Source organism: Cetorhinus maximus, chromosome 3, assembly GCF_964194155.1.
Source record: "Cetorhinus maximus chromosome 3, sCetMax3.hap1.1, whole genome shotgun sequence".
Lineage (NCBI taxonomy): Eukaryota > Metazoa > Chordata > Chondrichthyes > Lamniformes > Cetorhinidae > Cetorhinus > Cetorhinus maximus.
The window spans coordinates 204238472-204483413 of record NC_135881.1 but is presented as its reverse complement, the minus strand read 5'-3'; the positions used below and the strand labels follow the sequence as shown (position 1 = coordinate 204483413).

General features: G+C 44.0%; 1 protein-coding gene across 1 annotated transcript; it reads left to right on the top strand.

Annotated features, from left to right (window-relative positions):
* Window positions 1–78798: 78798 nt before the first annotated feature.
* Window positions 78799–242247, top strand: LOC144679215 (cadherin-6-like). The gene is made up of 12 exons (XM_078539653.1): window positions 78799–78898; window positions 91101–91499; window positions 124726–125020; window positions 143820–143939; window positions 153764–153931; window positions 158697–158884; window positions 158978–159231; window positions 206751–206887; window positions 211174–211301; window positions 221290–221407; window positions 224680–224931; window positions 236268–242247. Exons 2-12 carry the CDS (start codon window positions 91269–91271, stop codon window positions 236756–236758), a joined length of 2382 nt encoding a protein of 793 aa, XP_078395779.1. The 5' UTR covers window positions 78799–78898; window positions 91101–91268; the 3' UTR covers window positions 236759–242247.
* Window positions 242248–244942: the final 2695 nt, after the last annotated feature.

Genomic DNA, 244942 nt, shown 5'->3' with positions numbered 1-244942 from the left:
TCTGTCCTCTGTCCTAAAAGGAAGGGACAAGACAGAGAAAGGAGCAAAGAAATGAATTAGGGAAAGAGAAACTGAAAAGGACAGAGAAATGAAGCTGTAAGCTGAAGAAATGAAGAGAGAGAGAGAGAAATGGCATCATGAAGACTGCGCAGGTAATAGAGAGACCGTACTCTTTTCACTGACCATGTGCAATGCTCCAAGAGGCTGAATAGTGATTTGGAAATATTAATATTGTTCATATTCTTTTACCCTGAAGGTGATGCCAGTTTTATAATTTTAAAATAACCCAGAAGGATTGATGTGAGGGAAGAAAATTTCTTCTTCCACATCATAAACATTCCACTGATAGTGATATTCTGTTCACTAAGAGAGTGTTACTTCTGAACCGTCATTGTGTCTGTCTCAAAGCTTGAGTAAATATTAATAAGAACTGACTGATTGGAAATGTTTGTGTCTCCGTTCTATTTTATCATTTGACCTACGACTCAATCTAGAATGCTGCAAATACTTGGTCATTATGAAAGTATTAACAAGGTACAGAACATCTAGTTTGTAATGAATGGCTTCGATCTAATCTTTTAATTTGGTCTTGAAATTGATTCTCAACAACAACTACTTTCATTTATATAGTGCCTTTAATGTAGTCAAACATCCTAAGCTTTGCAAGATCATTATATTAAAAAAAAGAGACTCCTGAGCCACATGAGGAGATTTTTGGGGAGATGACCAAATGTTTGGTCAAGAAGTTAGATTTTTAGGAGTGCCTTAAAGGAGGAAAGGGAAGTAGAGAGGCAAAGAGGTTTAGGGAGGGAATTCCAGAGCTTAGAGCCTTGGTAGCTGAAGGCTCAGATGCCAATGGTGGAGTGATTCAGCTGAATGTGAAGCCGAGAGAGGCAGCAGTGGACTTCCTGAATGCATTGCAGTCACAAAGACCATTGCTATGTCTCGCTCGGCCTTCTTTCAATAGACCCTCCCTCCCAATCATCTGCCCCCAATATCTTCCTTCCCTCCCAATCAGCTTCTTCAAACTTCTGACATCCCATCCCTCTTAATCGCTGTCCTCCTTCTGCTGATCTCCCCCTTTCTCCCAATCATCTCACCCCAACTCCTAATTTCTCCAGTTTACCCAATTGTTTTTGTCCTTCTCCTGATTTCTCCTCCCAGCTGATTATCGTCCTCCATTACTCATCTTCCCACTATTTCCCAAATTCTAGCCCCCTTCCAGAATCTACCTGATCGTCATTACTGGAAATGCAGTGTTCTGATATTAATATCCCCTTCATCAGTGAACTCCCTGAGACATGCAAATAAGGCCCACTATCTTGTGTCCTCAATTTGGACCCAAATGATGCAGGGATTAGTCCTATTTAACCCCAATGTCTAGGCCATTCTCTCTTTACTTAACCTAATATTCCAACACATGCTAAGCAGTTGTAATGTCCAAATTATATATATTGTAATAAGCAAGCCAGTACATGACAAGGAAAGGTTATTTGATCCATTGAATGGATTTGTTCTAACAGGCAACATGAAATTCAGACCATCCTAAATTCTTGTCAATATATTTAATCTGCAGTGGGAGAATGAACTATGGAAGAACTCCAAAAATGATAAGATTATGTGGATACACCAAATGCGCCCCCCCCCACCCAGCCTCTCCCCCATGATAATATGAAAACGTGAAGGATATCTATTCAACACATCTGACAAAATGGGAGAGGTGAGGAGAATTTATTTTGCACAGCGTGTTATTATGATGTTGCATTACCATCGCTGAATCCCCCATTATCAATTTCCTGGGGTTACCATTGACCAGGAACTAAACTGGACCAGCCATATAAATACTGTGGCTACAAGAGCAGGTCAGAGGCTGGGAATTCTGCAGCGAATCACTCACCTCTTGACTCCCCAGAGCCTGTCCGCATCTACAAGGCACAAGTCAGCAGTGTGATGGAATACTCTCCACTCGCCTGGATGAGTGTATTGCCATTAACACTCAAGAAGCTCAATCCCATCCAGGACAAAGCAACCCGCTTAATTGGCACCCCATCCACAAACATTTACTCCCTCCACCACCAATGCACAGTGGCAGCAGTGGGTACCATCTACAAGATGCACTGCAGGAATCACCAAGCCCCCATCGACAGCACCTTCCAATCCCACAACCACTACCAGCTAGAAGGAAAAGGGCAGCAGATACATGGGAACTCCACCACCTGCAAGCTCCCCTCCAAGCCACTCATCATCCTGACTTGGAAATATATCGCCGTTCCTTCACTGTCACTGAGTCAAAATCCTGGAACTCCCTTCCTAACAGCACTGTAGGTGTGCCCACAGCATATGGACCTGCAGCAGTTCAAGAAGGCAGCTCACCACCACCTTCTCATGGGAAATTAGGGATGGGTAATAAATATTGGCCAAGCCAGCGATGCCCACATCCCATGAACGAATAAAAAAAATCTGGAACGTGCTGTCTGAAAGACCGGTGGAAGCAGATTCAGTGATAACTTGCAAAAGGGAATTGGATAAATAATTGATACGAAAAAACGTGCAGGGACATGGGGCAAGAGCAAAGGAGTGAGGCTGATTGGATAACTCCTTCAAAGAGCAGCCACAGTTATGATGGACCGAATGACATTTTGTTATTCTGCACGTGTCTGTGATTCTAAGATTATAATCTATGCTCGTTAACCCTGAACAGTTGCAGTCCAAAGAGGATATTGTTAAATTCTCTGCAGCACAGGGCCATTATGTTCCATAATGCATTTGATTGTCTGTGTATTCCTACTCTGATAACCTTCAATTATTTTTAACCAGATATTCATCCAGAGTTTTTTCTTAAAGGATTTAATCAACATTGAATTAATTGCTTTTCCTGGGAGCCTGTTTCACAAAGCCATTACTCTACGGAGGGGAAGAAATCTTCTAATCAACAGTCTCATTTGAGGCTCGTTCATTTTGTATTCATGTCCTCCAGTTATGTGGTCACAGTTTAAATTAGCTAAACCACTTAAATCAGCATTGCACCCACCCTCTGAATTTAAAAATCTATAATATGTCAACTCTCATCTTTCCCTTTTACATTGAAGGCAAGTTCAGCCCTGTGAAGTCCCATGTGCTGGGATTCACCTCTGTCAGTCATCTCTGAAACACCTCAAATAGATCAAGCTGGCACTGAAGGTAAAGAGCACAAAACTGTATCATAATATTCTAAATGTGACCCATTGATTAGAACAATTTGTTCAGGCTTAACCTGCGAGGCACATCCCAACAGTTACTTAGCCTTGCTTTGATGGAATGCTTGAAGTGAAATGGGATAATAATTTTCATTGTCCATCAATATTGATATACTTACATATCCTTCATGTTCCTTGAATTGGGCTACTAGCAGGTGAGCTAAGACAACACAACCTCATTTTAAATCAGACTCTTACAGCTCAGGGAAGGCACACAGAAAAATATGAACATTGCAGCCCTTCATTCTAGGTTGGATGTGAAGCCATAACAAAAGGATATTGGAGAGGGAGGGGGAGGATCCAGTTGTTGTGGTCCACGTCGGGACAAATAACATAGGTAAGGCTAGGAAAAAGGATCTGTTTGGGGATTATCAGGAACTAGGAACTAAATTAAAGAACAGGTCCTCAAGGGTTATAATCTCCGGATTACTACCCGAGCCACGTGCAAATTGGCATAGGGACGCGAGAATAAGGGAAGTAAACACATGGCTAAAGGAGAGGTGTGGGAAAGAGGGGTTCCATTTCGTGGGGCACTGGTATCAGTATTGGAACAGGAGGGATCTGTACCGTTAGGATGGTCTCCACCTGAACCGATCTGGGACCAATGTTCTAGCAAAAAGGGTAAATAGGGTGGTCAACAGGACTTTAAACTAGAAAGTGGGGGGGGGAGGGAAGGGTAAAACTCCAAGAAGTATGACTAATGGGAAACAAAGCAGCAGGTTAGCATGTAGGGAGGTGGATTCAACTTCATGGAAAATTATGAAAAAACTGAAAAGAAAGGAGAGCCCAGGAGAGGCTATTAAATTCTCCAGAACACAAAATAGGACAGTGTTTGGAAAGGACTAGGAATCTAACTTCAAGTAAATCAGATAAAGGGACAACAATGAGAAAGGAGACGGGAAATACAGGACTGAAGGTGTTGTATCTGAATGCTCGCAGTATATGAAATAAGGTAAATGAGCTTGTGGCACAGATTTAAATTGGCAGGTATGATGTGGTGGGCATCATGGAGACATGGCTGCAAGGGGATCAGGACTGGGAGCTAAATATCCAAGGATTTACATCCTATCGAAAAGATAGGCAGGTTGGCAGAGGGGGCGGGGTTGCTTTGTTAGTAAGAAATGAAATTAAATCGATAGCAAGAAACAAAGTAGGGTCAGATGATGTAGAATCTGTGTGGGTAGAGTTGAGGAACCGCAAAGGTAAAAAAACCATAATGGGAGTTATGTACAGGCCTCCGAACAGTAGTCATGGTGTAGGGCACAAGATACACCAGGAGATAGAAAAGGCGTGTAAGAAAGGCAAGGTTACAATGATCATGGGGGATTTCAATATGCAGGTAGACTGGGAAAATCAGGTTGGTAGTGGATCCCAAGAAAAGGAATTTGTGGAATGTCTACGAGATGGCTTTTTGGAGCAGGTTGTGGTGGAGCCCACTAGGGAACAGGCAATTCTAGATTTAGTGATGTGTAATGAGGCAGATTTGATAAGGGAGTTTAAGGTGAAGGAACCCTTAGGAGGAAGTGACCATAATATGATAGAATTTATCCTGCAATTTGAGAGGAAAAAGCTGGAATCAGATGTAATGGTATTACAGTTGAATAAAGGCAACTACAGAGGCATGAGGGAGGAGCTGGCCAGAATTGACTGGGAGATGAGCCTAGCAGGAAAGACAGTGGAACAGCAATGGCAGGAGTTTCTGGAAGTAATTTGGGAGACTCAGCAAAAATTCATCCCTAGGAAGAAGAAGCATACTAAAGGGAGGACGAGGCAACCATGGCTGACAAGGGAAGTCAGGGACAGCATAAAAGCTAATGAGAAAGCATACAATGTGGCGAAGAGCAGTGGGAAACCAGGGGATTGGGAAGCCTACAAAGACCAACAGAGGACAACTAAAAAAGAAATAAGGAGGGAGAAGGTTAAATATGAGGGTAAACTAGCTAGTAATATAAAAGAAGATTGCAAGAGGTTTTTTTAGATATATAAAAGGTAAGAGAGAGGCAAAAGTGGACATTGGGCCGCTGGAAAATGACGCTGAAGAAGTAGTAGTGGGGAACAAAGAAATGGCGGAGGAACTGAATAGGTACTTTGCGTCAGTCTTCACGGTGGAAGACACGAGTAACATCCCCAAAGACCAAGATAGATAGGTTCTTGATTGGTAAGGGGATCAAAGGTTACAGGGAGAAGGCAGGAGAATGGGGTTGAGAAACTTATCGGCCATGATTGAATGGCGGAGCAGATTCGATGGGCCGAATGGCCTAATTTCTGCTCCTATGTCTTATGGTCTTATTGTCTGACAACAATTCAGGTTCCCAAATCCAAGTAAATTACATCATGAAGAGTGGTTGTCCACTATGCTGCCTTATCTTCTTACACACACATGCATGTGCTCACTACACATTACTCCAGAATCATTACGGACTCATAGGCACCTCCGCCTTCTCAGCATGTTTCCCGAATCAATAATACAAATCACATCTGCGCATTTTATGGGAAACAATTAGCAATTAGAGGCTTAGCTAATTCTTCTCTGAAAATGTCTTCAGCTCAAACAACAACATGAAACAATCCTTCAAATTATATTTTTATTGTCTCTTTTTTTTTGAAGAAAATTCCTTACCCTCCACTACTAAAGCTGTTGACTAAGACTACAAAGCTGAAACAAAAACAAAAATACCTTGGAAAAACTCAGCAGGTCTGACAGCATCTACGGAGAGGAGCACAGTTAACGTTTCGAGTCCGAATGACCCTTCAACAGAACAAAGCTGATCCCAGAACGCAAATTACCTTCAGCTACCTCACATGGAAAGGAAATATTCAAGCATGAGATCAGACAGTGAACATTAGTGTGCTATTCATTAATGAAAATCATTACAGCTAACCTTGACCGTCCACTCAACCCGATGTCCACACATGTGTGGACTGTATAATACAATTGGGAATGGGAACACTGGCTAATTTCTGTTTCCTGCCCCTCCCCTGCATTATGACAGCTAATGATCGTAACATGTCTGGATGAAGAATTCTGTATAACAGAAAGAAGTGAGTAATAGTTTGGTATCTTTGGAATTCTCTGACTGGTCCGGAGGTGACTGGGAGCTAAATGATTAGCTTGATTTTTACTCAAATCTTTACTATATGGCACCAGTTTCAATAAGTCAAAGTTTCAGACTGAACCCTGAATATCAAGGCAACTCTGTAAATTGAATTGCTGGAAACAATTTCTTTTCTGTGCAATATACGTTCCATATTTTTACAGGTTATTTTCTGTTTGCTCACCATTTGATTTTGGACACCTTGATCTGGGACGACACAATGTAAGTAGAAGGTCATTGAAGGTGATTGTGACTGCCTAATGCTGTACACTGACTAGCCGAAGCATACGGGGTACATGTTGTACATTACGCTGCCTTTTTCAGTGCCTTATCTTAAAACACGAAACCCCCACAAAGACATCAAATGTTCATCATGATGTATTTCCTCTTGATTTTTGTTGCGACATGAGAAAATATGATCTAGAAAATAATTCGGAAATATAGTCCAGAGCATATTTCACATGGCTGGATTTTACCCCCACTGCACCTCCATCACCCCACCATCGCCGCCGGGTGTGTTTTTGGAAGGGACGTGAGGGGCATGTAAAATAGGATGCCGTCAAACGCCTTACCACCCACCCCTGACCTGGTCCCCAGGAAGTGGTAGACGGACAGGCCCGAAGGTAAATCAACTGAAATCAACTGCCAGCCTGCCATTTTGTTCTAAAGTCAATTGGGAGTTTGTTAACAAGCCAATTGACCCGAGTAGTATTCTGCCTATGCCATAACGCCATTGGCATCGACAGGCGGCTGGAAGTGAGAAGGCTGTTTTCCAAGCAACTTTGTGAAAAAGTCAAGAAGGAAGGAGGCACCGCCCCCTTTCCCAAAAGATGTTATTCCCTTTGTTCCTCCCCACCTGGCCTCCAAAATTGACACAATCCCCTTGCCCCCGCTCCGCTCCCTTGACCCTCGCTGGGTCAAAATCCTGGAATTCCCTTCCTAACAGCACTGTGGGTGTACCTACACCACATGGACTGCAGCGGCTTAAGAAGGCAGCTCACCACCACCTTCTCAAGGGCAGTTAGGGATGGGTAATAAATGCTTGTCTAGCCACCGATGCCCACATCTCATGAATGAATAAAAAAAATTCACAAGGCCCATCATACAGTCACTGGCATCTCACTCACTGCCAACTCAAGGCACCTCAACGCTCACTCCCTCGCACATGCCCTCACATCTCCATCTGGCCTCATCTCCTCTGGAGACTGCTTCCTCAGCCCTCACCATCTTGAAGCCTCTTGCACAGGTCAACTTATGCTCCCCCTCCACACACAACCTGGGATACCCCCCTTCCCCAGTACAGCCCTCACCCTGCAGCCTCTTTCATTGCCTGAGGCCACTTCTATCCCTTCCCCAAGCAAACCCTAGCCCTGCAGCCATTGAAAACCACCCCTGCTGGCCTAGTAGGTCGAGGCCTGCGTGAGCACCCCCTAAAAGTGATGTGGTACTGCTTGCAAAGCCTGGTGCTGATGACCACAAATGCTGCCCAAAGCAAGGTAGACAATCAAACTTCGAAGTCCCGAGCAGAGTGCTGCTCGCCAGGTGCACGTCACTTATGTACGTGAAACATGTCAGCGTGCAATCACGCCAACGTGAGCTCATGATCGAGTATATAGGAGAATGCTTCTAGCGAGCAGGGCTTATGCTAAAGCATTGAAATTAGGTACCTGACCTGTGGGGACAAAAAACACGGCCTTCCATTGGCAGCTGGAGCGGACAATCTCAAACTGGTTTTATGATGATGTGAAACCGATTTTTGCGATCTCCCGGTATTTTCCGCTCCCGCTTGCTAGGACGCCCGCTGCTAACAGGAACGGAAGATCTGGCCCGAGTGAACCCAGAATCAAGGATGAAAAGAAGAGCGTGAGTGAAAGCAGAGTCAACAGGACCTAGCCAAATCACATGAAGGGTGTGCAAAATAAAAATAGTAAAAGAAAGCTGAACTTACTTTTTAAAATAGTCGGCCATCAGGATCAGCACATCCAGAGCACACTAGAAGAAAGCTGCAGTAATGGGTCCATAGCCAACATGAGGGGGGCCAAACTGAATTGAAATAAAAAGATTTTTAAAATTGCAGCCAAAGTTTAAAGATTACGCTCCAGGTGATTCCCAGGCTCAAAGTTCCAGTAACTGGCCCCAACATTTGAAGGTTCCCTGCGGAGAGGGTAGTTTAACAAAAAAAGGCCCATGATCAAAGTGGGAGCCTGCCAAACAAAACCAGCAGCTGCAGAGCCATTCTGAAGAGGAAGAAAAATGGTTCCTGCACAGACACTCTTAAAAGGGCAACGGCAATTAAAGCAGTAACTACAAAAAAAAATATTAAAAATGGCCATGGTTAGAAAATTAAAACTTTCAGACCAGTTCAGGCTAAGGCAAAGGCCAAATCAGACCCAAGATTGGAAGTCTTGGAGAAGAACATTTTTAGATCACAGGAGTACATCAGGATTTAGTAAGCAATCAGAAGTATAAGTTAATACATTTTCATACCTGTTTGGTGTATTTACTGATGAAGTAATCCTAACCCAAGGTATAGATGAATCCTCAACTACATTTGGCTGAAGAATTAAAAGCATTTGACAAAAATTTTAATCTCCAAGTTGCGGAAAGCACAGACTTAAAAGAAAACACACAGTTAAAAGAACAGCTGATCCTCGTTCAAGTTCGAATGCAAAAAGGAGTATGTAACCCTTCAGCAGCACAAAGAAATGAAAACAGCAGAAGAAACTCGAGGAGATTCTGCTGAATTACAAGAAAACTCAAGGTGAAGCAATTGAGCTTTGCAAAGAAAAGGAAAATCGAGTGAAGGACTTCCACACGCTACAAGGATCCCTCAGGTCAAAGTTTGTTCCTCCAGAAAATTATGAGGAGAAGCAAAATGAATTTATTGTCACTCTGAATGAACTGAAGAATCAGTTGGCAGAGAAGACTCAGCAATGTTCAATATTCCAGAAGGAAGACAAGAGGTACAAGAAAGAGACTGAAGAGCGGAAGGACCAGCAGAATGGAAAAGAGGAGGCGGTGAAATGAAAAGCCGTAGCCCTTTCCAAGTTACGAGCGAATAATGGAGCCATGAGTAGCGCAATTACAGAACGGAAGCAAATTAAGACTTTGCCAGAGACAGACCCGGGCAACAGCAAAACCAAAACGAAGGACAAGGACAAAGCTCTGCTGCAGACAGAGAAAGAAAGGACAGCAATAAGATCAGAAAATGTAAATCCGAAGCTGAAACTCAAGGAACGAAGAGAAAAAGCACTGGATGCCTCGAGCATATTAAGAATCATTGAGTTGTTGAGGAATAAAATGGCTGAAATTGTGAGACAAGTGGAAATGAAGGTTCCATTTTTGAAACATCAACGTCCAGCGGACCCCACGGCAAAAGAAAACCCAAGTCCACTTGAGGAATGAACGGAGTGAATATTCCCTTTGGAAGGATCGGGACAAATCCACAGTGTCCAAACAAAGCAGAGGGGTCGTCGATAAAGAGAAATGCATTTCTAACGAGCAGAAAAAGTGAATCAAATGGAGACAACCAAGCACAGGAAACACAGAGTGCTATCAATGCCAAACCGACAAAGTCAACCCAAAGCAACAGAGACTACCATTCCTCCAAACACGACAGAAGGAGATCAGGAAGTATTGTCAAGCCTCCAGACCATCTGCATATATGAAGTCAGAGACTTGACGGGGGTAGAAGGGGTCGCAAGTAAAGTACAAATTGTATTGTAAATGTATTTGGGTAAGGTCCCAAATTGGTTCAGTCCTCCTTACTAACATCTGGGGGCTTGTGCCAAAATTGGGAGATCTGCCCCACAGACTAGTCAAGCAACAGCCTGACATAGTCATACTCACAGAATCATATCTTACAGATAATGTCCGAGACTCCACCATCACCATCCCTGGGTATGTCCTGTCCTACCGGCAGGACAGACCCAGCAGAGGTGGCGGCACAATGGTATACAGATGGGAGGGAGTTGCCATGGGAGTCCTCAGCATCGTCTCCAGAGCCCATGAAGTCTCATGGCATCAGGCCAAACATGCACAAGGAAACCCCCTGCTGATTACCACATACTCCCCACCTCAGCTGATGAATCAGTTCTCTACCATGTTGAACACCACTTGGAGGAAGCACTGAAGGTTGCAAGGGTGCAGATGTACCCTGGGTGTGGGACTTCAATGTCCATCACCAAGAGTGGCTCGGTAACACCACTACTGACTGAGCTGCCCGAGTCCTGAAGGACATAGCTGCTAGAGTAGATCTGCGGGAGGTCATGAGGGAACTAACAAGCGAAGAAAAGGTACTTGACCTCATCCTCACCAACCTGCCTGCCGCAGATGCATCTGTACATGACACATCAGTAGGAGTGTTCACTTCACAGTCCTTGTGGAGACGAAGTCCCGTGTTCACATTAAGGATACCCTCCATCGTGTTGTGTGGCACGACCACCATGCTAAATGGAATAGATTTTGAACAGACCTAACAACTCAAGAACTGGGCATCCATGAGGCGCTGTGGGACATTAGCAGCAGCAGAGTTCTACTCAACCACAATCTGTCACCTCATGGCCTTGCATGCAACCACTCTACCATTACCACCAAGCCAGGGGGATCAACCCTGGTTCAATGAAGAGGTCAGGAGGGCATGCCAGGAGCCGCACCAGGCATACCTAAAAATGAGGTGTCAACCTGGTGAAGTTACAACACAGGACTACTTGCATACCAACAGCAGAAGCAGCAAGTGATAGACTGAGCTAAGTGATCTCACAACCAACAGAGCAGATCTGAGCTCTGCAGCCCTACCACATCCAGCCATGAATAGTGGTGGATAATTAAACAACTCACTGAAGGAGGAGGCTCCACAAATATCCCATCCTCAATGAGAGAGCAGCCCAGCACATCTGTGCAAAGGACAAGGCTGAAGCAACAATCTTCAGCCAGAAGTGCCAAGTGGATGATCCATCTCAGCCTCTTCCAGCAGTCCCCAGCCTCACACATGCCAGTCTTCAGCCAATTCAATCCACTCCATGTGATATCAAGAAACAGCTGGACGCACTGGATACTACAATGGCACTGGGCCCTGACAACATTCCGGCAATAGTGCAGAAGACTTTTACTCCAGAACTTGCCGCGCCCCTAGCCAAGCTGTTCTGATACAGCTACAACACTGGCATCTACCCAGCAATGTGGAAAATTGCCCAGGTGTGCCCTGTACCCAAAAAGCAGGACAAATCCAACCTAGCCAATTAGCGCCCAATCATCCCACTCTCAATCATCAGTAAAGTGATGGAAATGGTCATCAACAGTGCTATCAAGAGGCATTTGCTCAGCAATAACCTGCTCACTGACACCCAGTTCGGGTTCCACCAGGGCCACTCAGCTCCTGACCTCATTACAGCCTTGGTCCAAACATGGACAAAAGAGCTGAACTCCCAAGGTGAGGTGAGAGTGACTGCCCTTGACATCAAGGCAGCATTTGACCGAGTGCGGCATCAAAGGGCCCTAGCAAAACTGGAGCCAATGGGAATTAGGGGGAAAATTCTTCACTGGTTGGAGTCATATCTAACACAAAGGAAGATGGTTGTGGTTGTTGGAGGGCAGTCATCTCTGCTCCAGGATATAACTTCAGGAGTTCCTCAGGGTACAGTCCTAGGCCCAACCATCTTTAGTTGCTTCATCAATGGCCTTCCTTCCATCATATGGTTAGGAGTGGGGATGTTCGCTGATGATCGCACAATGTTCAGCACCATTCACAACTCAGATACTGAGACAGTCCATGTCCAAATGCAGCAAGACCTGGACAATAGCTAGGCTTGGGCTGACAAGTGGTAAGTAATATTTGTGCCACACAAGTGCCAAGCAATGACCATCTCCAACAAGAGCAAATCTAACCATCACTCCTTGACATTTTATGGCATTACCATCACTTAATCCCCCACTATCAACACCCAGGGCATTACCATTGACCAGAAACTAAACAGTACTTGCCATATTAATACTGTGGCTACAAGAGAAAGTCAGAGGCTAGGAATTCTGTGGCGGGTAACTCACCAAAGTCTATCCACCATCTACAAGTCACAAGTCCCGAGTGTGATAAAAGCGCAAGAGGGAGAGAGCAGCGAGAGTTCATAAAGAGTGCGAGAGGGACAGAGCAGTGAGAATTCATAAATAGCGCTAAAGGGAGAGGAGGAGACAATTGGTGAGTGACAGGTGAGTCCACACTTTATATAAAGTTTAAAGTATGTCAGTTCAGCTTGGCCATGTGGAATGCACATCTTGTGGAATGTGGGAAGTCACGCAGGCACAAAATTCCCTCAATGGCTACATCTGCAGGAAGTGGCACCAGCTACAGAAACTTGAGATCCATGTTGTGGAACTTGAGCAGCGGCTGTAGTCACTGGGGTGCATCCACAACGCTGACGGTTATGTGGATAGCATGTTTAGAGAGGTGGTCACACCGCAGCTAAGTACACAGGTAGAGAGGGAATGGGTGACCAGCAGAGTATCTAAGAGAAACAGGCAGGTAGTGCAGGAATCCCCCGAGGCTACTTCTATCTCTAACTGCTTTTCCCTTTTGGATCCTGGTGAGTGAGATGGTTCCTCAGAGGACTGTAACAAGAGCCAAGCTCATGGCACCACCAGTGGCTCAGCTGCACAGGAGGGGAGGAGGAAGAGTGGGAGTGTGATAGCGGTAGGGGATTCCATAGTTAGGGGAGCAGTCAGGGGTTTCTGCGCCTGTAGACGTGACTCCAGGATGGTATGTTGCCCCCCGAGTGCCAGGGTCAAGGATGTCACAGGGCAGCTGCAGGACATTTTTTTGGGGGAGGGCAAGCAGCCAGAGGTCGTGGTCCACATTAGGACCAATGACATAGGCAGGAAAAGGGACGAGGTCCTGAAAGCAAATTTTAGGAAGTTAGGGAGGAAATTGAAAAGCAGGAGCTCAAGAGCAGTAATCTCAGGATTACTCCCAGTGCCATGTGCAAGTGAGCATAAGAATAGGAAGATTGAGCAGTTCAACACGTAGCTGGAGAAATGGAGTAAGAGGGAGGGCTTTAGGTTTCTGAGGCATGTGGGACCTGTACAAGAAGGACAGTGTGCACCTTGACAGGATTTGGACTGATGTCCTCACAGGGACATTTGCTAGTGTTGCTGGGGGGAGTGGGGCGGGGGGGGGGGGGGGGGGGGGTGGGGAGGGGTGGGGGGGTGGGGGGGGTGGAGGTTTAAACTGGATTGGCGAGGGAATGGGAACCTGGGGGGCAAATTCAGAGAGGAGAAGAGAAAAAATGGCAGTGGGAAGTAGAGAAGTGTTAACTGATAAGGAGGATACGTCATAGAGTAATATCAGGGTGAATAGAATACCTGGTGAGTTTGGTAGAATTAGAGTCAGCTGTAGTAAGTCTGTAGATGGGATCAGAGCAAGAGGGAAAGTTAAAAAGCCTAAATCAGGATTAATGTGCATGTATGTGAACGCACGGAGTGTGGTTAATAAGATTGGTGAACTACAGACAGGGGTTGACAAATGGAACTATGATATTATTGCTATAACAGAGACCTGGCTCAAAGAAGGGTAGGACTGGGCATTAAATATTACTGGGTACAAGGCATTTAGGAGAGACGGGAAAGGAAGGGAAGTGGGGTTGGTGGGGTTGGGGTGTTGAATGGAGGGGAAGCAATATTGATTGAAGATGGTACTACAGTACTGGAGAGAGAGAGAGGATCTTCCAGGGAGTTCAAGGACAGAATCTCTCTGGCTAGAGGTAAGGAATGAAAAAGGTGCAATAACATTGATCGGTGTATTACACAGACCACCAACAAGCAGAAGGTATGTAGAGAAACAAATTTGAAAAGAAATTACAGAGGTGCAAGAATTATAGAGTAATTATAATGGGGGACTTCAATTATCCAAATATAGCTGGGATAGGAATAATGTAAAGGGACAAGAGGGAGCAAGAGTTCCTGGAGTGTGTTCAAGGTAACTTTCTGCAGCAGTAGGTTTCCGGTCCAACGAGCAGGCAGGCACTGTTGGGCCTGATTCTGGGGAATGAGTTGGCCGAAGTGGATCAATATCAGTGGGAGAACACTTAGGGGACAGTGACCATTGTATCATAAGGTTTAGGCTGACCATGGAGAAGGACAAGGAGCAATCCAGAGCAGGGATAATTAATTGGGGGAAAGCCAAGTTTGATGGGATGAGAATGCACCTGAGTCAAGTAAGTTGGGATCAAAACAAAAAGCTAAAAGCTACTGCGGATGCTGGAAATCCAAAACAAAAACAGAATTACCTGGAAAAACTCAGCAGGTCTGGCAGCATCGGCAGAGAAGAAATCAGTTAACGTTTCGAGCCTTCATGGCCCTTCGGCAGAACTGAAGCATAGTTAGGAGAAGGGAGAAATATAAACTGGTTTAAGGTGGGGTGGGACGGGGGGGGAAGAGAGACGTTGAGGGTATGGTGATTGTGGAGATAAGCAGTGATAGGAGCAGATAATCAAAAGATGTCACAGACAAAAGGGTCAAAGAGGTGTTGAAGGTGGTGATATTTGTCTAAGAAAAGTGCTAATTAAGAATGGAAGACAGGATATTCAAAGTACAGCTCTAGTGGGGGTGGGGTGGACAGACTAACAAGGTTTTAGTTTTAGATTTAAAAATAATGGAAATAGGTGGGGAAAGAAGAATCTATATAAATTATTGAAAAAAAAAAGATGGGGGGGTGGAGAAACGGGGTGGGGATGGGGGGAGGGGGAGTTTAAGATCTAAAGTTGTTGAATTCAATATTCAGCCCGGAAGGCTGTAAAGTGCCTAGTCGGAAGATGAGGTGCTGTTCCTCCAGTTTGCGTTGGGCTTCACTGGAACAATGCAGCAAGCCAAGGACAGACATGTGGGCAAGAGAACAGGGTGGAGTGTTAAAATGGCAAGCGACAGGGAGGTTTGGGTCTTTCTTGCGGACAGACCGCAGGTGTTCCGCAAAACGGTCGCCCAGTTTGCGTTTGGTCTCTCCAATGTAGAGGAGACCGCATTGGGAGCAACGAATGCAGTAGACTAAGTTAGGGGAAATGCAAGTGAAATGCTGCTTCACTTGAAAGGAGTGTTTGGGCCCTTGGACGGTGAGGAGAGAGGAAGTGAAGGGGCAGGTGTTGCATCTTCTGCGTGGGCATGGGGAGGTGCCATAAGTGGGGATTGAGGAGTAGGGGGTGATGGAGGAGTGGACCAGGGTGTCCCGGAGGGAACGATCCCTACGGAATGCCGTCAGGGGGGGTGAAGGGAAGATGTGTTTGGTGGTGGCATCATGCTGGAGTTGGCGGAAATGGCAGAGGATGATCCTTTGAATGCGGAGGCTGGTGGGGTGATAAGTGAGGACAAGGGGGACCCTATCATGTTTCTGGGAAGGAGGAGAAGGCGTGAGGGAGGATGCGCGGGATATGGGCCAGACACGGTTGAGGGCCCTGTCAACGACCGTGGATGGAAAACCTCGGTTAAGGAAGAAGGAGGACATGTCAGAGGAGCTGTTTTTGAAGGTAGCGTCATCAGAACAGATGCGACGGAGGCGAAGGAACTGAGAGAATGGGATGGAGTCTTTACAAGAAGCGGGGTGTGAGGAGCTGTAGTCGAGGTAGCTGTGGGAGTCGGTAGGCTTGTAATGGATATTGGTGGACAGTCTATCATCAGAAATTGAGACAGAGAGGTCAAGGAAGGGAAGAGAAGTGTCAGAGATGGACCATGTGAAAATGATGGAGGGGTGGAGATTGGAAGCAAAATTAATTAATAAATCCCCATCCACCACTACTCTCCTCCGTCTGGCTGAACTTGTTCTCACACTGAACAATTTCTCCTTTAACTCCTCTCACTTCCTCCAAATAAAAGGTGTGGCTATGGGTACCCGCATGGGCCCCAGCTATGCCTGTCTCTTTATGGGGTATGTGGAACATTCCTTGTTCCAGTCCTACTCCGGCCCCCTCCCACAACTCTTTCTCCGGTACATCGATGATTACTTCGGTGCTGCTTCATGCTCTTGTCGGGACCTGGAAAGATTTATTAATTTTGCTTCCAATCTCCACCCCTCCATCATTTTCACATGGTCTTTTGTCTGTGACAACTTTTGATTATCTGCTCCTATCACTGCTTATCTCCACAATCACCACACCCTCAACTTTTCTCTTCCCCCCCCAACACCCCACCACCCCGCCTCCCCCACCCCTCCCCCCCCCACCCCCCACCCCCACACCCACACCACCTTGAACCAGTTTATATTTCTCCCTTCTCCTAACTATGCTTCAGTTCTGCCGAAGGGCCATGAAGGCTCGAAACGTTAACTGATTTCTTCTCCGCCGATGCTGCCAGACCTGCTGAGTTTTTCCAGGTAATTCTGTTTAAGTTGGGATCAAACGTTGGCGGAAAAGACAGTGGCTGAACAATGGGCCACCTTGAAAGTGATGGTATTGCAAACAATGTCAAGGTATATTCCCTTGAAAAGGAAAGGTAGGACAAATAAATCTAGAACACCCTGGATGACGAGAGGGACAGAGGTGAAGATGAAAAGGGAGAAGTACGCATATGACAGACTTCATGTAGAAAGTACAATGGAAAATCAGGCTGAATATAGAAGGACCAGAGGAGAAATGAAAAAACTAATCAGAAAAGCAAGGAGGGAACATGAAAAGAGACTAGCAGCTAACATAAAAGGGAATCTCTGGTGTTCTATAAGCATGTAAATAATAAAAGGAGGATAAAAGAAAGGGTAGGGCCAATTAGAGATAAAAAAGGAGACTTGCATGTGGAGATATGTGGTAATCTGAGGTGCAATACACCTTTAAGAGAATGTGAGCAGATTGACCACATGACTGTATTACTCAATTGCTGTGTAGCGCGGGCTACAATGTTAATGGGTAGTTTAGAGTAGGGTCATAAGAAGATAAGAAATAGGAGCAGGAGTAGGCCATTCAGCCCCTCAAGATTGACTTGCCATTCAATAAGACCATGGCTGATCTGCCTCAGGCCTCAACTCCTCTTTGGTGCCAGCTCCTCATAACCCTCAACTCCCTGATATTTCAAAAATCTATCTAGCTCCTCTTTAAATACTTTGAGTGATCTAGCCTCCACAACTCTCTGGGGTGGAGAGTTCCAGACATTCACTACCCTCTGAGGTAAGAAATTCCTTCACATCTCAGTTTTAAATGAGTGCCCCCTTATTCTGTAACTATGTCCCCTAGTTCAAGAATCGCCCACGAGTGGAAACATCTTCTCAACATCTACCCTGTCAAGCTCCCTCAGATCTTGTACATTTCAGTAACGTGTTGGGACCCTTGCTCTTCTTGACATATGTTGATGACCTAGACTGTGGTGTGCAGGGCAAGATTTCAAAATGTGTGGATAATATGAAGATTGGAAGCATTGTCACCTGTGATGAGGATAGTCTTGAACTTCAAAAAGACATAGACATATTGATGGATTGGGTAGACAAATGGCAGATGAAGTTCAGTGCAAAGAAGTGTGAGGTTATTCATTTTGGCAAGAAGAATGTGGAGAGACAGCATAAAATAAAGGGGGAAACTCTAAAGGAGGTGCAGAAACAAAGGGACCTCGGTGTATATGTACATAATCATTGAAGGTGGCAGGGCATGTTGAGAGAGCAGTTAATAAAGCATATGGTATCCTAGGTTTTATTAATAGGAGCACTGAGTGCAAGAGTAAAGAAGTCATGTTAAACTTGTATAAGACACTAGTTAGGCCTCATCTGGAGTACTGCGTCCAATACTGGGCACCATACTTGAGGAAGGGTGTGAAGGCATTGGCCAGAGCACAGAGGAAATTGATAAGAATGATTCCCAGGATGAACAACAGTAGCTATGAGGATGGATTGCAGAGGTTGGGACTGTTTTCCTTGGTGAAAAGAAGGCTGAGAGGAGACTTGGTAGAGGTATTCAAAATCCTGAGGGTTATGGACATCATAAATAGTGAGAAAGTCCTTCCTTGCAAGACATCAAGAACTAGAGAACACAGATTCAGAATAATTGGCAAAAGGAGTAAAATGTGATGTGAGGAAAAAATTTTCACCCAGAGGCTAGTCGGAGCCTGGGACAAACTTCCTGAAAGGGTGGTAGAGGCAGGTTTGATCGAGGTATTCAAAAGGGAATTGGATTGCTACCTGAAAAGAGAGAATGTGCAAGGTTATGGGGATAAGACAGGGGAGTGGGGTTAGATAGATTGCTCTTTCAGTGAGTCAGTACAGACTCCATTCACTGAATGGCCTCCTTCTGCACTCTAAATATTCTGTCATTCTGGGATGGAATACTCTCCACTTGCCTGGATGAGCACAGCTCTAACAACACTCAAGAAGCTTGACACTATCCAGGACAAAGCAGCCCGCTTGATTGGCAACCCATCCACAAACATTCACTCCTCCATCACCGACACACAGTAGCAGCAGTGTGTGTACCACCTGCAAAACGCACTGCAGGAACTCACCAAGGTTCCTTAGACAGCACCTTCCAAACCCACAACCGCTACCATCTAGAAGAACAAGGGCAGCAGACAAATGGGAACACCACCACCTGGAAGTTCCCCTCCAAGCCACTCGCCATCCTGACTTGGAAATATATCGCTGTTCCTTCACTGTCGCTGGGTCAAAATCTTGGAACTCCCTCCCTAACAGCACTGTGGGTATGCCTACACCACATGGACTGCAGTGGCTCAAGAAGGCAGCTCACCACCACCTTCTCAAGAGAAATTAGGGATGGGCAATAAATGCTGGCCCACATCCCGTGAATGAATAAAAAAACGTTTGGGGGAGGTGTAACATAAGGGTGTTCGGCAAAGTGAGGGTTAATGTGGGACTGGAGAACAGTACCACCCCTATAGTAATGTAGTAAGCCACATGTTAGTAGACTGTGGAGAAGAGTCTGGAAGGAGCTGGCTTGGAGACAGCACCCATGTATGGCAATACTTTGTATATGTGAATAGGTTTAGGTTACCAATAAATGGTTTATGTTCAACTGTACAAGCCTCTATGTGAAACACCAAACAACCTTTACAACAAATTAAATTAAACACTCAATTAATATACAATCTATATTACATATAGTGGGCAGAATTTCCTTCACTTGCCACTTAGCAATCTTGCAAAATATATTTACAATTTCACAATAGCAAAGGAAGATTTTATCTCTGTGTTTACAGTATTGCTGACACCTATTAACCAGTTTAATCCAAGAGAGATGATTATCTGTAAATCACAAGTGTCATTTAGTCTTTTTTTAAGAGGCACCTTTTAGTTCATTTCATTCAATTGCCATAAAGCTCAAATTTTAAATATTGAAATAAAACTGAACTCTCTAAACCTGACAGTGCATTGCTCATTCGTAGGTCTCTGGTGGCTGATGGTGGAGCCATTTATTAATCTGCTGAGTTAGCACATTCTAGATCCAGGCAGAATTTAACGCATTTAGATGTCAGTAAAGCATGTTAGAAAGAACTTCAGGTCTGGACTAGATAAGATGTGATCCAGAAACCTCAAAGGAATGAGAGGAAAAAATATACTGGGGTGCACTTAATATTATTTAAGAGTTGAATGGATGCACATGTTATACGTGGGGACTAAAAGAGAATGGACATTATTCCAAAATTCAGAAGTAGAGTAAAGCACAAAGCACTGAATTATAAATCATTTAAGTCCAACATAGCGACAGTAAAAAAAATGTTCCTGAGCATTTTACAGGATGCTTTCAACGTCCACCTATAGAAGGGTTACCAGCATCATTATGGAAGCAATAGCTTATGGTTCACTAATACATTTAGCCCAAATAATTTGCTGTCAAAATAACAGTGAGGGAAATGGTGCTGCATTATTTATGTGTAAAGTTAAACAACTTGAGGGGAGGATCAGCTGCGCAGTTATAAGAGGAAATCCTAAAGCTGACTGTGCAGGTTGCTCTGTTCCGCCATTAGCTTCACAAAAACCATATTTTGCTGGCTGCCTCACCATTGAAACGCATTGAGCAGCGTGAAACTGCTATTTTTGTGTATCAGTACAATCTAAACTCACCACAGAAAGCAAATTCAGGTATAAACACCCTTTTGTGACCAGGGGCCGAGATGCAACACCTTGTCGCGTGACCACAGTTTTCTTGACGCTGATAGTCATGGGAGAACAAGTTATAGGCATCGAAGAGACAGTCCACGAGTCTTTGTAGCTGAGTTTCCATGTGGGCAACTGGCATAGCATCATCAGTGTACATGAGTTCCCCGATCACAGTGCGATGGCCCAGAACTTCTGGCCTCTAGATCATCCAAAACTGGATGTACAAGCCAGGATGGATGTCAGGACCTCGTTGTAGCCCTGACACACTGACCTCCATGGGAGTTGCCCTTGAAATTTGTACTTTGGATGGGTAATTCCCCTGTTCCCGGGGACTCTCCACAAAAGTATCCGACTCAGAGTTAAGGTCGGAGACTTCAGACTGTTCAGTAGGACTTTCCTGAATAGTTACCCAGGAAATATTAGAATGATTAAAACATGGGCGGAATCATCCCAGATTTGCACTAAGTGCGGTAGTGGGCAGGGAATACAACACTTTACCCGTCGGCCGCAATGGCAGCTTCTCATACCGTATCGTCCCAAACCCACTGCACTAATTATGCATTCCCTGGGAACGCGTCGTTTCGATGGTGGGCGCGCTCTCATTCGCCCACCACGCCATCACCTCGCCGCTTCCTCATGCCGGGCGCCATATTTAAAATGCAGCTGCGCGCACACCGCTCAGTGCTCCCAGCCCAGGACTGCTGCACAGAAGAGGATGGCCCCAAAAGGCAAAAACATTGAAGCCTCCTCAGTTTAGTGACACATCCCTCGAGTGCCTTTTGGATGCCGTGCAGTCTCGCCGTGATATCTTTTACCCCCTCTCTGGCCGCAGGAGCGGCAGTGGCATCACCAATCCAGCATGGGAGGTGGTGGCAGCGGTGGTCAACGCCAATGTCCTGCAAGATAGGACAGCAGCCCAGTGCTGCAACAGCATGAATGGTCTCATCCGTTCCGCCAGGGTAAGTCAATCACCTCATCACTCTCAACTCTCACACTCACAAACCCATCGCACATCCACAGTGATCACACATCTCAAGGGACAACACCGCTAACTCTCACACACACCCTCACATCTCCATCAGGCTCATACCCTCTGGAACTCGCATCCTCATCCCGTCCATGGCTCCGCTCACCACACAAACATTCTACGCAGTGCCATGTGTCCTGCTCACACTCTCTCCATCTGTTTTCATGCAGGAGAAGCCTGCTTACATCAGCAGGGAGAGGTCCCAGACTGGAGGTGGAGTGGCCCACATTAGACCCCTCACTCACTTTGAGGAGTGTGCTATCGCGCTGACTGGTGAGGACGTGGACTGTGCCTGTGGCGATGGTGAGGTCAGTGACGAACACCCTCATGAGAATCCTGCACCGCATCATCCCTCTCTCAATGCAAATGTGAGTACTTTGTCTCCTGCTTTTGACTCTGCTGCCTTGCACTAATTGTGTCTGCTTTGGTTCTCAGGGAGCTCTGACACTCTCAGGCAGCCAGTCCCTCAGCTCCATCCAGGTACTCACTCCAGCCAGGGGACACCTCCTCCAGTGAAGAGGTGGAAATAAGCAACCTGGAAGACCCATCACAGCGCTTACCCACACCCACCGGCAGTGCGGAGATACACACCTCGGTGGGACCTAGATCTCGAGCAGGCTCGGGTTCACAGCCTGGTGGTCACCACACGGACACTGCAGCAGGAGCAGGCAAGTTCGGCTGAGCTCCTCGGAACTCGGAGTACTGCTAGGGATCAGGCATCCATCAGGTCCAAGTCAGATGATAAACGTCTGGATTTGACCTTCCAACTCATCCTGGAGAATCAGCATAAGACGTGGGAATGTCACGCAGAGCTGTTGGAAGCCCTCAACAGAGTGGCATGTGAGTCGGGGGAGTGCGTCCGCCTGCTCTCTGATGAAATGGCGCCCACATGTGTGCGTATGGAGGTCTCCATGGGAAAGATGGCAGATGCCATGGAGACCCTGGTTCAGCAGAACGGAGAGATGTGCACAGACCTGCACTCCATCGCGGGAACCATGGGTGAGTTCCTGCAGTAACAACACGAGAGGGAAACATGACACCTGGACGCCCCTCCAGGTGCTCCTTCCCCTCAAGGAGTCAGGCTGGGACCCTCGGGCACCCGAAGGGAGGAGGAGCGGCAGCTGGACACCCCTGAGTCATCCACTCAGTAATCTCAGAGGCTGTCCTCTCCCTCCGAGTCCCCTTCGCCTGTGAGCCCCTCAACCTCATCCTCTGTCACCGTAAGGGGAGAAGCTGGCCAGTGAGTGAAAAGTATGTGTGTGTCAGGGTCTTTCAGAGCCTTGAGTAAGTACTCTCCCACACAAGCGGATCCTTCCTGCATCACCCTCAGCTCAATGTCCTGAGCATTTTCAATGCTGCCTGTTGGGGTTCACTTTCAGGTGTCTATCTGAGCTGACGTACATCTCCACCCACCCACTGATCTCACTCCCACGCAGCACCTGACCTCGCCCACCACAGCTCTCGTTTCACTTTCAATTTAGACAGCATGGTCATGATTCATTTTTTCATGTGCCCAGTCACCCATTTTCTTTCCTCCATCACTATTGACCCCCCCTGGCGTCACCTTCCACCTCCCCTCTGTGACCCACCAGCCACAACCCTTTTCCTTCGGGGATGTCCAGGTGAATATGCACGCCCCCTTCCTTCCCTAAAATCCCACCCCCTATCCACATTGACCTCCCCGACCTCCGACCTCCCAACCCCAGAATCCATGCCTGCCTCTGAGTCCTCACCAACCACACTCGCCATCCCTTCTACCACGACCGGCGAACCCTCACCCTCCCAGCCTACCGCCTCACTCTGCCCTCAGTCATTCTCACCATTCCCTTGTACCATGCCCACCCTCAGTTCGCCCCTCAGGAGGCAGTCATGGACACAACAGAGCTCTCCCTTGCACATTCACCTGGACATCACCCCCTTCAGACCCCTTCCCCACTCCAGACCCCTTCCTCCGTGGAACCCCTTCCACTCCCGACTATCCACCTGCTTAGTCCTTCCCCCTGACTCCTTCAAACACCCTTACTTCTTCCGCCACCCTTAGCCCTTCCCCATCTCGACTCTCCTCCAGCCTTACTTCTTCCTCCACCCTTACTCCCTCCCCTCTCCACACTCCTTTCCCCCTAGACTCCCTCCGCTCTCCAAACTCCTTCATCCCCACAGACTCCCACCCCTCTCCACAGTCCTCCCCCCTCCAAACTCCATCCCTTACACGTTCCTCCGCCCTCACACCTACCTCCCCAGTTGCCTTCTTCTCCCCCATTACCCCTTCCTCCCCCGTACTCCTTCCCCTTCCTCCCAACCTCACCGCCCCCCCCCATACCTTCATTTCCCCCATCCCAACCTCACCCCCCCACCGACACCTCTTCCTCTCGCAGTCGATCCTAGACCTTCCTCTCTCCCATCCACCCCGGTACATCTTCCTCTTCCAATCACAGCTGGACCTTCCTCTCCCACCCCCTCGACCATTATCCATTGTGAGCAGACCCTCAACGGTGACTTTCCAACTGCTGTGAACTGCTTCTCAGCAGAGCCATGTCCATGAGAATCCACCCAGCAGCCGTGGGTGTTCCTCCAGAGTGTCGTTGCTGTCGGGCTCCAGCATCTTCTGCTCCTCGGGTGTCCGCGATATGAACAAGGCCCTGGTGGTAAGTCCGACTTCTGCACGTCACACGTGTCAAGACGTGTTATTCACCAGTGTGTAATCACACGGACGTGGGCGGACAATCCAGCGGAGGTGGGTGGGGGGGTGGTGATTCTGGCAGGTGGACCTTATAATGGCAGATGTTTTACAATGAGGTTCCCAACGTCCAATGGGGGAAACACGGCCTGCCATCAAAGGGGTGAGTGGATGGTAGCAAACTGATTTCACGATGTTGTGAAACCGATTTCTGGCCATATTGTCCGCTCACACCACCTGGGATGCCCAGCGCCAGTGGGCATGGAAAATTCCGCTCCTAGTCTAACTCCTGGTTAATTACAGAACTGTACCCCGCCCCCCCCGCCCCAATCACTCACACCGACACCCCCCAACTAACCCTCAACCCTCAATTGCCTCCTCAATCCAAGCTGACTACCCCTCCCGACCACGCCAACCCCCAACCACCTAACTCCCCCCATTCGACCAGAACTGATTATCCCCACCACCTGACTACTCCCACCGACCCAACCTGATTAAACCCTGACCTGACCACGCCTTACGACCTGACCTGACAACCCTTCAACTCACCTACCCATTCACCCACTTACGCACTCACCTGCCAGCCAACCTACTCACCTATGATGCTGCCAACCTGCCACCCTACCCATCAGGCACTCTACCCACCTGCCACCTCACCCACCTGCAAACTTACCTCACCCATCCTACCCATTTACTAACGTTCATCCATTCGCCTGTTCACTAATGTTCACACTGGACCTTTAAACTTACCGCGCAGCAGCTAGTGCTGTAAAAAGTGGGTGTGTCCTGTATTCCTCCGATGCTACAGCTCCGTGATGAGCTTCTCCAAGGGACCTCATTTCTGGAGAAGCCGGGCTCAGAAGACCCAGCAAGAAATGCGGAGCAGCATCGGGCCTAGAAAAGTTTGAGCCAGGCGCTAATCCGGTGATGATTGCAGCTCCACGGAAAGCCCAGGCCACTGGGCAGAACTTTGCACCCCACTGGCCCACGCCCAACCCGAAAGGGAGCGGAATAGTGCGCGATGGGATTGGGCACACACCCAACCCGAAAGGGAGTGGAATAGTGCGCGATGGGATTGGGCACACACCCAACCCAAAAGGGAGCGGAATAATGTGCGATGGGATTGGGCACACACTCAACCCAAAAGGGAGTGGAATAGTGCGCGATGGGATTGGGCGCACACCCAACCCGAAAGGGAGTGGAATAGTGCGCGATGGGATTGGGCACACACCCAACCCAAAAGGGAGCGGAATAGTGCGCGATGGGATTGGGCACACACTCAACCCAAAAGGGAGCGGAATAATGTGCGATGGGATCGGGCGAGCGTCCTGATGTCATCACACACCCTCACAATCTTTCGGTTGTCGGGCACACATGCAAGAGGCGGCAGCATGCCCGCCAACAATTAAGAGGCCCATTAAGGCCTTTAAGTAATTAATAAGGTTGGATTTTTCGCTGCCCGCTCGATCGGTCGGTGGGCGGGCGGGCGAATAGGCCAGGCGGCCTTTGCATTTTTAATGAAACCTCATCCATGGGTGGGATGAGGATTCCAACTAAAAAAAAAAATTAAAATGTTTCAACATTCTTTTTTATACGTCCCTCTTCATGTGACTGAGTCACACGTGGAGGCGTGTTTATCTCACTTGTAAAATCTTTACTTTTCAGGTTAAAAATCTTCAGCTCCCTGAGGCAGCTCTGTGCCTTCAGGGAGCTTTCACCGAGCGCTCCCCTGCGCAAGCACACACTTCAGCGCTGGTGCTCCTCCCGGCCCCACCCCGGCAGCGCTGATGTTGTCAGCGTGTGTTTCACACTGGCTAGCGGTTAATCGGCCAGCCAGCGTGAAATCGCAGTCACCACCTGATCGCAGCCTCTCCCGGGCTCGCCCGCTGTGCCCACCCGACGAGGGGAAAATCCTCCCCAATGTGTTTATGTCTTTGCTTTCTTTCTTAATAGATTGTAGAGCTTGCCACCTGACCCAGTGTACCAATCGGCTCCTTCCATATCTGCAGCCAAGGCAAAGGTCAGGAGCATGCAGAAGGAGTTGCCAAACAGAATGAAGGCTAAGACTTTGAAATTACCATAAGTGGAGCCATCAAACTGCACAGTGCAGTATATGTTGTGTCATAGAAGGAACAGATGAGAATGGGGTGATTTGATGGGCAGATATGTTCCCTAAAATTTTTTAAAACTTCTGCTCTGCAGATGATGTCTAAAACTTTAGTGAGCTATACAAAAGTAAAGAGGTCACTTTAATGAAGTGATAAATATTAATTATTGCCACCAATCTCCCTGAAAATTAATTATTATAAATGTTTAGACTCATTCCTTCAGATTTTAATTGTTATTGGAGATATTAAAATGTCAGACTTAAAGCTTTTAAATATTTTTAATGTTCCTCCATACCTTTATTCTCTCTGTCTTAATTCAATCCTTCTTTCCCTCTCTTTATTTCTCTATCTTTACCTGATTTGACATTGAATTCGCTCACTCTAGTTCCTTCTCAGCCCATGTGATGTCAATTTCACAATCTTCCAATGTAATTGGTTAAAGGGATCTGTAATAGTGTGCCCTGTTCATTCCAATCCCAGGTGCCCGATTTCCTTTGTTCCAACACTACCAGCTCACTCTTCCAGTAACTTACCACTCGAAAAGTTTAAAATCTAAATGTGCAAGGGAAACTCTAACTAAAGATAAAGCAAACACAGAAACACATAGGCATGGATCTTCCCTGGAGTGGGAGTTATCGGATTAGCGCCAGGCTCAAATTTTTCCATGCCCCCGATGCCGCTCTTCATTTCTTGCTGGGTCTTCTGAGCCCGGCTTCTCCAGGAATGAGGAACGCAGCATCCCTTGGAGAACCTCATCACAGAGCTGGAATACAGGGCACACCCACGTTTTACAGCACTAGCTGCTGTGTGGTAAGTTTAAAAGTCCAGTGTGAAGGTTAGTGAATGGGTGAATGTTAGATGCCCTGCCATGGCAACTCACGGACCAATTATGCATCTTACAGAGACAACTAAATCCAGTGGTTGTAAATTACAACAGAAGATGGAATTTACTTGAACGTAATAAAGTTAGTGTAGTCTGCAGTGGACTGGGAAAGATTAATGGGATGTTTTCACAGCACATGGGTACCCATTAGTAACGGTGGAAAGCTAATGCATTGGGTGTGATTATTGACTATCTAAACATTGATTGGAGCTAGTCATGGACCAAAATATATCATGAGACCATATGATTAGAATGAGGAGCAAGTTATTTTAATCTAGTATAAATCACCAGCGAGGCCGCATTTGTGCAAATTTGAATATTTTATATTCTAGGTGTCTGCTAGAGTATTGGTTATATTAACTAGATCAATAATCCAGAGAACACAAATTTAACTTAAAGCTTTTAAATATTTTTAATGTTCCTCCATCCCTTTATTCTCTCTGTCTTAATCCAATCTTTCTTTCCCTCTCTTTATTTCTCTATGTTTATCTGATTTGACATTGAATTCGCTCACTCTAATTCCTTCTCAGCCCATGTGATGTCAATTGATTTCAGTTGGAAATAAAAAAGATTTGCATTAGTAAAAGCGACATTGAAGTCCTTGGATTGTCATAATAGCCCAACTGGTTCAATCATATTCTCTGGGTAAGGAAACTTGTTGCCTTTATTGTTCCCTGGAGAGTCTTTGATTCCAGCCCCCACCTTCGCGTTTGACTCTTAACTGCCCTTCCAAGTGACCTAGAAAGTCACTCAGTTGAATCAAACAGAAATGGGGCCAGGGATCCCCACGTCCTGGGAATGAATTAAAAGAAAATCAATCCAGGGCTGTACATTAAAGAAGGTTCAGAGAAGAGTGACAAGCATAATTATATGACTTGTGGCCCCAAGTTGAGAAAAAGTATTTCAGAAAGAACATGTTTTCATCGGAGGAAGGAAGATTGACATGAAAAGCTGAAAGGCATCAATAAACTAGATGTAAAGAGGCCATTTCGCTTCAATTGTGACTGCAGAACCAACGCAGTAATATAAAATTAACAGGCCTCAAGCAAAACTAGAAATTTGAAAACTTTTCTTCAATACAACACAGTATGTATACATATATTAAAAAGCTTGACCTCGATTCTCTATTGAATTGCCATCTGTTTTTGAGGCAGATTTGCAATATCTGATCATTTCCAATATTTTGCAAAGGTCCTTCATAAAACCGAAGTTCATGTTTCCAACTCCCAAAAGCTGAAAGCAGATGCAGGGATGAACTCACATCTCCATGAGACCTCTGATTCCCACTGCCATCACCTTGTACTTTATATTTTACTGACAGAAAATAACACAGCAATTTGGTCAAACACAAACCAAAAATCATTTAATTAACTGAATTTAAATTTCCCAGTAACTATGGTGGGCTTTGATCACAGGTCTCCAGCCAAGTACTATTTATAAATAAAAACAGAAAAAGTTGGAAGAACTCAGCAGGTCCAGGACATCTGTGGAGAGAGTTTTGAGTCCAATATGCTTTTATCCTCACGATTACTAGTCCAATAACAAAAATGCTATGCTATTCTCCCCAGTATGAGAATGAATCTGTCCATTTTAGTGCACTCATACATTAACCCATGAAGGTGGTGGCTGGATGAGAAGGGGGTTGTGTTCATTTTCACTTTTCAGCACTGGTGTAAAACAGATGGGATTGAAGTAAGTGTCCATTACTTGTCCCTCTTCCACAATCCAATTTTTCTTACAATTGACTTTAATGAAAACTAATATCAGCAGAGAAGTGGGGTGGATGTTATATAATGGCAGCTCCTCCAATATCACTTAATTTGCACCACCTCCCAAAGTTAAAATGACCACCTCAACAAACCACCGCCCTCTAAGCCAACTATGACACCGCTCCACCCCTCCCCAACCAATGTGGGTCTCAACTAGACGCTGTAGGTGCTGGGCAAAAGTGAGCTTGCTCTGCCTGTGCAAGGAGAGCAAGTCATTTGTGCATGATTTCCAGAGACAGGAGCACATCAGCATTGTGAAGAGGCTTGAAAACCAGAGGCCTCGTCCCTCACAGCTTGGCCAGGAAGTAGTGGGTGGTTTAGCTCAGAGGAAGAGTCATACGGACTCGAAACGTTAACTCTGTTTCTCTCTCCACAGGTGCTGCCCCGGCCTGATGAATTTTTCCAACATTTTCTGTTATTATTTCAGATTTCCAGCATCCGCAGCATTCTGCTTTCGTATAAATAGTGGGTGGTGTAAAACAGCACACAAAATGAGAAATGCACAAATTGGCCAAAATGGGTTAGAAATTCTTAGAAACATATAAAGTGAAAATAAGACACACTTTACAATATTCTCTAACTGAACTGACACAAATAACCATCCATATATTATTTATTTGCGAGTAAAATTCAATCATTTTAAGCAAAGAGCCACAGCTAATGGCTGTATATTTTTTTTCCTCTGCTTATGCAATTTAAGCAAAATAGTTAAAGCACATCTGACCAGAGGAGCTTGTTTTTATAGGAATTAATTCCCAAAAACGTCCGGGATGGAGTCTAAAGCACTCGTTGATGGCAATGTTTGGATCAATCTTATGCCTGTCTGCACATATAGGCTAACATTCTTAACATTCATTTTGCATTATTACTTTTATTGAATTGAACTATAACCCTGAAGCATTGACTATTAGTCACAGCTCCTAGAGCATCTCTTGGTCTGCTGCTGTTTACCCATCACAGGCAATCTCAAAAGTTGAGTGTGCATATCTATTTGATTTAACCTCTTAAGTACTAAGGACATGCTGTTCGGAGCCATATAATTCTTGAGTGGAAGCAGTAAAGCATGAATTTTATGAGTGCTGTATTGTATTGCAACTGAAGGCACCAGTACATATCTGTTGTAATTATGTTTGCCGTCCTTGTTTGGGTCTTGCAATCTATTGATGCTTGTGACAAGTTTGATGGAGTCGGCCACCCTGATTTAATTTCAAAAAGACACACCTCCAGTTGACATCACTTCAGCCCCACTTTGAACCCAAGGCGGAAGTAAAGTTTCCTGGAGAGTTGCTTTTGTTATACCCTCTGCCTTGAGGTTTGATCAGGATGCCATGAAGCTTTCAGCTGCAGTTGCTCTCCCTGCTAACTGGCGCACAGGGATTATTTTATTCGCATAACGGGAAAAGTCAATGCCTAGCAGTGCAGAACACTAACAAAGTAGCAAAGAGTAGAGGAGAAGGCAAGATAAAAAGAAAACACTATTTTCCTCTGCTTTGTGCCATGCCTGCTCATCTTATTTGGACGCAAAGCAAGGGACAAACGATGGGCAGAGTTATTACAGTAGGTCTCTGTCTCCTTTATGCTTCACTTGCAAAGTCAGGGATCCCCTGAGTCTTTTCCACCTGAAGCAGGCGGGAGCATTAAAAGTCCCATGCTAATGAGACAGAGGTGATATCAGCATGCTTCTCATCTGGGTCTCTGCTTGGCGCAAACCCAAACTCCCCAGGACTTACTGCAAGTGAGGACATAATAATGAATGTGAGTCCAAACATACATGATTTCTCCATTGTCCACTCTGGGATTGTGAAGACAAAGAGAAGCCCATAAAGGAGCTCTTATAGGGGAAGGGGAATTTTTAATAAACATTCTTCCTTCTTCCTTTTTGCAATGGGGGGGTTTGCCCTTCCGGCTGAGGTGGATTTTGGGCCTGCCTCCTTGCCCTGCTCTTGAGAGTGGAAGGCGATGGCAAACCACCACTGTCAGAAACTGACAAGGAGAAATAGATCAGGATGAAGAATCAACAGACAATGAGCCAAGAACCTGCCTTCAGGCAGAGCACTCATGGAATGGAATTTATGCAATGGATTTTTATTGCTGTTTTTCCTTCTTTAGTTTTTGCTGGGAGGTTTTCTTTCTGACATCAGGGCATTTTCAGAATGTTTATGTGAGACAAAAATCAGTCAAAACCAATTGCAAAGATTTTGGGAAGCTGAGTGTAATTGAAGCATTCACAAGCGTTCCAGGGAACGGAGATAGTTAAAGGAGCAAACATAAAAAATCAGCTCCCCCAATGCACTCACTCCACTACTGGGAGTGACATATGCTCTCTGATCTTATGCTCCAGATTTCCCCTGCCAATTGGAAGGACAATTTAAAGTTAATGATGATGGTTGCTTTCAAACATTCTCATTTTAAATGGTTAAATAAGAGGTACAAGTTTAAACAAGCATGCCAGGGAGATACAGAAATACCTGGAAAAACTCAGCGGGTCTGGCAGCATCGGCGGAGAAGAGCACAGTTGACGTTTCGAGTCGAAACATCAACTGTGCTCTTCTCCGCCGATGCTGCCAGACCTGCTGAGTTTTTCCAGGTATTTCTGTTTCTGTTTTTGTTTTGGATTTCCAGCATCCGCAGTTCTTTGCTTTTATGCCAGGGAGATGAGCAGGCACCTGAAGCAGACTAATCAACAATCCTTATGATGCTAGTCAACACCAGTGGCCGAGTTACCTTGGTGGATGCCTTGCCCCATCTGGGTTAGTGCACATCCGGGCTTTGTGCAGAAAGGACACCTGAAGTTAATCTTTAAGATAAAAATCACACTGCTCGTGGCAAACAAAGATTACCGTCACCCACAATTGGCGTATTTTAGCTCTTTCCAGTCTTACGTAGGGATTGAAAGCTCTGCCTGAAAGGGTGATGAAGGCTGATTAATTTCTGGCTTTCAAAAGGCAATTGGATAAACTATTGAAGAGTGAAAAGGAAAGAGCAGGGGGTGCTGGTTCTAGCTAGATTGCCCTTGCAGAGAACCAGCATAGGCTGACTGGGCCGAATGGCCTCCTTCTATGCTGTAACCATCCGACGATTCTTTGATTCTCTGTGACTTTGCTGGGACCATCACAAAATATTCACACCACAGAAACATGCCATTCGATCCAACGGCTCCATACTCATCCAGGCCTCCTCCCAATCTTCTTTATTTTGCTCCACCCCCATAATAACCTTTGAGCTACCAAGTGTGTGTGTATGCCTGTGTGGGAGGGACTGAGAAGGGAGGTCAGATATAAGTGGTTGGATTTTACAGTCACCCAAGGGTAGGTTGGCAGGTGGGGGTGGACATAAAATTGGGCGCCACGCAATGGGTGCTGCTCCTGATGCCTACTTGCCCACCCCCACTGCAATTTTACCAGCAGTGGTGGAGGCTTTGGAGGCCCCAACCACCCGTGGGCAATTGAGGCCCTTAATTGGCCAATGAATGGCAACTTAGGGGCTTCCTCCTGCCACTGCTGGGGTTTAGGCCGGTCACCAACTGTGCAGTCCAGCAGCTTTCATTACTTGGGCTGGTGGCCAGTCAAGTGGGGGAGTTACCTCCTTTACAGTCTCTTGAGCCCATTGGAGGTACCCCCAAGATTTTCCTATCCCCATGTGTTCCCTCCCCACTGCCCTGTCCACATCAGCCCCCTCCACTCACCCACGCCAGGGCCTGCCATCCTGACCCCAACAAGACACACCTCCCCAACCCCCACTTACCTTCTCTGCCAACTCCATTGGAGACTGACTGCAGGCTCAGCAGTGGCCACTGCTGAGACCAGAGAGCTGCCAGCAATTTGAGTGGCCACTTGATGATCCAACGGTTGTTAAATGACTGCGGAGAGAGTTGGCAAAGTTTGGAGGGGGAAGGGGGGAGGGGGGAGGGGGGAGGGGATCGTACCTTTACGCTAGAGCAGGGAGCCCGTACCCCCATAAAACCCATGCCAGAACTCGATGATATTAGCACTGTTTGGAGGATGCTGCAAGTTCCAGGGTCAAAATCCTGGAACTCCCTCCCTAACAGCACTGTGTGTGTACCTACACCACAGGGTCTGCAGCGGTTCAAGAAGGCAGCTCACCACCACCTTCTCAAGGGCAACTGAGGATGGTCAAAAAGTGCTGGCCCAGCCAGCGAAGCCCACATCCCATGAATGAATAAAATAAAACTTCACCTTCCCTGCTCCCTCCATGTTTAATGTAGTGGGATGCCATCCTACAAGTGAATATAAAAGTTATAAATTCTTAGCTCAGGTTATTTCCTTGTATTATGCCTCATCTTAAACATAGAGATCATATATGAATGTTGTATATTCTGTGCCTTCTAAATACAGTGATAAGCATGTGCCCAATCTATAGCCCAACCTGGGTGGCAGTAAGAGACCATGCATTAATGCAGCCAGATTGTGAAAAGACTTGCATTTATGTAGCACCTTTCACAACTACCAAACGTCTCAAAGCACTTTACCATCAATGAAGTACCTTTGAAGTATAGTCACTGTTGTAATGTAGGAAACGTGGCAGCCAATTTGCACACAGCAAGCTCCCACATACAGTAGTGTGATAATGCTCATATAATCTGTTTTTTATGATGTTGATTGAGGGATAAATATTGACCTGGACACTGGGGATAACTCCCCTGCTCTTCCCCTAAATAGTGCCCAGGTATGTTTTGCATCCACCTGAAGAGCAGATCATCTGTTTAACATCTCACCCAATGTCACATGAGATGGGACATGTTCATAATTAACACTATAACATTATTAAACTTTTTAAAACCCTGCATGAAACCTCATCCCGTCGCTGGATGAGGTTTCATGTTTTTTCTCGTTGCCGACAGGGTCTCCTGGCCGACGCGCCAACCTTAAGGTTGGACGGGCAGGTCCTTTAATTGTTTAATTGATCCTGTCAATGGCCTCAATTGGCCATTGACAGGTCGGCGGGCCCGCAGTTGATTTTGCTGCGCCCCCGCCTTCCTGAAAATTTAAATGGGGGGGTGGGATGACGTCGGGGAATCCGCCTGATGTCATCCCACATCACTTTACGTGTCGGCGAGCGGGCCCCACCCCCTCCTCACCAACGGCAAAGTTCTGCCCCTGGAGTGGGACTTGAAATTTTATGATTCGGGGACAAGAGTGCTGTGAACTGAGCCTCAACCAATATGTTCCATTAATGTTATATATAGATGAAGGTAAATGTGCCAAACTGTAAATTGTAGATTAAATGGGTATTCTGCTGGGGTTTGTATGGTCAGTAATCAAAGATAAACAATCAAAATAATATTACATGAGGGTGTAGGCATTGTTTAGTGATAAGCAGGTTAACAAGTCAATATTTTGTGGGGTTTGTTTGGAAGGCATCTACCTGGAAAATGATTCTATTGGGTGGTTTTATCTTGTCAGTTTCCTTAATTCCATGTTCTTCTGAATTTACCAGGTTATGTGGGTAGTTTGCTTCACATTGACCAGGTGACCACCTCCCATGGTACTGCTGTCCTCTTAGGACGGGACCCTAAGTTAACAGTATTTGCATATCTCCACACCACAAACAGGAATTTCAAAGTTGTATCGCTCTATCATCTGTCCAAGGACTCTGTTTCCCAGCCTCCATATTTATTTTATATGGCATTGATTTTGGGAAGGTTGGAGTTTATAAATGCCCTTTGTAAAACCTACAACAATTTTTCTTTCCTGCCCCCTCACAATAACAAAAGAATGTTAGAAATAGGCGCATGTGTAGACCATATGGTCCCTTGAGCCCGCTTTGCCTTTCAGGTAAGATCAAAGCCGATCCCAGGCTTTAACTCTACTTTCCCACCCGGCCCCCACATCCCTTCATTTCTTGAGAGACCAAAAGTTTGTTGATCTCAGCCTTAAATATATTCAATAATGGAGCATCCACAACCCTCTGGGGTAGAGAATTCCAAAGATACACAATCCCCTAGATGAAAAATTCCCCTCATCTCAGTCTGAACTGATTGACCCCTTATCCTGTGGCTGTGCCCCGTGTTCTAGATTCCCCAGTCAGGGTAAACAACCTCTCAGCATCTACCCTGTAAAGCCCCTTCAGAATCTTGAATATTCCTTTGGGATTACCTCTCATTCTTCTAAACTCCAGAGAATATGGACCCAATTTACTCAGCCTCTCATCATAGGACAATCACTTTCACTCTACTGCTTCCAAGGCAAGTATTCCTTCCTTAAATATGGAGACCAAAACTGCACACGTTGGCCGGAATTTTCCGGCCCCAGCACTGCAGGTTCCCTGGGTGCAGGGAGTGACTCAGATGTCCACTCACTTTGGCAGGACCAGAAGATTCTGCTGGCAGGAGGGGCCAGAAAATTCCGGCCATTATGTTTTTTTCATGGTATGTGGGCGTCCCTGGCTAGGCCAGCATTTATTGCCCTTGTTCAGAGGGCATAAGAGTCAACCACATTGCTGTGGGTCTGGAGTCATGTGTAGGCCAGACCACATAAGGACAAGATATTTCTTTCCCTAAAGGACATTAGTGAACCAGGTGGGCTTTTACAACACTTGAGAACAGTTTCATGGTCATCACCAGACTTATAATTCCAGATTTTTATTGGATTTAAATTTCACCTTCTTCTGTGGTGGGAATTGAACCTGGGTTCCCTGAGCATTACCCTGGGGGGTCTCTGGCATACTGGTCTAGTGTCAATAGCACTATGCCACCACCTCACCCAGGTGTGGTCTTGCTAAAGACCATACAATTGTAGCAAGACATTTATATTCTTTAAGGGCTTAAAAGCAGCCCTTTAAGAGCTCATGACTGGCAATTGACCCCTCTCTCATCTTTGGGGAGCACCCAGTGCCAGCTGTAATATGGATCAGGACTTCACCTTGACTATTTAACGAGGACTTAATCCTGAAAATCCTGACGGACTTCAGTCTCACCATTCCGTGCCAGGATTGGGAAATGTATTTGTGCTCCCTCGCAAATAGAATATAAATCTTTCATTTTAAAGTATTTTTTTTAGAGTGGCTGGATTTTCAAGCAGGCAGGTAGGGCATGGTAAAAGATAATTAACGCAGACAAGAGAGTGTGATTTATGCGCAAGATTTTTAAAAAGTTGTCAAACTTTCTGTAATTAATACCTTTCAAAAGTTATATATGTTTTTAAAAGTTTATTCTGGCTAATTTAACTTTGGACACTCTGAGCACATTAACATCTGGCGAACTTTATAAATGAGCAAAAGCACTTAATGGCAATTGGAATCTTTAGCAGAATAGGCTTCAGCAACAATTTTTTTGTTCTGACCCTTTTCACTATTTGCTCTTTTAACATTTCATTCCTAATAAGGTAGTTCTGAGATTTGCCCAATGGTAATGAATCATAATAAGCATCTTGAAGGTATCCTTAATGATATTCAAAAGCTAAAAGAAAGTTTCAGTATTGCGAGGTTAAAATGCAATGACATCTGCGCTGAATGTGTTTTGTAATGCACAGCTTATCATGCTCATGAAATTTGTTTTGTGCACTACTTTTACAAATTTTCTTCTCTTCCCCCATTATTTAGCCTCTTTATTTTAAATGATTGTTAAAATACATACATTGCAATTTCGCATAAGTGCACTAACCATTGCCCTGAAATAGAACTCAATGTAATATAAATCCGTAAGAAATTAAAAGGGGGGATCAGGGCAACAAGTTCAGGGCCTGAGCAGGGATGAAAAGAGTGAAAGAGTTGGTGACATAAATCAATTTGGTTAGGTCACATAAAGCATGTGTTCTAAAAGTCTATATATTGTAACAGAAATGTTTGACGAGGTAGAAAAAGAGATAGGGACTGTCAATTTTAAGACAATGAGAAAGAATGAGACATTTTAGGGGGAGTTAAATTCTGGACTGATTTCCTGAATAGGAATGGCTTGTTTGAGTGTGACTCCTCATCATATTGACAGCGGTGGGGAGACAGAGTATCAGAAGTTGCAACTATTTGCCCTGTTGCCAAATTATCACATCAACAGTTGCACTTCCATGCTTGTTTCATTGTTTGACAGTTTCAGTGATTGGGGCAGATTCAGAATGATTTCATAGAATCAGAGAATGATACATCACAGGAGCCCATTCAGCCCCTTGTGCATGTGCTGGCTCTTTGGTGGAGCTAACCGATTAGTCCCATTCCCCTGCCTTTACCCATGGCCCTTGTAAATGATATTCCATCAAGGATTTGCCCAATTCTCTTTTGAATGAAAGTATTGAACCTGCTTCCGCCATCCGTTCAGATAGAAGATTCCAGATCTCAACAGCTCATGGGCTGAATTTTCCACCCATCGGAGGGGGGCGGAGTTTGATGGGTGGGCGTGTACGGGTGCGCTTCTGATTGGCGCCCCAGATCTGAGGCGCGGCGCCATTTTATGTGGGCAGGCCAATTAAGGCCCGCCCAGCGTGACGTCTGGCAGGAAGCGCTGTGCGCTCCCTGTGCGGGCGGGGAGGGGAATCCCAAAATCGAGAGTGCGCTCTTTCACGCATGCGCACGAAAGAGCGACTCATCTCCCTGAGGCTAAGTGCAGCCTCAGGGAGATCGGCTGTACATTAAAAAAATATTAAAAATAGAAAAATAAAATTTCCCTCACATGAGTTGGGACATGTTCATAATTTCCAAAAAAAACTTTAATACAATTTTTAAAACCCTACATGAAACCTCATCCCGCCCGTGTTTTTTCTATTTCCCACCGGGGCTTCTGGCCTGCCCGCCAACCTTAAGGTTGGACGGGCAAGTCCATTAATTACTTTAATGACTCTGTCAATGGCCTCAATTGGCCATTGACAGGTCGGCGGGCCCGCAGCTGATTTTGCTGCGCCCCCGCCTTCCTGAAAATTTAAATTGGGCGGGGTGACATCGGGAGTTTCGCCTGATGTCATCCCGCGTCATTTTACGCTTCGGTGAGCGGGCCCCGCCCCCGCTCGCCGACAATAAAATCCTGCCCCATGTGTAAGAAAAAGCTTCCTCATGTCGCCTTGGTATCTGTTGCCAACTGTCTTTCATCTAAGGCATTTGAAAGTGATGTAATGATGAGACCAGGAGCTGATTTTCTGATCTGAATCAACCTAGACTGGATCAAATGAGATATGGCCCATCCAGGACCCTCCACCCCTTCCCGTCCCTCTGAACCCATCCTATCTTCTGATCCCAGCCTTTGCCGTGTATTCACCATACCCCCTGACCTTCCCCTCTCTGATGCTGAGCGTTCAGTGCTCAGCAAAGGACTCAGTTTCATACCCTTACCCCCTCACCTCAATGAATTTCGGGCTCAGCACGATGCTGAACTCTTCTTCTACCGCCTTCGTCCCTGTGCTCACTTCTTTGGGCAGGAGTCCTCTCCCCATTCAACAGATCCTTTTACCCCCTCCAATATTCTCCCTCCACCTGGACCCCTCCCTCTGGTCTCTTACCTGCCCTTGATCTTTTCATTGAGAACTGTTGGAGTGACATCGGCCATCTCACTTTCTCTGCTACTCTCACCCACTCTAACCTGTCTCTCTCTGAACTTGTCACAACTCCGTCCTCTCAGGTCCAACCCTGACTTTGTTATCAAACCTGCTGACAAGGGTGGTGCTGTTGTTTTCTGGCGCACTGACCTCTACCTCGCAGAGGCTGAGCGTCAACTCGCAGATACTTCCTCCTACCTCCCCCTGGACCATGACCCCACCACCGAAAATCAAGCCATTGTTTCCAGGACTGTCACTGACTTCATCTCCTCTGGAGATCTTCCCTCCACAGCTTCTAACCTCATCATCCCCCAACCTCGGTCAGCCCGCTTCTGCCTCCTACCCAAAATCCACAAACAGAACTGTCCCAGCAGACCGATCAGGTCAGCCTGTTCCTGCCCCACAGAACTCATTTCTTCCTATCTTGGCTCCGTTCTCGCTCCCCTTGTCCAGTTTCTTCCCGCCTACATCCGTGATTCCTCTGATGCTCTACATCATATCAACAATTTCCAGGTCCCTGGCCCTAACCGCCTCCTCTTCACCATGGACGTCCAATCCCTCTACACCTCCATCCCCCACCAGGATGGTCTGAGGGCCCTTAGCTTCTTCCTTGAACAGAGGCCCGAACAATCCCCATCCACCACTACTCTCTTCCGTCTGGCTGAACTTGTTCTCTCACCGAACAATTTCTCCTTAAACATGTCTCATTTCCTCCAAATTAAATGTGTGGCTATGGGTACCCGCATGGGCCCCAGTTATGCCTGTCTCTTTATGGGGTATGTGGAACATTCCTTGTTCCAGTCCTACTCCGGCCCCCTCCCACAACTCTTTCTCCAGTACATCGATGACTGTTTCGGTGCTGCTTCATTCTCTCGCCTGGACCTGGAAAAAATCATCAATTTTGCTTCCAATTTCTACCCCTCCATCATTTTCACATGGTCCATCTCTGACACTCCCCTTCCCTTCCTTGACCTCTCTGTCTCAATTTCTGATGATAGACTGTCTACCAATATCCATTACAAGCCTACCAACTCCCACAGCTACCTCGACTACAGCTCCTCACACCCCGCTTCCTGTAAGGCCTCCATCGCATTCTCTCAGTTCCTTCGCCTCCGTCGCATCTGTTCTGATGATGTCACTTTCCAAAACAGTGCTTCTCACATGTCTTCCTTTTTCCTGTTTCCCACCCACGGTGGTTGACAGGGCCCTCAACCGTGTCCGGCCCATCTCCCACACCTCCGCCCTCACACCTTCCTCTCCCTCCCAGGACCATGATGGGGTCCCCCTTGTCCTCACTTATCACCCCACCAGCCTTCGCATTCAAAGGATCATCCTCCGCCATTCCCGCCAACTCCAACATGATGCCACTACCAAACACATCTTCTCTTCACCCCCCACGTCGGCATTCCGTAGGGACCGTTCGCTCTGGGACACCATGGTCCACTCCTCCATCACCCCCTACACCTCATACCCCTCCCATGGCACCTTCCCATGCAACCGCAGAAGGTGCAATACATGCCCCTTTACTTCCCCTCTCCTCACCGTCCAAGGGCCCAAACACTCCTTTCAAGTGAAGCAGCATACCCTCAATTTAGTCTACTGCATTTGATGCTCCCAATGCGGTCTCTTCTACATTGGAGAGACCAAACGCAGACTGGGTGACCGCTTTGCGGAACACCTTCGGTCTGTCCACAAGCATGACCCAGACCTCCCTGTCGCTTGCCATTTCAACACTCCACCCTGCTCTCATGCCCACATGTCTGTCCTTGGCCTGCTGCAATGTTCCAGTGAAGTTCAACGCAAACTGAAGGAACAGAACCTCATTTTTCGATTAGGCACTTTACAGCCTTCCGGACTTAACATTGAGTTCAACAACATCAGATCATGAACTCTCTCCTCCATCCCCACACCCCTTTTTCATCTCCCTTTTTTCCATATTTTTATATACATTTTTTTAATTTTCATTAATTTTTTTCCCACTTATTTTCATTGTTATTATTTTTAAAATTTATTTCCATTTTCATTCATTGTTTTATCTCCAGCTTTTAGCCTATTTTCGATCTTTCTTCCCCCACCCCACCCCACCCTCACTCAGGCCATCTGTCACTTTCTAGAGTGCTTACCCTGGTCCGGCCATTATCACATTTTGCTTTCTTAAAGTCATCATTAGCACCTCCTTTAGCCAGTACAACCACCATTAACAACTCTTTGACCTTTTGTTTATGAAATCTTTTGCCATCTCTCCTTTGCCTCCACCCACCACTGGCCTTCTATCCAGCTTCACTGGTTCCACCCCACTTAAATCAGTATATATTTCAGCACATCTCTATCTCCCTTTAGACCTGAAGAAGAGTCACACAGACTCAAAACGTTATCTCTGTCTCTCTCTCCACAGATGCTGTCAGACCTGCTGAGGTTTTCCAGCATTTTGTGCTTTCTTTTCAATTGCGATACATCTGTGTTCAAGAAGAGTCAAGCGATTGCACAGGAGGAGACAATGGGTTCTGTCTGTTCTATACATGTGTCGCTGCATTAGGCAGCAACACAACAGCTTTTCTCCCTCCTTTATTTCATTGACTTCTGCTGCCTGCCTCTTGAATGGAGTGCCCAATTAGTTAACACTTAACTACAACTACCACCTGTCTTAGAAGCACAACAGCAGCAGTCACATGGGGACAGCACCACCTCCAAGTCACACACGTGTCCACAAGTTCCCCTCCAAGCCGCTCACCATCCTGACTTGGAAATACATCGCCATTCCTTCACTGTCACTGGGTCAAAATCCTGGATCCCTCCCTAACAGCGTTCTGGGTGTATCTACAGCACAGGGACTCCAGTGGTTCAAGAAGACGCCTCACATTACCTCCTCAAGGGTAATTAGGGATGGACTGTTTAGGATGAATCTGCCAGTGACACCCACATTAAGAGAATGAATAAATTTTTAAAAACCAGAAGCAGAGCTGTCACATGAATTTAATCCCCTAAACCCAGCAATGTTTAAAGGGGTACATTCATCTGGAATACTATAAGAATTAAATGCTTGCTTTTAAATTTATATTGTTTCATATTGGCCATTGTATCTGTGCCATAGGGGAACGATTGTTGTGGTCATCAAGTGATTAGACATCTGCATCTATTTCATTATGGATGAAGCAGCAAATGTCCAAAGTATCTATGTCATGCTCAATAGGATCATGTAGCCCAAGGGCACTCAATGCCCATTGCCATCTCTTTCTTCAGATAACTAGCAGATGTTCCTTTCACTAATTACCACTGGGCAGTGTTGTCTTTCTCTTCACATTTTGAGATTTGTAGCCATTCCCTTGAGGAAGGGAAATTGGGCAATCGAAATCTGAACTCTGAATTAAGCCAAGTGCACATCCCTAAAGTCTACTTTTAAAATACTATTACAATCCCCATGGAAACTAATAACTTTTAAAAAGATGCTTGAATATCCAGTGACTGACTGAAAGCTTCACACAAGATTTCAAGATTTAAGATTTTTACGGTAACAAACAAGCAAAATTGGTTAAACACTAGTCAGTAGGCAACTTGTACTCTGAACTATAGAAAAGAAATCCCCCTTTTACCTTTTAGAATGACTGAAGATCTCCCATTACTTTGCAGTGCTTCTTAATTAGACACTTTATTCTCCCAGAACCAATCCAAAGCTATTCTCCACCCCCAGTGGCCAGATTCCTTTTCTCTTTCCCAGTTGGGTAATCCCAAACCTGACTTTCGCTGTGAGGGTTACACTGAAGATTCCTTCCCCCTAGCCCAAGAGAGCTAAATCTTTCAGCCTCCTTTAAATCCTCAGAAACTCAATCTCTTCAATCTGAGCACGAGCACCCACCTGTGTTTTGTGTGGTGACCAATACAGTCACCATTTTCTCTGCTTCAGATGCAGGACTAGCTGTCATTACCTCCTCTCGTCTGCCTCTCGGGTGGCTGACTTGTGCCTATGAGTTTCAGGGATACCTTAGAAATCCTGTAACCCAATATTAGATTGGCTTGCTATGGACTCTTTCCTTCCAAAAGCCAATCTCCAAGGCAATGTGTTTCACATGGACCTTGTATCCAGGTAGAAATGCTAATTAGTTATCCTCTAAACCCCCCATTCCATTCTATCTTGGAACTACATAGAAAATTTAGTATAACCATTTCTAAAACCTGACATCCCTAACACCTCCATGTGAGACATGGAGACTAACAGTCTACCCACAGTCAACTCAACTGCTCTTACCATTGACTATAACTGTGAACATCTTGCACCTCCTTTCCCTTTAACCTGTACTAACTAAGTTACCCAGGTTTGTTGTTGGGCAGAATTCAGAACAGGTCACAGGACCTCCATCATTATTCCATTTTACCTCCAATTAAAGAGACAGTGTGAAAACTTAACAATCTTATAAACTTTATATTTTAACAACACCATTACTGAAAAATAGCAGCAAACAAAGGAACTGATAATGGTGTCACCATGGTTTCCCCTCCCCCTCTGATTTTTGATTCCCTATGGTGGAGCCTTTGTAAGGGACCCATTTGCTTATAGTTAATGATTTGTAATAGGTACTCAGACTGTTTCATTCTGTAGTGAAGAATTGGCCTGATCTGCATATTAGAGAGAAATGGTTCAAGTAATTGACTAAACAAGTGTATGAAACCAATAGAACTGGTGTCTCTTTATGGGGTATGTGGAACATTCCTTGTTCCAGTCCTACTCCGGCCCCCTCCCACAACTCTTTCTCCGGTACATCGATGATTACTTCGGTGCTGCTTCCTGCTCTCGTCGGGACCTGGAAAAATTTATTAATTTTGCTTCCGATTTCTACCCCTCCATCATTTTCACATGGTCCATCACTGACACTTCCCTTCCCTTCCTTGACCTCTCTGTCTCAAGTTCTGGTGACAGACTGTCCATCAATATTCATTACAAGCCTACCAACTCCCACAGCTACCTCGACTACAGCTCCTCACACCCCGCTTCCTGTAAGGACTCCATCCCATTCTCTCAGTTCCTTCGCCTCCGTTGCATCTGTTCTGATGATGCCACTTTCAAAAACAGTTCCTCTGACATGTCCTCCTTCTTCCTTAACCGAGGTTTTCCACCCATGGTCGTTGACAGGGCCCTCAACCGTGTCCGGCCCATCTACCGCGCATCCGCCCTCATGCCTTCTCCTCCCTCCCAGAAACATGATAGGGTCCCCCTTGTCCTCACTTATCACCCCACCAGCCTCCGCATTCATAGGATCATCCTCCGCCATTTCCGCCAAATCCAGCATGATGCCACCACCAAACACATCTTCCCTTCACCCCCCCGGCGGCATTCCACAGGGATCGTTCCCTCCGGGACACCCTGGTCCATTTCTCCATCACCCCCTACACCTCAACCCCCTCCCATGACACCTTCCCATGCAACCGCAGAAGGTGCAACACCTGCCCCTTTATTACCCCTTTCATCATCGTCCAAGGGCCCAAACACTCCTTTCAAGTGAAGCAGCATTTCACTTGCATTTCCCTCAATTTAGTCTACTGCATTCGCTGCTCCCAAAGCGCTCTCCTCTACATTGGAGAGACCAAACACAGACTGGGTGACCGCTTTGCGGAACACCGTCGGTCTGTCCGCAAGCATGACCCGGACATCCCTGTCGCTTGCCATTTCAACACTCCACCCTGCTCTCATGCCCACATGTCCGTCCTTGACCTGCTGCAATGTTCCAGTGAAGCTCAACGCAAACTAGAGGAACAGCACCTCATCTTCCGACTAGGCACTTTACAGCCTTCCGGACTGAATATTGAGTTCAACAATTTTAGATCATGAATTCTCTCCTCCATCCCCACCCCCTTTCCGATCCCCCTTTTTTCCAATAATTTATATAGATTTTTCTTTTCCCACCTGTTTCCATTATTTTTAAATGTATTTCCATCCATTGTTTTATCTCTACCTTTTAGCCTATTTCGATCCCTTCCCCCCACCCCACCCCCACTAGGGCTATCTGTACCTTGCTCGTCCTGCTTTCTACCCTTAATGTCACCTATTAGCACATTCCTTAGATAATAACCTTCAACACCTCTGTCCTTTTGTCTATGACATCTTTTGGCTATCTCCACCTATCACTGGCCGTCTATCCAGCTCTACTTGACCCCCCACCCCCACCACCCCCTTTAAACCAGTTTATATTTCACCTCTTTTCTATTTTTCCTTAGTTCTGTTGAAGAGTCATACGGACTCGAAACGTTAACTGTGTTTCTCTCCGCAGATGCTGTCAGACCTGCTGAGCTTTTCCAGGTATTTTTATTTTTACTATAAAGCTGGTGATATTCCTTTCATCCATACTGAATGGAGGTAAGTTTGTCTTTGGACAATAGTGTGAAGCCAGCTATATTGATTCAGTCCCCCTTTATACATCACTTCCTGTATTCAGTTCTGTTGTGGTGAATGAAATAGAAATCAGGGAGAGGTGTTTAATGGGCATTAAGTTTGGTATCGCCAGATTTATGCTATTGCCTGAAGTAAAAATGGACCCAAAACCGCACAAGGTGATGACCTGAGTTCAATGTGAACTTCCGACCTTTCCACCTGTCAAGCATAATAAAGGTTGTAGTTTGTGCGATATTGCCAGTTAGGGCTCCCGGGCTGATACCCCAACATGGGCTGGATTTTCACAGAGTTGGGGAGAGGCTGCAGGCCTTTACAAATGGCAGCCGGCACTTGATTCCAGGATTCCTGGCCCCATTCCCAGGGTTTCCAATTTTCACCAGTACCATTTAAGGGTGCAGGCTGGTGCGGGTCACCAGCCCGCACACTGCTTCCTCACCTGGCTGGCACCAATGCAGGGATGGGCATCTCCTAGCCCACTGCCATTTTCATGGAGTCAGGCCAGCTTTTCAATGAATCATGGTTCACGACCCCTCAGAGGTGTTATGAACCAAACCCTGGATGAGGGCCTTTTTGAAAGGTAAATTCAAAAGGTCTTATCCATGATCCCCATGCCAAGCTATGCCCCTCCACCCAGCCCTACCATGGCTCCTCATACCCTCCATGCCAAGCTATGCACCTCTACCCACTGCCCCATGGCCCCTCATACCTTCAATGTCAACCTGTGCCCTTCCACAAAGCACCCTGCTTGATTGGCACACCATCTGCAAACATTCACTCTCTCCACCACCAATGCACAGTGACACCAGTGTGTGTACCACCTACATGATGCACTGCAGCAACTCACCAAGGTGCCGTATCCAGCACCTTCAAAACCCACAACCACTACCATCTAGAAGGGCAAGGGCAGTAGACACATGGGAACACCACCACCTGGAAGTTCCCCTCCAAGCTACTCACCATCCTGACTTGGAAATATATCACCGTTCCGTCACTGTTGCTGGGTCAAAATCCTGGAACTCCCTCCCTAACAGCACTGTGGGTGTACCTATATCACATGGGCTGCAGTGGTTCAAGAAGGCAGCTCACCACACCTTCTCAAGGGCAATTAGGGATGGGCAATAAATGCTGGCCTAGCCAGTGATGCCCACATCCCATGAATGAATTTAAAAAAAAACACCCCTCCTTGGCCCCTCAGGCTAATGGATGTTGTGGATTTCAGCCAAGAATACATAATGACTCACCACCGACGCACAGTAGCAGCAGTGTGTACTATCTACAAGATGCACTGCAGCGACTCCCCACGGCACCTTCGATAGCGCTGCCCAAATCCACCTCCTCTACCATCTAGAAGGACAAGGGCAGCAGACACATGGGAACACCACCACCTGGAATTTCCTCTCTGAGCCAATCACCATCCTGACTTGGAAATATATCGACCGTTCCTTCACTGTCGCTGGGTCAAAATCCTGGAACTCCCTCCCTAACAGCGCTATGGATGTACCTACATCACAGGGACTGCAGTAGCTCACTGCCACATTCTGAAGGGGCAATTTGGGAGGGGCATTAAAGGCTGGCCTAGCCACCAATGCCCACATCCCATGAATGAATTTTAAACAATGAAGCCCAATACCCTCCACGCTTCACTAACTGCTCTCTCATCCTGCCCTGATACTGTTAATGGTTGTTTGTCTTTGAATACTGCCCCTCTCTCCTTCAAATCTGACATAGTCACTCCTCTCCTCAAAAGACCAACCCTTGAACCCACTGTCCTTGATAATCGCCCCCTCATTTTCAATCTCCCTTTCTTTTCCAAAGCCCTTGAACATATTCTCACCTCCAAAATCTATGCCCAACTTTCCAGGAACTGTATGTTCGAATCCTTCAGGTTTCTTCAGGAATCAGGTTTCTGCCCATGCCAAATTCCAAAATGGCTCTTGTCAAAATCACAAATAACTTTGATATGGTGGAGAGTTAAAAATTAGGGATGCTCAAGAGGCTGGAATTGGATGAGCTCATATACCTCGGAGGGTTCTGGGGCTGGAGGAGATTACTGAGGAAGGGAGGAGAAGACCATGGAGGGATTTGAACACAAGGATAAGAATTTTAAAATTGAGGCGTTGCTTAAATGGGAGCCAGTGTAGGTCAGGGAGCACCGAGATTATAGGTGAATGGAGATTGGTGAGAGTTAGGACATGGGCAGCAGAATTTTTGATGATCTCAAGTTTACGCAGGATAGAATATGGGAGGCCAGTCAGGGGAATATTGAATAATCAAGACTGGTGGCGGGGGGGGGAGGTGGGTAACAAAAGCATGGATGTTTTTCTCAGCATCAGATGAACTGAGGCAGGGGTGAAGCTGAGTGATGTGTCTGTGACAAAGGTAAACTATCTCTCCTCATTTTTCTTGACCTATGTGCAACCTTCAGCACCATTGACCACAACATCCCCCTCCAATGCCTCTCCATGATCCTTCAGCTGGATGAGACTGAACTTGCCTGGTTCGATTCCTATCCATCTAATCGTCGCCAGAGAATCATTTGCAATGGCTTCTCTTCCCATTCCTGCACCATTACTTCTGATATTCCCTAAGGATTTATCCTTGGCCCCCTCCTATTTCTTATCTGCCTGCTGACCCCCAATGACACCACACAAAAACACAGCATCAGTTTCCATATGCATGTTGACAACGCCCAGCTCCATGTCACCACACCTCTCTCGACTTCTCCGCTGTCTCTAAATTATCCGACTGCTTGTCTGACATCCAATACTAGATGAACCGAAATTTCCTCTAATTAACTTGCAGATTGAAGATTGAAGATTGAAGCCATTGCCTTCAGTTCCCATTCCAAACTCTGTTCCCTAGCTACTGACTCCATCCATCTCCCTGGCAACTATCTGAGGCTAAACCAGACTGTTCAAAAACTTGGTGTCATATTTGATCCTGAGAAAAGCTTCTGCTCATATATTCACAGTTCACCAAAACCCCCATTTTCCACCCCTGTAACATCACTTAACTTTGCCCCTGTCTTGGTTCATCTGCTGCTGAGAATAACATCGATACCTTTGTTACCACCCCCCACCCGCCCAAAACCCCAACCTGACTTGCCTATTCAACGTTCCTCTGCCTGGCCTCCCATATCCTACCCTTTGTAAACTTGATCATCAAAAGTTCTGCTGCCCATGTCCTAACTCCCACCAAGTTCCATACATCTATCATCCCTGTGCTCGCTGGCCTACATTGGGTCCTGTTTAAGCAACACCTCGAATTTAAAATTCTCATCCTTGTGTTCAAATCCCTCCAAGGTCTTTCCCCTCCCTATCTCAGTAACCTCCTCCAGCCCCAGGACTCACCGAGATATCTGAGCTCATCTAATTCCTGCCTCTTGAACACCCCTGATTTTAATCTCTCCACCAGTGGTGCCTGTGCATTCAGCTCCCTGGGTCCTAAGCTCTGGAATTCCATCCCTAAATCTCAGCGTTTCTGCATTTCTCTCTCCTCCATTAAGATGCTCCTACTTCTTTGACGAAGCTTCTGGCCATCTGACCTCATTTCTCCTTATGTGATCCGGCGCCCAGTTGTGCTTTACGACACTCCGGTAAAGCATCTTGGGACTTTTTGAAGTTAAAGGTGCTATATAAATACAAGTTGTTGTTGCTGTTACTTGACTCTAGGTTTTACACTGGTTATGTCTGTCCAACCGAGGCACAATCTAGGAACTCAGTGCTAAAAATTGGGGAATTTTGAATATGATTGTATTACGATCAAAACCACCCTTGTTCGTGTTTTCCACAATCTTTTATATCAGTTTAAGATTCAATTCGCCCGAATCACAAAACTGGCCACACTCCCTGGCTGCCGTTTCAAGATTCGGCCAATTGCACTGGTTCAAGAAGACTTTTCGAGCTGCAATCGTTTTCTTAGCTGCTCAGACACTGGGTCAGCACATTTTCAAGGTTTTGCATGCATTTGAAATACTTGTTTTGCTAAAAAGCCAATCAGCACACAAAAGGGGTGGTGGGGGGAGGCAGTGGAAGGGGAGGGGGCTTTGGGTGGGGGGAGGTGCGCCGGTTAGCTCAGTTAGTTAGATCCCTAGTATGTGCTCCAGAATAACACCAACAACATGGGTCTAGGTCTCCATTCTGGCTGAGGTAGACTTGGGGTCTGACTTCATGTCCTGCGTTTTAGTAAAACCACATCATAAGCCAAGGTTTAGTAATGCTCAATTATTCAAGGATGCTACCTGGAGGAGAAGTTACACAAATGGAACTGTTAAGTCGTTCAATATTGTTTCTTCAAGTCATTTTCAGTGATTTTGAAACAGGCTCTTCACAGGTGAACGATTAAACATGCTCATTTAAAATGCTTATTTTTGCTGACAAACCCACTGGAGTTGTATTAATAAAGCTGTGCCATGTTGCCACTCTTAAATACATTAAGGAATACTTCTTAATGGGAATTTTATATATTTTTTTATTCATTCATGGGATGTGGGCTTCGCTGGCTGGGCCAGCATTTATTGCCCATCCCTAGTTGACCTTGAGAAGGTGGTGGTGAGCTGCCTTCTTGAACTGCTGCAGTCCGTGTGGTGTAGGTAGCCCACATTGCTGTTAGGAAGGGAGTTCCAGGATTTTGACCCAGCAACAGTGAAGTCACGGCCTTATATTTTTAAGTCAGGAAGGCGAGTGACTTGGAGCGGAACTTCTAAGTGGTGGTGTTCCCATCTCTCTGCTGCCCTTGTCCTTCTAGATGGTAGTGGCTAAGGGTTTGCAATGTGCTGTCTAAGGAGCGTTAGTGAATTCCTGCAGTGCATCTTGTGGATGGTACACACTGCTGCTACTGTGCGTCGATGGTGGAGGGAGTGAATGTTTGTGGATGTGGTGCCAATCAAATAGGCTGCTTTGTCGTGGACGGTGTCAAGCTTCTTCAGTGTTGTGGGAGCTGCACTCATCCAGGCAAGTGGGGAGTATTCCATCACACTTCTGACTTGTGCCTTGCAGATGGTGGACAGGCTTTGGGGAGTCAGGAGGTGAGTTACTCGTTGCACAATTCCTAGCCTCTGACCTGCTCTTGGAGCCACAATATTTATATGGCTAGTCCAGTTCAGTTTCTGGTCAATGGCAACCCCAGGATGTTGATAGTGGGGGATTCAGTGATGGTAATGCCATTGAACATCAAGGGATGATGGTTGGATTCTCTCTTGTTGGAGATGGTCATTGCCTGACACTTGTGTGGCGCGAATGTTACTTGCCACTCATCAGCCCAAGCCTGGATTTTGTCCAGATCTTGCTGCATTTGGACATGGACTGCTTCAGTATCTGAGGAATCATAAATGATGCTGAGCTTTGTACAATCATCAGTGAACGTCCCCACTTCTGACCTTATGATGGAAGGAAGGTCGTTGATGAAGCAGCTGAAGATGGTTGGGCTGAGGACACTATCCTGAGGAACTCCTGCAGTGATGTCCTAGAGCTGAGATGACTGACCTCCAACAACCACAACCATCTTCCTTTGTGATAGGTATGACTCCAACCAGTGGAGAATTTTACCCCTGATTCCCATTGATTCCAGTTTTGCTAGGGTTCCTTGATGCCACACTTGGTCAAATGCTGCCTTGATGTCAAGGGCAGTCACTCTCACCTCACCTCAGGCGTTCAGCTCTTTTGCCCATGTTTGAACCAAGGCTGTAATGAAGTCAGGAGCTGAGTAGCCCTGGCGAGGACAGTCACACTCCATTATGCTGCCCATAACAATGGTTGATGGAAGGTTATATGGTTCTGATTATGCAAATAAATTTTAGCAGGGACTTCAAACAGAAACTTAGCAGAAAGCAATCAGATCAGCCATGATCTTATTGAGTGACAGAGCAGGCTCAAGGGGCCGAATGGCCTACTCCTGCCCCTAATTCATTTGTTCGTAAACTTGAAGCCTAACCTGACAAATACAATTTCAAGCACATTGGGTACAATTTTCTGGTAGCATCCAAATTTGAAACTCTATATCCAATCATTGTATTCAGGGAAATATTCACACACACACCGTGTTCTGGGGGAAGAGGAGAAGCTGGGAGTAGCACTGGTGGAGGGGATTGGAGGCAGTAGTTTTGAGGACAAAGAAACTAGAAGTAGAGCTGATGAGTGAGGGAAGGGAAAAGAAGGGAACGAGAGAGTAGTGCTTTAGTGGGGGCATCACTGTGGAAGAAGTGTGAGAAGTATTTTGATGGTCGGCGCATAATTAGTTGTCAGGATGGGTGACTGCAGGCATTAAAAGAGACGATAGAAGGAGAGGAAAAAGAGTGCAGCACACTATTGGGGATGGAAGAGGAGCTTTACATTGAAAAGATGGGAAAAGGAGAGTCTGATAGAACTGAGGACAGGGAAGTGGGGGCGGGGAGGAACAGTAGGCTGAGTTGAAGGAACAATAAGGAAAACCAAGAATGCCAGAAAAAAATTGAGCTGATTAGAGGAGGGAATATCTCTGTGAACTGTATGTGGAATTGAACTGTGCACAGTGTCTCTGAAATATATATGGAGTTGAACAGTGCACAGTGTCTCTGTGAAATATATATGGAGTTGAACAGTGCACAGTGTCTCTGTGAAATATATATGGAGTTGAACAGTGCACAGTGTCTCTGTGAAATATATATGGAGTTGAACAGTGCATAGTGTCTCTGTGAAATATATATGGAGTTGAACAGTGCACAGTGTCTCTGTGAAATATATATGGAGTTGAACAGTGCACAGTGTCTCTGTGAAATATATATGGAGTTGAACAGTGCACAGTGTCTCTGTGAAATATATATGGAGTTGAACAGTGCACAGTGTCTCTGTGAAATATATATGGAGTTGAACAGTGCACAGTGTCTCTGTGAAATATATATGGAGTTGAACAGTGCATAGTGTCTCTGTGAAATATATATGGAGTTGAACAGTGCACAGTGTCTCTGTGAAATATATATGGAGTTGAACAGTGCATAGTGTCTCTGTGAAATATATATGGAGTTGAACAGTGCACAGTGTCTCTGTGAAATATATATGGAGTTGAACAGTGCACAGTGTCTCTGTGAAATATATATGGAGTTGAACAGTGCACAGTGTCTCTGTGAAATATATATGGAGTTGAACAGTGCACAGTGTCTCTGTGAAATATATATGGAGTTGAACAGTGCACAGTGTCTCTGTGAAATATATATGGAGTTGAACAGTGCATAGTGTCTCTGTGAAATATATATGGAATTGAACAGTGCACAGTGTCTCTGTGAAATATATATGGAGTTGAACAGTGCACAGTGTCTCTGTGAAATATATATGGAGTTGAACAGTGCACAGTGTCTCTGTGAAATATATATGGAGTTGAACAGTGCATAGTGTCTCTGTGAAATATATATGGAGTTGAACAGTGCACAGTGTCTCTGTGAAATATATATGGAGTTGAACAGTGCATAGTGTCTCTGTGAAATATATATGGAGTTGAACAGTGCATAGTGTCTCTGTGAAATATATATGGAGTTGAACAGTGCACAGTGTCTCTGTGAAATATATATGGAGTTGAACAGTGCACAGTGTCTCTGTGAAATATATATGGAGTTGAACAGTGCACAGTGTCTCTGTGAAATATATATGGAGTTGAACAGTGCATAGTGTCTCTGTGAAATATATATGGAATTGAACAGTGCACAGTGTCTCTGTGAAATATATATGGAGTTGAACAGTGCACAGTGTCTCTGTGAAATATATATGGAGTTGAACAGTGCACAGTGTCTCTGTGAAATATATATGGAGTTGAACAGTGCATAGTGTCTCTGTGAAATATATATGGAGTTGAACAGTGCACAGTGTCTCTGTGAAATATATATGGAGTTGAACAGTGCATAGTGTCTCTGTGAAATATATATGGAGTTGAACAGTGCATAGTGTCTCTGTGAAATATATATGGAGTTGAACAGTGCACAGTGTCTCTGTGAAATATATATGGAGTTGAACAGTGCACAGTGTCTCTGTGAAATATATATGGAGTTGAACAGTGCACAGTGTCTCTGTGAAATATATATGGAGTTGAACAGTGCACAGTGTCTCTGTGAAATATATATGGAGTTGAACAGTGCACAGTGTCTCTGTGAAATATATATGGAGTTGAACAGTGCACAGTGTCTCTGTGAAATATATATGGAGTTGAACAGTGCATAGTGTCTCTGTGAAATATATATGGAATTGAACAGTGCACAGTGTCTCTGTGAAATATATATGGAGTTGAACAGTGCACAGTGTCTCTGTGAAATATATATGGAGTTGAACAGTGCACAGTGTCTCTGTGAAATATATATGGAGTTGAACAGTGCATAGTGTCTCTGTGAAATATATATGGAGTTGAACAGTGCACAGTGTCTCTGTGAAATATATATGGAGTTGAACAGTGCATAGTGTCTCTGTGAAATATATATGGAGTTGAACAGTGCATAGTGTCTCTGTGAAATATATATGGAGTTGAACAGTGCACAGTGTCTCTGTGAAATATATATGGAGTTGAACAGTGCACAGTGTCTCTGTGAAATATATATGGAGTTGAACAGTGCACAGTGTCTCTGTGAAATATATATGGAGTTGAACAGTGCACAGTGTCTCTGTGAAATATATATGGAGTTGAACAGTGCACTGTGTCTCTGTGAAATATATATGGAGTTGAACAGTGCACAGTGTCTCTGTGAAATATATATGGAGTTGAACAGTGCACAGTGTCTCTGTGAAATATATATGGAGTTGAACAGTGCACAGTGTCTCTGTGAAATATATATGGAGTTGAACAGTGCACTGTGTCTCTGTGAAGTGTATATGGAGTTGAACAGTGCACAGCGTCTCTGTGAAGTGTATATGGAGTTGAACAGTGCACAGTGTCTCTGTGAACTAGGTCTAGAGAGTTTACTATCCCGCTCTGCTCTGTTGATAGCTTGGAGGACAAAAGGGCAGCAGTAGCTTATCTGAAGTTCCATCTGTTTGATTCTTTCATAATCCAAACAGTATTTTGCTTTTTTTCCCGTTTTTAAAAAAAAATCCAGGAATGTTGAGGTTTCTAATCGATCACTCATCAACCCAGCTTGGAGATATTTCTGTGATCCTTCATCATGGTTGGGTAACAATCCTGGAAAATCCCTACCCGACAGCCTTGCATGATCACCCTCAGCACACAGACAGCAGCAATTCACAAAGGAAGCAGGTCAACTAGGGATCTGTGATATGTTTTGGTCCCTGCCAGTGATGGCCAAATGCTGAGAATGAAGTTTAAAAAGCAGTCAGTCAAAATGCACTATTTTTAATGCAACAATCCTAAACATGAAGAGTTGTTTTCCTCAGCCCATAGAAATGAGCCATCAGCTGGAACGGGAACTTTGATAGACAAGTCTTAAAATTTGTTCTTTATAGCTCTGGCTGATATGATCTTGTGGTCAATAACACTGGGGCTTAAATCCCTTATTTTCTGTCAGGCTTCTTCTTTTAAGAAATCAGTATCAAAACCATTCTCCCAGTAATAGATTGTCTGCTGCCACAGAAAGCAAAATGAATTAAAATATACAGAATAATGATGACTTCCTAAAGCATAAATAAAAAGTAGATTTCGGTCAAACTCCAAGCCAACATTCCTTCCTTTTTCCAGCACCCATGCTCACTGTGGATTCTAAAATATTTGGAAACACACACAATAGGGTGTACAAAATCAGCCAGCTCCTGGGTAACATTGCCTCAAGGTCTCCTAGAAAATTAGGCCTAGAGATTCAGCTGCTGGGGGCCCAGGGATCGGTGGTGAGTGGGGTCTGTGGTGCCCCTGAGCCTCCGACCTCGTTGCAATGGAGCCGGCATGGCGTAGACCACCAGCTAGCCCTAGAGAAGGTAAGAGAAAAATTGGCCCACTGCTCGCATCGGAGAGGCCTTCGGGCAAGTGGGCCCGGGGTTTGGACCGCGTGCATATGAGAAAAAGCAGCGTCGGAATCGGGGGGGGTCAAGGGGTCTGTGAAGACAAAGGATCTGGGGGCTGGCAATCTGGGAGATTGAGGATTGGGAGAGGGGGCTGGGTTTGGGTCGGGAGCATCAGTGATCGGGAGGGTGGTTAAATATCGAGATGGTAGGAACATTTCTGCTCCCCCTGGTTCCCGATTTAAGGAATTTGCTTACCTTCTTTGTTACAGGTTGATAGGTTTGGATTGTCTGAATGCAGCCACAATAGCAAAACAATCTGGAGGGATATCAAGCAGATGTTGGGCCTCTTATTTGCATTTGCAAGGAGTCTAATGCCTGTTCAGTCATGCATAAAGAACACTTATGGTTTTCCCTTACCCAATATGACAGGCTGCACAATTCAGGCTGGGAATGGGGCTTTGTGCCCTCCATTTTAGGACCTTAGTTGTCCATGCAGAGCCAGTACTGCAAGATGCAATTTCTTTGCTCAAGAATGTGCACTTTAAACAATAACATCCTATTTCAGGCTTTCATTCACTCCATGTCCTTTATATTCTTACATTAAAACAGTGACTACACTTCAAAAGAACTTCACAGGCTGTAAGGGGCTTTGGGAGATCTACTGGCCATGAAAGCTGCTGTATAAATGCAAGGCTTTGCTTTTTTTTCCCCCTTTCCACGTGAGTGCAGGAATGCTTAGTACACCTACAGCTCGAACTCAACTCCCAGTGCTTTCAACATTGCTTTCACACAGTTTAAAATCAAGCCATTTTTTCTGAGTTGTCAGCTTTCTGAAGGCTGTGTCAGCTGTTGACCAGATTTTTAATAATTTTCTAAGTTGGCACGTATGAATATTCAAATACAGTGGGACATAAAATAGTAATTAAAAATTCGTGCAACTGGCTTTTTAAACACACCAATCTCATTGACACCAATTGTGAGGTGCAGACATTTTGCAAAAAGCTACCCCTGTCACAGAATATCTGTTCCACCTGTTGCATGATGAGATGGATGACTAAAGAAAAGAGCGCAGCAGTTTTTAAATAACTTCCGCAGTTTACACAGCAGAGAATGGAGCTTGTCATCTGAACTACTTACTTTCTAAGATGCCCTTCCCTTTTAATTATATATGAAGTTAAAAGTAGTCATTGTATGAATTAAGGTATTCTACTAAATAATGCAAGTGCTTCATATAAATTTTGTCATACTTTTTAATCTGCTGAGCTAAGGAAAATCCATAAGAGTCTATGGTCTCACAGCAGTTTCTATGGAAATGCAGGTCCAGATTTTGTGTTGAGGATGATGGAGAAGCTATCAGCATTCACCACGAATATGGAATAAATTGGATAGCATGCCTGTGCACAGTTAAACATGAAAATCCAGGCGCTGCTGTTCGATTTCCCCCTGCTCCTCCACATATTACATTACACTGGTACCTCAGCGAGAGACTTGGCATTGAAACACATGAGGGCTGTGAGGCTGTGGTACTTACCCAACTAGTTACCCACTAAACATGCCAGGAAAAGTGAGGGCTTGTCCATCCACGTGTAAGTGAATATTTAACCGTAAGGTAAGTCTTAATTACTGACAACAACCTCTCCAGCCCTGAAAATTTGAATTTGCAAGTGTGGAGGCTCATTCCTTCAGGATTAAATTGTGTTGGGTTTTTTTTTAAACTTTATTGCAATTTAGACAGTGCAAACTCACTCTCAGCTGTAGGAGCTGAGTAGTTAATCAGCTAACAGGTTGAATCTGGTTACTGTAGCCCCAGTTCAGTTTACTATAAATTCAGGGTTCTTTAGTGCAGCCTTGGCAAATAGAGTGCAGCCAACAAATTGAGTGAAGACTTGGGGTTTGATGAGAGGGCAGTTCAGTGAGGAGCAAAATGGAATGTAGTGGTAGTAGGGGACAGTATAGTAAAGGGGGATTGACACTGTTCTCTGTAGCAAATAGTGAGAGTCCAGGCAACTTTGTTGCTTGCCCTGTGCCAGGGTTCGGACACCTGCTCAGGCCTGAACTTGAAGTGGGAGGAGGAGGATCCAGTGGTCATGGTCCATGTAGGTACCAACGAAATAAGTAGGATGAGGAAGGAGGCTCTGCATAGTCAGTATAATGAGCTAGGCACCAAATTAAGAAGCAGAACCTCAAAAGTAATCATTTCTGGATTATTACCTGAGCCACATGCAAATTAACATAGGATAAATAAGACTAGAGAAACTAATGCATGGCTCAAAAGACTAGTGTGGGAGAAGTGGGTTCTGGTTTGTGGGGCACTGGCACCAGTGGTAAGGAAAGTGGGATCTATACCGTTGGGACGATCTATACCTGAAACGTGCTGGGGCTGGTGTCCTTGTGAGCCCCTAGGGAAGTAGAGAGAGTTTCAAACTGAATAGTGGGGGCAAGGGATCAAATTTGGGAAGATGTGGTAAAGCAAAGAGTAGGGACAAAGCAAGAGAGACAGATATTAATATAGGAAATGATAAACAGACTGTGACAGGAAGGAACAGAGAGAACAATTCTAAGAGAAAATCAGCAGATAAGGCCAGATGCTTCAAAAATAATATAATAAAAGGACAAAGGTTCTGTATCTAAATGCATGTAGCATTTGAAACAAAATAGATGAAGTGATAGCGAAATAGAAATAAATAAATATGACCTGATACCCATTACAGAGACATGGCTACTGGATGACATTGATTGCGACCTGAATATTGAAGGGTATGTGACATTTAGAAAGCTACAGGAAGTTAGGAAAAGCTGGAGGGGTGGCTCCATTAGTTAATGATGGTATTGACACATTAGTGGGGGATGACCTAAGTTCAGGAAACCAGGATGTAGGAGCGGTTTGAGTTGAGATGACGCATGATAAAGGCAAGAAGTCATTTGTGGGAGTTGTATACAGGCCCCCTAATTGAAACTACACAGTAGGACTGAGTACAAAAGAAGAGATAATGGGAGCTTGCCAGGAAGGTGCAGCAATAATCATGGGGGATTTTAATCTACATATAGACTGGAAAAATCTGATGGGCCAAGGCAGCATAATTGAAGAGATCATAGAATGTTTTTGGGATAGTTTCTTAGAACAGCACATTCTGGAGCCAACCAGAGAGCAGGCCTGGTATTGAGCAACAATTGATAACCTCCTAGTGAAAACACCCCTAGGTAGCAGCGATCATAATATGATTGAATTTTGCATTCATTTTGAGGGAGAAATGAGTGTGTCCAAGACTAGTATTTTAAACTTAAGTAAGGGTAATTATGAGGGCATGAAAGCAGAGCTAGCTAAAGTGAACTGGCAAATGAGGTTAAGGGATAGGTCAATAGAAGTTCAGTGGCAGACATTTAAAGGGATATTTCAGAATACACAGAATATATACATTCCAATGAGAAAGAAAGATCCCAAAGGGTGCAGTCCACCATCTGTGGTTAACTAAAAAAGTTAAAGACAGTATCAAACTTAAAGAGAAAGCATATAGTTATGCAAAGATGGGTGGCAGGTCAGAAGATTGGAGAGAATATAAAGAACAGCAAAGAATGATAAAAAGATTAATAAGGAGGGAAAAATTAGAGTATGAGAGAAAGCTAGCTAGTAATATAAAGACGGATAGCAAGAGTTTCTACAGATATGTAAATAAGAAAAGAGTTAACAAAGTTGGCATTGGCCCTCTAGAGATTGTGTCTGGGGAATTGATAATGGAAAGTAGGGAGATGGCAGACGAATTAAACAGGTATTTTGCTTCAGTCTGCACTGTAAAGGGCACAAATAACATCCCGGAAATAGCTGTGAATCAGGAAATGAGAGGGAGGGAGGAACTCGGGGAAATCACAATCACCAGGGAAGTGGTATTGAGCAAATTGTTGGGTCTGTGGGCTGACAAATCCCCAGGTCCGGATGAACTTCACCCTAAGGTCTTGAAAGAAGTGGTTACTGAGATAGTCGATGTGCTGGTTTTAATTTTCCAAAATTCCCTAGATGTGGGGAAGGTTCCATTAGATTGAAAAACAGCAAATACAACTCCTTTATTCAAAAAGGGAGGGAGACAGAAAGCAGGAAACTACAGGCCAGTTAGCCTAACATTTGCCATAAGGAAAATGTTAGTAGCTACTATTAAAGATGGTATAGCAGGGCACTTAGAAAAATTCAAGGCAATCAGGCAGAGTCAGCATGGTTTTGTAAAAGGGAAACCATGTTTTACAAATTTATTGGAGTTCTTTGAAGGAGTCCCATGTGCTGTGAATAAAGGAGAACTGGTGAATGTGCTGTACTTAGATTTCCAGAAGGCACTTGATAAAGTGCCACATTAAAGGCTATTGCAGAAAATAAAAGATCATGGTGTAGCAGGTAACATATTGGCATGGATAGAAGATTGGCTAGCTAACAGGAAGCAGAGAGTTGGCATAAATGGTTTTTTTTCTGGTTGGCAGGATGTGATGAGTGGTGTGCCACAAGGATTAGTGCTGGGGCCTCAACTTTTTACAATTTATATAAATGACTTGGTTAAAGGGACCAAATGAATGGTTGCTAAATTTGCTGATGGCAAAAAGATAGGTGGGAAAGTAAATAGTGAACAGGATATAAAGAGGCTTCAAAGTGAAATAGGTAGGTTAAGTGAGTGGGCAAAGGTCTGGCAAAATGAGTACAATGTGGGCAAATGTGAAATCATTCATTTTGGCAGGAAGAATAAAAAAGAAGCTTATTATCTAAATGGTGATAGATTGATGAACTCTGAAACTCAGAGAGATCTGGGTGTCCTAGTTCATGAATCACAAAAGGTTAGTATGCAGACACAGCAAGTAATTAGGAAAGCTAATAGAATGTTATTGTTTATTGCAAGGAAAATTGATTACAAAAGTAAGGAGGTTATGCTTCAGTTGTACAGGACATTGGTGAGACCACATCTGGATTACTATGTACAGCATTGGTCTCCTTATTTAAAGAAAGATGTAAATGCACTAGTAGCCGTTCAGGGAAGGTTTACTAGACTAATACCAGGAATGGGCAGGTTGTCTTATGAGGAAAGGCTGGACACGTTAAGGTTGTATCCACTGGAATTTTGAAGATTAATAGGTGACTTGATTGAAACATTTAAGATCCTCGGGGATCTTGACAGGGTGGATATGGAGAGGATGTTTCCTCTTGTGGGAGAATCTAGAACTAGGGGTCACTGATTAAAAATAAGGGGTCGCTCATTTAAGACAAAAATGAGGAGAAATCTTTTCTCCCAGAGGGTCGTGAGTCTTTGGAGCTCTCTCCCTCAAAAGGTGGTGGAAGCAGAGCCTTTGAAAATTTTTAAGGCAGAACTAGATAGATTCTTGATTAACAAGGAGGTAAAAGGTTAGCCAGGAATGTGGGGTTGAGGTTATAATCTGACCAGCCATGATCCTATTGAATGGTGGAGCAGGCTCGAGGGACCGAGTGGCCTACTCCTGATCTGAATTCTTATGTTCGTATGTTTGTATGTTTATCTGTCTGTTCATTTTGTCTCTCCTTTAACCCTTTCTTTCTTTCCCTATTTTTATTTTGCTTTCCATACGTGACTTAAATCTATTTTATGCTTCCTGGTTTAGACTTTCCGTGCCTCAGTGAGGATTCCACAATTAGTCGAAGAGTCATGCTGTTGCTTGCCTTTCTCACACCACAGATCCCCTGTCATGGGTGCTGCAGTGGATTAGACATCCAATGAGAATAAGCCTCCACCTAAAAACGTGGGAAAGCTCTGTGTTTACCTGTCAGCATACCGAATGGAGAGCTTCTTTCGATGCTGACCTCAAAATTCAATCCAGCAAACATGAAGCAGAGCGACAGGGAAATCTTACCTTTGAAATAATGGAAAACATGAACTAAGAGAATACCTTTCTCAAATTTTAATGGATGGAGCAAAATCATTGCTTTCACATTTAAAACAAATATCGTCAAAGCGGTGGGATTCAAATGACCAGTTATTCTCCGTTTCCTGATTGTCAGTAGTAGTAACCTGTGTTTCTCACAGAATCCCAGATTGCTAACCTGTTTGTTAATGACAATTTGACTAATCATATAACTGTCTCACCATTGCTCTGCTTCTATCACTAATTTGGGCCCATTGTCTGCTTCCTATTTCAGGGCAGTCACAAGTTAGTACAGTTTGCATTTCAGTAGATTAAGCAGCACAGCCAGCTAAATTGTGCAGTTGATACATTAACACATCAGCTTCAACTCTAGACAGGCCTTGAGGTCATTGTATATCATTCTTACCCAATAAACGCTGAATAAATTTAAGGAGGAGATAGAAATATTTTTAATTAGTAACGGGTTGGAAGGTTTTGGGGACAGGGCGGGAAATTGGAGTTGAGGCCGAAATTAGATCAGCCATGATCGTATTGAATGGCGGGGCAGGCTCGAGGGGCTGAATTGCCTACTCCTGCGCCTAGTTCTTATGTTCTTATGTTCTCATTAGGGCCCCCTCTTACAGAGAATTGGCCTAATGGTGAGTGTATCTGCTGCTCAGTGGCCTGTGTTACCTATATATTTATTGGTGTTTAATTGTATTCAGGTGGTGGGCATTAACTGTAGCTTCGCTCAGCTGGGAGAGAGTTAGGCTGAAGATCTAAAGGCCTGTGGTTCAATCCCAGGTTTCGACATGGAACCCGACGTGCGTTCATTTCTGTGTCTCCTGGTTCTCCGTGTGTTTCTGAGGTGCGTTGTTGACCCTCGCAGGCATGTTTCAATTTGATTTTTGCGATTTTGTCCTTTTTGTCGAAGTATCCCTTTAAGGGGGGCTGCCCCTTTAATTTGTTCATTTGTCCCCGATTTGCTAATTTTGTTTATTTTCTGTTACATTGTTATGCTCAAAAGAGCAGGAGCAAACTGAAACTGTGGTTGTTGGGTTTGGAGGTGCATGTCAGTGTGCAAATTCTAAACTCCAGTTTTATCCTTCGCCTCCTGGCTGTTTGAAGTGAAACACCCTTCTGATCAAAAGTATTCTATTAGGTCTGAATTAGTCAAGTCAAAATAGTATTTTTTGGGTCATCCTTCATCCTTAGAATAAGTGAATTGCCCTGTAAGGTGGCTGAATTAGTTAAGTTATTTCAGAGAGAGAAGCTTAAGAAGCAGCTCTGCTTTGACTGGTATGCATTAGCTCCCTGATCCAGGCTGAATACAATGGGAATGAATGTCACTGCCAATTCTTACTGCAGGTCCTATTAACACAATGATCGTCCCAACAACAACAACTTGAATCAATATAGAACCACTAATGTGATAAGCATCCCAAGCCGCTTCACAGGAGTGTTATGAAGCACAATTTGACATTGATAGAGTAATATTAGGGCAGATGGCCAAAGACTGGATCAAAGAGTTCGATTTAAGAAGTGCGTTAAAGGAGGAAAGAGGGGTAAAGCAATGGAGAGGTTTAGGGAGGGAATTCCAGAGCTTAGAACTCAGGCACATGAAGGCACAATTACCAATGGTAGAGGGATTAAAGTCAGGGATGATCAAAAAACCAGAATTAGATGAGCACAAATATATTGGAGCTGGGGGAGATTAAAATGGTGAAGGGTATGGCCATGGGAGGATTTGAAGACAAGGGTGAGAAGCTTAAAGTCAAGGCTTTGCTTAACTGGGAGTTGGTGTGGGTCAGTGAGCGAAGGGGTGATGAGTGAAGAGGACTTGGAGCAAGCAAGGGCACGGGGCAGCAGAATTTTGGATGACCTCAAGTTTACAGCAGGTAGAATGTGGGAGGCCAGCTCAGATAGCATTGGAATAGTCAATTCTGGAGGTCGCCAAAGCACGTATGAAGGTTTCAGCAGCAGATGGGCTGAGGCGATGACAGAGTTCACGATATTACAGTGGTGAGAAATCGGTAGTCTTAGTGATGACAGGGATATATGGTTGGAAGCTCACCTCAGGGTAAAAAAAGTTGTGATCATGGTTTTGTCATTTCATTGCCACGAGTCAATTTTTCCACAGATATCGAAAAAAAACATGCCTCTGAATCAAAAGGTTGGATGTTCAAGGCCTAGTCCGGGCCTCTGAGCACATAACCTAGACTGGCATTCCTGTACCATCTTTTGGATGAGAGATTAAATCAAGGCCCCATCGGCCCTCACAGGGTTAAAAAGATCCCCTAACACTATTTTGAAGAAGAGCAGAGGCGTTATTCCCAGTGTCCTTCACCCAACTTCACTAAAGGCAGTTTATCTGGTCATGGTCATATCGCTGTTTGTAGGAATTGCTGTGTGGATATTAGCTGCCACGTTTTCCTACGTTACAACAGGCAATGCTTCAAAGGCCCTTCATTGACTGTGAAAGACTTTGGTACATCCTGAGGGTCATGAAAGTTCTTCCTTTCCATGTAAGCGATTTTAAAAGAAGCAAGAGGTTCTACTTTTTGTGAAGCAATCTTTTAATGTGATGCTTTGGTCCTTAATTGCTGGAGATCCTTCTTCAAGTTTTGCTAAAATTCATAACTGCAATGAATCTCCTGCTGTAAAGAACTGCCAGATAGACCTGACACTGTACATTGTTTTAAGGGGGAAGACAAGATTACAAACCTAGGTCAATGATGACTGCAGCGCGGCTTGTTCAAAACTGAACGTAGGTGTGTACTAGGGAAGGAGTTACATATCTTGATGAGCCAGGAGCTGCAAAATTAAAGCAGGACATTACGGTGATGAAAGCAAAATACTGGGGATGCTGGAAATCTGAAATGAAAACATAAAATGCTGGAAAAACTCTGCAGGTCTGACAGCATCCGTGGAGAGAGAAACAGAGTTAACGACCTGTTAACTTGGTTTCTCTCTCCACAGATGCTGTGAGGCCTGCAAAGTTTTTTCCAGCATTTTCTATTTTTATTGTCGCAGTGGTGAAGTTCAGTCATTCCATGTTTTCATGCTGGTCGCTAGTTGTGGTTCATTCACACCAACTCTGTCATTCACTGTCACAGATGATCTATCCTTGCTATTTAACCTTGCTAGTTAATAAAAATTGCAAGAATGTGTATTATTTATCAAAGGCTTCAGCAACAAGCAGGTGGTGTTTTTTATGGTGGTATGAGACAGACCTGAGATCTAAATTAACAGCAGTGACTCAACTGCTTGATGAAAAGACGCTTTTGAGTTCATTCTTGCTGTTAGCCTATGAGTTTCCTAATGACTACAGTTACAGATGACTGACTTACCTGCAGTTCAGAGGCACCAGTGCAGAACATGCATAACCATACCTCAAAAATAGCTTGACATATCCTACTCCACCCAGAAAAAAGAATCTGTAAATGTACTACTGCTCTCTTTTTGAACTGAAAGACAACCTCCATTATAAGGGCAGCTCTTATACACACTGTACATGTGCAGATGACAAATTAGATAAAGTCTAAGATGAGCTGGCAGAAGACAGGATTTGAATTTGTATGAGTGAATTCTCAAAATTCAAGCAAAGATTGGTTTCGGGGGTTTGATTCTCTTGATTATATACTTCAGCGTTGTAATTTGAGATCATGAGGCACAGAATAAGTTAAAACCTTAAAGTTAAATTACTCTATCTTCCACGATATAACCGATTCTATTATTATTAGCAGTCCTGTGCATATGCAGCCTTCTTAACAAAGCAAATTGTATACACGTAGATCTTATATCACCTTCCGCTGTTCCAAGCTCTAACTTCAACTAGTGATTGTAATGCCCGTTGCAGGTGGCTATTTTTTAAGTGAGGCTTATCAGAACAATATCTTTGTAATGAAAATAAAATAAGAACACAAGAACATGAGAAATAGGAGTAAGCTATATGGCCCTTCAAGTCTCCTCTGTCATATGTGATTATCGCTGATATTCCACCTCAATTCCCCGTATCCCTTATTTCCCTTTGGAGCCAAAAGTGTATCAATTTCTGTCTTGAATATGTTCAACATGAGCATCCTGGGATCACTGGGAAGTCCAAACATCCGTAATTCTTTGAGCAAAGGAATTTCTCCTCATCTCAGTCCTAAATGCTGACCCTTTATTCTGAGACTGTGACCCCCCTGTTCCAGATTCCCCAGCAGGGGAGAAACATCCTCCCAGCACATTCCCTCGAAGAATTTTAGATGTTTCGATGAGGCCACCTCTCATTTTTCGCAACTCTTGGGAATATAGGCCAAATCTACTCAATCTCTCCTAATAGGACATTCCCTTCATCCCAGGAATCAGTCCTAGTGAATCTTCATTGAGCAAAATGTTTTAAAATAGATAGCATGCTATTGTATGCCTTTATGCCCGTATGTCAAAAGGCTTTTGCTGCAAAGCAGACCCTTGAAGACATTTGAGAAACAATGAATATTTAAACATGCTGTATATGCAAGAATGGCCCACTATTTAAATGAGATAACTACAAAGTGTTTCGGATGGTTATATCGGAATTAATGTATCGTGGAACCAAAGGGATTAAAGTTTCAAATCCTCCATCATAGTACCATCTTAGGTTAATTATGCATAAAAAGGTTTAGCTGGAGCTAGAGAGCTGTGTTGGAAGTGATGGATAATGTCCTGAGCAATATTTTGTATGATTTACTTCTTAACATAGGTACCCGCTCAGTAGAGGTTTCCAACTCCCTGTTTAGTACACTGCATGCATCAGATAAAGCAGCACTAAACTGTAACTACTACCATTTGTTCTTGTAATCTGAAAAAGATAAGGCTGTTAACTTCACAGTGAGGCATCATAAAAAGGGATTCGGTGTCCATGTACACAAACCACTAAAAGCTAATGCCTGGGGATAAAAAGTAGTCAAACAGGCAAATGGAATATTGGCCTTTATCCCAAGGGAACTGGAATACAAAAGTGAGGAGGTGATGTTTCAGCACAAAGCCTTGGTCAGACCCCATCTGGAGCACTGAGTTCAGTTTAGGGCATCACACTTCAGGAAAGATACATTGGCCTTACAGAAGTAATGAGACAGGTTGCATGGGCTAGGTTTGTACTCCCCTGAGTATAGAAGATTTAGGGTTGATCTAATTGGAGTGTTGAAGATGATCAAAGGGGTTGACAGGGTAGATAGAGAGAAACTATTTCCTCTGATTGGACAGTCCGGAATAGGAGGACATAGCGTTAAAACTAGAGCTAAGCTGTTCAGAGGTAATGTCAAGAAGCATTTCCTGACACAAAGGGTAATGGAAATCTGGATTTCTCAGTTTCAAAATCTGTTGAGGCTAAGGCAGTCAACCAAACATTTCAAAACTGATATTGATTGATTGTTGTTGGGTAAGGGTATTAAGGGTTACAGAAGCACGGTGGGAAAATAGAGTCAAGATAAAGATCAACCATGATCTAATTGAATGACAGAACAGGCTAGAAGGGCTGAATGGCCTCCTCCTATTCCTATGAGGGTATACAGTGAAGATTCACCAGAATGACATAAAGACCAGAAGAGTTAAATAATGAATACAGGTTGCATTCTCAGGCAAGGGAGCATTCTCAGGCTCCTGACTCACCTTCCTCTCTTTCTGTACCCACAGAGCATCCAAATGAAAAGGTACTTGTAGTAATATGGCAATGGGGCTTGCACCCCGATCCTTTGCAGACCAGCAGGAGCCAGAAGACCCTCAATGCTGGTGGGGCCATAAGCGTGACTACAGGCCTCTGCTTCTGCTGCTACTGTTCATCCCAGCGCAAGCCCCTTGCACCAGGAGCATGCCTGGGCTGTGCAATTAGCCTGGAATGTTGAAGGTGCCCCTCCTGTTATCGGTGTAGCCCACCCCTGTGTACCATGAGATTCAAGTACATGGACTGCGCAAAGGTTATAAAGCAGGGATCCTTTATTCCACTGGCATCAATTTTTTTTATAAAAATCAATGGAAAAACTTAAGTTAAAGGAACAAACTATTTAGAATGAATATTCACAACCCATGCTCCAGATCCTCCCAGATACCATCGAGAACTTAACTCCTGATCTGTAATAGGCCGGATAGCAGATTTCCTATTGCTAACTTCCCATGATTACTTGAATCCGGTAAATTTGTCTCCTAGACACAAAAGGGGTCTTCCTCTCCTCATGACGTCTCAAACTCAAGGGTGCTGGAAGCAGTCCGCCTAGGTCTCCAGCAGCTGTGCACCCGCTCCCGCTGGCACTCCCTGGCTCTCCCAATACCATCTGTCTACCCACTGCTCCTCAACGCAGGGACTCATCAGCTTTGAACTCCTGGTCCAGCTCTTTGCTTCAGCCCTGCTCTCTCTCTCTCTCTCTCCTCCAGCATCAGACTCAGGCCCCAACTTGCCAAGAACTTTGGCTTTTGTCCTGAGGGGAGGCCCCAGGGCCAAGCCAATCGTCTGCCTAGCGTCCAGCCGGGCCAACAACCTTCACTGGCATGGACCTAATGCCCTGCAGGGAATGGCCTGCAGTGGGCAGGGCCCCGCCGTCAGCCCCATTCCAAAGTCAGAAGCCGGAAGTCATATTGCCAAAGAGCCGCTCACCTCCCTCCCCGCTACAGCTGGTTAGCTAAACCTTTTAGGCATCCAGCATAGGCACAGAGCAGGGGGAGGGGGAAATCAGCCCTGATGCCACTGTTCTCTGAGCCTCTGAGGAGGCTGTTGGTCACCATTTTCTGCGCACGAGCCTCCACCACAGGCTGCAGCTAGTGAGAAACCATGAGCACACGGCTTGTGATTATCTGTTGTTGACACCATCAGTTGTCAGCAGCCTGTCCACAGAAACCTGGTCCTTGCACATCTTTCAAATATTAATAAGCTTGATACCCATTTGGAAATTCATACAGTCCTATGCTCAGCTGGGAATTAGAGGAGTGTTCCAGCATGATTTCACACTTGAACAACAAAAGACGGCACTCAGTAGAGCACATAGCTCAATAGTTAACGCAATGTCATTACAATTGCACAGTTTTTCTTTGAGGATTTTCCCTGCCTGGTTGACACTCCCTAACTACAAAGCTGAAAAAAATAAATATTTTTATTATGAGCTCCATCTCACTGTGGAGACTTCAGGTCAATCCACGCCCAACAACATGCTCTGAAAACTCTGCTCATATTTTGACAACTGTGACAAATTCCAACACACCAGCTGACACAATCAACAATATTCTAAAACAACCAGCAACATTCTGAAAAAGAAGTCAATTTGCCCTATCTCCCAATGTGAACAGATGGATCCTTTAAAAAAAATTCCAGGACCTGGATCTGGATCTGCATCTTCGCCAAAAATGAATCAATTCTTCCACACGCCATAACCTACCTGTGTACCAAGCTTTGTTGAAATCCATCCATTAGCTTTTGAGGTATATTATTTACATATGAACATACAAATTAGGAGCAGGGGTAAGCCACTTGGCCCCTTGAGCCTGCTCCACCATTCAATAAGATTATGGCTGATCTGGTTGTAATCCCCCAACTACCCTCAGAAACCTCTAACCCCCTGGTTTATCAAGAATATATCTACCTTTGCCTTTAAAGTAGTCAAAGATTCTGCTTCCACTGTCTTTTGAAGAAGGGAGTTCTAAAGACTCACTCCCCTCTGAGAGGAAAAAAATTCTCCTCTTTCTTAAATGGATAACTTATTACATACTAACAAACAGGGGTGAAAACATAACCTCTGCCAGTGAAAATAGGTAGGGGTAATAAGGATGTATTTTCCATGTTGCAATCCCTTTTCACTCCCTGCATTTTCTGGGCAGAGATTCGATGTGTATTTTGAAGATTCAAGCCCATTTGGATACTTATATCGCTATTTGTGATTGTCAATGTTGTTCATTTAATAAACCAGCTGCTTGCTTGTGTGGTCAATCAGCCCCAATTCAACAGCAGCCATTTTAATTTATTTTTAAGCTTCACTGTTCAGTTTGGAGCTGTGCCATACAGAAGATCCTCGGTTTGATTCTCCGTCTATGCCAACCTCAGCCTTGGCAGCTGATTGTAAACCCAGCTATACTCCCCAGTTGCAAAGTGCATCCTTGTGGGCACTGGGTGAGGAGCACAGTCACATTCCAAGAGGAAGCAGGGATCACTGTGTAGCAACCAGGAGCAGGAATCCTGATTGGTTTTAACCTCCCACGCCCAGAGGTATTGAGGCTGCAGCACAGACGAATGCCTTGGATCCTTTCAATCCAGGATCACTCAGTTCTTCACTGAGCAGTAAACTTTCCAATTAAAAGGTGACAGGTCTGATCTTTATTTCAAATCAAAATACTATTGTGGTAAAATCAATTTTGTTTATTTTTAGAACATCCAGTTAAACGTATTGTTCTGATTTGGCAAATTCCTCTAAGTTGTGCACCATCTTATAAACATATTGGCCACACCAATGCTCTCTGTACAACTATACACATTCGTAACAAATCTTACCCATTGCTCATTCATTTGAAAAACATACAGTTCATGTTAGCACAATGCTTAGCCTATCAAATCCTCCCTGGCGAATACAGTCAATTTCTGCCATTGAGTAACCTGTTATCCTAATTTTTCACTAATAATGATTCCAAATCTTAGTTATCCATTGTATTACTTATCTAAAACAGTCATTCATCCAGCACCCAGAATAATATAGAAAAGAACTAACTTTCACAAATCTGTTGTTCAGTGGAAATGTATCTAAAATGGAACTGTTTCATATAGTCATTATGTTTTGGCACATCCTGTTAAATAATAGAAGGTACCTACGTAAAGTGATTGGACTAAACATTAGAATATTAACATACAAGAAATTGGAACAGGAGCAGGCAATTTGAACCTTCCAGCCAACTCTACCATTCAATAAGATCAAGACTGATCTTCTATCTCAACTCCATCTTCCACTCACCCCATATCCCTAGATTCCCTTAGTGTCCAAAAATCTATTGACCTGTCTTAAATATACTTAATGACGGAGTATATCTGGTGAATGTATAACATTGGCACAGTAACACCTACTGAACAGGAGATTAATATTACCCTTATTTTCACTGGGGTTACTATTGGTAAGTCAATGGCCAGGAAATGACTCTGCTGGTCCATCAAGGCTGCCCCATATCATGATACATCATGGGTAGACACTTCTTCCTTTCACCACCACCCACTCCCCCCCGATCCCAAACTTCCACACACCCCCTCAGCCTTATAATCTCCTGGGAGAGGTAGAAAAAAACAGACAAAATTCAGTGCTGATGAGGGAAAGAAATTCCTCTCCGAACCCCTCGGGCAATCGAAACCCAGTTCAGGGATTGCACAGACCGAGAGTTATTTATAAAGGCACTTGATGTCTCTATGATGTGGTTATATAAATGGTGACTTGAACCTCACAGGTAATTTTAGAGGTATCACATACCACTAAAACAGGTGGTTGTGATCCAGACCTCTATTGGCATTTTCATCTCGGTTGGCATAATAATTGCATAGCTGCTGGTCATTAGAGACAGTCAGTGTCTGGCACTCCAGCCTGTCTCCCTGAGTAGATCAAACCTTTCATTGTGCTGCTGCCCACCTTCTTCTCCTCCTTAGGCAGTCCCTCGGGATCGAGGATGATTTACTTCCACTCCAGTTCGATGGGTTCTGAAATAACTGATAGGTCCAATGCGTCATCTGCAAACTGTGCCACATGTGGGGCACTATTGGCTGCATGGGTCTTCTGCAACTACTGGAAAAGGCGTGGGTTCCAGCAGCAGAACAATAGTCACGGATTCAAATTTAAAACATTCTGTGAGTTGTGAGAAAGTGATTGTACCAAGAAATAGAAAGAAATGGGCTGGCTCAATAGGGGAGCAGCTCAGGAAGCATTTCTCCATTAAAAAATGCAGCATAAAATGTAAAAGTATAATATCAGAAGTGACTCCAATTAAACACTGCAGAATGGTTTTGGATTATTATGTGCCATTCAGCTAATAAGAATACTTCTTAAATGCTATGGACTGTGCCAATGATCTAGCATCAATGTAATGCTGCATGAGCTATTAAGCATAGTGACCTTTCAATTAGTTTCATTCTTTTGGTACTAATGTTAGCTTTTCCACTGAGAGTGTTAGTGAAGAGTGCAACAACCTTTAGTGTCAAATAACAATCTGACACTGCCTAGGACAATCCTGTATTTTTAAAATGATTTTTTCTTTGCCGTCCATTTTGGTTCTACCACATTTCACTGTGCTCAGAAATTAAAATGAAGTGTCACTCACTGTTTAGGAAATGACCAATGCTAGCCACAGAGGAAGATTGGGGATGCTGAGGTTGCTTTTTTTAAAAGAGAGGAGAGGAGATTTAATTGAGGTGTATAAAATTACGGGCGGCCTGGATAGAGTGGATTGGAAGGGCCTATTTCCCTTAGCCAATAGGTAAATACCAGGCAAAATAGATCTAAAATAATTGGTGGAGGGATTAGAGGGGAGATGAAGAGAATCTTTTCTCACCCAGAGGGTGGTGAGGATCTGGAACTCACTGCCTGAAAGAGTGGTAGATGCAAAAATCCTTATCATGTATGAAAAAAAGCACTTGGATATGCACTTGAAGTGCCATAACCTACTGGACTATGGAGCCAGAGCTGGAAAGTGGGGTTAGACTGGTAGCTGAAATAAAAACAGAAAGTATCTCAAAAACTCAGCCAGTCTGACAGCATCTGTGGGGAGAGATAGAGTTAACGTCTCATGTCCAATGTGACTTTTCTTTGGAACTTCCTCTTCCAAAGAAGTCATATTGAACTCGAAATGTTAACGGTGTTAATGTTAACTCTCCACAGATGCTGCCACACCTGCTGAGGTTTTCCAGCACTTTCTCTTTGTCAGACTTCCAGCATCTGCAGTATTTTATTTTTATATTAGTCTGGGTCGCTCTTTCTCTCACGGCCTGGACACAACAGCCCCAAAATGTCTCCCTCTGTCCCTTAAATCTTCCCCTGTTTAAATGTTTCTTAAAAGATTGCTCGCAAAAATATGAGGAACAAAGCAGACAGTTGCCTTTGGAAAGGAAGACAAATGTACCAGAAGAGCATGCTCTTGGAGCACAAGTTAAATTCAATGTCTCCTGCTTGAACTTTCCAGGGAATAGATACTGGAAATACTGCCAGCTCTGGAGGGGGCGGGGGGGGTGGTTATTCTCACACACAAGGAGCTGTTTAATTCTACAGAAGGTTAACCAGCAGGAGAATGGATTACTCTACAGCTAAATATTTATATGACAGGCAATTGAAGTAAGTCATTTAGTGCAAAAGTATTTTCTTGGTACGATTCTATGACTACACTAGTCCTTTCCCTACAAATAGGGAAGTAATATAATTCCCAAAATAATTGAACCTTTTTTTCCCTTTGGAATGTCATTTTTATCTATTTTTTTTTTTTACCCAGTTTATTTCATTTAGCCAATGAAAGAGGGAAAAAGAAAACACCGGCTTTCAGGGTGTGATACAGGAGGCTACTGCTGTTGAGACACTGCTTCCTTGATCAATAATCTGCTGAATCCCTGTTCTGTTCAGAACATGTGGGAACAGCAAAGGCTACTTTATCTCAGTGGGGGTAGAGGTGCCTGATCTGAAAATGGTTTACAATTGGTTGGCTTGTTTCATCTTTTATTATCACAGATCATGAAAGAAAGAGCAGATTATAAAAAGTCGGGGTGTGTGGGGGGAGAGGGGGGGAAGGAGGAGGGGGGGGAGAGAGAGAGAGAATGCAATTGCTTAAGACTTCAAACAGAGAGAGGCCAGTTCATCACTGTATGTGTGTGTGTGTGGGGGGGGGGGAGGCTGTTTTAAAATAAAGCTCTTCTCTCCAACACTCCCACTGAATTCACTTGCAAATTCCTCAGCCCGAAAGACACAGTATTCCCACTGCACCCCCCCCACCACCCCCTCTAGTCCGCACAGAGCAGAGGCTCCACACTCCCTGTCACTCCCCCACCCCACCTCCCCTGCCTCGGGCGGATGTTATTATTAATAATAATAATCAGAGGACCGAGTGGTCACCAATCAGCAAGCTGACAGGCAGAAAGATATCTCCCCCCACCCCACACCCACCACCACCACCCCCACCCCCACCCCCACCTCCCTCACCCTCCCTCCCTCCCCACCACCCCACCTCTCGGCTGCGGGTCCCTGCCTCCAAGAGGTTGAGGTAGATGGAAGAAGCCAGTCTTGGAATCTCAGCGTCGGCGAAAGGAGCTGCTGCAACCGTTGGCACCAAGGCACCAAGGCAAGGGAGAGAGAGCAGTGGCGTTCCCCTCCCTACCGGCTCTGAAGCCCCACTTAGCTCATGGAAAGCCCCTGCTAGAGGTAAGTGCTTTCACCTTCCCTCCTGATGGAGCTCCTGGCTTTCCGGCGGTACTTTGTTGGGAGATATGAAGAGGATAACCCTGGAGGCATTCTTTTACCGTGTTGCTCCTCTCTCTCTCTCTCTGTCTCTCTCTGTCTCTGTCTCTCACTCACTCCCTCCCAATGCAAAAGCAGCCTTTGCCATTGTCATTGCTGTAAAATAAAAGGCATGTGTAATTTGTAACTGAACTCCTACAGAACTCAGCTGCAGCTTTGAGATTTGGGGAGGGGGGGTGAAAGTCGCACGTTTCGTTTCGGGGATAGAATTGAGTGGAGCTTTGTCCCAGTTTGTGGCATCAATCTGCGCTAAGTGGTTGGATATGGAGTCGAGTGAAAATGTGTGTGTGTGTTCTAGCTAACTTTAATAGTTTGCTTTAATTGCACTGCGCCTTCTCAAGTGTACCGGGGGCTGAGGCGGCTGTAAAACCCTTAATAGACTATGAATTACTGTACTGAGTTGAAGGAGAGAGTGTCAGCGCCACAGAGAGAGAGAACCTTCCGTCTGCTCATCGCGCGTTCCGCTGCAAAACCTGCAGTGACAAATCATTCGGATACTGAGGCAAAGCTGATAGACTGGGACGGCTCTTTGGGGGTGGGGAGGTGGGGAGGGGGGGGTCTGTGTAGAGGAAAGCTCATCCTCCAGTCTGCTCTGGTCTGGGCTGTGCATTGGTGTCTGTGCCCAAGGTCAGCCAGGCGCTGGGGAGCAAACATGCGGCAGAGGCAGAGAGGCTGACACACAGTCAGCATCCCCCCCCCTAACCCCGGCAGAAAGCGGCAGAGTTTGAGACAGGAGGGATATTTTTTAAAAATATGAGGGCCTCCATTAGTTGCATTAATTCCTAGTTGTGTATTTAGCATTGGGTAGCACATTATTGATCAATCTTCAAGTGCTAGTCATACATATATATAAATATATAAATCCTATACGTGTGTGTGTGTGTGTGTGTGTGTGACTGTGTAAAACGGCTTAGCTGTTCATAGAGAGACTGGTATGGACATATCCGACAAGCAATAAAATAAACCACAAAGTCTCTTTTCTGTAATTGTTAATTTTGTTTCTTTATCCGAGGAGTGTTTTAAATGTTCACTCCCCTGGTTCCCCAGGCTGTGAGCGAACCCACGCCGCACTCCCGGCTGCTAATGCCTTGCCAAACTCGCCTTTTGAAGTCAGGTACAGTTCAAGAGCAGGAACACGAGTTAAGAAATCGCAGTCAGTGTCTCGCCCACCCCGGCCGGGCTGTCGCTAAAACGCCTGTTTGAAGTTTGGCTGTGGCTTTTAACCCCTTTTGAGTTCTGGCCGGTCCAGGGCTGGTGCGGTGGGCAATGCAGACATCCTCTCCTCCTGGAATCAGCAAGTGTTCCAGTGCAGAATCAGGCCAGTCGGCCCACCGCCTCTGTGCTGGCCGAGCAGAGAGAAAAAAATAATGATCAACACGAGTATTGACTCGGGAATGAGTTTAAAGTTTTGTAAAAGAACAACACTTGTTTTATATAAGTTGCTTATGGATAAACGTGTCATTCTGAGGCAGGCTTGAGCCTGTCACTGTTGAAGAGGGGTGGTGGTCCGAATGCTTTCTAAAGAGGGCTGAGTGTTTGGGGTCCTTTTTTTTTGTGGGGCGTCTTAAATGTCACCTTCCACAAAACGCAGCGCCCCGGGGAGTCACCGCTTCCGCGAGTCCACCCCTGAGCTATTCCCACTCAACCGAGTTCGTTTGGTCCTCTGCTCGCTCGCCGCTGTTTACAGGGTGTTTACAAGGCTGTCGGCCGGGAGGGTAAACCCGTGTGTCACACACACACACACACACACACAAGTGACACTCCTGTCATTTCCCACCACATTTCGGAGGTGACATAGGCATTGCGCCAGCCTGTGCCTCGGGTTAGGTAAAGAGGGTTGAACCTGTGCCCATCTGAATGACAAAACAACCAAGACTGGGCAGAACCAGTGGTGCAGACACACAGCGGTGTTTTAACCCATTCAGCTGGGCTGTGTTCATCCCACAAACCGAGGTAAAAAAAAAATCACTTAGACCTTTCAGCGCTGTGTTGTTAGCATTTCTGCTCACGTCCACAGATCTTCATTTCCAACTTTTCTTCCCAGCCCCATGTGTTACACTGAAGTGCTGGACTGAACATTCCCTTGAGTAAAATGAATAAAGGTAGGGGGCTCTCCTGCTTTTTTTTTTAACGCGTTTAAAGAGAGTGTGACCCGCGGTTTCTTTAACCACTTGTTCTCAGTGTCAGTAAATGAACCCCGTTTTAACCCGTTCCCGTCCTTTAGCTTTAGAGGTGCCGATTGTGCAGGAAGCAATTCCGGGCTCTTAGAGCTGGCTTGAGCCATGAAAATGAATCTCTGTCTGACTCTGTGCCAGTACATGTACACAGTCAGAAAAGCAGCAGTTTAATTACTGCTCAGCAGAGACTGGTAGATTAAATAAATCAAGATTGATGGGGACGGCAATAATGGAATTCGCATTATCTAAACAAGTCGCTCTTTTCTCTTCCCTACTGAGACTGGTAGTGATTGAATGGTGTTAGGTGAGAAACATATAGAGGCTGAACCGCAGGTGCTTGGATCTGGGCTGATATTGCAGCCATGGGAGCCTCAGGCAAAGTGATGCTTCTAAATATAAAAGGTGATGTAATAATCTTCCCATTATGTGTTCGCTCCGTAGTCAATTAAAAAGATCCGAGAGTCAAATGTTTTAAGCAAATATGTTTATGTTTACAGTTATTTGCAGCAGGAGAGGGAGGGAGGTTATTTTGGGGCACCCGAGATTGTTCGATCCGGTTCTCAATGTGATCTTACCCTCGCTACCATTCGGGAATACTTGCACAATATTCTCACTTGTTGCCTTAAGTTTTCCTGAGGTACCCTCTCGGATCTCAATAACTCCAGTTCCTCAGTTAAAAAGCTAACACGCATATATCTGTTTTCAGATCTGCCCTTTCCTGAACCTAATGCTGCGATTATTTATATGTAATACATATTCATTGAGTAGCTTTCAAATTGAATGATTTATCAAAGGCATGCAATTATTAATATGAATGTGAAATATTATTTGATTTAATATTACATGGCAACGGTGATGGATAAATTTTCAAAAACATTGTATTTGGCCAAGGTTAAAACTTTGTTTTGGTCAAGGTTAAACTGCTGCTAAAGGTTATATCTCAGCTGACTTTATATTCGGTGTATTGCTCACTCATCTTCCGCGAAATATCTCCAATGCAATAATGAAGGACTTCAGGAATGTGCAGAGAACAACAACTGTATAACCTCAGCTCCTCTAATCTCACTGGTTTCCAATGCAGCAGCCAAACAGTATGATTCCCAGTTCACAAGCTGGCTATTGGTGCAACATTAAAGAGGCTGTTTAATATGTCATGGGCATAGAATTACCTGGTAAGAGCTGCTTCATGGGATTAATATGCACTATTGAGACTCATAAGAATTGTACACTCAGGCCCATGAATTGAGAACAGACCAGTTCATTGAATAACAAACTCATAATATTTATTATATTTTATCCAAACACGTCTTCATTGGTAGTGGCCATGAGAAACATCATAATAGCAATAACAATTTTATATATATATATATAGAGAGAGAGAGAGCTATGTGTTTCTCCAATTCCCAGATTAATAGATAAATACATTATATTTTCTCTCACTGGTTCAATAATGTCTTGGCAGAGAATGTACAAATTTCATATGACTTGTTTTTATTAAGTGAGATCACTTGATATAGGGTGTAGGGATTTGCGGTATAAATAAAGATGTAACATTGGTGTACAGATTTGCTATAGAAATTGTTTACAAATTACCATTATTAATTTCTTTATAATTACTAGTTGGAAATATCTAGCTCTTGGTCAAACCTTAAAAAGAAACCTTATTGCTGTTAAAGTTCATGGAGGCATTAAGTTGTTAACTTTTAACTTTGAACAAACAGGATTGTTTGGGTTTCTCTAGTGCTTATCCTGTGGTTGCCAGATTATAAGGCCCAACATTGGCACAAGTGAAAGAGGTCTGGCTAATTCTTGCAGACTTTAACAAAGCTCTGATAAGAAAGATTCAGTCAGAGGATTTTGGAACTGATGTTTATTGAGAATAAAACAATGCTCTGTTGCTGATTTCCAGCATCCGCAGTTTTTTGCTTTTATCTCAGTTGCTGAGGATATGTGGACAGGTGGGAAATTTGCCATTGTTTATCAGAAGCTTGAGCAGGAGAGGTTGTAAATTTAGGCAAACATGGAAGTTAAGAGAGTATCAGTTTAAACATTTAGAGCTCCGGTCAGTATCTAACCATGACTGCAATGGTTATAAGTTCATCCTAACTATACAAGGTGTTAGTTGGAAAAGGAAGATTGTTACAAAGCAGGGAAGTAGGAGAGTGCAAGTGATTGAGCTGATGAAAGACAAAAGGCAGAACATGTTGGAAACACTCAGCAGGTCGGGCAGCTTTTACCGAGAGAAGACAACTAGTTGTCGTTTCAGGTTAACTACTTGTTAACTTCTTTGCCTTTTCTCTAAACGCTGCCTGACCTGCTCATGTTTGCAGCATTTTCCTGGTTTTGTTTCAAACAGCCAAGGCCTGCGGGATTGTACTTGATGTTGTTTTCTGGAGAAACACATAATTGCTTCCAGAGAGCAGCTAAGGTGCTAACAAGACAAACAGTTCACATGTTATATTGTTCTACAGACATAAACAAGTGGAACAGGGTTGTTCTCTCACTGTACAAGCTGAACAGGGTTTAATTTAAGGGTTTAAGAAGTTGCTGAATGTTGATGCTGGGCTCTATGACGCCGCCGAGGGTGTTGTGATGCTGCAATTCTGAAGTGAGTTCGTTTGAACATTGTGAATATAATTCTCAAACAGGCTAATTCTCTGTGATAATTAAGTTCACAATTGTTTTATTGTTTCCCTGCATGGAGGCAGCATGATGAAACAGCTATAGAGAACGCGGGAAACACTTAGCAGATCAGATTTTCAGCACCCCCCAATTATGTGGTTCCCATGGTATTATAGCCATTGGCTCCGCATTGAACTGTCCCTTATCTTGTTCAGCTCCTGGTATCTTTAAAACGATACGAAGGGATAAACTGGATTTTTGTGTTTGAATTTAATCAGGTCGGGTGACTGAAGCCAGATTAAAAGTTTGGAATACATTGGGAACCCATCCCATCGAATTGCGAATCACTCCAATTCCTCAATTGGTCAGCTGTGTCCCATAAATCGGACTGTTCCCGAAAGCTCCCTCAGTCAATGTCCCCATTCTTCCGGACCAGAGGCTGGTTTAAAGAACCTGCCCCCCCCTGTTCACCAACAGTGAAGGAAGTTAACTACTAGCAGAGTGACCAGGTGGCAATGCGCCGTGCTCTCGCTTCACTAACCAATACACTTTACAGCCAGTGTGTGGATTGAAGTATTGCTGCACAACATGTCATACCTTCAGCCTATAAAGCCAGCTGAATGCTGTTAACAGCTGGAGGCTTCTTTTTCAGTGTTAGTTGGGCAGAGAGAGAGATGAGCACAGCACGGGCAACAGAGCACAGATTAAAAGTGAAGAGTCACAAAAAACTGATTGGTGATTCCTTCGGGGCTAAAGCAAGTGAACAGTCTTGATTTTTTTTTAGCCTGCGGAAGTGGTATGGTCTAGATCACTCTGTCAGGATGTATGTAGTGTTCTTGGAACCACTGTCCCCCAGCCCCAGGTCCAAGGACGAATGCATTACTTCCTGGAAATTTTCACCCACTTTGAACCCCAGTTTATACCCTCTCCCAGTCAGTCAGGGCAGTGAACTGATGGAATCATTTAATGGTTATTATTAACATTGTCAACCACCCGACAGAAGGTATAGTTCAAGTATCCCGAGAGATTAGTCATTGTCCTATTTTCCCTTTCTGAGATGAAACGTGATGTTTCCTACAGTCTCACCCTCTCCTTCACCTGCAACCCCAAACAGCTGGAGTGAACTCAGTTGAACTGAGAGGACAGAGCACGAGTGCTGGTCAGTGGCGTTTGGCTCAAGTCCGCCTGGTTTTTGCTTATTCCCGGGAGGACATGTGGCTAAATTCTCTCGCCGCCGCTGCGGAGCCCAGGAGAGGGGGGAGAGGAGCTGGGGGAGGGGAGTGGAACTAAATTGGTCTTGTTCTTCTTTCCAAGAGCTGGCACGGGTACGGGATGGGCAGAATGGCCTCCTGTGCTGTGAGATTCACTGAATGGCGTCGGCAGGTTTTTCCAACAAGAGATCGAGATTCAGAACCTCTGCTGCCAAACGCCAATCGGCTGGGGAAGGACCCAGTTCTTAAAATCAATAAACTCAGCCTGAGTTGCCTCTCCAGGTTGAGTTGCGTGTCATTAGCATTTGCTCTAAGGCTGGTGCTTCCAAAGACTTTTGAACAAATCTGAGCGAACGTCAGAGCAACGCGGCTATTTTAATTTAGGTATTTTTCTTCCCCATGAATGTTCCGTTACCTTCCCTCATTCTCCCCGTGTGATATCCCGGTGTGTGTGTGTGCAAACTTATGTCTCTTCCCAAACACGAATTGCTCCATTGCCAGCCTCCCCTGCTAGCCTGGAAGTTTAACCCTGCTAATGGAAATGGCAGAATGCAACTCACAGACAGTCCAGGAAAGCGCCTGGAAATTGCGGATTCACAGCCTTGCAAAGGGCCTGGATCATCAGCTCAGGGACAGCCGGACGATGGAAATACATAAAAAAAACTGAAACGGTCACCGAGTTAGAGAAGAAGAAAGTTTCTCTCTCTCTCTCTGCACGGTGCCCACTCTCTCTCTCTCTCTCTCTCTGTCTCTCTCTCTTTCGTGCTGAGGAATATTTTCTTGGATGATGACATTGGAGACAAGTGTGCAGACTGTGAACTTGCTCAGGTTTGTCAGTTGGCTTTATCCCCAGATGTGCATCGGAATTAATTCATGCTCACGCCTAGTCAAGGCGGGTGGTCTCTGAGGCGCGGGGGCGGGGGTACAGTTAACCAGTGTGTGCCATTACTCGAGAGCGATTCATTAATCGCACGAGAATTCCTTGTCACCATTTCACTTATATTCTCTTATTCAATCCATATATATATATAAGAGGGTATGTTGCAACTTCAGGGTGTGGGACATTACATTAAGCAAATATCCTTAAACCAACCCTGGTGCTATTTAAGGCTCCTGGGACCATTCGAGTGCATCTCTGCGCCGTTGAATCTGACGAGCTGCAAGTGGGAAGTTTCGGGTTGGGGTTAGGGTTAGGGTTGCCTTTATTTCGCGTGACGTGACATGAATGCTCCCAGCCTTGGCAGAAAGGGAGTATTTGTGGCAGTGTAAATGTCTGCTCTGCTGGCGATGGTGGGGAGTCTCCGATTGAGAGAGCACAAGGAAACTAGCACTGAGATGCTCTAATTCCCCGAGAGGAATTCTCTCCCCTCTCCCTCCCTCTCTCTCTGTGTGTGTGTGTGTGTGAAGTTCACAGTAGTTCTGCTTTAGAATGACGTTACTAAGACATCTGTTACCACAACACAGGTCTCAGCCTAGCAACGGAAACATATTTTGAGGAATAATTCATGACTTTTTCTGGCACTTGAGGCTGCGCAAAGTGAATGAAATTTGCAAGTAAATGGGACAATAATTGTGAAATGAACCCATGAAAGGAGCCTGGGCTAAAGAAAAAAAGGATGTGGTGCAGGTTCTGAGCTTTTTGAGTCCAGTCGGCCTCCTGTAAATCCTTGGTTGCGTTTAAAAGCCAGCGTTTTTTAAAAAAAAAGATCTTAGTTACACTTGCTCCGCACTCAAAAGGTCAGAATAGCATAAGTGCAGGAATATATTAGTCAGTTATTAGCAGCTTGGCAGTACCGATAATCGACATTTCACACAGATTTTATCCCTGAGTTGAATCATGATTTCTGCTTTCTCTGCGTTTTTTTTTACAGAACAGTTTGTATTTGGGGCAAATTGCGGTGAGAGAGGGAAGATGTGTGTGCACACCAGTGCTACATAGTGTTCAGCTCCCCCTTTTATAGAGGTCTGGTTCCCTCTTGTGGTTGAACTGCTTTGTTCCTCTCGTCCGTTCAGATGAATGAAGGGACGGACGGGCGCTGCCGACAACCTCTTGCTTTCAGATAATTATCAAAAAGCTTTATTATTCTAACCGAGACACATCGCCAATGATACAAAAATAGGAAAACAAGGTGATTTTGTGATTTTTTAAAATGTTTTTTGTGTCCCAGACAATGCACTGGTTGAAATATAGAACAGAGCAGATGCATAGGTAACAACACCATATAGTTTATCAAAATACACCCATCAGTTCAGGAGTAGATTGTACACAGCTTCTTTTGCGGATCAGAAACAATTACTTGTGCTAAACGACCAGCATGAGTTTCAAAGCCTGTTTCAGCAGCAGTGCACCCACACTTGATTGGCACCCATCCACAAACATTCACTCCCTCCACCACCGACACACAGTAGCAGCAGTGTGTGTACTATCTACAAGGTGCACTGCAGGAATTCACCAAGGCTCCTTCCGCAGCACCTTCCAAACCCAAGACCACTACCATCTAGAAGGACAAGGGCAGCAGATACATGGGAACACCACCACCTGGAAGTTCCCCTCCAAGCCACACACCACCCTGACTTGGAAATATATCACCGTTCCTTCACTGTCGCTGGGTCAAAATCCTGGAATTCCCTCCCTAACAGCACTTGTGGGTGGACCTACACCACATGGACTGCAGCAGTTCAAGAAGCAGCTCACCACCACCTTCTCAAGGGCAATTGGAGATGGGCAATAAATGCTGGCCCAGCCAGCGACGCCCACGTCCCCGTGAATGAATAAAAAAACACCCACCCCGCCATCTTATCTAGAACAACCCTCGGGGGTCAGGTGGCTGCATCACACCAAATGTGTGCTGATTTTAGACAGCAATTTGCATAACATAAGGAGGGTCCCATTTACTGGAGATTTAAATAGAGATGGAGTTTCGATTCATTACATCAGCTTTAAATGCCATAATCTTTACTATATTTCTGCTGCAAATCCACACACAGGTGCATTATCCTTTCACAGGACACCAGGAGTACATAAACTCTTCACAACTTGTGGCCAGTAGTTGCAGTTGTGTGTGTGTGTGTGTATGTCTCTGTCTGTGTGTATGTGTCTCTGTGTATGTCCCTGTATGTGTGTGCATGTGTCTGTGTGTGGGTGTGTGTGTGTGTGTCTGTGTGTGTCTGTCTGTTTCTGTGTGTGTGGGTATGTGTGTATGTCTGTGTGTGTATGTGTGTGCGTGTATGTCTGTGTCTGTGTGTGTATGTGTATGTCTGTGTGTGTGTGTATATGTTTGTGTGTGTGTGTGTTGCGTGTGTAAACATTGTGAGGGACTTTTCAGTACTGGGCGTGGTACTCTCACAATGATTGCCCCGCAGGCCAACACCGATTGGCCAGTTTTGCTAACCATTTCATAAGGCTCAAAGAGCATCTTGAGCCAATCAGAAGACCCAGTTTCTGCTAATAGCAAGCCTGGCATCTTTCCACCTCTTGCCATTGTGGCAGAGCTTATATTGATGAGAGTGACTTTTCTCTTCAGATGCACTTTGTTGTGTGTCCATACATGTGATTCAGACAAGGGTGTCAATCAGTCAGGCAGCTTTTGCAGTGAACAAGGGTGCCCATAGCAAATTTTGATGATGCTAGGTTGATTTTTCTCCCTTAATATGAATTATGTAAAAAGTTGTGAGTAATCATGAAATTAGAGTTATTAATTCTTAAAATGGACTTATAATTAGTAACACTTGGCTGTCTACAATTGAAGTTACCTAGGCAATGGATTAAGGATTATTATTAACTTGCAGATTTCTGGCTGTCAGTAATAAGCATTGCCTAGGGAGCAATGTAAGAGTTTTGTTAAATTTGCAATCTATTATGCATGTTTCTGCTTTAGCAGCCTTCTTTTTTGATGTTAATTCATTGCTGATTCCAGTAACTTTGTCTCTTCTGGAAAGACCACTTGCATAAGCAGTGGAATGTGAAATTGTATCCTTTTTCATCATTTTTCTGTTCCTCCAACTGATTTTCTTTTACCATTTCCATTTTCTGTTTTCAACTAATTGAATAATCACTGATGCATTTTTGATGTCTTACCTAACCAATAATTGGCACTGAGTAACATTTAAGGATTGATGGCTGCTATGTATACTCTATGTAATGAGAGGACGAGTGTTATAGTTACAAGAATTTTGCATGAGATGCTTGGCTAGTTAGGATAAGGATAAATGCAAATGTAGCTTCTGGATTAGGAATGGATCTACACAGGGATTTCTCCACATTTGATTTTCATATCTTTTTGAACATTGGACACCACCTCTGAATATTCTACACAACTGCAAGAACGGATACATCAAGCTGCATTACAAACCTTAAATGGACTGCCAAGCTTTGCGAACCCCAATTTGGAACCCAATCTCCCTGTATATTTATATCATTTCTATTCCCTTTATCTTAATTGCAAGTTTCCTACACTGTTTTGGAAGCAGCAGAACCAACAGGTTGGACGTTCATAATTACAAATGACCATTTCTTGTGTCTATTACCCTATCATATTGACGGAATGGCTCCATAAACCAGGAGGGTAGCCAATAGAAATGCTCAGCCCAAATGATAGTATCGTTCTCCATGTGTATGAAAAATAAGATGCAACATACATTAATTACCTATTCAGTACAGGCAACATTCACAAAGTGAAAGCAAATGAAGGTGGGATGAATGAGAATGGGATTACTTACTGGTGACCCTCAATGTAAGGGTTGCAGTGCCCTGCTACAGGAGCTACTGAGCTGCCTTCTCAAATTCAGCTATTCTAGAATCTGAACAAAATGAAATCAAATGAATCACATTCTTATGATTGTTTAATATGACCCTTTATTATCGATTTCATGAAAGCAGCTTAATATAAAAAATGCATGTGCTAACATATACTGTCCTCTTACTGTCCCTTTTCTTTAGTTCCACATAGGGAATAAAATCACCTGATAAACTCACTGCTATATGGAGTCCCCTGGTTGTCCAGTACATTTGCCAATAGAGAATTTATAGATAATGTATTACACTGTGTGAAGAGTATTAGCCCTGCTCTATCCAAACATAGTTCTATTTCTTTAACTAAGAGAGTAAAATAACTCATGAAGTACTTCTTGGAAAGGAGTGACAGGCTTTGGTCCCTTTTCTCCTGAAAAGAGAAGGATGAGGGGTGACCTAACAGAGGTCTTTAAAATTACGGAAGGTATTTATGGAGCAACCAAGGGAAGTGTTTCCACTTGTGAGGAAGACCAAAACTGGAGGCCATCAATATAAAATAGAGCATTCTTTACCCAGGGGTACTACAAAGGAAGCAATTGAGGTGTATAGTACAGATGTATTTAAGGGGAAAATAGATAAACACATGAGGGAGAGAGGAATAGAGGGTTATGCGGATAGAGCAAGATGAAGAACAATGGGAAGAGGATCGAGTGGAGCATAAATGCCTACATCGATTGGTTAGACTGACTGGTCAGATTCCATAAAATAAAAGCAAAATTCTGTGGTTGCTGGAAATCTGAAATGAAAGCAGAGAAAACTGGAAAAACTCAGCAGGTCTGACAGCATCTGTGGAGAGAGAAACAGAGTTAGTGCTTCGAGTCCAAATGACTCTTCTGATTCCATAATGTGCATTCTATGTAATTCTGTTTAAATCTACTTTGAAACATTTCAACATAAGGCACTACATAAACACATTATTTGTGATTTAAAGGTGGCAGGAACACAAGTCACAAACTCCAAACAATATCAGCTTTACTCCTGGACTCCTGCTTGGATTGCTGCCAACATTTTCATAACATAGTTGTCAATCAGAAAGAAAACTCTCACTGTGTTCAGGGTCAAAACGAGGCAAACTAAGTCACATGTTGCCCACCTGAGCAGAGGCTGTAAGAGATTAGAGTGGTGAGCTGAGAGAGAAGTCATATCAAGTAAGGTTTATTGACAACAGAGCTGGCTGAATAGGTGTGATGATGAACAATGCAACAGCAGCTGACCTTAGCTAACTGCACGCGGAGCTGATCAGGGCAGACAGATGCTAACCATCTCAAGCTCCATCTCCTACATCAGGTATCGGAGCTCATGTTGCGTGTACGCAGGGATTATGATACTCCTGCTAAAATTGTGTTTTAATTATGCTGGCGCAAACGAGAATGGAACTAAAGAAGGAAAGAAGACGATAGTATCCTCACACTAATATACCAGGAATATGAAGAAGAGAATCGAAAAAAAGAACTGATGACCTACCATTAAGCCTAGCTCCCACCCCACACACCCTCCCCCTTTACTTGAATATAGGATCGAATCTCATGCAAGTCACACATTACTACAGGCAAAAAAAAAACACTTCAAAAGGCATATGTGGCACTTCTAGACCCTTACAACAAGTTAAGCTGATGAAACAGCTGTGAACAGCCCATGGAGGTAAGCCCTAAAGGACGAGAATGGAACCACACCACTCGCATAAAGAACCTGGGCTTGCTGCCCTAGCTGATTTCTTTTTCAATTAAGATGGTAAGGCTTTTGTTTAAATAATTAATTTTACTTGCATTCAGGTATATAATAGACAATTAAATGCCTATTATTGGCCCAGAGTTTGTAAAGAGGTGGCTGTCCAAGTCATAAAGCCAGACTGTTATCAGAAATGACATATTGGTTGCTTTTATCTACTACCGTTGTTGTCCTTCTCAGCTGCAGCTCAATTATTTACGGAGAGAAACACTCGTAATAAAAATAAACATGAAATGCCCAGAAGTCTTTTAAACACAGATTCAAATGGTCTTTAGCAGTAGGCGCCAGCAACTCACCAGACTTATCAAAATGAGGAGCGAGGACTAACATTGATCAGTCCTCGAGTTTACCCGTTCAGTTGAAGGGATTTGTTCCCTGTGACTAGTTTATATAGACCTGGCAACGCTAATGGATTTTAACCTCAGTACCACCTGGAGAGATGAGTGGGGGAAAAGAGGGAGCCAACCTAGCTCCAATAACAATAGATAAAGCACAAAAAAAAATCCACAATAATGGCACCATTTTTTTTATAAGTGCCTCATTGATCTCAAGACCAAAGTTGTTGCTGCTCAACTGAAGTATCATTTTTCTTGGGGATACTCTTCTCTTCTCAGTTACCGTGAATGTATCTAAGACGTAATGCCAGGAGAATACCAGACTTCCCCCTTTCTATGTAGTAAGACTAACACTGAAACAAAATATACTCCCCTATCGCCATACACAGGCAATTCAGACATCTTTTTTATTCTCTTATGATAAAGTGCATGAGGCATCCAATTTGTCTCCTTTCTCCAATTCTTTGAGTTTCAGTTCCATTTCAGTTTTGGACACTGCTGGACCGTGATGCTTTGTGATCAGAGAGGAAGCAAGTTAAAAGTAATGCTTCACCAGGTCTTCCACAGCCTACATAACTAACCTTATTCTCTTATATCCCTGCCTTGCTTTCCCCTGACAAAGTCCAATCTGCCTTAACCTGTCCCCAGTTGACATTAACTCATCCTATACTGCCTCAGACTCCTCAGGTGTTGGCCGTGGCTCAGTTGCTAGCACCAGTGCCTCTGGGTCAGTAAGTTGTGGGTTTGAGAGGCCTGAATGTCTAGGCTTACACTCCAGCCATGAAGGAGTGCTGCTGTTGGAAGTGCACCTATTGGATGCATTGTTAAACTGAGGCCCTGTCAACCCCTCTCAGTGTTGAAGTAAAAGATCCTATGACACTATTTTGAAGACAGTCAGGCAGGGGAGTTATCCCCAGTGTTCTAGTCAATATTTATCTCTCAACCAACATCACAAAATACAGATTATACGGGTATTATATTACACTTTATGGGACCTTGCTGTGTGCTAATTGGCTGCTGTGTTTCCTACATTATAACAGTGACTACGCTTCATAGACAATAGTGTGTACAATCTTTTCTCATAACTTAACCTTTGGAGTCCAGGTATCATTTTGGTAAATCTACACTGGACCCTCCAAGGCCAATATATTGTTCTGAATGTGTGGTGGCTAGATCTGCTCCATAGTATTCACAACCAACTTACCCAGAGGCACTATTGCTACCAACTGAGCCCAAATGTGCTCTGACCAAGGGTTTGAATAACTGAAACAGACTTCTACCTCCCTGTATTCTGTTCCATTACCTTTTTCAATTATTTTCTGTACCTGCTCACATCTTTTTAATGATCAGTCTACCTGGACCCACAAATCTCTTTGGGGCGCCACTGTTTCTAGCTTTTCACTATTTAGCATGTATGCTACTCTATCTGGGAGGGCTTGTGGTGTAGTGGTAGTACCTGAATCTCTGAGTTAGAAGTTCCAGGTTCAAGTCCCACTTCAGGACTTGATGGCTACATAAGGTGGATTCATAACATGGCCAAGCAGGTTGATTATCAGCCAGTTAAATCCTTCAAATATTCCTGATGTGCGGTAAGAGCGGGGGAGTTTCCTGGTCAGCCATACTGCTGAAGACAACAGCAAACCACTGCAATACTTTGCCAAGCATAATCAGGGACAAATTCAATAGAATGGTCGTTCGGTAGTGCAGAACTTGAGTCTTGTTGAAAGAAGAGACATGTCAAAGCTTTTTGTGTTGTACTTGTCAGGGCACTTCACAAGAATACCAATATAAGGGAAAGCAACAATTTATACTGTATGTGAAGAGAGTGCTGCTCTCTTTTTTGGATTTTGATCGCTAGAGGCTTGCCATGGAGAATGTACCAGTGATGGCGATGGACAGTTAACTGTCAAGCAGCTCTACCAAACTGAGTCCACTTGCCAAACAATCAGCACTGTCTTCAGATATAGTATAAATTATTGTTTTCCCTTATATTGGTATTCTTGCAAAGTATCCTGATGATTGCAAGTCAAAAAACTTAGACATATCTCTTTTTTCAGCAAAATTCAATGGAAGTTCATGGCTGCCAATGCCCTCTTAAGGCATGGTACCAGAAGGAGGACTATTCTATCCTTTTAGGTTCAAAATGGATAGATTTACATTTGTCTATATTAAATCCATTTGCCACAGTTTTGCCCATTCACATAATCTCTCAATATCTCTTTGTAATTGGAACCTGCTTGCAATGCTGCCTATCTTTGTGTTGTGGACAAATGTGGGTATGTGGCTTCCCACCCCACCGCCTAGGTACTATATAATTAAAGAAACTGACCAATTTGAAAATCTACCAATGCTATTTCTACTAGCTTTGATGTCTGTTCAGAAACTGCACACACTCACAGCTTCTGCTTATCCCTCCCTCTGGAGGGATAACGGGATGTTGAGTATGTGTTAAAAAAGATTGGTTACTCATTTTAGTATTTACAATTCCAAGAAATCTATTAGAAAGTATGTAGCCTACCATCCTTTTCCAGAGATTGACTAAAATGGCTGTTTAAGGAATTTTTACACAAGTTTTCACTGTGACTGTAAGTTCCACTTAATGAATTACAGTTCCAATACAGATAGACAATACATGACAGAAAGTAATGAAACATGTCTTTTATTTCCATTACAGAGTTATGGCCTGTCTCACAAGTGGAAATTAAAATCGTATTTCATTGCCAGCTATACTTGTGTAATGCTATATAATGATGTTGTATTAATTTCTTCGTTTAATTTTAATGAATATAGCAAATGTTTTAAATACATTTACATGATTTTGCTTTCAGTTTCCATCTTGCTACCTTGTACAGAAAGATTGTTGCCAAGATATTTGTTGGTGCCATGCGTGTTTTATGGGCACAAACTGGGTACCAGAAATGGTGCGCAAGTGCAGATTGCGCTTCAGAAGTCGGCCACCTGCAGGGTTGCCAACTGTGATTAAATGTATTCCTAGAGGTTTTGTCACATGACTAGCCCTCACGCTCCAGCCATTCGTCAGTCAACATATCCATCCTTGTGATGCATTTGCCTTGCTATGCCAATTGGAAAGCAAAAAGACACATTACCCCAACGGATGATGCTTGACTGTCACCCAAACAGCCTTTTTTTATTCCCCATTTTCAATATTTTTTCTATCTGATAAAGAGAAACGTTCAAAGAAAATGACAAACAGAAACAATCTTTTTGAGTGTCCGAATGATTTTTCTCCAAGGTTGCACGCAGCAGTGTCCTGGAGATTGATCTTCAATTCCTGGAGACCCCAGGCCAATACTGGACAGCTGGCAACCCTGCTGCTTGCCACATTGGTAAGGATAGAAAATGAGAGGTCTAGGGGTCAAGCCTGAAACTGGTGTGATCACCATTACATTTGGAAACAGAGGGGCGAATGCCTTTTGGAGGGCCTCAATGCTAACTTGGTTTACCCTGTACCAGCTGGATTGCGTTCAGGAAAGTGTAGTCTGGATACAGCCTAACCAGTGGATCCTTAATAGAACCGCTGTAACCAATCATTAAGAAGCTAGGGTTTTTAAAACCATACTTACCTGAATATGGAACTTGAAGGTACAGATGTTCTCCTCCCAGCTGCTCTGTGGTGCCAAAGACTTGATGCCAGTTCTCATTTGGCATCCACCCAATCATTTGCACACCACCCCACCCCCACTTCACAACCTGACCCTCCCTCCCTGTCCCTCGTTTTTGCCTCTCCCAAACAATCCTTCACCCACCAATTGCTTCCCCCGCTCCTGATTGCCTCCCCCCACTACCAATCACTTCCAATCCTCTTGATGTCTCCCTGTCACTTTAACAGCCCCTCCTCCCCCTCCAAGGATGTACCTTGTCCTGTTTTTATATGATATAAAGGCACCAATTGCTCATAAGGGTTTGCACAAACACATTGTGCATTCATTTATTGAGACAGCACATGGGGATATTTATACATGGAGAGAAAGCTTGGAACATACCAGCAGTAAAGCTGTGTGCTCTACTTAAAAGCAGAAGTGAAACTAAACTGGATCGCATGACACACTTCCTTTCTAGTGATGTCATGCTGCAATCTCTTAAAGGCAGGTTACAGCAGGCCTGAGAGTGCACAGAAGCCAAAAAAAATTAAAATCCTCTTTTCCCTGCAACCCCAAAAGATGGCCAATGTTAGGCACACCTCAGGCTTACCTATTTAGGAGCTGTGATCATTCCCTGCACACTGCTCGCACTTCCCAGTTGGTATGAACTAATTTCTACATATCAAAATCCTGAAATTATCTCCTCCTGAAACTATTAACCTGTGTTCATGCTATGTCACCCTGAGCACTGCTCAAAATGGAATATCCTTGCTGCCGGCTGTAGAGAAAGACTGCTCTCACTGTTTCAATTCAATACCACAGCCAGTAAAACTCCTGTTACTGATGTGTCTAGGAACATGTAGGAACAGGAGGAGGCCATTTAGCCCCTTGTGCCTATTCCACCATTCACTGAGATCATGCCAGATCTGTGACCTAACTCCAGAAACCTCCTTATCCCTTAATATGTTGGGCTAACTAAAATCTATCAATCTCAGTTTTAAGCATCAGTTGCTGATTCTGGAAGAGAGTTCCAAACTTCTACCACCCTTTTCATGAAGAAGGGTTTCCTAATTTCACTTCTTAAAAGTCTGGCTCTAATTTCTTGACTATACCTCAAAGGCCGTCAACTCCCCAGCCAGTGAAAATAGTTCCTTCCAATCTAGCCTATCTTAATATCTTGAAATCATGGATGAAATCACCCCTTGATCTTCTATGTCCCATTAATGAACAAACCTCATATAATTTGACACTTTTCCTATAATTGCCAGTCAATCGCACATTTCACCTGATACTCTCTATGCTGGTATTATTTTCCTTAGTCAGACTTGGTACTGGTTTAACGTAACCTGGATTATTCATGCCGGACCTGGACTTTTACCATCACTACTGCATGGTGCATTGAAAAGTGACTATAAATTTCAGCTCCACAATAAAATAAGCACATTCTTGTGCAACGGAGCATATTTTCTCCAACTGGTTGAGAAAGAGGCTGCATGATGGGCATGTTGCTGGGTTCCACTCAAGTACAATAGTTGTGCAATGTTATCAGTGAAATCAGATTAGCAATTCAAATCAAGCATCGGCAGCAGGTGCTGCATTTTATATATTTACTGTTTAAATTTAAAAACACGGTCACATTTTGAAACATCATTCTGTTTATTTTCTCTCTCTCTCTCTTTCTCTCTTGTTTTAGAAATCCCCAGAAACTAAGAGCAAACGAGCTTGAAGATTGATTGAAGACCCTGTAGTTTACAAATGGAACAAAAAGGTTAGTCAAGGATACACTAGCGACTGACGGATAGCTGGAGTGCGGCCAACACAAACCCAGTTAGACTCTGCAGCCATCAGTTCCGAAATAAGAATGGCGATATCGAATTGCTGTGTGCTAATGTTGTTCTGGGTCTGCCTGCCGGAGCCCAGCCAGATGTCCCCGCTATCAGAAAGGACTGCTAAACAGCAACAGGATGGCGTATCAGCGAAGCCTTCAGGTGACAAGCTTTCTGTGTTGCACCGGTCCAAGCGTGGCTGGATGTGGAATCAGTTCTTTTTGCTGGAGGAATATACAGGGGCAGAGCCGCAGTACGTGGGGAAGGTAAGCATTGAGGGGTCTTCTTCTTCTTAGTGATGATTAAGAAAGGGTTGCAGTTGCTAGTTGTGAATGAGTGCTTATTGCATTCCTGTGACATGTCCCTGTTTGTTAATTTAATGCGGACATAAAAGACCTTTACTTCAAATGGGCTACGTCCACCCTAAAATTGTAAACAAATAAATCTCAATGCTTCCAGTGTTTCTTGGCTAATGTCACCATCAGTAATTGCTAGTCTTTCATCTTTAAAGTTACGACCCCTGTGTGACAACATGCAGTAACGCGGAGACCTATTCATCAAAGTTGGTAACGATCAAATCTAACTTTTTAGATTTGCGACAGAAAATGACTTGACAATAAATAATGTGCTGCCAAGAACCACATCATCAACATAATAGAGGTCACTTGCACTCCCCTTTAACACCTTTAACAGAATTCCGATTTATATTTTAATCAGCAGTTGCCTACTTTGATAATCTCCAGTCACTGCAGCAATTTGCAAATACAGGTCTTACATTAAACTGAATTTATTAACCCAGTCAAAATTACAGTCAATTGGCCATCTTTCCGACTGCTTCTGCAGTCCAGCTCTTTAGCCATGATTTCCATTACATCGATTGGCCTCACAGAGGTGCAGTTCCTCATGCACAATTCCAATGTAACTGTTTTGCAATTTCCCATGAAACAATGGATGGAATTGCTGAAGGCTTACCCAAAACATGAGTTAAAATATCCCAAAATTCAAGTCATAAAATTATAGTTTGGCTCATTCCCATGTTCTACCTTCTACTAAATTGAGACCATCCAAAACTTTGCTGCGTGTGGCTTATCTTGTTTAAAATATCAATTACCCCAGTGCTCAATGACCGACATTCGCAGAATCACAGAATCACACAGTGCAGAAGAGGCTCTTTGGCCCATCGAGTCTGCACCGACACCTGAGAAACACCTGACCTACCTACCTAATCCCATTTACCAGCACTTGGCCCATAGCCTTGAATGTTATGACGTGCCAAGTGCTCATCCAGGTACCTTTTAAAGGATGTGAGGCAATCTGCCTCCACCACCCTCCCAGGCAGCACATTCCAGACCGTCAGCACCCTCTGGATAAAAAAGCTTTTCCTCACATCTCCCCTAAACCTTCTGCCCCTCACCTTGAACTTGTGACCCCTCATGACTGACCCTTTAACTAAGGGGAACAGCTGCTCCCTATCCACCCTGTTCATGCCCCTCATAATCTTGTACACCTTTATCAGGTCACCCCTCAGTCTTCTCTGCTCCAACGAAAACAACCGAAGTCTATCCAAACTCTCTTTATAACTTAACTTTTTCATCCCAGGCAGCATCCTGGTGAATCTCCTCTGCACCCCTCCAGTGCAATCACATCCTTCCTATAATGTGGTGACCAGAACTGCACACAGTACTCCAGCTATGGTCTCACCAAAGTTCTATACAACTCCAACATGTCCTCCCTACTTTTGTAATCTATGCCTCAATTGATAAAGGCAAGTGTCCCATATGCCTTTTTCACCACCCCACTGACATGCCCCTCTGCCTTCAGAGATCTATGGACACACACGCCAAGGTCCCTTTGTTCCTCAGAACTTCCTAGTGTCATGCCTTTCATTAAATATTTCCTTGTCAAATTACTCCTTCCAAAATGTATCACCTCACACTTTTCAGGGTTAAATTCCATTTGCCCCTTATCTGCCCATTTGACCATCACATCTATATCTTCCTGTAGCCCAAGACACTCAACAACATTGTTAACTACCCGGCCAATCTTTGTGTCATCCGCAAACTTACTAATCCTGCCCCCCACAAAGTCATCTATGTTGTTTATATAAATGACAAATAATAGGGGACCGAGCACAGATCCCTGTGGTATGCCACTGGACACTAGCTTCCAGTCACTAAAGCATCCTTCTGTCATCACCCTCTGTCTCCTACAACTAAGCCAATTTTGAATCTACCTTATCAAATCACCCTGCATCCCATGTGCATTTGCCTTCTTTATAAGTCTCCCATGTGGGACCTTGTCAAAGGCTTTGCTGAAATCCACATAAACTACATCAACTGCACTACCCTCATCTACACACCTGATCACCTCCTCAAAAAATTCAATCAAATTTGTTAGGCATGACCTCCCTCTGACAAAGCCATGCTGACTATCCCTGATCAAACCTTGCCTCTCCAAGTGGAGATAGATTCTCTCCTTCAGAATTTTCTCCAATAGTTTCCCTACCACTGATGTGAGATTCACTGTCTGTAGTTCCCTGGCTTATCTCTACAACCCTTCTTAAATAGCGGAGCCGTATTAGCTGTTCTCCAGTCCTCTGGCACCTCCTCCATGGCCAGAGAGGAATTAAAAATTTGGATCAGAGCCCCTGTGATCTCCTCCCTTACCTCCCTCAGCAGCCTGGGACACAAATCATCTGGACCAGGAGATTTGTCCACTTTTAAGCCTGCCAACACCTCCAATACCTTGTCACTCCCTATATGAATTTGCTCAAGAACCTCGCAGTCTCTGTCCCCGAGTTCCATACCTTTATCCTCATTCTCTTGGGTGAAGATGAGTGTGAAGTATTTGTTCAACACTCTATCAATGTCCTCTGGCTCCACCCATAGATTGCCCCCTTGGTCCCTAATGGGCCTTACTCTTTCCCTGGTTATCCTCTTCCCATTGATATACTTGCAGAATATCTTGGGATTTTTCCTACTTTTACTGGCCAGAGTTTTCTCATATCCCCTCTTTGCTCTCCGAACTGCTTTCTTAAGCTCCACCTTGCACTCTCTGTACTCCACTAATGCCTACACTGATTTGCTTCCCTTGTACCTGCTAAAAGCCTTTCTTTTCCTTCTCAAGTATCCTGAATATCTCTGGTTATCCATGGTTCTCTAGGCTTGTTACTCCTTCCTATCACCCTAGAGGGAACACGTTGAGCCCGTAACCCCCAATTTCCTTTTTGAACAGCTCCCACTGCTCCTCTGTAGATTCCCCCACAATTAGCTGTTCCCAGTCTACCTTGGCCAGATCCTGCCTTATTTTACTAAAATCCACTCTCCCCCAATCCAAAACATTTTTTTTTGCAACTTGTCTATTTCTTTGCCCATAACAAGCTTAATTGGCTCCTGGTTGGGCAACATATTGATTTTAAATTCCTTATTCTTGTATTCAAATCACCCCTTGGCCTTGCCCCTCCCTATCTTCAGGCCAAGAGGGGCAGGAATTCCTTTCCAGGCCTGACAAAGAAAGTCACAATCTATCCTGCCCCACACTTTATATACATGTGCTGTCTCATGAGACCCTGGCCCCCTCTGCAAGTCACTCACCAGGACTAACCTTGGTGGCTGCCAACCAAACATTCACTGCTCTGCCCATCATCCCCTGACACTATCTTCCCAACCCCAGTCCCAGCTGCCGCTTTCCACCTGTTTCAAGCAGACATCTGTCCAGTGACATTGATCCAGACTGGAAACCATTTTCCAGATTTGAAAAGTCAGAGATATGTTTGCAAAGTGAGAGATAGCACCAATGAACCATATCCTGTTGTTCGGTGGTACAGAACTTGAGTATGGCTGAAAAAAGACACATTGTCAACCTTTTCGTCTTGCACTCATCAGGACAATTGCAAGAATACCAATGTCAGGGGAAGCAATCAAGTTTATACTGTATGAGAAGAGAGTGCTGATTGGCTGGCAAATGGACTCTGATTGGTAGGAGCATTTCAATGGAGAATGCACCAGTTAATGGTGACTGACAGTTAACTGCCAAGTACTATTTGAATTTAAACCAGGCAGCTTGACTCTGATTGGTCAAGGCATTGCCCTGAGGAATGAACCAGTGAATGGCTGACACTTATTTTGCTTCGCCGAAACAGTATAATGTTGTTGCTTCTCCTGACAGTGGCAATCTTGCGATTGTCGTGATGAATGCAAAATGAAAAGCTTTTGACCAAATGTCTTTTTTCAGCAATAAACAATATTTTTAATTAACATTATTAATTAAGTCTTTGTTAATTTTGGCTTAAGTCAAATACTTAAAAACATCTCCCCTTTATATGTTGTTACACATCACACAATTGAGGCTCAGGAGTTTAAACTATCCTTGCCCTGAAACAGCCCCAAACACATGGAGGGAGTGTATGTTTGTGTTGGGGTTGGGGTGGTGGGGAGGAGCTGGGGCAGTGCGGGTCACTTTGACTGCAGCCAACAGTGTAAAAGCGAACAGTGTTCTCAATTTTCATTTCCATTTGAAGTCAAACAGGAGAAATACATAATGGGTGGCTGATTCAATATTTCCCAGTTTACAATATCAGCCAAAACTCCTCCAATTAGATGGAATTGTGTGGAAAATACTGGAACCAGACCACCTCTAACCAAGGGTTCACGGGGTCAATTTGGGAGTTCACATCAAGCCCAGAATTATTTCAGATTTAGAAGATCCATATTCCTGGGACTGACTGGATTCATGGTTTTGATTTGCATTTCCTCAGACTATCTTATAGCCTTGTTGCTGAGCATTCTGGCTACAGAATGCAGTGAATTCCCAGTCAAACTCCTGTGCAATAAGTGGAGATTGTGTCACAGAATGAAAGATGGACAAGTTGCAAGCAAAGTTTGATGGTCTTATCAGGGGAATCAATATGATATTGTGCAGTTACCTTCTCAATCCGGTATTTATGCCACACACTTAATGATCAGACAAATGAATAGCGCCTAAATAATTTACAAATTCTATTTGAATGCTCTAAATGTGAAGGATGGTTTAATAGGCCCCTGGCAGCCATGCGTAAAAGGCTTTTACATTTCTACAGAAGTATGTGGGTGCCACTCTGGGAATGGCTTAAATGTCAAAGTATTTGAAATTAGTATGGTTGTTACGCATTTAGCGGTGATTCAAAGGCAACTCAGGATATCGATTAAGAGCAGTTTCTGCATTTCTCTATAAAATGCAGATGCTATTAATGGCAGTGTTGAAATCAATGCCAGGGGTTACAACATCCATATTTCACCATTACAGGGAAGGCAGCTTGAAATTGCACCACGCACTCCTGTGAAATTGCATGGCTTTGTAATGCTGCCAATGTTTGGAACCCACTATTTTCGAATGCTTTACCTTTCACAATGAAATGTGAAAGCATTGATTTTAAACTTCGGGCTTTATGGTGACTGTGCTGAGTTGGGATGAGCACAGTCAGCAAGTGTGTAAACAAGGAGCATAATGCATTGGAGCTCAAATGTGACACAGCAGAGAGATGCGGACTGTGGGAGGATTGAATACCCCTCTGGTCTCATTGGAGCAATTCTGCTGCAGCAGCAGCAGTGAAGGAACTAACGTGGAAAGAAAATAAGAGTCGAATGATAGAGATGGAAGATATCCTTGAGTTTCCTCGGAACACATTTGGGGATCACAGGAGGGATTTGATGTGCTACAATGGTAGCAAAGTTGGAAGGTTGTTGAGTCTGGAGTGTTTCATTAGTGGCAAAGGCTGAAGCAGGGGCAGTTTTGGGATGATGTTGGAAGTAAGTGGACTTACTGATGGAGAGGATTTGGGGTACTTAAGCTCAGAAAAGGGTTGAACAGGACACCAAAGTTGTGAACATTCAGATGTACCTCAGATGGTGGCCAGGGAGGGGGATGGAATTAGTTGTAAAGGGATGAATGGTGCTGGTTGTCTTGGAACAAACCAAAGATGTAGTGGAGTCCTGAACTTGGTGTGGGTCCTATGTTTTAATGTGCAAATACCCTGACAGCTGCTTCGACACCCGGATAAAGGACTCACCTTGTTTGCCCTTAAATATGACAGGCGTGCACTTCCAGTCAGAAATGTGTGCACCCTTCCTAACTGCTTATTATGGGGGCCTCAGAAAACTCCTTAGCATCGAAATGACTGCTGCCACTCACCCCAATTAAACCCCAAATGCGACCTGATGACGCTGGAGAACTTGGCAATTTCTAAAATTCAAAATGGACACTGTTATTATTAACACCCCACAGTGTGAATTCATGTTAGAATGTTTTGTCCAAGGCTGCCAAGTCGAACTTGAAATCAAAACTAACCTCAGTTTGGTCACCTGCCTGTAATCACAGGAATGCATTTGGCGTTTCCATTAAGAAAGGTTCTGCAACAGAAAAAAAAAAGTGAAATTCTCATGAAAGGGCTTAGATTATTCGGCATAAGGTTCAGGTCACAAGGGTTGTGAATAAAAGACACTCATAAAACAGGCACAAATTCATTTACCCCGACGTATGAACATACGAATTAGGTGCAGGATGAGGCCACTCGGCCCCTCGAGCCTGCTCCGTCAATTCAATAAGATCATGGCTGATCTGATTGTAACCTCAACTCCACGTTCCTGCCTACCCCCAATAACCTTTCACCCCCTTGTTAATCAAGGATCTACCCAGCTCTACCTTATATGAACATACGAATTAGGAGTAGGCATACAGAATAAAATTTCAAAATGACCACTAGGAATTTTGATTCAGATTTTCCTGCATTTCCGGTCTGAAAATAAAAGAAACACTTCACTTAACCCCAGCTCAGACCATCGGTTTATGCCTAAAGCGATGTCTTGACACGTCTTTGTGCGAGAGGAAAAGCAGTTATGGTGCAATACTGGCATCTCACACGTATGGCCTTGGGGTCTACAACGTACCGTCAAAGGATTTGACTGTATTCTGGTCGTGGAGCTATAATTCCTCCCCAGTCACCAAATTTTATACAAGGCACTAATCTTCTACTAAAATCTAAGGAGATTTGCCACTTGTGTTTACATAGGTACTTGTTCGACCCCATCAGTGCTGCTGAGCTGATGGACAGTTTTTTAGTGGTCGGAAAAGACAGACAGAGCTTGCATTTATATAGTGCCTTTCATGACCTCAGGGTGTCCTAAGGTGCTTTGCAACCAGTGCTTTTGAATTGTTGCAAACATGTTGCAATGTAGGAAACGTGGCAGCCAATTTGAGCACAGCAAGCTCCCACAAACAGCAAAATGATAGTGATCTGATTATTTGTGATGTTAATTGAGGGATAAGTGTCGGCCGTGACACCATTGCTCACCTTCAAAATAGTTGATCAGGTTTTTTTTAATCTCAGCCTTGAGAGACCAGGCGATCCTCAGTTTAATGTCATTTCTAAAAGACAACACCCCCAACACTGCAGCACTCCATTGGAAGTAGCAGCCTAGATTTTTTTGTGCTCAGGGCTCTGGAGTGGGATTTGAACCCACAGCTTCCTGATTCAGAGGCAAACACTGAGCCACAGCTGAGTAGGGACCGACGGCGCAATTTAGCCTCTGTCACAAGCCTCACGGGGAGAATCTGATGTTGCGATCGTACTCTGTGCCTTGTGTCAACTGCAGTTTTATTCTGCACTATGGTAGATGGAATGGAGCTCACAGCCATATTACTCCAGACCCTCAGCCCACTCTCTTAAACCTTTGCACAACTCAGAATATATTGACAAATGCTTATCCAGGTCCCACGCAGAACTCTGGCTCTTATTTCTGTCGAGCTTCCCGTCTTTCATTGAATTCCCTCAGCTTGATCATTGAATCCCCATGGTGAATGTTAAGTAGGTCTGGATTCTTAGGCAGAGGAGTTCTGTAGTGCTGCTGCATTTACGGATGACGTCTGGTAATGCGGGTGTTTGGGAGGATTGCCCATGATTGCTGCAGTGAATCTTGTTAACATTTTTTTTTAAAAAGCCTGTTCACATTGTGGAGTGTCGCCTCCCCTCAGTCGTGAACCTCTCTTTACGGTTCAGGGAGGAAAATCGAGGAACTGCTTGGAGCTGAGCAGTGCTGATGTTTTATTTACCATTGTGTACTATCATTAGTGGAAACATTTGCAAGAGGCGACTGTGCTGCTGCCGAATATCATTGCTCTTAAATAGTGTAACCAAACATGCACACTCGAGCAGGCTGTTGCTCATAACATTAGAAATAAGAGCTAGAGTAGACTATTTGGGCCTTCAATGCTGCTCCACCATTCAGTTAGATCACAGCTGATCTTCCACCTCAATCCTGCTTTTCTGCACTATCCCCGTTTTTAAAAATTTTATTAGAGCTCTAAAATCTATCGATGTCTGTCTTGAAGTTACTCAGTGGCGGAGGGTCCACAACCCGCTGGGGTAGAGAATTCCAAAGGTTCGCACCCCCTTTTTTAGTGAAGAAACTTCTCATCCTAATCCTAAATCACTGACCCCTTGTTCTGACACTGTAACCCCCAATAACTCCTAATTTTAGACTCCCCAGCCATCCTCGCTGCATCTACCCTGTCAAGTCATCTAATGTGGTTGTCAGTTCTGAAAAAATGGACTGGAAAATGTGAGCGCCAGAATTGCTGAGACGCCTCAAAGTAAAAGCGGTCATCCTGTGAGTGATTTTACCCTTTATTCCTCAGTAATAAATCTCCCCAGTCAAATCCAGTAGCATCACAATGCATTAACACAGCTCAAAGAAAACGGCTGACACGGTCCTGTCTACACGGATTGAGCTCAGGAAGGGTGAAACCTCGGTTTACATCGGCAACAAGTTGAAATGACCTGATCTGAAAACCTTCCAGATGAAATCCTTTCCCAGCAGTGCCACTCCTGCGGGATGAAACTTTAGTGAGAATACTGTTTGCAAGTGTAAAGTTCCGGGGGAGTAATGCTGACCTCGGCCGGTGGCATGGAATGGATCATAGTGAATGGGCCGCCTGGTTCACCTCTCCGAGCAGATACAACCTGAGCAGTTCATTCGCTAACACTTCAATTGTTCTAAACTATTGCGCATAGTCAATTAGTAAGAGAGAAAAAAAAATAACGGCTCGATTTGCTCACAATTTGAGACATTGTACACTATTTGTGACTTGAAAGTTTATTGCCTATCACCTTGCCCTCTGTTTTGGGGGAGGCATCAGCAGCATTCTCGACACTTGTTTAGTCAGTGATTTTGGGTGATCATGTTACCCACCGATTGGTATGTTTTCCCAATCCTGTGCATCTTGACACAACGATGTAGCTACCATTGTGGTTACAAGTGACAAAACAGAAACAGAAACACAAAACCCACCGCTGACTACAGATCGAGCAGCATGTTTATGATAATTGAGAAAAGAAAAAGAAAATGAGGCATTTATGTAACACTTTTCAAGATTGTGAGATCCTCAAAGCGCTTTACAGCCAATGAAGTACTTGTTGAAGTGTAGTCACTATTGTAATGTATGAAACCCGGCAGCCAATTTGCGCACAGCAAGCTCCCACAAACAGCAATGCAATAATGACTAGATAATCCATTTTTGAATGTTAATTAAGGGATAAGTATTGGCCTGGACCACGGAAATAACTCTCCTGTTCTTCAAAATAGTGTCATAAGATCTCTTACATTCACCAGAGCAGGTAGATGGGGTCTCAGTTTAATGTCTCACTCAAAAGATGGCACCTCTAACAGTGCAGCACTCCCACAGTACAGCACTGGAATGTTGACCTTAATATTTCTGTTCAAGGTTTGGAGTAGGGCTTGAACCCACAACTGCTGAAAATGGTCCTGTTTGCTAATGGCTGCCATGTAGACCAAAGCACATCCAAGTTTTGATCCCTGGGGAATGCTGAGATAGCTGATCTCCATTGGGATGGCAGTGAACATATTAAAATTGCCCTTAGACTCTCTGCGCTAGGAACAGGAGAAGTTAGCCAGGGTTCCTTCTCCTGCTTGCTATTTAGTGAGTCTTTTTTTGCAACAAGTTGGGTGTTTGTCGACAATGGATGAAAATGGAAATGGGTTTCCATGTGATGCCTGCTAAGGTTAAATAGTCTGTCAAATTCACCTTCTAGGCTAACACTTGAAGGATGGCCCCATGAGCAAGGTACAGAAGGCAACAAATGCCTCTTGAATTATCGCCATCATCGTTCAATGCCTTTAGGAAAAAAGATGAGAAAATTTGATTGGAAAATCAGCACCCATGAAAGTAATCGCCCCAGAAGGCATCACAAGCCACATCCTGAACTGACCCAATGCCAGGGCATCCATTTCAAACCTGATTATTGAAGGCTTTCTGCCTAACTTTGTTTCTAATATTATTTGCGTAAACATAAGCGTAAATACAATCTTTAAAATGACACAATATAGAAGTTATGTTAAGCTAGCCCCTAAAGTCTTGACTTTCAAACTGAAGAGATGTTTTATACAGACTGGTGACCTCCAAACGCAACTCAAAATGTGGCTCATTAACTTACCTTAGGGACTAAGGTGATCACCACAAACAATGGGATCCTTCTGTACAAAGTAAAGACTGAAAAAATATGTGTACAAAGAAAGGGACACAATGACAGAACTAAAATGAAGGAAAAACAAAATCTCTCTGTTTAAAAGCAGTTAAGGGTTGAAAGTATTAAAGCAGCACATTGCTACTGCATAGTTAACTATCTACATCCATCTCTGATCATATAAATCTCAAACACAGATTCAGAACATCACATGCAAGTGTCGACTCAAATACAATTGAACACTTCAAAAAAAACTATAAAGTAGGAACACAGCTGGAATATAACAAACTGCAGCCAGCATATCTGCAGCCTCTTAATCAGCCCTGTATAAACTCACTTACTTAACAGCAATTAGTCTTTGTAACCTTAACGTGGCACAGGTCCACACTTTAACTGAGGAACAAGGCATTGTGCATGACAAAGTAACATATTCCTGTTCATACAAAGCAGGGGACCCTGTGACTTACCATGAGCAGTATCTTGGGAAGTTAGTTAAAAATGACATGTATAAACGCATATTTCCAACCTGTCACACTTCAGGTGGCAACCTTGCTTCTTTCTTACTTTGAGATGAGTAGGAGCAAAAAACTCCCAAAGGAGCACAAAATGCTGGAGACAGTGGGATAAATACTTGTCGTCGCTAGGTTAATGATCCACATTTTGAGTTGCGTTTGGAGGTCACTAGTCTGTATAAAACATCCCTTCAGTTTGAAAGTCAAGACTTTAGGGGCTAGTTTAACATAACTTCTATATTGTGTCATTTCAAATATTATATTTATGTTTACACAAATAATATTAGAAACAAAGTTAGGCAGAAAACCTTCAATCGTCAGGTTTGAAATGGATACTCTGGCATTGGGTCAGTTCAGGATGTGGTTTGGAGCCATCACTTACATGGGTACTAATTTTCCAATCAACTTTTCTCATCCTAAAGGCATTGAATGATGATGGCGATAATTCAAGGGGCATTTGTTGCCTTCTGTACCTTGCCCATGGGGCCATTCTTCAAGTGTTAGCCTAGACAGACTAGTTAACCTTAGATGGCATCACATGGAAACCCAATTCCATTTTCAGAGGAGTTGAAGCTACCTGATTCCCATTACGTTGATTGTCAGATTGTCAAAAAAACATTGACTGGGTTCAATAAAGGACAGGTGATCTGCTCCACTAGATAATTGCAAAGCAGTGAAGAGGAAAATCCACTGCAAAGTGTCGTCCACTTTTTAGTTAATGTAAACTCACCCAGTGACGTAATAGCAACAGAATAATGGATTGGTCGGAAATTTCCTCGGAGCAATACCCACTCCACCACTGTAATTCTGCTGGGTGTACAGTAGGAATTTGGATTTGCCAAACACTTCCAGCAAAGTTACAACACCAAAGTAGGAGCTGGTCTGAGGAAAATTCCCAGATGTCATGTTTTACATGGTATGTGTTTCTGCCCTTACACAATATTGCATCCTCTGACTTACTGAGAACGATCCCAACAGAAATTTGCCGGTTTATTCAATTTGGCAAATCACATTGCATAAAGCCGGTGGGGAATTGCAAACAACAATAAAAAGGTAGGGAGGTTTCGAGGATATTGACTGCTTAGACCTTCTTTTACAGAAACTGAGGGCATTAAATGCCGACACCACTGCGCTTTTCCTCTCTAACCACATTTATTATCAAATAATGTCAGGCTTACTCTATCTGCTGTCATATTTAGTCATATTAACTGTGGTGCTGCACCAGCAGTCAGGGCCTAATGCACTTCTGTGACAAAGGATTTCATGCATTAGAAGATAGACAGAGCAATGCTTTTAGTCAAACTATCTTTTGATTTCGCTTGTTGATAAAGTGTTGTTTGGAACTGGAAAGGGCTAATTTTGTTTGCCTCCATTTCTAAGTGAATTGTAATGACATTTGATCTATAGGCTTAATGCCTTAAAGCAAGTAAATTGCTGGTAATATCCTAAACCTTGTACATTTTCCCATTCCAGTTCTACTGCTTACATAATTAGCATGCTTCAGTCGTGGTACAAGCTAGTTATATGCAAGTCCTGGGTTGAACAATTGCTCTCTTTTTTGCCTGGATGTCTTGAATGTAATATTTGACTATAAATATGGTGACCTTTTCAGATGCTGAATATTAATAGAGACATTAATATGTGTCAAATATTTTTGACAACGTGAGCTATGAGTTGAACCGTCACAAGGGATAGATTGTTACAAAATTTATGAAGACCTTTTTGTAGTGGCGAACGGCAGGAAATTGGGTAATGCACAGATTCTCTGAAATGGGCTGGATTTTCCAGCAGGCTTCAGGACCTCAACGATGGGACCAAATGAGAGTCCCCAGCCCGCACATGCCAGCAATGAGACTGGTGGCGCAATTCCCCCCGGGAGATGACCTCCTATTGGGTGCCTCACACCCGATGTACTAGTAAGGATGGCGGGCAGGTTCCCGATGCTGCAAGACCATTCAGAGTGCTGGAAACCACGGCAGCCCCATTAGGAGAGGTTGGTGCTTCTGAGGCAGATCGGTGACCATGAGGGTACCTCAACATGATGGCTCTCTCATTGGCCAACAAAAAGTACAGAAAATAAAGGCTTCTAGCTGAAGTCAGTAGGGAACTCCGGGATGGAGGGGAGACCCCTCCACAGGATCGGACATGGTAGCAGTCGTGGCCTTTCATCCACGCAGCCCCATCACTGAGATTTTCCAGACACCTCCAATGATGTTGGCAGTCTCCACACATGGCATGGAGGGAGGGGGAGGGTCACCAGTCCTCTGGTGGAATTGTTCTGACGATGTTGCAAAATCTCCCCTAACTGGGGCCCGAGCCACCCTAATTGGCTGCCCAGCTCCGTGGATGGAGGAAGTCAATCCTGTTCCCAGCCCATCCCTGCAGCAGGGATACATCAAGGAGCTGGGAAGGTCCAGCCTCATGTTTCTGCTTTCAAGACATTCAAACACTCGTTAAATCTGCGATATTCCCAAAATTGTGCTTTCTTTTGCCATCACTGCCCTAATCTATAAGGTGCCTTAATAATTAAGATGCAAGTTAGAATGGGATAAACATCATATGGACACACTTATTGCATCATAATAATAAGTCAGTACAAGAAAGCATGAAATTTATGTCAGACTAAATAGCTCATCAAATTGAGAAGACAAAAACTGCAGCACTATGGGGAAAGATTAGGGGACTAACTAGATAGCTCTTCAAAGAGCTGACACAGATATTAATGGGTTGAATGGCCTCCTTCAATGCTGTCATATACTATGAAGCTCATTCTTCCCACAGTCCTTTCACAATTCACTCCATTGTCTCCGCAAAGCTATATGTGTTCCTGGGAGAAATCTTACCTTGTCACCTCGCTGCAAGCTGCCACTGAATAGGAAATATTCAGTGATAAGGATCATCTCTATTAGCCAGTTCAACTCCTTAAATGTCAAACATGCTTATGCTTCATTGGGCACTGATGATAGTCAATCACAGAATGTCTTATAGTATCACGTCAATACGAATGTAAGTTATTGTGTGATGCTTCTTACTCTCATCTGCCCCTTCCAATTTAAAATTGCATGGATCCAGGAGTGGACCAAACCCAAAGTGAGTCTTGGTCGAATCAGTGACTATTACATTTTTCTTTTTGATTTTTCTCTGGCAAATTTCCTCCTTATCCTCCTTTCCTTCAAGTATTCAACGTTAGTTGGGATACATTTCCACAGAGACCAGGAGCTTGCCCAAGTGACTATTACTCATCAGCGAACCTTACCAGGGAGAGGATCAGCAGGGGTTTTGATAATAAGGAATGCCTGAGCTGAGCCTGATTCTGCTCTGCTGCCTACACGACTCCTGTAGATGTTTCTGGACATTTGGGACCAAGATGAGGAGAAATTACTTCACTCAGAGGGTTGTGAATTTTTGGAACTCTCTACCCCAGGAGGCTGGGGTTGCTCAGTTGTTGAGTATACTAAGGCTAATGTTGATATATTTTTGGGGTATTTAAGGGAATTAAGGGATATGGGGATAGTGCGGGAAGCTGGAGTTAGGGTAGAAGATCAGTCATGATCATATTGAATGGCAGAGCAGGCTTGAAGGGCTGAATGGCTGACTCAAGCTCCTATTTTTGTTAATGTTCTTATGTACTGATGGACAGCAATCAGGAACAAAAATATTGAACATACCCAACACCCCTTCCCTAATCCAAACACACTTGAAGCCAATTGTCACCCTTAATGTTAGCACAGCTAACTTAACACAAACCTGCGATCAAACAACAGCAACAGCTTGTATTTATATAGCACCTTTAACATTATAAAACATCCCAAGATGCTTCACAGGTGTGTTCTAAAACAAAATGTGACACTGAGCCAGATATCGAGGGAGATGCATAGAAGGGTGTTGAGGGCAGATCTGCTGGTGGAGCCTACAGGGTCGGCAGTGAGGTGGATGAGTTGGACAGGAAGAGGATGGGCAAGGTTAGCCCCCAGCGAGCACACAGGGCAGGAATCAACAGGAGAATGGGATGGGGAAATCGGGACACAGGAATATTTCTGGCTTGTATGATTCACCTACCTAATTGGAGGAACTTGGTAAGCCAGCAGAGGAGGACTTTATTTGCAGACCTGACCTGTCAGGGTTGAAAATAAACAGAACAATAATTCAGATAATGATGCCTAGCAGTGAGTTTGATTTGGCTTAGAGAATCTCTGGAGGTATCCATCAAATGCCTGCAACTGGGAAGTAAAACTAGGTTCCTCCTTACTTTGGATTTGGGAATTTTGGTGCTTGTTTTCATTTACGAATATCATGTATGTTGGTGTTCCGTGGTACATGTTTACACTTGAAATATATGCAAGGTAATGACCATCTTGAACAAGAGCCATCTGCCCAGCCAGCAAAATCACCATCAGGTTCCCTAACTTCAACACTTTGAGGGTCAGCATTGACCAGAAGTTTAACTGGATCAGCTCTATCAAACCTGGGCTACAATAGCAGGCCAGAGGCTGGGTACCCTGCAATAACTGGCTATGTCCTGACCATCTACAAGGTTAAAGTCAGGGACATGATGGGATACTCACCACTCACTGGGATGATTGTAGTCCCTGGATCATTCAAAGGGCTGACAGAACAGTTTGTTTGACTGGCACCTCTGACACATGAATCAATATCCACCTGCTCCGTCACCTGTAAACTACACCTGCCAAGGCTACTTTAACAACACCTCCTGTCCCAACAACATCTGCCACAGACACAAACTGTAACCTGCCATCCCATTTTTTCTTTAATTATTTATTAAATTCATTTGAAAGTCTATTTGACATGACATTCATTTCTTTTGCTGATAGTCAGTTCTCCATTTCCACTAATCTTTAAGAAAAAAAATCTTCTAATCCCTAAGTCTTCCTGGAGGTCTTGTTTTCATATCCTCGAGTTCTGCAAACACAGTTTAAAAGAAGCAACTTGCTTACTTCTAAATTACCCATTCATGTCAACGACCTGGATCGCACTCAATCAATTTTCTGCTATTAAAAACACACATTAACTCTTAATACTCATTAAAAAAAACTGTTATTAAAAAAGCCTTATCCGCTCTTAAATCTCATTCAAAAATGGTGATCAATTCTTAAAACTCTTAAAAGGAACTCTCCTCCTATTGTGAATTTTGTCCCCAAATCCTTTTCCTTTTTCCCAAACCCCTTTCACACGTTTGAATATCCCTATTTGAAGGTAAAATGCACTCATTATTCTGAATGCGGCCTCATCAACAGGTTACAGAGGGTTGAAGTGATACATCTGAAACTAAAGTAAAATGCGCCATATTGCTCAATTAGACTGGCTACCTTTAATGAATGATCAATAATTGCATCTATATCTATCCCTTTTTCCACCTTTACTAATGGACAGACAGTCGACGTGTGCACATATTTTATCTTCCCTGTATCAATATGCATTAGCTTGCATTGATTCACATTAGATTCCATCTGCCATTCTTTGCTCGATCCAATTAATTCCTCCAGATTCCTTTGAGTGCTATCAATCTCCATGTTGTCACGACAACAGGGTTTTCACTAGGAAATTGAAAATGAGGTGCGAGTGACAGATGTTGCTACTTGTCTCGAGAGATTGCTTTTTCCTTATTTTTATATCTAAAAGAGACATTGTTGTGGTTGAGTCAATGTCTTTTACCAAGCAAATTCCATTCTTGGACAGCTTTTCCCAAAACTTTCTAGTTCAAAGCTGTCATTTCTAGATACCTTCTTTTTATTCATTCATGGGATGTGAGCATCATTGGCAAGGCTAACATGTATTGCCCATCCCTAATCACCCCTGAGAAGGTGGCGGTGAGCTGCTTTCTTGAACTGCTGAAGTCCATGTGGTGTAGGTACACCCACAATGCTGTTAGGAAGGAAGTTCCAGGATTTTGACCCAGTGACAGTGAAGGAATGGCGATATATTTCCAAGACACGATGGTGAGTGACTTGGAGGGGAACTTCCAGGTGGTGGTGTTCCCATGTGCTTGCTGCTGCTTTCCTTCTAGGTGGTAGAGGTTGTGGGTTTAGAAGGTGCCATCAAAAGAGCCTTGGCCAGTTGCTGCAGTGCATCTTGTAGATGGTCCAAGCCTGGGAGAGTTGGTTCTGTAGCGGCACGTAGTTGACCTGTACTGTAAATTATGACAATATGAGTTTTGTTTGTTGGATGTTAGTTAATAGAAAGAGTTAGTTAACTCAAAAGTATTTAAATATTAGCAATGAATTTAATTGAGAATGAAAAAATCCCATCACTGCTGTGGTTATAGGCCTGGGTGACTTACCTTATGAGGTGTCAGTGTACCATTAGCAGCATCGTTATGAACAAGAAACAATAATTTGGCCAGTGTGAGAGTGATTAACGCGTGTAGTATTACAACCTTCTTGTAAGAGACATAGCTAATGTCCCATCTTAGTCAGCAGAAACATTCAAATCTTGATAAATTAACTCCCAGGGAAAGTTATTCCTCGGGTTACAAGGAATTAATGACACCTGAAACAGCAGCAAAATTTCCTAACTTTGCAATTTCTAGTCAAAATGCAAATGCAATTTAATAGATCACATTTACAATTTCGCTGGAAACAGCAGATAGAGGAGATATTCCCTTACTTCATCATATCGCCAATAGATAGACTGTGACCAGAGGAAAGCTCCTTCTTCATTACCAGAAGTTTATGTTAATGCATTTTAACTATATATTTGTTCAATTAAATACTTTGTGCCAGCATATCCAAGTGACTATTTGGTGGAGACAGTTTTACTTTTCTATTCCTTTCCAGCCACCCATGATCACATTGGTTTCTATCTGGAGTAGCATTTCACATGCACAAGGCATTCCTCTAATACTGAGCACAAGAGGACACCCTTCATGCGTGAGCGATTGCAAGCTATTCAGTCAGAGTCCATTGTTGGCTATGCTCTCACTGAGCCTGCTATCCTTGCACTTTGTGTCAAGGGTCAATGCAAAGGTCAAATCCCAGCTGGTCATTTCTGTTGCCCTGGCTTTTAGGTAGTTGAATGGAGTTAGCCAGTGATCACTATGATCTAATTGAATGACGGAACATGCTTAGAGGGATGAACGGCCTGACTCCTGTCCCTATCTTTCTAGGTGTTCTGGCTAATTATCATGTGAATTGCTACCCTCTGCTGTAGTCAGGAAGGTTAGGACTCAAACATGGGATGTTTTGGTCTGGTTAGCATAATTCTGCACCCAATAGTGCATTTATCCACTGACCTATCAGAAGGCCGCCTTTTAAATAATCATAGTTTACCTTGAAAGAAAAGTTATCAGAAGAGTCAGGCAAACTTCAGAATAAAAAGAGAGAAAAGGCCTTGCATTTTTATAACGGCTTTCACAACTGGTTTTCCAATGTCTCTGATTAAATGCCAGATTCTGATAGCCAGGGACATTCTTGCCCGCAATCCATGTTTTAAGTGGACAGAGTGAATGCACAGTGTACCCCTGGCATGAATCATTCAAGACTGTGCATTTTCTTATTTTCAAAGATCATAGCCAACTGAAGCAATTACCCACTCACAGCAATAGTTTCCCGTCCCAAGCCTGCCCAGCTGAAAGCTGCCTGGCAGTGCCCAGCGGACAGCGATCCAAAGCAAACTGTGAGCTGACTTCCACATGCCCTGCCCACCAAGTTAATGTCATCATTGAAGATGTGAAGCATTTCAGAATCGGCCATACAGGATCTACCAAAAAGGTGCATGCGGCTAATTTCTCATTAACACTCCTTTTGTCTTGTGTCTATGACATCTTTGTCAATCTCTCCTTAGCTGTCACCTATCCCTGGCCTTCTATCTCAATCCACCTGCTCCACCCCCCACCCCCCCCCGGCCATTAAACAGTAGAAAATCCATCATATTTCTACTCCTCTTCAGCTCTGAAGAAGAGTCAGTTGGAATTAAAATGTTAACTTTGTTTCTCTCTCCGCAGACGCTGCCAGACCTGCTGAGTTTTTCAAGCATTTTCTGTTTGTATTTCAGATTTCCAGCATCTGCAGTATTTTGGTTTTTTATTTTATGCTTTGCCTTTCAGTTGATTGTATCAAAAGCAAAGTTTGTGCTTTGAATCAGTTACATAAATATTCTACAGCGTGAGTGTGAAGCAGTTATATATTCAGCCAGGGGACATTTAGAATTAAGACTGCATGAGCACAAAATATACAATGCAGTTTTCAATACACTACACTGAGGAGCTGCAGATGGCAGTGTGTACAAGTGTACACTGTTTAAAAATGTGTTGACGCCGTGCACACTTTGGTGCAATTACACAGCAATTTCAGACAGAGAAAAACTGGAGCTTGAAATATCTCAGTTATTCGGCAGCCAAGCTGTTGTCAAAATTGGTCAGAAATACACAGCTTAGTTTGGTTTTGTCAGCTGATGACCAAATTGAGGCAATTACAGTGCACTTTTAGAATTGGATTTTGTCAGGGTTTGCAGCTATTTGAGTTCTGAGAGTGTGGTATTACCTGGAGATTCACGCCGTTGTGACTTCTGTTGACTAGTTCCTTAAGAAAGGCTCAGCCCAATTATGGAACACATTTGAAGGAATAAAGTTGTGACATTTTCCAGCACTGAAGTTGTAATTGGAAAAAAAAAATGTGTGAAATTAAATCAGACAAAGGTTTAATTTGAAAATCACGGTGGACAAAATGAATAATATTTGAAATCTTTACTTGGAGTCGGGTCCATCAATCACGGCCCTTGTACACACATTCATAAAAGGAGTTTAATTTCCTTTGATAGTGCGCTATTTAATGCACCCACATAAAATATTGCTGCGTGCTGCCTTACAATAAGAGGAATTGTCTGACACATAATCACCAGTGTCCATCTAGCTCACCTTCACCATTTTGGTCGTCACATGATGCTGAGATAAGTAGGTTCTTGACCAATCACAGTGAACAACTTGTATCAATGGCCGGAATTTTCCAGCCCCCCCACCCCCCCCCCCCCCCACCCCCACGGCGGGTTCCCCCACAGCGGGGCCAGTGAGCCATTGAAATTTCCATTCACATCGGCGGGAATGGAAGATTCCGCTGGCGTGAGGGGCTGGAAAATTCCGGCCAATGAGTCCACAACAGGCCCAGATATGAGGTGAGCTCCAGGTCCAAAGTCACCTGTTCCTCAGCCACGCGACACTCACTGCACGTCATGCCTCAAATTATCCACATCAAAACAATCCTTCACCCAGTCAAAATCAACCAGTTAATGGCTTAACTCACAAAGGCATTTTAAGTGAATGTAGTATGCTAACCAAGGGATCTGTTGCATTTCATTCAAAGCTGACTGAATTGCATTCGACAGAATGCTGAAGGAAGCTGGTGTCTCACTTTCAGCACTTCATTTTGCCTGTGCACAAAGGTGTTCATTGCTGGGCACTAAGTAGGTTTTGATGTTAGTGCAGAGGAATCCTATGCATGCGTGTCTTTACCAGACCAATTTGTACTATTTTCTGACTTTACCGGCGATAGACCAGAGACCACAAGAGACACCTCTTGATAAATTGGCTCAGAGAAAACTCATTAAACAATTCAACTCGCTCGTACAGGAACAGTGATTGCAGTAAGGTTCCTCAGCAGTGACATTGAGACGACTAGCTACCTAGCTATACCATCTGCCTAATTAGCACTTTTTGCCTTTTTTTTAGACATCTGGAATATGTATAGGTTTAACCATGTTACACAACTCTGCTTTGTCTCTAAACCTTGAAGGGATAGTAGAATAATATTGTGGAACACCTATCCTTCCTGTACAGCTAATTCCATTGCAGTATTATGTAATTGCTTGTCACCATTGATCACATACATATTCTTTTTAAAAAAGCATGATAAACCTAGCAGTACCTCAGAGATTAAAGGCCTTTCTCCCCGAAATAGCAATTGTCATTTCGAAAACAGAAAGTGCAGATTGAAGAAAAGAATGCAATGAGCAATGGCAGCAGGGCAGCTGATGGGTCAATTCTGAGTAAAGCTATATTCAGCCATACGATGAGAAGAAGATTGTCGCAATGGGGCGGAGATAGGAAGAAGTGAAGTCAGCAGGAAAAATTCTGTCCATTTCTTTCAAGTTTGTGACGGTGAATAAACCCAGAGCCATCCAATCAAACTTGAAACATCCATTAGTCCAAATCCAGATCAAAGGTGCTTTGTGAAATGAGGACCTGTGCTAAATAACCCATGCATCATCCATAGGTCTGCATTTATGCTAACAAGTGAGGTTCAATTAAGAATCCCACATTATTTAGAATTACCATTAATTTCATTGTATTTTTTTTTTGCATACCTTTTAAGCGATCATTGCTGATGATCAAATTGGAGAAAGTAGCTGAAAGGAGGAAATCAATCAGGCAGTATTGGAAAGAGCTGAATTGGGATCAATGGAAAGGCAGTCAGTAATTCAAAGTCCTTCAGTGATTGTGTCCCTTCATTTGTAGTTGGTTGGAATGACTATTTTTTTTCTAATGAAAGGGATAATGTGGTGAGTGCCTAAGCCACAGCCTGTGCACCACCGCAGATCCTGAATCTTGGCAATCCAGGCCAGAAATCTCACTTCTGCTTACATTTCTGGGGCTGACATTCTATTTCCATCCAAGGTGGCACAGAGAGGGCAAAAAAAAGATGGTCTTTGGCATTGATTTACACTCACCTTAAGGCTGAGCTTAGAGCACAGAGGTAAGCCTCATTGATACGTTCACTTGAGGGCTGGCTGGGGTCTGTGTCCTTGCTGTCCTGAGAACTCTCATGTTTTACCTTGTGGTGAGCAGCAAGTGCTATAAGCCTTTCAAAGCCAGAACAAAGCACAGTCCAACATTGGAATTTAAGGCAGCTTGTCCTACTCTTTTGGGGAGGTTAGACCTTGCTTTAGAGTCAATTTCAATTTATTTGCATTGCCCTATGCCTTGGAAGTACAGAGAATTAACGGCAATGTAACAGGCTATTTGGTCCATCCAGCCCAAGTCAGCATTTATCCTGCAAATAGTCCCAATCACATTTACCCACACTGTTCCTACATTTCGTTATCCTCTTTTCCATCATCCATTCTGACCATGAATAGTTTCTGCCTCATTCACTAACTCTGGAAGTGAATTCCACAATCTTACAACTCACATGTGTAATGAGTGTTCTTCCCATCTTCTGTTCTAAATCACTTACATTTGATCTTGTTTCCATGGGCCCTTATTTAACCTCCTCAACTAATACCCCATTCAATTCTTTATTTACCTCTAAATACTTCTATCACATTGCTTCTTAAACTGCATTGTTTAAATGATAAATGAACAATTTTTTTAGATCTTTCCTTTGATTTGTATTTCATAATACCAGGCATACCAGGCAATATGTGAACATACCTGCATTGTATCCTGTTTAAAGCATCAATATGCTTTCTATAACATGGTGCTCAGTACTGTACACTGAGCTTTTATGATGACTTTACATTGGCTTATCATTACCTCTTTCATATACTATCTCTGTGATAAAACCTAGAATTTGTTCACTCTTTTTACATCATTATCAACCTGAGGTGCTGCCTTCAATGGCTTGTGAATCTGAAGTCGTAAGTTTACCTCCCTTCCCACAACAACAGGCCTACTTCCATTCAGAGTAGAATTACTGTTGTTATTTTTAACGCCAAGGTCCAACACCTCACACTGCATTGAATTTCATCCTCGCCTTTTTTTCAAATTTCCAACTTCAGTCAATGTCCCAGTGCTGTTCCTGTTGGGCATTGAAGGAATTTGGCCTGAAACATTAACTCTGCTTCTCCCCACAGATGCTGCCATAACTTGCTGAGCATTTCCAACATTTTCTGCTTTCATTAACCATACCTTCTATTTTGCTATGGACAGCAAATTTGGCCACCAATCCTTCTAAGCCTTTTTCAAATTATGTATACATATATAAATATATATATATATATATATACAGCGAATAGAAGTCACCCCAGAAATGAACCTCTTGGGACACCCACGAACCACTTCCAACCGCTCTGGCAAAACACTTAACTCCTACTCTCTGGCTTGTCCCTTTGAGCCACTTTTAATCCAGTTTTTTATCCTTCCCCTTAATTCTATGCCCTTTCATCTTCGCTAATAACCTCCAATCTGGTGCCATGTCAAAGCATTTCTTAGAGCTCATGTGCACCACATCCACTGTATGTCCCCCTTATAATACGTTTGTTACCTCCTCAAGGGATTTTGCAAGATTTTTCAAACGCGCTGTTGTCCCTTTGAAATTTGTGCTGCCTACTTCTAACTATTTTCTTGCGTTTTATTTCGAATTTCCTTTGACTTGACTTCAATATGACAGCTGCAGCGCTAACATGAAGGGTATATCGCTCGTGCCCTGGACATTAGTAGATTCCTATTCAGGTCTGGAGGTTTGAAAAAGACTTCTCCGCTGCCTCATTAAATTCTGAATGAGAACAGCAGGATCTGTTCGTATCAGCAGTTTGAGATATAAAATAGGAAAAATGGATTTAAATTCTACATGGGAGCCCCATGGTACAAACCTAAACAGCTCATGAAATCACTGTGTGTTTCTATTTCAATTGTCATTAACTTTAAATGAGTGAACAACATTGTCAGTTGAATGTTAACAAAGCCAGCATTGACTTTTCAGTTCCCCTGCCTCTGGCCTCGACTCCATTGATTCCCATTCTACCATTTCAAGTGGAGTTTGAAAGTGAAGAACCTTGGGATCCCACTCTACAACACAGCCAGCTTCCCCACCCCACGTTTGTGAAATCCCCTTCTTCCACCTCTGGGCGTTGTTCACCTCTGACCCTCCCCATCCCTCCCCGCTGTGCCACTGAAGCCTACATCTTCAGTACCACACAAATGCTTGACAGCTGCAAACTTTTCTGCAGCAACCCTCCATGAGCTCCATCTCAACTAAACCGCGACAAATTCACCCCCATTAAACTCGAGATCTCAGCACCCCGGCTTTCCCCAAACTCCCTGCTTTCAAATCTTTCCCGTGGCCTCATCAGACCCTGTCTCAACGATCCTCTCCTGTTTTATATCCACGCATGGACCCTCCACCCCTCTAATTATTCTTACCCATCCCTCCTTCTAGCACTGTCTTGCTCAGCGTTGCGCCAATGCCTTGTGGAAACCTCTAACCAGTTCCCCCCACTATGCCATCCTTCTGCTTTCTCCTTAAAACCCTGCAGCTCTCCACCATACGTTCTCCAGTTGCCTCCCTTTACTAATGCCTGTATCCACGATAACCCTTTCTTCCTTAGCGTAAGGTGTTCTAAAATACTTTCTGCATGTGACTGGTCCTTTACTAACACAAGTTATTGTTAAAATAGTGTGCACAAGAGTTTGATTGGAACGTAACAACCCATTTGTTAAAAATAGAATTTAATTTTAATCCCCAGGTATTAATTTAGCTTCTGTCAGGCTCAATACCTCCTCTTAACCAAGTCCCTCGATGATGATGTCATCACCATTCTCCACTGAAATAAAAATAGTAACGTAGCTAACTGATATAATTGGAAGTGGGAAGTAAAGCATGCCAGTGACTCCTATCTTTTTTTAACTAATTATTTATGAAAGCACTTTGTGTAAGCATGGGAGCTGATGACAGCCAGGATTTTAAAAATAACAATTTGCATTTATATCACATCTTTCATGTAACAAACGTTCTGTGGTACTTTAAAATGAAGGCAGAGAAGCACGGAAGCCTTGAGCTGCAATGCATACCATCCTCACCCCTGAGCTAGAAGCTCTGGGTTCGAGTCCTGCCCCAATACTTGATGACCAAGGAAGGTGTGTTCATAACGTGGCCAAACGGGTTGGTTGTCAACTGCGAATTCTTCCCCTACGCATACAGCGGGTGGTAAGAGCGGGGGAGTCTCCAGGTCAGCCATGCTTGATGCAGAGTGGTGCCCTTCTATAGGGACCTGTTCAAGGAAAAACAAGCTCCAGAAACGGACTTAAGGGTGTGCTTTGTCTGCCTCATGCATCCCTAAACGTGGGAATCCTTCTAAGTCTAAGAATGGAACCATGGACGGGTGCCTGAAAGTTTGATCAAGCTTAGAATGATTTAGGAATTAAGGAAAGCAGAGGATTTAAGACTAGTGAGGGGGGTACAGGCAGCCTGCCAACACAGAGACAGTCAGGGGCTCAAGAGAAGTGATCGTGGAGCAAGCTGTTGTCTTTGTTTTTGCAGAAGCAGGGCCCACGGAAGTGGATAATCTCACTGAGGGGCAGCTTTTAGCTCAGCAGTAGGTCCAAGGTGGATCTCTATAGGGCTCCAGAAGTGATTGTGCTGGGATGAAAGAGCGTTGCTGGAGATGCATTAGTTTCTTTGGGACAGGCAGTTGTCAGGTGTGAGGGAAAACTCACCCAGTCAGACAGTAGAAGAGAGGTATTGGAGAAGAGTCGATATAATCAACTCTATCAGCTGAGGAACACAAGGAGAGACAATAAACTGTGGTTAAAACAACAGGGATTGAGTAAACCTTACCAACATCCCTTTGGTCCTTTGATTGTGCAGAAGGTTGTAAACCCAAACTGGTTACTGGAGGCAGAGTACTGCGGTGCTATATAGAAGAGTTTTGCTTTCTCAGCTTTAGAAAAAAATCTTTCCCTGGGTTTCTTTATTTCCTGCTTTCGATGGATTTTTAAAAAAACCACTCCTTCATGGGACATGCGCATCATTGGCAGGGCCAGCATTTGTTGTCCATCCCTAGTTGTCCTTGAACTGAGTGGCTTGCATTTCAGAGAGAAGTTAAGAGTCAACCATATGACTATGGAGTCTGGAGTCCCATGGAGCCCAGGCCAGGTTAAGACAGCAGATTGAACTGGATGGGTTTTTATAACAATCAATGATAGTCTCGTGGTCACAATTACTGAGTCTAACTGTCAGTTGTAGATTTATTAACAGACTTTAAATTCCACCAGCTGCCATGGTGAGATTTGAACTCATGGCCCCAGAGGATTAGCCTAGGCCTCTGGGTTAATTCATTCTCCCTCTCCCTCTCTCTTCTCTCTCTCTCTTCCTGCTCTCTACTCTCTCTCTTTCTACTCCCTCTCCTCTCTTTGTTTCTACTCTCTACTCTCTCTCTACTCTCTCTCTTTCTACTCCCTCTCCTCTCTTTGTTTCTACTCTCTACTCTCTCTCTACTCTCTCTCTTTCTACTCCCTCTCCTCTCTTTGTTTCTACTCTCTCTCTCTCTACTCTCTCTCTTTCTACTCCCTCTCCTCTCTTTGTTTCTACTCTCTACTCTCTCTCTACTCTCTCTCTTTCTACTCCCTCTCCTCTCTTTGTTTCTACTCTCTACTCTCTACTCTCTCTCTTTCTACTCCCTCTCCTCTCTTTGTTTCTACTCTCTACTCTCTCTCTACTCTCTCTCTTTCTACTCCCTCTCCTCTCTTTGTTTCTACTCTCTACTCTCTCTCTACTCTCTCTCTTTCTACTCCCTCTCCTCTCTTTGTTTCTACTCTCTCTCTCTCTACTCTCTCTCTTTCTACTCCCTCTCCTCTCTTTGTTTCTACTCTCTACTCTCTCTCTACTCTCTCTCTTTCTACTCCCACTCCTCTCTTTGTTTCTACTCTCTACTCTCTCTCTACTCTCTCTCTTTCTACTCCCTCTCCTCTCTTTGTTTCTACTCTCTACTCTCTCTCTACTCTCTCTCTTTCTACTCCCTCTCCTCTCTTTGTTTCTACTCTCTACTCTCTCTCTACTCTCTCTCTTTCTACTCCCTCTCCTCTCTTTGTTTCTACTCTCTACTCTCTCTCTACTCTCTCTCTTTCTACTCCCTCTCCTCTCTTTGTTTCTACTCTCTACTCTCTCTCTACTCTCTCTCTTTCTACTCCCTCTCCTCCCTCTCTTTCTACTCTCTACTCTCTTTCTACTCCCTCTCTTTCTATTCCCTCCCCTCTCTCTCTTTCTACTCTCTACTCTCTATCTACTCTCTCTCTTTCTACTCCCTCTCCTCTCTCTCTTTAGCACTCTCTCTCTCATCTCCCCAGTTCACTGTTGCTCATAACTAAGCAGGTTTTTGCTGATATCTATGTGGTGTTATCACTAGGATTTCATTACCATGTTAGTGTGGGTGTATGAGATTCTGTACAGCTGCACTGTAGGTGTTTTTTCTCCCCCCACCAACTGTTCCACAAAGTGTAATGCTGTGTGTAAAGTTTCTATATTATTTTGATTTGAAGTGTAAAAATATCCATGTACGAGTGCACATATTGCACAAGGGAAGAAATGAGCGAGGCACACACACAGTGAACAGTGTCAAAATAGTTACTGATGAAGCCAAAATTGACCCAGATGTCAGCCATGGCACAGTGGGCAGCATTTTCGTCTCGGAGTTTGTGGGTTCAAGCCCCACTCCAAAGACTTGTGCATGTAATCTAGGCCGACACTCCAATACTGTACTGAAGGAGCACTACATTGTTAGAGGAGTTATCTTTCAGATGAGACATTGAACCAAAAATCTGATTGCTCTCAGATTGTAAGAAATTCCATCGCACTGTTTAGACAAAGAGCAGAAGAGATCTTCCCAAACATTCTGGCTAACATCTATTCCTCAACTAATATCATGAGGACAGATTATTTGGTTCAGCCCTCTTTGTGGGATCATGCTGCGCCCATTGGCTTTATTTTACTATTTTGTGGAATGTGAATATCATTGGCTAGGCCAGCATTTATTGCCAATCCCTAATTGCCCTTGAGAAGGTGGTGGTGAGCTGCCTTCTTGAACCCACTGCAGTCCATGTAGTTTAGGTATGCCCACAGTGCTGTTAGGGAGGGAGTTCCAGAATTTTGACCCAGTGACAGTGAAGGGTTAGTTATAGTTCTAAGCCGGGATGGTGAGTGGCTTGGAGGGGAACCTCCAGGTGATGGTGTTCACATGTGTCTGCTGACCTTGTTCTTCAAGGTGACAGAGGTCACGGGTTTGGAAGGTGCTGTCAAAGGAGCCTTGGTGAGTTTACCTTGTAGATGGTACATACTGCTGCCACTGTGCATCGGTGTTGGAGGGAATGACTGTTTAAGGTGGTGGATGATGTCAAATATCTTGAGTGTTGTTGTAGCTGCATTTATCCAGGCAAGCGGAGAGCATTCCATCACACTCCCGTCTTGTGGCTTACAACCTTGGGGGAGTCAGGAGGTGAGTAACTCCCCTCAGAATTCCCAGCTTCTGACCTGCTTTTGTAGCCACAGTATTTATATGACTGGTCCAGTTAAATTTGTGGTAATGGTAACACCGGGATATAGGTAATGGGGGACTCGGTGATGGTCATGCCTTGGAATGTCAAAGGGAGGGGTTGTGTTTCCTGAATTACAAACAGTGACCAAAATTACTTATAAAGTGCCTTGGGGTGTCTTGATGTCCTGGAAAGTGTTCTAGAAATGCAAGTCCTTATTCCCTTCTCAGAGCCTAAGGGAGTCAACATATAATGAGTTCAATTTAAATCTGAGCCCATTAAAGACTCGTGCTAACTACAGGCTACGGAGGAACAGGTGGGAACAAGTAAAGAAACAAAAGATGGTTCAGAGGAGGTGTAAATGGCTACAGCAGAACCATTACCATCCTCCTTTCCTTTCACCGTCATCCTTTTTGTTTTTTAACCTTTCCTGCTTTGCACCCGATCACTGAGTTTCCTATCCCTTCTTCTTTCCTTCTTGCCCTTTCCCTATCTACATGCTTACTTAAAACTTATCACATCTTGCAATCTTTTTTGATGAAAGATCCTCAGCCTGCAATTTAAATCATGAGCTCTCTCCTCCATCCCCACCCCCTTTCCGATCCCCCTTTTTTCCCAATAATTTATATAGATTTTTCTTTTCCCACCTATTTCCGTTATGTTTAAATGTATTTCCATCCATTGTTTTATCTCTACCTTTTAGCCTATTTCGATCCTTTCCCTTCACCCCACCCCACCCCCACTAGGGCTATCTGTACCTTGCTTGTCCTGCTTTCTACCCTTAATTAGCACATTCCTTTAGATAATATCACCACCTTCAACCCCTCTTTGTCCTTTTGTCTATGACATCTTTTGGCTATCTCCACCTATCACTGGCCCTCTATCCAGCTCTACCCTCCCCCCCGCCCCCCCTTAAACCAGCTTATATTTCACCTCTTTTCTATTTTTACTTAGTTCTGTTGAAGGGTCATTCGGACTCGAAACATTAACTGTGTTCCTCTCCACAGATGCTACCAGACCTACTGAGTTTTTCCAGGTATTTTTATTTTTGTCTCAGCCTGCAATGTTGGGCTAGAATTTTATGCTAGTGGCCCCTTAAACAGTAAAAATTTCATCACATTTTTACTTCTCTTTAGCTCTGAAGAAGAGTCACACGGACTCGAAACGTTAACTCTGTTTCTCTCTCCACGGATGCTGTTAGAGCTGCTGAGTTTTTTTCCAGCACCTTCTGTTTCTACTAGACTTCATATTGATTTCAATAACTTCAGATCCTAAAGGCTGCTCCTATTTTTTTAGACAACGGGTGATGTAAATGTGAAAGGAAAATAGAAAATGCTGGAAATTCTCGGCAGGTTTAGCAGCACCTGTGGAGAGAAAAGTGGAAGTTAACATTCCAGGTCGATGATCTTTCATCAGAACTGAGAGAAGTTAGGGATGTGATGGGTTTTAAGCAAGTGAAGCGGGGGAGGTAAAAGGGAAGACCTGGGATAGAGCGGAGGGCAGGAGAGATTAAGGGCTGAATCATCGGCTCAGCAAGCGGGGTCCACTCACCGAGGGGTAAAATGATGCGGGGTGATGTCGGGTGTGCGTCCCGTCGTCACTGCACGTCATTTAGATTTTCAGCTCAGCGGGCACACAGCGAGTCGGTTGTGCACCCACCGAACTGTCAAAGGCCTGTTAAGGCCATTAATCAACTAATTAAACCTATTGAGAAAGCCACCCATCCAACCTTAAGGTTGGCGGGGGGACAGGCGAAGAGCCCAGGCGGCCTTCGCATTTTTCATGGAACCTCACCCACGGGCGGGATGAAGCGTTTATAAATTAAACAAATTTTATCATTAAAGTTCATTGATACCTCCCAGCTCATACGACACTGTCACATGAGGGGACATGTCTTAAATTTTTTTTAATCAAAATTTTTAGAACTTAAATTAATCTCCCTGGAGATTTCTGCGCTCTTTCGCGCACAAAAGAGCGCAGGCCCCGACTTAGGGAACCCACCCCGCCCGCACAGGGAGCGTTCAGCGCTTCCAGTTGTGCGTCACGCTGGGCGGACCTTAATTAGCCCACCCATGTAAAATGGCGGCACAGACTCGATTGGGGATGCCAATTGGGTCCAGCGCCCACCCCTGCACAACCCCCCTACCAAAGGGAGGAAAATTCTACCCTAAATGACAAACGATTGGTGGTGCAAGGCCTAAGGGAGTGGTAATGGGACAAGTAAAGAAACAAAAGCTGTGTCTAGAGGAGGTGGGAGTGGCAGAATGGTGAACAACTACCATCCAAAAGCAAAAAGAAGAGACTAAGATCAAAACCCAGCAAATCTAAAATTGTTGACTTTTGTTAATGCTGAGGTGATGTTCTGAAAGTCACAGTTTTATTATTACAGATGATTTCAGGTGCTTCATTGAGGGTTTTAGACATAAAGCAACCCAAACAGTCTTGAGAATCTTGCCCAGTACTGGTGTGCTAAATAAACTCGCCTTTGTCTCTCTTTCTAATTCTTTTTTTACCCCTACTCTGCTCTTCATTTTCATACCCAGTTTTCTTCTTTCTTTTGCTCCTCACATTGTCTCGACTTAGTGGGCCCTCTCTATAACACTCCTTCCGAATGGTGTGCATAGCATGTTCTTGAGCAGTTTAATTGTATCCATCAGCCGGAGATCTGTCAACACTTCGAAAATGCAGTGAGAGCTGTGTTTAAGAGACTGTTATAGGTATACACGACATTGAATTATCATTACATTCTTTAATGTCAGTTTATTGTACTTTGTGAAAACCCTTCCCCACTTCAACTGATGTTTGACATACAACCCTTGACACCGTGTGGATGTACAGAGAATAATAAATGCAACATGTAAAGTGATATATCTGGTCAGGGGATTTTTTTTACTGATGTATAGATATATAGAAAGATTTATTTTTTGCTGTCATTTCTCAGTGTTATTTATATTACCACACCAGTCCTTTAAAAAATACTTAATACTGGGCTGCTGGGGACCTGAAATAAAATCAGAAAATGCTGGAAATACTCCAGTTCTGGTGAAAGGTCATCGACCTGAACCGTTAGCTCAGTTTCCCTCTCTAGACCTGAATATTTCCAGCTTTTCTGGTTTTTAGTTTTAAAAATATGCCCTTGATTTCGAAAATTGATACATGGCTTGTGTGTAGGTGTTCGGTCCTGTGACAAGAAGGTGAGTCAACACATCAAGCCATGACTTTTCTGATTTCCCTTCCCCCTACCCCTTTAGCGAAGTACATGGCCATTTTTATAGCATCACTGCATTCATTTGCTTGCTGCCATTCTAGTGACACAGCACATTGATTCACCGACAGACCAAGTTTCCTGGGTGAATAGTTACTCTTTCGTCCTCACTTTAAATCAAACGTGCCCCTTTAACCCAAGCACATTATAGGATTCATGCCATGTTTTGCCACTATTCATATATTTCAGATCTGTTTAGCTTCTTCAGTACAATTCTCCTTGGTGGTTATTTTCCACATTAACCACTCCATAGCAACTCTCCTCCCTGCGTTTTAAATCTCTACCTTTGCACTGCCTTCAGTATTTTTCCAGTTGATTTATTTTTACTCCACGAGTGTGATTTTTTTTTTTTAAGACTCTTTTTCTCTTAAGCACCGTGACGCACTCAGCGCTTGATGATGTATTTGTTTCATTTATTTAGTACTGCTGTTATGAAATGCATCTCAATTATCCTCGCCTAATAACCGGTGGAAAAAGAAACAAAGACAAATGTATCCCTCACACAGGTCTGAGAAAAGGTGCCACTGCTTCTACAGTGTGTGCCTTGCTGGTTTGTATGAAATGGGTTCCGCCGAGATATGCGAACTCATGCGGTGTCCAGCAGCAGCCAGCTTTGCTCCTGGCTTTTCCTGTACGGTACATAACCGAGCTTTGCTCTGTACAGTTGGTCCAATTAGTTTATTGTCCCTGTGTGCGCAGAACATCCATCTTGCGTCAGCATTGTTGGTTTCAAGTAGAAATTAAGGCAACCTGCCTTCCTACAAGCTAATTTTCAATTTATTCACGGCGTAGGAATTATGGATGAGTAGACAAATGCAGGTTTTTTTAATAAAGAGCATCTGGCACACTACTCTCTTTTCAGAACTTCGCTTCCACTGAAATCTGATGGATGGTGAGCCGAGACAGAAACAATTCAAGTTAATTCCACTCTTTAGATGAAATGAGCTCCAGTAGAGTTTTAAAAGCCTGATCCATCAAGAAATATGACACTTTAAAGAAGTAGAATTGTCAGATAAATACTTGATTCTTTATTAGATTTAATGAAGTTAAATGGATGTACCGAGTCAGATTATTCTTTTAAAGGAGTAGTGTTCTCAGAACTATCAGCTTTGAATGTTAACTAATACTGTAGAGAAGAGATAGAAACTCATTAAGCCTTAGGCAGCATCTGAAACTTCTGGTCTCAAATGGCTTAAGTGCCCATAATGATGCAAAAATTAGTCAAAAAGGGGACCTGTTTTCATTTTTTCTGATGTCCCCTGTAACAGCATATCTAATATCACCATTTTTTCTTATAAATTATACAGTTATTTCCTGAAAGTAATGGACTGTAATAATTTCCCTGAAAATATTCCAAGTGACCAGAGAGTATCCGTTGTGTTTTGTTGCAAAGAGAGTTTCACGGTTATTCGGCGCTTGGTGTGCCTGCTATTTTTTTAACGTATTCACACCAAGGATGAGCATGGGTGTGTCGCATTCCCGCTGTGCTCCCCTAAGGATTTGGGATCACTGCCATAAGCATGTTCAATATCCAGAGTGGAGCATCTTTGCAGGATTGAACCTGGGGTTTGGTGTAGCTATTGAGAAGTGAGGTTGGAGATGATTTGAGCGCATATCATGGAGTGGGAGAGGAAGGAAGCTCTTTTACTCATGGAAGAACCTGCTGATGGGGTTAGATAACGAGAGACGGGAAGAGGCCTGTATGGAGTAAACACCAGCATGGTTCTGTGGTGCCGAATGACCTGTTTCTGTGCTGTATGCTTTCCAATACCTTGTAATAAGAGTTTTGGTGTACGATGTAAAAACAAAAAGTGCTGGTTATGCTCAGCAGGTCAGGCAACAGAAACAGAGTTAACGTTTCAGGTTGTGATGACCTTCCATCAGAATTGAATGATGTCTGGTGATTGTGGCCTGCTGAGTTCTTAGCTACTGACTGGCAGGATAAACGTCTTTTGTACATGCAAGACTTGTAACCCCTGTTCTCTTTGTTTTTTTACTTTTCCAGCTTCACTCTGATGTCGATAAGGGAGATGGCACTCTTAAATACATTCTGTCAGGCGATGGGGCTGGCACAGTATTTACTATTGATGAGAACACTGGGGACATACACGCCTTAAAGAAAATGGACCGGGAGGAAAAATCTTTTTATACATTGCGTGCCCAAGCCATTGAAAGGAGGACCGGCAGGCCTGTAGAACCAGAATCTGAGTTTATTATCAAGATCCATGATATTAATGACAACGAGCCAAAGTTTTCAAAGGGAACATATATGGCTACTGTTCCTGAAATGTCTGATGTTGGTAAGTTTAAGGACGGACAATGTATGGAATAAATAAAAAAGAAACCACAAATATTTACAAAATAACCCCAACCAGAATGGAACTTTTACTGAGTGTAATATTTTAAGCTTTTCCACTGTGCCACCTTTTCCAAAGTAAACTTATTTCCTCCTCAATGTAAGAGATATCCTTGCTCACAAATGGATCATGTGCTGATATCTGTGATTAATATCAACCATTCCCAGGCTAGATATAGCATGGATGCACTAAGGCTCCCTAATGTCTGCCTTAAAGTGTTACTCTACCCTCAAAATGGCATTCTCCTGGTTCATTGAGATGTTCTAGTTTCCCCAAAACAGTTTGTTTTCAATTAGTAGCAACTTGTGATCAATATTCACCCTCTGCCACTGTATTGGAAATTCCCGAATGCATTTCACATTAAAAAGAATATAAAACTTGCATTTCCATAGCACCTGGAAAAGAGTGAGGAGGGCATTTGAGGAGGGCAAACAAAGCAAGGGCATACTCAATAAATGGGAATTTATTGAGAGGGGTTGAGGAAGTGAGGGACTTTGGAGTGCATGTCCACAGGTCCTTGAAGGTGGCAAGACAGGTGGACAAGGTGTTCAAGAAAGCAGATGGAATGCTTTCCTTTATTGGATGAGGTATTGAATACAAAAGCGAGGATGTAATGATGGAACTGCATAAAACACTGGTTAGGCCACAGCTGGAATTTTGTGTACAGTTCTGGTCACCACATTATAGGAAGGACATAATTGCTCTGGAGAGAGGAAATATCCAAGAATGTTGCCAGGGCTTGAAAATTGCAGCTATGAGGAGAGATTGGATAGGCTAAGGTTTGTTTTCCTTAGAACAGAGGAGGCTAAGGGGTGACCTAATTGAGGTGTACAAAATTATGAGGGGCCTAGATAGGGTAGACAGGAAACACTTGTTCCCCCTAGCTGAGGGGTCAATTACCAGGTGGCATAGATTTAAGGTGATTGGTAGAAGGATTAGAGGGAACTTTTTCACCCAGAGGGTGGTGGGCATCTGGAAGTTGCTGCCTAAGTTGGTGGATGAGGCTGAAATGCTCAACTCATTGAAAAGGTACCTAGATCTGCATCTGAAGTGCTGGAATCTGCAAGACTATGGACCAGGTGCTGGAAAATGGGATTAAAATGGGCAGCTAGTTTCTTTTTTCTCTTTTTGGCCAACTAGACATGATGGGCTGAATGGCCTCTTTCTGCACCGTAACTTTCCTATGGTTCTATGTTTCTACCTTTTGCAACCTCAGCGTGTCCTAAAGCACTTTACAAACTGTGAAACACTTTAATGTAGGAAATGTGGGAACCAGTTTGCAAACAGCAAGACCACACAAGCAGCAACTTGGCAGTGACCAGATAATCTGTTATAATGATGTTGTTCGAGGGATGACTTGCACAAGTTCGCCAGGACAAAGAGAATAACTCCCCTGGTCTTCTTCAAAATAGGGTCATGTGATCTGTTACAGCTGACTGAGAGTGGAGTGTGAAAAAAAATCAAGCAGCCACGAACAAAAAAACCTGGAGTTACACAATCGTTGCCAGTATTTTTGCTATATGGTATCAAAGAAAACCTCCAAGATTCACTAGTTTGGCATTCACACCAAATGAGTCAACCGCTCTAGGAAAATGTCATTTTTATTGCATGGAGTAGAATGGGCCGATATTCAATGATGTTTGGAAGAATCAGAGGTGACCTCATCAAAATGAATAAAATTCTTGTAGGGCTTGACAAGGTAGACACCGAGAGGTTCCTTCCCCATAGTCGGAGAGCCTAGAACTAAGGGGCGTAGTCTCAGGATAAGAGATTTCAAACTGAGATGAGGAGAAATTTCTTCACTCAAAGGGTTACGAATCTTTGGAATTCTTTACCCCAGAGGACTGTGCATGCTGTTGTTGAGGATATTCAAGACTGAGATCAATAGATATTAGACATTAAGGCAATCAAGGGATATGGGATAAGACAAGAAAGTAGTGTTGAGGCAGAAGATCAGCCATGGGATTGGAGCAAGCAGACTCAAGGGGCTGAATGGTCTATTCCTGCTCCTATTTCTTATGCTCTTATTAACTCGCGAGTCTTATGTTTAGCAGGAAAACATGCAACTTGCACAAGTATGGCTCTCTTTGTGGAAAAGCAGTGCCTAAGAGCACTTAACAAGAAAGAAAGGGGTGCCGCATTAGGAACTAAAGACAAAAGCAAAGTCAAAGGAAAGACAGGTGAAGAGATTGTGAATTGAAGTGGTTTTATGAGGGAATTCCAAGTAACAGGGGTACATAAATCGAAGGGTCAGCCTCTAGTAACGGAGTGGAGAGAGCAGGGAACAAGCTGTAAACTAGCATAAGAAGAGAAGAGATGCCAAAGGTGACCCAAAAATGGTGGGATGAGGCCATTACAGGATTACAGGCCTGTGATTTGGTTACCAACTTTACTGGGCAGGGGAGACAGTGGCGTAGTTGTAATGTCACTGGGCTAGTAATCTAGAGGCCCAGGCTAATGGTCTGGGGAAATGGGGTCAAGTCCCACCACATCAGCTGGTGGAATATAAATTCAATTAATAAATCTGGAATATAAAGCTAGTCTCAGTTATAGTGACCATGAAACTATCATCGAATGTTGTAAAAATCCATCTGGTTCTCTAATGTCCTTTAGGGAAGGAAATCTGCCATCCTTACCCAGTCTGGCCTACATGTGACTCCAGACTCACAGCAATGCAGTTGACTCTTAACTGCAATCTGCCATGGCCTAGCAAGCCACTCAATTCAAGGGCAATTAAGGGCGAGCAACTAATGTTGGCCTTACCAGTGACGCCCACATCCCATGTACGAATAAGGAGGGAAAAAAGGGTAGCATCACTCCTTGGAACCACAGAATCCACCATGGAGCTGGAGAGGTAAACAGAGGCACTGAGTCTAGGTCGAAGGACAACTAACCATAGTTGAAGTTGGACAGTGCGGTGACTTTTCCAGAATGATTTTTGTACTATTGACAAAGCAAAACCCAGGTTGCAAAGATTTGAACACTGGAGTGGTAACAGAGTTGAGCTTGGACTGAAAAGACAAATTGGAAATAGAGCCACATTGAGGGGGAAGAGTCAGGTGGAATTGTTGAGTAAGCATTTTGAAGGAATAGGGACGGCACCAAAAGATACAGAGAGGCTGAGAATGTTTGCAGGAACAGGTGATGGATTTCATGAAGAAGATGATCCTGCAGAATGATAATTGGATGGTGTGTGACTTGGAGGGGAATTTGCAGCTAGTGGTGTTCCTATGCATCTGCTGCCCTTGACCTTCTATGTGGTAGAGGTTGTGGATTTGGGACGTGCTGTCGAAGGAGCCTTGGCGAGTTGCTGCAGTGATTTCTGTATTGTTACTTTGTGATATTATTGGCAAATTTCCAATACATTTCCACTGTTAACATTTCAGAGATTATTTATAATTTTTTATTACAAAGTATTCCTTAGCCATGAGAGTGGGTGGTTGACTGGCCAGCAGAGTGACACATCCTTTAGTTTCCCTTCTTCCTGACTGTATAAGCAGCTGAGCTCTCCTCAGCATCTTCCTCGTGGGGACATATTGGGTGCTCCCTTTTAAGAAACCAACCCACAGTTTGCTTTCATCATAGAAGGTGGCCATTCAGCCCATCATGCCTATGCCAGACTCAATATTAGCTTTATATGAACACATGACTGTACGAATTAGGAGCAGGAGTAGGCCACTCAGCCCCTCGAGCCTGCTCTACAATTCAATAAGACCAAGGCTGATCAGATTGTAACCACAACCCCACATTCCTGCCTACCCCCGATAACCTTTCACCCCCCTTGTTAATCAAGAATCTATCTTGCTCTGCCTTAAAAATATTCAAAGACTCTGCTTCCACCACCTTTCGAGGAAGAGAGTTCCAAAGACTCACTAACCTCTGAGAGAAAAAATTTCTCCTCATCTCTGTTTTCAATGAGCGACCCCTTATTTTTAAACAGTGACCCCTGGTTCTAGATTCTACCACAAGAGGAAACAATTTTTCCACATCCACCCCATCAAGACCCCTCAGAATCTTAAAAGTTTCAATCAAGTTGCCTCTTAATCTTCTAAATTCCAGTGGATAAAAGCTTAATTTTTGGTGTAAGTCTGGTAAACTTTCTCTGAACTGCTTCCAACAGATTTACATCTTTCTTAAATAAGGTGACCAATACTGTACACAATACTCCAGATGTGGTCTCACCAGTGCCCTGTACAACTGAAACATAACCTCCCTACTTTTGTAATCAATTCCCCTCACAATAAATGATAACATTCTATTACCTTTCTTAATTACGTGCTGTACCTGCATACTAGTCTTTTGTGATTCATGCACTAGGACACCCAGATCCCTCTGAATCTCAGAGCTCTGCAATTTCTCACCATTTAGATAATAAGCTTCTTTTTTATGCTTCCTGCCAAAATGAACAATTTCACATTTGCCCACATTATACTCCATTTTCCAGGTCTTTTTCCACTCACATAACCTATCTATGTCTCTTTGTAGCCTCTTTATGTCCTCTTCACAATTTACTTGCCTACCTATCTTTGTGCCATCAGCAAATTTAGCAACCATACCTTTGGTCCCTTCATCCAAGTTATTTATATAAATTGTAAAAAAAGTTGAGGCTCCAGCACTAATCCCTGTGGCACACCACTCGCCACATCCTGCCAACCAGAAAAAGGCCCATTTATGTCAACTCCCTGCTTCCTGTTAGCTAGCCAATCTTCTTTCCATGCCAATATGTTACCCCCTACACCATGAGCTTTTATTTTCTGCAATAGCCTTTGATGAGGCACCTTATCAAATGCCTTCTGGAAATCTAAGTACAGTACATCCACCAGTTCCCCTTTATCCACAGAACACGTGACTCCTTCAAAGAACTCCAATAAATTGGTTAAATCTGATTTCCCTTTCACAAAACCATGGGCAGAATTTTTCTCTCATTGGGCGGGCGCATGCCCAACCCGAACAAGTGTAAAATGAGCGTTAACTGATTTCTTCTCCGCCGATGCTGCCAGACCTGCTGAGTTTTTCCAGGTAATTCTGTTTTTGTTTTGGATTTCCAGCATCCGCAGTAGCTTTTATCTTTTTGTTTTTATCTTTGTGTAAAATGAGCGTGATGACGTGGCGCGAGCGTCCCGACATCATCGTGCACTCGCGCGGCATTTTGGTTGGTGGGCGCGCCCTTGAGTTGGCAGCGCGCCCGCCAACAATTAATTGGCCTATTAAGACCCTTAATCAGTTAATGGACTGGAATTTTTAGCTGCCCGTCCAACTGTTCGGTTGGCGGGCAGGCAAAAAGGCCAAGTGGCCTTTGCATTTTTGACAAAACCTTATCCATGGGTGGGATGAGATCTCGACCAGTGATTGAAAAAAAAAATCTTTTAACACTCACATTTAACGTGTCCCTGCTCATGCAACAGAGTCACGTGTTTTCATTATTTTTAATATCTATATTTTTTATTTTAAAAATCTTCAGCTGCCTGAGGCAGTTCTGTGCCCCAGGGAGCTTTTATTGCACATGCGCAAACTTCCGCATTGCTCTCCCCACCCCCACCCTGGCAGCGCTGCAGCGCTGCAGCGTGCAATTGGGTTGAGGCCCCATCGCGGGTGACAGTCAGCTTCCTGACCACTTCCGGGCCCGCCCAACCGGAAAAACCCTGGCCCATGTTGACTCTGCCTGATTGCCTTGAATTTTTCTCAGTGCCCTGCTCCAACATCGTTAATAATAGCTTCTACCATTTTCCCTGTGACAGTTCCAGTTAGGCTAACCGGCCTGCAGTTACTAAATAAAAGTGGAAATCGCCTGAAATTCTTCAGCAGGTCATGGGCCAACTCAATATCAGCCTAGCTACGGAGTTTTGAATCATTTCCTCTCATAAAACAAGCTGAGACCGGGATATAACTGTGGAAAACTGCATGGATAAATACGCACATACATAAATAACCCAATGATCCTACTGGATTTCAAGATAAAACATAAGAACATAGGAAATAGGAGCAGGGGGTAGGCCAAACAGTCCCTTGAGTCTGCTCTGCAGATCATGGCTAATCTTCTACCTCAACACCATTTTCCCGCACTATCCCCATATCCTTTGATGTCTTTATTATCTAGAAATATGTCGATCTCTGTCTTGAACATACTCAATGACTGAGCCTCCACAACCCTCTGGGATAGAGAATTCCAAAGATTTACCACCCTCTGAGCAAAGAAATTCCTCCTCACCTCAGCCCTAAATGACCTAAATAAGGGGTAGGTACCCCTTATTCTCAGACTGTATCCTCTGGTTCTAGACCACCACCCCTCCCACTCCGGAAACATCCTTCCTGCATCTACTTTGTCCAGCCCTGTAAGAAATTTGTATGTTTCAATGAGATCGCTTCTCGTTCTTCTAAATTTAAAGAATACAGCTAAAAGCAAAATACTGCGGATGCTGGAAATCTGAAACAAGAACAAAAATAGCTGGAAAAACTCAGCAGGTCTGACAGCATCTGTGGAGAGGAAGACAGAGTTAACGTTTCGAGCCCGTGTGACTCTTCATCAGAACTGGTTCATACAGACTCAAAACGTTAACTCTGTCTTCCTCTCCACAGATGCTGTCAGACCTGCTGAGTTTTTCCAGCTATTTTTGTTGTTGTTAAAGAATACAGACCCAGTCTCCTCATTCTCTCCTCATAGGACAATCCCGCCATCCCAGGAATCAGCCTGGTGAATCTTTGTTGTGCTCCCTCTATGGAAAGTATATCCTTCCTTAGGTAAGGAGACGAAAACTGTACAAAATACTTCCAGTGTGATCTTACCAAGGCTCTCTATAATTGCAGCAAGACTCAAATCCACTTAAAATAAAGGTCAACATACCACCTGCCTTCCTAATTCCTTGCTGCATCTGCACGTTAGCTTTCATTGACTCATGGACACTTCCCAACCTCTCACCATTTAAGAAATACTCAGCACTTCTGCTTTTCCTACCAAAGTGGATAACTTCACATTTTTCCATATTATTTTCCACCTGCCATGTCCTTGCCCACTCACTGAGCCTGTCTAAATGCCCGTGAAGCCTTTTTGCATACTCCTCACAACTCACGTTCCCACCGAGTTTTGTGCCATCAGAAAATTTGGAAATGTTACATTTGGTCCCCGCATCCAAAACATTGATATAGATCGTGAATAACTGAGGGCCCAAGCACTGACCCTTGGAGTGCCCTACTACTCCCAGCCTGCCAACCTGAGAGTGACCCATTTATTCCTACTCTCTGTTTTCTGCCTGTTAACCGATCCTCAACCCATGCCAGTATATTACCCCAATCCTATCCACTCTAATTTTGTTTACTAAGCTCTACTGCGGGATCTTATCAAAAGCTTTCTGAAAATCCAATTATACCACATTCACTGGTTTCCACCTAATCAATTCTGCTAGTTATATCCTCAAAAACTCTAACAGACTTGTGAAGCTTGATTTCCCTCTCATAAACCCATGTTGATTCTGCCCAATCCTACTATTATTTTCTAAGTGTTCAGTTATCACATTCTTTATAACAGAACCTAGCATTTTCCCTATTACTGATGTCAGGCTAACAGGACTGTAGTTCCCTCTTTTCTCTCTCACTCCTTCCTTAAATAGTGGGGTTACATTTACTACCCTCCAATCTGCAGGAACCATTCCAGAATCAATGGAAGATGACCACCAGTGCGTCCACTTTCTCTATAGCCACCTTTTTCGACACTCTGGGATGTAGATCATCAGGTATAAGGAAATTTATCAACCTTTCAGCCCCATCAATTTCTCCAGTACTACTTTTTAACTAATCCTAATTTCTTTCAGTTCCACGTTCCCATTAGTACCTTGGTTCTCTTATTTTTCTGGGAAGTTTTCTTTATATTTTCCTCCATGAAGTCAAACTCAAAAGTATTTGTTTAGTTTCTCTACCATTTCCTTATTCTCCATTATAAATGTGTCAGGCATACGAGAGTTGCTGCCATTATAAAGAGAATTCAAGCCTCTTTTTTTTTTTTTGCTTGTTGTTGATTTGCAATCCATTGTCTATGAACCTTCATGCCAGAATTCAGGATCCATTTGCTATTGATGTGACTGTTCATCAGCTTCAGCTTTGAGCGTGCTTGTTCCTGCTGGTGCTAGAGAACATTTGTCATCGCTGCTTAGCGAGAACGGCAAAACTGTACCATTTACACAAAAAATAAACCTTCAGTGTGACACTGGTGAGCGTCAGCCCACTGTTAGTACACAGGGCCTCATTTATTAACATCGAATTGGACAAATCAACTCAGTAAGCAAAAATAGAAACAACACTGAGCATGCTCATGTGTTATAAATCATGTTTTTTTTTGTTATAAGACCTGTCAAATAGAATCAAGGCTATTTTGCTTGAATTATCAATGGGGCTTCAGCAGAGGACCAGTCTGAAGAGATGTGGTGCCCCTGTAATAAATTGTACTTTTTGCAGTGTTTAAGAGATTGAACCTTCTTTACCAGTTATTACCAAGAGCCAGTCTGTAATCTCGCTGCATGCACTGCATTTCAATCATTTACCTCAGCCACTGTAAGCTACCTTCTGAAACAGGCCGACTGTTTGACAGGAGAGGCATTACAAAAATATTCAATCCTTCCGTCAATGGGCGCCATACGCGTTCCCAATTTTCAGTGGGCACAGCCCCAAACAGTGGCAAAGGCAGTGAGGGCAGCAGCAGGACCTGAGTCCGAGCAATGAGGAGAGAAACAGAGTTAACGTTTTGAGTCCAACATGGACTCTTCTTCGAGGATCATGTCGGAATTAAAACGTGAACTCCGTTTCTCTCTTCACGGGTGCCGCCCGACCGGCTGGGTTATCCCTGCACTTTCTGTTTTTACCTCATATTTCCAGTATCTGCGGTATTTTATCTTGAGCAAAGGAGTCTTCTTTGGGATGGTATTGGGGGATGTTGGAGGGTGCGGGGCAGGTGGTGATATGTGTGGCTGGAGGAGGTTACAGAAAGGAAAAAACTTGCCTTTTGGACAGAGTCTTTCAAAACCTCGGGATGCCCCCAAAGCACTTTACAGCAAACAAAGTATTTTTTTGAAGTGTAGCCATTGTGATGAAGGAGACGTGGTGGCAATTTACGCACAGCAAGATCCCACAAGCAGTAACGTGAAAATGACCAGATAATCTAATTAAATGATGTTGATTGAGGGAGAAATAATTGACCAAGGCGCTGGCAACAACTGTCCCCCCCTCCTCTTCTTCCAAATAGTGCCACGGGACCCAAGAGGGCAGACGGGACCTTGGTTGAATGTCTCATCCAAAAGACAAAAGTGCAGCCCTCCCTCAGTAACACTCTGGAGCGGTCTTGAATACAACAACCTTCTGACTCACAAGCAAGATTGTGATTTGGTGTCCTTTTCATTCAATGAAACCTAGCGCTGGCAAAAGCATAGATAAGGCTTTCTGGGCAGGTTGGATGAGGTAGGGGATGAGCGTGGGCAACGTTGGTATGGTAGGATAGGTGATCTTGGTAATGCAGACAATAGCTCAGCTTAGGGTCAAACAGGAGACTGCGGTTGTGAACAGTCCGATTCAGCTTAACGCAGTGATTGGGCAGGTGGAATGTGTATAGGAGCAAGGCTATGGAGTTTGTGGTGTGGGCTGAAGACAAACATGTTGGGAAGTGGCTGACAGTGCATAGTGGGTAGGGGTTGGATTAGTTGAGGTGGTGGTGGTGGTGGGGGGGGACAGCCAATAGCCAGGAATGGATCAAGTGACCATGCCAGTAACTCTGGGATGGGAATGAACCAGGGAGGTCTGTTGTCTCGGAGTTGGTTGTGCCAGGTCACTCTTCCTCACACTCCCCATCTTTTTCACATGCCTTCTGTCTCTGTCTTTCCCTCTCTTTCTCTGTCACTCTTTTAATCTGGTCACTATCACATTGCTGTTTGTGGGAGCTTGCTACGCACAAAGTGACTGCTGTGTTTCCTACATTATGGCAGTGGCTATGCTTCAAAAGTAATTGATTGACTGTAAGATGCTTGGGGCATCCTGAGACTGTGTAAGGGGCTGTAGAAATACTTTCTGTCTCACACTCTGTTTCACACACATGCTCCCCGCATTACTTAACTCTCTCCACCTCTGTGTTCCTGGGGGGTAATGTTTCTCTTCAGTGAAGTCAATGGGCAGGAAAATCGGGAAGGGCATGAATGGGTCAGTGCTCCATTGCAGCTTGTTCTCAGCCCCTCTGGTAAATGAAAATGACCCTGTCGGTGTCACTGGATATCTTTCCGTTTTCTCTAAATTTTAAGACCAAGACCTCCAAGCCTTACACTCATTCAGAAACATTCCAGAACTGCATAGAAACTATTCTAAATGGAAGGGGGAGTTTTTATTTTAACTGAAGTGAAGACAAAAATAACAGGTCCCCTCATTGAGAAAGCTACGTGAAGTTTTTGGCTTTGAATTTACGAGTGACAGATGCTGGTTGTCGGCTCTGAAGTCTTGGGGGAGGATTTTTCAGTCAGTGTGCGGGGATGGGCCCGACACGCTGACACATAAAATGATGTATGATGACGTCGGGCGTGCGTCCTGATGTCATGGCGCTGTCTCACGATGTTTCGTTTGGCGGGCGGGCGCTGGAGTCAGCTGCGCACCCGCCGATATCTAAACGGCCTATTAAGGCCATTAATGAATCAATTAGTGTCATTGTTAACGCTGCCCGTACAACCTCACGGTTGGCGGGCAGGCGACAAGGCCAAGCGGCCTTTACGTTTTTTTAAGAAACCTCATCCACGGGCGGGACGAGGTCTCCTAAAGCTTTTATTGATTAAATGAAAAATTCTTCCGAACTATGAAAACATGTCCCATCTCAGCCGCATGAGGGGACATATTCAAATAAATTTTTAATCCATGCATTTGATGATTTCAACAGCGATTCAACCTCCCTGAGGCTGACCCGGGCCTCGAGGAGATTGAAGCGCCCTTTCACGCGCAGGGTAGCACCGGGCACTACAGCTCACATCGTAAGCTGGGCAGGCCCTCATTGACCCGCCCGCGTAAAATGGCGGCGCAGAGCCAATCGCAGGTGGCGATCGGCTCTGCACCCGCCCCACCCGCTCCTACTGTCCCCGCCCACCGCCTGAAAAATTCAGGCCCAAGGATACAAAGGACAAAAACAGGCCCTGCAGCCCAACTACATCCATGTCTTTATTTATGCTCCATTTGAGCCTCCTCCCATCTTTACTCACCAAAATCTACCATCGTAGCCCTCTATTCCTTTCTCCCTCATGTGACTTGTTTAGTTTCCCTTTAAATGGATCGATAACATTCGTTTCAACCACTGCCTGAGGTAACTAGTTTCACATTCTCACCACTCCCCAGGTAAAAACGCTTTACAACAGAACACTTAAGCGGTTTAATGCAGCATAATAATTGACATGTAAAGTTTATTTGGGGAAAGGAAATTAGAAAGTGTGTTCTTGGATTTTTAGTTGAATAATTTGTAAGGAAAAGGACTGCCTGAGGTAAATAACACTAGGTAGGATTTCACTTGCCATGAGAAATTGATACTGTGCGTTTTGGAAGTTGGTTCTTATTGCACATGCTCAGATTGTAGCTCCTTGTTCAGGTTAGGAAGAGAGAGAGTGTTGATAACAATGTCAATATCCTGGGGGTTACTATTGATCAGAAATGAACTGGACCAGTAGGAATTCTGTGATGCGTAATTCACCTCCTGACTTCCCAAAGCCTGTCCACTATCCACAAGCCAAAAGTCGGGAGTGCAATGGAATATTCTCCACTTGCCTGGATGAATGCAGCTCCAACAACACTCAACAGGCTCGACACCATCCAGAACAAAGCCGCCCGCTTGATTGGCGCCCCATCCACCACCTTCAACATTCACTCCCTCCACCACCAATACACAGTGGCAGCAGTGTGTACCATGGACAAGATGCACTGCAGCAACTCAGCAAGGCTCCTTCAACAGCACCTTCCAAACCCGCGCCCTCTAACATTTAGAGGGACAAGGGGAGCATCAGCGCCTGCAAATTCCTCTCCAAGTCACACACTATCCTGACTTGGAAATATATCGGCCGTTCCTTCACTGTCGCTGGGTCAACATCCTGGAACCTCCTTCTTAACGGCACTGTGGGTGTACCTACACCACATGGACTGCAGTGGTTCAAGAAGGCAGCTCACCACCACCTTCTCAAGGGATGTGTAGTAAATATTGGCCTATAGCAATGTCCACAATCCATGAATGAATTAAAAACTTCCCTATTCTGCAAAAATATCAATGAAACTGTTTAAACACACAATATAGAGTATTATTAAGTAATGTACAAGCTTTATTATCTTTTACTGAGCTAAAAATGTTTTGTAGGATACTAAAAATTTTACTTGTTGAGAAAAGAATTCCAATTTTTTTTGGGGAGGACAAATTGATTCATTTGTTTGACTCATCTTCTGTTGTCTTGTGAAAAATTCATCATACTGTCACAGTACATCGTTTAACAGAGGCAGAACTAGTTTTTATAGCAATACAGCTATAGCAATATAGCTCCGTGTACATTTAACCAGTAAAGCTGGGCTAAATCTAACATGGCCACCCAGTTATTGCATGTCTGGCTTCCAGGAGATAGCTTTTGTCTTCTGTCTCCAAACTGGATTAATGCATTAATTAAACCAGGAAGACTTCATTGCAAGTGCGACGAATACCATCTGTGGATCATTCAGACTGAAAATGGGACCATTTATAGAAAACATAGAGCTGATAATATGCATTCCGGGCAGATCAAAAGGCTAATGGGACATGCAAATGCTCTGGCCTGAGATGCAGGGAGAGGTAGAGAGAGACCTGAATCATGAAAAGCGTGGGAACCAGAGTGATTCTGAGTAAAATTGAACTCAGAGTGAGCACTGGAGCATACCATGGATGCTTGGTGAAGAGGCCCTCCACACTGACTGCTAGCAGAGCATTTTACAGATTTATCAGTCCCGCTCAGTTTTTTTGCCATTGGTAGAGTTAAGCTTGTGCTGTTCGGTGCGTGTTCTGCTTGTTTGATTTCTGTGCATGAATCTAGTCAGCTCATGTGGAATCTGAGCGCAAAAATAACACCATGTCTGATTTCTTATCCCAGTGGAGTCAGTGGAAATTAAACTGGTTGGTGATTCACTGTCACCCACTTTGTGCCACTGCCAAAGACCAACGTCAGTTTCCATACATGTGAGAATTCTAAGATTGTGACACGACTGACTCTTCATTTAGTTACCGAAAAATGACGGATCTGACCCCACAGTCGATGCATGTCTGTTTCAGAGTCAGGAAACACTGCGTGGCAACATGGGCAGTGAGCAGAATCCCCAAAAACAATCGTTTCAATACAAGCAGCAACATTCTACTTGCCCATGAAAGAGTGATTGCCCTTAAAGAAATAAAATCAAAAAGTGCTGGAAAAACTCAGCTGGTCTGTGGAGAGGGAAAAAACATTTAACATTTTGAGTCCAACAGGAATCTTCAGTATTGCCGAAATGAGAGACATGCTGTTGAAGCTTTTTGGTCTTGCACTCATCAGGACAGACGCAAGAATACCAAATTTCAAAGGGAACAACAATTTATACTCCATGAGAAAAGGGTGTTGATTGGTTGGCAAGTAGATTCTGATTGATAGAGGCGTTGCCATGGGGAATGCACCAGGGAACAGTTAACAGCCAAACTTATGATTAAATTCAAACCAGGCAAGTCTGATTGGTCAAGGCATTTCCAAGGGGGATGAACCAAGGAATGGCTGTTCCCCCAAGCTTTTGTTTAGTTGAAAAAGCAATGTGTGGACATGCTCTCACTGTCTGCAAAGGGTAGGGCCCTGTGTGTGAATATATGTAGCTTCTAGCACGCGTAAATTAGCCACATTACAAGCCCAATTGATAATCTTAAGTTAGTTGTAAGTGTTAATTCTTGGGACAGTTGGGATTGTTCAATACGTGTTGTCCAATTGCAGAATCACATGGAATGTTGGCCACTATGTTTTGAGTTTTGCAAGCATGGGTTGGTTGAGAATGGTCATCACTTTACCTGTTGTGAACAGTCAAAGGGATGTGCTGTTTTATATGATCCACCAGTCACTGAGATGTACAGCCTACATACCTGGTATCATGCTGGCACTGAAATTCATACAACACATTACTTATTTGTGTGATAGGCAGAATTCCTTTTTGGCTTGACGGCAGCCTCCTATTAGTGGTGAATATCACTCGTGTTGCTACGACATAGTAGCAGCGTGAAACAGCTAGCTCCACCCGTTGCTCAAATTTTTGAGACACCTTAACCTTCAGGGTAATCTGATGTAGACTGAGTGCTTTTCAGAACTGATGTGAGTTTGTGCGATATACAGTGAGCAATGATCTGATCATTACCCCACAGGATAGCTTTGATGTGCCCTATTTCAGCATCAAGCTTGCATGGTGAGAAATTACCTCATGCTCTATTTAAGACGTTTCCAATGAGACAAATCCTATAGTATGTGGTACTACAGGAATCCCAATATGTATATTGACCAGTGAAGGTAGGCTTGCAGTAGACAGTAGTAGAGCACCCATTGGCAGATTTCTCAACTAGCATGTCGAGGAAAGGGAGTTCATTTGACTGCTCCATTTCAAAGATGAGTTTGAGCACAGGACGGCACCCATTAAGGTGTGTAAAGAAATTCCTACATGAAGCTGCAGATTCAAATATACCAAACATAGCATCTACATATCAGAAATATGCAAGGGGTAGGAGATTAGGGGACATTCCATTGAAAAATACGTTTCTCATGGAAACCAATGAAGATGTTAATGAGAGCTAGGCTTAGAGGGGATCCCATGGCTACACCATCTATTTGGGTATTCATGATGTCATTAGAACTGAACACAACCGAGTGAGTTGCTGAGTTCACAAGTTCAATGAGTACAAATTCAGGCAAAGCAGTACATTAGTAAATATGCTAGCTATATCAAACGAGCAAATGGACATGGCATTGCCATTGATGTATAAGTCCTGTATGGAGTCCTTCACCATGTATATGGAAAGATTGCTCAGAATTGATTGCAGCAATCCATACAGTATAAATTATTGATCCCTCTGAGATTTGGTATTCTTGCATCTGTCCTGATGAGTGCAAGATGAAAAGTTTTGACAGCATGTCTCTTTTTTTCAGCAACTTTTTTTCAAGTTCTATACTATCAAGCAACGATTGATTTGAACCTTCTTCAGAACTGAAGGGCAGTAGAAATATGATGGATTTCATGCTGTTGAAAAGCGGGGAGGGTCAGGTAAAACAAAAGGGAAGGTCAGGAATGGGTTAGAGAGTGGGGGGAGACTAAATGACAAGGATGTCAGGAACAAAAGGCAAAGGGAGCGGTAATGGCTGTAGTAAAAAAACAAAGCATTTATCCAGAGTGAGTGTAAACAGCAGAATAAAGGACAGCCCTGAAAGCAAAAACATGAAAACAAGATGCAGACTGGCTCTTAGCAAAAAAAATATCAACACGGTGGACAGATTTCATGGTCTGAAGTTGTTGAACTCATTGCCTGGAATTTTCCGCTCCCCATTGGCGGCAGGTATCATTGCGGGCGCGAGCAGACGATATGACGAGAAGCCAAAAACCGGTTTTACGCTGTCGTGAAACCATTTTGCAACCGTCCACTCCGCCAGTCAATATCAGGCCACATTCTCTGCTGCTGCACATCAGGAACCTCATTTCAATACTTTAGCATCTAATTATAAGCCCTGCTTGCTGGAATCATCCCCTTCCCCCACACTGGATCATCCGAGCACATCAGGATGATTGCACGCCGATGCGTTTCACAACTGCGCAGAAGCGATCTGCCTTCTCAAGGGGCAACTAGGAGTGGGCAATAAATGCCAGCCCGGCCAGCGATGCCCACATCCCGTGATTCTGGAACGATTCCACCCCCCCCCCACCCTGCCAATGTTGAGTCCAGAGGGATGTAAAGTGCCTAATTAGAAGATGTGTTGCTGTTCCTCAAGCTTGGATTGGGCTTCACTGGAGCATCGCAACAGGCCAAGGATAGAAATGTCAGCGTAAGAGCAAGGTGGAGAATTTAAATGAAAAGCAGCCAGACGGTCGGGGTCATGCTTGTGGACTGAGCAAAGGTGTTCCACAAAGCGGTCACTTAGTCTGCGCTTGGTCTCCCCTGCTTAGAGGAGACTGCATTGCGAGTGGTGAATACAGTAGACTAAACTGAAAGAAGTACAAGTAAATTGCTACTTTACCTGGAGTGGGTGTTTGGGGCCTTAGACAGTGGGGAGAGAGGAGGTGAAAGAGCAGGTGATACACCTCCTACAATTGCATGGGAAGGTGCCATGGGAAGGGGACGAGGCGTTCAGGATGATAGAGGAATGGACCAGGGTGTCATGGAGGGAACAATCTCTTAGGAATGCTGACAGGGGAGGGGAGGGAAAGACATGTTTAGTGGTGGCATCATGCTGGAAGTGGTGGAAATGCAGTGAATGATACTTTAAATGTGGAGACTGATGGGGGTGGAAAGTGAGGACAGGGGGAACCCTGTTGTTGTCCTTACAGTGCTGAGGACTGTCACAATGTTCTAAGTGCATTGGATTTCCCAGGCTTTTAATTCCAAGTTTCCTTTTAGATTTTGCTGGGACTCTAGCTAACCCTGGTCAGGTGAGGTAGAAAGTTATACAGGGAGATGTTCCGCCAATCCTCTCCCTTATCCAGTATGGCAGAGTAGTGACAATGACCTGCTGTTTAACAAATCTTGCTGTACTTATCTAGGTATTAGGCAGGTAAAAACATGCATTGGTTTCCTAGAAGATATATAGTCGACTGTTGGGAGCGACTTAGAGATACCAGACTATTGGAGAATATCTAATATAAACATACAGTTACGTCAATAGTATCCAGTTGCATATAAGCGATGGAGCTGAAGAAAAGCATTAGCCAACAGTTCAAGAGACACCCTCCCTCTTGTCAGCTTCCCCTCAGCATAACTGCAATGAATTAAAAGTTACTAACATTGTACACATCTTCAATACATACATATTAATGAAAATATGGGTTCATGTGAAATGAGCACTCACAGTCCTACCTTACCAAAAGGCTATTAACACAAATGGACACTGGGGCTGAATTTCCATGTGAGGGTTCTGCAGCAGAACTGCAATCACCTCAGCAAAAATATTGACTCCATTTTCTGAAGTGTCAGCTACTCTACTAGCAAGTTGCTGCGAATGAGATGGAGAACCCCTGCACTTTCATTGTGTTAGTTGACTTGTTTTTGCTATATTAGTAAATTGCAACAACTTGCATTCATCACACTGGAGAGGATGCAGAGAGGAGATTTACAAAAGTGGTGCCAGGAATGGCCATCTTTAGCTTTAAGGAAAGATTGGATAGGCTGGGGTTATTTTCATTGCAACAGAGGAGGCTGAAGGGAGATTTAAATGAGGTGGACAAAATTATGAGGGGCCTAGATAGAGTAGATAGGAAGGACCTATTTCCCTTAATCGGGGGCAAGGATTTAAAATAATTGGCATAAAGATTAGAAGGGAATTGAAGAGAAATCATTTCACACAGAGGGTCATGGATTTCTGGAACTCTCTACCAGGAAGGCAGGTAGAGGCAGAAACCCTTGTCACATTTAAAAAAATGCTTTATTTACTTGAGGTGCCATAACCTCCAGGGCTATGAACCAAGAGGTGGAAAGTGGGATTAGGCTGGATCACTTTTACTCGCCTGACACAGACAGGATGGGCCAAATGGCCTCTTTCTGTGCCATAAATTTTCTATATTGCTAGGTTAGCATAGTAATTTTTTTTTAAAATCAAGAAATATAAATATTGCTAAATAAAAAAGAGATATGCTGTCAAAGTTTTTCATCTTGCCCTCATCAGGACAGACAAAAGAATGTCAAATTTCAAAGAGAAAAATAATCTATACTGCAAGGGAAAAGGGTGCTGCTTAGGCTAGGCAATGCCATGGTGAATGCACCAGGGAACTCTTGTTTCCCATGCTTATGTTTCCTGGTGCATTCTCCATCACGATGCCTCATCAATCAGAATTGAGTTGCCAACCAGCACCCATTTTCTCATGCAGTATATATTGTTGCTCCCTTTGAGATTTGGTATTATTGCATCTGTCTTGATGACTGCAAGATGAAAATCTTCAACAGCATAACTCATTTTTTCACCAATGCTCAAGTTCTGTGCTGCCAAGCGACTAAATATAAATGTCTAGTTATAATATGTTTGTCTTTCGTTAGAATCTAAGTTGCAATGCTTATTTGGCTTCCCGACAGTCTCAAAGTATGCATGGCTACATATGTGGGTATTCTGGTCTAAGGAGACACTCTCACACATGTAAAGGGACTTGTGCTTTGGGCCATTAATTTTCTAAGCTTGAGTCAATGAGCGAAGTGTAAATAATTAACTCCCTGATCCGTGATTGGAAAATCTCAAAAACACTGGAAGAGAAAATATCAACAGAGGAAATGCTCATTTTGAAAAAAAAAAATCCTTCTCTTTGCAGCTTACTTCAAAAGTAGCGCTAACCTGGAGTGACCCTCGTTTCTTGAAGTAATTAGGATTCAATGAACAAAGAAGATACTCTCTAGTACATGAGGAAGAAAAATATAATCAGCAAAAACAACAAACAAAAACAGCTACTTGAAAGGTTGAGAAGAGCTTGCATTGATATGTGTGAAATTTTTCAGAAAAAGTCTTGCTGAACTTCTTATGTTTGCTTGGGTGTGTTACAGGTACATCAGTAATTCAAGTCATAGCTACAGATGCTGATGATCCTACTTACGGATACAGTGCCAGGGTGGCATACAGTATCTTACAAGGGCAACCTTACTTCTCCGTGGAATCGGACACAGGTCAGACACTTCTTCTTCAATCTGAGGTTTCTTGAATTATCTTCTAAGTGTTCTTTTTACTTAGATTACAAATTATTACTGAGTGTTTAGAACACAGAAACAGGCCGTTCAAGTGCAACAGGTCCATGCCAGTGTTTATAATCCACACAAGCGACCTCCCACCCTTCTTCGTCTAACCCCACCAACATATCCTTCTATTCCCCATGTGTTTATCTAGCTTCCCCTTAAATGCAGCTATGTTATATGCCTCCAATACTCCCTGTTGTAACCAGTACCACATTCTAACCACTCTGGACAAAGAAGTCTCTCCTGAATTCCTAATTGGATTTATTAGTTACTGCCCTTATTTATGGGCCCTAGTTCTGGTCTTGCCTGCAAGTGTTACAGTAATGATGTAAGGATAGTGGCATGTTTACAACATTAATGGTTTGTAATTCCTCCTCTCTTCACTGAGCAGTAACAGCAATACTTGTACAGAAGCATCTAAGGGGAGGCTAGACAAGAATGTGAGGGAAAAGGGAATAGCTGGTTATGCTGATAGACTTAGGTGAGGAAAGATGGGAGGAGGCTCAATGGAGCATTAATGCATAGGGGGGGGTGGTGTATAGTAATATTGCCTTCCAGAGACCCAGGGTAATGCTCTGGGGACCCGGGGTTTGAATCCCACCATGGCAGATGGTGACATTTGAATCCAATAAAAATCTGGAATGCAGAGTCTAACCATGGCCACAAAACCATTGCCAATTGTCATAAAAACCCATCTGATTCACGAATGTCTTCTGGGAAGGAAATCTGCCGTCCTTATACATGCACAGCAATCTAGTTGAATGCCCTTTGAATGCCCACATACCATGAACAAATAAAAAGAAGCATGGACTGGTTGGGCTGAATGGCCTGTTTCTGTGCTATAATCCAATGTAGACCTAACAATAATAATGCATGGACATAACATATAGGTTTGGAGATGTTTCTAATTTGTATGCCTCAGTATGAATTCATATCTGCACGTAGCATTCCCATGTGCCCAATAGATCTGATAGTTAAGAAAGGGACAAGCTGAGGTGATGATGGAGAAGCTGGCATTTGAAAACAGGGCAGGTTATTTTGGTGATGGAGGAATCTGTCAATATTTCAGATAGATATATGAGCCAGGTAAATGGCATATGGCTTCTGTACAAATGGGCCTTGCCTTCTCCATGGATATATCACCTCCCAATGTCACCTTTTCCACTGTGTGACCTGTATATTTGAAATGTCAGAACTCACAAGGGATTGATGATCTGTTTTTGACCAGCATCACCTTTCAATTATTCAGGATGTTACATGTCTGACAATATAACTGTGCAGAGCTCTGCAATATGAGAACTGGAATACCACTCTTCACTGGTCTAATCTTTTAGTAATTCAGCTGCTTCAAATATTCCAGTGCTAATGGGATTTTATGCACGAAATACATTGGATTAGTCTGAACTCAACAGAGAAATGGTACATTTACAGAGCTGTAATATGATTGCTCGGGGGTCATTTGGGTTGCAACAAGATGAGCTGTCTTGTAGCCTCCGACATTGCTCACTTCATCAGGTGTTAGTCATGAAGAGATTAGCAATGTTTTACACTTGATGCTGTAGATTGTGTTTCTCCACTTGAGCGCTGGTGACTTTTTAAGCTTGTATTGATAAATAGGGACTGAAAAGAAAACTAAAGTTCTAGAAATTGAACGTGAAATCCAAAGGGCCTGGAGAGGAAAAGTTCAATTCAGTCAACCCAATTTGAGCTTATCTCTGGTCAACTTCAGCTTGTGCTACATTTACCAATGGGTGCTTTAGGCCCCGAAGTGTCAATTTGATCAAAACCTAATTTCGTCTATTGATACTTGAAAAACTCAAAATGTTCTCGAAGGCCTTACTTATATTGTTTGCTCGGTGGGAGGTCAAATCTAAACTTCAGAAGGCACAATCTTGGGTGGACTTAGTTCTATGAAGTGCAGCAGAAAGTAGCGTAATCAAATGTTAGTTCTCTCCCTTGTTTAATTATAGAAACAGCCTGAACCACTTCACATTCTCCAGCTTTTTATTTCAAATGACATTGGCACATGATATAGCACATATCATGTTAAATTACACTGGCACACAATATAGCACATATCATCAGCACATGCATCACAACTTGCAGTTATATAGCACCCTTTACTAAGCAAATCTTCCCAGGCTGCTTTGAAGGAGTCTTCTCAAACAAAGTTTGATACTGACCCACGTAAGGTGATATTAGGACAGGTGACCAAATGTTTCATCAAAGGGATAGGATTTAAAGAAGCATCCTCAAAGAGGAGTTAGAGGCAGAGAGATTTGGTGAGGGAACTGCACAGCTTATGGCCTTGGCAGCTGAAGGCATGGCTGCCAAAGGCAAAATAATTAAAATTGGGGATAACCAAGACGCCAGAATTGGAGGAGTGCACAGATCTTGGAGAATTGTAGGGCTGGAGGAGGCTATAGAGAAAGGGAGCCACCATTTTTTTTCCCCAAATGATGTCCAATCACCTGGACAAATTGAATATCTAATTCCCCTCCCCCATGCCGCTGCTTACAATCGTCTGACCCCCTGCGTCCCCACCTCCCTGACTGCTCCATCGGCCCACCTCCCCTGTACAGCAGTCGCTTCTGGATGATTGAGTAAAAGGCATCACTGGTAGTGAAGCTATGGAAAAGCCCCAAATATCACGTATCAAAGCTGCCAAATCCTTCAGCTAATGTAGATTACATGAAAGGATAAGTACTGAGGGAGTAATGCGATCAAAAAATTGAAAGCAAAATCAAAATGACAGCTTATTTTAATCAAATTGCAATGTTGGACATGCTGATGCAGGCAGAAAGCTGGAAAGTAGGTCATGGTAGCGACATTAAAAAATGACCAAAAATGTTCCAAGAGCTGATGATAATTTTGGTTTATTTTTAAAATATACAAACCTAAAAATCTAATCAGGGGATTCGTTTCTTTAATTAATAGCCTGTCTTCATGCTGGGGAGAGTACAACTGGGAGGGAGAAGCAAAATAAAAGACCACTATCTTTGCAAATTAAAACCTTCTTTATTTTGTGCCTGTTCCATCTGGCATCATATGCTAGCGGAGATGTTTCTTAAAGGGTGAAATGCTGCCTTAAATAAGAGGTTTGTACTATCACTGTGGTCTGCATGCAGTGAGGGCTGAAGGAATTCAGCTGAAGAGGGCCAGAGTCCCCCGGCAGTTCTGCTGGTGTCCTGCTGTGGGCTCCAGGAGTTGCTGAGTTGCCATTGTAAGGGGTGAAGCCTCCTATTTGTTCCGTATAAGGCAAATGCTATCGGAGTGGATCAGGTGCAAGGCGTCCAGTGCACTGAGTGCGGTGGACTGAGTTAACATGTACCAGCCTCCAGGGTTATATAAATGGATGGCACCGGGTAGCATCCAGACCAGTGAAGTCAATGGAAGAATGAAATCAGGCAGGGTGTGAAACCGACTTTTGATTTGCTGCTGTTTGCACTATCCCGCAGGACCAATTACACCCCCAATACTCCTTGGCTAGTACAGCAACAACTTACATTTTTATAGCAGATTTGCTGTACTGAAACGTTCCAAGGCGCTTCTTCACAGGAACATCAATCAAAATTTGGCACCCTACCTGTCAGAGATATTAAGGCAGATAACCTAAATCTCGGTCAAATCAGTAGTTTTTAAGTAGGGTCCTAAAGGAGGAGTAAGAGGTAGGGATGTGAAGAGGTTTTGGGAGGGAAGTCCAGAGCTTAGGGGCTAGGCCGATGAAGGCACGGCTGCCAATGGTGGAGCGATTATAATCACGTATGCTGAAGAGGCAAGAACTGGAGGAGGGCAGAGATCTTGCAGAGAGGTAGGGCTGTAGGAGATTGCAGAGGTAGGAAGGGGAAAGGACGGTACGAAAATGATTTAAACATCTACACTGAACAATGTGTTAGCTTCATTGATGTACGCTCATCAGTTTATTAGTAAATTGAATATTTTTTAAACTGTAAAATTTTTACAAACATGCCTCCTAGTGTCCGTGCACTTGAGACAACAAGGTCCGTTTGAAGAGCCTCCTTAAAGAGTGGAAGCTCAAGTTACGTTTGACATACCCTCTGTTTAAAATTCCCTAATCCCTTGAGCTGCTTTGGACAGTTTCACTCAGATTGCACTGAAAATGAAACAAGTGCAAACTAAGTGGACAGTCAGTATGGATTGCTATTGGCTGGCACGTACGCAATTTTCCTCAAGCATTGGTGATTGGCGCATCTTTGGAAGGGTTGTCCAGCTCTGATGATCACAACAGGAACAGGATAACCAAACCTACAATAGTTACACTAACAATGTTGTATTGTGGCTCATTTACGCTTGCTAGAAGCAACATACATTCATACTCAGGGACCCACTGTTGGAATTAGAGATAGTTTTAAGTAATTTATATGCATAATTGTGTGTGTTAGGGATGGCTATAGCTTTAAGTTTAAGGTTAGCTTTAAGTTTAATTTATATGTTTTATTTGTGGGTTAAAAGGGTGAAACCTAGGTCTAGTTTCATTTAGCATTTTTCTCTGGGAGAATTTTGCCTGCTAGTCTGTGGGTTTGTTTGTATACCTGCATTTTAATGAGGTTTTATGGTCCTTGAAGTGGTTTAGGGAAGTTAAAACAAAGTAGGGAACACTGTGCGGTTGCATAGCAACAGGGGGCCCACAGAGACTGAGAGAAACAGAGAAGCAGTTTGAATTCATTGGGTAGGATCATTCCACAGAAACTGCCAGGGCAGGCAGGAAGGGAACTGCAGGGAGCAAGTCCCAAAAGAAAAGCAGAAAGTCCCAAATCAAATGACTGGGGAAAGGAAAAGGTCCCAAGACGACAGCTAAGTCAAGGATGAGGGACAGGGAATCTGGAACAGATCCGGTTCAGTGGAAGTGAAAGCAAAGAGCTTGGAGAAAGGCTCCTAATTAAAGACAGAAAGCAGTAGGAAGCTGAATCAATACAAAGTAGGCTTGCAAGAAGCCAGAAGACCCAAGGAGACAGTCAAAAGTTGGTGACTCCTTAAAATGGGCATGTGAAGCAGTGGTGTTCTGTTGGCATAGCTGAGCATCTGAGAGAGAGTGTGCGGGAGGCAAAACTTGAATGCACGTGGCGATCGGGGAGAGGAACATCAGACGGAGAGATTGAAACCCTGGAGGTGGGCCCTTGTGGAAGATGTCTGAGAGAAAGCATTGTTTGGGAGAAGATTCCAAAGCGGGTTCTTCGAGAGTGGAGATTAGAAACCCTCATGGGAAAGACGGAGTTCAATGAGACCGGTTGGCTCACAGTGTGACAAGCTTCTGGGGAGAGTTGATGAGAGATCCATAGCATTTGTTTAGGGTGGCATCTGTCACTTGGTTTCAGAGTGTGGTGATAGGTCACCTATCGATTTATATGGGCTGCATACTTACTGTAAACATGAGAGTATAAGATAGCTTTTATAACTTGTATAATCTTTACGAACCTGTATATATCTGTCAAGGTATAGTTGTGGGCAAAGGACTATTGTAATATAGTTCATCTTATCTTGTTTAATAAATGTCTTATTCTTTTGTTAAAAGTTCATGAGCTGACTCTTGTGACTCTGTTCAGTAGCCGCCCTCCACGTTTCTAAACAAAAAATAAAGGTTAGGATCTATCAAGCCAGGGTCCACCCTGGGATCTGCCTTGCCCAGTAGTAACATCAGCTGGGATCATAACACTGTTCTCTGCAAAGAAAAGGAATACATTCAAGCCTTGCACCTTTTTTGAATTATCCAGAAGCTTGGAGAGCCTACAGTTCCCTGTTGCTTTCTCCATGGCAATGCCTGGCCAATCAGAGTCAATTTGCCAACCAACCAGCACCCTTTTTCTCCTGTAATATAAATTATTGTGATCGTTTGAAATTTGGCATTCTTGCATTTGTCCTGATAAGTACAAGACGAAAAGCGTGGGCAACATGTCTCTCTTTTCAGAAATAATACCTATTCTTATGACACGTTGTTAGTTCTCTGGTTAATTTGAGCGTCTCCTGGCTGAGCAGATCTTTCTGCCATTGGAACAAACGAGGGAGAATGTGTTTGTTCAGATGCTATAGAATGTCCTAGAAAATCCTCGCCTGCAGTGTCAACATATTCTTATATTGTAACATCATTTCACTTCAAAACTTTGTCACAAAACTAAACAATCCAGCATTATGAGCTGGAATTTCCTCCAGGAGGTAGACTGAAATTGACTGGTACATTAGAGGGAAATCAATCAAGGAGACAGGCTTTCCTCCGCACTCTTGTCTACCAGCCCCCTACACCCTCACCAGTAATTGACTGTGGAAAAAGAAAACTTGATAAAACAGCTATGACAAAATATAAAATGCTGGAAATACACATACTCTGGTTTTAGCTATCTTTATGACTTTGCTATCATGGTGCAGTTCCCCACTGTCAGTGCAGCTACTAATTCTGATATCTTGGGGGCAATTTTAACCAAACCCTCTGGGTGGGGAACTCCAGGATTAGGTGGAACCACCTTATTTTATACTCTGCCCAATGGGAGAAATTTTAACTCCATCCCGTCAATCAGGAATCTGAGGGAATTGGACTCAATGTTGGTTTCAAACTCACCCGATGGCGCTCTCCATAAAACTGTCTCATGCGACAGCATTTTCCAAATCTGCAACCTGTACTCAGCAGGTCTGCCAGCATCCGTGCAGAGAGAAACAGAGTTAACGTTTCGAGTCCATGTGACTCTTTTTCAGAGCTATAGAGAAGTAGAAATGTGATGGGTTTTAAATGAACTATGTTGGCTAGACCTCTCTAATGCATAAATAAATCCAAGCTAACCCAAGGGATATATTATTGACTATCTGGTCAGTGTAAGAACGAAGTCAGTTTCCTCTATGTATGGATTAGAAGGGTATGTGAGAACTGGAAAGTTATTCAAATTGGAGACTTCAGTCAACCTTATGTAAAGTGAGAAACCCCAAATGGTTTGGAGCTGGAGATGGCAGTAATGGTGCATGATTGCTTCTTGACCCAGTGTGGTGGAGGAAGTCACAAGAGATGATGCTTATTTTGATCAATTAGTCATTGAAGATCCAGAGAAGAATGAAGAGGAAGGACCTATTTCCAATTGCAGAGAAGTCGATAACCAGGGGGCAATGATTTAATGTAGTTGATGGAAGGATTAGAAGGGAATTGAGGAAAAATGTTCTCACCCAGAATGTGGCAACTGTCTGAAATTCACTGCCTGAAAGGGTAGTAGATGCAAGAACCCTCACTGGATTTTAAAATACTTGGATATGCGCTTGAAACATCAGAAGTCGGGGAGATGGTGGAGTAGTCACATTGTCACTGGACTAGTGACCCAGAGACCCAGGGTAATGCTCTGGGGAGCTGGGTTCGAATTCCACTATGCCAGATGGTAGAATTTTAATCGAATAAAAATCTGGAATTAAAAGTCCAATGATGACCATGAAACCATTGTCGATTGTTGTAAAAATCCATCTGGTTCACCTTTAGGGAAGGAAATCTGCCCTCCTTACCTGATCTGGCTGACATGTGACTCCAAACTCACAGCCATATGGTTGACTCTTTAATTGACCTCTGAAATGGCCTAGCAAGCCACTCAGTTTCTCAAGGGCAATAAGTGCTGGCCTAGCCAGTGACACCGACATCCCATGAATGAATAAAAAAAGAGCTATTGACCAAGATCCAGAAAGTGGATGGATAGCTCTTGTTTGGCCAGCACAAATACAGTGGATTGAATGTCCCCCTGTTCTTTAAATTTTCAATGTTTCTAAAATGAGAGTCACAGCTCTCTGGAGGATAGCAACCATAGAATTAATCTGAGAGTTAGAAATATCTAAGACCAGGAGCCAAGTGCATAGTTTTAAAAGGGTTAAATTCAATGATTCAATGAAGGAAAATCAATTGGGAAATGTATAGTCAATGAAATTAAAAACCGGGAAGGATGTTGATGGGCAGCCAACTTGCTGTTATCACTTTTACACTACCACGCAAAATCAGGTTCTGGCCCAAAGAAGGAGCAATGTGTCAAATAAACTTCCAGACAGACTAAAGTTCTGGAACCATTTAAAAGAAAAAATGGCAGATGTCAATTTGTCGTTGTCTTTGGATGGGTGAATTGCAATGGGATGAAATGCCTTTCCCGTAATTGTCTGGTGATTACACTTATACCCTGCCACAATGGTCAGCATCGTCCCTCAACTCTTTGTTGAGAAATAACATGAAGAAACTGTGGAAGAACAGATTAATAAAAAGCTGGGTCTTGTGCAAGTTATAAGCAAGGTGTTCCGCCAAGCAAATTCATCGAACAAATTGCTATTTTCATGCACTATGTTGCACAAAGAAAGAAACTTTTGTGGATTGAATTTAACTGTTCCCATAACCAGAACACTTTACATTTATTCTGTGGGGGAGTAGGGGATAAAGGAAAGTTGTCTCTCCAGTTTTCTTCCCTCGTCTCCTGAAGGTGTTGACTCACATTTGGAGTGTTTTTGCACAGACGTTACTGTTCTCTGACGCTTCACCAGGGCTTCCTTTCTTCATGCGACAGCAGACACCGAGGGCTGCGAATTCCAAGTCCCTGTGTGTCACTAGCAGATGGCCTCTACGCAGCCAGAGGCTAGTTGGGAAATTATGGCTGTTGGCCTGGAGTTTTCACGAGGCTGTGCTGACTTTCTCGCCCAAGATTGACCAAGCTGCAAATGATCACGGAATTTCAAGTGCAAATCCTGCCCCAGTGCAAACTGAGTTCCTGTGATCTTTTAACGTTCATTTGAAAGGCATTGCGCTAGAAGATGCCCAGCTTGCAAAACTGGCCACAGCCCCAGATTGAATTAATCATCATGGTGCATTTCCATTAATCGAGCCAATCTGGGGGCATTGGACGAGGCTCTTCAAATTAAGCCACTTTTTTTTTTTGTTGCTGCGACACTAACTTATTGGCATAATTTAAAAGCATTTAAAGATATGAAACTGACTGGTTTACACCGATGTAACTGATAAATGGTTCTGGATAATTTTTAAAGCGATTTTCAGTTATGTAAAATCAGGCTATTCATAAGTGATGGACATGGTACTAATTACAAAATGCTTGTTTTCTGTGGTAAACCCATTTTCAGCTTTATTGATCATACAATGCGAAGTTACCGCTCTCGAATACATCAAGCAATATTTTTCTAGCCCCTTGACGAATGGAAAATCACAGACAAAGCAATTACAGATTTTCTATGGCACCTACTGCATGAAATCTTTACGATGCCCTGTCCGTGTGTCAGCGTCATTGACCAATGCAGCGTCGCATTCGATCCTGATTCCGCTCTTCCTGGGTAACCACGTTTGCTTTTATCAGCATCCACTGTGGATGGCTATCAGGAATAGTAAATCCAGCTGATTTTATTCCCCCTCCTAGCCCAATAACGTTGACATCAATCTTAACTGGCAGCTCGGATGAGAGCAACTTGGGAAACAGAGATCAGAAATCAAAACTAAAACTCTGTGCTAATAATCTGCACAGTTTCACACTAATCAGCAAAGTTACCAATTGTACCAATTCTGGGAACTCATTTTTGCTGGTTAAGCTAATATGTTACTTGATTGTATCACACCATGGGTAAGTAATTATTACAGTGTTGTTTGTAATTTCCTGGGCAAAATAAGAAGCTGTCTCAGACCCCAGTGACTGAACAAGAGCAAAATCTCCCCAGAATATGAAAAATGTTCTTGTCTGCTGCTTTATTAATACTTTGCAACTCCGATTGATTTGTTTTTTTGTGTGTTATTCTAGGTATTATTCGAACAGCTTTACCAAACATGGACAGAGAAGCAAAGGAGCAGTATCAAGTGATCATCCAGGCTAAGGACATGGGTGGGCAGATGGGAGGATTATCAGGCACAACGTCTGTAAACATCACCCTCACTGATGTCAATGACAATCCTCCCAGATTTCCTCAAAGTGAGTTATATTTAATGCTTTCTTGCAAAATTTAAAACTATAATTTACAAGCATATAGCATTTATGAATAAACGCATAAACTCATTTAATCACCATTACATTTTAGTCCAAATGAGCCAGCTGCCCATACAGTTGGAACTGCTACTGCTCAAATAATGTTCCTTTCCAATGTGGAAATACTTCCTTTTGTGAGACTTACATAAATCGGATTAAAACAAAGAGTGCTCAAAATATTAAATCCATAGTTAATTAATTACCCACATAAATCATGTCCGACATTCATGTTGGAGAAAATTGTACATTTGGTGTGCATATTGACCCAATATTTTAGATTATTGAAAGAATTTGTAAGCATGGGTGTTTTATAATCTGGAAAGTATTCTGAAGGGTCAAGATAATTTAATTGATTTCGAGCTCTAGTGTTATCAGGGCAGGGGGGGAAATGACAAGTCCAACTGTAAGAAATGGCTGTATGATATCCTAATTAGATGATAGGAAATTTATTGAATACTGTCAAAACAGCTCTCTGGCTAAAAGTCTCAGCAAATTGTTCCTGCTGATACAGATAAGGACTTTTCATCAGGCCATTATCCTACCAAGGATGTAGTCTGGGAATAGACCTTTTGTAAGCAAAGCTAGGTCTGATAACTGTAGTATAAAAGGTTAATATTAAATATATAAATAGATAGTCTACATCATTAGTGACATAAGATCACATGACAACAGAGCATGCTGAGAGATAGTTCTAGGTAGAGCCTCGTGCTAAGCCTGTACAGTACATAGTTAGTACAAGATTCAGTAAAAGGTAAAGTTTACCAACAGCCTCGCTTCCAGCAATATCTGTAAATCCAGACCATAAACAACCTCATCTAAGACCCACAATGATGATAACAGATGGTGACAACAGAAAACACGACAGAAGAAACAACAAGAGCCCAGCAAGAGGCAGCAAAAGTAACGACTATGAACTCAACTTCCTGTTTTCCACACACATATTTATGCCCAATGTCCCAAAGCAACAGATATAGGGAGGGTAAGAGAGAAGGAGGATGACTGTTATGCAAATCAAACCAGAGACTATAATCAACGCCATAGAGTGTATGATTTACCAGAACTCCAGCCAGTTGAATCAGTCTGGATTCATGACCAGAATCACGAAGGCCAAGTCTTGGAGAAAACACGAAGTCCACGATTTTACCTTGTAGAGACTGAAAGTGGAATAATGAGAAGAAACAGAAGACCATCAATGGAATGGACCAACAACCTGGACAATCAGGAAGATAACCTGAACAGAGGGACAGTAGTCTCTGATGATTCTCATACTACTCTACAGAGTTCGAGAGAGAACATGGAGAAGTGGAATCCTATATAATTTCTGAGAGAGCTGAGAACAAGGTCAGGGAGATTGGTGAAACCACCACAACGCTTATACCTGTGAACCAGAAATGAGACTTCAGGGGGAAATGTATGATAATGTAAATAATGTATTTAATCAAGTCAGAGACTTGGTGGGGGGATAGATGTAGTATAAAGGGTTAATGTTAAATGTGTAAATATATAGTCCACATCATTAGTGACTTAAGATCACATGACAACAGAGTACGCTGATCGTTCTATGTAGAGCCTCGTGCTAAGCCTGCACTGTACATGGTTAGTATAAATAAAGTGTTCGATAAAAGGTAAAGTTTACCAACAGCCTTGCCTCCAGCCGTCTCTGTAAATCCAGACCATAAACAACCTCATCTCAGACCCACAACGATGATAACAGGATAAGTAGTTGAGAGAAGGAGTCACATCTGCATATTTAAAACAAATTGGCTAGAGAAAGGTATTATGATGTCCTATAAGAGATAAGCAAAGATGAACTCAGGAGGGTGAGGCCTAGAACCGTGAGGTTTTGCCTTGGACACGTATTCCCAGGTAAGTTGAATGGGAAGATGCAATTGAACGCATGATTGACATGAGATACTCACCAGCCCCCAAAATTAAAGTAGATAAATAGAGCAGCTGAGGAGGAAGAAGCACTGAAGAGGGGAGGTGTCTCTGTAGGATGAATCCATGTTAGCTTCTGTTCCACACCCTGATCAACCTAAAGGGGTAGAAGAAATGGTTATGGCAGGAAGCAGGGACAAGGCTGTCCAGTCCATCTGATTTGGGACGGTTAAACATTCTCACCTGTCATGGGTCCTATGTCTACTATAGACTTATAGACTCATAGGTGTCTACAGAACAGATATAGATTGGCCCAAAACAAAAACAGAAACAGAAATACCTGGAAAAACTCAGCAGGTCTTGCAGCATCGGCGGAGAAGAGCACAATTGACATTTCAAGAGTTCAGAGGACTCGAAACATCAACTGTGCTCTTCTCCGCCGATGCTGCCAGACCTGCTGAGTTTTTCCAGGTATTTCTGTTTCTGTTTTTGTTTTGGATTTCCAGCATCCGCAGTTTTTTGTTTTTATCTCTGTATTATATAGATTGGCCCATCGTGTCTGCATCAGTCAGCAAAGATCTGACTACACTAATCCCATTTTCCAGCACTTGGCCCATAGCCCATAGGCAACGCAAGTGAATATCTAAATACTTCTTAAATGTTACGAGTGTTTCTGACTCAACCACCCTTTCAGGCAGTGAGTTCCAGACTCCCACCACCCTCTGGGCAAAAGAATTTCCCCTCAACTCCTCAACTACTTTGCCCATGGGCAGGATTTTCGGGTCATCGGCCAGGGGCAGTGGGTGGGCCCGGAAGCTGCCAGGAAACGGTCCATCGCCTGCGATCGGTCCCCAGCTGCAATTTCATGCTGGCTGGCCCAATTAACGGCGAGCCAGCGTGAAAGGTACACTGAAAAGCTCAGCGCTGCTTTGGTGGGGATGGCAAGAGCCCGAGCGCTGATGTCAGGGTGGGTGCAGGGGGAGCGCGCAATGAAAGCTCCCTGAAGGCAGAGAGCTGACTCAGGGAGCTGAAGAATTTTAAAAACAAAAGTAAAGATTATGAAATTCTGGAAAAATTGTCCCCCATGTAGGACTCACTCACCCGAACATATAGATAGTAAAAATTCTGCCAAAACATTTTTATTTTGTTTTTAATTAACCTTGGAAACCTCATCCCGCCCGTGGATGAGGTTTCCTCAAAAATCCAAAGGCCACCTGGTCGATTCACCCACCCGCCAACCGTAACGTTGGACGGACAGTGAAAAATCGCTCTTAATTAATACATTAATGGCCTTAAGAGGCCTTTTAATTGCCAACTTCCGCACCCGCCCGCCTGCCGACTGAAGTATCGCACGAGTGCACGATGATGTCGGGACACTCGCCCAACGTTGCTGCGCGCAATTTTACACTCGGGCGTGCCAGGCGCGCACCCGCACACCGAGCAAAAAATTCTGCCTATATATTTTAATCGTGTATGGGATTTGAACTCTTGCATCTCAGTAAAACTGCTTGTGGTTCCTCAACCCCCTTTTTTTTTAGATAATCTGTGATCCTTGGTGAAAGCTTAAGCTACATGCCCCAGCTACAAAAACACCAAGAGGAATGTTAACTCCCTGCTCCCCGTCCCCAACTCTGACCTAGTGGCAATTGGCCAGAGGAACATTTAAAATGGAGCCGGAGCACTTAGCTGCACTAATTTGGACACCTTCCCAAAGCCAATGTCATTATAATGCAGTTGTGGTGGTTTTGTCACCTGACTGGATCTGCCAAGAGATGCAGCCAGGGCAAGAAGAAGCCCAACAAGATTATCTCCCTAAAAAAAATGTTTCTTTTTCTGTGTGGGCCAGGAGGAGCAGGATTCTTGCTTCAGGAACCCCTCAAGAAAGTCTAAGGTTCCCCCTACCTTGGACCTCCCTCTACCAGACTCCAATAGGTTCAGCCTTTGCCAGGAATGTTTCTCCGGGTCCACAGTGATAGCCTTCAAGCTGGACAGCACTTCAAGCTGGACAGTGCTAGTCAGCCGAAGGTCACATGTAAAATGTTGCCCACACATTAACACCATCCAAGCTGTCCAGCTGCTCCCAAGCAGACAAAGGGCTCACTGTGCTGCTTCCCACCCAGCAATAGAAACGGACCTCAGAATCAAAATGTACAATGATCTCAGCAAATATATCTCCATTTTTTTTTCTCTTTAAGAAGACAATATTCGTGGATCTATTCAACATTATTTTGCTATTTCCTCAAGTGTTGGCACCATAGTACTCTGGTCCACTTTCATACCAAGCAGGCGTTTGAGATTTTGGGGAACTGAATTTGGTTAAAAATAATTCTAGAAGCATAACTGTATTGATAAGACTGACCATAAAGCTGTTAGATTGCTGTGAAATCCCAACGGGTGCGATCTCGATACAGTCTCGTAGGCGTTTGATCCCTTCATACCAAATTGGACTCGTGTTTGCAAACCTGGTGTTAACCAGACTCATCCAGCTTCTTGCAATGCCTATAGTGCTAGGGAAAAGGTAAACCTTTGCCCCTGGGAATATGTTAGGCTTTCTTGACACTTGGTTAATATTTCTGGCTGGGCCTCTCTTTGTGTTAATTGAAACTGAAGAGCTTTTGAGATTCTCAGTGAAGAGGACCAGTTTGTGTGAAATACCACAACACATCCTGTTCTCAAGCCACCTTTACATTTGATTGAATGTACCTTTCAAAGTAGGCCATCCATTCATTGTGAAGCGTCAGCTCATACAGTGCTGGTTGAGTTTTATTGGAGTGTAGCTCAAAGTAATGTTTAACCATGTAACCATAGCTGAGAGAATTTCTTATCCTTGCAGGTGCATACCAAATGAGTGTCAAGGAGTCTTCCCAAGAAGGTTCTGTTGTTGGCAGAATTAAAGCTTATGATGCAGATATCGGAGAAAATGCAGAAATAACTTATCGCATCATCGACGGTGATGGGATGAATATGTTTGACATCACTACAGACGAGGCTACACAAGAAGGTGTCGTTCTTGTGAAAAAGGTGCAGGCATAGTCAATAGCTTACTTTCTTCTGGAATTTCTCCTTTTCGTTTTATGCAATCAGATTAACTAACGCTTTGTTCTTCTACCTCAGATGTTGGACTATGAGAGCAAGAAAAACTATATCTTAAAGGTAGAGGCACTGAACAGTCGCCTTGACCCTCGATTCCTTTACCTGGGTCCGTACAAAGACACAGCCACTGTGAGGATTGCAGTTCAGGATGTGGATGAGCCCCCAGTGTTCAGTAGACCCTTTTACATGTTAGACGTGTATGAAGACATTGATGTGGGGACTATCATAGGTACCATAACAGCACAAGATCCTGACGCATCTCACAGTTTGGTTAGGTAAGCTTTACCATCTTGTCAGAGTACAAGCTGTGCACATTAGAGCATTATACTCTGTTCTGTTTGTATAGTCACTTAATGTTCATTTCTGCCTCAATTTAATTAACTGCTGCTCTGCAAAGTTTGTAAAATGGAAACTCAAGTATCTGCTATATTTATAACATGGCACACACAAGTGAGCCTCCAGAATCCAAGTATTGTTCCACATACATGTGCTCTCCAAAACCAATTCTAAATCGCATCGCTTACCATTAGCCTGGACTTGCTTTCTCAATCACATTACATGTATGGGTACAACATTTGTTTTATGGCAGTCCCAGTCTTATTATGAAAGCTGTGTTTTGGCTGTAGATGCAAGGGGAAAGTTAGAAAGAAAAGCTAAAAGAAAGAAAGGAACAAAAACAAAAATTGCTGGAAAAACTTAGCAGGTCCGACAGCATAAGAGTTATACGGATTCAAAACGTTAACTCTGCCTTTCTCTCCACAGACGCTGTCAGACCTGCTGAGTTTTTCCAGCAGTTTTTGTTTCTGTCTCAGGTTTCCAGCATCCGCAGTATTTTGCTTTTAAAAGAAAGAAAGGCTTGAATTTACACAGCCTACTTCATGACCGCCGTATGTCTCAAAGCGCTTCACAGCTAATGAAGTGCTTTTTGAAGCATCATCACTTTTGCAATGTAGGAAACATCGCAGTCAATTTGCGCACAGCAAGCTCCCAGAAACAGCAATGTGATAGTGACTGGATCGTCTGTCTTTGTGATGTTCATAAATATTGGCCAGGACACCAGAGAGAACACCCCTGCTCCTCTTCAAAACGGTGCCACGGGATCTTTTACACCCACCTGAGCAGGCAGACAGGGCCTCAGTTTAACATCTCATCCGAAAGGTGACAATTGATTTTATTTTCACCCTATTCAGTTATCAAATCTCCCTGGTTCGAACATCCATAGTTTTAACATATAATCATTTTTACATTTTAATACATTGTGAGTTGTATCATTTTCACAAAATACAACATGAAACAACATTCAAGAATTAAAGGGCAGAAACGTTCCTGAATGAAACAGAGAAATTAGCATTTTACCAATTAATATATACATAACATGGAAGAATTGCTTAAATAGGGTACATAAAACCAAAACATGCTTTCAAAGACTACTCTGTATATAAATGATTTCTAAATAGGAAATGTAAGTAGGGAGTAGTTTTTATCTAATACGTACAAGGAAATAGATTTTTTACAGGGATTCCGTCATGATCCTTACCTGATCGCTGAAGTATACCTGAAATGTTTATCACTTATTTTCCTGAGTGAATGATACAAAATTGCGACACATGTTTTGCCTTCTTAAGGAAAAATGGCCCATTCTACAATCATACCTTACTTTCCAGAATTCCAGAATTATAATGTGTATCGTGTATTAACATATTGTGTGTACACTGGAAATTCTGTGCCTGTTGTATTACTTATGGATAGAAAATGCCTCTGGGCCGAATGGCCTCTGTGCTTTGATTTCCAATATGTATGCTTCCATATGGAGCTTCATGTCGGGAAATCTAGCACAGAGTTTAGGCCAAAACTGAAAGACTAAAATTGAAAAAAAAAGTCTTCCTGTTGAATGGGACATGGACAATGTGCCAATTGAGCTATAGAGGCAGTACCATAAATGCATTTAAGGGGAAGCTAGATAAACACGTGATGGAGAAAGGAATAGAAGGATATGTTAATGGTTCGATGAAGAAGGGTGGAGCATAATTAATGGCCTATTTCTGTTCTGTAAATACTATGATACTATATAACATCACCTGTGCACATGAGGCACCGAGAGGGGGCACAGAATGCAACCACTAGAGCTTTTTGCATTTGAATTAATATGTTGGTGCAGGCATTCTCCCTATACTTTTCCCTTACATCTGCAGCCAAAACACAGCTTTCATAATAAGACTGAGACTGCCATAAAACAAATGTTGTACCCATACATGTAATGTGATTGAGAAAGCAAGCCCAGGATGATTAACCATTACCTTTAAGTGGTTAATCAGCCTCAGCCTTCCTTCTTTGAAAGTCGCCATATTGTTGGGTGAATGTTACAGGTTAACACCATTTGTCAGGTTTATTTACAGGTTGAATAATACACATTAACAATGTTTTACTGAAGTGTAACACTTAAAACAATAAAGTCCTCAAGGAGTTAAAATAAATATTATTAGAACATAATTCTTCCACAACTTAATAAGCAGGAAAACTCATGGGTTAACTAGCTTTTTTGTTGGATCTTTAAGAGGTATATGAATTGCAAGCATTTGCAAATTGGGGGATTCAGACCTCCAAACAGAAGTAAAGATGAATAACTTGAATTGTAATTTAGTGCCATGGGAAACCTTTTAGTTTACGTCCAAGCATTTTAAGTCAGGTCTCACACCTTATGTGGGCTTTGGTGCCTTACTAGTAAAATCCTTCTGAAAAGATCACGGTGTAAAAGCTCAGCTATCGGAATAATTTAATTTCTATATTACAGAGTCTACTGATCCACTTGTATTAACACTTCAAAGTACAGTCCTAGCCATCAAACAAATTTTCACTTAATTTCTGAACAGAGGTGCTGCTTGGGGAAAAGATCCAGCCAGGATAGACGTTCCCACTTTCACAGTCTAACTGGGGGAATTCACCATGGCCGTGACTTTCCAGCCCCGCCCAGACTGCCAGGATCTTCCAGTCCTGCCGAAAGTCAATGGGCTTTTGGTTGGCCCGCCGCATCACTGATTTTCACAAGTGCAGGTGGCTGCTGTCTCACAAATTCTTCGGCACAGTTTCAAACATGGCAGAATTACAAGAAGTGAGCAAGGCAGTTCAAATACATTCTGACCATTACAGTGTAAACCCTTAGTGTAACTTCTGTGGTTACTCCTGTTCCAACCTCTCCTTTCGTTTCTCCCTTGTTTAACCAACTTTGAGTCTAATTCCTTATTATTGCTTTTAGCCAAGTGACAACTCATCAAAATCATCTGTCACACTCACTGGCTATTTTCAGTTAAGTGTAAATCAATGGACTAACCAACAGACAACGGCACTTTCAGAGACTCTTAAAAAGAATTTGACAGCAGTTGACTGAAAGATACATTTCATTTATTGTGTCCTCCTTTTTTCCTTTTGTGACTTTTTTAAACTTATATTTGCCTGTTTTGTCCTTGCTGTCCATAAACCTTATTGAGCCAAGAGCCATTTCCCAGTCGAGTGCCTATTGCAGCACTCTCAAAGGTCATCCAGAAGTCAGGCAACCAGGAAGTCATGGGTGGTAAACGTCTTGCAGGCAGCTGGTGAAGGAGGAGAACAGAAGTCAATCTTTAATAAAAACAGAAAATGCTGGAAAACCTCAGCTGGTCTGACAACATCTGTGGAGAGAGAAACGCGGTTAACGTTTCGCGTCCGTATGGCTTTTCTTCAGAGTCAAAACGTTAACTCTGTTACTCTCTTCACAGATGCTGCTAGACCTGCTGAGTTTTTCCCAGCATTTTCTGTTTTTATTTCAGATTTCCAGCATCCGCAGTATTTTGCTTTTATGTTAGGATTCAATCTTTACTCAGTTTTAAATTTATTCACAAAGTGAGACATTCCAAATGTACAACCCATCACCAGTGCCAATAAGTGTCCCCTATATTCTTTTGAGTAAACAGGAAACAAATGAACAAATGAACCACCCTGTAAAGGGGCACCGTAACATAAAACAAAAACGACAAAGAAAACTTATCCAATAAACATTCTGGTAACACATTGCAGCCCCGGTGGTGCCAACCAATTAAAGAAGGCCGTATGCATACGAGCAGACGTTTTAAAATCCCACTAGCTGTCATGGTGGAATTTGAGCCCCCATCCTCAGAGGATCATCTTGGAGCTCCTAGATTATTAGTCCAATGACATTATCACTACACCACCATCGTATCCCTTCATATGTGCACATTATGCAATGAATACACCCCATTACCGGACCACCACCTGTAGACACTTAAACATAATTTATACAATCAACCATAAGATCCCTGTTGATTTTGATAGACGTGCTCAAAATCATGAGGGGGTTTAGAAGGTAGAGTAGATCGAGAGAAATTGTTCCCATTGGTGGAAGGGTTGGGATCCGAGGGCACTGATTGAAGGTGACTGGAAAGGAACCAAAGGACAAAGTATTCTAAGCAGCGAGTGGTTAGGACCCGGAATGCACTGCCTTGAGAGTGTTTCGGAGGCAGGTTCAATTCGTGGCTTTCAAAATGGAATTGGATAAGCAGCTGAAGAAGAAAGCTTTGCAGGGTCACAGGAGAAGGGCCGACGTGTGGGGCTAGCTAAATTGCTCTTGAGGGGAGCTGGCATGAACTCAATGGGCTGAAGGACCTCCTTTTGTGCTGTAACCATCCTATAGGAAATGAATGGGGCCACATCAGGGCGCACCCTGTCTATTTTATGGAGAAACACCTGACCTTTGGCCAACACATCCCCAGTCAGAAACTTGTCATGTCGGGATTTAAAGGCACAAATAACTAATTCAAACTACTGCTCGTACAGCAGTTAACCAAATGGAGCGAATTTCAAAATGAAGTGTTATGCCTTCCAGGTAACATCAGATACTTTTATGAGAGTCCCGAGCTCAGTAATGGAATTAGAAATTCAAGTTATTCCTATTGATCCCTACTAAAACACAGCAGAACAAAGCACGGGCCTCAGCAAAATAAGTAATAAGTAATTAGGCAGAATGGTGTGCACACAGGAAGGGAATCAGTAGGGGGTCGGAAATCAGAACCTCCCTTCACAACACCAACTGAAATCTATGAAAAGCCCTGAATGATTAATGTTAATTATTTAAGAGGCAGGACGTGGATTGGATTCCTATTGGATCACCCAGAAAAAATTACTTTGAAAATGGAGAGATTAGAGTTCAGGGGAAAGAGTCCCTGTAGGTAACCGGAAGTCCTTTAATAACTATGAAAACTTCATATGGCCTCAGCTACAGGTGAGGCATTGTGACACAGCACAGTGAAATAACACAAACTATTCATTGGTGGAATGTTACGTTTGTTTGACTAGCTCTTTCTCAGATGTGCCCCTCAATTAGATCCAGAGGAAGAAGTAAGAAACAACAGTTATATTAGTGTCTTTCAGAACCTCGGGGCATCTCACTTACATCCAGTGAAGCACGTTTGAAGTGTAGTCAATTTTGTAATGTAGGGAACATGGCAGCCAATTTGTGCACAGCAAGCTCCCACAAAGAGTAATGAGATAAATGGGAGTTTGGGAGAGCAGTTGTAAGCAACTTGGGAGTGTTTTTTTTTCCCAAGCGTGGTAAAAGGTTCAAGGATCTAGTCAGAGGTAGCTACGCTGATGATGTCTGACACCATGGGAAGCAGGGAAAACATGGAACGTAAAGAGTCAGAGGGGCTCTGACTGTAAACATGGTTAGGACCATTCATTGGATGGAGAGGTTTAGGGAGATCAGGAAGACAGTAAACCTGTAGGAGGGAAGGGGAGTCGAGCCGGAGATTGGGAGCTGAGTCGGAGATTAGGTGTTATTGAGGTCACAGAGGAGAAGAGGGAAAATAGCTCGGGGAGAAACTGGGAAGAGCTTTGGGGAATATAGGATTTTAAAGAAGAGACATCAGGGGTGAAAGAAGGCAAGCGAAAGGTGCCAAACGGGCCATGAGGTGCGATTTGGCGATGAGGACCATGCCACCATTGTGGCAGTTTGGGTGAGGCAGCTGGTGGAAACTATAGTCGGCGGGAGAGGCATTGGTCAGAGCTAAGGTGTTGTCAGTCATCAGCCAAGTTTCAGACAAACTCAGGATGTCGATATAATCATCAAATAGAAAATTGATTACTTATTAACTAACCTAACTGACAAACCCGCCCACATATTCACCGACATGCTGTAACATAAGACTCCTAGATACAGTGCATTGACACACAAACACTGTTTGAAGGTGTTGCTCTTATACTTGTAACATGAAGTTCCTCCTGACGGTTTTGTAGACCTGCGGGGGAAACAGAAGCTAACAGCACCCCACAGGACTTTGCGTTATTCACACCATCTGTTGCAAGCACCAACGCAGCGACATCAAACCACGATGAGTTAAACAGTCAGCTTAAGAAATCAGCAGAGAAAACAATGAGGCAGCTCTTCACTGATATCATTGTGGTCGTCAAATCCGATCCCATGTGGTTCAATAGATCGGACATTCCAAGTGGAAGCCCATCATCATGACCAGAGGAAGAGCTTCTGTCTCTCAAGGCTACACAAGCTCTGGCATATCCACATTGTCCCTATTCAACACATGGCGATGGGGCTGGAAATAAACAGGAACAGCCAGCAGATTTAGTGGAAGCAGTTTGAGAGCAAAAAGACGCAGACTGTACACTTTAACCATACGGGACAAAACAAAACAGTGAGACCACATACAGTAGGGTGATAAATTGGTTTCTGTTTTACTTGACCGTTGACCAGGGAGTTTCTGTCTGTTCATGAAGAATAAGGGCTGGGATTTTCCCGCGGGAGATCTGGCGGCCCAGCCAAAAATCCATGGACTTTCGGCGGGTCCGGACGATCCCGGCTGATACCCCATGGTATCAGCATTCACAAGACAGGCTGACCTAGTGGAGTGGACTTTAAACCACTTGTGATTGGCCGTAAATGCTCCTGTTGATTGTTCCTAGGCTCAGTGTGTGCTACAATAGTCTTCTCAGTTACATTGATGTCCCTGTAGCTACCCACTTGGCCACTGTCTTCACTTTGCCATGGTTGTTGCTGGAAAAGCTTCCTCCTTCTCATTAGGCACCTTTGTACTGGAGAGTAGTTCAGCTTGCACCAGATAATAATGATCTTGGAGACTATGATGGAGTCACACTATAAGGCACCCCCCATCTGTCAAGCTATCTGGAGCACTGTTCCAATATGTGAGCGGTGTGCTGTATAATGACCCTGTATGTGCTTTGTTGCATCTACACTCTGGATCTGTCCCTGGTTGGTGCATGGATGTCATTAACTAGTGCCTTATATAGGAGAATAACCAGGCAGGCTGCTTCCAGTTCATCAGTGATGAGGCGAAACCCCTTTCAACTCATGTAGACATTGTCTCTAGAGGCTCGGTTGGCCAAGGAAAGTTCATGAGTGACCCCCCCCCAGACTTTTAGAATCTAGCAACGTGATGACATTGGACAGTTGTGTCCTGCTGTTGTTAATATTCCATGTGAGAGCAACTGAAAATAATGGCCCAGCTGGATAGTGCATCAGTAACTTGTTTGACACATCTGTGGGTGGCAAACTGGCTGATCATCCCTATCCCAGTCTGTCCAGCGGTTACTAAATGCAAGCCTGTCTTCATTTAATTCCTTTTTTTTTATCTGTTAGCTGCCCTTAAAGCAGAAGGTAGAGATCTCCAATTGTCTCCGTGTTTCCAGGCAGTTACCATTGTTAATTTTTAGGTACCTACAGATAGTTTTTAGCTGTACGGCAAATGCAGTCAGTCCGATCGTGGTGCCAGCTGATCTCCCTGGCATTGTTGATTTAATGTTCTCTGCCTTCACGTATTACAACTGGTAGTAGGGCTGTTTTAAAAACAATTATCCCTTTATTGTGGAATTGCTGTTGGAAAATACGGTGACCAAAGCAGAATGTGAGAAACTCTCAGCAGGTCAGGCAGAGAAACAGAGTTCGCGTTTCATGTTTTATTTCAGATTTCTAACATTTTGTTTTTGTTGTAAATTATGGTTCTGTCTCTTTAAGAACTCCCTTGTTCACTAGCCGGAATGTTGCTGGTCTTTAATACTTAGTTTCAATGGCTTAAATTATGAGGATAGTTTGCATAAACATAGCTTGTACTCCTTTTGAGTTTAAACTATTGAGGGGCTTTCCAATTGGAATATTATAATTCTGGGCACTACACTTTAGGAAGGATGTGAAGGCATTCGAGTGGCTGCGGAAAAGATTCACGCAAATGATTCCGGGGATAAGGAATGTCAATTACGTGGATGGATTGGAGAAGTTGGCATTTTTCTTCTTAATGAAGAGAAGGTTGAGAGGAGATTTGATAGAGCTGTTCAAAATCATGAGGTGTCTGATGGAGTAGATTGAGAGAAACTGTTTGCCTTGGTGGAAGAGCTGAGAACCGGGGAAGACCGATTTAAGGTGATTGGCTAAGGAAGCAAGAATGACATGGGGAAAAGCTTTTTGACACAGTGACTAGTTAGGATTTGCAATGCACTGCCTGAGAGGGTGGTGGAGGCAGGCTCAATCATAGTTTCCAAAAGGGAATTAGATAATTAGCTGAAGAGAGAATATTTACAGGGCTACGGGGAAGAGGCAGGGGAGTGGGACTGGGTAAGTTGCTCTTGCAGAGTGCTGGCACAGACATGCTGGGCTGAATGACCTACTTCTGTGCTATAACAATTCTATGATACTATTTTTTTTATTCATTCACGGGACACGGGCTTTGCTGGCTGGACCAGCATTTATTGCCCACTCCTAGTTGCCCTTGAGAACGTGGTAGTGAGCTGCCTTCTTGAACCGCTGCAGTCCATGCGGTGTAGGTACACCAACAGTGCTGTTAGGAAGGGAGTTCGAGGATTTTGACCCAGTGACAGTGAAGAAACGGCGATATATTTCCAAGTCAGGATGGTGAGTGACTTGGAGGGGAACTTCCAGGTGGTGGTATTCCCATGTGTCTGTTGCCCTTGTCCTTCTAGATGATATTAGTCATGGGTTTGGAAGGTGCTGTCAAAGGAGCCTTGGTGAATTCCTGCAGTGCATTCTATGATTCTATGATCTAATCGAGCTCTTTGAAATAATTAAGGGAATTGATAGATTAGATACAGAGCAACTAATTCCACTGGTGAGAGAATCCAGAACAAGGGGAAATAATCTTAAACTTAGATTGAGACCAGTTAGAAGTGAACATAAGAATATAAAACATAAGAAATAGGAGCAGGAGTAGACCATATGACCCATCGAGCCTGCTCCGCCGTTCAATATGATCATGGTTGATCTAGGGCTTCAACTTCATTTTCCCATCGGCCCTCCATATCCTTTAATTCCCTAAGAGATCAAAAATCTGTCTGTCTCAGTCTTAAATATATTCAGTAATGGAACATCACAACCCTCTGGAGTAGAGACTTCTAAAGATTCACAACCCTTTGAGTAAGAAATTTCTCCTCATTTCGGTCCTAGGTGATCGCCCCCTTATCCTGAGACTGTACCTTGTACTCTAGATTCCCCAGGCAGTCAAAACAACCTCTCAGTATCTACCCTGTCAACTCCCTTCATGATCTTGTACGTTTCAATGGGACCACCTCTCATTCTTCAAAGCTCCAGAGAATATAGACTCAATTTACTCAGCATCTCATCATAGGACAACCCTTTCATCCCAGGGACCAATCTGGTGAACCTCTGCTGTGCTGCCTCCAGTGCAAGTACATCTTTCCTTCAATATGGAGTACAAAACTGCACACAGTATGACCTTACCAAAGCCTTGTACAACTGTAGCAAGACTTCTTTATTCTTTTACACCAATGCCCTTGCAATAAAGGACAACATGTCATTTACCTTCCTAATTGCTTGCTGCACCTACATGCTAACTTTCTGTGTTCCTGGTACGAGCACACCCAAGTCTCGCTGGACGTCAACATTTACAAGTTTCAGTCCTTTTAAAATATATTCTGCTTTTCTATGTTCATGACCAAAGGGAATAGCCTCACACTTTCCCACATTATACTCCATCTGCCATCTTGTTGCCCACTCACTTAACCTGAAATCAGGAAGTGTTTTGCTACATGAAGGATGGTGAAAATCTAGAACTTACGTCCCTCCTGCATCCCCAAACAGCTGTGGATTTCCAAGACTGATATCACTTCATTTCTGTATCTAGGGATACAGAGAGAAGTTTGGAAAATAGAGTCAAGGTGCAAATCAGCCATGATCTAATTAAATGGCAGAACAAGCTTGAGGGGCTGAATGTCCTCCTACTCCTCCCATGTTGGGTAAGATTCCTGCTCGAGACTTGGGAATTGAAGGGCTGAATATCAGTGTCCTTATTTAGATGTATGAACTGCTCACACGTTGTACAAGAACTGTATTTGTTGAAGGGAATTACACGTCAGGAAGTAGCAGAGTCTGTATCTGGGGTGGGAATTCAGTACCTTTATTATGGGGATAGTTCTCTTGCTGCCATTGCAAAATCCTGGAATTCAGATTATCGGAACAGCACAAGGACGTTGCCAGTCACAACGTTCATTTTCAGGTCTGTCAATTTTTCAGACAAAGTGAAAACTGCATCAGTGGGGTTAACTTTCCAATTGAGACAGTACTTCACCAGAGGCACTAGCACTTATTTTATATCAGTGCCGACAGTGACATTACAATATAAATGCCATATGAATTGGATAAGTCACGCTAATTGCTTGACATCAGGCATTCTGACTATTAGCTTCAAATGTATTTGTGCAAAAATTGTTGTAAGCAAGGTAGTAACCCGTTTATTTTAAATTAAATAATGGGCAGAGGAATTTTGCACAGCAAAAACAAAACAATAAAACCTTTGATGCAGTAATATTTGGAAAACCTAACTTCAAAAAGGCATAAAGATTCAAAAACAATCGCTATTAAGCAGCTCCATGCCAACAACCTTTCTGTAAAACTAAACAGCCCCATACCACACCAATTAACTTTGCAATCCCCTTGTTTGTTTTTACCTTGCCGCTGATCTTTTTCATGTTGTTTGAACACTGAGTGCTGATGGCACCAGTGGAGACCACTGCCTGAGAGGAGCTGCTGAACTTGATAGCGCAAGACAGCTGAATTGGCAGATACAGAGCTGAAGTTGAAGCATTCATGTCTTTGTGATTATATCTTTATTGATGTTAATTCAATCTCAGTGCACACTCAGCAATCACCCTGAGCCAATTTCCCAGCACCAAGATTAGTCTAAATGAACATCGGCAACAAAAACATTAGTCAAAGTTAAACAGAAGAAATTGGCATTAAAGTTAATGACAACTGTATTTAAATTTCCAAATAGCAGCTGACATTCTTCTCTCTACAGTAGCTGGCATTTCATCTTCCCATTCCCTTGGTTAGGAAACACATCAAACTTCCCTGGTGTGAGGAAGTGTACCAAACTGATGTACAAATGTTCAGTAACAACAAAGCACAACCATCAGTGAACAGTTCAGAGAGGTTCATGATTAAGCAAAGCAAAGAATAACACTTATACAAAGCCATCATCATAACTGGTTGAAGAGCCAGTAAATGGAAGGCATATGGGTTGCTGAGTATGCTCAAACCACACCTACAAACACCACCACTCTGGTGGGAGGATTCTTTAGTGAATAAATTTAAGGTATAATATTCCACAAAGGACAGGCACAGCCTGATTGCTGTTCCAGGTATGAATCAAGCAGTAAAGTACAGCAGATTTCTTTTGGGAACATTTGGGTTATTGTGAAGTTAATGTGAGGACCGAGGTGGGTTGAAGGGAAAGTGGGACAGGAAGCGGTGAAGCGTTAGATGTGAGAATAAGGTGAAAGCAGAATGCACTTAACGTAAGGGCTGTGGGTAATGATGATGATTAGGAAAGTGACGCATGAGGTTGTTGGCATGGGGGAGAGTTAGCTCTACTCAATGATTCAAACACACTCCAGGACGGCTTCCCAGGTTTTACCCTTCAAAAACTTCAGCTCATACAAGACACTGTCACAGATATCCTAACTCACAGCAAGTCCCACCCACCAATCACCCCTCTGCTCACTGACCCGCATTGGCTTCTGGCCCAGCAAGACCTCAGCTGTAAAACTGCGATCCTTGTTTGACTCTCTGTAAGCTCATCCTTCCTTATCTCCTTAATCTCCTCCAGCCCCATAACGACACTCTGAGATCTCTGAGCTCTCATCGTGGGCAGGACCTGCCTCCAGGCGCTTCCACCCTAAGCTCTGGAATTCCCTCCCTAAAACCTCTTGTCTCTGCCTCTTTCTCATCCTGAAGACACTCCTTAAAATCCATCTTTTTGCCTAAACCTTTAACCTGATGTCCTGATGTTGGCTGGGGGTGGCGGGGTGGGGGGATCAGATTTTGCTCCTGTGGAGCACTTTGGAATGTTTTGCCCAATCGCAGGTGCTATATAAATGCAAATTGATATTATTATTGGGGTGAGGGATGAGAGCTGAGGTTACAGTTAAGTATAGAGTGGGGTGAGGGGCGAGTTACCGGTTTTAAGGATAAGAAGGGGGCTGGGCTGAGATTGGGGTGGGGTGCAGTGACGGTGAAAGGCTGCAGCTATTGATAAGAGTAGGTAACCGTCCTGGGTGTGGATAAGAAAGGGCAGTTCGCTGAGGATCAGATTCATCTGATGAGGCCATTAGATGCCTCGTTGCGCATTGATTGCAGCAGTTTTTCATAGGCTGTAGGTTGTCATTTCCTGTTACTGTCCCTGACTGCGATGCAGGAAAACACTGAGCTAAATAAGCTGTGGTCATCAGGAAGTTAGTGGGTGAAACTCAGCTTTAATGGGGTGTCTGCCGGGTGCACGACTGAGTACAGGGTGGGTGTGAAGAGGATGTTTCCCCTTGGGGGAGAATCTACAACTAGGGGTCACTATTTAAAAATAAGGGAATTCCCAGTTAAGACTGAGGTGAGGAGGAATCTTTTCTCTCAGAAGAGAGTCTTTGGAACTCTCTTCCTCAAAATACGGTGGAAGCAAAGTCTTTGGCCGGAATTTTCCAGCCGCGCCCCCCCAGCCCTGCCTGTGGGCTCCCCCATGACAGGGCCTGTGAGCCATTGACATCGGCGGGGGACCAGAAGATCCCACCAGCATGAGGGTCTGGAAAACTCCGGCCTTTGAATGTTTTGAAGGCCCAGCCAGATAGGTTCTTGATCAGCAAGGGAGGTGAAAGGTTTTAGGGGGTTAGGGGAGGAATGTGGAGTTGAGGTTACAATCAGATCAGCCATCATCTTATTGAATGGCGGAGCAGACTGGAGGGGCCGAGTGGCCTACTCCTGATCCTAATTCGTATGTACCATCCATCTTGCACGCCTGCCAAAGTTGAGTTTCCCGTCCTTCATGTGCTTCTGTATCAGACCCACCCCTGTGGCAGGTCCCGTGGCCCAGCCTGTGACAGTCGCTTGTCATATTCGAGAAATGCCGTCACTTTATTTTCTCTGAGACCAGAGTTTGCATGTCTGTGATAGGATGATGCTGTGACAGGAGCAAGTTAGCTCAGCTCTGTGGAGAACAGTGATAGGTACAAATGGGGAAGGTTTATCCCAGAAGAGTCATGCAGTTGAATTGTCAATTCGGGTGAAACGAAGAAAGAAAGACTTGCATTTATATAGCACCTTTCACCACATCAGGATGTCCCAAAGTGCTGTACGGCCAATGGAGTACTTATTGGCCATGAGACTGGGAATAATGCCCCTGGTCCTCGATCCTCAAATCAGTGTCATGGAATGTTGTACATCCGCTTGAAAGTGCAAGACGGGACTTCAGTTTAATATCTCCTCCAAAATGTGGCACCTCCAACAATGCAGCACTCCTGTGGTACTTCCTCGTAGGTAGTCCCTCAGGATCGAGGATGGTTTGCTTCCACTCCAGTTCGCTGGGTCCTGAGAGGGCTGATAAATCCAATGCGTGATCTGTGGACTCTGCCACTTGCGGGGCAGGTGATCGGGTAGATGGGTTTCTTTGGAATGTTGTGTGCCTTCTCTGATGCCTCAGCTTTGTCCCTGCACGCCCCTGGTGAAGCCTCTCGATGTGCTCCCAAATGAACCTTCTCCATTTTGATCCATCACAGGCCAGGGACTCCCATGAGTCACCGGGGATATCTGCCCTCTTCATGGATGCTTTGAGGGTATTAGTGCTGCACTGGAACTGTCAGCCTATATCATGCGCTCAAGTCTCTGGGGTGTGACCTGAACCCACAACCTTCTAACTCAGGGTGAGCACGAGCCACCAGTTATCACCTGAGACCATTAACCTGCATGAGTTTCCCTTCCAATTTATTATGTCACAGTAACTTGCAGTGTTCCTGTTAAGCTACATGGGTGGGACAGGCCTTGTTCTGTATTTGCAGCCGCACAAAATAATTTAAAGGGACCACGCAGTGAAAAAAACAGACCAAGCATAACAACTAAGCTTTAAGTGGAACATTGATAGCCTGTTCAATCTGTTGGACAGGTATCAATGATCCTCAAAATTTATTTTGAAACATATTTGCATCACCACTCATATGACACAAAAGCTCTGCGCTGGTGCTCAGTGTGGAGTGGGAGTGTGGCTGTACCCTTAAGTGATATATAACAGGCTTTGAAATATTTTGTCCTACCTCCTGTTTAGTACAATCTGGGTGAGTGCTGTCTGCATATTCTGTCCTGCCTTGCGATGACTATTGCCACATTCTATTGTAAGGGTACGTCAGTCTTCTACTGACTGGCACAGACTCTTTAGTTTGTTCGAATGCAAAGTCATTAAGTTTTGCAAGCCCTTTGCATTGGACAGGGTATGTAGACCTAATGACAGCACCCAGGGGCTGTGGGTAAGCTTCCTTTGTGATGTCCAATTAGACCACAAAACATGGTATTCATCTTTCTCTTGAGCTGTAAGTTCCTATAGATTTTCAGTCACTGAATTCAGAGCTTGACTGGGCAATTACACAACGAGAGCCAATGAGACCCACAGACTCCAAGAAAGGGAAGGGGCTAATGGCTTTGACACAAAGTCCATGAAGGCAGCCATAAAGGTTCTGGTGACCTGCTTTCAGAGTTTCTGGTACACCTCTCTGTCTCACCTCAGTGTTCCTGATCTATTCTGGGTCCCTCTTCCCATGCAAGTGTGGGCACAAGGAGGAAAATCAATAAGGCCAGTAAATGAGTGAGATTTGTCTGAACTGGTTTTGTGTACCTGAAAATGGAACTCCAGTGGTACTGGTTTTTAACTATTTTGAACTGGTATGAACTGATTTTTCCTCCAGACACTGAAGTCTGTGATCTCTCTCTCTCTCTCTCTCTCTCTCCCTCCCCAGTGTCCTCCTTCTCTCTCTGGTTTTTCCCTCCTCCATGTCTTTCTTCCTGGTGTTCTTGAGATCACTCTGGGCCTTTCTCTCCTCTCTGCTTATGCAGCTAGTGTAAAAGTAGGAACATGACCCTCTAACTGTCAGCATTGAGTACAATCAGGTGAATTACAGAAAGTGCAGCTGAAGAGTAAATCTCGCTCTCTGTTCTGCTTCAAAAATGTGCCACCTTTAACCCCTAATCTCAAAATTGTATATTACTGCGACAAGGGCTGTTTTTGGTACTTCCTGAGTGCCAAATAATGGGTAATTCCGTGCTGTTAACCTTAGCAACTAGGAACTGAAGTGAGAATGTGTAGAGTTGTTATCTTGAGGCCCTCTCAGCTCGTGGTCAGGATAGACTTCCATTCAAGCATTGACAATTGGATTTGAAACCAGGGCCAGGGTTTTGCCCTCGTCGGGCGGGGTCAGAGGGGGCGAGCGGGAGAGGTCAGGAAGCTGAACGCCGCCCGCGATCAGGCAGGCAACCACGATTTCACACTGGCGAGCCAAGTAAGACCCACCCAGCGTGAAACGCGCACGCGCTGCAGCGCTCAACACTGCCTGTGTTGGGGTGGGGGGGGCGGAGGGAGGAGGGCGAGTGGGGAACTTCACACATGCGTGTGAGGTGCGCACAGGAAAAGCTACCTGAGGCTCAGAGCTGCCTCGGGGAGTTGAAGATTTAAAAAAATTAAAAAATAAAGAATTTCAAAATGTGAAATAAACATGCCCCTGCTCATGTGGCCTCTTTCTGTGCGGTACTATTCCATGATTCTACGAGGGGTGACATTTCTACTTTCACTAATTTGAATAAAAATAGAATTGAATATAAAGTTGGGACCAAAAAAAAAACGCAGCTCAACTGGTTGTTATCAGGTTGCTATTTCCAACTTTACAACAGTGACTGCGCATCCGAAAAGTACTTTGTTGGCTGTAAAGCACTTTGGGGCATCTGCCGGTCGTGGAAGGCGCTATATCAATGCAAGTCTTTCTTTTGTTTGCTGGAATGAACAGAGGAGAATCCACTCCCCTGGAAGCCCAGAGAAGTGTCCAGTGTGGGTCGTAGAGACATTTACATTGATGAAAGCAAAATACTGCAGATGCTGGAAATCTGAAACCAAAACAGAAAATGCTGGAAAAACTCAGCTGGTCCAACAGCGTCAGCGGAGAGAGAAACTAGAGTTAGCGTTTCGAGTCCGTGTGACTCTTCTCCAGAGCTAAATGTTTACATTGATGTAGCAGAGTTATGCTGTTCTGAGGCTGGGGTTAAGGTATAATCACTGGGGCATTTACACAATACCCTGCCCTAGAAGTGTTTGATGCTAACAGCCGAAAATCAGACTCTTGCATTCCTTAAATTAGCAGAGAAAAAACAATTGAAAACATAATTAAAAACATTTTCTGGATGAAGTCAGCTGATTTCAGTTCTTAATGCCACATATAATGTCACCTTCAAGGATTCATTGATAGGTCAAAGGAGATTAGGCAATCCAAAACACACATCTAATAAAATATGTAGTTTAATTACTGGTAATCCTCTAAACGGCTCAGTTGATAGCACTCTTGCCTTTAAGATAGAAGATTGTCAGTTCAAGCCTCGCTGTTAGATTTGAGCTCAGAAATCTAGCCTGGTACTCCAGTGTCATACTGAGGGGGTGCTGCACTCTCTGAGGCACTGCCTTTTGGATGTGACATTAAACCGAGGCCCAATTTCCCTCCTCTTGGGTAAAAGATCCAGTGGCACGATTGCGCAGACAAGCAAGAGAGTTCTCCCAGACAAAAACAGTCAATGCTGGAAAAACTCAGCAGGCCTGACAGCGTCTGTGGAGAGAGGCACAAAAAAGAACATTAACGTTTCGAGCCCGTGTGACCCTTCTTCGGACATCCTGGCCAATACTTATGCTCAATAAACAGAAACAGATGATCTAGTCATTATCACATTGCTGTGTGTAAGTTGGCTGCTGCCGTCCCTACAGTAACTACACTTCAAAGGTACTTCAAGGTCTGTGAAGGACTTTGAGATGCGCAGTTTAAAACACATGCCTTTTTTTTTCCCTTTTAAATTTGCATAGATCAGAAATACAAGAGTTAGATTAGACACTTCACATGGGTTTCCTGGAGTTTTCTTTCTGATGCTCTGTTTGATTGAGAGTAGATTCAGCTTGTGTAAAAGAGCAAAGAGATAGGTAGTAAATATCTTAGGCACTGGAAAGATGATGGGTCTCGTAATCCTCAACGAGGGATCTCCAGATGTACCTGGTTCCTTCCACAAGCTCGGGATGAGAAATTTATATTCGCTTTGTGAGCTTTTCATCTTGACCCAGCCTGTGGTTAATGATACCATTTCAAATAACATAACTCAGTACCTGGTGTTTGAGTGCCATCTGCTGGTGAAACCAGACCAGAAAACACAACAGTTAACAACAGTTCAGTAAAAACCAAGGTGAATCTGAACCTTCACAGTTTTACCACCCTCCACCACCACCCAACCCCATCTGCCCCACTAAAAAAAAATCGGAACTGTACTCCTGAGAATTCTATATATTGGTCGGTCTGAGTGAAGTGCTTTGTGCACAAGTTGGAGTTTTGTTGAAGAAATGGGACCAGCTTTTTTAACCAGCTTGAAGAAATCCATGTAAGGCAGACTTTACATTTATATAGCGCCTTTCTGGGACACAGGGTGTCCCAAAGCACTTAACAGCCAGTGAAATATTTTTGAACTAAAAACGGAAAGTGCCGGAAATACTCAGCAGCGCCTGCGGAGAGAGAAACAGAATTAACATTTCAAGTCGAACACGATTCCTCTTCAGAACTAGAGGAGGGTAGCAATGTTGGAGTTCTTATGCCATTGAAAGCATGAGGAGGGGGAGGAAGAAGAAAGAGGGAAGTTCTGGCATAGGGTAGAGCATGGGAGAGATTAAACGACAAAGATGTCACGGTTCAAAAGACAAAGGGAGTTGTCATGGTTGTAGCAGAGAAACAAAGCATTTGGTCAGAGCGAGTGTTAATGGGAGGATAATGAACATCTCTGTCCGTAAGCAAGAGCATCAAAAACAAGATTCAGAATAGGACACGGCAAAAAAAAAAGCAGAAACAAAATGCAGGACAGAGCCATGGTCTGAAATTTTTGAACTCAATATTGAGTCCAGAAGGCTATGAAGTGGCTACTCGGAAGATAAGTTGCTGTTCCTCCGGTTTGCGTTGGGCTTTAGTGGAACCTTGCAGCAGGCCGAGGACAGGAATGTCAGTGTGAGGGCAAGACGGTGAATTGAAATGGCATGTGACCGGAAGCTCAGGGTGACACTTGCAGGCTGAGCGAAGGTGTTCGGCAAAGCAGTCACGCAGTCCACGTTTGGTCTCCCCAACGTAGAGGAGACCACGTCCTGAGCAGCAAACGTGGTGGACGAAATTGAGGGAGGGACCGGTAAATTGCTGCTTCACCTGGATGGGGTGGTGGGGCCTTGGATAGTGTAGAGAGAGGAGGTGAAAGAGCAGGTGTAGCACCTCCTGGTGGCAGACATGGTGGTGGATGATCCTTTGAGTGTGAAGGCTGGTGGGGTGGAAAGTGAGGACCAGGGGGAACCTTATCGCAGTTCTGGGAGGGAGCTGAAGGGGTTAAGAGCAGAGGAGTGCGGAAAGTGGGTTGGACAGGGTTGAGGGCCTGTCAACCATAGTGGGAAGGAATCCTCGGCTGAAGAGAAAGGAAGACATGTCAGAAGCGCTGGTGTGGAAAGTTGCAGCATCAGAACAGATGCATAGGATTTGGAGGAACTGGGAGAATGAAATGGAGTCCTTACAGGAAGTAGGGTGTAAGGAGGAAATGTTTTTGATGTGTAGTCACTATTGTAATAAGGGAAGCTCAGCAGCCAATTGGTGCCCAGTTAACTCCCACAAGTAGCAATTAAATAAATGACCAGATAATCTCTTTTAGTGATAATGGCCGTGGGATAAATGTTGCCTAGGATACCAGTGAGCATTCCTCTTTGATATCGTGCCAGGAGATCTTTTACATTTTACCTGAGAGGGCCTCAGTTTAATGTCTCACCTCAAAGACAGCACAGCGCTGAAAGTATCAGCCTGTATTTTACAGTCAACTGTCTGGAGTGTGATGTTAACACACAACGTTCTAACTCAGGGGTGAGAATGTTACCCACTGAGCCACAGCTGGCACTCGAGGTGAAGCAAGCAGCACAATGGAGATGGAGGAGCGGGGAGAATGAAAGGGAGTCCTTGCAGGAAGGAGGTACACTGAGTACTGTGGCTGTGTCCTTGCTTATAAAATCGCCCGACCTTGCCCCTGCCTCAGCTCATCTGCTGCTGAAACCCTCGTTCTTGCCTTGCCCTACAATGCACTCCTGGTCAGCCTCCCACATTCTGCCCACTGTACGCTCCTATTAAACCCCTTGGGGATGTTTTATTCTAATAAATGTGAAATCTAAGTTGTCATTATTATAGCACGCTACCTCTTACATCAATGTGAGGTCCAGGTTGAGTCCAGTTCACCCGGGCCGCTGAAGCATTAAAAGCCATGCCTGATTCTTCTGGCCATCTGCGTAAGCATCAGAAAAATGCATTCAATATGCATTAAAATGTCCAATATTCTGCAATATCACTGCCCAACCCTGAGATGCACGGAGACCTAAAATAAGAGGCAGAGAATAGCTTGAATCATAATATGTTTAAATATTTAAAGATATGTTGCACCATAAGATCATGCACTACTATTATTTTTATTGCATCTAGTTCCCCGTGAGTGCCATTTCATCGCATTGTTTTACACATTTACATTAAATTTCCCTTCTGTGGTTTCAGTGCAGTCAAAAGTTTAGACGACCAATGCACCAAAATTTGCATCTAAACGACAGGGCAATTTTAAAAGTCAGTCACAATGTAATTTATAAATGTTATTTAGAATTCCCAATCCCCCATTGTCCATCAAATGGGGCGTTGATCAATACTCCAGCCTTCGCAAATACACTGCACTTTTGGTCTTACACTGATTCAAACACTCAAAAAGTGTCGGAGTGGGGAAATGAATCAGGCTGGTAGCAGTTAGTTTATTCTTGAAGCAACAAGAAGCAATTTTACTTCATTTCAAATGTTGTAATAACGAAAATAGAGCTCATTTTTGCTTCCCGAATTTTTAATTTAAGTTGGAGAAATAAGGAGCCCTTGGAAAATAAATGGGGGTTCATTGCTAGAATTGCAAAGCAAAAAAACGTAATGTTTAATTTGTATATGACCTTGTATCATCTGACCCAATGCCGTGGCTCAACATCCTTAGCGCAGGGTCTAACCAGGTCTAACCAGACCCTGCGCTAAGGAGGTTGAGCCATTGAGCATTGGGTCAGATGATACAGAGTCACTGGGCACTGTGCAAAAAAAGTTTTAAAGGATGATACCATTACCAAGAGTTTCTAGTTGTCAAAAAGACTTGAATAGGTTGGGACTCCTTGCTACAGAAGGTCTTGCAATGCATCCCTGCCTCTGAACCAGAAGCTCTGGGTTCAAGTCCCATCCCAGGACTTGAACTCCAAGGGGGGTGTGTTCATAATGCAGCCCGACAGTTTTAGTATCAACTTGTAAATCCTTCCATTGCACACCAGCAGCAGGCAGTAAGAGTGGGAGAGATACTTGGTCAGCCATGTGATGGAATGAAATTGGAGCCTCTACCATCAATAGCCAGAGTTCCAGACTCCAACATGCATCTAACTGCAGCAACTTGGACTCCCGGAGTGAATTGTATCACAGCACCACCTACAGAAAAGGTGGTGAGGGAACCTGATAGAGCCCCTTACAATTAGGAAATGATTTTATAGAGTCGATGTAGACAATATCTTTCCACTTGTAGGCGAGCCCAGAACTAGGGATCATAAATATAGGAAACGCACTAATAAATCCAGTGAGTAATTCAGTGGGAACATTTTCACCCAGAGAGTTGTAAGAATATAGGACCTGTTGCCATTTGGAGGGGAGATGAATAACATAGATGCATTTCTGGGTAAGTTAGCTAAGTATATGAGGGAAAAAGGAATAGAAGGATATGCTGGTAGGTTTAAATGTAGAGGGGCGGGAGGAGACTCACGCGGAGTATAAATACTGGCATAGACCAGGCGGGCCGAATGGCCTGTTTCTGTGCTGTGAATTCCATGGCCTGAATTTTTCATTCATTGGGTACGCGGGTTTGGCGGGACCAGGAGCAAATGGGAAATGGGTCTCCGTCCGCAATCAGCCCCAGCCTCAATTTCACACTGGCTGACCAATGAGCCAGTGTGAAACACGTGCTGAAACGCTCAGAGCTGCTGGGGTGCGGCAGGAAGAGGGTGGGGGTGAGCACTTCCAGAGAGCTCCCTGAGGGCAGACAGCTGCTCCAGGGAACTGCTGACCTCCACAGGCTAAAGCAAGCGACAAAAACTGCTGCAAAATACGTCCAATGCGGCACAATCGAGTTCCTGAAAGCGTACGCCATAAAAAAACAGCCCCCAGATATCTCTCTTTATTTTATTTCCCCACGGAGATGTCATCCCACCCTGGATCAAGGTTTGAGCAAACATGTGACTGTCGCCTGGGAGAGTGGTCCGTCCGCCAACTGTAAATGTGCACGGGCCACGTAAAATCGCTGTTGATCGCATCGTTAATGGGCTTAATTGCCCACTTAATTGTTGCTTGGTGCGTTTCCAACTGCTGCGCGCTGAGTGAAATACCACGCCAGTGCACGATGACAGCGGGACACTCGCCTGGCATCATCTCGCGCTATTTCACGTCAGTTCGGGTCGGGCACACGCCCGCCTGAGAGATATAAAATCCTGGCCTATGTATCCCCTATGCACCATCAGACTGTTCAGTGATTTATCTGGTGAAGGGGGACAGTTGATATTTTTCTTATGGCAATAGTCACACATTCTGGTGAGTGATAGTGGGGCTGAGTTCACACTTAACGAAAATCAGTGCTAATAGAGCCTAAGAGCGGGGTTGGAAGCCTTAATATCTCCATAATCCCTGAAGCCAGCGGTTAACCTAATCGGATGTGAATTGCAGTCTCAATAACAGCATTAGGACACACACTATTGACATTTTTGAGAGTCACAGGGGCAGAGGTTGAGAATGATCCGCTCGCGTGCGCTGGCATTCCGATAAGGAAATAGCGAAGACAAGAAGGTTAAAAGTTTATTTTTATTGTTATTTATTGCTGTGCAGCCGGAAGGAGCAGGAACACTCTCCCTGGCTCCACAACGCATGCTGTGGGAAACTGCTGATCTCGCCTCAACCCCAACTCCCCCACCCCCACCCCACCCCTAGCATCGTGTCTCCAATGAACACTTACCCTTGAGCATTGTCAAGTTGGGACGTGGGCAGACAGTGCGTGGGGCCGAAGTGGGTCAGGCTGCATTGGGACCTCTCGCTGGCATCTGCAGCGTCCAGGCCCCACAAAGGTCAGCATCGAGGCTGAACGTTCACCCCTTTTTTTGCCTGGTGGAAAAGGCTAATGGCATCCCGAAAATAAGGGCAGTAACCTACTGGCCAGTAGCTGCCATCGCTCCATCTGCAACCACAGAGAAGCCCCAACCTCGCCTTAGAAACCTAACTCCCTTCGTAAGAAACAGATCATGGCTTAACTTCTGCCTAAACTCCACTTGCACACCTGATCTCCATGTCCCTTGATAGCCTTGGTGCCCGAAAATCTATCACTTTCTATCTTGAACATACTCAATGACCGAGCATCCACAGCTCTCTGGGATCGAGAATTCCAAAGGTTCAAAGCTTCTTCATAACACAGTTTAAAAATAAGGGGTCTCCCATTTAAGATGGAGATGAGAATTGTTTTTTTTCTCTCTCAGATGGTCAGGAATCTTTGGAACTCTTCCCCAGAGGGTGGTGGAGGCAGGGTCAATAAATATTTTAAGGCAGAGGTAGAGAGATTCTTGACTAACAAGGGAGTCAAAGGTTATTGGGGGTAGGCGGAATGTGGAGTTGAGCATACATACAATCTAGGAGCGGGAGTAGGCCATTCGGCCCCTCGAGTCTGCCCCGCCATTCAGTAAGATCATGGCTGCTTTGAATGTAACCTCCCACTTACCCTCAATAACCTTTCACCCCCTTGTTAATCAAGAATCTATCTAGCTCTGCCTTAAAAATATTCAAAGACTCTGCTTCCACTGCCTTTTGAGGAAGAGAGTTCCAAAGACTCACGACTCTGAGAGAAAGAATTTCTCCTCATTCCTGTTTTAAATGAGTGACCCCTTATTTTTAAACAGTGACCCCTAGTTCTTGATTCTTGCACAAGAGGAAACATCCTCCTTATCCACCCTGTCAAGACCACTCAGGATCTTAAAGGTTTAGATCAAGTCACCTCTTACTCTTCTAAACTCCAATGGATACAAGCTTAGCCTATCCAACCTTTCCTCATAAGACAGCCCACCCATTCCTGGTATTAGCCTAGTAAACCTTCTCTGAACTGCTTCTAATTCATTTGCATCTTTCCTTGAATAAGGAGGCAAGTACTGTGCACAATATTCCAGTTGTGGTCTCACCAGTGCCCTGTACAATTGAAGTATAACCTCCCTACTTTTGTATTCAATTCCCCTCGCAATAAACAATAACATTCTATTAGCTTTTCTAATTACCTGCTGCATCTACATACTAACCTTTTGTGATTCATGCACTAGGATGCCCAGATCCCTCTGAATCTTAGAGCTCTGCAATCTCTCACCATTTAGATAATAAGCTTCTTTTTTATTCTTCCTGACAAAATGAACAATTTCACATTTGCCCACATTATACTGCATTTTCCAGGTCTTTGCCTACTTACTTACCCTATCAATGTCACCTTGTAGCCTCCTTATGTCCTCTTCGCAAGTTACTTTCCTACCTATCTTTGTGTCATCAGCAAATTTAGCAACCATACCTTCTGTCCCTTCATCCAAGTCATTTCTATAAATTGTAAAAAGTTGAGGCCCAGCACTGATCCCTGTGTCACACCACTCATCACATCCTGTCAACCAGAAAACAACCCATTTATGCCTACCTTCTGTTTCCTGTTAGCTAGCCAATCTTCTATCCATGCCAATATGTTATCCCCCTACACCATGAGCTTTTATTTTCTGCAATAACCTTTGATGTGGCACCTTATCAAATGCCTTTTGGAAATCTAAGTACAGTACATCCACCAGTTCCCCTTTATCCACGGCACATGTGACTCCTTCAAAGAACTCCAATAAATTGGTTAAAATTATTTCCCTTTCACAAGACCCTGTTGACTCTGCCTGACTGCCTTAAACTTTACTATGTGCTCTGATATAACATCTTTAATAATAGTTTCTAACTGTTTGCCTATGATAGATGTTAAGATAACTGGCCTGTAGTTTACTGCTCTCTGTCTCCCTCCCTTTTTGAATAAAGGAGTTACATTTTCTATTTTCCAACCTAATGGAACCTTCCCGAATCTAGGGAATTTTGGAAAATTAAAACCAACGCATCAACTATCTCACTAGCCACTTCCTTCCGAGTCTTTAATTTTGTCCTTTTATTATTTTTATAATGTCTGGCTTTAACTGCTGATTTACTCTTAGATCTGCACTCTCTGTCCCTTCCTGTCATGTTCTGTTTATCATTTCCCATATTAGTACCTTTCTCTCTTGATTTGTCTCTACTCTTCGGTTTTCCACATCTTCCCAAATTTGATCCCTTGCCCCCACTATTGAGATTAAAGCCCTCTCCTCTCCCCTCATTATGTGGCTCGCTCGAACATCGGTCCCGGCATGGTTCAGGTGTAGATCATCCTAATGGTACAGCCCCCACTTTGCCCAGTACTGGTGCCAGTGCCCCACAAACTGGGACCCACTTCTCCCAAACCAGTCTTTGAGCCACGCATTTATCTCTCTAATCTTATTTGTTCTATGCCAATTTGTACATGCTTCAGGTAATAATCCAGAGATTATTACCTTTGAGGTTCTGCTTCTTAATTTGGTACCCAGCTTCTCATACTGTCTATGCAGAGGGTCCTTCCTCATCTTGCCTATGTCGTTGGTACCTACAATAACCATGACCACTGGATCCTCCCCCTCTCATTTTAAGTTCCTCTCCAGCCATGAGCAAATATCCCGAACCCTGGCAACAAGCAGGCAACACAGCCACCTGGACTCTCGCTCATTGCTACAGAGAACAGTGTCAATCCCCCTCACTATACTGACTCCTACTACCACTACATTCCTGTTTGCTCCCCCCGCTTGAATGGCTTCCTGTATCACAGTGCCATGGTCAGTTAGCTCATCCATGCTATAGCCCCCTCTCCGATCCAAACAAGCTGAGGGAACCTCAAACTGGTTGGACAACTGCAGAGTCTCACACTCCTGCACTCCTGGCCTTTAGGTCCTCTTACCTGCCTCACTCGCAGTCACAGCCTCCTTTTCCCTGGCCACTTTCCAAATCATAAGCCCCTAGCCCCTATCCTAAGGGGTATGTCTCCCGCCTGGTAGTTCTCCCCCTCCCTGATGTGCGACAGTGTCTGCAGCTCAGCCTCCAGTTCAATGACTCTGAGCTGAAGTTCCTCAAGGCACAGCCACTTAGTGCAGACGTGTTTTCCCTGGATCACACTGGCATCCAGGAGCTCCCACAAGCTGCAGCCTTGACACATCATCTGTCCTGTCATCTTTATGTGCTTTAATTAATTACCTAATTATTTTATTCAATTATTTATTTTCTTTCATGTATTTTATAAATCTTACCACAAATTCCTGTACTATTTTGGACCTTAGGAATAGAATAGACTTATCCACTTACCAGATAGTTACCAAACAGCTAGCTTCTTCCTCTATAATAGAACAAGAACCAATTCCTGCACGGTGAAAAAAATTAGAAAAAGAATAAATGGGGTACCTCCCCCCCTCCTCTCTGAACTCTCACAGCTCACCAAACTCTCACTCTTCGCTAAAGTTACACTCAGTGTTGGTTGCACTGAGAATATCTGAATTTATATGTTCTGAAACAAAGGGACTGAGCCCAGGTACAAAACAAACCAGTTTGAGCTAGCTTCCTTAATTAACTATTTCAGCTGCTGCCAATGGACAGCTTCTATCTCCCTGTTTAGGCCCTCGGATGAGACCTAGGCCTGAATTTTCCCATTGGCGATTCGGAGGCAGGGCCCGCTCGCCGATGGGAAAATGACGCGGGATGACGTCGGGAGGAACCCGCGACATCATCCCGGTCCCTTTAAATTTTTAGGAAGGCGGGGGGACAGCGAAATCAGCTGTCTGCCCGCCGACCTGTCAATGGCCAATTGAGGCCATTGACAGGCTCATTAAGATAGTTAAAGACCTGCCTGTCCAACCGTCAGGCTGGTGGGCAGGACAGGAGCCCCAGCGGCCTGTAGATCATTCATGAAACTTCATCCACTGGTGGGATGAGGTTTCATGTCTATTTTTAAAAACTTTAATACATTTTATGTGATATTTATTAACACGTCCCATCTCGTGTGACATTGTCACATGAGGGGGACATGTTAATAATTTTTTAACGTTTCTATTTTTAAAGTTTTTTGGACTGTAAGTAATTTCCCTGAGACAGCACTTAGCCTCAGGGAGATGTCCGCTCTTTCGTGTGCATGTGCACTTTGACAGATGGGGAATCTGCCCCCCCACCTCCCCCCACCCCCCCCCCCCCGCCCCTCCCCGGCACACCCCTCCCCGGCACAGGAAGCACATAGCGCTTCCTGTCGGGCAGGCCACTGGGTGGGCCTTGATTGGCCCGCCCACTTAAAATGGCGGCGGGCCCCGCTTCTGCCAACTGAGGGAAAAATTCTGCCCTTAGAGTTTAAATTGCACTTGCGGTTAAATGATAAATTTATAGAATATTAGATTTTTTGAAAGACTTTTTAAGATTCCCTCGACTCACCAGTAGTCTCCCACTCAGTTGAGGCCACAATCAGATCAGCTATGATCTTATTGAATGGCGGAGCAGGCTCAAGGGGCCGAATGGCCTTCTCCTGCTGCTGAATCATACGTTCATAATGTCTCAGTGAAGAAATTCCTTCTCCTCCCAGTCCTAAATGGTTGACCTTATCCTGAGACTATGGCTCCTAATTCTAAACTCTCCAGCCAGGGTAGAGGGAGGCAGTCCTGCCAAACCATAGAACCATAGAACACTACAGCACAGAAAACAGGCCATTCGGCCCTTCTAGTCTGTGCCGAAATATTATTCCGCTAGTCCCATTGACAATAAGAGTTTAATTACTTCATTGACATCACTTCTCATCCTTCTAAACCCCATTGAATATAGGCTCATTCTACTCAATCTCTCGTCATGGGGCAGCTCTCTGAATCTAGTGAGCCTTCCTTGGAACCCAGGCGGTTCAGACTCAGCCACAGCCACATGGCCCAATGGAAATGAGGCCCAGTTTGAAACTTGACCGCTCAGCTGACCCCTGACCCCCCCCACCGTCCCCCTTTCCCCTTCCTCCACAGGAGGGGGCAAAAAAACCTCAAGATTCACTTAATATTGAAACAAAATCAGTTCAAAGCCATTCTAGTGCCTCAGCCTGACTACTTAGGTGGGTCAGGGAGGAAAAGCAATTACAGTGTGACAGTATCACTCCAGGCAACTATAAGATAATAACACAAGTATGAATCATGATGGACTTGTACCTGTACAACACTGATAGCGCAGCAGCAAGGCAGTACCTTCATTATAACACAGCGCTCAGGAGCCAAGTGTCATAATGAGGTGTGAACTCCACAGCACATCTAGATCACAGTGAAACAGGAGTCAAAATCTAACTGGTTAATAATAGAAAATTGCTTTGCAGCTGAAAGCATTATGATTGTGGCCTGGGTGTAATTTTTTTTTTTAACATTTACTGACACCAGAGAAAGCCACAGAACCAGACCTTATCTGGAAGATCATTTTCAGTCTGCCTGTAGTCTGCTTCACAGCCGTGGCCCGTGTTTTCGAATATGTTGTGGGATTTCCCCGCAGACCGACAGAAGTGGAGTTACTGACGATTGTGTTATTAATAACTTGCCAGTGCCCAATAATCCACATGCAGAGGTGTTCAATTCGAATGGTCTCAAGGGTAGTTGATGTCATTCTCCCCGTGTGCTGGCCATGTCTAGTGCTTGCTAAAGCAAATCCAAAACACTGATTATCCTAGAAATCCGAAATACAAACAGAAAATAGCTGGAAATGTTCAGCTGGTCTGGCAGCACCCGTGAAGGGAGAAACAGAGTTAAGTCGTTTCAGGTCAGTGACCTATTGTCAGGGCTTGTAAAAGCTAGAGATATAATTGGTTTTAAGTACGGGCAGTGAGGAAGAAGGAGAGGTAAGGTCATTGACAGGGTGGAAAGTCGGAGAGTCTAAATGGCAAAAGGCTTTCCAAACAATAAGTTTTCTGAATGTATCTATGGGGAATTATATTTATAATATATTCAGATTGGTCACACATTCCATTGAGGAATCCTATTCAAGTATATGGTGATCCCCATCTTAAAATGTCCACAGTGGCAGTGACACTTTCCCTGTAATGTGTCCGTAATACTCGCAACATGGAATTTAAATTAGGTTTTCAATGTTAACCTGATGATGGACCTGCCAGACTTCCTATGAAAGATGTGTTGAGACTTCAGCCAACAGGCCTCCTACTATTGGTGGCACCATTTTCTGTCTCTCAGCTACCCTGACCCTTTGCCTCGCTGCCCTGTTCCTTGACTTGCTCCTGAGACTTTCGGCAGCCTCCCACCACATGGTTCTTGGCCTCCACTTCTTCCCCACTATCTACTAACATGGCCTGCCCTGTTATTTCTGCCTCAAAGACATTTCCTTTTACCTTCAAGCCTCACGCCCACTTGTACCAGTCACCATGACCCTGATTCTGAAAAATTAAAACCTTCTAGATTTTTTTTTAACCATTGGTACCATTAAGCTTGTGTCCTCAGGTCATGCCTGAAATTGACTGAAAAAGATCATTTCTTTCTCAAAGAGCTATGCTTGATTTATGGAGATGTATGCTGTACTTATTTGGAGGCCTTGTGGTGCAGTGGGTAGTGTCTCTGCCTCTGAGCCAGAAGCTCTGTGTTCAAGTCCCACTCCAAGACTTGATGGCCATGGAAAACGCATTCACAGAGCAGCCGAACAGGTTGGGTGGCAACCTGCAAATCCTTCCAACACACACCAATGGCAGGTGGTAAGAGTGGGAGAGATTCCTGGTCAGCCATGTGATGTTGGAAAGAACGTTGGAGCTTCAACCATCACTATCCATAGCTCCAGTCTGCAATGTGCATGAGAAATGTATGTTGCCATAGCAACTTGGACTTCCTGACTGAACTGTAATACACCATCACCACCCTTCTGTACATGGAATATAGCACTTTACAAAATTGGCTGTGGGGCTGCTCCTGGGGTACATAGTGAGAGGAAGTGGCAACTAAAGAGAGAAGTAGAGAAGGATGTGGAAAGAAGTCAGCCATAAAACAGGGATGGAGGGTGAATAATGGGGTACGCTGGGGTTCTACTGGAGCGGAAGAGAATGGAAAGGGTCAATGAACAAGGAGGAGTGGAAGCATCATGTAGATGGGTCAGCTTGGGAGTGTATGGGGCTTCAGTTAGAGATGGGGGAGATAAGGCGAATGGGGAATCAGACAGAGATTTGAATATGACAGAAACAGATCCTCAGTCAAACACACAGTGGGGTGGGGGTGTGCATTGGTGCAACGAAGAAGGGGGGAATGGAGGCAGAAGTGATGAGTTGTTGAGTCAGGATGATCGGGAGTGAGTAGTAGGCACAGTAGGGATAAGGTTGCCTTTGGAAGGAGAGGGATTGTGACAAAATGAGCTGTGCAGATGATACGAGGGAGGCAAATAAAGTGGACTGGACTCTTCTATCCTCACTACACATGATCCAAAAATGCACCAGACTTTTTTTTAACCTGCTTGATTTCTCTAATGTTCTCCTTGCTGGTTTTCCATCTTCATCCCTCTTCAAACTATCACAGAATCACAGTGCAGAAAAGGCCCTTCGGCCCATCGAGTCTGCACCGACACATGAGAAACACATGACCTACCTACCTAATCCCATTTGCCAGCACTTGGCCCATAGCCTTGAATGTTATGATGTGCCAAGTGCTCATCCAGGTAATTTTTAAAGGATGTGAGGCAACCCGCCTCCACCACCCTCCCAGGCAGTGCATTCCAGACCGTCACCACCCTCACATCCCCCCTAAACCTCCTGCCCCTCACCTTGAACTTATGTCCCCTTGTGACTGACCCTTCAACTAAGGGGAACAGCTGCTCCCTATCCACCCTGTCCATGCCCCTCATAATCTTGTACACCTCGATCAGGTCGCCCCTTAGTCTTCTCTGCTCCAACGAAAACAACCCAAGTCTATTCAACCTCTCTTCATAACTTAAATGTTTCATCCCAGGCAACATCCTGGTGAATCTCCTCTGCACCTCCTCCAGTGCAATCACATCCTTCCTATAATGTGGCAACCAGAACTGCACACAGAACTCCAGCTGTGACCTCACCAAGGTTCTATACAACTCCAACATGATCTCCCTACTTTTGTAATCTATGCCTCAATTGATAAAGGCAAGTGTCCCATATGCCTTTTTCACCACCCCACTAACATGCCCCTCTGCCTTCAGCGATCTATGGCACACACGCCAAGGTCCCTTTGTTCCTTAGAACTTCCTAGTGTCATGCCATTCATTGAATACTTCCTTGTCAAATTTCTCCTTCCAAAGCATATCACCTCACATTTTTCAGGGTTAAATTCTATTTGCCACTTATCTGCCCATTTGACCATCTCGTCTATATCTTCCTGTAGCCCAAGACACTCAACCTCACTGTTAACCACCTGGCCAATCTTTGTGTCATCCGCAAACTTACTAATCCTACCCCCCACATAGTCATCTATGTCGTTTGTATAAATGACAAATAATAGGGGACCGAGCACAGATCCCTGTGGTACGCCACTGGACACTGGCTTCCAGTCACTAAAGCATCCTTCTGTCATCACCCTCTGTCTCCTACAACTAAGCCAATTTTGAATCCACCTTATCAAATTACCCTGTATCCCATGTGCATTTGCCTTCTTTATAAGTCTCCCATGTGGGACCTTGTCAAAAGCTTTGCTGAAATCCATATAGACTACATCAACTGCACTACCTTCATCTACGCACCTGGTCACCTCCTCAAAAAATTCAATCAACTAGCACTCACTCAACCCTTATCTTCATCCCCACATGGTCATGTCTTCCCAACACATTATCCATACCAAAGTCACTGATGTTTTTATATTCCAGTGTACTCTCTGCCTCAGAAGGTGGTGGAGGCGGACACTTTGAATGTTTTTAAGGCAGAGGTAGATAGATTCTTGTTAGGCAAAGGAATCAAAGGTTTTCAGGGTTAGATGGGAATGTGGAAATCGAAACACAGGAAGATCAGCCATGATCTTATCGAATGGTGGAGCAGGCTTGAGGGGCCAAATGGTTCCCATTTCTTATGTTCTTATGTTCTAACTGCTTTCAGAATTCATGACTTTGTCTTCAAATTCCCTCCATGGCACCGCTGATGCCATCAAAGAATAGGATAAGGTGAAGGGAAGGGAGGGCCAAAGACGGGTCCTTATTGGACTCCAGTTGCAGGAAGCAAAACCATAGGTGATAATGCTTTGGCTGCGATCAGAGGAAAAGTGTTGGAGGAGGAGGATGGTATGAATAAACCTGTCAAAAGCTGCAGAGGAAGCAAGGACGAAAGAAGGACAATGCAGCATGGTCAAAGCTACAGAGAATGTCAGTCATGAACTCCTACAGTCCGTTGGAGAGGCGAAAGTCTAAAGCTAGGAGTCAAAATGTGGAGCTGTGGGAGAAATGGGCACAGATTTGGAAGTGGCAAAATATTGAAGGACTTTGGAGAGAAGGAGGTTGGAGTGTGGGATGATAGCCAGCCAAGGATGCATGGTCAAGGATTTGCCTTTGGAGACACTGATGATTGATGGTTTGGAAAGAGAGAGGGAAGAATGCTTTGAGGAGAAGGACTCAATTACAGGGGGACCAGGTAGAGAACATGAAGATTAAAGCATTGGACATTGGAGGTCTGAAATAAAAATAGAAAGTGCTGTAATAACTCAGCGGGTCTGGCAACAACTGTGAAGAGAGAAACAGAGTTAACGTTTCGAGTCTAATATGACTTCTTCGGAACTGGGATGATCAGTTTAGTTAGAATGAATTTACATGGAGAGTGCTTGGGAGAGATGGAGGGAGAATAGAGAAATACAGGTGTCCCAGGCTAGTTGCAATTACAGGATTCAAGTGCAACTCCTCTTTGTACTTACAGAACGATATGAGGATAATGTAGATTATTTATTGTGTGCTCTTTCAATATATGTTCCTCACTGGTCTCATTGTTAACTTACCCCGTAACTCCATTTTTAATGTACTTCATTTCAACAGGCCACGTATCATTCCCTGACTCAAAATGCAGCTGGGACACCTACATCCGGCCTTCTGAAATGCCGTACTATAAGGAAATGCATGGGAATAGGGTAAAACATGACTCACTTTCCCAGTTTCTCCTTGCCTCCCTTTTGGGAGCGATCTTTCCTGCATTTTGCGCTGCATCACTGGCAGATGGTTTAAATGAGAAGTCACACATGAGGAACTTGCTACTTCCCACTCACTGCCATCGCACACTGGAGAACAACTCTTTGTAAATTTATGTTTCGACACCTTTTATTCGATGTTCAGACACATTTTATTTTATTTCTGTTGGTGGTTTTCTCTCCTCCTGTCTTTTCCCGGTTCCCTGAAGGGGGTAAAAACTCCATGAGACCTCGTGCCCCCACCCGAGTTTCTTATTCGTTCAAGAGATGTGAGCATCGTTGGTGAGACTGCAGTTATTGCCCGTCCGTGATTGTCTTTCAGTAGATGGCGCTGAGCCGACGTTTTGGTAACTAAGCGAATTTTGCTGAAAAGAGAGACATGTTGCTGAAACTTTTCACCTTGCACTCACCAGGACAAGTGCAAGAATTTTCTTCCTAGGCTGTCCCTCGGGGTCGAGGATGACTTGCTTCCACACTAAAAATGAGTTCTCAGGTGACTGAAGAGTCCAATGCATGACCTACAGTCGCTGTCACAGGTAAGGCAGATGGTGGTAGGGGGAACGGGGTAGGTGGGCTGCCCAGGTTGCCACCTGCGGGTGGGTGGGCTGCCCAGGTTGCCACCTGCGGGTGGGTGGGCTGCCCAGGTTGCCACCTGCGGGTGGGTGGGCTGCCCAGGTTGCCACCTGCGGGTGGGTGGGCTGCCCAGGTTGCCACCTGCAGGTGGGTGGGCTGCCCAGGTTGCCACCTGCTCCTTCCGCTGTTGACGTTTGGCCTCAGCTAGCCCTTGGCGATGAGCCGCAAGATGTTCAGCTCCTTCCCAGATGCTTTCCCTCCACTTTGGGCCAGGGATTCCCGGATGTCGGTGGGGATGTTGCACTTTTTCAAGGAGGCTTTGAGGGTGTCCTTGAAGCGTTCCCTCTGTCCTCCTGGGGCTCGCTTGCCAAGTCAAAACTCCGGGTAGAGCGCTCGTTTCGGGAGTCTCATGTCAGAAGATGTGGCTGCCCAGTGGAACTGATCAAGCGTGGTCAATGCTTTGATGCTGGGGATGTTGGCCTGAGCAAGAACACTGACGTTGGTGCGTCTATCCTGCCAATGGATTTGCAGGACCTTGCGGAGGCTGTGCTGGTGGTACTTCTCCAGAGTTTTGAGGTGCCAGCTACACATAGTCCACGTCTCTGAGCCACATAGGAGGGCGGGTATTTCTGCTACTCTGTAGACCGTGAGCTTGGTGCCAGGCTTGAGGTCCATCCCTTCAAACACTTTCTTCCTCAGGCAGTCAAAGACCACACTGGCGCAGTGAAGGTGATGTTGAACCTCATCGTCGATGTCTGTCCTTGTTGACAGTCAGCTGCCAAACTATGGAAAGTGGTCCACGTTGTCCAAAGCCTCATTGTGGATTTTGATAACTGGGGGCAGTGCCGTGTGGAGGGGCAGGTTGGTAGAGGACCTTGGTCTTACGATGTTTGGTGTAAGGCCCACGCTTTCATACGCCTCGGTGAAGGTGTTGACGATGGCTTGGATCTCGGCCTCCAAGTGTGTGCAGACGCATCGTCTGCATCCTGTAGCTCAATGACAGAGGATGGGGCGACCTTGGATCTGGCCTGCAGGTGGCGGAGGTTGAACAGGTTCCTGCTTGTTCTGTAGTTTTTCTCCACTCCAGCGGGGAGCTTGTTGAGGGTGAGGTGGAGCGTTGCGGCAAGGAAGATCGAGAAGAGCGTGAGTACGATGACACAGCCTTGCTTGACCCTGGTCCAAATGTGGATTGAGTCTGTGGTGGATCCGTTGGTCAGGATCACGACTCGCATGTCATCGTGGAGTGGGCGGAGGATGGTGACAAACTTTTGGGGGCAGCTGAAACGGAGGAGAATGCTCCATAAAACTTTGCGATTGACAGTGTCGAAAGCTTTCATGAGGTTGAAGAAGGCCATGTACAAGGGTTGGTGCTATTCCCTGCATTTCTCTTGCAGTTGCCGTACAGTGAAGATCATGTCCATTGTGCCCTTCAGTGGGTGGAATCCACCTTGCGACCCTGGGAGGAGCTCTTCAGCCACAGAGAGAAGGTGATTGAGGAGGATTACTGCGATGACCTTCCCAGTGGCTGACAGCAGGGAGATTCCTCTATAGTGACTGCAGCCGGACTTGTCGCCTTTCTTGAAGATGGTCACAATTACGGCATCTCCGTAATGTCCTGCTATGCTCTCCTCATTCCAGATAAGGGAGATGAGGCCATGTGTTCGCACTAATAGTGCGTCTCTGTCATGCTTTAGTGCTTCGGCAGGGATTCCATCTACTCCTGACACCTTGTTGCTCTTTGGCTGTCGAATGGCCTTTTCTACCTCGGGCCGGGTTGGGGTTGTGCTGAGATGGTGGTGGGTAGCCTGCTGCAGGATGGACTCGAGGACACTCGCGTTGAAGACAGAGTCTCTGTTAAGAAGATCTTCAAAGTGCTCCATCCAGCAAGTGCTGACTGCCTCTCTGACCTCGATGAGCACCTCTCCGTACTTGGCCAGCAGTGGAGTGGGGCCTTGAGTGCTTGGGCCGTAGGTGGCCTTGACTGCGCTAAAGAAACCTCACATGTCATGTTGTCGGCTAACTATTGGATCTCCTGCACTTTCTCCACCCACTATCTGTTCTTTAGGTCGTGGGTTTTTTGCTGGACCTCAGCCTTCAGCCGTCTGTAGAGCTGCTTTCTTGCTCTCGAGTTGGGTCACTGTTTCAGCTTCAGAAATGCCTTGTGCTTGGGATCTCCTGGTCATTCTCATCTTGGTGTTACCTGGTCGAGTGACCATGCGTCTCTTCTCAGGTGTTGATGCTGGAGGCCTTGAGGGTAGACCAGGTGGTGTGGACACTCTGCATCTCTGGGTCACAAGGGAGTGGCCAGGTTGGCAGTGAAGGCTCTCTTATCAGGGTCCTTGAGTGCCTCAGTGTTGATTTTCCGGCGGCATTGTTTCTGTTGCTGTCGCTGCTTTGGAGTTGCATTGGTGTTGACGACAGAGTGAATTAGGCGGTGGTCCGTCCAGCAGTCATTGGCTCCTGTAATGGCGTGGGTGATACATCCTTGCAGTCCCTCACTCGGACAATGACGTTGTCGAGCAAGAATGCCAAATTTCAAACAACGATTTATAACACAGGAGAAAAGGGTGTTGATTGGTTGGCAAGGCAACTCTGGTTGGCCAATGCATTGACATGGAGAAAGCAATGGGGAACTGTAGGCTCCCCAAGTTCTCGGGTAATTCAAAAGAAGGCACATGACTTGAACATATTCCTTTTTGCAGAGAATGCACCCCTACGTTTGAATGTATGTCGATTAAATGAGTCATGTTATGCATGACAGATTATCTTAAATGAGCTGTTTGTGTAGCTATTAGCGCACTCAGGATTGATCAGCAAGTGCTGTCCAATCACAGAATAACATCTAACAGCAGACATTTTGTCAACACACTGACTTGCTAGGCCATTTCAGAGGGTAAAGGTCAGCTACATTGTTGTGGGTCTGGAGTCACATATAGGCCAGACTGGATAAGGGTGGCAGATTTCTTTTCGCTGAAGGGCACGAGTGAACCAGATGGGTTTTCATAGCAACCTGGTAGCAACATGGTCACCGTTACTAATACAGCATTTTATTCCTGATTAATTAATTGAATTTAAATTCCCCCAGCTGCCATGGTGAGATTTGAACTCATGGGCTGAATTTCCCCACAGGTGTCAGGAACCTGACATTAGACTATTCCTTGGTCCCGACTGCACACATTTCAGATGTGTGCCCGAAGATGTCATCTTAGGTGGACCAACAGTAGAAAACAAATTAGACCCCATGAAAAGAACACTGGGGAAACATCATATGATGGTGGCGTGTGTTTCTTCTTGAGAATCTCTGCCTGAATGCAGGTCCAACCCATAGCGGCATAATCTCCACCACGGGTATGGCAAGAAGGTGGGTCCCATATCCACCCCAGCTGGAACGGGGAATCAAGCCCTGTGCTGTTGGCACCAATCTGATCCACACCGGCCTTCCAGTCAACTGAGCCAACCAAATCCCCCTAAGGAGTCCAAGTTGCTGTGGCAACATAGGCCAGGTTATTTGTGCTCCCCCACCAGCAGCTTTTTAGGGGGGAGCATGAAATGGAAGGGATGGAGTTCCCTCTGGGTTCCCACCCGTCCTGACCACACAGCGATTTTATGCTGAGGCGGGCAAGGCCTCAGACGGGAGGCCTGCCCTTGCCCCAGTTGAGGTCCTTAAGTGGCCAATTATTAGGCCTCAATTTTTAGACTGGTGGGAGGATTGAACTTCAGTGGGGGAAGCCCAAAAAAGAATGGAGTTACATCTCGGGCACAGGGCGGTGTTGGGCGGGTGGGGGGGGTGCCTCCTGTAGAAGCCCCCTTCCAAAGTCGGGTGCCTCATCCCCACAGAGGAGATTTACCAGGATGTTGCCTGGGCTGGGGAGTTTTAGTTATGAGGAGAGATTGGATAGACTGGGGTTATTTTCCCTGGAGCAGAGGAGTTTGAGGAGGTGGGGAGGGGAGGGCATGATTGAGGTGCATAAAATTATGAGGGGCATAGATAGGGTAGACAGGAAGGAACTTTTCCCTTTGATGGAGGGATCAATAACCAGGGGGCATAGATTTAAGGTAAAGGGCAGGAGGTTTAGAGGGGTTGTGAGGAAGATTTTTTTTCACCCAGAGGGTGGTGGGAATCTGGAACTCACTGTCTGAAAGGGTGGTAGAGGCAGAAACCCTCATAACATTTAAGAAGTATTTGGATGTGCACTTGCGATGCCATGACATACAAGGCTATGGGCCTAGTGCTGGAAAATGGGATTAGAATAGTTAGGTACTTGTTTGACCAGCGCAGACTCAATGGGCTGAAGGGCCTTTTTCTGTGCTGTAGACCTCTATGAGTCTATGACACTTAAGGCCCGGTGGCCTCCCCCAGGCCTCGATCTCCCCCTTCACAGCCCCACAGACCATCCCTACCCTCCCCGCCAGGATCCCTTGAACTCAGGCTCCGACATCCTCCTTCAGTTATTCTTCTGTCCACCACACAGCTGCCACTGCAGGGACTGGAGAGCTGCCGGCCAATCCCAGGCAGGACTTCCTCCCGAGTGAGGGGCAGGAGTGCCATCTGCAGCCAATTAAATGTTCACTTAAGCAGAATATGAGACCCTGCCATGCGAGGAACTCAGGCTGTACACTTTTCCATGCTCGTTGTAGTCTGGAGCTATGGATAGTGATGGCAGAGGCTCTAATTTCTTTCCATAATGTGGCTGCCCAAGAATTTCTCCTGCTCTTACCGTCTGCCACTAACGTGTGTTGGAAGGATTTGCAGGTTGATACTCAACCAGTTTGGCCGCGTTAAGAATGAACCTTCCTTGGACATCAAGTCTAGGAGTAGGACTGGAACCTGGAGCTCCTGGGCATGCTACCCACGGCACCACATGACCTCCTCAATAGTCTCGTCTGATGAGAGCTGGCAGTTAACAGGCTGTCTCTGTGCTCGCTGTCCAATTAGTGATAACGGGCGGGATCCGGACCCGGAAATGCAAGACCTGGCAGCTCTCCACTATGGATGCAGGCAGCCCCCAGCATGAGGCCTGTGGGAACACTACTAATGGCCAGGCATATTGAGGGGCAGGAAAGTATTGCAGCCACCATTAGTGTCAGTGGAGGGGGTGAAAATTAAAATGCATATAGCTATTAGAGACCACCTCCATGATTTCACCACCCAATGGGAAGACAGCAACCTTACCATTTGCTGCTGAGAAACTCTTCAATAGCATCAATAGAAGCGAGGCTCCAATCTCCCACTGTGAAGCCATCGCTTCCCAACTGCTCAAGAGTTGGGATCTTGACTATAGTTATATACAGTTGCGGGGGTGGGAGGGGGGCTTACATCACTTGCAAAATTTCAATGGTGTCCAAAAATAGAGGCTACTTAGCCCTTTTGAAGTGCCTTAATTGTTGCCCACTGCTGCGGTGTGGATAGTCCCCGCTGCCGGGAGGCCATCCCCAGGAAAAGTGCATGGATGTAGGAGGATGCTGTTGTGCTGAGCCAACATATGTTGTTCCAAATTTCCACACCTGCCCTTGGGAAAATCCAGCCCCATATCTCCAGATCACTAGTCCAGTGCTCATTATTGACATATCTTCAAGGTTTCCTAGTGTAGGAGCATGGTAACCAAGCTGAATCTTGTCCTCACACAATTTCCACACATACTGCAGGATTCACTCCTTGCTGATTAGGAGCAGGAACTTTCCCCTCCCCATTCATGGGCACACACTCTAATTGTTGATTGAGACCAGCTGACTCAGCACGGACCAGCAATTAAGATTGGGCTGATAAGTGGCACGTTACATTCGTGCCACACACATGCCAGGCAATGGCCATCTCCAACAAGAGCGAATCTAACCATCCCCCCTTGACATTCAATGGCATTACCATCGTTGAACCCCCCAACATAAATGGCCTGGGGGTTACCATTCACTAGAAACTGAACTGGACTAGCCATATAAATACCATGACCACAAGAGCAGGTCAGAGGCTAGGAATCAGAGTCAAGACAGGAGAGCAAAATAGTAATATGAGAAATTAGGGTCAGAGAATGGCAAGAAGGGACAGAGCAAAAAAACCTAAGAATACACCAATAGTCAAGACTAGATGTTACAAAGGTAACAAAAAGACAAAACTGAAAGCTCTCTATCTGAATGCACGTAGCATTCATAACAAAGTAAATGAATTGATGGCCCACATTGAAGTAAATAAGTATGATCTGATAGCAATTACGGACACCTGGCTACAGGACAACGAAGATTGGATCCTTAATATTGAGGGGTACATGATATTCAAGAAGAATAGGAAGCTAGGTAAAGGTGGAGGGGTAACACTGTTAATCAATGAGGGCATTGGTTCAATAGTTAGAGATGACCTTGGTTCTGGAGATCAGGGCGTAGAATCAGTTTGGGTGGAGATGAGGAATAGTAAGGGGGACAATGTCTTTAGTGGGAGTGGTCTACACACTTCCTAACAGTAGCCACAGTGTAGGACAAAGTATTCAAGAGAAAATATTGTGTACTTGTGATAAAGGGACGGCAATAATCGTGGCTGATTTTAATCTACACAGACTGGAAAAATCAGATTGGCAGTAATAGCCTGGATGAGGAGTTCATAGAATGTTTTTTGAGATAGTTTCTTAGAGCAGCATGTTCTGGAACCAACCAGTGAGCAGGTTTATTAGAATTGGTATTGTGTAACATGACAGGATTAATTAATGACTGAGTAAAGGCACCGCTAGGTAACAGCAACCACAATATGATTGAATTTTACATCCAGTTTGAAAGGGAGAAGAGTGGGTCTAAGACTAGTATTTTAAACTTAAGTAAGGGTAAGTATGTGGGGATGAAAGCTGATCTTACTGAAGTGAACTGGGAAACTAGGCTAGAGGATAGATCAATAGAGAAGCAGTGGCAGATATTTAAGGGGATATTTCAGAGTATTCAGAATAAGTATATTTCTGCCATAAAGAAAAATTCTAAGGGGAGGACCCACCATCTGTGGTTAACTAAAGAAGTTAAGGAAAGCATCAAACTTTAGGAAAAAGCATACAACTTCGCAAAGGTGAGTGGCAGGACAGATGATTGGACAGAATATAAAGAATGGCAAAACATGGCTAAAAGGTTAACCAGAAGAAAGAAAGTAGAGTATGAGAGGAAGCTAGCTAGAAATGTAAAAACGGGTAGCAAGAATTTCTACAGGTATTTAAAATGAAAAGAGTAAGTAAAGTGAGTGTTGGTCCTCGAGAGAGTGACAGTGGGGAATTAATAGTAAATAATAAGGAAATGGCGGATGAAATAAACAAATATTTTGCTTCTGTGTTCACTATGGAGGATACAAAAAAAACATTCCAGTAATAGCTGCAAATCAGGAGGTGAACGGGAGAAAGGAACTTGGTGAAATTGAAATCACTGGGGAAATGGTACTGAGCAAATTGATGGAGCTGTGGGTTGGCAAGTCTCCGGGTCCCAATGGACTATATCCTAGAGTCTTAAAAGAGGTGGCTAATGAGGTGGTCGATGCACTGGTGTTAATTTTCCAAAATTCACTAGATTCTGGAAACATTCCATCAGATTGGAAAGTAGCAAATATAATCCCTCTATTCAAGAAGGGAGGGAGGCAAGAAACAGGAAATTATAGGCCAGTTAGCTTGACATCTGTCATGGGGATGTTATTAGAATCGATCATTAAGGAGGTTATAGCTGGGCACTTAGAAGAGCTCAAGGCAATCAGGAAGAGTCAGCATGGTTTTGTGAAAGGAAAATCATGTTTAACCAATTTATTGGAGTTTTTTGAAGGAGTAACGTGCACAGTGGATAAAGGGGAGCCTGTAGAGCCTGTACTTGGATTTCCAGAAGGCATTTAATAAGGTGCCACATCAAAGATTATTACAAAATTAAAAGCACATGGTGTAGGGGGTAACATATTAGCATGGATAGAAGATTGGCTGGCTGCAGAAAGCAGAGAGTATGCATAAATGGGTCTTTTTCTGATTGGCAGGATGTGATGAGTGGAGTCCCACAGGGGTCTGTACAGGGGCTTCAACTTTTTATGATTTACATCAATGGCTTAGATGAGGGGAGTGAAGACATGGTAACTAAATTTGCAGATGACACAAAGATAGGCAGGAAAGTATGTTGTGAAGAGGATATGAGGAGGTTGCAGATGGATATAGATAGGTTGAGTGAGTGGGCAAAGATCTGGCAAATGGAGTTTAAGGTGGGAAAATGTGAAGTTGTTCACTTTGGCAGGAAGAACAAAAAAGCAAAGTATTACTTAAATGGAGAATGGCTTCAAAATTTATAAGGCGCAGAGCGTTCTAGGTGTTCTAGTACATGAGTCACAAAAAGTTAGTATGCAGGTATAGCAAATAATTAAGAAGGCTAATGGAATCTATCCTTTATTACGAGAGGGATTGAACATAAAAGTAAGGATGTTATGCTTCAGTTATACAGGGCATTGGTGAGACCACACCTCGAATATTGTGTGCAGTTTTGGTCTCCTTATTTAAGGAAGGATGTAAATTCATTGGAAGCGGTTCAAAGGAGGTTTACTAGATTGATACCTGGAATGAGTGGGTTGTTTTATGAGGAAAGGTTGGACAGACTAAGCTTGCTAAGCACTGGAGTTTAAAAGAGTGAGGGGTGATTTGATTGAAGTATACAAGGTCCTGAACGGCCTTGACAAGGTGGACATGGAAAGGATGTTTCCCCTGGTGGGTGAGCCTAGGACTAGGGGGCACTGTTTTAAAATTAGGGGTCACCCTTTTAGGACAGAGATGAGGAGGAATTTTTTCTCTCAGAGGGTTGTGTGATTTTGGAACTCTCTGCCTCAGAAGGCGATGGAGGCGAGGTGATTGAATATTTTTAAGGCAGGGGCAGATAGATTCTTGTTAGGCAAGGGAATTAAAGGTTATCGGGGTTAGGTGGGGATGTGCAAATTGAAACACAAGATCAGCCATGATCTTATTAAATGGCGGAGCAGGCTCAAGGGGCCGAATGGCCTACTCCTGTCCCTATTTCTTACGTTCTTATGAGTCCTGTAACGAGTAACTCACCTCCTGAGCCCCCAGAGCCTGTCCACCATCTACAAGACACAAGTGAGGAGTGTGATGGAATAATCTCCACTTGCCTCGACTGCAGCAGTTCAAGAAGGCAGCTCACCGCCACTTTCTCAAGGGCAACCAGGGATGGGCAATAAATGCTGGCCCAGCCAGCGAAGCCCACATCTCATGAATGAATAAAAAAAAAGGATGAGTGCAGCTCCAAAAACACTCAAGAAGCTCAGTGGTATTGTCACTGGACTAGTAATCCAGAGACCCAGGGTAATGCTCTGGAGACCTGGTTTCGAATCCCACCATGGCAGATGGTGAAATTTGAATTCATTAAAAATCTGGAATTAAAAGTCTGATGATGACCACAAAACCATTGCAGTGTCGTAAAAACCCATCTGCTTCACTAATATCTTTTAGGGGAGGAAATCTGCCTTCCATACCTGGTCTGGCCTACATGTGACTGCAGACCCACAACAATGTAGTTATAAGACCATAAGACATAGGAACAGAAATTAGGCCATTCGGCCCATCGAGTCTACCCCACCATTCAATCATGGCTGATAAGTTTCTCAACCCCATTCTCCCACCTTCTCCCTGTAACCTTTGATCCCCTTACCAATCAAGAACCTATCTATCTCGGTCTTAAATACACTCAATGACCTGGCCTCCACAGCCTTCTGTGGCAATGAATTCTATAGATTCACCTCTCTCTGGCTAAAGAAGTTTCTCCTCATCTCTGTTCTAAAAGGTCTTCCCTTTACTCTGAGGCTGTGCCCTCGGGTCCTAGTCTCTCCTACTAATGGAAACATCTTCCCCATGTCCACTCTATCTAGGCCTTTCAGTATTCTGTAAGTTTCAATCAGCTCCCCCCTCATCCTTCTAAACTTCATCGCGTATAGACCCAGAGTCTTCAGATGTTCCTCATATGTTAAGCTTTTCATTCCTGGGATCGTTCTCGTGAACCTCCTCTGGACCCTCTCCAGGGCCAGCATATCCTTCCTGAGGGACCCAAAATTGCTCACAATATTGTAAGTGTGGTCTGACCAGAGCCTTATAAAGCCTCAGCAGCACATCCCTGCTTTTATATTCTAGTCCTCTCGAAATAAGTGCCAACGTTGCATTTGCCTTCCTAACTACCGACTCAACCTGTAAGTTAACCTTAAGAGAATCCTGGACTAGGACTCCCAAGTCCCTTTGCACTCCAGATTTCTGAATTCTCTCCCCATTTAGAAAATAGTCTATGTCTCTATTCTTCCTACCAAAGTGCATGACCTCACACTTCCCCACGTTGTATTCCATCTGCCACTTCTTTGCCCATTCTCCTAACCTGTCCAAATCCTTCTACAGCCTCCCCACCTCCTCAATACTACCTGTCCCGCCACCTATCTTTGTATCATCTGCAAACTTAGCCAGATGCCCTCAATTCCTTCATCTATATCATTAATGTATAAAATGAAAAGTTGTGGTCCCAACACTGACCCCTGCGGAACTCCAGTAGTCACTGGCCGCCATCCTGAGAAGGACCCCCTTATCCCCACTCTCTGCCTCCTGCCAGACAGCCAATCTTCTATCCATGCTAGTAACTTGCCTCTAACACCATGGGCTCTTATCTTACTGAGCAGCTTCCTGTGCGGCACCTTGTTAAAGGCCTTCTGGAAGTCCAAGTAAATAACATCCATTGGCTCTCCTTTGTCTAACCTACTCGTTACCTCCTCAAAGAATTCTAACAGATTTGTCAGGCATGACCTCCCCTTTATGAAACCATGCTGACTTTGCCCAATTTTACCATGCACTTCCAAGTATTCTGAAATCTCATCCTTAATAACGGACTCTAAAATCTTACCAACGACCGAGATCAGGCTAATTTCCCGTCTTTTGCCTCTCTCCCTTCTTAAACGGGGGGTTACATTAGCGATTTTCTAGTCCTCTGGGACCCTCCCTGACTCCAGTGATTCCTGAAAGATCACCACTAACGCCTCCACTATCTCTTCAGCTATCTCCTTCAGAACTCTCGGGTGTAATCCACCTGGTCCAGGTGATTTATCCACCTTCAGACCTTTCAGTTTTCCTAGCACCTTCTCCTTGGTAATGGCCACCATACTCACCTCTGCCCCCCCGACTCTCTTGAACTTTGGGGATGTTACTCGTGTCTTCCACTGTGAAGACTGGCAAAAAGTACCTATTCAGTTCCTCTGCCATTTCTTTGTTCCCCACTACTACTTCTCCAGCGTCATTTTCCAGCGGCCCAATGTCCACTTTTGCCTCTCTCTGACCCTTTATATATCTAAAAAAAACTCTTGCAATCTTCTTTTATATTACTGGCTAGTTTACCCTCATATTTAATCTTCTCCCTCCTTATTTCTTTTTTAGTTGTCCTCTGTTGGTCTTTGTAGGCTTCCCAATCCCCTGGTTTCCCACTGCTCTTCACCGTATTGTATGCTTTCTCTTTAGCTTTTATGCTGTCCCTGACTTCCCTTGTCAGCCATGGTCGCCTCGTCCTCCCTTTAGTATGCTTCTTCTTCCTAGGGATGAACTTTTGCTGTGTCTCCCAAATTACTCCCAGAAACTCCTGCCATTGCTGTTCCACTGTCTTTCCTGCTAGGTTCATCTCCCAGTCAATTCTGGCCAGCTCCTCCCTCATGCCTCTGTAGTTGCCTTTATTCAACTGTAATACTGTTACACCTGATTCCAGCTTTTTCCTCTCAAATTGCAAGATAAATTCTATCATATTATGGTCACCTCCTCCTAAGGGTTCCTTCACCTTAAGCTCCCTTATCAAATCTGCCTCATTACACATCACTAAATCTAGAATTGCCTGTTCCCTAGTGGGCTCCACCACAAGCTGCTCCAAAAGGCCATCTCGTAGACATTCCACAAATTCCTTTTCTTGGGATCCACTACCAACCTGATTTTTCCAGTCTACCTGCATATTGAAATCTCCCATGATCACTGTAACCTTGCCTTTCTTACATGCCTTTTCTATCTCCTGGTGTATCTTGTGCCCCACATCCTGACTACTGTTCAGAGGCCTGTACATAACTCCCATTATGGTTTTTTTACCTTTGCGATTCCTCAACTCTACCCACACAGAGTCTACATCATCTGACCCTACGTCGTTTCTTGCTATCGATTTAATTTCATTTCTTACTAACAAAGCAACCCCACCCCCTCTACCAACCTGCCTCTCTTTTTGATACGATGTATATCTTGGATATTTAGCTCCCAGTCCTGATCCCCTTGCAGCCATGTCTCTGTGATGCCCACCACATCATACCTGCCAATTTCAATCTGCGCCACAAGCTCATTTACCTTATTTCGTATACTGCGTGCATTCAGATACAACACCTTCAGTCCTGTATTTCCCATCCCCTTTCTCATTGTCGTCCCTTCATCTGATGTGCTTGAAGTTAGATTCCTAGCCCTTTCCATACACTCTGTCCTATTTTGTGTTCTGGAGAATTTAATAGCCTCTCCTGGGCTCTCCTTTCTTTTCAGTTTTTTTCATAATTTTCAATGAAGTTGAATCCACTCCCACACACGCTAACCTGCTGCTTTGTTTCCCATTAGTTATACTTCTTGGAGTTTTACCCTTCCCTTCCACCCCACTTTCTAGTTTAAAGTCCTGTTGACCACCCTATTTACCCTTTTCGCTAGAACCTTGGTCCCAGATCGGTTCAGGTGGAGACCGTCCCAACGGTACAGATCCCTCCTGTTCCAATACTGATGTCAGTGCCCCACGAAATAGTTGCCTCTTAAATGCCCTCTGACAAGGGCAATTAAAGATGGGCAATAAATGCTGGCCTAGCCAGCGATGCCCACACCCCATGAACGAAGAGAAAAAAAACCATACAGGACAAAGTAGCCCGCATGATTCACACTCCATCCACCTTATACTTTCACTCCCTCCACCACCAATATACAATGGCAGCAGTGATCACCATCTACAAGATGCACTGCAGCAACTCACCAAGGCTCCTTCGACAGCACCTTCCAACCCACAACCTCTACCACCTAGGAAGACAAGGGCAGCATGGGAACACCGCCACCTGCAGGTTCCCCTCAAAGTCACACACCATCCTGACTTGGGACTATATCACCATTTCTTCACTGTCACTGGGTCAAAATCCAGGATTTCCCTCCCTAATAGCGCTATGGGTGTATCTACACCACATGTACTGCAGCAGTTCAAGAAGGTGTCTCACCACCACCTTCTCAAGGACAATTAGGAATGGACAATAAATGCTGGCCCACATTCCATGAACAAATACAAAAAAATGACCAACTTTCCTGATCTGTACGACTCAGTTTTTCTTGACTTGAGTTTTCTTGAGTGGAGCTGTATAATGCATTTTTAATCTTCTTTTCAAGTACACCCTTATTTCGGAGACCAGTGTAAAGATGCATGTCCACAATTACTCATGTGATAAGTCCTCAATCTTGACTAAGTCACCACAGATGCAACCACCCATTTTAGAAACATCATCACAGGGGAGGGAAGGAGAAAAAATAGGAGGATAAATTTTCACAGATCATTCCCAGGCAACTCCTGGAGGCTGGCGTTGTATATTTTATATATCAGATCTATGCAGAAATCACACTACTTTCTATGGCTGGGATTTTCCAGCCACAACTCCCCCCACCCAACACCCCCACCCCACACCATGGCAGATTGCCCTGCTGTGGGGCTGGCAAGCCATTGAAATTCTGTTCACATCAGTGGGATCGGAAGATCCCACCATCACGAGGGGCTGGAAAATTCCAGCCTGTGTGTCCAACAGGTTCTATTCACAGTGCTTTACAATGCCTGCTCCAAGCCACAGCTCTGGCTTCCAGCTCTTTCTACAGCATGTTTACTTTTCCCTGAGTCCACGCCCAGGCTTAACTAATCGAGCACAATGAGCACCGATTGTAAACAGACTCACATAATCAAACACAGAACAATGGAACACTAGACAGCTACAGACAGTGCTTACAAAGGCTTAATGGTAGAGAATGCTACAGGTACAAGGGAAGAACATTGGCAGTCGCTGGAAAGCTATCCTAAATAGGCGCGAAAAACGTGAAATGATACTGCAACAAAATCTTGGCTGGAATAAGTGAGCGACACATCCAGTCAGGAAACCGATTGCTGGGTGAGAGTCCTGTGTAAAAGGTGTTTGAGGTGTGTTAGGGATCAGCAAAAAAAAGTGTCAAAAATATCCATCTTTTGGAAATGGGTAACAAGTTAGATCAATTGTTTTTCTGATTTGACTTTTTCAGTTACTCTATCGATCGACATACTGATTTGGACAGATATTTCAACATAAACTCTGCCAATGGATCCATTGTAACCTTAAAACCACTTGACCGGGAAGAAATGCCGTGGCACAATATTACCGTGATAGCGACCGAGACGGGTAAGCTTCAATCTGGCCGCTGTTTTGTTTCGGTTTTTCTGCACTGTTGCTCTACTTTACTGAAGTCGCTCAGATTAATATTGGGCAAGTGGTCGGCTGTTTTTATTTTCAAACAGAGAAGATCAGCCATGGTCTAGTTGAATGGCAGAGCAGGTCCAAGCGGCCAAGTGGCCGACTCCTGCTCCTAATTCCTGTGCTCCCATGTTTCAACTTTGCAGTCTGCACAGCCAAACAACCCATTTTCCCAAATTGCTGCGGAAGTTATGCAATTTAGTTTTGAATATTGTTATAAACTCAAAGGACAGAATCTTCTGTTCGGCGTCCGGGGGCCCCGTGCAATGACACCTGGTGATGTCGGGCGTGTGTCCCGACATCGCCGCGCGTCATTCCGCTCTTTCGTACAGTGGGCGCGCGCCGGAGTCGGCTACCGAACTGTCAAAGGCCTGTTAAGGCCATTGATACAACAGTTAACCAATTTGACAGGGCTGCCCGTCCAACCTTAAGGTTGGTGGGTCGGGGGGCAGGTGAAGAGCCCAGGCGGCCTTCGCATTTTACATGAAACCTCATCCACGAGCAGGATGAGGTTTCATGAAGGGTTTATTAAATTAATAAATATTGTTTAAACGTTTGATAAACAGCTCCTGTGATGCTGTCACATGAGGGGACATGTGTAAATGATTTTTACCTTTTTTTATTTTGAAGTTTGAAATTGTGAGCTTCATCTTAAGATTTCGGCACTGTTTCGCGCGCATGCAAGAAAGAGCGCAGGCCCCAACTCTCCCTCCTCACCCCTCCCGCACAGGTAGTGCTGAGCGCTACCGGGTGCGGGTCACACTGGGCGGGCCTTAATTGGCCCGCCCACGTAAAATGGCGGCTCGCAGCCAATCGCGGGCGGCGATCGGCCCCGCGCCCGCTCCCAACCGGCCCACCCAACGGGGAGAGAATTCTACCCAAAGTGTTATACAGAACTAAGAATGGAACATATGACTTTAAAATGGGGGATTGAATTACATCTAGATCCCTTGGTCTAATTATCCCCTTCATTCTAACCCTGCTTGAACTTAACACTGCCCTTCATCTTGACTCTTAGGCAGTAATCTTGACTTTATGCGACGGTGTAAAACAGGTGACAGAGAAGCGACAGCCTACTTTAAATGTCTCAGGATTTTTATTTCCATTGAAACAAATGGGAGACCAACTTACTCTAAATAAGTAATGATGATTTGAAAAAAGTTCAAGGCTGAATCATTCTTGGGATTTGGATGTCTGTGTAAATCAAGAGTTTTGAGGGTAAATTTTCAAAATGTGCAACCCTGGCATAGCGTGTTGGAACCCATATCAGGAAATTGCAGGCACGTTGCCCGTAACTTTCCATCCTTTAAAACCTGATTTGTTTTTATGCTCGTAACTTTGTCGCTTGGCTCGCAGGTTTGCCTTGTATCCAGGGAGATCATTTCTAGATTGAGTGCACTGCCTCAGAGTGTGGTGGAGGCAGATTCAGTGGTGACTTCCAAAAGGGATTTGGATAATGATCTGAAGGGGGGAAAAAAAATTGCAGGACTACAAGGAAAAGGTGGGAGAGTGAGACTAGCTGAGTTGTCCCTGCAGAGAGCCAGCACGGACACAATGTGCGGAATGGTCTCCTGTGTTGTAACTACTCCACGATTCTGTGATTCAGTGTAACTGCAACTGCTGCTGGTAGTGTGACTAATTTGAGGTGATGAATTGAGTATTGCCCAACTTGCAACATTGAATTAATTTGATGATGTTCACACTCTCCCCACGAGTTTCGTTCTTTGAGATTTCAGGGCAATCTTTGCACCAGACCGATCCACTCCACAGTCAGCCATAACTCTTTGCCTCGTTCTGTTCACAGCTCAGAGACACAGGCGAGCGAGGAGAGTGCTGATAGTTAAAATCCTCACCTTCAGTAAAATCAGAAACAGATGATCTTCCAGCTGGGCTAAAAGTGCTGGCTCTTTCACCAGGAGCACATATGACTAACGTTTAACTTTCCATTCCAATGTCAAGCCTCACCTCCTCCACAACCAAAACTAAACTCTTGATTTGAATCACAGTCTTTGAACAGACAGCATCTGATCTCACATTCTGTACAAACATACGGACAAGGAGCAGGAGTAGGCCATTCGGCCTGTCCAGCCTGCTCTGCTATTTAATAAGATCATGGCTGATCTGATAGTAACCTCAAATCTGCATCCTCCCTACCCCCAATAATCTACAACCCCCTTGTTTACCAAGAATGCATCCACCTCCTCTTTAAAAATATTCAAATACTCTGCTTCCACTGCCTTTTCAAGAAGAGGGTTCCAAAGACTCAAGTAATTTAATAGCAATAAATTTAACAGTGCAATTATGAATTCAATTTTAGAACTCAAAAGATCCCACAGTTGTTGGAGATTTCCACTTTATAAAAAAATCAGCCCACTTCAATAAGTAATGCAATCTTTGCTTTGGGAAATGTGGAGTAGAAATTGTATTGCTTTGGATTTATTTTTTAATGAACCATTTGACTTGTGTATACCAACTTTTCATGTTTGGTGCTGTGAAGCCCTGGAATTCCTGGGATCGGAGAGAACTGGAAACCCGATTTCTCCCTGGGCAGAACGGGAAGTTTGGACCAGCATTTGGTTCCACTGGGATTCCATCCCATTACTGAAAAGGGACCCGTGGAGACCTTCCACCTCCTTAGGTTGTCCTTGTGGGAATCCTGAGGTTTTTCTGGGAAATTATGGGCAGTATGTTCTTCATCGGTCTCATCAATCTCACTGCCAAAAGCTGGCAAGAGTACCACGAAAAACCTTGGTATAGGCACCAGAAATCCTTCATAGTAAAGCAATCTCCCCTTGACATTCAATGGCATTACCATCACTGAATCCCCCACTATCAACATCCTGGAGATTACATTGATCAGAAACTGAACTGGACTAGCCATATAAATACTATGACTACAAGAGCAGGTTAGAGGCTAGGAATCCTGCAGCAAGTAATTCACTTCCTGACTCCCCAAAGCCTGTCCACAATCTACAGGACACAAGTCAGGTGTGTGATGGAATATTCTCCACTTGCCTGGATGAGTGCAGCTCCAAAAACACTGAAGAAGCTTGACACCATCCAGGACAAAGCAGCCCACTTGATTGGCACCCCACCTAAAACATTCACTCTTTCCACCACCAATGCACAGTGGCAGCAGTGTGTACCATCTACAAGATGCACTGCAGGAACTCACCAAGTCTCCTTAGACAGCACTTTCCAAACCCGCGACCACTACCATCTAGAAGGACAAGGGCAGCAGACACACGGGAATACCACCACCTGGAAGTTTCACTCCAAGCCACTCACCACCCTGATTTGGAAATATATCACCGTCCCTTCACTGTCGCTGGGTCAAAATCCTGGAACTCCCCCCCCTCTAACAGCACTGTGGGTGCATCTACACCACGGGGACTACAGTGGTTCAAGAAGGCAGCTCACCACCACCTTCTCAAGGGCAATTAGGGATGAGCAATAAATGCTGATCTTGCCAGCAATGCCCACATCCCACGAATGAATAAAAAAAAAGGTGGTTAGACCACATCTGGAGTACTGTGTATAGTTCTGGGCACCGCACCTTAGAAAGGGTATAACAACCTTGGAAAGAGTGCAGCAAAGATTCACCAGAATGTTACCAAGGCTCCAAGAGTTTGATTATGAGGAGAGATTCCATAAACTAGGCTTGTACTCCCTGGACTATGGAGGACTAAAGGATGCTGTGATTGAAGTTTCTCAGGATTTCAAAAGCAAGTGATAGAGTAGGTAGAAACGCTTTCCGCTGGTGGGGCAGTTGAGGGCAAGGGAGAATAACTATAAAATCAGAGCCAGGCCTTTCAGGAGAGAAGTTGGGAAACACTTCTTCACACAACTGGATTGGCAGAACCCTCTCCCATAAAAAGCGGTAGCTGCTAGCTCAATTAAAAATGTTAAATCCGAGAGAGACAGATTTTTGCTGGACAAGTTTTATTAAGGATCACGGGCCCAAGTCGGTTTGATGGAGTTAGAATAAACATCAGCCATAGTCTTATGGAACGGTGGAACAGGCTAGAGGGGCTGAATGGCCTCCGCCTGTTCCCAAGTTCAAGTGGAATAAAATCGAATGAGAACAATACATTTCCTGGGACTCATCCTCTGAATCAGACTTACACCTACATCAGATTACGCGCAGATTAAATGTGCTTCATCAATTGCGTTGCAGGCTATCGTGACTTGTATTTATTTTTGCTCACCTGCAGTTCTGGAAAATTCAAGGCAAACAAGCCGCGTACCAGTTCTAATCAAAGTTCTAGACGTCAATGACAACGCTCCAGAGTTTCCCGTGGTTTATGAGACCTTTGTCTGTGAAAACGCAAAGGCTGGCCAGGTAAGCTGCTTTAAATGTCGAAGACTGGAATTGAGAAGGAGATCGCTTGGCTCTCCCATCATCCCCCCCGCCCCCAAAAGTTGTCTTGCCGCCCACTTCACTCCCACGTAGCCACGAGAGCTGTTCAATCACACCTTGCTGTCCAGGCTCCTTATTGCTTGCACGTTTTAAACCTACCAAGCCATCTGAGCACTGTTCCTCCTCAATGCTACGGCTGAGTCTCATACAGCCACCTTGGCAACAATATGATAAATTACCCCAAAACAACAAAACAGTCTTTCAGCTGAAGGGAGAAGAAACAGCTAGAAATTGAACTGGGGTGGGGGAACTGAATTAAAAAAAAGCCTTTTGTTGTAATATAAAAGCAGAAATTCTGGGGGAAAGAAGTTCTGTTTATTTAATTTTTATTTACTTGTACATACATTTGTTGCCATTTACTTGAGGCTCAGGATGAGGCACATTATAACAGAGATACATTTCCTCTGCTTATAGTCACTGTCTAGAATTCTCCGTATAAGTACGCGTTTTAGCCACCTCAATGATGACACATCGTTGTACACTGGCACAAACTGTATCTCAGGGAAGCAACTCCAACTGCATCCATCTAATCATTTCCATTATTAATATTCCATGTTAACTAACCTGGGGTCGTCATAAGCAACAATTTCTTTTTAAACTCATTCTCAGGGTGTGCAGCGTGTCGCTGATCAGGTTAGTATTTATTGCTTGTCCCTAATCGCCCCTTAGGAAAGTGATAGTGAGGCACCTTCTCATGAACCACTGCAGTTGGTATGGAGAAGTTCCAACCACAGTGTCTTTGGAGCTCTCTTCCTGAAAAGGCGGTGGAAGCAGAGTCTTTGAATATTTTTCAGGCAAAGGTGGATAGATTCTTGGTAAGCAAGGCAGTGACAGGGTAGGCGGGATGCAGATTTGAGGTTACTATCAGATCAGCCATGAGCTTAGTGAATGGTGGTGCCGGCCCGAGGGGTTGAACAGCCTACTCCTGCTCCTTGTTCATATATTCATGTGCTGTTAGGGTGGGAGTTCCAGGATATTGACCATGAAAGTGAGGAAACAGTGAAATACTTACAAGTCAGGATGTCGTACAGCTTGATGGGGAACTTGAAGGTGATGGTGCTCTCATGTATCGCTTGCCCTTGTCCTTCTGGGAGATGGAGGTCGCAGGTTTGGAAGGGCTGTCAAAGGAGGCTTGGCGAGTGTATCTTGTAGATGGTACACTCTGCAGTGACCAGTGGTGGAGGGAGTGAATGTTTAAGTTGATGGATGAAGTGCTGATCAAGCAGGCTGCTTCGTCCTGGATGATTTTGTTACAGCCGGTCACCGGGCAAGGCTGCCCAATTTTTTAACTTCCCAAAAGAGACCCTCCAATCTGTTATGCCCCCGGGTGAGCAGGAATGAGGTGGCTCCCCTTCTTTATTCAACTACCTCGGTTGGTCGCAACAAGTTTAATTTAAGAGGGATCCCTTCCCCCTGTGGATAACTTTACCCAGTCCAAATGTTTTCATGTTTTAGAAGGAGCCAATGTAACTAGGCTTCCTTGAGTCAAAGAAAGAGTAAGTTTATTAGTTAATAAAACCCAAGAAAAATAATAAAAACACATACACACAGATCAGAAATGAGAAGTTGAGTCCAAATAAAAGTTTTTAAAAGATATACGAATCAGTCTTTGGCTTGTCCATGAGGAATAGATGGCGAAGCCTTGTCGCTGTTAAGTTGGTTGATTGCGGTAGAGCTGACTTTGGCAGTTTAGCAGTTGGTTTGGAGACACTTGGGGCTGAATTTTCTGTTTGGCGGGAGGGCGGATTGGGAGTGGGCGCGGACAGGCACGGACCCAATCGCCGTCCGCAATCGGGTCCACACCACCATTATATGCGGGCGGGCCAATTAAGGCCCCACCCAGCATAATACGCGACTCCCAAGGATAGCGGGAGTGGGCGGGCGGCGGCGGGAGTGCATCTTCCTCCAGATCCAATGGCGACCCGGCAGCCTGTTTATATGAAGCACTGGCAGCCTTTGCAAGGCTGCTCACACTGACAAGTGGAAGGGCTCCCCAGAGGGCTTCTGGTGAGCAGGCCCAGCTAGAGGGTAGGGCGGGGGTAGGCCAGTGTGCCCCTCGTTTCTCGGATGGCTGCCTTGCTGCCCTCCTCGAGGAGGTGGCAGCACGGTGGGAGGTGCTGGTCCCCCAGGATGGGAGGAGGAGGCCCCCCCCACATGACGAAACGTGCCCGGGAGGAGATGGCGGAGGTGGTGAGCTCCTGCGACGTGGTGCGGCGCACCCTGGATCCAGTGTCGTAAGCACTTCAATGACTTGTTGTGCTCTGGCAGGGTGAGTACAATGTCGGCATTGGTCATGTAACTCTGCAGGTCACCTTACCCCCCTGCTCCTCCCCTGCAACAAGTCTGAGTGTTGTGGCTGCATTGAATCATTGACGGCATTTGTCCTTTGCTGGGTGGGCCAGCAGATACTGCCCATGCTGAGGTCAGCCTGAGAGGGTGATGAAGAGATGGGTTTTGACCCGCAGCATGTGTTACACTGAGTCCCACATGGCTGGTTTGGGGGCAACCTGGAGGAACTGCACCTAGGCGCAGTGCTGGGACTCCAGGATATGTCCCTGTCAGGGTGCTGAGATGCTGGGAGGGGAGCTTCAAGGTGACGTGGCAACAAACCATCTGCTACCCTCTGAGCTCCACGTGCTTGCGCCTCCTGGCTATGGAAGGATACACCATGTGGTGCCTAATGTGATGTAGGCAGCATGTGTCCAAGGGGGAGGTGGAGGGGTGGGGAGCAGGCCCACTATCTTTGTGTGAGTGTTCGGCAGCAGCGGGGTGAGGAGGCTCTGGAGCCCTGATATGTCCCACTCTGGTTGGGGTGGGCCGTGCGTGAAGAGAGTCCATGTGCAATTTACAATAATCAGTGCTCGTCTCTCATTTTCAGGAGAAGAATACTCATAACGTGGCAGAGCGTGTGACGACTGGCGGTGGCCAGGTGCAGTTAGTGATTCTTAGCTGCTTCGAGCAGGAGGCCCTGGATCTGGAGAGGCGCCATGCACCCAGGTCCACTGGTGGAGGCTGGGATGCTACGGCCAGGTATTTATGCCCAGCTGTGAGGTCAGCATTATCCTCCCAACAGCCATGGCATTGCTGAAGGTTAAATGATTTAATTTTGCAACATGGCTTGACCATTGCTTATGGAAGGATGAGCACATAATGATCCGGGGGACAGGGATGCACATTGACATTGTCTCCACATTAACTGATCCAATGTCCTTGTTCTTCCTTTAAGCATCAGTGGAGCAGGGCCGGGAGGAGGAGCAGCAGAGGCCCCTCTCACACCTGAGGGGCCTGAAGTCTCACCAGCGTCACACCATCTCTGCCAGGCAGGCACCAGCTCAGATACTAGCATCTCGGTGGGAATTCGAACATCGGCTAGTGTCCCGGGGCACAGTGGTGAGGGCACTTCACAGTCGCTGGAGGAGCTGGCAGAAACAGAGAGTGCCCATGGCGCCAGCAGTTGGAGGACTGCAGGGGACCAGGCACATGCTCAGTCGGTGCCTGATGATGTACCTCTGGAGTCGTCCGCGATGCAGCAGGTGCAGGAAATGCAGCCGGGTGTGCGGGAGCATCTGGGGGAGATACATGAGGCTGTGCTTGGCTTGGTCTCCATGGTGGAGGAGTCTACGTGGACGATCGCCGAAGCAACAACGATCACCGAAGCAACAAGCCACATGTCCGAGTGCCATGCGTCCTCCATGGAGAGAGTGGCGACTCTCGTGGAGAGGCTACTCCAGGAGACCTGTCAGGGCTTCCTGAGGATGCGCTCTGACCAGCAAGCCCTCACATCGGCATTGGCCTTTGCTGGTCAGTGCCAGTGTGGGAGATAGTTTGGGCATCAACTTTCCCAGCTTGGTGCCCATCCATCCACAGTGACCAAGGAGGTCTGAAGCGACCTCACGTTGGCGCGGTAGCTGTCTGGTCTCTCTGCGGGCACCTCTCACGGCGCTCCAGATGAGGGCAGCAGCTCCTCCGCCCCTTTCCCAGTGATCGTAGCATCCGGTGAGGTTGTGACGACTAGGGAGATACCAGCTGTGGAACTGGCAGCTCCCTCCCAGGCGGGGCCAGCACAGGCTCCATGGGCCAGAGGACGACCGCCAAGGTCATCAAGGCCAACAGGACAGCAGAGTCAGCAGGCTGGCTCACAAGCCACTCCGAGCGATGGGGCAGCAACAAGACGTAGCACCGGGAAACGAAAACATAAGGCACCTTTGGCACACCACAGGTTTTTCACTGGTGCTTTTGTGTTGGCCCGAGATGAAGTCCTTATGATTTGTTTTGTTTTGTAACACTTCTCTTTTTTCTGGAATAAGTTGGTTTGCTTGACAGAATAAATTCAGAAATGTTACCATGGCTGAGGGTGCCTCTTCTGCATGTGTATGGTTTCCAAAACTGTAATGAGTGCTTTGTTGGACATTCAGCTTTATTAACAAGGCCCTTGGTGGGTGTTCCTAACCTGACAGATTTTGCACTTAAGTGTCGAGTATGGAGCCTGCAGCCCAGGCTTGTCCTGATATCCATCTGTGGTGTGATAGCTGAAGGTTCATTGGGTTAAAGCCTCCCGGGTGTCCGTGTCTCCCTGGAGTATGCCCGGGTCAGTGTCTACCCCCTCAGCAATTCCCTGTGTATGCTCATCCTCGGACTCACTGCTGGACTCATCGTGTGCAGCCGCAGCCACTGTGTCAATATCTTCATCGTCCACAGCGTCCCCCCTTTCCAGCGCCAGATTGTGGAGAGCGCAGCATGCAACCACTATCAACGACACATGACCTGGGGGGTACTGGAGTGCACCCACTGAGTGGTCCAGGCATCGGAAGCGGGTCTTGAGAAGACCGATGGTTCTCTCCACCACAGTCCTTGTGGAGGCGTAGTTCCTATCGTACCGCTGCTCAGCTTCTGTTCTTGGATGGCGGAGAGGCGTCATGAGCCACCTTCTGAGGGGATAGCCCTTATCACCCAGCAGCCAACCATCCAGCCGGGCTGGAGCACTGAAGAGCCCCGGCACCTAGGAGTGTCTGAGGATGTAGGCGTCGTGGGAGCTGCCTGGGTACCTTGCACAGAATTGTAGAATCAGCATCCTGTGGTCACACACTATCTGCACGTTCATGGAGTGGAAGCCCTTCCTGTTGACGAAGGCACCGGGCTCACCTGCTGGCGCCTTGATGGCGACATGTGTACAGTCTATAGCACCCTGGACACGGGGGAAGCCAGCAATCGCTGCAAAGCCTCTGGCTCACTCTGTCTGGCTTGCCTGGTCACAGAGGAAGTGGATGAAGGTCAATGCCTGTCTGAACATAGCATTTGTAACCTGCTTGACACAAGTGTGGACAGCTGATTGGAAGACACTGCAAAGATCACCCACTGAGCTCTGGAAAGAGCTAGAGGCATAGCTGTTGTGGGCAGCTGTGACCTTCAGAGCCACTGGCATGGGGTGTCCACCCACACAGTTAGCGGAGATCTCAGGCCCAATCATCTGACAGATATAGTTGACTGTCTCCCTTGAGAGACGGAGCCTCCTTCAGCACTGCACCTCAGACATATTGAGGTAGCTGCTTCGCCGCCTGTAAACCCTGGCAGCAGGATAGTGGCGTCTTCTGTGACCCCTTCCACCTTGGACAACCTCTTGGCCCTGCACCCCTTGTGCCTGCGCCTGTCTCCCAAAGGTGGCTCCCCTGGAGGCTGAATGTGCACTCCTGGCCTCTTCCCCCTTCTGGCCCTCCCTTCCTCCTCAGAGGAGCTGCCTCCAATGAAGAGTTCAGTTCCCATTCCCAGGCTAAGGGAAGGTTTCCTGAAACCAGGCCCAGAAAAGATTCCTCACTGCAGAGTGCTGACCTGAAGGTTGAGTCCAGAAAAAGCAGCTGGGATGTGGTTTGAAGTATTGCAGATCACACAGGCAAGTTTCAAAAACTTTCAGAAATAAACGCTTGACAGAGCACGCTCACGACCCCGGTGAGCCCTCTTATCCCGCCCGTGGATGAGGTTTATCCAAATGTGTCCTACCCGCCTGCCTGAAGATCGCACGGGCGCTGAAAAATCGGCATCGGTTGGCGCCTTAAGGGCTTTAAGTGGCCTGTTAATTAATGGCGGGTGTGCATTGGACATCATCCTGCACCCGCTCAGTGAAATATCGCAATGGCACGCGGTGAGGTCAGGACACTCGCCTGACATCACCGCGCGTCATTTTACGTGCGGACGTGTGGGGCCCACCCCCACACACCAAAGGGAAAATTCTGCCCTTGGTTCTGCAGGTTGGTGGAAGAAGCTGCCCTATTTCCTTTTGACCGTGGCATTACTGACTTGCCTCCAACAATAGAGAGAGAGAGAGAGAGAGACTTTGTAAGCTGCAAAGGGATGCCTAGTTGGTCTTCTTCTGCTGTGACTGTCACAGTACACACTAGCACACCAGAACTAGAACATACAGATCAGGTCTGTAGCTAGCTTTTTCATCCCTTTCATTGCATATTCCTGGAAGAGACAAAAAAAACATGTTTTTCACCCAGAGTCTGTTTTATTTCAACTCAGATCATTTCCACATTCTGAGATATACCTCAACAGGAGATGGTTTCAGCTGAGATGTGGTAATCAGTCTCCATTGTCTCCGCAACCACAGGAGATTAAAGTTCAGTCTTTTGCATTTCATCTCTTCCTTTCACGTGTCTCTATCTGAAGTAGTCTTTGACATCTTTTCAGATGCGACATTCCATGTTCTCTCTGGACTAGTCAGTCAAGTATAATCCACAAAGGAGTTTTCCAGAAAGTGGTCAGCCAGCTTTTGTTCAGTGTCTTTGCTTGTGTGTCTTTTTTCAAAAAAAGCTCGTCTTCCTTAAAAGTTTAATATGTCCATAAGTAATTTGGTGCTGTAATCCACTGTCATGATAGTTTCGAGATTCTTCAGTGTTGCTGTAGCTGCACTCGCTCAAGCAAGTGGACAGTATTCCATCACAGTGCTGGGGTATGCCTTGTTGGTAGTGGAGATGATTTAGGGAGTTAAGAGGTGAGCCACTTTCTGATTAATATTCAGCCTCTGACTTAGTTTCCTAGCAAAGTTGTTGATGTAGCAACCAGTTGTGTTTCTGTTCAGCAGTGACTGTCCAAGTAATTGATGGTGGGAACCCTGACAATAGCAACACCATTGAGTGTTAGAGGTGATTTGGTTCTCTCTTTTTGGAGATGGCCATTGGTTGGCTCTTATATGGCACAAATGTTAGCTATCAATTCAAGCCTGGGCATTGTCCAGGTTTTGCAGTATGCAGGCATGAGCTGCCTCATTATCTGAAGAACTGAGAATGGAGCTGAGCACTGTGCAATCATCAGTGTCACTTCTGATAAAAGAAAGGTCATTCTAGAAGCAGCTGAAGACAATTGGCTCTAGGACGCTGCGTTGAGCACCTCCTGTAGTGAAGTCGTTATGGGAGTGGGAACCATTGTAGGTATATGAGGAGTGGGGTGATGAGTGACCACGACTTGATGCAGAATTGGATACATTCAGCGGTGTAATGGATGAGCTGAAGTTTACAAATAGTGCAGGATATTAGATTAGTGCGAAGATTATTGAAATAATTAAGTTGAATAATCACGACCGCTCGTGTACACGTGACAAACTTCATTAAATTCAATTTTTATTGCATGAGATTCCAGGATACTTTAAAGAATCTGGATTTATACGACACTTTTATTTTACCTTGAAGATGTCCCAAGATGCTTCCCCATAGGTAATCATGGCAACCAATTTGCACACAGCAATCTGGAATATAAAGCTAGTGACAGTGACCATGAAACTATTGGATTGTCATAAATACCCATCTGGTTCACTATTGCTCTTTGGGAAAGGAAATCTATTATGCTCACCCAGTCTGATCTAAGTAAAACCCAGAGAAATGTGGTTGACTCTTAACTATCCTCTGAAGTGGCCTAGAAGTCAGTCAGTTCTCTTTAAGATGGTGGCTCACCACCACCTTCTCATGGTCAGTTAGGGATGGACAGGAAATGTTGGCCCAGCCAGTGACGCCCACATTGTGTAAATGAATAAATAAAAATGAATTGAATGACTAGGGAATCTGTTTTCTGGTAATGTTGATTGAGGGATGAATGTTAGCCACATCACTGGGAGAACATTCCAGTTCTTTGAATGGTGTGACACAAAAAGGGTGGTAGAAGTTTCAAATTTTCTTCCGCAAATTGCAATTGATGTTAAATCAATTGTTAATTTAAAATCCAAGCTTGATAGATTCTTGTTAACCCAAAAATATTAAGGGGCATGAGGCAAAGGTGGATGCATGGAGTTAGATCATAAATCAGCCAGGATCTCACTGAATGGGGCAAGAGGCTTGAGGAGGCTGTTCCTATGTTTCTGATATCAGGGAATCTTTCACATCCACCTGAGCCAGTGTGATATGCTGACAGGATCTCAGTTTAAAATACCACCTGAAAGACAATTCTCTGACTATGCAAAATTGCCCCAGTAATGCACTGAAACGTGCGTCTCGATCGTGCGCTCACGTTCCGGTGTTTTGGGGAACACAGACCGTGATGCCATTTATTTATAATCCAGGCCACTGGTTTATGGTATCTGAACAAGTCGAATCCCGTTTTTCTCACGAGATTACGGGATTTTTTGCTCATGTGTTTTGGGGATCACATGTTCTGCGGTTTCACCCATTGCACGTGAATACTACAATTCAGCAGCTTTTCCCCTTGCTCCTTAAGCAGGGCCCGACCCCAGCTCCCTTGGAACAATGGACAGCAACCAAATTCCCTGGCCCTGCCACGGCCGGTTTCCCCACGGGCGGATACGGCGAGACATTCAATCCCCTGTTAACTTCGGCTGCACCGGAAGATCCCGCCAGTGGGAGGGGCTGGAAAATCCCGTCCTCTGTCTTTATTACAGAATCTTATAATCATGCATTTTGTTTATTGAATCAATAGAAACTAGAAATATTAGCCAAGGTGGGGTGGATTTTTTTTATATAATAAGCCGGTTATTTTCATGAAAGCACTTGAGTCCACTTAATTATTTAAAATAAACTTGTTAACATGGTTTTTCCTGGTATTCCCGGCTATTTCTGTTCTCCTGAAGATATTGACCCATGGTTTACCATAATAATGAGTACTGCCAACCCTCCAGTCCTTCACCTAAGTGATCATTAAACATACCCCACTATTCGAATAATGAGTTTTCAGACAATTCAAATATTAAGGCACAATAGCCAATCCTGATTCACAGACTTGGCACTTCAAGCAGTGGCTTTTGGACAATGATTAACAAGGTACTTGAGTCTAAAATGTACTGGTGGTTATATTAGCAGACATGTACTTGATGTGTGTCCAACAATATCACTTCTAACCTATTTAAAACAACACCGAAAGTAATTATTATTAGCAATCACCCCTCACTGACCCAACTTGGTTCCTGCCCCAGCAATGTCTCACTTTTAAAATTCTCATTCTTGTTTTCAAACCGCTGCATGGCCTCACCTCTCTCTAACCTCCTGCATCCCCACAAATCCTCTACAATCCTTGTGCTCCTCCACTTCTGGCCTCTTGCACATCCCCGATCTTAATTGCTACATTATTGGTCATGCCTTCAGCTGCCTTGACTCTAAGCTCCAGAATTCCCTCCCTGAACCCTTGCACCTCCCTCTCCTCCTTTAAGACATTCCTGAAAACCTGCCTCTTTGACTAAACCCCTGCCCTGATACCTGCTTGGTGTAAAATGATGTTAAAGGAGCTATACAAATGCAAGTTATATATTTGGTAGAAAGCAGTATTTAAAAACTGTGGTGCAAAATTTATTTATATGCTTTATAACTGCTCAGTTCTTGGGAACGGTTTTGTATTTATACAGCTAAATGTGTACATGAACAGCAATTGTGGATGGTTGTGTGGGACTGATTTTTGTGTTTGATTTAACATGCAGCTGATACAAACTGTTGGTGCTGTGGATCAGGACTTACCACCAAGTGGATCCAGATTCTTCTTCAGCTTGGCTCCAGAAGCCACCAACAATCCCAATTTTACAGTTCGGGATAACGAAGGTAGGGATTTAACCCACAGCCAGCACGGGGACAACACAATGACGTGTTAGAGAAACAGAAGATGCTGGAAACACTAAGCGTACCAGGTGGCATCAGTGAATCTACATCTGCCTGGGCTACTGAGTGTTTCTCGCATTTGCTGTTTCACATTTCCCACGTCTACAGTGTTTTGTGTTTTGCAGGGATAAGTGTTGCATTTTCTTAGAAGAATAGAGCTCCAAGATTAGGGTTGCCTAATAGTTGGTTGAAAAACAGAACTCAACCAAACGGGAGCTTTAGTCTCTGTACTGTTTGTCTGTTAGGACTTGCTACTTCTCAGCTTGGGTAGTAAGAGTCAGAATTTCAGCCTGTGACACAAGCGTTTAAAACTGACATTGCAGATCAGTCACCCGATACAGAAACAACATAATTTTCATGCCCATCGATGCTAGTACTATTAGCATAATGAACTGTTTAGCAAGCCACCACTGACAAATGACTGATCATTATCACCTTATTGGGCCGTGAAAAAAATAAATCTTTTGTTCCTGAATACTGTGCCATCCAAAACTGCGCTGTGGACATCATAAAGTTATCAAACTCCATGTTATTCGAGCTTTTACATCAACAAGATCTAGGGCTTTGGTTTTTGACATGATTAGGACTTGGAGAAACACAGTGAGGCTTGCTTTTCATTAAGTCAGAGCTTTAGACCAGAGCTCCTGTTAGTACACTTCAATATTCCTTATTGGTCTGCGCAGAATGCCTGCGGCAAAGTTTTCTGGTAGCACAGCTCTTGTTGGTACCTGGAACTCCGTCCTTATAAGCAAAAGTTCACGTGTGGATAAGAGTTACCTGTTACTTGTTGAAGCAGGGTTTTCAGGCAATTTGCAGCTCATTTGTTTGCACCCTAGTTTCAAACTCTCCAGGTTTTGGATGAGCCCAGTATACTTCCAGGATCAAATTCAGGAGACCTTGGCCCTCGATTGCAGTAGTCTCCAACGCTACTCACCTGATAATATAAAAACAGCAAAGGGAAGAAATCCCTTAGAGCTGCTCCCAGTCCACTGCAATCTTTTAGAGAAGAGAAAGTGCTTATACCTTTAGTCACCAGCCAATCTAGGATAACACAAAAGCCTCACTAGTAAAAGCATGCAACAGACTAATCAAAATATATGGACAGATTTGTTTTTCTTGAAATTTTGAGAGTTTTTTTCATACACGTCCTTTCCACTAGAAGTGAAATAAAACTGTTAACAAGTAAGTGTGAATTATTCTCATCAAGACTAATTTTTAAACTGTTAAGACTGTGCAAAAGTCCATTGACGGGCTGGGAAAACTCATTCATTTAATCACCTTCAGTCACGTGGTTATAGCATTGTGTACCACCACCTGTGGGAGATTATTTTGTCGTTTCAGATTTGTGAATTATTCAATTATTTGACAATGAAGTTGACATTGACACACAACAGATAGGTGTAGAAAAACAAATAGGTAGGAGGAGAATCCAAGGCAGAAATGGGACTGCAGGGGATGCTGATTGATTTAATTAAAAACAATAGCAAAGTTTTAAATCCTATGGATTCTGTAATTACTTGTAGTTCCCTCCTCCTTTAATATATAACTATATTGTACGACGTTACTGTACTTTTACAATTCACAGCAATCTGCATTTTATTTTTACTCAGTATACCAGTGAGTTATACATGAAACATCCTTGGCTTTTGGGATGATGTCAGTGAGTTTAGATTACAAATTGTGTCATAAAAAAGTAGGTTCATCAATCATGTGGCTGGTAAGAAGATACAAGAAGTTTATACCTTGGAGTGAAATATTGCATTATTTATTATCCTGGATATGTATTATAAAACACATAATTCATATGGAAATGAAGCAGAGTTTATTCTTGGTCTTGGCATAATTAATTTTAGCCTTTTAAGAATCTTCCAATTGTGGCCTTTATTAATTCCCTAGACCAATCTAATGTCAGCTTTCACATAAAAAGTAACAGCTGGTCCAATGTGAACTCTCACCACTGCGCCTCTCAGTTCAGCTTTTTTCAAAATATAAATTTGACTCAGATGGCACATCCAAACTGCAAGCTGTAAATTGTGTGCCAAGAAGAGGACTTGGGAAATAAACTGGGAAAATCAAGCAGATTTCAGCAATATTCTGGGGAGGAATGAAATGGCATGGATCCATCTTACTTCTCCGCATAGTGTCTATTATAAACCTAACACCTAAAAGTAGAATGGAGTTAATAGCAGGAATGTAATCTCAGGGTATAACACACTCATGTATTATTCAGCACACGGAGTTTTCTCATGCACTGTTCAGTCAGTTTAGGAGGTGGTGTCTCCCTATTTTCAGAGTGACTAAGGAAAACTTTATAGCCCAAGCCATGCCATAAAGAGTGGACGAGTTCTGTCAGGACATCACGGTTCTGGAAATTCTATGCAAGTTTTCCCATTCTCCCAGCACTGGAAACCCAAGAGAATCAGATGTTGATGCAGCTTTCCTGTTGGCTCTGTCAATCAATCTCATTAATTATAGTGAGATATCAGGTGAATCTCCACTTCATTTCAGTGGCAGATCCTCCAAGTCCATAGCACCAAATATCTCACTCTCCAGATAATTATACCACTGTGACCATCTCACTCTACAGGAACATACACCACCCCATCTACCACAGCAGAAACATACACAATCTGACCATTTCACTGTCCGGAAACATATGACAACCTAAGCCAGCTACTGTACAGGAACAAATGACAACCCGACCATCTCTATGGGAACATACCTTAGCTGGACCATTCTGAGGAGTATGAAATTCACATGACCTTATCCATTCCCCTGACTGCTTATCCTTAGATGTTCAGCCTCAGATAGCTCAGCCTTTTCTGTCTTTCTGGAAAGGATGGAGATCATGGGTTGTCATGGTTACAGTTTTGCAATGGCCGATTCTGTTCATTTTGACAGGGCATCCATCCTGTTAAAACAAAGAATCCTAAAGCTAATTGGGCTCTGTACTTTTTAAAGTAGTGATCCCAAACTTAGATCATTTATTACTGGGTTAAAAAATGTGAAAGGAATGCATGAAGAGTGGCAGATAAGAAGCCAACAGATTTCTAAGGCATAAAAAAAAAACAGGCAACAATCAAACAATATATGTAAGTTTCAAAGAAAAGGCTTGTTAGTCTTGTAACTTCTCTGTGTTGCAGTCTTGTGAAAGCGTTGATGGAGAACCACACAAAATAATTATTTGACTCTTTCACATTGACTATTATTTTCAGATAATACAGCAGGAATTCTGACCAGGAGAGGTGGATTTAGTCGTCAAGAAATGAACACTTACCTTCTGCCTGTTCTCATTTCTGACAAGGAGTATCCTATACAGAGCAGCACTAATACTTTGCTAATTCGAGTGTGTGCCTGTGACAATGATGGCACAATGCAATCTTGCAACACTGAAGCTATAATCCTTCCTCCTGGTCTCAGCACTGGCGCTCTTATTGCCATTCTGCTGTGTATCATTATTCTGCTCGGTAAGTGTATTTTTTTTATACATTAATCAATCCTTCTCTCATTTCAGTGAATTGTCCATTTCTGCTTATCATCTCAAACGAGTGTAGTTATTTATGTCAGAAATACCGGATGATGCCTCTCAAAGTCTGAAATGGTAACTTTAGGTGACAAAAGCAAGTCAACATGGAAGAATTTATTTTAACACGCCAGGGATACTGAACGCTGCTAGGCGGAGGTTTCTGCTAGTTGGAGGGCCGAGCACTAGGTATCACACTCTCAGGATAAGGGATCGACCATTTAGGGCCGAGATGAGGAGGCATTTCTTCATTCAAAGGATTGCGAATCTTTGGAATTCTCTACTCCAGAGGGTGGAAGATTCTCAGTCATTGATTTCAAGATTGAGGTTGATATATTCTTGGGTACTGAGGGAACCATGGGTTATGGAGATACTGCAGGAAAGTGGAGTTGAGGTAGATCAGCCATGATCTTATTGCATAGCAGAGCAGCTTGAAGGGCTAAATGGCCTACTCGGGCTCCTATTTATTATGTCCTTAAGTTAGGGATTAGAATAATGCTTACACATGACAAAACAAGTTTGAGCACTTTTCTATTAGCTGTGGCCTAACCATGAGAAGCAGATTTTACAAAGATTAGGAGAGGGTAACCTGTGGTAATTGCACATGAATGACATTCAAAATGCAGCGACATGACTTCTTCTGATCAGTACTTCTAGAGAAGACACTTAATCATTTTGCTGGAAATAAGGGATAAGAAATGGAATGTTGACTGTTCTTGCAAGAGGGATGTATAGGGAAGTCTTGCTACAGCTGTACAGGGCATTGGTGAGACCTGGAGTATTTGTACAGTTTTGGTCTCCTTACTTAAGGAGGGATATGCTTGCATTGGAAGCAGTTCAGAGGGTTAACTAGGCTGATTTTTGGGGTGAAGGGGTTGTCTTATGAGAAAAGGTTGAGCAAGTTGGGTCTGTGCTCTTTGGAGTTTCGAAGAATGAGAGGTGATCCTATTGAATCACATAAAATTCTGAGGGGGCTTGACAGGGTAGATGCTGAGAGGATGTTTCCCCTCATGGGGGAGTCTAGAACTAGGCAGCAGAGTTTAGAAGCTTAAGACAGAGAGGAGGAGGAATTTCTTCTCTCAGAGGGTTGTTTGTCTTTGGAATTCTCTTCCACAGAGAGCAGCGGAGGCTGAGTCATTCAATATATTCAAGACTGAGTAGACAGATTTTTGATCGATAAGGGAGTCAAGGGTTAAGGGGGTCAGGCAGAAAAGTAAAGGCACAAGCAGATCAGCCATGACCTTATTGAATGGCAGGGCTGGCTTGGGGGGCTGAATACCCTACTCCTGCTCCTATTTCTTATGTTCTTATACCTTATGAGGAACATGGAAAATCTTTCTTAAATGCTGCTGATACATAGCAACCAGAACACATCTTGTGTTGCTTTAGAGTATTTTCATATAATACTTATATGAAAGTAGAAAATCACTCTGGGAAGAAAGCAGAGTATACCTCTTCCCCTGTGATCTATGCCAATCCTCATGTTACCCTAGATGTTGAAGCAATGATCCAGTTGTTTGGACTTGCTGGGGCAGTGTGCACTGGAAAGGTCTCTACGACTATCTGTTCAAGATCAGTTCAACTGCCTGTGGTGTGCTGCAGAATTATGGCATCCAAAGAGGAATGAGCAGCAGGCCATAAGAGTGTGCAGGGAGGTTGGTGTGGAGTTCCGAGATCAAAAACTATTCCCAGCAATGGACGGATCTTGCCACTGACCAGTTCTTTTTATCCAAACAAGTCCCATGTTTTAAATGAAAATAGAAAATGCCAGGAAAACTCAGCATCTAGGGAGAGAGAAAAACAGAGTTAACTTTTCGAGTTCAATACGACTCTTCTTCAGAGGCCCCATGTTTTATTGCCCCAAGAAGTTTCTCCCAATCAAGCTGAACTGCCATGTGTTAGTTTTTTCAGCGTTTTCTGTATGTATTAACCCCTACCTTGTATATGAAGTCCTTCACAGTCTCACCCCACATACACAAGTCATACAAATAAAAAAAGATCAATGTCTGTTTTGTGATTATATATAGAGTGTTTATGTGGTCTAAGCCCTCTGCCTATACTTCACCTTGATGCTCATCCTGTGTCAATCTGCTCCCTGTGTAGGTTGGAGTTGAGCTTGAATGATGCAACCTTATTGGGGTGATCATAACCTTGAACCTCTGGCTGGAGGATTCTGTGAAGGCCATAGTGAGTGGGACATGGGGCAATGTAGTGGCTAGGAGTGCTTGACTGATTTAGAGCATCCTTATTCTCAGAGGCACCCGACTAAAGCATGAGAGTGTGATGCCATTGCAAGAGGAAACTGTCATTTTCAACCCTTTACCTTCTACAGCCTTGCATCTGGCCACTTCAGCTAGATCACCACCAGGAGGAAGCTTCATGTCAGGAGAAGCCACCATTGCTGTTCTTGTCAAATGATCTCCCGGTTTTGTCAAATCCAGCAGACTGCTGTAATTGTCAAGGTCCCAGTGGTGGCAGTCTTCAGGGAATATTGTTTCTTGTTATCCGGGATTTGTTTCCTCTGTATTTTGGGTCTCAGATGGATGTAAGGACATCACTCATTCCACAGTGGTCTGCTTTTAAGTAAATATTTTTTATAAAACTGCAGCGGAGTTGGTGGTACGCTGACACCAAGTCCCATTCAAGTATCACCCCAGTGCTTGCTGACTTATATTGGCTCCTTTTGGCAACACCTCAGTTTTAAAATTCTCACCCTTGTTTCCAAATCCCTCTTGTGGCCTCACTCCTCCCTGTCTATGCAGCCTCTTTCAGCCCTACAACATTCCGAGATCTCTGTGCTCCTCCAGTTCTGGCCGCTTCCCCATTTTAGTCACTCCTCCATTGCCCAGTGTCTTCAGGTGCCTGGGCCCAAGTTTTGAAATTCGCTCCTTAAACTCCTCTGCTTCTCTACCTCTCTTCCATTCTTTAAGACACACTGTGAAACCTATTTCTTTTGACCAAGCATCTTGCGACTCAATGTCAAATTTTGTTTGATAATGCTCCTGCTAAGTGCCTGGGTACATTTTGCTATTTTAAATTTGCCGTATAAATACAAGTTGGTGTTGGTACGCAGTTTACACCAGCTGCTGCTACAAGCTGCTCCTGATAGGTTCATGTTGCAAAAGCCTTTGCTGATGCATTATCATCCATTTGGAGAGTGGCCTGTAGTATACTACTCCACTGCCCGTGCAAGCAATGCAGACTTGCATCAATGCCAGGACTTCCTTCTTCCTCGTGCTCCACCTTCTCTCCGCTTGTGTCCCTTCCTCAAACTCGTTGTGTCACGAGCTGGTGATTTGCACAGGTGAAGGACATAATGTGTTGTGGTGTACCTGGCAGGTAATCTCAGGTCCCGTGGGCCTCATCCTGGAAAGAAACCTAAAGAAAAAGAAAGGGAAAGGATTTGCAATGCATCATAACATTTTTAAGTGAGTCATGCACTTGTTCACAAATTTCTATATGAATTTTTAAAAGGAGTTGCTTTATGGGCGGCCATCGTAAATAGAGGGTACTTGGTGGTATTCTGCACAGATTAGCACCACAAAAACAAATTGTTCATCCCAGCCACTCCATGTTGGATTTACTTTTCGCATAAGCAGTCATCCTTATCTAATCTTTCTGCCTTGTAACCCCCTTTCCTATCACCACATATCAAACCTTTTCTTAAGAGTTGGCATGACAACATTCCTCCTTGGAGTCCTGGCCAATATTTATGCCTCAACCAACACAGAAAGTACGGATAATCTGACCACCTCTTTCATTGTTTTTTTTTTGGGAGCTTGCTGTGCACAAATTGGCTGCTGCATGTCCTACATTACAACAGTGAAAGTACCTCAAACAAAAACAGAAAATGCTGGAAAAACTCAGCAGAAAAACTGTTTTTCTCCCCACGGACGCGGTTAGACCTGCTGAGCTTTTCCAGCATTTTCTGATTTCCAGCATCTGCAGTATTTTGCTTTTATCTTCGTGAAAGTGCCTCATTAGTTGCAAAGCGCTTTGGGACTTCCTGAAGTTGGGAAAGGCGCTACAGAAATGAAGCTTGTCTTTCTTTCTGGTTCAGTCACTAATTCTGAAGATGTATTTCACTGCTTCTCATCCATCTGTGTGAAAAAAAAAGTTGCTCCTGCACTCTGTCTTAAATCTCATGTACACAGTCACTTCCGCCTTGGAAGCAGATGTACGTACTCTTGAAGGAAGGAATCCTGCACATACTATAGGCATTCCATTGCCTTTACACTGTTTACTTCCTCCCGATCCCAAACAACGAATGGGTAATTAAAACTCCTAAAACAATAATGTCGTCATTTCTACTCATCTCCCTGATTAATCTAGAGATTTCCTCTTTTACATTCTCTTCAACTTTAGGGGCTATAGAGTGCAAAACTGTTATAAATCTAACAATCTCTTTTTTTTCTCTTTGATCGCTCACTGTGTCTGGGATTCTCTTCTCCACTCCCCAGTATGTAATCCCTCCTTCACCACTATTGTCGCTCTTCCTTATTTCTTAACTATTCTAACCTTGCCAAAAATATTATAACTTGATACGTTTATTTTCCATTCCTGTCCAGTTTACAGCCATGCTTCTGCTGGTTTTATTAAACCTATTTCTTTTGGTGACATAATTACCCAATTCCCCCATTTGGTTTCTTACTCTGAACATTACAATGTGTACACTTGATATTTTAACATCTGTATTGGCTTGATGGATGACATATGATAGAAAGATGATGAACGTGACTTGCACGTGAATTGGATTATAGTGAGGGAGAGTTGCATAGCGCCAGTCTCAGTCTCACTCTCTCGTCCCGACCTATCTTGGTTCAGTGGCAAGACGAGTCTAGACGGCTGGAGAGGGATCCGGATGCAGGGGGTGACCAGGACATGTCTTTTATGTCTTGGTGAGCTCTACATGTTCCACAACACAGTGCTGACCCACCTTAAAGACGTTGGTCTTTAGATTGGCCTCATCCATCCAGTCCGTTGGAATCAACCTTCACATGCTGGGGTAGATAAATCCCAAAGTCACTGAGATTGGGAGACCCGAAGGCTAACCTTACGTGCTTTGACCCACCCTTTAATATAGTTTACTGGCTTGTGGCTGCTGTCGCAAGCTAACAGCTATTTTGAGCCACAGATGAGAGTTGGGTGTAGGTGAGGACCAATACAGGATGAACTACTCTAAAGAGTCTGCCTGTGAGCGGTGCTACCCCTCCCTGACACCCCAAGATTTGTATTAATGCTACTCCAGTTCCCTGGGTTATTGTTGTTCCAGATCATGCCTGGCTCCCTTTCTCTCAGTCTTTATACCCTGTCATAAAACTGGGTGTTTTAAATTTCCTCCCACACCCTATATTCCTGCTACATGCTATTCTTTTTGCTAAATTCGATTTTTTAATGCTAATTTACTTACTGTCTAAATAGTCGTTTGGTAGTATGGATCTTGAGTATTGCTGATAAAAGAGACATGAAAAAGTTTTTCATCTTGGACTCATCAGAACACTTCACAAGAATAAGGGAAAAACAACAATTAATACAAAAATGTAAATAAAATTGTTGTTTTCCCCTTATATTGGTTTTCTTGCAAAGTGTCCTGATGAGCGCAAGACAAAAAGCTTCAACATGTCTCTTTTCTCAGCAATACTTACTGTCCGACTGTTTTCATCATCCCTGCCACCATGTCCTTCCTCTTTACTTCCCCACATATTTGTTTCACCCAAATCTTCTAATTCAGATCTAGCGTAACCTTGAATAGCTCCCAGCCACCTCAGAACTGCTACCAATGCCCCATAAGATATGTGAGACCGCCTTTTTAACTACATGTCAAACTCCCTAATCTTCCAATCCTTCCCTGTTTTAGTATGTGGTTAGAGGAGTCTTCCAGAGATCACAAGGTGCATTTTCCTCTGACAGAGCCAATTGTTTATAGAACGTGCCTGATTATCACTACATTGAAATTAAAGGAGTAAAAATCAGACTGTTACTAGGCAATGATTCAGCTGCACCAGATTAGCACCCAGGCAGTGAAGATGAAAATCTTAGCCCTGCCACCCTTGAAGTCTGACTTCCAATCCTGCTTCCTAACCCCCAAAACTCCTTTTCACAATACTGCAGACCTTTCCATTTCCTCTCTTGCTGATTCCCGGAGAGCAGTGGAGGCAGATCCTTTGGACATTTTTAAGGCAGAAGTGGATAGATTCTTGTCTAACAAGGGAGTTAAAGGTTATCAAGGGTAGGCAGAACGTGGAGTTGAGACCACTCTGAAAACCTTGTTCCACAAATCTTTCTCCCTCCCTGATGTGTCAGATTGTCTCCAATTCTGCCTTAGGTTCTGAGATCTTCTGTTCAATAAATCTCAGTTGGGGACAGTTCCTACAGATGTGTCGGAGTGGTCTTTGTTAACTCAGATCTGTCTATATCCAGAAGGAACTACACAACACCATGTCTTTCAGTACCACCAGTTTTATTATAAATGGCAGTGGTAATATTTATGTTCATGTCATGTCACGACATGTGTGCTCTGCCCAAAGATACGCCCTTGGCTCATTGTCTGCTGATGTTTCATCCTGAGCTGTTTTCTTAGCAGTTTTTTGTCAGTGGTGGTTGTTCATTGCCTTCCATTCTCAGCAGCAGGGGTGAGGTGGCAGGCCTACCTCAGCTGGAATGGGAATCAAACTCACTCTGTTGGCATATTCTGACCCACACACTAGCCATCTAGCCAACTGAGCTAACCGACCCCCCCAGCAATGTTTATATCCATTTAAATTTCAATTAAACTATTCTGCTCCCTTCCTACACCATATGCTTCAAATTTCTCATGTCGACAGATTCCTGTTTTATCAGTCCCCTTGTCACCTTTGTTCCAACCTCCCTCAGTCGCCAGCTCACCGTGATGTGTTTTCTACTCAAGCTACTATATTCTCACCACTATCTCTCCTTTCGTACTCCTACCAAATTAGTTTACAAACTAGATTCAGCCACTCAGCCCAACTGCTTAGTAGATTCCCAACTGCAATATTGATTAACTAATGTGAACGGTTCCAAATTCACCCTCACCGATGCTATCTACAGATTCATGGTCAACAAGAGATGGGTTATGTACTCAGCTGCTTCAGCAGTGCTGGCCCACTGCTTGCCTGCTTCTCTCCCAATGGGTGCAAATAGCCTGGGTGAGCAAATTTATAAAGCTTTGAACAACTCCGCAGTTCTCCATGTCCACTTTATCTCCCTTCCCGCATCAGATCTTTGCATATTAACTTGTATGGTGTTTTTCCTGCCCATCCTCTTATGCTGCTGACCTTTAAAATGTGATACGTTCGGTCTGTAATCTACTACAAGTATACCATGGAGCTTCAATTTAAGGAAAGAGTGTTGCCAAAAATGTTCTGGACATGCTTTGCAATTTACCTCAAAAGAAATAGGAGTGGGAGTAGGTCACACCATTCCCTCGAATCTGCCCTGGCATTTAATTAATCACAAATACCTGGAAAAACTCAGCAGGTCTGGCAGCATCGGCGGAGAAGAGCAAAGTTGACGTTTCGAGTCCTCATGACCCTTTGGAAGGATCATGAGGACTCGAAACGTCAACTTTGCTCTTCTCTGCCGATGCTGCCAGACCTGCCGAGTTTTTCCAGGTATTTCTGTTTTTGTTTTGGATTTCCAGCATCCGCAGTTTTTTGTTTTTATCTCTTTAATTAATCACAGTTCATCCTCCATCTCAACTCCACTTTCCTGTCCTATCCCTGATTCCCTTGGTGCTAAAAAAATCTACCGATCTCAATCTTGAATATACTCAACCACTGAGCATCCACAACCCTATGAGATAGAGATTTCCAAAGATTCACAACTCTCTAGGGTGAAGAAATTTCTCCTCATTTCAGACCTAAAGGCTGACCTCTTGTCCTGAGGCTCTGTCTCGTCATTCCTATCTCTCAGCATCTCTATCAATTGTCTACATCTGCTATGGTGTCTTTGTTCTGATATACAATTTCGGTCTCCAGGGGCAGCATAGGCTGGGAATAAATGCCCAGCCTGTTAGAAATTGCTCCAGTTTATGTAACTTTGCCCTTTAGCTCTATGGCAGCATTTTACCCACAATGCCACAAAGTTTGAAACAACCAAGACTTGGCTTTAAAGAATTCCAATCGGGACACACTGTGAAACCTCAGGCTCAACACCAAATTCAGTTTCCACGGGTAAACATGGTCTTCCTACAAACCACAACTTGAACTAATGTGCAGGAATAATCTGGGAGAATAATGGTCCCTTGCGGTTAGTGTAACATGGTGAAATAATCAAGTCTGCATGTGTTCGAGATCTTTTCCACACCAATTGCACTCTGAACCACAATGACTAAGATTTACTGATGCCTGTTTGAGCTGGATTTTGCATTGAGCAGCAGTAACCAATAGCAGAAAGAAGCGCATGTTGGAACTATTTGGGTTTCTCAAAATGATTTGGTGGGAGCAAATAAGTGGGTAGAACAGGGTTTTAAAACACACATCTATGGTGAATAATGTTCACATGAGTCTGCCAATAAACCAACCATTTCTTAAAATGAACAGATTCCAATGTTAACCACCTTCTCATTGGCAATTAGAGATGGGCAATAAAAATGTTGGCTTACCCAGCGATGCCAACACCCCATGAAAGAATTAAAGGAAAGTTATCATTCACCATTTAGGTTCATGATATGTTTTGCATCTTTCAAACATGGCGTTAAACTGAAGCCCCATCTGACCTCTGAGATGGACGTGAAAGTTCCCACATCACTATTCCGAAGAAGAACAGGAGTTCCCTGGCCAATGTCCATCCCTAACAAACATTACAACATTAAAAAAAAAATCAAGTTATTGATTCATGATCATATTGCTATTTATGGGATCTTGCTATGCACAAATAGAACGCTGCTTCATTGCAACAGTGACTACAATTCAAAAGTACTTAATTGGGTCATAAAGCATTTTAGAGCAACCCAAAGATCTGAAAGGCGCTTTATAAAACGAAGGTGTTCCTTTGCATCAGTTGCTGAATTTTCCCAGGCCACGTAGGTATTGAATTTTTGAGAGGACTCTCCTGATTCCACCATCATATCTCGGTCGCCCCCCCTCCCCGCTTAGAGAAACAAATGGAAATGGCCATTTTTGATGTTTTGTTGTCTCCATCATTCTTCTGTCAAGGTTCAAACATGAGTTCTGTGGAAGTCCAATTTGAACTGGGACATTGATATATTTGTCTTCAGTTTGTGCAATTAATGATTCACCCACTACCTGACTGACCTGTCCACTGGATACATTTGCTGAGCTGTTTGGGAGCCTGACTTTGTTCAGTGTCTGCACTGTAATTCCTTGCACTCAAAACTGATCCGCTTGTTATAATGCATGGCCTCTCAATACATGGGAGACACTTTTTCCAAAGGTCTTAGGCAAACGCTAAGGTTGCTAGATGAGATTTACAGATATATGTGGGTTTAAAAAGTCCAGCTGTTAAAAAGGAAACATTAGTTTAGCCAGACAAAATGGGGCACTATAGATGTTGCAGTTTTATTGAACTCGCTGATAATGCACATCCAGAGATAATTACATTAGGATTCTTTTCCCCAAGGTGAGGTGCAATAATTCCATGAAGTGAGTGAGCTAAAATAGCTACAACGAAGACCGTTCTCTTTGGGGGATGAATATAAATTTGGCTGAAATGACGAAAAAACAGGATTTCTGATTTATAGTGATGTACAGAGTGGTGGCTGTAGCCAGAGCAAGTACCACAGGTAACCCCTGTTGGAAGCTAAGCACTGTGAATAATACCCAAACCCTCACATGCTGAGAACTTCTTCCAAGTACACAACCTTACCATGGTATTTCTCTCGAGAATTCTTCCTTTAAAGGGCGATGATATGAAAGCATATTGAACGAAGAGTAATTTTTGCTTTATCGTTTCTTAAAGAAACAGTTTGCTAAATCTCTTACCTGGGCATGAAAAAGAAAATCACATTTTGTAGTCAGCATTTTGAAATTAAAAACATAAAAAGTAGGAGCAGAAGGTGACCATATAGGCCCTCGAGCCTGCTCTGTCGTTACTTCAACTCCAGTTTCCATTCCTCTCCCTAAATCCCTTGATTCCACGAGAGACCAACAATCTGTCTATCCCAGCCTTAAATGTATTCAAAGATGGAGCATCCACAACCCTCTGGGGCAGAGAATTCCAATTCACAACCCTTTGATAAATAAATTTCTCCTCGTTTCAATCCAAAATAATCAGGCCCTTATCCTGAGACTGTGTCCCCTTGTTCTAGATTCCCTCTCTCTTTCTCTGTCCAATTCCCCTTTCACCCCCAATCTTGACCCTGAATTGTCACCCCAACTCCCTTCAACCTTGACCCTTACTTCACTTCCTCTTTATGACCTCACTTCCCCTGACCCCTTCCCCCGGTTTCCCCGGGAAACAACTTCTCAGTGTCCACCTCGTCAATACCCTTCAGAATGTTAAAAAAAAAAATATTGGGGAAATGTGAAACTCAAGCGTGGGAGAATGGGTTGGCAGAACAAACTGAAGGGACAGAAGTAGACTAATGAAGGACAGGCAGAGGCAGAGGAAGAATAAGTGATGGTGAAAAAGACAGAGAGGAAACATTAGGAAGAAGAAAAGGAGCAGTCAAGGGTGGGTTGAGAGCAGCAGTATCATCACAGTGCACAGAATAAATTATATGGTCAGATCCTGGAAGGGAGGGGACATGAATTGGAACTTCCAACCGCATAGATGTGAATCTGCCATTATGTCAGGCTAACATGCCTCTAGCCACCCTAGAACAGCATCCTCACTAAAACAGCTGCCCTGGTCCCAATCCTTCGGTAATGGTATCTGTCGCTAGGAGTAAGTGAAAATTGAGTTGTCCTCCAATTTTCTCCCCCTGCGAAATGCCCAAACTGAATGGCATTTCGTCTCAGGTACTGGAGATGAGGGCTTGACTATCGGCAGCTCATATCCTATCACTGTGTAAACACAGCAAATTAACATGTTGGGCGTGTTAAGTCAACGAAAGGAAGGGATTGCAAGAAGTTCCAATTCTAAAGTTGATTTAAGTGGACCTTGATTCAGTTCATTTTTATTGCAATTAAGTCACTAAATGTGAGTCAGATCACTTGTCCACAGCAAAGAGAGCCAAACCACATGTCCTGTTGCTATAAACAGAGGAGGAGGATTGACTTTAGGATTAAAACAATGCACTCTCCTCCTCCCTCCAATTTCTGGAGTATAACAGTTAAACTATATTCTTATTCTTTTCAGTTATTGTAGTGCTCTTTGCTGCCATGAGAAAACAGAGAAAGAAGGAACCTCTCATCATTTCCAAAGAGGATATCCGAGACAACATTGTCAGCTACAATGATGAAGGAGGTGGTGAGGAGGATACCCAGGCCTTTGATATTAGCACACTGAGGAACCCAGAAGTAATAGAAGACACCCAGTTACGCAGGGACATAAAACCAGAGAACTTCCTTCTACCTCGTCCGGCCCCACCTGTACCAGATAATACCGACGTCAGAGATTTCATTAACCAGAGGTTAAAGGAGAACGATACAGATCCCGGAGCACCTCCTTATGATTCTCTAGCAACATACGCCTATGAAGGAAATGGGTCCATAGCTGAGTCACTCAGCTCCTTAGAATCAGTTACCACAGAGACAGATCAGGATTACGATTACTTGAGTGACTGGGGACCTCGGTTTAAAAAACTATCAGACATGTATGGAGGAGAAGACAGTGACAGAGACTCTTAGCAAGGAAAATCATCTCTTTAAATTCAGCTATCAAAAAAAAAGTGTTGCTGTGTAAACACAAGGGCCATTTTTCAAAACCTATCCCACTAAACAAACATTTATTGTAAACTGTTGGACTTTATTCCATATATTCATGGTCTCAGAATGGTTCCAGTGTGAAAAGTGTGTCATTTACCCTTCATTTAATGAGCATCCTCAAGAACCCGACTCAGTGTCTATGGGAATTTATACAGTAATTATATACCTATCCTAGCCACTGATGCACTAGTGGAGACACAAGTTATGTTGCTCATTCAGTTTCTCATATAGAAATATTTCACAGGTAATACTGTCTACACAGAGGAATAGAAAATGTGTTAAAATAGGGATGTGCATAGAGCAAGTTCTTGAAAATGGCCTGAGGCAAAATTTGATGGTCTGGAAGATCTAAGTTGGAACCAAGCATTGGGTCACAGATGCACGGTTCTTTCTTTCACGTTTGAAAACTTATTTGTGCTACCCTGCTCCAGGAAGTAAGATAGAAACCCACTGGGCTGTGTAAGAGGAAAACTGGATGTTTGCAGGAGTGGTTATACATGTAACAAGTTATGCCCATCGACCTGATTGTGAAATACACTAAAACGTGCATCAAACCAACATGCGTTTTCTAAAGAGGTGAAAGGTTCCGAGAGTCACACACGCGCCATTGAACTACAAGACTTGGTTCTAGTCAGAAACTCGCTGGATTCATCCCAGGTTTACAGCCTTAGACCCTAAAGCCTGCTGGCCAGCACATCCCTTTGGTAAAATTAGTGAATTAGATGTGTGAGCTGAACATGTGGTTGAGTCGACTGTTTCTTTCCCAATGTACTGTACTGTAACTTAGATTCAATATACACAGATGTATACATATTGTATGCAGAGCTGTATTATGTAGTGTCGATGTGAATCACTACAGGTGCATCTTAAAACAGAGTTAATCCGCTTGGTGTTGTTGACAGTTTGATGCTGCAGCGGTTTTTAAGCTGCACACGTTACCGTAACAATACATCGTTCCCTTTTACTTTCTTGTCTGAAACGTTGCAAAGCTTAAAATCACTTCAGAACTTCGAATTCCTGAGAAAGCGCCAGTGACTTAAGTTGCAATTGAGTGCAGTTACCTGTGGATTGGAGGCAGCAGTGGTACAGAATACACCTCCTGTGATGCTGAGTAAATGATTACACTGATTTGGCTCTTCGATTCAGAATAATGCCTTACTCAGCACCATGAACAGTTAGCGTACGATACACACAGAGGCAAATGAAATCCAGCCATCCCAGATATGAAGCTGACCTTCCCTACAATACATACTGAGTGAGAATGAGGCATTTTTACATGCCTTCAGCATTATAAAGCCTTGTAAAAGAGAGATGTGTTAAAGGAGTTCAGTCTGTGTAATTATCTAAGATCAGAAACACCATCTCAGATCTAACTTGTATCTGTAAAAATATCTGCAGCACAGACAGTACAAGTGAGTTTTTTTGTATGACAATGCACTGTTCATTCATTGTTCAGTGCAAATTCATTAAATTATCTCTTGTAGCTTTAAATTAGTCTGACTTCTGGGGTAAGGGTTATATAGCAACCAGATCTCTATCTCCAGTCAGACCTGTATCTTAACACCTCAAAGCTACCTCTCCATGAAGTAACTGGAAAGTTGCCTTGTTTTAATTAAGGTCAGCAAGCTCTCGCATTCTGTGGTTTCAATTTTTTACACACCACTGAGGAACATGCTACTGAGATCACAGGGAGGCGGTGGAGTAGTGGTATTGTCACTGGGCTAGTATTCCAGAGACCTAGGGGAATGCTCTAGGGAGCCGCAGATGGTAAAATTTGAATTCAATAAAAATCTGGAATGATGATCACGAAACCATCGCCGATCGGTCCATTAACATCCTTTAAGGAAAGAAATCTGCCATCCTTACCTGGTCTGGCCTACATGTGACTCCAGGCTCATAGCAATATGGCTGACTCTTGAACTCTGAACAGCCACATCCCGTGAATGAATTTTTAAAAAATGATCTCTAGTGCTGAGCGTTTTCCTTGCTGGATAACAAACTGGTTCTGTTAGGCCCACTTGGAAATGTAAGTGATGATCTATAGAACTGCTTTTCACCGCTAATACTGTTCCAATGGTTTCTGAATATAACCATTAACCTTGCTGGCGTCAAGCAACCCGTTAATCATTGTGAAAATATTTGACATTCCTTAAAAACCATCTTAGTGTCGACCAACTGTTCCTTATTGTCCCCATTTGATGATCTTTGCAGCAACTAAAATTTAAACACACAATTGTCCTTAATGTACTGCACTTCTGTGAAAAGATTCCAATAGTTTGGCATTAACTGTCTACATTAATCTTATAAACTTGTAAGATAGGACTTCTCTTTTGCAATATCACTGCCAGCTTCTTTGACTCAATCTTATGTGAAGTATTGAGGACTTGGTAGATTGAAAGGTAAATGCAAAAAAAAATCCAGAATTTAATTTTTTTTTAATTTGGAGTTTTCTATAGTTTCCGGTCCTCTTCAAAGATGTTCAGCATCGGGTAGCTCACCACCACCTTCTCAAGGGCAATTAGGGATGGGCAATGAATGCTGGCCCAGCCAGCAATGCCCACATGACATGAATGAATTAAAAAATAAATCCTCCTTTAGGGACAAGCAGGGAATTGGATCATGGAGATTTCTGCAGTTTCTGGTGTCTACATTGCTGCGAGGTAGTTTGTGATGTAAACATGAGCAGAGATACTAAACCCCTACTCAAGAGTAGACTCTCGACCTCTACCTGAGAGATGCTCAGACTGATAATTAAAAATAATTTTTAAAAAAATATATCCATTACCTTGATATTTCTCACTCCTTTATTCTGCATTCATAGCTCAAGCTCCTCCCCTGGGCAAAGAGTTTTTATGAAATCTCTATTTACCTTGCATGTTCCTAACAGGACACAGACTCAGCCCAGTTGAGGAAGATCCTCTCCTCTCCTCTTCACAGTGGCTGGGCTAAAAATGCACAACACTTGAGTTGGGAGAGCAGAGTTCCTTCCCATCTCTTTGAGTTGAGAAGACAAAACCCCTCAGCACTTTTCCAGATAGTGTCAGAATGAATACCATCGGAAAAGTAAATATTCATTACATTTCTCTTGGCCTTTTTATTGTATTTCATACTTGTGACTCTAACAGCTGTTCACTACTCCAAAGGTGCATTTTTTTATCCTTAGGATTAATATATTTGGTTTAAATTTTAACAAGTCATTTGTGGCAAGAGAAAAATTAAGTAAAAACCAAAAAAAAAATACCTTGGCCTAGAAAGTTGGAAGTTTATTAAAAAAAAGTTGATTGACTTAAATCTTTAATTGCAACAGTTAAACAAACAGCTGAACAACTCTGCCAGTGGACCATTATACTGAGCGAATGTTTTTGGGTTTCCTTAGGTCGGGTCCTGGGGCATATAAAGGGAATCTGTTAAATACTGAGGCAATGGAAGCTCCCGGAAGCCAGGTAATGTTCAGAAGCAAGGGTGTGAGTCTTGGAGGCGTTAACCAGTGTCAATAGGCAACAAACACTTCTTAGAAGACCCAGTACCACGGCCAATGGAAAAATGAATGTAACTGTGGAAATAATTCCCATTACCTGGAATCTCATGTAATTAAAACAGACCATGACTTATTCAGTCACCATGGGCAGGGGTCCTGGTTAGTAAATAATAATTGGAGTACTAAGCCTGGTGCTCATCAAGAGCATTATTGTTAATTCAACATGACAAGCAATGGTAGAATGTGCTACTGAACAATAGAAATTTTTATATTCCATGTCCTGCCACAGCACACCCATGATTTCCTTGAATAGAATATTGGCTTTGATGAAATGACTCGCTTACAGCACCTTTTGGTAACAGTACAAAGATCACACACGGCACTCTTTCTCATCTGAGGCTCTCCTGGGAGCAGTGCAAAAAATTATGAAGCTACCAGGAGGTCCGGAGCTTAGAGTAAAGCTTTGTAAATATCCCACGTTTACATGAGAAACTTAATAAAAAATAAGAGACAGTAACAAAACCTCACCAACATTCCAGGACAAGCACTATTTATATATTTTTCTTGCCAAATTATTCCGTTAGTATTTGAATTTGATTACTCTTCTTGCACACATTGGAAAAACCAACTGAACTTGTTGAAAAATGTATTGTGTATCCTTTGGCTCTTCAATCATGTATAGAATAACACTTCTGTAAGGTTTGTGTTACTTTAAAATCCATAACTGTACTCATTGTCCAGTTCGGGTTAGCCTAGACAATCTTAACACTAATTAACGTTTTGTGTAGTGAAAGTAGGAGCGACTTGCTTGAGTTATTTGGGCACTGAATGTTTGAAATTTGTTCAACTGAAATCACAGTCTAATCCAGTAAAAAGAGTAAACACTATAAAGCAGTAATTTAAATCCTTTTCTTGCACAGAAACAAATAATCAATTTCTTTACTTGTCACTTAGCAGAATGTTGTATCTTTTTGGATGGCTGGTTCATGGAAGGATTGCACTTACAGAACTGATATAAAAGTCTACGTGACAGATGAATGCGGGTGAAATGGTGTCATTCTTATAGGGCTACACCTAGGTTCTTACATTAATTGCTTTCACTTAGGTTTGCCAGTAATCCATCTTGCTTGGTGACCTAGAGAGAAAACATATCGGAAACTTATAAGAGCTCCATATAGACTTGGAAGATCCTATGTTCAGTCTGTGGCCTCTGCTAAGTTAGCTGCTCTGAGCTAAGGCAGCAATGTGAATAATACAGTTACCCACAATTAGTTAGGGCCGGAGGGAGAAATCTATCACGACTGCATTTCCCTGACGTTACATCTGTGTGGATATGCAGTGAAGGCGGGAATGGATTGGGCTGAGATACCCCCTGTACTTCAGCAGCTTGATAGGAAGAATAAGACAATAAAGGACCATTTAGGTGACATGGACTACTGGCAAGTGTGTAACCTAGATGAGAGGAATCAAGAGAGGAGGGAAGACACACAGGGGAATCAAATCATATGGACTTCTTACATGGGACATCTACATCTCCTGTATGGTTATTTTGTACAAAACTCCTGAATCATGTTAAAAATTTAGGCCAAAAGTTCCCAATTTTTATCATTAACCCAGTCAGATGTCTTTGACAATATGACCTACAATTTAAATAACTTTGTGGCTATTAACATTTACGTTTATGTGAAATATTTTAATGTGGCTGGGCCAATTTGTAAAACTGAAAATAGCTAATGCCAATGAAGGATCTTTGCTTACATTTCTGATCGATACTTGCTTTTCATCATTTCAAGATTTGCAAAGAATAGTCACTGTTAGCAGCATCTGTATGTCCAGCAACTGGAAAGAAATCTGAGTCTTTTTTTTGTTAAGTAACATTTTGTACCAAAATTATTTATATGATACTATTCAATAAAATGTTTTTATGTATGGATTCAGTTTCAGTTCTTTTTAGCATTTTTGTGAGAGTTATTTTTAAATCTGTTCTCTCTTTTTCCAAAATATAAACTAGCACGTCTCCTGTAGCGCTGTCCATGGTAGAAGTTTAGGACACAACTAGACTGGAATTTTGCAGCTTCTTGGGATGGGGGGCAGGTGGAGGGGCTGGTAAAATTGGGCACGCCGCTGTTACCGGCACCTACCTGCTCCCACCTGCCCCTATGCGATTTTACCATTCCTGGGCGAGACGTCGGGGGTGTGTGCTCAACTGTGGGCCAATTGAGGCCCTTAAGTGGCCAATTAATGGCCACTTAAGGGTCTCCTCCTATTGCCACTAGGATTTTACCCCTGGAGAGGGAGGCTGCAATGAAGTATCCAGCCTACCAGGTGAAACCTGGCAAACTGGTGGTCCAGCAAGGGACTGAGGGTGGGCACCCTTCACCCATAAGAGGCTACAACACCCCCCACCCCACAACAAGGTATGTCCCACCCCACCGCCCCTGGCATTTCCCCACCCCTATAGTCCTGTTCAACCCAGTCCCCCCCATTCACCTCACTGGGGCCTGCCAACCCAGGCCTTGGCAAGACCCAAAGCTTCCCTCACAGTCCAGGCTCAATTGCAGCTCGCTCTCCCCCGGGGCCTATTGTAGGCGCAGCAGTAGGCCATCAATCCCGGTTGCACTGCTGGGCAAGAGAGCTGTGGCCGTTTGATTGGCTGGCAGCTCACAAGAGGCAGGACTTCCTCCCCGATGGCCATTCCGTGTTGTGGGACAAGCTGGTCAGCGGGGGCTGGCTCACCCCCAACCTTTTACACTGGGGGTGTGAGGGGACAGGCATACAATTCAGCCCTTAATAACAGATGAAGTCATGCGCTACTTTAAATTATTGTTGGTTGCCAAGAAATTTAAACAGGTTAGAAAAGTGTGACAGATTTTATAAACATATTTGAAATGTGAAGTACACCATATAACATTCATTAATAATGATTAAGTGGAACGGTTAAACAGTGAGGGACTGGCAGCTCCACTAAAATTTCTCTGTGCATTATTTTAACCAATTATTCAGAGTCATTCAAATAAACAGATTACCAACGTCACCAACATACTGCAGACACGGAATTATATACAGACACATTAAGCAGCGTACTGATTCTGCGGTTGTAGTGAAAATACATTAATCACTCCACCATCAGACACCATGTCCTCAGCTCCTAAAACCCTAAACTGTGGAAATTCCTTCTCTAAACATGTCCACTTCTCTGCCTTTTAGATGCTCCTCAGAAACAACCCCACCGGTCCCAATGTCTCCTCGTGTGGTTTGGTGTCAGATTTTGACTGATAACGCTCCTGTGAAGTGCCTTGGGGTGCTTTATCACTTTTAAAGGTGACAATTAAATGCCAGTTGTTGCTGTTGTTAAGATTGCACCCACGTGCTACGCACAACGGAAATGAAAACGCATTTTGTACAAATGGATTATAATTTTGTTGCGCTGCAACACACAGAGGAACTCTCCCAATGTCGGGCTAGAATGTATAAACTCTACACTATACCTGTCCAGGAAGTGATTAAGTACTGGTAATGGCTCCAAAATATATAGAACATTCCATTTCTCCACACTAACATCATTTTGATAAGCACAAAGTTCACAGAATCATTGAAAGTTTACGGCACAGAAAGAGGCCACTTGGCTGATTGTCTCTTTGCCATCTGAAAAATGAGCCACTTTCCAGCATTTGATCTGTAGCCCGGCAGGTTACAGCATTTGAGGTGCATATCCAGACACCTTTTAAACGAGTTGAGGGTTTCTGCCTCTACTATCTTTTCAGGCAGTGAGTTCCAGACTCTACAACTGTCTTGAGTGAAAAAAAAATCCTCATCTCCCCTCTAATCCCTCTATCCATCACTTTGAATCTATGCTCTCTAGTCACTGACCTCTCTGCTAAAGTAAATGGGACCTTCCCATCCACTCTGTCCAGGCCCCTCACAATTTTCTACATCTCCATCAAATCTCACTTAGCTTCCTCTGTTCCAAGGAGAACAACCCCAGTCTACGCAATCTTCCCTCATAGCTGTAATTTTCCAAGTCCTGGCAACATCCTCGTCAATCTCCTCTGTTACCCTCTCTAATGCATTTACATCCTTTCTGTAATGAGGTGACCAGAACTGCACACGGTACTCAAGTTGTGACCTAACTAATATTTTATATAGTTCCAGCATAACCTCCCTGCTCTTATATTCTATGCCTCAGCTAATAAATGAAAGGATTCCATCTGCCTTCTTAACCACCTTATCAACCTGTCCCACTTCATAATATATAAAAGAAAATGGTGAATATTTTCCCTTCAAAACACACTTGACATTTTGTCGACGTACATTCATAAATAGTGTCAAGGGCCCGTTTATAATGTTGTTTTAAGGACTGGCAAAATGATATCCCCTTTTTTTCTAGGATGACAATCCCCTTCGTAAAAACGAAATAACCTGATGACCTGTACATTGGGTGAAAAAAATATATACCAGCCATACGATTGGCTTTTATTTTGCAAGCGGTGAATTATTCAGAGCTGTGGAATAATTTAAATGCTCAAGTTTTTGTAGTCAGACCTATAATACAGGGTCTATTTCAGGAAAGTGCTGTAACTAGAACAGGTTTGGCTCAGGAGGTTCAGGGAAGAACTACCAGCTCTTTC

What these genes read in the sequence shown, in the direction of transcription:
- LOC144679215 (XM_078539653.1), top strand. Translation starts at nt 91,269, where the DNA reads ATGGCGATATCGAATTGCTGTGTGCTAATGTTGTTCTGGGTCTGCCTG. An exon ending in GCATCTCACAGTTTGGTTAG is followed by an intron (nt 159,232 to 206,750) that starts GTAAGCTTTACC and finishes TGACTTTTTCAG; the next exon opens with TTACTCTATCGATCGACATA. An exon ending in GTGTATCATTATTCTGCTCG is followed by an intron (nt 224,932 to 236,267) that starts GTAAGTGTATTT and finishes TATTCTTTTCAG; the next exon opens with TTATTGTAGTGCTCTTTGCT.